The sequence below is a fragment of the Perna viridis genome, chromosome 7 (assembly GCF_037379345.1).
Source record: "Perna viridis isolate PV_CMFRI_1.1 ecotype Kerala chromosome 7, ASM3737934v1, whole genome shotgun sequence".
NCBI lineage: Eukaryota > Metazoa > Mollusca > Bivalvia > Mytilida > Mytilidae > Perna > Perna viridis.
In genome coordinates, this window is record NC_142451.1 from 12,766,758 (window position 1) to 13,022,249 (window position 255,492).

The window sequence follows — 255,492 nt, forward strand, 5'->3', positions numbered from 1 at the left end:
ACTGCGTTAAAGTGAAGAGGAGTCCAGAAAAACAAGAAGAAAAGATTCTGAAAACTTCCCGGGTACCTGCTTTGTGCTTATGAGAATGATTGCATTAGCACTAGCCTGTGCTTGGAGAGTGAATCGGAACTATCACCAATAAAGAAGAGCAAATTACAGAATCAAAAAGAATCTGAAATACCTTCCCGAGTACTTGCTTTGTGCTAATGACAATGATTTTATTAGCACTAGCCTGTGCTTGGAGAGTCGATCGGAAATAGCATCATTTGTTGTAACAGAGAAGAGTTGTAGCTGAAAATTTGGAGAAAAACCAATATGAATCGATAGTATAGAAGAATCCAAGACCTATCCGAGTACTTGCTAAGGCTAATGAATTTGAGTACATTAGCACTAGCCTGTAATTGGAGAGGTTCCGGAAATAAATCAACACAAAGCTGGATTGAAAAAAGTTTCAAAAGTCAAGGAAAGCAAATGTTTCTTAACGTTACAACCAGCGTCTTTCCAGGTACTTGTTATGTGCTGATTACGAAATGATTATTAGCACTAGCATGTGCTTGGAGAGAAGCTGAGTGAGGAAAATCCTCGCCAAAAGATGGAATTCGCTTCGGCGGCAAAAGGTACTTCATTTGAATTCACTTTAATTTCAAAGTTAAAATATTTTCACATTATCATTTGTGGGAATTGGCAATCCTATTCTGCTGACAATTATTTAGCTTGGGATCCAAACAACGTACTCATCAATCATGACACCAATTATGCTTCGATAGTATCCTCGTCTCTGAGCTTCTACCAACTTGTCAACTCATTGCAAAAGATGCATCTTTGACATAAATCAAACTTTGACACCTAGCCTTTAAAGTCATTACACTCGAAAAGATCTTTCATTATAGGTTTCGACAGAAAGAAGAAATGAGTCGATTAAAATCTGAGATCTTCCCAAGTACTTGTTTTGTGCTAAAGATAATGAAACCATTAGCACTAGCCTGTGCTTGGAAAGAGATTCTGAAATAACTGCGTTAAAGAGAAGAGGAGTCCAGAAAGACAAGAAGAAAAGATTCTGAAAACTTCCCGGGTACCTGCTTTGTGCTTATGAGAATGATTGCATTAACACTAGCCTGTGCTTGGAGAGTGAATCGGAACTATCACCAATAAAGAAGAGCAAATTACAGAATTAAAAAGAATCTGAAATACCTTCCCGAGTACTTGCTTTGTGCTAATGACAATGTTTTTATTAGCACTAGCCTGTGCTTGGAGAGAGATTCTGAAATAACTGCGTTAAAGAGAAGAGGAGTCCAGAAAAACAAGAAGAAAAGATTCTGAAAACTTCCCGGGTACCTGCTTTGTGCTTATGAGAATGATTGCATTAGCACTAGCCTGTGCTTGGAGAGTGAATCGGAACTATCACCAATAAAGAAGAGCAAATTACAGAATCAAAAAGAATCTGAAATACCTTCCCGAGTACTTGCTTTGTGCTAATGACAATGTTTTTATTAGCACTAGCCTGTGCTTGGAGAGTCGATCGGAAATAGCATCATTTATTGTAAAAGAGAAGAGTTGTAGCTGAAAATTTGGAGAAAAACCAATATGAATCGATAGTATAGAAGAATCCAAGACCTATCCGAGTACTTGCTAAGGCTAATGAATTTGAGTACATTAGCACTAGCCTGTGCTTGGAGAGGTTCCGGAAATAAATCAACACAAAGCTGGATTGAAAAAAGTTTCAAAAGTCAAGGAAAGCAAATGTTTCTTAACGTTACAACCAGCGTCTTTCCAGGTACTTGTTATGTGCTGATTACGAAATGATTATTAGCACTAGCATGTGCTTGGAGAGAAGCTGAGTGAGGAAAATCCTCGCCAATAGATGGTATTCGCATTGGCGGCAAAAGGTACGTCATTTGAATTCACTTTAATTTCAAAGTCAAAATATTTTCACATTATCATTTGTGGGAATTGGCAATCCTATTCTGCTGACAATTATTTAGCTTGGGATCCAAACAACGTACTCATCAATCATGACACCAATTATGCTTCGATAGTATCCTCGTCTCTGAGCTTCTACCAACTTGTCAACTCATTGCAAAAGATGCACATTTGACATAAATCAAACGTTGACACCTAGCCTTTAAAGTCATTACACTCGAAAAGATCTTTCATTATAGGTTTCGACAGAAAGAAGAAATGAGTCGATTAAAATCTGAGATCTTCCCGAGTACTTGTTTTGTGCTAAAGATAATGAAACCATTAGCATTAGCCTGTGCTTGGAGAGAGATTCTGAAATAACTGCGTTAAAGAGAAGAGGAGTCCAGAAAGACAAGAAGAAAAGATTCTGAAAACTTCCCGGGTACCTGCTTTGTGCTTATGAGAATGATTGCATTAGCACTAGCCTGTGCTTGGAGAGTGAATCGGAACTATCACCAATAAAGAAGAGCAAATTACAGAATTAAAAAGAATCTGATATACCTTCCCGATTACTTGCTTTGTGCTAATGACAATGTTTTTATTAGCACTAGCCTGTGCTTGGAGAGTCGATCGGAAATAGCATCATTTGTTGTAACAGAGAAGAGTTGTAGCTGAAAATTTGGAGAAAACCCAATATGAATCGATAGTATAGAAGAATCCAAGACCTATCCGAGTACTTGCTAAGGCTAATGAATTTGAGTACATTAGCACTAGCCTGTGCTTGGAGAGGTTCCGGAAATAAATCAACACAAAGCTGGATTGAAAAAAGTTTCAATAGTCAAGGAAAGCAAATGTTTCTTAACGTTACAACCAGCGTCTTTCCAGGTACTTGTTATGTGCTGATTACGAAATGATTATTAGCACTAGCATGTGCTTGGAGAGAAGCTGAGTGAGGAAAATCCTCGCCAAAAGATGGAATTCGCTTCGGCGGCAAAAGGTACTTCATTTGAATTCACTTTAATTTCAAAGTCAAAATATTTTCACATTATCATTTGTGGGAATTGGCAATCCTATTCTGCTGACAATTATTTAGCTTGGGATCCAAACAACGTACTCATCAATCATGACACCAATTATGCTTCGATAGTATCCTCGTCTCTGAGCTTCTACCAACTTGTCAACTCATTGCAAAAGATGCATCTTTGACATAAATCAAACTTTGACACCTAGCCTTTAAAGTCATTACACTCGAAAAGATCTTTCATTATAGGTTTCGACAGAAAGAAGAAATGAGTCGATTAAAATCTGAGATCTTCCCGAGTACTTGTTTTGTGCTAAAGATAATGAAACCATTAGCACTAGCCTGTGCTTGGAAAGAGATTCTGAAATAACTGCGTTAAAGAGAAGAGGAGTCCAGAAAGACAAGAAGAAAAGATTCTGAAAACTTCCCGGGTACCTGCTTTGTGCTTATGAGAATGATTGCATTAGCACTAGCCTGTGCTTGGAGAGTGAATCGGAACTATCACCAATAAAGAAGAGCAAATTACAGAATTAAGAAGAATCTGAAATACCTTCCCGAGTACTTGCTTTGTGCTAATGACAATGTTTTTATTAGCACTAGCCTGTGCTTGGAGAGAGATTCTGAAATAACTGCGTTAAAGAGAAGAGGAGTCCAGAAAAACAAGAAGAAAAGATTCTGAAAACTTCCCGGGTACCTGCTTTGTGCTTATGAGAATGATTGCATTAGCACTAGCCTGTGCTTGGAGAGTGAATCGGAACTATCACCAATAAAGAAGAGCAAATTACAGAATCAAAAAGAATCTGAAATACCTTCCCGAGTACTTGCTTTGTGCTAATGACAATGTTTTTATTAGCACTAGCCTGTGCTTGGAGAGTCGATCGGAAATAGCATCATTTATTGTAAAAGAGAAGAGTTGTAGCTGAAAATTTGGAGAAAAACCAATATGAATCGATAGTATAGAAGAATCCAAGACCTATCCGAGTACTTGCTAAGGCTAATGAATTTGAGTACATTAGCACTAGCCTGTGCTTGGAGAGGTTCCGGAAATAAATCAACACAAAGCTGGATTGAAAAAAGTTTCAAAAGTCAAGGAAAGCAAATGTTTCTTAACGTTACAACCAGCGTCTTTCCAGGTACTTGTTATGTGCTGATTACGAAATGATTATTAGCACTAGCATGTGCTTGGAGAGAAGCTGAGTGAGGAAAATCCTCGCCAATAGATGGTATTCGCATTGGCGGCAAAAGGTACGTCATTTGAATTCACTTTAATTTCAAAGTCAAAATATTTTCACATTATCATTTGTGGGAATTGGCAATCCTATTCTGCTGACAATTATTTAGCTTGGGATCCAAACAACGTACTCATCAATCATGACACCAATTATGCTTCGATAGTATCCTCGTCTCTGAGCTTCTACCAACTTGTCAACTCATTGCAAAAGATGCACCTTTGACATAAATCAAACTTTGACACATAGCCTTGAAAGTCATTACACTCGAAAAGATCTTTCATTATAGGTTTCGACAGAAAGAAGAAATGAGTCGATTAAAATCTGAGATCTTCCCGAGTACTTGTTTTGTGCTAAAGATAATGAAACCATTAGCACTAGCCTGTGCTTGGAGAGAGATTCTGAAATAACTGCGTTAAAGAGAAGAGGAGTCCAGAAAGACAAGAAGAAAAGATTCTGAAAACTTCCCGGGTACCTGCTTTGTGCTTATGAGAATGATTGCATTAGCACTAGCCTGTGCTTGGAGAGTGAATCGGAACTATCACCAATAAAGAAGAGCAAATTACAGAATTAAGACGAATCTGATATACCTACCCGAGTACTTGCTTTGTGCTAATGACAATGTTTTTATTAGCACTAGCCTGTGCTTGGAGAGTCGATCGGAAATAGCATCATTTATTGTAACAGAGAAGAGTTGTAGCTGAAAATTTGGAGAAAAACCAATATGAATCGATAGTATAGAAGAATCCAAGACCTATCCGAGTACTTGCTAAGGCTAATGAATTTGAGTACATTAGCACTAGCCTGTGCTTGGAGAGGTTCCGGAAATAAATCAACACAAAGCTGGATTGAAAAAAGTTTCAAAAGTCAAGGAAAGCAAATGTTTCTTAACGTTACAACCAGCGTCTTTCCAGGTACTTGTTATGTGCTGATTACGAAATGATTATTAGCACTAGCATGTGCTTGGAGAGAAGCTGAGGAAAATCCTCGCCAAAAGATGGTATTCGCTTCGGCGGCAAAAGGTACGTCATTTGAATTCACTTTAATTTCAAAGTCAAAATATTTTCACATTATCATTTGTGGGAATTGGCAATCTATTCTGCTGACAATTATTTAGCTTGGGATCCAAACAACGTACTCATCAATCATGACACCAATTATGCTTCGATAGTATCCTCGTCTCTGAGCTTCTACCAACTTGTCAACTCATTGCAAAAGGTGCACATTTGACATAAATCAATCTTTGTCGCCTAGCCTTTAAAGTCATTACACTCGAAAAGATCTTTCATTATAGGTTTCGACAGAAAGAAGAAATGAGTCGATTAAAATCTGAGATCTTCCCAAGTACTTGTTTTGTGCTAAAGATAATGAAACCATTAGCACTAGCCTGTGCTTGGAGAGAGATTCTGAAATAACTGCGTTAAAGTGAAGAGGAGTCCAGAAAGACAAGAAGAAAAGATTCTGAAAACTTCCCGGGTACCTGCTTTGTGCTTATGAGAATGATTGCATTAGCACTAGCCTGTGCTTGGAGAGTGAATCGGAACTATCACCAATAAAGAAGAGCAAATTACAGAATTAAAAAGAATCTGATATACCTTCCCGATTACTTGCTTTGTGCTAATGACAATGTTTTTATTAGCACTAGCCTGTGCTTGGAGAGTCGATCGGAAATAGCATCATTTATTGTAACAGAGAAGAGTTGTAGCTGAAAATTTGGAGAAAACCCAATATGAATCGATAGTATAGAAGAATCCAAGACCTATCCGAGTACTTGCTAAGGCTAATGAATTTGAGTACATTAGCACTAGCCTGTGCTTGGAGAGGTTCCGGAAATAAATCAACACAAAGCTGGATTGAAAAAAGTTTCAAAAGTCAAGGAAAGCAAATGTTTCTTAACGTTACAACCAGCGTCTTTCCAGGTACTTGTTATGTGCTGATTACGAAATGATTATTAGCACTAGCATGTGCTTGGACAGAAGCTGAGGAAAATCCTCGCCAAAAGATGGTATTCGTATTGGCGGCAAAAGGTACGTCATTTGAATTCACTTTAATTTCAAAGTCAAAATATTTTCACATTATCATTTGTGGGAATTGGCAATCCTATTCTGCTGACAATTATTTAGCTTGGGATCCAAACAACGTACTCATCAATCATGACACCAATTATGCTTCGATAGTATCCTCGTCTCTGAGTTTCTACCAACTTGTCAACTCATTGCAAAAGATGCACCTTTGACATAAATCAAACTTTGACACCTAGCCTTTAAAGTCATTACACTCGAAAAGATCTTTCATTATAGGTTTCGACAGAAAGAAGAAATGAGTCGATTAAAATCTGAGATCTTCCCGAGTACTTGTTTTGTGCTAAAGATAATGAAACCATTAGCACTAGCCTGTGCTTGGAGAGAGATTCTGAAATAACTGCGTTAAAGAGAAGAGGAGTCCAGAAAGACAAGAAGAAAAGATTCTGAAAACTTCCCGGGTACCTGCTTTGTGCTTATGAGAATGATTGCATTAGCACTAGCCTGTGCTTGGAGAGTGAATCGGAACTATCACCAATAAAGAAGAGCAAATTACAGAATTAAAAAGAATCTGATATACCTTCCCGATTACTTGCTTTGTGCTAATGACAATGTTTTTATTAGCACTAGCCTGTGCTTGGAGAGAGATTCTGAAATAACTGCGTTAAAGAGAAGAGGAGTCCAGAAAAACAAGAAGAAAAGATTCTGAAAACTTCCCGGGTACCTGCTTTGTGCTTATGAGAATGATTGCATTAGCACTAGCCTGTGCTTGGAGAGTGAATCGGAACTATCACCAATAAAGAAGAGCAAATTACAGAATCAAAAAGAATCTGAAATACCTTCCCGAGTACTTGCTTTGTGCTAATGACAATGTTTTTATTAGCACTAGCCTGTGCTTGGAGAGTCGATCGGAAATAGCATCATTTATTGTAAAAGAGAAGAGTTGTAGCTGAAAATTTGGAGAAAAACCAATATGAATCGATAGTATAGAAGAATCCAAGACCTATCCGAGTACTTGCTAAGGCTAATGAATTTGAGTACATTAGCACTAGCCTGTGCTTGGAGAGGTTCCGGAAATAAATCAACACAAAGCTGGATTGAAAAAAGTTTCAAAAGTCAAGGAAAGCAAATGTTTCTTAACGTTACAACCAGCGTCTTTCCAGGTACTTGTTATGTGCTGATTACGAAATGATTATTAGCACTAGCATGTGCTTGGAGAGAAGCTGAGTGAGGAAAATCCTCGCCAATAGATGGTATTCGCATTGGCGGCAAAAGGTACGTCATTTGAATTCACTTTAATTTCAAAGTCAAAATATTTTCACATTATCATTTGTGGGAATTGGCAATCCTATTCTGCTGACAATTATTTAGCTTGGGATCCAAACAACGTACTCATCAATCATGACACCAATTATGCTTCGATAGTATCCTCGTCTCTGAGCTTCTACCAACTTGTCAACTCATTGCAAAAGATGCACATTTGACATAAATCAAACGTTGACACCTAGCCTTTAAAGTCATTACACTCGAAAAGATCTTTCATTATAGGTTTCGACAGAAAGAAGAAATGAGTCGATTAAAATCTGAGATCTTCCCGAGTACTTGTTTTGTGCTGAAGATAATGAAACCATTAGCACTAGCCTGTGCTTGGAGAGAGATTCTGAAATAACTGCGTTAAAGAGAAGAGGAGTCCAGAAAGACAAGAAGAAAAGATTCTGAAAACTTCCCGGGTACCTGCTTTGTGCTTATGAGAATGATTGCAATAGCACTAGCCTGTGCTTGGAGAGTGAATCGGAACTATCACCAATAAAGAAGAGCAAATTACAGAATTAAAAAGAATCTGATATACCTTCCCGATTACTTGCTTTGTGCTAATGACAATGTTTTTATTAGCACTAGCCTGTGCTTGGAGAGAGATTCTGAAATAACTGCGTCAAAGTGAAGAGGAGTCCAGAAAAACAAGAAGAAAAGATTCTGGAAACTTCCCGGGTACCTGCTTTGTGCTTATGAGAATGATTGCATTAGCACTAGCCTGTGCTTGGAGAGTGAATCGGAACTATCACCAATAAAGAAGAGCAAATTACAGAATCAAAAAGAATCTGAAATACCTTCCCGAGTACTTGCTTTGTGCTAATGACAATGTTTTTATTAGCACTAGCCTGTGCTTGGAGAGTCGATCGGAAATAGCATCATTTGTTGTAACAGAGAAGAGTTGTAGCTGAAAATTTGGAGAAAAACCAATATGAATCGATAGTATAGAAGAATCCAAGACCTATCCGAGTACTTGCTAAGGCTAATGAATTTGAGTACATTAGCACTAGCCTCTGCTTGGAGAGGTTCCGGAAATAAATCAACACAAAGCTGGATTGAAAAAAGTTTCAAAAGTCAAGGAAAGCAAATGTTTCTTAACGTTACAACCAGCGTCTTTCCAGGTACTTGTTATGTGCTGATTACGAAATGATTATTAGCACTAGCATGTGCTTGGAGAGAAGCTGAGGAAAATCCTCGCCAAAAGATGGTATTCGCATTGGCGGCAAAAGGTACTTCATTTGAATTCACTTTAATTTCAAAGTCAAAATATTTTCACATTATCATTTGTGGGAATTGGCAATCCTATTCTGCTGACAATTATTTAGCTTGGGATCCAAACAACGTACTCATCAATCATGCACCAATTATGCTTCGATAGTATCCTCGTCTCTGAGCTTCTACCAACTTGTCAACTCATTGCAAAAGATGCACCTTTGACATAAATCAAACTTTGACACATAGCCTTGAAAGTCATTACACTCGAAAAGATCTTTCATTATAGGTTTCGACAGAAAGAAGAAATGAGTCGATTAAAATCTGAGATCTTCCCGAGTACTTGTTTTGTGCTAAAGATAATGAAACCATTAGCACTAGCCTGTGCTTGGAGAGAGATTCTGAAATAACTGCGTTAAAGAGAAGAGGAGTCCAGAAAGACAAGAAGAAAAGATTCTGAAAACTTCCCGGGTACCTGCTTTGTGCTTATGAGAATGATTGCATTAGCACTAGCCTGTGCTTGGAGAGTGAATCGGAACTATCACCAATAAAGAAGAGCAAATTACAGAATTAAGACGAATCTGATATACCTTCCCGAGTACTTGCTTTGTGCTAATGACAATGTTTTTATTAGCACTAGCCTGTGCTTGGAGAGTCGATCGGAAATAGCATCATTTATTGTAACAGAGAAGAGTTGTAGCTGAAAATTTGGAGAAAAACCAATATGAATCGATAGTATAGAAGAATCCAAGACCTATCCGAGTACTTGCTAAGGCTAATGAATTTGAGTACATTAGCACTAGCCTGTGCTTGGAGAGGTTCCGGAAATAAATCAACACAAAGCTGGATTGAAAAAAGTTTCAAAAGTCAAGGAAAGCAAATGTTTCTTAACGTTACAACCAGCGTCTTTCCAGGTACTTGTTATGTGCTGATTACGAAATGATTATTAGCACTAGCATGTGCTTGGAGAGAAGCTGAGGAAAATCCTCGCCAAAAGATGGTATTCGCTTCGGCGGCAAAAGGTACGTCATTTGAATTCACTTTAATTTCAAAGTCAAAATATTTTCACATTATCATTTGTGGGAATTGGCAATCTATTCTGCTGACAATTATTTAGCTTGGGATCCAAACAACGTACTCATCAATCATGACACCAATTATGCTTCGATAGTATCCTCGTCTCTGAGCTTCTACCAACTTGTCAACTCATTGCAAAAGATGCACATTTGACATAAATCAATCTTTGTCGCCTAGCCTTTAAAGTCATTACACTCGAAAAGATCTTTCATTATAGGTTTCGACAGAAAGAAGAAATGAGTCGATTAAAATCTGAGATCTTCCCAAGTACTTGTTTTGTGCTAAAGATAATGAAACCATTAGCACTAGCCTGTGCTTGGAGAGAGATTCTGAAATAACTGCGTTAAAGTGAAGAGGAGTCCAGAAAGACAAGAAGAAAAGATTCTGAAAACTTCCCGGGTACCTGCTTTGTGCTTATGAGAATGATTGCATTAGCACTAGCCTGTGCTTGGAGAGTGAATCGGAACTATCACCAATAAAGAAGAGCAAATTACAGAATTAAAAAGAATCTGATATACCTTCCCGATTACTTGCTTTGTGCTAATGACAATGTTTTTATTAGCACTAGCCTGTGCTTGGAGAGTCGATCGGAAATAGCATCATTTATTGTAACAGAGAAGAGTTGTAGCTGAAAATTTGGAGAAAACCCAATATGAATCGATAGTATAGAAGAATCCAAGACCTATCCGAGTACTTGCTAAGGCTAATGAATTTGAGTACATTAGCACTAGCCTGTGCTTGGAGAGGTTCCGGAAATAAATCAACACAAAGCTGGATTGAAAAAAGTTTCAAAAGTCAAGGAAAGCAAATGTTTCTTAACGTTACAACCAGCGTCTTTCCAGGTACTTGTTATGTGCTGATTACGAAATGATTATTAGCACTAGCATGTGCTTGGACAGAAGCTGAGGAAAATCCTCGCCAATAGATGGTATTCGCATTGGCGGCAAAAGGTACGTCATTTGAATTCTCTTTAATTTCAAAGTCAAAATATTTTCACATTATCATTTGTGGGAATTGGCAATCCTATTCTGCTGACAATTATTTAGCTTGGGATCCAAACAACGTACTCATCAATCATGACACCAATTATGCTTCGATAGTATCCTCGTCTCTGAGTTTCTACCAACTTGTCAACTCATTGCAAAAGATGCACCTTTGACATAAATCAAACTTTGACACCTAGCCTTTAAAGTCATTACACTCGAAAAGATCTTTCATTATAGGTTTCGACAGAAAGAAGAAATGAGTCGATTAAAATCTGAGATCTTCCCGAGTACTTGTTTTGTGCTAAAGATAATGAAACCATTAGCACTAGCCTGTGCTTGGAGAGAGATTCTGAAATAACTGCGTTAAAGAGAAGAGGAGTCCAGAAAGACAAGAAGAAAAGATTCTGAAAACTTCCCGGGTACCTGCTTTGTGCTTATGAGAATGATTGCATTAGCACTAGCCTGTGCTTGGAGAGTGAATCGGAACTATCACCAATAAAGAAGAGCAAATTACAGAATTAAAAAGAATCTGATATACCTTCCCGATTACTTGCTTTGTGCTAATGACAATGTTTTTATTAGCACTAGCCTGTGCTTGGAGAGTCGATCGGAAATAGCATCATTTATTGTAACAGAGAAGAGTTGTAGCTGAAAATTTGGAGAAAACCCAATATGAATCGATAGTATAGAAGAATCCAAGACCTATCCGAGTACTTGCTAAGGCTAATGAATTTGAGTACATTAGCACTAGCCTGTGCTTGGAGAGGTTCCGGAAATAAATCAACACAAAGCTGGATTGAAAAAAGTTTCAAAAGTCAAGGAAAGCAAATGTTTCTTAACAGGTACTTGTTATGTGCTGATTACGAAATGATTATTAGCACTAGCATGTGCTTGGAGAGAAGCTGAGTGAGGAAAATCCTCGCCAAAAGATGGAATTCGCTTCGGCGGCAAAAGGTACTTCATTTGAATTCACTTTAATTTCAAAGTTAAAATATTTTCACATTATCATTTGTGGGAATTGGCAATCTATTCTGCTGACAATTATTTAGCTTGGGATCCAAACAACGTACTCATCAATCATGACACCAATTATGCTTCGATAGTATCCTCGTCTCTGAGCTTCTACCAACTTGTCAACTCATTGCAAAAGATGCACCTTTGACATAAATCAAACTTTGTCACCTAGCCTTTAAAGTCATTACACTCGAAAAGATCTTTCATTATAGGTTTCGACAGAAAGAAGAAATGAGTCGATTAAAATCTGAGATCTTCCCAAGTACTTGTTTTGTGCTAAAGATAATGAAACCATTAGCACTAGCCTGTGCTTGGAGAGAGATTCTGAAATAACTGCGTTAAAGAGAAGAGGAGTCCAGAAAGACAAGAAGAAAAGATTCTGAAAACTTCCCGGGTACCTGCTTTGTGCTTATGAGAATGATTGCATTAGCACTAGCCTGTGCTTGGAGAGTGAATCGGAACTATCACCAATAAAGAAGAGCAAATTACAGAATTAAAAAGAATCTGAAATACCTTCCCGAGTACTTGCTTTGTGCTAATGACAATGTTTTTATTAGCACTAGCCTGTGCTTGGAGAGTCGATCGGAAATAGCATCATTTGTTGTAACAGAGAAGAGTTGTAGCTGAAAATTTGGAGAAAAACCAATATGAATCGATAGTATAGAAGAATCCAAGACCTATCCGAGTACTTGCTAAGGCTAATGAATTTGAGTACATTAGCACTAGCCTGTGCTTGGAGAGGTTCCGGAAATAAATCAACACAAAGCTGGATTGAAAAAAAGTTTCAAAAGTCAAGGAAAGCAAATGTTTCTTAACGTTACAACCAGCGTCTTTCCAGGTACTTGTTATGTGCTGATTACGAAATGATTATTAGCACTAGCATGTGCTTGGAGAGAAGCTGAGTGAGGAAAATCCTCGCCAAAAGATGGAATTCGCTTCGGCGGCAAAAGGTACTTCATTTGAATTCACTTTAATTTCAAAGTTAAAATATTTTCACATTATCATTTGTGGGAATTGGCAATCCTATTCTGCTGACAATTATTTAGCTTGGGATCCAAACAACGTACTCATCAATCATGACACCAATTATGCTTCGATAGTATCCTCGTCTCTGAGCTTCTACCAACTTGTCAACTCATTGCAAAAGATGCACCTTTGACATAAATCAAACTTTGACACTTAGCCTTTAAAGTCATTACACTCGAAAAGATCTTTCATTATAGGTTTCGACAGAAAGAAGAAATGAGTCGATTAAAATCTGAGATCTTCCCGAGTACTTGTTTTGTGCTAAAGATAATGAAACCATTAGCACTAGCCTGTGCTTGGAGAGAGATTCTGAAATAACTGCGTTAAAGAGAAGAGGAGTCCAGAAAGACAAGAAGAAAAGATTCTGAAAACTTCCCGGGTACCTGCTTTGTGCTTATGAGAATGATTGCATTAGCACTAGCCTGTGCTTGGAGAGTGAATCGGAACTATCACCAATAAAGAAGAGCAAATTACAGAATTAAAAAGAATCTGAAATACCTTCCCGAGTACTTGCTTTGTGCTAATGACAATGTTTTTATTAGCACTAGCCTGTGCTTGGAGAGTCGATCGGAAATAGCATCATTTATTGTAACAGAGAAGAGTTGTAGCTGAAAATTTGGAGAAAAACCAATATGAATCGATAGTATAGAAGAATCCAAGACCTATCCGAGTACTTGCTAAGGCTAATGAATTTGAGTACATTAGCACTAGCCTGTGCTTGGAGAGGTTCCGGAAATAAATCAACACAAAGCTGGATTGAAAAAAAGTTTCAAAAGTCAAGGAAAGCAAATGTTTCTTAACGTTACAACCAGCGTCTTTCCAGGTACTTGTTATGTGCTGATTACGAAATGATTATTAGCACTAGCATGTGCTTGGAGAGAAGCTGAGTGAGGAAAATCCTCGCCAAAAGATGGAATTCGCTTCGGCGGCAAAAGGTACTTCATTTGAATTCACTTTAATTTCAAAGTTAAAATATTTTCACATTATCATTTGTGGGAATTGGCAATCCTATTCTGCTGACAATTATTTAGCTTGGGATCCAAACAACGTACTCATCAATCATGACACCAATTATGCTTCGATAGTATCCTCGTCTCTGAGCTTCTACCAACTTGTCAACTCATTGCAAAAGATGCACCTTTGACATAAATCAAACTTTGACACTTAGCCTTTAAAGTCATTACACTCGAAAAGATCTTTCATTATAGGTTTCGACAGAAAGAAGAAATGAGTCGATTAAAATCTGAGATCTTCCCGAGTACTTGTTTTGTGCTAAAGATAATGAAACCATTAGCACTAGCCTGTGCTTGGAGAGAGATTCTGAAATAACTGCGTTAAAGAGAAGAGGAGTCCAGAAAGACAAGAAGAAAAGATTCTGAAAACTTCCCGGGTACCTGCTTTGTGCTTATGAGAATGATTGCATTAGCACTAGCCTGTGCTTGGAGAGTGAATCGGAACTATCACCAATAAAGAAGAGCAAATTACAGAATTAAAAAGAATCTGAAATACCTTCCCGAGTACTTGCTTTGTGCTAATGACAATGTTTTTATTAGCACTAGCCTGTGCTTGGAGAGTCGATCGGAAATAGCATCATTTATTGTAACAGAGAAGAGTTGTAGCTGAAAATTTGGAGAAAAACCAATATGAATCGATAGTATAGAAGAATCCAAGACCTATCCGAGTACTTGCTAAGGCTAATGAATTTGAGTACATTAGCACTAGCCTGTGCTTGGAGAGGTTCCGGAAATAAATCAACACAAAGCTGGATTGAAAAAAAGTTTCAAAAGTCAAGGAAAGTAAATGTTTCTTAACGTTACAACCAGCGTCTTTCCAGGTACTTGTTATGTGCTGATTACGAAATGATTATTAGCACTAGCATGTGCTTGGAGAGAAGCTGAGTGAGGAAAATCCTCGCCAAAAGATGGTATTCGCATTGGCGGCAAAAGGTACGTCATTTGAATTCACTTTAATTTCAAAGTCAAAATATTTTCACATTATCATTTGTGGGAATTGGCAATCCTATTCTGCTGACAATTATTTAGCTTGGGACCCAAACAACGTACTCATCAATCATGACACCAATTATGCTTCGATAGTATCCTCGTCTCTGAGCTTCTACCAACTTGTCAACTCATTGCAAAAGATGCACCTTTGACATAAATCAAACTTTGACACTTAGCCTTTAAAGTCATTACACTCGAAAAGATCTTTCATTATAGGTTTCGACAGAAAGAAGAAATGAGTCGATTAAAATCTGAGATCTTCCCGAGTACTTGTTTTGTGCTAAAGATAATGAAACCATTAGCACTAGCCTGTGCTTGGAGAGAGATTCTGAAATAACTGCGTTAAAGAGAAGAGGAGTCCAGAAAGACAAGAAGAAAAGATTCTGAAAACTTCCCGGGTACCTGCTTTGTGCTTATGAGAATGATTGCATTAGCACTAGCCTGTGCTTGGAGAGTGAATCGGAACTATCACCAATAAAGAAGAGCAAATTACAGAATTAAAAAGAATCTGAAATACCTTCCCGAGTACTTGCTTTGTGCTAATGACAATGTTTTTATTAGCACTAGCCTGTGCTTGGAGAGTCGATCGGAAATAGCATCATTTATTGTAACAGAGAAGAGTTGTAGCTGAAAATTTGGAGAAAAACCAATATGAATCGATAGTATAGAAGAATCCAAGACCTATCCGAGTACTTGCTAAGGCTAATGAATTTGAGTACATTAGCGGGAACTTGTGCTTGGAGATTTTCCAGAAATAAATGAACACAAAACTGGATAGGACCAATTTTCAAACGGCAATGTTTCTAAACGTTACACCCAGGGTCTTCCCAGGTACTTGTTCATGAGCTGATTATGAAACCTTTATTAGCATTAGTGTGTGCTTTTAGCACTTTAAAGTACCCTTCGAAGGGTTAAAAGTGGTTGATCTAGAGGAGTTTATCTTTTTATGGACAACTGTTAGTAAGACAAGACACTAGTATTCAAATGAAGTCATCAGAAGAATTGTGCATGCATGAACAGCCATGATAAATCTTGTTCATGGACCTATTTTAAAAAATTATGCTCTTGGAGCACATTCAGAGACAGGTAAGTAAATTAAAAAAAGAACATTTCCCTGTTCCAGAGGACAACATCACTTCTTACATGGTATTGTCTTCATCACTCTCATACAATTACATTTTTAATATATTTTTCATCGTTTTATGTGATTCTATTTTTGTTGTTGTTGTGGGTTTTATGTTATTTGCTTTGGTTTAGTGCTTTATCTTTTTACTATTACTCTTAAGAGGTTCTAGCAACAGCTTTTGGTATTGCATGCCTGTTATTATGTTACATGTATATAAACAATCTTCACATTGTAATCTTTTATTTACATACAATACAGACAAAACAAAATATACATTAAGAAAAACAGTAAACATATTTCTATGCAATGAGAAAATTGTAGCACTTAAAAAAAAACAAAATAGAAATACTCAGTTCTACTTATTGAAACATCTTATTCCACCATTGTTTCATTCTGATCAATGTCAATCATCAACCAATCCAGACATATCCAACCAATCACTGAGCTCCTTTCAAATCATAATGGGACTAGACTTCAATAGTGAATTGTTAAAAAATTAAAACTATTCTCTATCTATAAAAATACAAAATTGGTATGAACAAAGGAGGGAAGACAACTTTCTTAATTGGTTGCAATGAGGTTGTGCATACAACACCAGAAAATGTCACAAGCATCTATTTATGTGACCAGCTGATTGACCTGGGTCAAGATCTAGCACACTCTGAATCAATACGAAAAGAATAATTTATCTATAAAATTTCAATGAATATTCATGTGATGACTTTAAAAAGCCATGTTTATGGACATGTGTATACATTATTATTTTTTTTAAATTCTTGTTCTATACAACCAAAATAAGATTACCAAAGTCACTAACATCCACAAACAGGTCAATTACTTTGAGTCTATGTTTAGAAACACTGCTATTTTACAACAGTATAGATGGTAAATGATAATTCAAAATTTAATGAAAAATACTTCTAGTGAAAATAATGTAATGAAAGTATGATGAGTTATTGGTCAAAACAAACTAAAACTTAAAACAACAGAGGTCATAGTGTCAAATATATATGACACTGGCCTTCAAAATATAGTGCATCTTAAATTTCAAAATGTTCTGAGGGATTAGGAAAATATCCATTAGCAAGTACATATGAACTCCATTTGGAATTTTATTTTTTTATGTTTTACTTTAAATGAAGTGATGAGCAATACTAGCACATACATAAACTGTATTTACAATGACAAAATAAACAGCACCAAAATTCTATAAGCTTTTGAAATTGACAAAATGATAAGAGTGGCAATGAAACAATATATAAAAATATAGATATTTCATCTACAGTAACAAATTACCATTGATGTCAAAGAGAAACAAATCATTTTAATTTATAATTTATTCAGAGGAAAGTAAAACTGAAGTTGTTTATTAACAAACTTTAACATCTTTTTTCATTGAGTTATTTCCCTTTGACAACAATGAAAGGACTTCACAACCTACTGATGACTGAGTTATCTTCTCCTGACAGTCTGTTTTAGTACCACTTGTTGTCTTGGGTCTTCCATTATCACAATTGCTTTGGGTTACACTCATTTACATACATTCAAAGCTTTTCTATGACCCAGGTTACAAAACATGTACACATCATTGAAGCAAGTAAGTTCTTTTTCAAGAAGTATCTTACGGGTGCAAAAAAGAACAAAATAACATTTAACATTCCTATCAGAAAGAGACAACAGATACAAAATTACTTAGAAACTAATTGGATGCATTATATTGTACTAAAAAAAAAGAGATGTGAAGACTTAAACAATAAAACAAAAAATCTGCTTCAATTTATTTAAAAGTAAACATACCAGGCATATAATTAAATAAACAGGTATCATTAGTTTGGTGTCAACATTGACAGTATGCAACTGGTAACCCAAGTACTATTGATAACTGACCGTAATAGTAGAGCTTAGTTTTATCAACAAGTGGCAAAATATCTAACACTGTAAGTCACATAAAGAATGGTCACCAACTATCACTAATAACGCTGCAAAGTGATGTGAGGATTATGTACATTTAAAATGATCTCTCTCTATTGCACAATCATTAACAATAAATACATCTTAATCATAAACAACACATACACAAATCATGTGTAATCAAGGGGAGATAATTTACTTATTTTAAAAACAGCTTTTCTGAGCAGTAATTTATAATATGTTTTGTAAATTGCAAAAGCAAGCATGTGTGCCAGCACCTTCACATAAATGTAAACAAATATCAGTTTGTTGTGATATGATTAATTTGCAAAATATTTATTCTCTATATATATGGCACACTAATTTATAAAACCATAGTTTTGTAAAAATAATATGAAATTATAAAAAAATGAAAAAAAAGAAAATGTCTCAAAAGTGTTGTCTACTATAGAATGAGAAAGGTGATTGGATGACAAAAATTACAAGTAATTACTGTAATCAAATGATCAAATTTACATCAATGTAGTCACATTATAACGATTGCAACAAGCTGATTTCTGATCGTAATGAGGTACATTATAGGGGCATACATACATTTCGTTGCTTAGCTGTATCTACTGTCATTCAGCTCCATCTATAGTTAGCAGCTTGATGGTTCCAATTTGACTAAAATCATCTTCATCAACTCTGTTTTGATTTTTTAAGATTAATTTATAAATATTTGTAAAAGCACAAACCAAAGATATAAAAAGGTATTTTCTGGTACAAAATTTATCAATACCAAAATGGCAAGTTAGAGTAATAGGGAGCATCACCAAGCAGTTCTCAAATGCAAAACAGGCTGCATAATACTTTTACAAAAAAACCACTTCTATAGTAATTGCATTCACAGGCTAAATGACAGCGATATGGTTTATCATTAGGCAGGATTTTAGCAATTTTGAAAAATTATCAAGTGTTTGTCAGTCACAACACTAACTCTAGATTTGAAAACTTAGACTGTTTCAAAAACTACATTAACAGCTGGAAACTTGAGGGGATAAACATTACAGAATATGAACAGATCTAAAATTGGATTTATTAAGCTATTAAGAAAAATTATATGTTTAATTTTTTTCTAAGCTGTAGTCGAACATAAACAACAAGCAAGTATAGTCTCTTCACAAAATACTGTTCAACATATGTATCATTGGATCTCAACATGAGTGCTTATCAAAAATCAATTGATGGAACAGCTTCCATATATTCCTCCCACTCTGAGGGCACACCCTGCATCTACTAATCATCTTCCTTTTACTGGAGCACCACCTCCATAACTTAACATCACAGATAAAATGGATTTTTCTGGAATACACAGACTCTTTAGTGCTGAAATGTGAGATCACTGTTTTAATGAGTTTTCACCGTAAGTAGCACTAACTTTAAAGCTATTCAGGCAGTAAAATAATTTGAAATGCCATCATGGCAAATCTTGTGGCTTCAAATTGAAGTCCATGACATCACAGCATGTTTAATTTCACTACCTGTTGACTAGTATTTAATGTTTTCCGGACATAATTTGGTTTTCCTAGTCAACATATTGGAACTTTGATCTGATTCATTTTTTCGTCTTTTGGATTATATCCCATATTTTTCCTCTGAAGGAACATATGAATTTCTCTAAATGTAGGACGAGCACTTTCACTTCTGTTCCAACACTCGCACATTAAGTCATAGATTTCTTTTGGACAGTTAGGAGGATGAGGCAGGTAGACCTCTTGTTTATCATTTCTATAGTAATGTCCTGCATTTTCAATCACCATTTCATCAGTTAATGCGTCATATGGTTGATCCTTGGCAAAAGTCAGAATTTCCCACAATGTCACAGCAAATGACCAAACATCACTCTTTGTGGTAAACTTGCCCTAAAGAAGAATAATAATGATTACAATCCAATACATTAAAAAAGGTTCATTCAATTTGACCTTTTTTTTAAATTGTACACAAAAAATTTGATATGCAAATGATATAGTAGTAGGAATCTTAAAGCAGCTTTTGTTTATACTTAAACTCCTATACAAAGTACATTTTGTACTTCTTCCAATATTAAAAGTTTAAATCCATATGTATTGACAAATATATCAAAAATAGATCTATTGAACTGTAAAAATTTTCCTCTCTTCTAAAATTAAAGTCACAATTAAAACTATGAACTCCAATTTATAAACACAAATCTACTATTGTACTGTAGATAATGCATGATCATATTACAAACTCTAAAATTGACAAATGAAGACATACCAGTAAAATACTTTCCCATGCCATCCATCGAATGGGCAACACAGCTCGTCCTTCGATTCTATAGTAGTCAGCACTATACAAACTCCTACTCATTCCAAAGTCTGATATTTTTATTGTATAGTTTGTTCCCACTAAACAATTACGAGTTGCCAAGTCTCTATGTACCATATTCAAAGATTCTAAATACTTCATTCCCGATGCAATTTGTGATGCCATATAAATTAAACAACCATAACTCAAAGTTTTAGCATTTGTAGCCTGGGCAACAGGACTTTCTGGGACATGGTCCAATAAGAATTGATTCAGATCACCATATTTCATATATTCAACGATCATACACAATGGTTCCTCACGTGTACAAACTCCAAGAACACGAACAATATTAGGATCCTTTAACTGTGACATGATCTTTATTTCTTTGTGGAAATCAGCCCTGAAATATGAAAAGATTCAGATAAAGATATTCAACATGTGTGATACTTAATACATTCAAAGCCATATCTTCAGATGGAACAAGACAACTCAAATTTCTAACAATAAGCACATCTCGATATAATGATCAGATACTGCATCTAAGTAAGGACTTACCACTGCATCTAAGTAAGGACTTACCACTGTATCTAAGTAAGGACTTACCACTGCATCTAAGTAAGGACTTACCACTGCATCTAAGTAAGGACTTACCACTGTATCTAAGTAAGGACTTACCACTGTATCTAAGGACTTACCACTGTATCTAAGTAAGGACTTACCACTGCATCTAAGTAAGGACTTACCACTGTATCTAAGTAAGGACTTACCACTGTATCTAAGTAAGGACTTACCACTACATACAAATATTGATAACATAAAATTTATGTGAATCGAGCTTCACCTGACATTCATGTGAGTTACTGAACTTAAACTGAAAATTTCACATGTTCTGTCACAAAGTTTTCCAATTTGATTGTGAATCAAGTAAAATAGTTTTGCTTGTGTTGGATCTATCACTAAAGTTTCATGAGAATCTAATGAGCAGCAGTATTTTTATGATATATAACAGTATAAAGTTCAAGGATAATCTATTGAGTTTATCATAGGATAAGTTGTGGACAAAAGATGGACAGACAGACAAACTAAAACCTATTTTCCCATTCAAATTTGTTTCCAAGGATGTAACAAAACCATTTATGAAAGACTTTACCAATATTTTTAGCTATGTTTTTAGCTATGTTACATAAAAAGCTGTGCCATCTGGCTGTTTTGGGGAGAACTTACGTTATTAAGCGAACACATATATCTTACCAGGATAGTTCATTTTAATATGAACCTCTTAATATTAATTGTACCAGAAATTACAGATTCAGTTTTAAACAATATTTCAGTTCATGTAGAGTTTAAACAAGTCTACTTGTCTCCAGAAATTCAAGATAGAAAGGCTATTTATTGTATCCAAAAGTTCATCGTAGAATTCATCTATTTCAATTTGAATGACACTGATGAGTCTTGAGTAGACAGTGATTATTGTATACAGAAGTATAAGCAAAAAGCGTAATGACTTATGAATGAACACTTTACAAGCAGACAGATTTTCAGATTTCTAATTCATGTTTTCAACTAGTATTTGTTAAAAAGGTTAAAATAAATGTTTTTCTCTTACAGATATGGTATTCTATAGCAATTTTATAGGTAAACAGTATGGTTTCCTCTCTATGGTCAAAATACCTCAATTTTTCAAAAATATTTTTCATCGCTATACATTGTATCATGACTCATATATTCAATTTACCTAGCTCGATCATCAGCATTTCTCCGTAACATTTTAACAGCTACCAGAACTGGTCTATTACTATTTCTGTTTATGAAGTAGTCATCGTTCAGAAACTCGCTAACATTTAATGCCTCACATAAATGGACCTACAAATTAACACAGTACATGTTTTCATTTATAAAGTTACGAAGCAGTAAAAATGCTTTAATAGCTCACAGTGTTTCATTTACTGCTAACTTCTCCCTATGGCTTTCTATGGCTTAAAAAAAAACACATAACAGTACACAAATCTTTAAAAGAGTAGCTACTAAGCAACTGATTTACGACAAAAGAATATTGCCTAACCCTTTTTTTAGTTGCTTATTAATTATATACAGAATATAGTTTTGCTAAATTTGCCGTATTAAAGACTAAAGATTTTGTATGTACACAAACCTCTCCAAATTGTCCTTCACCTAGCACTTCAATAAACTGAAGATTATCCCTAGGAAACTGTGCCACTGAGTGCTCCAATGTAAGGAGGATTTCAGCATTAGGAACAGCATAAACATTGTTTCCACTGACTCCTTGTAGACTGGGAATGTTGGGAACTTGTACATTGATCACATCAGCAGCAGCATACAAAGCATCGTAGGTTGGTGGTTTATCGAGGGAGTTCAACATCAATGGCTGAGCCTGAGCAGGATTTAGTGTGCCTCTATTATGTGGCTGAGGGGGTTGAGGGGGCAGTGCTACAACTAAAGCTGATTTGGTAACATCAGGTACAGCATAGTCTCTGGAATCTTAAATTGAAAAAACAAACTGAATTATACTTGATATTGTTGCAGATACATGTATTTCTACAAAGAAAATCAAACTATAGTTAGACTGTATGCTACGAGAAAATGGAATTTCAAGCTTATCAACATCATGCTAATAACTTTAGCTGCAGATTTCTGACAAGTTCAGTAAAAAGTTGCCAAAATGTTTTTTTCTCTTATACACATCTACATACAGGAAACACTGATACACCTGGGATGTAAGACTGAGTCTAGTGTCTTATGAAGCCGTGTAACATCTTCCTCCATAGAAGCAGATGTTCAGTTCTGAGTCTACCACAGTTAGATAAACAAATCCTGAAGTGATATGCCATTACCATGAGTGTAGTGCAGGTGCTTACATGTGGACTCTGGTTTCAGTGTGGAATTTAATCTGAATGAACACCCATTATTACTTAATGATGATATAAATCTGTAATATCACTGTAATAATTAATCTTGTTTACCAAAATCTTGCTGGAATTATCTCATTGCTTTATTGAATGCATTAAAGCATGACAACTTAATGCTGGAGTATGAAGATAATTTTCTGCTATTTCAATTTTGCACTGATACAGAGATTTAATCATTTCAATGTAACACCATTTTAAGGTATCCAATTTCAAAATGATTTTCGGAAAAAAAAAAAAAACTTACATAATTTATCACCATTACAAAGTTGGGGATCACATTCCATTTCTTCGGTTGCCACACTGTTGTAAACATTCCCATTTGAAACTTTGCCATTCCGAATATCATTCATGTTGATTGGCATATTCCTATCCACCGCAGGTTTCAGACTGTGGCGATTATTATTTTGTTTACTTCGCCTCTGTCGCCATATAATGGAAGCCACTATGGCAAACAAGATAAATATCAAAGCTGCCAGGGTACCAACGATAATAGCAATAATATTGTCATCAGGAGTGGCTTCCTTCGATGGTGGAATATCTGGGGAATCATCTAAAATTAGAATGATTCATTACTGTTATCGTCTTTTCATACAAGTTTGTTCACCATTTCTACCTTTTATTTCCAGATCATTGAAAGCATCAGCAAAGATGATTCGGCATTGAAATCAATAAATCAAATTATAATGGATTTCTTATGAAAACTACGTTGCAACATGGTTGCTATGAAAATTTTAAACTAAGTGTCTTTTCAGTTACTGAAAAATCAACACATTCATATCAAATATCAACAAAAGCAATTTACAGGAGACATGTGGGAAATTTTACCCATTCTTTACAAATAGTCTAAAAATACTCTAAAGTATCAGACCCTGGTTTTAATAAAAAAATAAAATAAAAAATGGGAATTTCCTCAAATCTTTGAGTTTTTCTTAAAATTTTAAATTTCCAGCATCTCATTGGTCAAAATTTGAATCATTTAGGAAAGACTAGGGTAAATCCTAACATTGAGGTTTATTTACTAACCTATACCATTGTAAGGATCAGGAGTATGTGGTATTGGCTCAAAGTCAATTTGTGGGCGTGTTGGTCCTTTTGTGGTTGGTGGAGGTATTTCCTCGGTATAATTATTACCAGCAGGTTCTATAGAATAAAACAAAGTCAGGTTTTACATATAATTATAAAATGTATTTGTTTAATTACATATATATATGTATATATGAAGGTATAATTTATCATTTTTTGTTGGGAGTTTGTGAATTTTCATTGCTTCAGAGAATGTAAAAGTATTTGAATCTTAAATTATTAGTTTTCAGTATAGGAAAATGGATCGAACACATCTATTTTAATGGAACAGTTTAAAACCATTAAATATCTAATTTGATAATTTTATTATAAAATAATCTAATAAGACTCAAAATGATTTTTAAAAATGGAAGATTGATGAAAATGACAAAACATCTAATTTTCACAAAAAATCTTACAATACATTAGCTGGCTATTTTTAAATCTAAATTTGTACAGTACATCCATTGTTGTGGTACTTGATTGTATTTAGCACATAAATGGTTAAAAGTAATAAATACTGTGAAGATACTTTAATTTGTGGGTACAAGTTTTCCCGGATTTGGGATAATTGTTTGCGGGTTCTTGAATTCATGGTTTGAACATATGCAACATACAAATAAATGAGAAATGGAACCAAATTCTGTGGTTTGCCCTATACACAAAGACCATGAAAATTGGAACCCCACAAACAATAATACTTCCACAGTATTTTACAGCTAGCATGAAACACAATTACAATGTTACTAACATACCAGATTTAAAATCAACCTCGCTGATCATAATCCACTTGGATTCGAAGTAGAGTAATATGCGGACATATCTTCCTACACGATGTTTCAGTTTTATGTCCACATTACGAGCATATTCAATGAACTGGTCCTCTTGATAATTAAAGATAATTGGATCATTCTGGAAATATTTCCCTCCAACACTAAAATATATCACAGCCCTTCTGAACACTTGAACATCTTTGCTGAAGTGGTTGTTGGCATGGAGCATGACTGATGAGAAGTTCCGTACTTGTTCAAACTTAAATGTAATTTCAATAGGCTTGTTACGAATCAATGAATCATTTTTCCACCCAACATAGTCATATCCCTTGATACCAAAATTATGTTTGTCAGACCTAAAATTATCCATACCAATCTCTCCATCAACCAACTGTCCTAAACCGTTTGATAGGAAATTTTTCATAAATATTCCATCATAAGTAAAATCATACAAGTCAACTTCAGCACCTCGTTTATCTCCCTGTGGCATGGAGTAAGTCACTACACCAGCTGTGGAATAGAAATCATATTTTCATAAAGACTACTCCAGCAGAGGTAAAACAGTACATTTTATATCAAGTAAGTAACAGTTTTATAAAGCATACCTGTCTGATCATAATTAATACTATGTTAATTGAATACAGAAATGTGAAGAATAATTAATTTGCCAACACTTTTTTTATGCCAAAAGTACCCTGTTAGGGCATTACAATAGGGGTATGTCAGAACTAAAACCAAGTTGCTTTACTTTAACCTAGCAAACAGAAACGAAAACTTACAAGTCCATTTACAGCCATACAGCTCTACTCTCATACAGACTGTCCGTCTATTCTGACTAAATGGAATAAATCTGATACGCTTACAGACAATTGGTGGGTCCACTTCACACATCTCTGTCAAGTATGTGTTGGTGTTACCTTTAAAATGCTAAAAAGAAAAGTACAGCTGTCACATATGTAAATAAAAAACATCAGGACTTAATGGTAGTTGTTTGAATGTACACATACATGTACTTCTCAAGGCTGACTGCATTATACAGTTTATATAAGTCAGATTTGTATCCTCTAATTTTGAGTATGTGTCACTAGTAACAAATATAACCTTGTCAGCTGAACAGCTAGGTATAACTGCATATCCTATAAAATTGCTTAATTATGTTGCAATTTTGAACACAGAAATAGTTTCATTTATATTCAAACTGTACAATCAAATGTAAATGATCCAGATATAAAAGTTCAACTGTAAAACATGGAAACAAAATTACAAAACTTTTAAAAAAATAAATATAAAAATCAAAACAACTTATTGATTAATTAGATTTTATTTCAACAATTTAACAATTCTTGTTTTTAATGCATGAAATTAGATCAAGGCCAGCTACCTCAATAAAACCAGATTGAGTAAAATTATCTCCCTTAGACCACAAACAAAATAATTCAGGAAAAAAAATAATCAATGAGTAGTGATTGAAATTCATCACCACTTCTCAGGTCTTTTGTAACGAGCTGCCATTTTCATGTCAAAGAAAAGAGAACAATGGCGACTGTTTCAATAATGTGAAACACGAACTTGACGGCAAGGCCGGAAAATTCAATAAAACTTCTTGGTAACATTATAGTGTAAACAGATTATTTTCCGATATACTTCAAGATTATGCATCTTTAAAATGAAATAAATATTGATACAAAAACTGCATGATCAGCACAAGTGCAACCATGAATAAAAATGACACTTATTGCTTGGTATTATTTTTAAATAAATCTGCCAGAGTTGCAGGAGAATTATTTGTAAGAGAACTAATAAATATATATACTACTTTACAATCAGTTGACTGTAAATTCAGTAATGGTAGTATGAATTCATTGTTGCTAATTCATTCGAACACAGGTTTCTTGGGATGAAAACAAAAAATCGAAATTAGAATAGTAATTACTGCAGCTGCAACCCTGTCTTAACAAAGGACCATATGATGTAGAAAAAATATTAAAAAAAAACACACACAAAAAATGTATCTACTTTTAATCAACAGTATTTCAATAATCTTCTTACTGCAGCAAATTCTTTTGAGTTTTATTATCTATCCATTTTTTAATTAAGTAAAACCTATTAGTACCTCAATCCCTTTTCTATTTTTAAATCTGACCCATTCGCCATCATCTTCTCGTTGGAATTCCAGTAGGAAATATTCTGTGTATTCCTGACCCTTCAAATGAAAAAAAAATAGAAAAACACAAGATAATTAAATTTAGCATTATGTAAAATAACAAACAATTCTTTTATCATATTAATTCCTTGCAGTTAAAACAGAAAATATTTTCAAAACTGTGCAGAACAGGTGTGTAGTAATGTAAAACTAAGCACTCACCTGGCCATTACCAAAACGACCTTGAACTTCAACCTTCGTAATGACAGTCAGTTCTCCAAGGTCAATCTGTAAATACTCATATGATTCCTTTGTAATAATCTGTTTAGGACACCAAGCTCCTCCATATAGCTCTTGTCTGATCCTGTAAAATAATCAATGCTAGTTAAAGACTGCTAAATTTGGAAAAAAGACACAAAAAGACTGTTGTTCCTAAAATATGCTAAATTTTCTAAGTCACAGATATTTTCTAAACAAGTAATAACAATAGACCAAACTTCTTTTAAATGTATTTGGGTCAAGCTCTAACTTTTATATAGCACAAGATTTTTCCACAAAGATCATAAGGAAAAATCAGTAGATCATAAAACTCATTCACAAGAATTTTGCTAAAAATTACGCAGTTTTGAACATCCTGCAAATCCTGTGAGAATTACAGCCCTGAACAAGGTTAACATTCACTGTTTACATAGCACTTATGCATCTGGAATCTTGCCCTAATATCAACTGAAAAAACAGGACATGCAAAAGGGCAGAAATAAAAAGAGTTGAAGCTGAAATACTGTAGTTTTATCGGCCGTCTAAAAATTAGTCTGAGCTCCACTGATCCCTGCTTATCACTATAATATAAGCAGCCAACTACTTAACCTGAATTTCGCAAGAATATCAGTAAATCTGGAGGCTGATATGATTTGAACACATTCAGCTGCCAGGTTTTCCTAATTAAATAAATCAGTACATTACAGGTATCTGTGTAAGGTAATTACAGTACTAATTATTCCATAATATGTCTAGTCTGGCTTGATAAAAATCTGCCAATTACTTATTATAAAGGCAACTTCTGTCCCAATAAATACTTCCCAATTATAGCAACTGGCAACAATCTGAGCTGTTCTATTGTTGCTCAATAGATAAGGCAAAGTGTTCAACGTTGAAAATACCGAGGAAGTGAAAAAAATGAATGGTTTAATCGATAAGCATGAAGGAACAAAATCTTGGCAGCTATTATGTTTTGTTCTGAGAGAGTAATCTTCTTAATCTTTTAAAGATTATGAAGTTAAAATGGAAAGGCAAAAAAATCACCAAAAATGTTAAATTAAATCGTTTGAGACTGAAATTTTAATAGCCAAACATATAGGATATTGGGACCTAAGCCATGGTAGTATCCAAGGTTTTATTTTTAGATTTCAGGTCTTCAAGATGTAAATAGTCGAAATCTTAATTACTTTATCTGACTACATTTCCAAGTCTGTTAAGTGTTCTGGGGAAAGATGTGCAGAAAATGGCAAAAACTTATGTTTTTAGGCGTTGCAATCGCTCATTATCAGTTTAGGCTCTGACAGGTAGCTAAACAATGCAAGAAGTTACTTAAACTGGATGTTGTTCTTTTCTCAGCATGTTTTTCATCTGACTCTGCCAAGTATATTTTTGTTTCAATCTTGTAATTTCCTTGTTTATCTGCACTTAACCATGAAATCGTGTGAAAGGAATTCTTCAAATTGCGAAATGGCAATGCTGGTTGAACCAAAGCCATATGTATAATGAAAGCTTTACTGCAGAATAATATTAGATATTCAAACCAAATCTACCAATGGGATGCTCAGAAGTTAGACACAGTGGTCCTTTTCACAAAAAAATCGTATTAGTAAAATTATTCAAAGGTTAAGACCTCACAATACTTTGACTTATGACTATTTTTAGATGAACAATTTTTTGTGAAAAGGACCACTAATTTATGTTGCCCATATTCATCCTGAAATAAAAAATAAATTCTGTTTGATTTTCTTAAAATAACACAATTTTTTAATACTAAAAATTACATGTCCTGTACCCCTTTTTGCATTTGGAATAAACAAATATTTCTCAGGGTTTGTTTGCAAGTCTCTATAAGAGTAATTTCTGACTTGCTGTAAAGTTCTATTTTTATGTTGCGTATCAAACCAAGAGGAGATATGGTATAGAAATCTAAACCAGGAAATGCTGCGTTCACTAAGATTCTTCATATTACTTTACAATACACAGAATCTTCAAAAGATTTGGCTGCATTCCTCATGGGTTCGTTGTATATCAAATTATGTACTAATCTAATAGAAACAGTAAACAGGTATAAAATTGGACAATTAGCTCCATCATTTGACAATCAAACTACGGCCATGTGGTAGGTGGTTTAGAGATTTATAGTATGAAGGGCTATATAGATCATACAGCTTACCCACCAAAAACACTTCACAAGTGATAGAATTGTAAGTGAGGTGGTAGGCTATTAACTACTAAAGAACTTTGGTTTACAAAAGCAGACCTTATCCTCATAATTTTAATTCAAGCAAGAGAAAAACTTGTCTATGTAGCTTCAACATTACAGTTGGGAAATCAACTTAAATCATGCAGCCTTATAAACAATAGATCAACAAAGTAAATCAATCTGAAAACTACACCATCAACATAGTTCCTACAATACAGAGATACAATAAGCTAAATATTAGAACCAGAAAGAAAAGGTGATTTGAAATTCATGAACATTTGACTTTAATATAGAGAATATTCAGGTGCAGTGACTGTTCATAATACAATGATGCATTACAGAAGACTAAGTTCTGTATCGGAATGCTGCACTGTCAATCCATTAGGTTTTTGCCTTTCGTTTTATTTTCGTGACCTGAAGCTTGGATGCAATTATCCATAATCATACTCTGGAAATGACAAATTCTTCCACGTCACTGAAGTTGCATTACGGAAATTGCATGGAACTTAACTGCTAACACGAGAAATGCCAATAAATCTATTCCACTATGTAATGCAGAAAGATTGAAATACTGACACATTCTGCATGCTATTGTACTTGTATGCCTTATCAGGTTAGCCGATCAGGGAACTAACATAGCATTTCGCCCCAAGACAATTTCCTGGAAACTGTATTTATTGCATGAGATTGTTATTACAAGTATTCATTAAAACCTGATGACAATTTCTGTTTCATTTGTTACCTTTTTATCATATAAATCAACAATTTCCATCATATATTGCATGATTATCAATATATAACAAAACAATAAGCAGTAAACTGAACCTAGAATTGATTAAATGCATCCTAGGCGAAGAAGGGATGTGTAGTAGATCATATCTTGATGAATTATGAAATAAAATCAATTTATTCCTCTGATAGATGTTAAATGTCTCTATGTGTACCCAACGTTTTTTATTCCTTCATCGATCTCGTTAGAAATGGCGATAAAAAGGTTAGATAGGAATATGGTGAAGCAGAGAATTGATCCTCCAGGGAGTGGAACATCTAGAAATTCAATGCTAGCACGCTTAGGTTACTATTAGGCTTATTTTTAACAGCTAAGTACAAAGATCATTTCAAAAACAAAGTGCTTCCTCTTAAAAACAGCAATAACATGGAATAATGGTAACATTAGTGGCACTAAAGCTTACACAACAAATCATAATCATCTTCCTAACTCAACATCAAAGATACATTCTCAAAATTTTCACAATATAATAAACATCATAATTGCATAACAGAACTTCCAGAAAACAGGATAAATCTCTTTGGCTCTTGAGTAATTCTTCATTAATTTACACTACTAGAGTTATGTAATAGACTCACTAAAAACATCAGCTTTCAATTAAAATCTAAACAAACATACATGTAAGATCCCTTAGCATGGATAAGAATAAAGGTCACATATAGGGTTCAAGGTTATTGTTTTTTTCTGGGGGTATTTTTAAAGTTAATATACTTAGTCTTTGATTTTATTGAGCAATGTATTGAAAGACTGATTAAGGAAAAAGTTTACATAAGAGTGATCAAGTTGAACAACAGACCCCAGAAAACTTTTAACTTTTATTCTAAAATTAGCACCATAGTAATTAGTGTCTGTGCCATTTTGTGTATTTATCGTATTTTTTTGTTTGTTCTCTTGTGTATTTAATTTTGGTATTGTTTAATGATTTCACCTTCAGTATCATCATTTCTTCTAAATGTATGTTTGATTTCTTATGTTAACATTTCCTGCTTTTCAAGACAACAAACCAAATTCAATTTATTTTTAACAAGGCAATTGCTCTTAAGCATAATACATGTACTTTAAAATCAGAATGATAGTACATGTACAAGAAGCAGCCAGATATAACTGATCATGTTTGTACTAGGATGTACCTCTAGTGACCTAGCAGTCAATATTGTACTGCTTGGTAACAATCTGATTGATCTTGTGTAAGACTTACATGTACACAACAGTATCCACACTTTCAGGAGTTATGATTAATTACAGTCCAAAATATCCTATTTGCCAACCACTTAAAGTACTGTTTTGTTATCACAAGTACAACTGAAAAAAAATAGAGGTTCAGCATATATACTGAACACTGACACAGAGGTCAAAGGTACTTATTCTCCGTATGTCAGGGGCAATAACTCTTCCAAACAATCCTTAAACTGTCCAACAAACAACAGACCTTCTGTTTATGATGAGTAAAGACTGTGCTACATAATAACTTATCTAAATGAGAAAGAAGGACAAGGCAAAATGTGGACACACAATAGACCTCCCCATCAGAGCATTGATTTTTTTCTTGGCATGTAGTCCTAAAAGAACTCTGACTGATAACTTAAATGTTTCTAACTAACCTAGCACTCTTTGGACCAACTGATTTATCCTCATATGATGAGCTAGCAGTAATGGCAGAATCAGGAATCTTGAAATTCTCCATCCCCAGAGGATTCTCACATTGTGCTGTAAAATAAGAATAAGATAATTACATTATTTCTGTAATATTATCAGATGGTATCTGAAATTGTGTTTCTGCAATTTGTCAATTTAAAAAGATCATATTTTTATTATCGCCAAACAACAACTTGCAAGTGTAATAAAGAAACAATTAAGTAATACTATCTCAATTTTAATGTGTTGCTCATATCCTAAATAATTTAATGAGATTATTGGTATCACAACTATAAAGTTTTGTTGAAAACTCTGATTCTACTCCAGAATCAATGTTACTTGTATTGAACTTTCATTAAACTTGATTTATAATCAATGCTTATGTATATTTCTGTGAAGGATATTGAAAAGCATGTTTTACAAAATAACAAGATGGTAAATAAAAAATAAGTAACATATGCAGTGAAAGAAGGTTATAGTCAACACACAGGGTCATCTATAACAGACATCAGAATCATATACAGCACAATGTTTTCATGATTCTATCTCCTTGACATTCACTGTAGCTATTGTTTATTAATGAGAGCTATACATCAATTGTCTGTCAGGGTATACTCATTCATATATGATGGCACATAAGTCTTAACAAGTGTGTGTTCTCTAGTAATACTTGGCACACTTCTCTGTTATCTGTATTATATTCCTAATTTTGAAGATAAAATCACTTTTACAAATTTACCCAATGGCTTGAATACATTGTCACCAAAATTGACCACCCAATACACATAATTGATGACTTTATTCAGCCACATGATAAGGTGTGGTGACCATTCACCTGTGACCACACAGATGGTACCATTGCTGAGCCAATTAAAAGGTAGATAACATCTAAATGTTTGTCAATGATCTTTGATTTATGAATAGGTAAACATTACCAAAACACTGATATACTCAATACAATTATGATTTTTGTTGACTTAGTGGTTCAAAGGATTTTAAAAAGATATTCAATTAAAAAAAAGATTTTTGAGAACATTCATGTATATCCATCTTTCCTAATGTATACTGATGAGCGATAACCACACGTCTAATGCACATCTTTGGCGCCTAATAGTTTTGTAGGACTATAAAACAGTTATGGTATACAAAACATCTCTGCAGTTTGCACAAGAAATAGTGTTCCTACTCGTAAGGTTTTTAGAAAGTTGACATTTGAGTCAATGTAGTGAGGCTTTAATCTATTCTGTTTAAATTTCTATTAGGTATCATTTTCTTTTGCCTGATGTATGGGTCCATTAATTTCTTCCGCTTCAAAGAGTTTGATGTATTCAATGACAACTAAAAAATGGAAAGAATTGTAGTGTCAATACTACCAGATGGTTTCTAACATTCAAGTCCAAAGACCATTTATTCTGTAAGGTAAACCTCCAATCTCCTTTGCATACAATACAAAACAAAGAACCTTCCCATTGTAACAATATTGCCATTTTATAAATGTTCATTCCTACCAAAGTGAGATCATTTATTTCCTTCCTATGCTTATTTTTCTGTCTTTTCTCAAATTTACTAAGACATTTGAGAATTTCTAGTAGAATGTAAGCTTTATATAATAAATATCACTAATCAGTAAATAAACAGAGAAGGGAGATAACTCTATGTCTAGTTCTTCACATTGATGTTACTTGTGTTTACTCTCAAGTATTTATAAGATCCAGGGGTGTCTAAACCTCACTATAAAACATAGGATCTTGACCTTTTAATGTCAGTGATGATGGTGAATGATAAAGACTCTGATAGATTCTCCCAATTTCTTGAGTTTATGGCCTGATAGAGACAGTGTGTCTCTGTAAACTTCTATTAATTGTTAATCTTCCATGATTAGTTCATTGTTTTATTGTAAAGAATTTCACAAAAAAAATGCCATTGCTTAAGAACTTGAGGTCAAACTGCCAAAACCTATCTTTATTACAGTACACAGTTATGAGGTAGTTTCCTGTTATTATCAAAACAATAATACAAAACAGCTGTTGTATATTGGTGAAAAGGTGGGAAACCTACATTGGTCTGTAAAATACATCTATAATGTAACTGGGGATGTTGTTATACAGTGCATGTGGTTCAAAATGATAAATTTTACTTCCACTTTTAAATTCTAAGCCTCAGGGAGTATAACTGTGTAAAACTGTGGGTAAATTATTTGCAAAACGAAAACTCAAGGTGTCTGTGGATTTAGTAATAATAAGGTTTCTGTATTTTTCAACCGCATTTGCAAGAAAAGGAGTGCCCTTCAATGTTATGAACATAAATCTGGATCTTAGAGAAAGGGAATTATTTTGAAATCATTGATACAGTGAATGATTCATTAATATCTCTAAAATCATCTGAACTCCAGTAAAATAATTAAAATTCATTCCATCTCCCTGCACAAAATTCTCCATAAATCATGTACATGTCATTTCCTCCCTGGCTGAGGTATAATGGGCTGATGAATTATAGATAATACTGACCATTACTCATTGGTCAGCTCCTAATAACATTCTCACTGTGGGATTCCAGCAGATGGAAGCAGGCTTAACACTTAAATAATCATCAAGCTTATTTTAACATAGTCACTCAATAGATTGAGTTCATCTCATTACTACATGTGTATATATACATGGAAATTCTAAAAGATTACTATGGAAAAAAGCCCCATACCTTAAAAAGAAGAAAATGCAAATAACTTTTCGTGCTAACTGTATGGTAGTTAATGAGCATAATTTATATACATTTCTGCAAGGAAATTTTCTTTGTTCTATCCCAAACCCTACTTTGCAATGCTCATGGAAATACAAAAGAGTGTATAGAAGTGTTAACTTAAAAAATATTAATTAAAAAAAGAATGAGTGCATGAGAGATTCCAAGAGTTAGGAAACTTTGCAATGTGAAGTTGCTAAATTTTCATGGATAGGTTTGTTTGTTGGGGTTTAACGTCATGGTTAGGAGACATTACAGTAAATAATGCAACTTAATATTGCTCCTATAATATAAATGGGGGCAAACTCTATGGAGTGAAAGTAAATATGCCTGTCAGTCTGTTTCTATGGCATTTGATATTTTATACAAATACTCATTCTTCATTATCAGTAAAATGTGTTAAAAGTGTATTATGGCTTAAATTTTCATTCTACTCTTTTAAGTCAATGCATTCAACCTCGATACTCTTGTAAAAATAAAATAGGAGATAGCTAAAGATCAGAATTAGCATATAAATGGTATTTTTGTCACTAAAGGTGTAAATTTTAGTGTTACACACCAGACAGTATGCATAATAATCAGACTTGTCACCCAAAGGGTATGTGTGTCCTTCAGGCTGTATATAAAAAACATGTCCAGTGTTTTCTTTAATGTGAAAAAAGCACTAAGAGAAAACAGATAACAATGATGAGTGAACAATTATCCAGCCAAGTGTTCACAGGGTATAGATTGTGTAATGTAAACACTTTATCCTGTTATATAAGGTGTGGTCAATTATGACCAATACCCAATACATCACACATTAAAGTGGTCATTTTGACCTCAGGACAGTTTTATGGTGACAGATTAACAGGATGACAAACTTATGTCACATTAACTCTGACCACTATGAACATGTATGACAAGTCCCAGCTGGTTAGTGAGAAGATTAACACTTTAAGTACCAACTTATTGCCATAAATCATCAAATTACTAGATTAAAGTTTCACAAATATCTATACAACTGTAAAACAATCAATTATGTACAGTTTTCACATGAGATTATGACGGAATCTTGATTTAATGCATTTCCCGCCATTTCACATTTCTATTGCCACTCAAATAGTAAAATAACAAGTAAATACCCCAAGGATGTCACTGTCCATGCAATTCAACCAAACTGTAAGAAGTAAAACAAACTTTTTCACTGAAGTTCATTAATATGTCACCAAACATATAAAAAAAAATAGTAAAAAAGATTAGTTCTCATGACAAGCTCACTTGGGTCTTTTAACCAGACAATGCCACGAAAATGAAGTAATACGAACCAAGTCTTAAGTGTGTGACCAACAATGATTATTTGCCACAAGGCTTGACGAGATTGCATCAAATAAATGTAATGAACGCATGTTCTAATATAAAATCGTATAATCTCCATAGACTAGCCTTATCCTAAAGGCAAGTTTTTCCATTAGCAGTCCCTGGTGGACAAAATGATGAATTCTCTCCGAGTCATTTTAATAATGACAAGTCAGTTTGAATGAAATCATCAATTGATCACAGTGGGTGTTCAATATTAGAATCTTTTTGTGTGTGTGTGTGTGTAAAATGTGATATGTATCTTAAAATTTACACATTTAATTGTTCTTGCAATGTAACATTACAAGGTTATTTTGTAAAGGATCATATTCTGCATGTAACAAAGACTGGGACATGAAGGAATGCAATTGTTTCCAACCCTAGGACACTAAAAACTTTTACACCCTTCACAAATCTGACAAATTGGCTATTGTTTCTAAAGTAGGCACATCAAATTTCAATTCAAAACAAAAAGTCCCAGGATGAGATTACAAGAGACTTTGAAACAAGTCCCATCATTTTTCCAGTTGTTGTCATTCTGTTTCCGTCTGATTAATGATGGACAAAACTGGCATGTCTGGCATTACTTCATTAGTGCAGTTGACAGATCAAAGAAAGAAACAGAAAAAATAAATCACCACAACTTTGTATTTAAATCCTTTATAGACAAGTTTTTATCTTTTTTTCTATTAATCCCTTTAATGAATAGCTGGTTTACAATGTACAAGTACAATACATAAGGTAGGTGCTCCCAAGATTGCAGTATAAGAAACTCATATATTGTTCTGGTTACAACATAAAGAGTGTTGTTGTCAGTGGTCCTCCATCAGAATTAATCTTGTCTCTAACTTTAAATAATGGAGTAAGTTTGAAAGCAATTATCATTAATCAGGACATCATATAAGCAGAAAAGAATTGCAACCTTGCAAATTTCCTTTCATCATTTGACACCAGAAGATCAGTCTTAATTCAGGGAGATATTAAAGGTTCATCAATCTTTGACTTCTGAGTTATTGAAAATTTTAGCAGTCGAGTGTGAAATATTATACCCCCCTTCATAAAATCATATAATACTTCTATCTTATGTACTCCTGTATAAATATTTGCTAATTCTTAATTGCAACTAGGGTTGCCTGGTTTGTCCTTTGGTCAATATATAAGTTACTGAGATAAGATTCCATGCAATAATAGGTGGGTCCTTCTAATCCAAACAAGGGCAGCAATAATAAACTAGGGTCAAGTTCTCCTCGGTAAACTGTAACAAAACTAACACTGTACAGAAATGTAATACCAAAGTTTGTACATTCCTTGTCTAAAAAGGAAGGTAAAATAATTAAAGAGATGGGTTGTATTGAGAATAAACATATCTTATCAAGTGTCATCTTCACTCTCGAAACATTTCTAAACATAATCATGTGTTATCTTCATCAAGTTCAAAAGCATGGCACCCTATATCTTGCATGCACTAAGTATGTAGATAGGGTAAAACTCCAGTGCTGTCAGAAATCTGGCAGTTACAGTTAATGATAGTCTTGAGAAAGCAGCAGGACTGTCAAACTTCTGTCTCCAATCAAATATTATGGCCATAGGAATTTGTCTAAGCACTTACATAATCTAACAATTATTTTGACTCATCCACAGTAAAAATAATACCCTTCAATATAAACTGTCAGTTTCTAGATATGGCTGGTATTTGATGCAGTGAGCCACTAATTAGAAAGCAATTTCAGAAATTTAATACAACAACAAAGTAGAAATATGTAATGCTTATTTTCTTTGTCAATGTCAAACTTAGACACTCAGTAACCTCCCTTTCTGGCATGAATAACCTCCCTTTATGATATAAGCAAGAAATAACATGCTCTGATGCAAGAAGTGGTAGCAAAACTGTTCAATAACACTGTTTTATTTTAGGAAATAATTTGCTAAATTAAGATCAGAACTCAAGTGTTCTTAAATAGTAAGTAAATAGGAAAGTATCAATTTTGTCATGGGTGTTGAACTTGACCATAAATTTGTTCTGGAGTTAGTCTTAAAGTGAAATAGCTGTAGAAGGTTTTCTCATACTTCCATGAGTAAATCAACTTAATGAATTTTGCAGTATCAATTACTTTAAGCTCTGTAATATATTCTGAAAGGGGAAGTCTTAATATTTGCTAATGATTTGATCAAAGTCAAAACCACCTTCATCTTAACCCCTAATTCAAACATTAATTACTTTGACTAAAAGTTAATTAGGCAAACATGCTTACATCTCAAATTTATGCAATTTTTAGTGGAGCTTTTAATGATCATTTGAACCAAAGTCAAGCACGGAACCTGAGAACTCTGATCTCCCCAAATAACTACAAAGAGTTACACCAAGGTGTTGGAAAGTTGATTAAATTTGTTAAATAGATTAAAAGGCATATCTTTATCTATAGATTGAGCCCATAGGAATGTGATAGGAGGTAAAATTAATATATGCACCAACATGATATTGAGCAAGACAGGCCCACCATGTAACGGGGGTCATCCTTGATTATTCACTTGTATCAACCAAGGATATACAAAAACGATTAACGGTGAAATTCAAACCTTGATTTTATTTTTGAAGATTTGTTACCATACTTTGAAGATTTAAACTAAAACCACAAAGTAATGGGTCAATATCACTAAATTCAAAAGAGTGAAAAACCACAAGAAATTCATCAACAATGGACCCCCATCCCTATCTTAATTCAAATCTAATACAATAATATACTGCCTTCCCAGACAGTAGTAGTTGGACAGACAATGACACTGCTATATTGGTAGACTACACAAAATGTTACAGTAAACATAATTTAATTCTTAATTTCAGTTTTTTGAAAAATGCAAAATTGATACAGACTTTAGGACTAAACCATTTAAGTAAAGCCTGATATTGGGAGCATATCATTGAAATTATGGTAAATTAGTCATGAAACTAAAGCTGTTTAATGTAAAGAAGAAACAGGTCAACTTTTGACTTTCATCAGAATTCAGTTTAATGAAATTCAAATCCAAATTCCAATCTATTATTTATGACCCCAGCCTAACACCCTCCACAGAACATGACATGCATACTAAATAACAAAAATTGAAATAGGATATAGTATTTGTTTTCCTATCAATCAAGATTATCATTACTTAATAATTCATAAAACTGTCAATTCTATAAAAATACCTATTAAAATGTCACAACTTGACAACAAGTGTAAGCACAAGACATGTAAGTCTGGAATACTATCATAGGAAGTTAGAATACAAAAACGAACAAAAATATTGCTGAAAGGAACAGAATATTTTATTAGTGGCTAGCATACAAGGCAAGTGGATACTAAGTTGTTTTACCTCCAGAGTGACCTCTGGTCTATGTATGAATTGTCTCAATACTGAAAATTAAAAAAATGTATGCATTAGCTAGTGCAATTTTGTAATTTTAGCCCCTAATTTCTTTAAAATTTGTGCAACACTAAGATAAGGTCCACAATGATAAAGTTAAATATTCCAAACTTCAGTTTTTATTATTGCAATTTTAAATCAGTGACATTTTTTGCAATAATATAAAACATTGCAATAATTTCTACATATAAAGTATTATAGACTTCCAATTTTATTCTATATACCATTGATAACCTACACTCTTAACAATGTTGTTAAATTTACAAGCAATAAATAGTTGGGTTTTCAGTCAATTCAATGGTTATACTAGCTAAAATCAAATTATCACATCATTCTTCCTTTTATCTCTAGTTATATATGTTTGCCTGAATCCTTATAACTTAATAAAACCCTCTTCTGCATCATAAATAAAAATCTTCCATCAATAGATGTAACTATAAACAGCTGATCCATCCTGATACAGAAAACTAATCCGTGCCTTCTGTCATGGCTCAAACATCAAAGAGCTCCTGCTTGACAAAACCAGATATCCATCTAATAAGTAGATCTGGAGGTGAGATTAAGCTGGTTCCTCCTCAGATCAACAGATTATACATGTGATTGTATTGATAGTAGTAATACTGGATACAGGTCAAGTGCTCTTCTGTCCTTGAGGTAAAATTATCACCTTTATAGTGGTCAAGATATGTTTACTTTGATGTTCAGAGGTGCAAATATTTATAATAAAATACACATAGTTATATTTTGTTTGGGAGAAGTCCATTGCCTGTGGCAGGATGACCTACCATACAAGCCATCTCAACACTATCAAGTGTCTAAACACAGCAACATGATGCAGACATAAACATTCTACCACATTTAAATAAATACATGTACATGTACACATAATGAAATCTATGAAACCCAAACATAAAATGCATGATCTAAATGCAGACCTTCTTTTGATCTCATCTTTCAGTTTATTATTTCAAACAACTATAAAATACCCTACTGCTCTTCAATGTCTAACAGTCTACCCTCTAGCCTTCCTGTCTCCCACATCCCTCATTGTTTGGGTAAAGGGAAGTCGCCAACATGACATACCCCACATTCTGAATCTGTTTGTGACAATAAAGAGGTGTCAGAACAAAGAAAAATTCAACCACTCTTCTTAAAATTGTCAATTACCATGCCTTGGTTATCTGAGGCCTGTCAGAGTCAGATCTTTGTTAGAGCCTCCAGATAGACACTGATTAGCTGACAATGGCCTTTACAACACAACTCTACAATGGGACAAAGTCCTGCATTAAAATCTGATGCACGGTTCTAATGCATTGTGGTAATGAAGCCTTGTATCGTAATGCTATAATCATCTCTAATAACTGAGAAAATGGTTGACAGCCCTGAGACACATTTTAGATTGACAAATTTAATTTGATCTTTCTGTATTCTATTTCTCCTATCAATGACCAGTACATTGGCTTATTCTAATCCCATCAATCTTCTTTTTTTATACTGTTTTCTACACCTCAGATTTTTTATTAACGAGGTGTACAAGACAGCTTTGGAAATGAAGATTGAATTCAAAAGCAATAAATTCTCAAGTAAAACAGATTATCTCCAATCGTCAAACCAACACCCATTTTTTTTCTTCTACACAATTATTTTTTTAAAAATTGAAACTGATTATGAAGTTATTCTATTAATTTAAAGTGATATTCACATAGGTGGGTGTACATCTAATTTTTAATCATATGAATGCATGTACATGTATGTAGACTGTACTTACTACATGTAAGTCTATGGAAACAAATATTATGTTTAAGGTTAAAGTAATCATCATTGTACAAATTTGGATAAAGAAAAAATCAGGCCATTTTTTTTGTTCTTTTAAGTATAAAAAAATAATAAAATCTTATGAGCCTGTTACAAGTCCCATGACCCCTCTCTGTCAGTACTATCATGGTTTAAGGTTCTGCACTGATATTGATGTACAAATAATGACTATGCTCCATGTGAAACAGGTCAGCGGAATTCCAGATATTTATTTATCTGATTGGAATGTAATTTTGAATTCATCTTTCTGGGAGATATTATAAAGTCATTAGATAGTGATTAGAGACAGATCCTTGTAAAAACCCATTCTTATATTCTTTATCAGAGTTCTATATATTGACAGGAATAGTCTCCAATCCCTTTATAAGGATAGCAAATGAGAACATAATAGCTGATGATTTCAGTGCAATTCAAACATTGACTATATTAGGTTACCAAATATAATGGTTTTCTGAATGGTGAGGAACTGAAGTCAAAGAGACAGAGACCTAGTAGTATGCACCGTGACCACAACATGCCAACTACAATGGTTTTCTAAATGGCATAAACTGAAGTCACAGAGATAAAGAAAGAGAAGTATGCACAAACTATCACCATACAATACCAACTCCAATGGTTTTCTGAATGATGAAAAACTGAAGTCGCAGAGATAAAAACCAGTAGAATGCACCAACTATCATTGTAACACTGCCGACACAATGGAGGTAACACATCTAAGCTGTAATTGGGAAGTTCATCCCATCGTCAATCTGGATCCAGATCTTGATAAATCATAGAGGATAGCAGAAATGCAATCTAATGCACACGCTTCACACATTAATGCAAAGATAACTGTATCTTTGTTCTGCAAATGTAGTTTTGAATTTATCTTATCAATTAATTTTATTTCAGATAAAATCATGTGCATCTTGACTTGCAGTAAATCCTTGCGGGACTGAGAAATGAGATTTTAGTGCAGTTTGCATACGTTTCAGTTTCTAAAAATAATGTCAATCATGTAGCTTCTGAATTTCAAATTTAAGAGCAATCCTAAGGAAGGGATTAAGGTATCCACAAGTACTGCCATTTGTCTGTCTTGTAAAGTCACTGTGGTTTTGGTGAATAATAAATCATTTTGCCAATATATCTTAATCATGTTGTGGTTTAAAAATATTGAATAATTTATTCCATGCTACATGTATGTAGGTAAAGAGGAAGCAGAATATACATGTATCTTTTTTTTTGACAAGCCAATAATAAAATACTAGCAAACAAACTACTATTTCTTGAACTATACTGTTTACTGTAGTGCATACATGAGTATAAAACATCATTATAGAAAAATGGGGCTTCAGAAATTCCATAACAAAAATACTCAGACAGTCTCAGACATCCACCTTCATACATCAAACTAAAGTCAAACAATGTCATGAAATTCTCCATTAGTCTCTTTTTACATGTTTTAGCCTCATCTATCTTCTCCTTTCTTTATCAGAGCATTAACACCTTTGTTTTTCTCCATTTATAAATGATGGTAGAAGATCTTGAAGCAATATATCTTATATTTTTACAAAGACATCCAATGGAAAGTCTACCAGAATAATTAGTATAGGTTAAATACCATTAATAACAAATTTAAATATCTCATAATTAATATTTACATGAAATATTGGACAGAAATACAGATTTTTACGACATGTTATTAAAGCATATGTATCATATTAACATTTATCAAATTAGTGAGTTCTATGGTAGATATTAGCTGAAGGCGTAACTTCTATGAATTCTCTATACCAATATAACACTTTTTACTTCATTCATTAATCATAATACTGTAGACTTTCCTCAATTATATTCAAATTTTATAAGGTTTTGTCACTTATATTCTCAATTATGTCTCAAGTATCCACCTACAAGACTTGTACATTTTATGTTTTTATTTATTACTATTTTCATATGTTTATTTACAAGGAAATGTTTGTCAATTCAGCATTTTAATGGTTTCATTTTATCAGTGGTGTAAACTACACCAAAAATATTTCCCTCTAGAATTTTTTTTCTACAAGATATAAGGATATGTGATTTTCCTTACAAGACTATAAAAAATGAGTTCTTATATACACATGTACAAGTATGAGTGGTCAATTTAACAAAAAAGTTTCTACAGTGAAACTTGTTGTAATAAGGTAATTAAGTCCAATGGTATGTTTTATTATGAGGCCATAACTTAGAAATAACCTTTTCATGAAATCCCCTTTAGATACTGATCATCATCTTAGAACTTTGGTGTTTCTGGTGTCTTAAGCATTATACATTAATTTTTCAGTCAGCTCCTTTGATTGATTGAGTTCAGCTGAATAAATATTTACTGATGAGGAACCAATGTACCAGTGAGCATTTAGCAGAAATTTCTATAAGCTATCTACCATTTTTCATCTTGGTTTCTTGAGCAGAACTTATTTTTTTAGAAAACAAATTTCTTCTATTGCTATATCTCAAATTATTTGTGTAATGATAAATTTGAAAGTTATCTGCATCTTTCTTTTTCATACAAAAAAAGGTTACTTGGTTTACAAGGCTAATTACATATTCACTAATGAAAATTGTTGTGTACATGGCAAATTTTGTATGCCTTTACCGTTGTGATTTATCGTGTTTTTTTAAAACAAAAACACACTTCACTCATGATAACATTAAAAAATTTGAGTTTTAATTATTGTGGATACAACCCAGTCATATTTTCTGTATCTGCAACACTAAAACCATCAGAATAATTTCTAAATTTGCAGTATTAAAAGCAGAAAGATCAATTCATGATTAAATTCCTAATCCTGATTAGACACAGGCAGTATCTTTGATGTTTTTACATAATAGCCAGTGGTCAACATGAAGTAACAGATGTGTTCCTTAATAACTTCTGTCCTTCAGATAAAATCTTCCTTTTATCCTATTCCAATCAATATCTATCTCAATCTATCTTTTAATAATTCATTGTATCTAAGATACTATGTTTCATAATTTTCTAGCAAGATGGCCCTACTATCACCTAAGTGTTCTGCATAATGTTATTTCTGATGTTTTGAACAACTGCTCACAATAAGCAAAAGATTTAATTAATGGATTTTTCAGTTTTATTTATTATTTCAACAGATAACTTGAAATGAGAAGTAATTAAAAACTCATGGAACAAGGGAGCCTACTTAAAAAAAAACAACAAAAAAAACAAAAAAAAACAGTATTACAATTTATATAAATGAAGTAAAAAAAAACATTCAAAATGTATGCATACAATTAAACTTATCAAAACACAACAACATTTAACTTTTTTTTTTTAGAAAAGTAAAGGCATGAATTGTGTGCCCTAAATATTTTAATATATATATATTTGTTTCAATTATTCAATGGATGCTGACAATACACTTTAGCACAACCCCTGCTGTTTCTTTTTTTCTTTATCTTGGAAGTAACTGTCTGGGGTCTAATTACCAAACAGTCACTAACCAATTACATTTAATTCTTAACTGACTCAATATAACTTTCTTAGTTATTCCAAAGAGATCACATTTGATTGCTATTTAGATTATATATGCAATTTTAATCATAATAGAATCAAAAGTTCTAAGGATCACCTGCTGTGCTTGGACTAATGGGGACCCATTAACTCCTTATCTAGGGTCATAAATAAATCTAATTCCCTGACCAATAAACCAACATCCCAACTAGCCATGGCTAAACTGCTAGGAATTAGATCCTCTCATGAAAATAAATATACATGTTGTAATAACTGATAGAAAAACAAACAAATTGATTAATAACAGGTTTTCCTTATCAAATATACTACACTTAACTTCAAAGGGAGGTAATTTACAATTGTTGTACATTATATTAGCTTCATAATGTTTAAGTCTTCCAGAAAATGCATCAATTTCCTGTGTAAATTATTAAACTTTTATTACATCATTTAGTTGATAAGAGATAAAATTGCCACTAATAGCACAAAATGCATTTAATATCTCCAAAAGCTATGTTACTGTTTAAAACAATATCATTTTATCAACTGCACATTTCCCAAAAAATGTTGAACAAAAATTTCTTGCAAATTATACCTATATTTTTAATTAATAAAGAATATTTTTTGAACAATTATTTTCCATTGATCAGAGAGAAAATATTAATTTGTGATAAGATAAATTTATATTTAACTAATTCCAAGAGCTTTTAAATTTTATTACATCAGGAAAATAATCAGGAATCCCAGTAGAATGCCCTACAGTGAAAATAATCAGGAACCCCAGTAAATGCCCTACAGTGAAAATATCATGACTTTTCTAGACTGCACATCAATTGTTCTTATTCGCCAAGGACATAGAATACAATCACTAATTACTACAATATTGTTTCATTTACATTGACTCTAATTAAAGGTGCGAAGACACCATGCATAACACCATGCATAACGTATAGAGTCGAAATACATCAAGAGACAAAATTCTGTTGTGTAATGAGAAATTTGACACTATAATGAATGAATGCTAAAGAAACCATCGGAAGAGTTCGGAACCCTCAACTCAGCGACAGGCTACATTGGACTAATTATAATTACTCATCCTTGAATAATTAATGATTTGCGAACAAAAGAAACGATTATGATGCCGCTGGCTTCATGTGAGTCATATAGAGCGATCAGAGAGAAAGAAGAAGTTGTCAATTTTCATCTTGGTTTTATAAGGCGGAAGGGGAAACTTTTGTTTTCTACCGAGTTTTAATGACCATTATGCCATAGTAAAACTTCATTAAGGAAATAATGTAAATGGATTTTTCATGAGCTTGCCTTTGAATATTATGAGCAAATAAAAGAATTTATAAGATCAAATTTCATGAAGAAATGACAGAATTCTGAAGCGTCTGTTTTCTTTAATGGGTTTTGTAAGATGCTATTGAAAACCGAAGCCTTTAAGTAAAAGGAAGAATTGAATTTGATTACTTGGTTAAGAAAATCTGCCTTGCAAATGTGTGCATCTTATATTTCATAGGAAATCGATGATTTATCCCTTAAATGTCAACCCTAGATAAGAACAGTGCCATAGGGTGAAACAATTCCCTACACATGTTTAAGAATTTTTTTAATATCAGCTATTTACAATTTTCAAGGGAAGAAAATTAACTGAATTATTTAAACCCATTATGGGTAAGGAATGTAACAAATGTATCAATTACTGACTATGTCATATTATCCACCTTTAATTCAAATTTTATTATTATTAAATAGCATCAATTATTCAAACTTCAAATATTTTCTCATAAATTGTCACCTGTCATAATAGTCTTCCGAATATTTTGCACTTCGACCTTTGTTGTAATTGATTTAATTTACTGAAATGGCTTGCTGAACTGACGATCACACAAAGATACACTTATTACTTCTTTAGAAATTGGTGTTCGAATAAAAGCCGTGTGGTCGCGACACTTCATAAAACCTGTACCTGGGTCCCTGAACCAAGTGACGTAGGGGAAAATGAGAATTGCAACCCCATGTCAAAGTGCTTGGCTAGATTACCCACTGATAACAGCCTAAAACAATTAAAATGTGACACTAGATTTTTAACTGAACGTTTAGTAATATTAAATGCCTCTACAATTACATCTGTTTGTGAAGATTGTTTAAAATCAATAATACAACAACTGATGAATTAATATTTCTATAGTGTTTAAATCATATCTCTTATAGACTAAATGTCGACTAAAACATCTCATAATTCAAACTTTAAATTTATCATGTTTACAGCTTAAAAACATTGGGGAGACAAAGATTTCGCTGGACAAGCATCGTATATGTACAGTCAAATCTGTCTTAGTCATGAATAACCAAGATTTTAATATCCATATGTAATGCATTATATGTGAAATTAATCTGCATATAAATACCACTTGTCTTATATGACCATGATTTCACTCTCACTTAACAGGAAATGGCAAAATCATGGTCACTTACCCCGGTAAGTGTCAGTCTCTGTAAGAATCAGGCAGTGGGTGAAACATGGTATGAAAAAAACATATCATTTTGATAGTGTAATTTGATTATTTGCACCATCAGAATCAAGGAAAAAAGAAAATATATTCCATATCTTATTGGTGCATTGAGTTGTAATATCATCGAAATGTACTGAAAATGAACATTTCAAAGGCAGATAACTCTGTCAAAAACCTAATTTTTCTAACATTCTATTGAAAAATTTCTGAGCAAAGCCAGTGATGCAGAAATTTAATAACGGTCTATTCAAATAGAAAAGGTATCCTTGAGTGATATTACATTTTCCGATCGGTGTTTTTTTAACATGCATGTTTCTGATTTTCCCCTTTTTGCCTGATTCTTACAAACACTTGTACTTAATTAAGACAGTTTTGACTATACATGTATAATGTACATCTATTTTGTTTGTTATGCAAGTCATAAGTGCACTATGGATAACTGGGTATATTCAGATTTATATATGTAATTATATATCCTCAATAATTTCCTCATTCAAGTATTTGTGAGAAACCTTACAAGTCCTTTTCATATCAACTTAATTTTTTTTATATTGCATGACAAATTGTCATTTATCTTAAAAACAAATTTAATACATGTCTGAATCAAAGCATTATCCGTTATTAATAAAAAATATACCACCCAAAATACATGTCATGCAATTGCCAAATACGTTTTAACAGGAGTCAACCAATTTAGTTTCTCAAATTCAGAGTATATATTTTCTGTAATTAACTATACATTTGTATGAGGAAAACTTACATGTAACTAAGTTCAGAAAATATCTGCAATTCAGCTGTCAAAATCTAACACTTTTCTTCTTTGTTTTTGTCATAAACTTCAGAATCAATAGCCCACTTCAGCAAGGGGATAATAAAATGTTATTGTTAACCATAAACTGTCAAAATTATGAATCATAATGTATGCTTCTTTCCCCTAACAAATAGTTCCCCATCCACAATCATTAGGTGTCAGCTTCAGCTACAACTAAGTATAGCCTTCAATGCATGAATACATTTGCATCAATTTACATTAATTATGACATCTATTGTTTTTGCTGTAAATGCACATGTTAGTGCAATATAAATACAAACCTACAATGTATATGGTATTCAGATATCAAATCTAAAATTTTCGACTGAAAACAAGGTTCAATTTTCATTCCAGCCTACTAATACATGTACCTTTCATGTTTAACAAGCATTTTATGCGTGAATTGAAAGGTAGGGATTAAGCAATCAAATTTCCTTTACCCATTGAAAGTAAAATCAGCCCAAGGAAACCTTTACCCATGGAAAGTGAAATCAGCCCAAGGAAACCTTTACCCAGGGCAAATGAAATCAGCCCAAGGAAACCTTTACCAAGGGCAAATGTCCAAGGAAAGTTAAATTTGTAAGTTTGCTTGCTGATTTATGTTCATGGAAATTAAATTTTTTTATGTCTAACTTTTTTACCAAAAACATAAACATCTAAATTTCAGAAATAGGAAGGGTTAAATTTCTCATTCAACACTTTTCCCATTGAGTAAAAGATCTGAGATAGCATTGATAAAAATAAACAAGGTCTGGTGTCAAGTCCATCTCCAATAAACAAACAAAACCAACCCTGTTTGCATAAATTCACCGAATCAACTTACAACATGTGGTACAATTGATAGGCCAGGACTATATTTGACGCTATGGCGTAGACATAAAGTCGGTACTTTTTCACTTTACTTATACACTTGCTACTTTAAGTCAAATTTTGACAAATTATGCACTTTTATGTTCCTTAAGTAAATCATCCTAAGCCTACAAATGTATGACATGTCACTGGTAGAGTGTTAAACTGTTTCCATAAACAGTTCTTTATAAAAGAGGTGCTTTTCCAAGGATCAATGATGTGAATTCAGGTACAAAAAGAATATGTGTGATCCTTACTGGTGGATCCAGAAAACTCCTCAAAAGGAATGGCCCATTAACTGGTCTAAGGGGAGGGGGCGGCCACTCCAGTCATTTCTGTTTTTTCTCTCTATATCATCAACCAAACATTTTGTGCATTAAGGGGGTTATGATCTTTTATACTTTGACCTTTTTCAATGAATGCCTCTCAAAATGTTCCCTTTGCTGAAGTGAAGGACTAGAGTAATAAACTTAGATGTCCTTTCTGAGGAAGGGTTAAGCCACTAACTACAGTTAAGTATATCCACTCAGACAGCTTGAAGTTTCTAATGGTCCTTAGAAGTAAATTAATACTGAAACTACAAACCCATTAGACTTTGTACATGGGACATAAGAGAATGTAAGTCATAAGAAAACACTTAGTACACTTTCATCAATCTTATGTATCCAATGCATTAGAAATACATACATAAAATATAAAATAGAACATTATTAGATGTTATCATATTGTTTTATCATTTCAAAGGCTTGAATGAAGGTAAAATATAATCTATAACAGCCTCAATAAAAATACATGTAAAATTAAGTGGTAAAATGTATTTGACAAGGATTTACTACAGCTTCATGGGGGAAAATGCTTCAGTAAAATATACCAAAATCTAATCATGAATTCCCTAACAGCTTCAATATTATTTTAAATATGAACAGTAGTTGACTTTAATCAAAAGGATGGGCAAAAATACCTGAAGTACATGTACATGTATTTTCTTTATTTTTTAACAAAATTGTTCATTAATTTCATTATTAAATGGAAATTTGATAGACAATAATCATTCTATTCGTGGTACTTTCACTAACGCATTTGACAAAGCTTTGCAAATATCAGCACTTCACAGGGAAAAACACTCAATTCTGTACAAACAATACTTGACCCAGAATACAATAATTCCCTTTGAGAAATGTCCCCGTTGTTCGAGGTTGAGATGACCATTATCTTTAAATAGTGGATACTGGTCATCCAGAATTAGATAACTGAAGTTTGTCCAGATAGCCCTGGCACCAATGGTTGTGAAATACTTGGTGAAATCGAGTTGGTTATGGGTCTCTAGCGGACAAATTACATCTAATAAAACTACCCATTAACCTCCATGGCTTTCAGACTGCTGTCTGGTTTCCCAGGTTAACTGCAAATTTTATCAACCTTTAGGTTAAAAGTGAATTTGTTTGTCAGTTAAAGAGTTGTTAATCTTAAGACTGTACTATGTCCGGCAGTATTTAAATCCAGATAATTGAAGTCAACATATCTCAGGTAATACAGTATCCCTCTAAAACTCAAGTGCTCTTTTATCTGAACATGCCCAAATGGTATGCAAAGAGGTTTATCATAGAGTGCATAATGAAATATTGGTTGTCATACAATAAAAAACACCTTAGAGTATGAATGCAATGCAATTTCTTAGATATGGGGAGAGATAATGCATATAATGGGTGGATGCAAAGAACTGCAATCTTGAATCATTTAAATATAAAAAGACTTAGTATCTAGAATATTTTATGGTTTGTTTTTGAGACACTTGTCCATAGATAAGTCTGTGTATCATTTAAATGAACAGCTTTTATTTTTATTTATGAAAGGGTGGATGACTCCTAAATCCTGCCCACTTACAGAGTCAAAACAATCTCAATGGTTTCCATAGAATGCAGGTTCACTACACTTTTATTTTGTCACAATGTTGCTCTTAGATGTTGTTTATGGTCAGGTACTTTCTAGAATGTTAAATCACCCCTTTTCTAAAAGTAAAGAAATCCCACCGTTATTTCATAACCTTGATGTCATAGTTATAATATTTAAGCCATCATAGATCTGGGACACTATAGCCATATAATGGATTTCTATTATAAATCATGATATTTGATTCAATCCTGGGGAAAATCACATTTATTTGTAATTACAGTTCTGTCATTAATGATCAGACACTTAACACCCGATGCCCAACGTAAATTGATTTTCCTCCATAGTCCATGATAATAGCTTTGTGGTAAGACTGACCAGTGAGTGCCACTTCCGATTGCCATGGCAACAAATAAACAGCCAACCTTTGTTGTTTTCTAACATTTGATAGATGTGAATGAAAGACGTGTATTGAATCTATTCTGATACAAAAGAGTAAAAATAACTCCATTAGAAGCATAAATTGTCAAGACATTTCTGCATGATGATAAGAATAGGTGAAACAGGAAGAATCAATATCTTTAATCTAACACTGTTCTATATACATGTACATGTACATTGAATAAGGTCAATAGCTCATGGCCAGTCTCCATTGAATAAGTTTGATAGCTCATGGCCAGTCTCCACTTCTCATGGAAAAATGATGTACAACAGTTAGGGTTTCTTTTCACACAAGTATCATCTCATTTTTTTAAAATGTATATGCTGTTCATAACATTCTGTGTAAGGAAGAAGACTCAAGACGTGAGAAACTGACAACAAAATGTTTTCAAGCCATAACTAACAATGAGCACCCTGATATACAATATGCATGTTAGAAAATTCAATTGCACCAAAGAACCATCTACCCTTTAATTATTGATAATACATTTAAATAACCTTATTTCATCAATACCAGGCTGTATTTGTACTCCCAACAGCGAGCATTCTTGTGGAGAGAAAAATAGTGTCACAGCTCTAAGATCTACCAAGGGGAGTCATTGATTTTTGGCTCATCTATCAAAATGACTTGTCAGTTCATATTTAAACATCATACAAGAAAATTAAATATATTGCCTCAGCTTGTCATTCAAACCATAGGACTTTATTTTCTTTAATCCTTTAAGAAAATACAAAGCAAATTGATTTTTATACCACTTCCCCTATCTTAAACTATGATAATCATCTAAACCTAAACAGACAATGACTGCTAGGGTCCAGTCACTGGCAGACACTGTGTAAATTGGCCTCCTGTCAACTCATACAGGACTTCAACTATCAGGCACTATTACTTTGCTTCATCAAATAGAAATTCTACACCTATGATACAGGTTTACTTTAATTAATTTACAAAATGTATCAGCAACTATCTAAGTGCTTTTACAGAAAAACAATACTTTCTTCATAATGAAGTGCGAATGTACTTAAATTTTGTAGGCTGTAATTTAAAAAACGAAGCTCAGATACTATTGTATACATTAATACATTGAATAATAATAAATTTGTATTTGAAAGCATCTGAAAAGAAACATCTTTTCTAAAAAGTGAACAAAAGGCAAAAATGACATTATCTTCATTTTCAATTTATAGACATTGCCTGAAATAGTTCATGCTACATTTTTTATACTGTTTCTCTAATCTAAATTGTAATTATGCCAAATACCAGATAGAAGATGTAAGGAAGTGTAAATCTACCAGAATTATGATGTACAAAAGTAAACTGATCAGTAATTTGTGAAAGTTCTATTAATGTATGCTTATTATCTTGGAAACATCAGACACAATAATGCAGAAATAGCAATAAAAACCAGACATTAATTTTGATGAAAATGCACAAAGTCCAGTGAAATGCACCAATTATTTTCCTACAGATCCATTGTTTATTCATTTTTTATTGTATCTTCTGCTTCAGTGATTTTGACGTCTGCTGGAACAATGGCTGCCACAGAGGAAATGGTACTTCCAGGGGAAAACAAACATGGACACATGGTCAGCATGGATCTGGTGTATGTTGTTGGCTTGCTTCAATTAAATCCATCCTGTCATGTTAATTCTTTTTAATAAATCTATTCTTTGATCTTCAAATGGAAAATCTTTTATTATTGGATAAACTTGAAAGACCTTTGTAGTTAATGTTTAGCAAACATCCCCTAAAGAGTCATGGGGTCCTCTATTTTTACTTTGCATGCTTTCTCAACAGAAAGACAACTGCAGCTACTGTGTAATGCAAATAACAGCAAATATTTGTTCAAGTCCTAACTTTTGTCACTATAATAAAATGCTAACATTCTTTCCCAAGACACAAGATCAAAGGATTTTGTTCAGAGACTGTTGCATATCAAATGAATTCATTGCATAAATGTTTGTACAACATGCCAATGACTGTAACACAGTGTTCTTTGGGGATGGATGAAATGTATTGAACAAGTATTCAGTAATAAATTTCAGGGCTTTAAGTGAAAAGTCAACCATTTTTGGGGGAGATCACAATTTTTTGCACAGCAGAGGACAAATAGTGACATTTTTCATAAGACAACAAAAACTATGTTTAGAAACTGGAAAAATAACTTCGTACAACATACACTGTACACATAAATGTGAAATTAAGAAATCAGATCTGAGTACATGTATGTACAATAATGTGTGTATTAATAACCAATGCTTGGACATAAAATTATTTTACAGTGTGTGGAGATAACCATATACTTTGTAATGTCATCTATCATGGGTTTAATTTAAGTGTCCACTCTGATGCTTCCTGTCCACCTGAGCAAACTATAACTTGTTACCTGTTGACACTGGTACCCTATTAATGGTCAGCTACCAAAATATATATGACAATCCTATGTTTGTTTTCTACTTATCCTAAGGTCAGTAGATGTTTCCAATTCTCAATCCAGTAACCACACAGGGATATATGACCTTCATTGTAAACATCTATGACCATCACATTTCTCAGTAAAATTAAAATGTGAGTGATTGCTTTTAAGATTTTAATGTTTAACACACTTAAACTGCAAATTGTTATGTTAAAACCTAAAAAATCAAGAAGTTGGGATTCACTTCATTCCCAAGACACCAAGTCAGAAAATGTCTTCTCAGCCATACTCTAGCATAGCTGGTGTATAAAACAAAAAAAAATCTCAACTTGCTTTCAAAGAAATGTTAACAAAACAAAATAAATTGTAGATATGCATTTAAATCCAAACCTGATGGTACCAGTACAAAAAGTACTTCTAAACTAAAATACCAGGCACAAAAAATTGATATAAAATGAAGCAGTTAATACAAACAACACTATGCCAAAACATTTTATATCTTCATTCAATTGGCATTCCAAAATATACATAGACGGTGCAATTAAATGTGCACTCAAATGCTACATGTTTAATATTCTTACAACTAAATCAAGGCTTTGTAACTGACGACCCAAAATTGTGAAATCTGCGCCAAAGGTGTTTGAAAAACATGAAAAACAATCAACTTTTTTTGTCAGCTGGCGTCTAAAACTCTCCCATTTAATCTTTACAACCTTTAAGATGATATCCATCAAGACTTACAAGTCCCCAAGATTAATTTATGAATGGCATATTGATAAAAACAAATACCTGTGATTATTTACCTTACAGGTAAAAACAATATCATACCTTAGGCAGGTGAGAAAAGGACAATATTGCCTCACTACAACATGTTATCTATGTACCAACCAATAAAATATACCATGGATTTTCAATATCATTTCAATAATCCAACAGCTACCATTGTATGATTAAGTTGTCAATATAACTGTATTGTTACAAAGGCTGTTAGCTAATCTACCTGCCAAAAAGAGACCATTTTCTCCCAGCTTTCTCTCATTTTGGTGACAACGCTAATGTAAATCGAGGATCAAGTCCCCGTTTTATTTCTTATCAGACGTAAATACATGGATCAGTTACAAGCCTAAAGCATCTATTAATGAAATTTATTGAACCCTTTCCTCCCTAGTTTCTAACAATTGACGGCTCCTAGCTTCTGTTAACTTTGATGTTGATGCCTTTCTAAAGAGGACCTTCTATCCACTTCAATCCTTTATGAAGCTATATTATTAATTTTAGTAACGTGTATGAACGTAGAAATACACCGCTGTGAGATAGATACGGCCCAAATTTTGATGTAAGTGACTAAATAGAAGAAAAATCTTTTAATTCAGAGTCGCTGCGAACAAAAGACGGGTTTTATAAGGGGAACAATTATGTTCTCATTCTATGACAGATATGAGTTTACTAACGACATTTAATACTTTTTTCCCTTTGTCCTCGACTGAGTAGGGGACCCTTCAAATTTTTTGAAACATGTAATCAAAAATACATATATTATAGACTATGGAAAAAGTAACATTTTCTAAATATTTTGTTCAAAAGTGTATTTATACAAATACTGTACTCAGCCTTATGAAGGAGAGAGCTTCTCAATTACATTCAGATACAAAATGTATCATGACTAATGATCTCAATTTTGATTTGCCTAATGTATACAATGTACCTAAATTATTTATTATTTTTTTTTAAATGTACCTTAAAAAATCAATTAGTACACATCTTTTTATACGTGTACATGTAACATGTAAGTTTCAGTTTCAAAAATAAAATACATGTTAATTTACTTATAGGTGAGCTACATGTAGCTTGAATATCTACATTTCGTCTATCAGAGCGACTTAGCCTCAACAGCAAGTAGATTTCCCTTCTGAATAATTTCATGTTTATTTTTATCAATTATCATGATCTTCTATTGAATCAAAATGTCATAATTGATTTGTATTTATTGCCCAATCTATCAATAAACAAACGAAAAACCATCCAATTACCACACATTTTTATAAAATAATCACCTGTGCACCTGACATGATCAGGTAAATAGGAAAAAACCACCATTCATCAGGATACATATGTTGTTACAGGTGTAAAATCAAGATATTTTTGTAGAAAAAACAAAAATGCACCATCTGATTTTTGTAAAACACAACATGAATGCAGAAAAATTTATTCACCCATGAAATAATATTTTTCGGTTTATAAAACAAAACAATGAATTAGTATGCTGAATTGGTTTTTATGAAGACATTACAGGAACTTGCTGTGGAGATTTGTTACATAATTCTGCCTGCAAATTAAACAATTCCAGCATAGAAAATTCTATAAAATCGCAAAAATATCAGATAAAAAGAACAAGGTTAAGTTATAATTCATTCAAAGGAACTTTTCCAGCCATTTTAATATGAAGTTTGCACAAAACTAAACTTCTAAAAGTTCTCAACTGAAAAACTTTTGGCAGTTATTTATTCGCTAAAAATACACAATCTATTACTAAGAGAGAGTAATGACAATTCCAGATTCCACCAAACTGTGAGATGAAAGGGAGACAACTGAGCCATGACCAGAGAAGTGGCCAAATGATGAAGATTTCTCAAGTGTAAGGGAAGAACCTTATTACAGCATCATGATCATTTTAACAGCTTGAAAACAAAATCTCTAAGAAGTTGTTCAAAACTTAGTAATATATAAATAATTTAAGAAATGAGTGTAACTTTTATCAGTTTTAGCATGCATTTCTAAAATTTATATAATTTACAAATCCATACACATGTACAATTAACTTACAAAATGTAGTCTAAATGGATGATTTTACATGTACAAACTACCAAAATATTTTTTTAAAGAAAACATTCTTTTTCATCAGTAAAAAATTGCCAAATCACCAATATTATAGTCATGCAGCACCGTCATACTCTGAATCTTATCCAAACACAACTGACTCATCCTATACTTAGGCTATCATCCTGAACAACAATATTTACACTTCAAACAAGACTTGCCCCTGAAGACATGACTATGAATAGTATACATGAATGCCAATGCTAGTATATAAACACACAGTAGCTATGTGTTGTTTTCATAGTAAAGACAATATGTACCCTAATGAACCAACATAATACTTGCTTCAAAACAACTGAAGATTGTTCTGGTATAGTCTTACACAACAATTTCAGTAATAATTTATATCAAAGCATCATATTTTTTATGTACTTCAATAAATTCAAAGAATGTATTCTTCAAATCATTACATGGAAACTGAAATTTTGGGCATTACTTAACACAACAACTTCACAAAGAATTTATATCAAGCCACATATAATTTATCTGCACCTTTATGAACCTTAAAGTACATGTATTTTGATTGAACAATCAGAGCAGGCATTTTCAGGCATTGTTTTCTGGCTTACATCACTTAACTTATCGCTCAATGGAGAAGCAAACACTAAGAGCAGTATGTTTTAAATTAGGGGTATTTAGAAATTGATGTAAACTAAAAACATACTCTGATCTACATTAAAGGACCTGTTGGCGTTTACATTCCATCTTAAATTCAATATATTCCTTGTTTTCATTGATAGCATTCAGAAATCTTTTCAGTTTCAAGTACATGTATTTATAAATTATCTCCTTTTTCAAATAAATATCATTTCTGTCTGTGAATGGGACATCTTCACCTTTGAGTTTATAAGCTGGCTTATAGTATATAAATAAACTTTACATGACTTAGAAATTTATCTAATACCCTAAAACCCCTTATATAAACAAAAATCTCATTTGGTGTGAAATATCTGTAGTCAAATTTCAGATAATGGCAAGTGAACAAGGGGTTATCTCATTGAATTAGGAAGTCTTAGCTTGCCAAAATTTTGATAAAATCTTTGACTATTTGCATGTCAAGTTTTGAATTAAAATTTTTGTGCATTTTTGCAGCATATCAAACACATATTTGGTAGTTTGACAAGTTATGTTCAGTGAAAAAGAAATCTTTTCAGCCCCTGATATATTTATTAGAACTCCTGCAGGTATTTGCTTGGATTCTGCTTTCAATACAGATTAATCCATGCAAATTTCAATTAATAACTGATGGGGCTTGAACCTGTAAATTCTAATATAATTTTGTCCTATTTCTTTGTTATTGGCAACATTAGCGTTGTTGGGCAGAAATTTTGGCAAACACTGAATATCAATTCAATGCTGTTCATGAGAACATTGGAATAAATTCAGAAGCAATAATTACCAAATGAAAACAGTCAAAATTGCCAGTTTACTGAATCAATAAATATCTTTTGAAGAGAAAATCTTTTAAAAAATTGGTAAGGCAAAAAGAGATCAGTAAATACTATCTATCATTCGCAGAACTTTTTCACACTTCCCAGACAGAAAAATCTAATTCATAGAAGAAGTTGTGGATAGACTATTCAGGCATAGCAATAATGTCAGACTCAATTACTGACAAAAATCAATCATTTATTTACCAAATCTAAATAAATAACTCGACCATGCCATCTATCACAGGGACATCATTCCTCTGTGTCAACTTAATCAGGGACAGATAACCTGATTATCTCCCCTAATCAACATTCTGACAGAGAAGCGGCTTAGTGCCCATCAATAATATTTGATCAGCTTTACAGGTTTGAAAATGACTTCCAAAAAAAAAAAAATGTTTTCTGTAAAATTTAGGTTTTCAAAGCTGAACATAAAGTAATTTTCTTATACATACATTTGTATATGTATAATGAATTATAATTTATCTTCCTTGCTGAAAATATTTTAGCAGATGATGTTAAATAATATATCCTTGAAGTGCCCCAACTAATTTATTCTAGTAAAATCTTTAAGAAATATCTTAAACAAATAAACAACTTCAGTCTTTTTATTTGCTGAGAAAACAAAAAGTTTCTCTCCATTAATGAAAATCAATTAACTTAAATTGGACTTGTATATTGATTTCAAGGCATTCTTGCTGCTTTAATATATTCTTAGAACGTAGGAATGTTCAGAGAATTGAAAAAAAAAAACATGAAATAGAATTTATATTCCTTAATTGAAGAAACATTGGAGGGATTTCAACTGGGCATTAATCAATAAAATAGAAATTTTGAATTAAATCTCAATTTGTTATTCAAATTCAGAATTTAAGACTGGTAACAAAATGCTGATATATGATTATTTCATTGCAAACTCAGCCTAAACATTTTATTTTATGGGAAGAACAAATTTACATTTTTACAACATAAGATTCATAAGCTTAATGCAGAGAGGTTTTTGTGAAATATATAACACTGCATTAATGTAGCCAACTTGTGTACTTTATTGTACAGCTAGAACAATTTACAAATATTTTACATAAAGAAATAATAAATACTTAAAATTTTCAAAATTTTATGTAGCTACGTCTGAAAAAGCCATAACTCATTTTAATTTTATAGGACCAAGTGACGTTTAGCACCTGAATATGGACATTAATTTTCCGTATAACCTATCCTATGAAAAGCAGACAGTCTCTACTTCTACCTTTATGAAGAAATGAAAATTGTTTTTCTAATCCTTGAATTGTCAGACAAAATCTTGTCACATCTACACAGTTACAGATTTTATAAACCACAACAAAACAATTAAATATTTGTTTGTTTTTAGAGTGTGCTCAGAGGGAGTATTGGTTGATCATTGATGTAATTATTGTGTAAACTTCATAACATTTTGCAAGTTATACAGAGTATATGTTAACAAATCCATGCTTCCATTTCATTTTATAAACATTTATAAATCAATCTAAATTTGAACTTGTAAATCCCTCTTAAAAATGTTAACATAAAATTTTAGAGGGATACTTAAATTAAGATGTTTTTTTTTCTTAATCATGATGCAAAAAATGAAACATTTTTTGAGAAATTTAAAGTGTAACTAAGATGTCCTCAGCCTTGAAAAACTTGTTTTTAATGGGTAAATATTTGGCATAAGAAAAACTTGAACTCTGTCCACCTGCAATTTCCGTTTTAAATAGAGCTAAGATTTACACAGTGTCGTTAAACTAATAAAGCAGTTGATCTTTCAATTTAGAGCTCAAAAGTAGCCTCTAATTTACCGCTTTAAAAATTGTAATGATTTATCTAAACTATGTCCAATAAATTGTCTAAATTAAGTTAAATTCCTGTGATTATGTCCATGTAAACATGGCAAGAATCTTATGTACATATAAACACTGTTACGATCAGTATAGGTGAACAATGGAACACTTTATGGTCAAATGGGCAGGGAGAAAGAATTGTCAACACCGGACCAAAATCAAATAATGAAGTGTCCACAACCGGCCCGAGGCTTGGACGACACTATGTCCACATTTGATAACTGTATCATCCACTAAACTCTACAAGATTAGGGTGATAATGGACTGTAACTTGTTAGAATGATTTGTTGCCGACACCTAATGGTGGTTTTAAGACAAAAACAAATGGAAGTAGAAGTTGTTTACTAAAGAGTTATATGTGCTACACCCCTTCACAACAACATTATGTATCTGGATAATAATTAAATAGCTATAAAAATTATTGTTCAAATTTTTTTTTATTTGGTCACAGTCAAAATTTTCTATTCAAATATGATGTAGTTTACTGTTCATTAATAAATATATATGAAGTTACAACATACAAATTCATGAATGCAAGTGCTGTATAAAAAATTCTTTGATCTGGAATAAGTATTTAAGGCTACACTTAAGTGTAATTGTTTTTAATTAACTTAAAAGAATACTTATTACAAATTAATCATAGCAGCCAAGAGTGTTGAGATTTTTTTAACACCTATTTTTTCTCAAGAAAAGCCATTTCTTGACACTGTTTCCCTCTCATATATCAAAGAAATTCATATCTGTCTTCTTCAACAAATATTTTCATGTCAAATTCCATTAAACATATGTTATTTGTACTACAGTATGTGTAATTCTTACTTTACCCATGTTATGTCTCATGCATATTTTGTATTATGAGAAATATTTTGATAATTACACGACTCATATGAACTAGTAGATATATATATTTTATTTATTGGTTTACATACACTGTAAGATGCAATAAAGAGGAAAATATACTCGGTAGTAAATAAATCTATTTAAACAAAATTATTAAAAACTAATAAAATGCAGTTTTTATTACTTTTTAAATTCTTATTTATGATTAAAAAAAATTTAAAACTGGAATTTTGTAAGCAAAGTTTCAAATGTTTAAAAATCCAAAAAATATATATTGTATAAAATTGACCATTTTCATTAAGGAAAAATACACTTTCAGTTTTGTTTTTTCTATTTGGTAAAACTTAATGATTTATTTACAGAAATGACGAGTAATATAGGTTTTTATTCCCTTGTCTTTTTCATGTTTTGAATTAAAACAATGCCAAGAACCTGTCAACCCCTTTCCCACCCATTTATATCAAATTATATCATTTATTTATTGTCAAATTTTACCTAAAAAAGGTCAACTTGCATCCGGTCATGAAAAGCAACAACAATTTTTACATTATTACTCACAGAGCAGTAAAATATTTGGTATAGATTTACTTTTGATATTTGAGTTGTGACTTTTAATCCCAAACCACATGCTCTATACTATTATGATAGCTTTTGTGAATCAAATGGAACAAATACACTGTACTTTGTTACAAAATTATGACAAAGGATTCTAACTACAATTAGACATTTAAACACAAACCCATTTGGGAATAAAGTAGCAAATTCCACGTGTAAAATACATTTTCATGTGAAGTCAGCTTCCACTAAGAAAATGGTTGATGATATTGGACAAAAATCTATACAGAAATATTTTCACACTTACACAAATCCACAGAAAGAACTGTTCCAATACTGAATAAAAATCCAATGGTTATAATCCATTTCATTTTCACTGGATGGAACATAAACTCCATTCTGTTGTGTTATTTGCACCTAAAATCCATCAAAATATACAACCCCAGTAGTGAAATCCTCTACATCACACAGCAATACACCGGCTTCCACTGAAATAGCAACAATAGAATAGCTGTACTGTAATCATAATGTGGAGAAATGGATTAGTCCATTATACCCTCAGGGGATGTCAGGATTGAAATGGTTTAGTTGTAGGAAAATAGTGGTGTATTAGAGAATCAGATGTAATCTAGTGTAATTTAGTTATTTATTAGAATATCTCTGAAAAACAAAAAAAATATATTACCAATTTTTGTTAACTTAAAATTGCTTTATCATTTGTTTCTGAGGAGAAACAATTGCATTTTTTGTTGTTGAAAAGTTAATCAGTGATTACACTGTTCAGAGAAGACAGCTTTACATCTCAAATTGACCAGAACCAAATGTCAGTCATAAATATCCCCACTTTGTAATTTTTCTTTACCAAGCTGAAGAAAAACCTCCCTGATGTTTTAATGGTGTATGTGGCAACCATGTGCAAAGTTGTGTAATTAAGTGTAATTGGAGATAGTTTTCTGACCCAAATACTGCGATAAGACACTGATTTGTGATTTTTTTGTGTTATAAACAAAATGATAAGATAAAAAAATTACTTTTGATGAAAAGTGGTATGTTGAAAATATTATTAAATAAAGATTTTAATTGGTGACACAATAGATAAATAATCTTATTTAATCAGGCGTGCAAATCTGGTGTGAAACATTTTAAATATTTGGTCAGCTGAATTCTCTTTCATTGATTTTAAAACTATCTCTTAGTAGTATTAAATATAATGGGGTTCAGAGAATAAAATTGTATGACTCATTTATAAAGATGACAAAAAAAAAATCAGTTATCAAAAGGAAATGAAGAAAAAAAGTCAGTTCATATAGAAGGCCTTGTCATTTATAATTAAATTAAAACATGCCTAAGATTATTTACCGGTACTGTTTTAAAAATTGAATTTTTCAAATTAATTTGAAAATATGGATGTTTTAAAGCAGTAAAATATTTTACTTATAAATTAAAATGAAAGATGAATTTTTTTTTTGGTATTTTCAACAAAAACCCCTACATTGGTAGACCAACCTTCAACATATAATCAATTTTTACCTACCTTTTAATGTTTAAAACCAACAATTTAATGCATTGTTGTATTTCTTCAAACTACAAAAAAATATATTGAAACCTTATTATAGTCCTGGTATAAATACCAGGCCCAATCCATTATCTATTTGTAGGTGATACAGATAAGTCAGTGTAATCCACTTGTCCATCCATTACCGAACCCCAGGAGCCTGTGTCATCCATTAGAACCCCCTAGGGATCAGAGAAGATGAAAGTTTTTATCTTCTGTCATGGGGTAGGTCTCCAGGCAAAATAGTAATCGGACATGTATTGGATGGTAAATATAACTAGATAATCATTCCAATGGGCTCTCATCAACAACTGTTGGTGTGTTGGTGTTACCATCAAAGTCTAGATATTGTACTTTCATGGTTTTACTAACCCTTAACACACACTGTGCAAGACACAAAAAGAGAAGTCAAGGCCATTACAAAACCCCATAGTCATACAGGCACATAATGGATGTTTGTTCCCCCTCCTTAAATTTGAAAAAAAAAAATTCTTATCTCATGCATAAAATCTAGATTGTCAACAAATGTGAATAAAAACACTGACTATGTCATTAAAATGAGGAATAATTAGGGGACAGCAGCTGTTAGTACACAAGAACCTAAATCTGTTCAGATAAAGACAAGTGTAACAGTAAACTCCTGCCACTCATTTACATAAAGCTTAGAAACAATGAGATAAATAAAAGTAATCAATGGTTTAGAAAATAATTTTGTCAACCAGATCTTGGTTTGTAAATTTTTCATAGTAGGTACAATATAACATGAATAATTCTACATAAAAATATTTACAAGTTTCTTGATTATATTTTTTGAGATTCTTGATTCAATTAGACAATTATATAATAAGATCAGATTATTATAGAACATGATCCACATCACCACAATTCCTTAACTGACCTTTAATGACATCATGTCCAGTAAACATGTATAAATTGTAACTTAGTAAGATAGACTAAACTTCTTTTATGATCTTTTTATGACAATTTTAACACAATTTGGCACCAAGAATATCCCACGACTCCTAATGAATCCCACAAAATACAAGTTACACAGGCAACATTCTCTAGCTGTAATTCAAGAACCTGATAAGTTGACTATTAATGAGATATCAGACATTTTAATGACAAGGGATGATTTTAATTTACTAACAAGGGTAGATAACCCCACAATCCCAAGTTGAACACCAGGGGTCCTTGCTGTATAATTGACAAGTTAATTGGATTTAATAGGGAAAGCAACAGGAAACTGGACTTCTCTAAGATTATTGGGAAATATTTCTGATTGTTCATTAATGAATTGCTAGAGATTTAATTTGATACTTTTGCATGCTATGGAATTTGACATGCAGATAGTCGGTAGATCTGAGCCTAGGGTGGAAATGACCAACCAAGGTGGTACCCTGGGATGAGAGCTTCCCAAAGGAATGAAAACAGTACTGAATGAATATTTTCAATGTTTTGTTAATGGAGTTCGCTTTTATCCTGTCACTCTTTTTTTCATTTTTCCGACGCAGTTGGTCTAGTTTCGCTTTTACCCTTAGACCTTAATAACCCTCTTCTAAGTGTATTGAAAATTGAAATTGCGTGCCATGTGTTATTTTCTTGAATGGAATATAGAAAATTATAAGTAAAAAGAACAAAATTTTACTACGTCTGCCATCTTCTTTTTTTTTTTAAAGATAGCACTTGTTTTGATTTGTTTTATTAGTACACCGTTTGGGAATTATATTTATTAAAAAAAAAATTAACTTCAAACTGATTTACTGATTTTGGTATGGTATATAAAACCTCAAATTGATTCTGATTAAAGAAATAAGTAGTTCATCACCAGATAATTTGCATAATATTATCAAATTAATGCCCCAATCCCTAAACCATCACAGGAAATTCTATAATTTTAATATAATTGATTGTATTAAGTCCAACCAGAATTTCCTAACTATTTTAACCAGTGTCAGAATTATATTATTTGTGATCAAATGTCATCCGATTTAATATAATCCCCATGAATCACAAAAAAGTATGAAGCATTAGTGATACATTTCTCCATCTGGTCTAAGACTGAAGTCACCGATTAAACCTGGTCCTTTTAATCTTTTTACCCTTTATAATACCAAAATCACACCTCAAATTACTCATAAGGAGCACAATAATATTAATTTCAAAAGAATTTCCTCAGCTGCAAAATAAGGCCTTAGCGTCCCCGTGCAACAGATTGAAGTAGTATAGACGGTCTTTGCAATGTCAAGTCTAATGTTACAGCTGTTTCCTATACCTAATAATAGAAAGTTGATGGAGGTTAACATAATCAAATCACCTGATTACATCTAACAATAGGGATCTCAAGTGGGTCATTGCCTTACAGTAGGAAAATACCTAGGAACTCTACAGGGCTTTGTCTAATATGTACGTTAGCTGCTGTTTTGTATGTACAGTCGATTGGATTAGAATACTTAGAAATAGAATTGAATTTTTTCTTATCAACAGACGGCTTTACAAATTATCATCTATCCCGCTGTTGGTATTATGTGTTGCATTTTGAGAATTCATTTCCTTGAAAATGATTTATTTCTGAAAATGCAACAGTATTTTATAGATGAAAAACTCATAATTTAACAGCAGAAGGTAAATATCACATCAACTTATTATCCTGATTAACTGTATAACTGACAAATTTGTAGGGTTCTTATTTTACAACAAAGAGAAAAGGAAGCAATACCATTTAAACAAAATCTTATAACAAAACAATGTAAATATAAAGAAAATGGAGACGGTAAATATGTCAAAAAAGACAACAACCCAACCATGATAAAAACTGTCAGCTCCAGGCCACCATTGGTCTTCAACGAATGATGAGGTAACCCTCATACCAACTGGCAGGCTGTGGCTGTCTCAAAAACAACATTATACACAGGTTCACTGAGATAGATGCTCCTACAGACTCCAGAAATATAAAAGTAAACTGAAAGTGCAAACAAAACAGGACATACAGAGAAATTACTGAAGAACAATGACAGGACAACAGATGAAAAACAAATCATACAACATATAAAAACAAACAGCACAATCACAACCTTAACCATGGGAAACTCAGGTATCAAGAATGGTTAGCAATTTCTGCTTCATGCAAGACACCCGTCATGCTGCTTATTAAATATAAAGTCCAATGGAAGAGGAAGGAAAACTATGACAGAGAGAAGCCATTGGTCATGTTGGTTGGTTAAAACATGCATTACATTATTCAACTCTGAGTTCTAAAAGTCAATTTTCCCTTGTCTCCTGCAATAAGAAAACCTTTAATGTCACCTAAACAGGTAAGGACACATATCTGACCAAATTACATTCAATTTTTTTAAATGTTAGAAGGTCATTAATAAATTATTTATACAGCAAACCTGATATTCTGTAATCTCTCAGGGGCTAACATGTCTTCAGGTCTGTTTTGTTATCTGAAATACACAAATAAAACTTAATAAGATGATATAAAAATGTCCATTAAAACCCTTTAACACAGTCTTATGTTTCAAGATGCAGATTCAAATCAACATTTTGAAAAAACAGTTTTCTATAAATATTCTTACTGTAATATCAGAATTCTACACATTTTTAAGGTGTGAAAAAAAACATATTGTTTACTGACATTTAATGTCCTGTTAAGGCATCCCCTACCATGTAATGGAAGGAAGTCTCCATGAAAATCATAGCCATGTGGTTACTATCTATAATCCATTTAAGTAGTGGTAGACAATGGTTCCAGAAAGATACAAGATTATTACACTGTTGATTCTAATAAGCACTGTAAAAATCCTTCATATTGAAAATATTGCTATTGTTTGAGTAGTGACAAGGGTTCAAGAAATTTTAAAATATAATTGTAACCCTTTTTTAAATTTCTGACAAGCTTGCAATGTTATTATTTCTAGTATTTGCTTCCTCGAAGGGCTTGAAACAATGGTACCCGAATTTTTCTGAAATTAAACTTAAGATGACTGATCAGGCATAGCCATCCCTGAAATTTCATTAAAACCTTCATTTTTTCATTTTTGTACTACATAGAGTGTCATAGCCAGTATTGCAAAACATAACATATTTCAGTTCTGACTATGTATTAAATGTATCAATTCCTATACCACACAAAATAGCAGTTCCCTACTCCACCCCTTAGGGTAGAAAATTATACAGGGAACCAGTACCACAGTATCAGTACATCCGTAGATTGGAAAGGTCAATATAACTTAGAAAAGCAAAACAAAGTAACAGCTGTGACATAAATAACAAACATCTCCAATATTTCCTGACATATGATGTGATATAAGTACATTAGAATAGAGACAATCATTCTCCTGAGACACCGGAAAATTGTCATACCATAATCATCGTAGTCTCACCTTATTCCCAATAGAAACATTTTACATAACAGATATACTGAATTCTCCTGTCTAATTTAAGTGCCTAATAGGTTCTTGGAGTTTCTAGTCTGTCATAGAAAGAGAATATTTATGACAGCTTTCTAACCAAGTTTCAGTAATAGCTTGACAAGTTTTACATTCTTATGTAAGAAGGTGTATCATGTGGCCAAATTGGATCGAATTCTGAATGATATTTGAAACTTCCAGGAACAACACACCCTGAAGGTTATAGATGTTGAAGGAAACTTTCTGAACCAAACTGTAAATGCAAGGATGCAGTCCCTAAGTGAAATGACCAACAACAAATAATAATGACCCAAAGAAATTATGTGGCATCTTGAATGAAGAATGACCTATTATAATCTGTAGTTTATTTAGCAGTTCAAAGGCTATGCATGCATCTTCTTTTTGACTCATTGTGGATGAAACTTTGGGCCTTTGATGTCAGGTTTCCAATTTGATCACAAAAAAGCACACCAGAAAATTTCATTATGCACAATGTTATACAATATTACAACTTTGTTAACATTTTGAGCTTTTGTACAATTTACACCAGTCTCTGTACAAAGAAATGAGAACTCAATACCAAAAAGAAATCAAATCACACTTTGTCAACTTTGAAAAAATTTTTTTTTCATTGAAAAAAGGGGGGTCCAAGCAAATGCACCATAAACTCAGTTCTTTGGATGAAACCTCCATGTTTCTACAAATAGGAGTTTTTTCCATCACTCTAACTTGAAATCCTCCAGCTGCATTTTATGATATATATTTGTACTTAATTGTGATCATTTCAGAAAGTATGAAATACCTTTTCTTTTTATTTACAGAATCATGAATTTTTATGAATAACTTATCGAGAGCTAGTTCTCACAGGTTAAAATCATGTGAATATTTCTAAATCTCAGCTGTTAGTTTTTAGAAGTCTTCTCTTTTGTTCTATACATTTTTGAACATGGAGAAGTAAATCTTAGATTTGTCATGTTTTAATATATATGGTTCCTGTAGACATAGCAAAATTTTAATCCACATGCTGAAAACATATTTTGGAAAATATTTCATATACCGATATATTACCCGCCTGTAAGAAGAATTTTATAGGACCACTAGTATATTTACCCTTTGGGTTTGGACTGGAATACCTGCTAACCCTCCCACATTAGGGAGGAGACTCCAACAAAGTCAAAGAAAAATTTAGAATCCTCCACAAATAAAATGTGAGAATAAGGTTAAAATTACTATATTTTCTATAAAAAATACTGAATAATTTTTTATATAAAAAATCTGCTTTTACATAAAAATATCCCACATAGGACAGTGTCAAAGGGGGAGAATTTCCAACAAGTACTGTTCCTCAAAAGGTGAATGGGTATGGACTGCTGGTTAATTGTGAAGACTGATACATTATTTTAGTACAAGAAACAAAAAGAAACAGTTCTACTAAAACCACAACAAAATTTCACATGTTTCATGTAAAAACAAAACTCAGCACAACAACTAATGAAACAGCACCAAAACACAATGACAAAACTAACTACGAAATAAAACCATTAAGGAATATATGTATAAGAGTTACTGCTTAATCTTCAACCATCATCGTGTACTCAATCAACTTTATTTCTTTGTTTTAATCTAGAATATCACCTGAGATTCTCTCTTTATAGCTATATAAATTAGAAATTCTTGTTTAAAATACTAAAGGAAAACAGCACTAAGATCCCTTGAGATGAAGCCATAAAAAGACTTTGTCAATTTGTGACATCAAGTGGAAGATTTTCTAAGGTAAGATCTTCCTACAAATCAATAGGCCTCTCCCGCTGATGTCTCGCTGCAGGATAACTCTACACTTCCATTCAATATTGATTCCGCGCATCAAAAATACTTCCACAAGATAACATTTCTTATGTGACGGAATGAAGCTGGTTGCTAATGGTTACAAGGGGTCTATAATAAGACATACAGGTGATAATAAAAAAATCACGTCTTATATATCTTCATCATCGATGACTGCTGACCTGGAGTTGTACTACCATGAAATAAAAACAGAATTGAATATTGACAAATAATACCATATAGAACCTATCACAATTACGATCGATATGCTCATATAAAATCTCTGCAAACTTTGATTATTCAATCCCAGCGAACGTAATTATTTTCTGAAGCCCATCTCGTCGCTTGTATTAACCTAGATTAATTAAGTTGGAGAAGAGGCAACCATTTATAATGCCTTCTACATATCGATTTTCCATTTGACTAATTGATGATTTTTACCAATGAAAATTGTAATTTGTTATCCTACACTCAGAATATAAATCTTAATTAGGGAAAAATTTCTAGGAAGCAATATATGGTAGGCTATATTTGTAAAGGTCTCGAACTTCCAAATAAATGTCTTATAAAAGATTTTTATCCAGTATCAAAGTTGTCCATATCGTGGTCTAGGGTACTGGACTTGCACAGATGGTGTCACAGCAGTAGGAGTTTAAGTCCTGCAAAGGGATCATCCAAAAATTTGCTTTGCAAGTTTTACAGTTCTAACATTTTTGGGAATTTTTCAGACCCTCATACTAGTATATAATCATTTTAGAGGCTTTAAATATATATACACACAAATATATACAATTCAAAAAAATTACTTTTTTCAGGAATAGATAGAAAATAAGGGCTTCATAATAGCTGTACAGAATGTAAGAAAATAGTTAGGATAATTTGTATTCATGTTTTTGTAGTGATTTGCCTATATGGAACCTGAATTCTATCAGTTCCAAAAGAATTATAAATTTTGGATGAACCTTTGAGTAAAATGAAAAAGCCACCCCTATGCCTAGGCTGTGAAGGATTGATTACCCACATTTTTATATTGCTATTTCAAGCATGAATAGTAATAACAAAATTACTGAACTGATAAACTCTAGGCAATTTTCAAAAGGAAAGTCTGTATAAAAATTGTCAATATCAGGGTAACAACTGGGAAGTTTTAAACCCCTGTAATGGACCTGACTTGGTACAGGCATTTCTAATAGAATTTGTTGGTCAACCTAGGCTTTTTATTGTGCAAAAACAAAATGCTGCTTCATTGTAATGGCTAATGTGCCAGTTTTGTATTGTTAAGTAAGGGTGTTTTCTATCATCAAATATCTTACAATGTTTTACATTTCTTCTTGCCATTCTAATGGTGGGCATAAAACAGAAGCAAGCAAACATAATTGTTGAAGCAATCAAGTATCAAAATCTCTTATACTACACCAATTTGATGATCAAAAAGAATAAATTGATAACTTTTAATACAAATATCATGTTGTTTTATTCCAACTTATCCCCATAACTTCCAAGTAAAACTTTTAATAACATGTCTAAGTAGATATTCTGTGCCACCCCTTGCTGAGAAAACATTAAGTAGACATCCAGAAATGTAGGGTTCTATTTTCTAGACAATTTAATCTTGTCCTTGATTCAAAATAGATTTAAACTCAAGTGAAGGTTAATTATCAGTGCAATCAGGGTGTGGAATATCACCAGATTTCCTGTGAATGAGATTGCCCTCCACTACTAGGAGAAACAGCATTGGTGACATATGGATAAAGATCAGCTCTCAAGCAGGAAATTTTTAATTTTTTAATTTATCACTGATGCTCTTATCAGCAGTCAACATCTTTTTGACTTATCCTCTATTCCAAACATCCTATTTAATCATCAGACGAGCTTTTTAGTACATTAATATAAATGTAGACAGTGTTGTGATTAAAATGTTCATAAATTAAAGGGCTGATCCAAAACATAGGCAGATCCAACTGGGTGAAGGGGAAAAGTAGTAAAAACTGAAGCAGCTCCTTAGGCCAGTCAGTGGCCACCTTTTATGGAATTTCTAAAGCAGCAACTGCAATGGGAGAGGGGGATCTGGGGGTTCCAATCCAGAAATCTATGCAAAAAAAGGGGATAATTTCCAGCACAAAATGAACAAAATTTAAAAAAAAAGGTAAGGTTTCTAATCCTTGGAGCTTTCTCCTGGACCTGAAACTACATTCTATGATGGTGTGATTGCATTAATGTAAAAATCCTGGGTCTGGGTTCTACTCTTCTGAAGATGCTTAACACCAGGATTAACATGTTTGTTGTACTTGGCTTATTTCAAAGATTGAAATCAGTTTTTGAAACAAGGCAGTAGTATGTGGATTTAAAAAAAAAATCATTTCACAGCTGATACAAGTATTTTTGCACATCACATTTTATCAATTAAGAACAGATTGATTTTTTTCCATGTCAATTATGTATGAACATTGCCATCAATGTCACATTAAAGTACCCTACAGCCAGATGTTGTTACATATACATCCAACATCAACTTCACGTTTTTTTATAAGATGATCGATTTTGGTCAGGTGAGCTCAGCATCACAAATATTGGCTAAGTACAAATCATCCATGTTTCAAAGATGTTTACAAAGAATTATGAAAATCATTAATTCATTATTCAGACAGCTCTTTGCAAATCTTCCTTCATGAAAATCTCATTTTTCTTCAAACTTTGTTTATTTGGGATAGACATTGTGATAAAAGGTTTGGAAATGTTTATTTCTACAGAGAATATAAACAGATAATAGAAGCTTCCTTAGAATTTTTGGTTACTAGAAATTTCAATTTGATGGCTTTTCCACCTGCTAAGAATATTCATATGAGAATAGTTTTACACATTCAGGGTGATGATGAAGATAAACAACTACAGCAATATGGATTGGCATGTCATATTCTAACTGACCATCACATTTATGAATGCTTCCATGATAGGTCAACCAACAAGGGACTTGTACCACACATAAAATAACAGAAAATTCTTTAGAGTTTGTAAGGAGTTGACTTATTTATCCTTGTCTTCAATGGTCATTTAATTAATTAACATTGAAAGTAGTAAGTCAAGGCTTCCTAGCATATCAATTATGCATGGTTTTAAGTTGTTCTACAAGCAAGAGTTAATTAATTAGCTAATCTTATAGACAAAAAAACCTCACATAACACATGCTTCCTTTAGAAACTAATACTTAAATAAAACAAGAGGCTCCCAGGAGCCTAAATTGCTCACCTGGTTAAAGTTTGTCTTTCAAGGGCAATAATTTGAACAAGGAATCGTCCAACAATTTTGCCTCAAGAAGACTTTGGTAGGACTTATCGTAACGATCATTTCAGCAATTGAAAGTTTCTTTCTATCTAAAATAGTTTTCAAGATATTGAAAACTGTTAAAAAAAAAAAAACCCTATCATTTTTCATCTTTCAAGGGCAATAACCCTTACAAGGAGTTGCCTCACAACTTTGATTCCTGAAAACTTTTGAAGGCCTTATAATAAGGATCATTTCAGCAATTTAAAGAGTTTGGATAAACCTAACAGTTTTGAAGATAAATGCAAAAGACTACTGTCTGACCCTAATGTTTTATTTTTAGTAATGGCAGCCATGTTTTTCAATGGAGCAAAAATTTCCATACAACGGTTATATGCAGGATACCCCAAGGAACAAGGATACCAATTTTGGTTCCAAATGGTCAAGTAGTGTCAGAGGGGGAAATTAAAAAAAAAAGAAATAACATTAAAAAATAGCAAAAAAAAGTTGAAAAAGGGCAATAACTTCAACATGGCTTAACAGATTAAAACGAAAATTGGACAACAGATAGATCTCATTGGACTTTTACTTTGACATCAGAATTTGGCTACATCTAACAGTTTTGGAGATATATGCAAAAAAAAACTACTGCATGACCCCTATATTCCATTTTTAGAACATGGTGATACAGCGGCCATGTTTTTCTACAAATCAAAAATCCTAACATTTGTTCTATGCAGAAAACCCCAAGAAACATTCATACCAACTATGGTTCCAGTTGGTCAAGTAGTTTCAGAGGAAAAAAAATAACATTAAAAATAGAAAAAAAAATGTCAAAAAAGGGAAATTACTCCAAAATGAATTAATAGATTAAAATGAAAATTAGACCACTGATAGATCTTAGCTGAACACTTTTACCCAGTCAGAATTTGTTTAAACCTAACAATTTCCGATATATATTCAGAAAATTACTGTCTGACCCCTACATTCCATTTTATAGTAATGTCAGCCATATTTTTTGAAAGATCAAAAATCCACATATCACTTTTATGCAAGATATCCCTAGGAACATTCATACCAAGTTTGGTTCCAATTATTCAAGTAGTGTCAGAGAAGAAGAGCCATGTGAGCAATAGCATCATTTGGCATCTGTCCTCATCATCTGTCATTGTCGTCTTTGGCCAGGTGAGCTAATCAAGAAGACAGTGGTTAGAACAAGGAATAGGATATACACAACCAGAGACAAAGAATTGGTAAAACAAACCAGAGACAAAATCTGGTGAAACAAACACCCTTTTATTCAAATTGGCAGATACAAACGAGGTGTCATAATTTTGCCTTATATGTTGTAAACTATTCCAAAAGGAAATCAAACAGCTTTAAGTGAAAGACCTTTATTCCTGGCAGAAATTAAACAATATTTTCTTAGTCACATATTTACCAGAATTCTTAGCTGTGATTCACAATAAAATTTCAGAATGTCAAGAAATTATACTTTAACTCCTAAGAAACTGGATAAAACTGGATCATTTTGTATGATTTTAAGGACAATATATACCAATATTGCTTCTTCTTGGCAGAAACTTAAGTTTCTCCAATGCTTCTGGAATTTGAAATAGCCATGATAGTCAATGCAGATATTTCAAGCTATCAAGAGATTCAAAGGTAAACCATTAGAGTGTGGCTGGGCAGTGACAACTATTTCCCATGTTAGTCTGATTAGGATCAGTAAGAGGTTAAAAAAAGCATTTTCTGCCAGGAATAATCTTGTTGATAAACAAAAGAAACACTGACCATAGAAATTCTCACCAGTATCCGATCTCCTTACAGCTGTAACTCACATAGACGGCCAGTCAGGATAAAAATTAGGTCACCAAAAAAAAGCAATTCTACCAGATGACTGTCAAGAGAAACTAGTAATGTATAACTCTCAAGAAAACTTCTTTTGAAAATTTGAACTTATAATACTTCAAACAATGAATCTTTTGATCCTTAATTATTTGTTTCCATTTGATATTAATAAAAATCTAAATACTTAAAAAATTAAAGTCATTATAACTTGCTTTGCTTTAAGTTCATCTTTAGTTTATACACTATAGAAGTCATAAAATCTTTTAAATACTTACAAAAATAAATTGAAATAAAAAACTTCAAAGAAAACAATACAACTAACTCATATAAACAACAGAATTACAGGTGTATACTAGTTCCCTGTTATTTATAGAACATTTCAGCTTACCCACAAAAAAGACTGTTTGACATATTTTTTTTTTTTATATCAAAAGAATGATATAACTCACAGGAATTAGATTTTTCGAGCTGTTACAGCATGGTAATACAAATGTAGTTTATATGCCATTTTCATTGATTTCTTATGTAACTGGGAAGTTTGGGGTCTGGATATATTAGCCACATGCTTCAACAAAGTAAATATTATGTCAAAAGTTGTCCTGACACAATGGTGGTTTTATGATTTTAAATATCTAAATGGTCTATATTTTCTGCATAAAAATATTACAGGAAATTCAAGATTCCACCAGTTAGGCCCAATTCTGATATTTTTACTGCATTTTTTTACTGTGTTTTCCGTGTTATTAATGCTTTGGCTGCAAAAAGGTTTCTTTTGCAAATAATAACCATACATAATTATTACTAAATATTTTTTATATATATCTAAGTTGAGAAAAATTATTTGATTATTTTCAGGGTTGACTTATACAAACTAAACAAACCCCCCCCCCCCCCCAAAAAAAAATAAAAATTATGGTATGTATTTGAGAATATGGCTATATTTATAATTTGCCGTAGTCCATATAAGTACACGTAAGTCAACTACACCTTCAGGTACACATACTTTCCAAGTGAGTCTTTCACATAGCGACCATGACAGATACTGTTGACAGTTCGAGAGGGATTAAAAAAATAGTCCATGTTTATTGTCCTCCACTGCATAATGAAGCAATGACTTGAGTTTTGGCCATAAACTTAGGGTGAGAAATGTGTTAGGTCTGCTTCATGTTGAAAGCAGCCTGTGACTCCCAGACAAAGAACTACCATAAAATAACATTTTCTTGTAGATTTATCTCATAAACCTTTGTTACTTTATGACTTAATCCAAAACTGACATCTGAGAACAGGACGACAGCTATTCAGACAACATTATAGTCAAAATTTAACAACTATAACAAAATAGCTATCATAGATTTATACCCTAGTAAATAGAGGAAGAAGGATCTTGGGGAAGAACTTCTCTCTCAAATATTAAAAAAAATATATAATAAGCAAAAATTGGTACATTTGGACCTTATAATTTCCAAAATAACTCAATGAACCTTTGTAAAAAACATGTCTATTAGCTTTTTCATAAGCGAAGCAGTCTATAAATTGCAGACCTCTACATATCTTACTCAACAACTACCACCTGTAATATCTAAATAGTTCAGACTTGTAATACAAATCCAGTATGTAAATAAACTTGGAGACATTCAGTAAAAAGGATGTAACTTCACATATCTTATGTAATCTAGTCTAAGTAAATAATGTAATACAACTTTGATTTAGCGAGTAAGAAATATAGAAAGTCAAAATAACCCACCTTTTAATCTTGGAAAAATATAACCCTATACAGATGAATTAACTCCAATCATCATGAGGCGTAATAAACCCCCCTATAGCCTTTCAAATAACAAATTAAACAGATTATCTATACAAAAATACTTCATCAGATTTTCCTTTATTAGAAATCCTTTGGTTACGTAACAACGATATTTCAACATAACTTAGTATGCCTTTAATACACAGACATTGCTTATAAAGTGTTATTGAGTGGTATTAAATCATATAGGCTTTGTTCCTAACCTGTTTACAAATGGCCGTCATAATATTATTCTTTTTACAAACTTGAAGACATTTATTCAAACCAAATAAATAAACAGAATGGCTTGATAAAATAACATACTTGTATTTAAAGTCAACTAAGGGTCCCCTAAGTCTAGAACATAAAAATAACAATGTAAATTCTTGTAATAAACCAAGGTAAAGTCGTAAGTAAGTGTTATGTGACTGGCAGAAATACATATAAAAAAATGTCTCCAACATTTTATTGAGAAAAAAAAGAGTATGGCCTTGACTTGGGAAATATAACTTACACATTCAGAGACAGATAAAGAATTGAAGGCAATGATGAAGGGACAACAATAAATAGCAGAACAACAAACGTAACGGGTCACCATGGCAATAGAAAATAAATCCGAAACTACAGTTCCTGCACTACAAAGAGAAGGGGAACAATAAAACAGGCATGACAGGTCACCATGGCAAAAAAACTAAATAAATCAGAAAATACAACAGAGCTGCCATACTTTCAAGATGCAATTGCATGAGATTTGGCAAAAGTTTGAAAGATCAAAGGCAAAAAAACAAGAGACCAAAAGAAAATGCTGCCATGCCAGCTTCAAAATGTGCGAGTATCATGCAAAATACATAGTCTTTACAAGCCTAACTGTTGCAATCACTGCAATACTGTGACAGAGATGAGTGAGACTGACACAATAGATCACCATGGTGATACAGAAACATTGACAAAACTAGAATCACTGCAATGGTATTTACAGTGGCAAAACAAATTTTTACCTTTAAATGTTTGACCTTAAAATGCACACAATCAGGAAAGACATATTTGTTTTTGGTTTTCTTGACATTTTATTGCAGCAATTATTTTACATGACAAACACTTTGGATCAACCTAAAAGAATTACCCCCATTCCATCATGTCACATGAAATAACTACTGTAGGAATAACTGTCCCAGGTTGTTTGCTGTTCATTGTCGTTTTTTTTTATTTTTAAGAAAGACTTCTTATTAAATATTTCTGATTTTTTGCACAATATTTATAGGGTGAAAGCAAGTGATATTTATGATATTTAACAAACCATCATTTTCAATTTTACACCATAAAGATTGTTTTTATTCTCATTTAACTGCCATTGTTAAATTGTTATCAGATAGGATCCTTGGGTAGTACCTGTATAGACCATGATACATATTATTAATTTCAATTTATACCATATTGAGAAATGATCCTGACTTCGACATTAGTTAAATTCTACTTTCATTCACACCTTTATGAAAAGACTGATATTAAATTACAATTTGGTGTGATCGCCATTTCTATATATTAGATATTATTGCAAAAATTGATGACACAACACGCCACCTGGTAGCATGTCAGTCATACTCGCGTAATTAAAGTCGCGGCAGAATGAAACATCAATTTATTGTAAAAATGAATAGAAAATTAGATATATTCACAATTTGACAAGTTGTAATTTCCTCACTGGTAAACATGCATCTTCAGCAATTTATGCAAATTCGATGAGAACAGATGCTACATAGAATAGAGGTATATGAAAACTAACATTGTACTTATTGTCAGGCAGATATTTGTAATTACATTTAATGTAGCAAAACCTCACTTTTTAAAAGTATTCTACTGGAAGATATACAATTACAGTGCCATCTGCAGGTTTTGGGAAAGGAGGGTGTGGGACAGGGTCTGGGAGGAGCATTCCCCATCCAAGACGTTACAAAGTTTCCGAACACTGGAACAATTTTGAGAACTCCTGGTGCTTTCCATATTTAGTTATATGACTATGATATGAAAAGAAGCAAGCACACACAACACACCCCTGTTCTGATGGCCATGAATTATAATTGAAACATTCACACACTAAACAGGGGCAGAAGCAGTATTTAATGAAAGGGGGGGGTTAAGGCTTTCATTTGCTCATTTTTGCCCAAATATTGTACCAAATAAACAATATTTTCACAAGAAAATGGGGATTCAATCCCAAGAACTCCTCCCGTAGGATCCACCATAGTTAAGAGAATCATTACTCTATAAGTACAAGTCCATGTAAGAATTGGGTGAGTTCCTAAGTCACAGTTATACATTAGAAAATTAGACATTTCTTGTAGACACATTTAGCAAAGAGGGGGTGTTAGCAGTGTACTCAATATGTTGATGCTCTGAATCATGAATGGCTCAAAATTGTTCTGTCTGCAGTGAATATATTAAGGAAATGATGTATGCAGTTAAAAAGTGATAGTTTGAAATTTTAACGAAGACACATATGAGTTGTAGGAAGTCCCAAATATTCTCATCTGTCAAGACATCAGCAATATAATACCAAAATACATTGAATGCAGTTCAGAGATAATTCCTGTAAAGTATAAAGTGCAGATCCAGGGTGGTGAAGAATTATTTCATCATTTAAAATTGAATGAAATTTACTGCAAATTTTTGTTATGTATGTAACCAGTCAAAAATGATCTCTCCTCACAACCCTGTAGAGACACTTTTTTATTGTGTCAAGAACATTTCTAATGTGTTGAAAGCATTTCAGCAATAAAAACATTCAAATTGTTCAAGTTCTACCACTACTGGCCTGATTCTAATATTTACCTGTACTTAAATTTCAGCTTAAATGGCTCAGTGGTGGAGAGATGCCTGGGCTTGTCCAACTAAAATCAGAACTTATCAAAATGTGAGAATCTCATCTTTTGGTCTGAATAAACTTCATATCAAAGACCTTCATATACCATTCAGCACTTATAAGTAAAAGGTAAACTTTCCAAATTTTTACTTGTCTGAATATGAAAAAAATAAGTAAAAGCAGTTTTTGAATAATAACTGATCTTTTCCTCAAGTGTAGTTCTAAACTTTCCTTTAGGGCCACCAGAACTTATTCACTTAAATTGTCCTTTACTAATTGATAGAAGTCAAGTTCAGTAAACCAAAGACAGTTTTCCCATGTAATTAACAGGATGCCCATTCAAATTCACTCACCTACAAAATAGCTTTGGAAAAATAAATAGAAAACCACAAGACCATGGGATAAAACACTGCAAAGCACAAAACTTCAAAATGCTATAAAATTTGTACCAAAACACCCATCCTTAGGTTGTAAAATGTCAAAAACTAAACATTGAAATGGGTTCTTTTACATTTTATATTCAATGAAGAGCACTTTTAGTGCAGTTCAAGTTTGTTGCCTCCTCAAAGGGCAGTAACCTCTAAGTGATCATATAATATATGAATTTAAAGGGGAACAACCCATTGTAAGAACATATAACATTTAAACCAAAAGCAATAACATAACAGTTCAGTTTTACTGGATTATATGCTAACAGTTGCCCTCATCCATGCCAAAATTCTGGAATAAAGAGTTGGATGGGAGGAAAATACTACAAAAATTGTTATAAATACAGGCTCTGCATATTTCCGTACTCAATGTTTTTTACAGAGGTGTCTCATTAACCATCTCAGTCTTTCCAGCGAGAACCATGACATTAGTGGTATTTATCCAATGAAGAAGAAATTTTTACACAGCAAAACATCTCAGCAAAATTTTCATATTGAACTTAAATTAATAAAAAGCAAGATCAAGGGTATTTTTATAGTCATTTTTTGCGACAGCAAAGCTCATCATTATTTAACACAGTCAACCAGACTGGTATATTATAATGTAACAATAAATCAACCAGGTGTGGAAACAATCTTCCATATTTAGGTAACAATATAGGGTTGTACAAAAATAAAGGGCAATGACTCAGTTTCAATGTCTATTTTTTTGTCTATGAAAATCAAGAAATTATAAATTTCATAAAAATTATACGTCAACAAAGGTTTGTTATATACCTCAAGAAAACTACTGTAATGCAATACTGAAATAAATATACAATAAAAATGTATCCTTCTGAGGTAGAAATTGTTGCCGCATTAGAGCATAATTGACAATTTATGAAGATGTAAGAGGTAAAGATAGGATGATAAAAATGTCCCAGCTAACACCTGCATAACATTATATCCTATTTAGAATATAACTTTTTATGTAATACATGAAGTTATTTGTTTTATGATATAACCTTTTGACCTCAAACAGTTTGCAAATATGGGATATTACAAATATTTCGCTATCTCTTACCAACGGCACTATTAAATCTCTAGATAATATTTGTGTCTGGATTGCCATTAAAATACAAATATTTTTATGTTTCTTTTTGTGCAAATTAAGCATTTACCATAAGCTTATAAGCATAGAGCATCAAATTTCAATATCTTTTAAGAAGCAATAAAACTGTGCAATAAATTGGGAGTTATTGTATTTTTATTGGAGTCAGAAGTAAGTCTGTTCATTATATGTCTTTCAAGTTGAGTTATTTTGGGTGTAATTTATATGACCCTTTAAAATATGTACATATATTACCATTAGGCAATAATTTGTTTTATTGGATATTTAACATATTTTTTTTTCTAAATTTCTATGAATGGAATATATAGTGAGTTGAAAGTTGCAAAATCATTATCATTCATCAGTAATTTTGAAAGGACTTTCTAAATACTTATTTTAAGTCCAACAAACTTTTGAATTACTCAACAATCTGAACACAAAACATTTACTTCAACCTGTAATATAAAAGCACGTAAAACCAACTGTCTCATACACACTCTACAAACAAATGCACATACATAAAACAAAGACCATGATCCTGTCATTTTCCTGGTATTTACCAATACTGTTACTTATAAATTGAACAGAAAAGACAAATACATTGACACTAATAGTATATTGTTTTAATTGACAAACCTATCATGAGAAACAATGAGAATATAGATTGACTGTGCAAATATATTTAATTCAAAGTTTCAGCTCTGTTTTGTTGAGACTCCATAGCTTTAAATCAGATACTGGCTGATAACTAATCAAACAGAACATATTGCACCTGTAATAACAGTTATTTCTGAACTCCCATTATAGGGGATTAATTTCAAATATCTCCAAACTATCTTTTAGCTGTCTATACACTTATTTCAAAATCTTGACCATTACTTATAAATGTCTTTTTAATGGGATTCACACCTCATAAAATTCAATGGCCCATAAGTAATTCTGAGTTGATATCACTTAAAACTGTTGAAAGAGGGGGTTAAAGGTCACTTGATGTCCAGCTGTCAGTGTGCTTCTGGACATTAGCCTACATGGTTTTATTGCACCAGTATATACCATCCCCAATTATTCACTCTTGTAGTGAATTTATGTTTAATCTATTCGGTAAATTTATAGATTTCCTTGTGCTTCATATGTTACAGGTTGTCCTTTTCCATCTGTATTAAAAACCCCTCAGTGAGTCATTCCTTACAGGAGTTCAGTAAGTTGTTGGTTGGTACCACCAACTGTTGTGGGTGACAGAGTCAAGCCTTTGGAATATCTGACTGAAGAACTAGAGTATAGTATGTCCTACAAGAAGCTAGGCTGCTTTTACCATCTGGTCTCCCCCCCTCCCCCTGGACCACCAACATCCAAAACTAGTCCCTATTTGGAACTTATTTTAAGAATCCAATTACCTGTCTAAGTAAAATTCTATATTTGAAATGTTAAATGAACATCCTGAGATTTCATAATCATTTAATAGTTAAATCAGCTACAAACAAAACCTTTGTACACAAACATTCTGGTTTCATCTTGACCTTATAATTACATGCATTGTCAGGTTTGTAGGATAATCTCTTTAGCTGAAGTTTATTTTTGCTACAATAAGGATAATGCAATAGTTACAGGGAGTACACAGCACTCAATTATAATGAAGAACATTGCTATCTTGGTGATTACATAACCAGTAATGGCAAAGATATAACAGTCACACCTGAGACCTACTTTAGGAAATTACTTTCTGCTTCAAAGTGGCAGGTTTTACAAGTAAGAGTAGGAGAATAGCCATTAAAGAAATAAAAATAACAAAACGATGTAGAAAAGTAGTATTTCTCAAATTTACTCTACAATTCTCTTTTGAAAAGAGCTGAAAAAAATACTGACAATTTCATCTTGTTAATTTTATTTCTGAAATAAAGAGCTTTGCAGGAAAAAACAAGGTTTGCTGTTACAGAAAAACAGTCAAATTAATGCAATTTGTTCTAAAAATTAGAACTTGGTCAATTATGTCACCTTACAAGGGAGAAAAATGCTAGTTTTGTTTAGTCTTTTGAAAATTTAACATCTTCTGACAAATTCTTTAAAAAAAAACACCAGTAAATTAATGTGCCACCCCTTGATGAATTATTCATGTTGCACAATAATTGCATTTCAGTAAAGGGAGATAATTTGTAACCTGTGGCAATTTCATTGAAATTTTATCTGTTAACTTAAGCTAATTTCAGTCCCAATATGCAGATGTGCAATATGTCAGATATTTAATTTGCAAGAGATATCATTCATCTCAGTGTCTAGATATTAACTACCGATTATATCAGCCTAATGTTTGGTTTCTGCAGTATACACAGCTGAACCACTTGTGAATGGTAACACTAACCAGCATAAAAACCTCTATAAATGTGTGGGTAGTAACTACTATTGTAACCTAGGACAATTTCTTCCTTAATGTCATCTGCAGTGTTTTAGAATACCAACATACTTATTTCAGGGTATAAAATCAGATTTGTTTCAATGTGTAAAGGAAATTACTCAACAAAAAATATATGCATTGCACTGCAAATGTCAAAGTTAGTTAGTTATTCTTCCAAAATTTATTTCATAAAATCAACATAAAGAATAAGAAGAACCAAGACCTCTCAAACACTAAATCATTGGAAAGACTGGGCAGAACAGAAGGTACAAAAAATGAAGCTACAATATGTAAAAGTTGCTTTTGATAAAATCACAAAATGGCTTTATGCTATTTTCTCCATGGAACTGCCCAAAACCTCCTTGTGAAAATGTGATAACTATAGAACTGATGTAACACACCTGAGTAGATGGTGGCCATTATATATCTGTGGTATCACCTGATGGGAACTCCTTGTCAAAAAAAGCTGAAGTGACAGTGACAGATCAGGGGAGGGTGGGGGGTATAATCAGGGGAGGGTGGGGGTATAATTAAGCATCCATTAGTTGATACTGTGGAACATCTCACTGAAAAGCAATTTGTAAAATTTTGTTGAATTGAAGCAAATATGAGTAAATGACAGTCAAAATGCCCCTTTTTAAAATCTCTGGTTCCATGGATGAGTGAGGTGTTCCTCAATATCATCTGATGAGTGCTAAATGCAAATGATACCTTTAGTGATCTGATGGGACCTCCTTGTCAATAGGAGATTCAGTTAAATGCTCAGTGGTATCATCTGATGGTCAATGGGAGATTTTGTTAAATGCTCAGTGGTGTCATCAGATGGTTGCTTCTTGTCAGAGAAAGCTATAATGAGATATTCTTTGGTATTATCTAATACGACTCCATGTCAAAAAGAGTTTAGTGAGATGTTTGCTAGAATCTCCTTATAAGACATCATCAAATAAAGATATGATAAGGTATCTGGTTAGGTCATGCAGGTGTTGACAGGTGCTTTGATAGGTGTAATACCTACAGGTAAGCTAATCAATCTAACACAAAACATTTGTTTTATTACACATTAAATATTATTTTACCTCCCAGAGTTATCTAGTTTACCATACCTACTACTAATAAACTGACAAATATCATATACAAGTTACACAGAATTACAAGGAGTACCACCTTTCCAGTTATTCACTCTATATCACCTTGGTGTCATTGTACATATAAAATTATGGAAAACAGACTTTGACACAGAAGGTGGCAGTCTTCTTATCTTAAATTTTAAGTATCATAGACCTAGCGCCAAAATTTTGAGATGCATATACAAAAAAGATGTACTTCATGGTTTACCAAAGACAATGTCTATTGGTCTACCACTAATTTCGAACATTGAGGTTGTGTTGTTGCCAAGTTGTTAGAGCACCACACCGTAATTCACAACCTCCGATTCAACAGTGGGTTCCAGTCCAGATCTCCATGGATGTATCATTTTTCTGGGGTTTCATTGATTTCTGTTTTTAAAAATTCAAAAAAAAAACTTTCAATGCATTACTTTACAAATGATGTCTTAAAAAAACTCCTCCATTTCAGCAGTATCATCAATCTAATCCCAATACAACTAAAATTATACCTTGCTAAATCTGCTGGTCAAAAAATGTTCACAATATGTCTGAACTGCCTTCAGTCAAGGGGGATAATGATAACAATAAGAACATAATGAGTTTTTAAGTAGCACTCTTAGCTTAGAATCATGCAAAATGTGATTCATGGGTAAAAAGCCTACATATTTTTATTTTTTTATATTTTGCTTGAATTGCAGTAATAAACAGAAATTAACATTCAGTTTTTCATATAACCTGTGCTCTTAGGAGATAAAAAATATATAGAATGCACTGTAGATTTCAAAATTAAGGGAGATAACTCTGTAAATGACACTCAAATACAATAGAATCTATTGGATTTTCAATGTTGATTATCTCCTAAAAGCAGGCAGATTTGAAGGAATAATTACACCTATCATAGTATAAACCCATAAAACAACTTAATTACAAAAATAAAAATATGTAGCCTTTTTTGGGATGTATCACATTTTTCAGATTTTGCATGATTCTTACAAAGACAGCTACTTAACTCTCTCGTATTCTTGCTAATGCCAAATATTGACCAAATGGAAAAATCAAAGCAGTCAAAAATTACACATGAGATGTTTTGAAAGAAGACCCTAGTATTTCAATCAGTACAAAATTAAGGTGCATTTTTACATGGACATTTCATACTATGTATGGTAGGTAGATTTGGTAATCTTTTTTAAGTTACTAATTATACACAATTTACACGAACAATTTCTCATATGACAAAACTTGTGCCTCAATACAATATTATTTAGACATAAGGAAGTAGATTGAAATGGTCAGCATGACAAAGGATGTCAACTGATTGTCTAACGGACTGACAGACTAAGCATCAGGTCAACTACCATGGTGTGATGGAGGACAAACACAATTGTGCTGACAAGAGGTGACCACACAATGAACCTCTAATTAATAAAATCATGTCGACACAACACAAAAGTTGTGAAAAATAGTACAAGCAGTTTGTCACAGACTGTACAAACAATTTCTCTATGTGCAGTCAGATGGAAATATGTAGAAATGCATTAGACCTTCATCAATCAAAGAAAAAGACAAGTCTCAATTGACTTGACAAAGAAGTTCTTTATGATAAATATTACTTTCAAATTGAATCCAAATTTGCCTATGGTAAAAAATCAAAGGTGTGGAAGTTCATATAAATTACTTTGCAGTAAAAGAAAAAATTTCCGAACAAGTCACACGCCTTTACCTCCCGAGTTGTCAAGTATACCATAAAGATCTTAAGTATTTGGTGAAAAGGTCTTCAGATAGGCTTGAAACAATATTTTAATCTTCAATTCAGCTTCAATAAAGGTTGGTAAAGTTATAACATTCCCACACAAGTATACTTGTAGTGGTGTGAAAATTTACACTTGATCAACATGGTGGCATTTCGAGTATGTTGAACATGGAGTTAATGAAAAAGCCCTGACATGAAGTGTAACAAGTATAATCTAAAATATCCCCTGCAATAGATACAATTTTTTGTGCATTTTTTTTTAAAATTCTGAGTCATGACATGTTTATTTGACTTTGTTTGTGTTTAAGGAATTTCCAATCATTACACACCCTAATCCGATTAGTTCAAAAGTAAAGTTCAACCGTTTTATTTTAAACTTATTGCATAAAATATTTTCATATATTTATATTTTATGCAACCAATTTAAAATAAAACAGTAGAATTTTACCTATTTTCATGTTCAAAGGAAAAAACAAAACCAGAATAAAAAAATTAATCTGAGAAAAAAAAACCAGTTTTAAATAATATTATATATCATATCCCCTAAAATGCTTTGGATTCTTCCACAGCCAACCAAAATAATAAATAGATGGTATAATTTGCATACCTCCTATTATTGACTGTGCTTCTGATTGGTTCAAGTGACGCAAAATAAATGCCAATTTTATATCCTAAAATAATTTTGGCCCAAGACTCATTAGGCCTGTGTTTGGCACTATCTCATACAAATCTGACACTTTCAATGCATGCTACAAGCAGATATTTGTTTCAGTTTTATCTGTTTAGTAAATGTCAGCCCCTCTCCCCCTGAGTGACCCCCTAGCTTATCTCAGTACCTCATTAATAAGGCCCGATTTCTATATATCAATAACCTTCTAAGTTTTATCTGACAATGTATTCAATAAATTTTGTTTTACAATTTTCTACAAGCATAATTATGAAAGAGCCTATCTTAAAATCAAAAAGTTCATAACGACTGAATACACAGGAAAAATTGTCCTTTTCACCATAATGCAGCACTAATCCGACTTGAAGATTTGGAAGATTTCGTGACCTTACTATTGATAGTATCACTTCCCTTTAAAACTGGTCTATGGTTTGAAATGTAGGGTTGAACAAATCGGAAATAATCTTAGAACTGAATCTTGCCTTTTTTTTATAAAATCAAATTAAATTTACACACCATGACACATGCAAAATTTACTTTTCTTCTCCTGTGACCTTTCCTACATGTACCTGTATTAATTTGACATTATTACAAAGATTTGTACAAGTATTAAAACCCAAGGAGGCACACTTCAAATAGTAGCTGAACTCAATTCAATGTCAAACAAAAGCAAACCAAAAATCAGTATGAATAGCTAAATCATGCAATGCAAGGCAAAATATATTTTTTAAACCCTTGTAGGACTATTGATGTAAAATTATAAGATGTTCTAATTTGGGGACTATCATTAAATGGCATATTACCATATAGTGAGTAACTTTCTCAGGGTGAAAGGTCTGTCTAAAACTAAACAGGGAGTATAGTGTAAACCTCATGGGTGAAACAGGGAGTATAGTGTAAACCTCATGGGTGAAACAGACAATTATTAATGCTCTTTTTTCTCTTAACTACTTTTAAAACAAATAAAAACACATCTTAAATGTGCCCTATAAATGGTAATGCCCAAATTTATGTCCATAACAGAGTTGATTGTACTACCGGGCAATGCATTGCCACACATAGATTTGAGTGTCGACATAAATCCTTCGAATTAACATATTGCCTGATACCGTAATTCAATTATCACAGAATAATGATGATGTATCATGATATAGGTACATAGGTGACTGACCAATCAGACTTATCATTATAAATTCATAATCAACCAGTAATTACAGGGTAAACCTATTCTACAGGAGTATGTCTGACGTATGGGGCGGTTTGATCCAAAAAATAATTTACATGATAAAAACTGGATACTTTAATAAGCAGTTAGTTATTCATAGCCACCGAATTAAAGGTTAGGAAGCCAGGAATAGATAAAATAAGGTCATACTGTACTTTAGAGATGAAAATACCGTCAAAACGGTAACCCAATTTACATGCATCAATTTTAAGGAAAGGAAGATACAAAGTTAGTTATTACTGTACATTGTAGCTTCCTAAATAGATTTTCTTGTAAAAAGATCCAAAGTAAAACTTTACTCTTCCAATAAAAGTCAAACCATTTAACTTTTTTTTTGTTTCTGTTCTTGCAAAACAAATAAAATGAAGGGCTTAACAAGACTGCAGTAAGTTTTAAGTAGTAGTCTTCGCACAAATCATGCAAATTCTGTAATATGTGATATACTCCAAATAAGGCTACATATTTTCATTTTTGTTATTAAGTTGCTTTATAGGTTAATATGATGAAATATATTATTATTCATTCAAATCTGTCTGCTTTTAGGAGATAATCCACATTAAAAATCTAACAGTTTCTATTGTATTTTAGCGTCATTTATAGAATGATCTCCTTTAATTTTTAATCTATATAATTTTATCTCCTAAGAACAAGAATTATGTGTAAAGTCACATGTTAATTTCTGTTTACAATAACATTTTAAACAAAATATCAAAAATAAAAATATGTAGGCTTTCCAACCATGAATCACATTCTGCATGATTCTTATCTGGAGTACTACTTAATGTCTACCTCAAAAATTTAAGTCCTAGCTGAAGCAAGTCATTCACTAGTAAAGTCAACTCTGAAAAACAGAAGAACAGAAAATGTGATTTAAAAAAGAGAGTTTTCAAGTATCATTGCTTCACTCCTAGCAAATGGTACTTTTAATAGTAACAGATTTCATCATCAGTAAAAAAAAGAACTATCCTTATCTACTTCCAGTCAGTGAAAGCACACACCAACGAGATCATAGAGGTTGGACTTTGAGCTTTGCCTTCTACTACTACTGTATATCTAACAAAATTACAGAACTAATAAAAATCTAGGCAATAGTCAAAATTACAAATGGCACTATCATGGTAAAAACCGGAAAGTTGGAAACAACCACAATGGTCCTGACTTGGTATAGGCATTTTTTATATGAAAGGTGTAAGTAAGAACAGAATCTGGACCTTGTGATAAAGGATATGATGGTTATGTTTATAAGTCAACAAGCTTGAAATTGAACAAATCCATATTTGATTGAAGAAGCAATTCAAGCCATTCTAAAAAACAACTTTGAACTTGGACTTTTTCTACATTTATCCATAATAAGAGAATGAGAAATTTCATCTACACAGAGATACAAAAATTTGATACTGAAAATGGCAATACATTTCTAAAGGAGAATAAACATTAACTTGTTAAAAATATTTACTCAACATTTAATTTCATATTCATCTGCCTACAAAGTGATATACTGGTTAAACATTCACACTTTAGACTATGTAAAGAAAACACTTTTTACTTTCATAAGATTTTATCAAGTGTCAAACTAAATTGAAATTAGTCAGTTCTGAAATTTACATTTTACGATTAAAAGTGGTTGAATGTCCTTCTAGCTCAGAAATTCAAACAACTTTCAGAATGTTGACCAAGGAACACAAACAAGATGTTTGTTTCTAAATGAACATTAAATTGTGACTGTTGCCATAGTAACCAGATTGTCTGGAGAAATTTAGAAATGCATGTGAACTTTACAAAGTTCAAGGTTCATTGTTGGTAAGGTCAGCTCAAGGACAAATATGAAAATTTTATCAAATTTGTCTATATCAGTCCTGAAATGATCAGGTCAAGCAACATCCAATCTCAATATAGGTGAGACATGATGCTGAAGTTTTTAAACTGGACTCAACAAGTCTGCTGTATATACTAAAACTACCCACATTTTTGTGATAGCAATTTGTGAATGCGATAATAATAAACACCCTCCAAAAAGCAATTTTTTTATCACCTAATATATCATCAATCAGGATTATCTTTTAAACTCTCTGAACTAGGAATAAGGCCACATGATACTATAAAACACAAGTATTAAGGATTTTCTCTGTATTAGACAAGTATAGAATTAGATTTATTTTTTCAATTGCATTCCAGCCAGACAACGAGACTAGAAAATTACAACCTTAGCTTCCCTTAGAGAACATTCTTCATGTAATGGTATTATGGATACTAGATGCAATGCTGAATTTAACAGTAATAGGTCTCAAGATGTACTATTATGTAGAATTTTTCATAGGAAACAGTTCAACTCCAGACATTTAATGAATTTTCTCTGAGAATATCTTGGCAATTCTCGACATTGAGACATATGTGAGTAGTCCATTGATAGAGACATCAACATGTTAAAGTACTCAAGTAATAGGGAGAAAACATACCATAACACAATAATCCAAGAACTCCACATAATAATAACCAAGGAATGCTTAGAAATTAGAAAATAGCTAATATCTAAAAAACTCATGATGAAACAATAAGAAGATTTGTTTATTATCCTGCCATTAAGATGCCTTGGCTATTGACAGTAACATCTTCTACATTCAATTTATTTCTTGTACTCATTGACAATATAATTACACAATTTTCTGCATTCCTGGAAAAAGAATTATACTTTTACTGATCATTATATAATAGTTCTACCAATTTCTATTTCACATGACCCTAAGCTAAACATAAGAGTAGAAATAGAAATGAACATTACAAGTTTCATTGATGTTGGGCAAAATAACAGGTGTGAAATTCAGCACAGTGAACAACAAGCACTAAGAGTGGAGTCGGAGGAAGTTAAATGCTCCATCAGTCACAAAGTACTGGAATTTTAATTGCATCATTGCACTAAGTTTGTTAACTTGACTACATCAACATTACAAAGTCTCTAGCTGGCTGCAAAATCTGCTATTCAAATAACCAGAATCTTGAATTTGCATTTAAACTAAAAAATCAAAAGTTGCAGTTTCTACTGAAGTTCAAATAAAATGTGCTTCAAAAACAAACAGCGAAAAGGTTTCTGATTGTTCTTTAAATAAACTTCTGATTTAAGGCAGAAAAATCATAAGTTCCATTCAGAGATCCATGAGACGTAGACAACCAATGACTTTAGCAATCAGTATCATTAAAATGCCATCCATCTTCACTGATTATCTGACAAAGAAGTCAGCCGTTACATTACTTGACATTTTCTGCAGAAATCATAGTACCCAGGGATACTAAGTGCCGATATCTTTAAATATCAATTTAGAAAAGAATTTATTTTTGATCATGGAGTAATTTTGGCGGAAAATGCATCTGGATGTGGTTTTAAGTGAAATGAGAAAACCATTTGTGGGATGTACTGAGGAAATGACCTTCTTCACATACAATTTTTCTACAATAACAAAATTTACATAAAAGTGACATTTCATGAGATATAGAAACCTCCCTTATGGAATGTACAACAAATAAAAAAGGATTAAAATATTACATCCACACACGGAATATCTTAGGTTTAATGAATCACTCTTGACATGACTAAATATAGCCATCCTAGGTCCTGGGACATGCATTCTTATCAAAATCAACTTTGACTTAAAGATAACCTTAGTGTTTTCCTACAAGTAGCTGTACAAGTTTGTCTCATTAGGCCAAAACAAAAATATTCTTTGTTTCAACTGTATACCTATTTACCATTAGGCCAAAACTAAAATATTCCTTGTTTCAAGTGTATATCCATTTACCAATAGAAATAGCTCTTCACACAAAAATTACCTGAACTACCTTTATGAAAACTTATATTTTTACCTTCAAATGACCACAAAACAACTTTAGTTAATTTTCTACACAGAAAAAAATCCTTTTTTATGAAAACTTATATTTTTACCTTCAAATGACCACAAAAGAGCTTTACTTAATTTTTTACACAGAAATATTTCCATTTTTTTGTTTACCCAGATATTATTTTTGATGGGAAGAAAATATAGTTTTCCTTGGTAAGGCCTGACTAACCATTTTTAATGCTGGTAGGTCTAATTGTATAGTTATTCTTAAATATTTTCTGAGCTAGCTTTCAGTAACTTCAAGCATTCTTTAATTGGATATCTCATTTTGTCTATATGATGTATGGTGAGGTATTTCATGGAGAGAATTGGATGTATTATTGAGTGAATTTTATGGTGTATTGTGTTTACTGTTTCAGTTCATTTTTGACCTTACATTAAAGGAGGATGGTTAAGGCCTTATAAAACTAATTTTACCAATCCACAGATTTCATAATTATGAAGAAATGTCATCTTTCTGTTACCAGGGTTTGGCACTAACAGTAGTCCGGTAGTCCTGTGCCACCCTAATTTTGGAGAGGACAACTTCATGGTAGTCCTATGGGCTATCAGAATTTTGCCTTATATTTCGTAAGATTTAAGAACAGAACCGTAAAAAACCATTTGTGGACTACCTGTTATATCTCTCAAGTAGTCTGGTTGACACCAAACAAATGAAGTTAGTGTCAAACTCTGGTTACCATGGATTTTATAATAAGTTTGTTGGTGGGGCCTTTCAGCGATTACTGTTTCCACTTGTTGAAGACCTTTTGGTGATCTCAGAAAGTATTTACTGTATGTATAAGATGATGCATTTGTTGCACTTCACCATTTCTGTTCTTTTTTTTCTATTAGTCTGTGACAAGGGTTTTTATTACATCTTTAAAGCCAAAATGAAAATTTTTCCATGCCTTTTTCAGGAAGTTAGCTGTTAACTAGATAGAGAATCAAGAATATTTTAAACCTAACCTTGAACAGGAGATAAAATTAAACCTTGAAAAATATGGTAGATTTTAATTGATCAAACTCCATCATGAATACCAGGTGACTATGATCATTGCATTACTGTTTCTTCTATGAGGAAGACTTAACTTTTGAAAGACCAAAACAGACCAAACCACTAATCACGGAAGCTGTTGTTCTTAACTGTCCCATTCAAACAAATTGTATTAAAGACAATAGGACAAGAGAGCCATCAACCCGCCTTTCAATTTCCTGTAAACTGAAACACTCTGCAATAAACTTCACTCATCCTATTTAAATCCACAGAAATTGTAATTAAGAAATGAATGTATTGTGGATAAAGAGTTGGATTGAGTACATCTACCATAGAAATGGTATCAATAAATACTAGAATGGCCTAATGTAACTTATACAACAGTTAAACCATAGTATTCTTCCACTCTTATTTAAAAGCCACTATGTCAATCAGTACAGTTTTAATTAATATCAAATGAAATTTGAAATCATGGTAATATAAAGACCCAATACACAGATCATTATTTATCAATATCCACCATTTTCTTTTATACATCTGCCACTATTGGTCTTTGTTGGGAGTATAAACTGTGACAAGTCGTGCTGGGTGAATTACAATTTGTATTTCAGATGATAACGCGAGTCATTTAACATAAAATGACATCAGTTAACTTATTTTTATAAACATCGCGTGTAGTTTATATCAGTTCTACCCTTTCACGACACAAGCCCACAGACGCCTGTATCACATGCTTCAGCAGCTTCCGTTAGATTACGCAGAATGGCCAAGATAAAAATAGTCAGGTACAGATTAAATAAATTCATTGATTTCAGTCTAGTATGATTACTTATTCCTGCCGACTTCTTTACCGTGGAAAATTGGATCAATGAGAATTTAAATGAACATCTTAATTGAAATGCAGCTTCGGCAAATATTCGTAGCCTCATTTGGATACAAGTTTATCCATCCATAGCTGATTCCTGCCAAGTTTCATTCCATTCTGTAATTCCCTTTTTCCCATGAGAACATAGGTTCTCCATTAATGGAGACTTCTATCTATTTCAAAATGATATTTTAAAGTGAGATTATTCATACTGATCTTAAAGCACATAACTTATGAGACCTTCTTTATGAAAAAAAATTTTAAATGGTTCATAACAGTTTAATGGCTATACTCCTACAAATTAGTGTGCAATATTGTATAAGTAATATGAGGCTGGTATAACCTGTAAAACGAAGAAGTCAGCAGCTCAAGAAGTCTGATTTAATGCTAATACACTTAAGATTTTAAATGTCCAGAGTTTTCTCGGTTTGAGAACTATCAAACAGTTAAACAACTACTAAATTTAATTCAGACCTCAATAGCGGTTTTATAATGTAGTGTTCTGATTACAGGGATTTTTCAACTACCACTCTTGTAACTCTGACAGACACAAGTAAAAGTAAGCTAGCCATGTCTCACACATTTTCAAATTCCTGCATGGCCAGCCTAGTCACTTCCACATATGCACAGGATATCTTTTTGATTTTCTTTCAGGTCAGACTGATTAAGACTCTCAATGTTTCAAAGGTCCTAAATTAACTTTGTTTCAGTATGTTTAAGAGTGGCTGTGTGAAAATATAATTTGACTTATTCAATATTTAAAAATGACAGCCCATGAAATTCAAACATTTACAATATGTTACATATAATTAAACATGTATTTTTGTAGAGGACGATGTTGATTTTTTTGGTTAGTAATTATACTTTAATAACTTGACTTGAAAGTTTTTTTTTCATATTTGTTGTTCAAAGCAGAAAATTTGTCACAACTACATAAAAGTGTTCATATCTGATGTGCTGATACTGAAAATAAGACAATGAAAATAAAAGTTCATAATGCCTCTTTCCCTTTACTGACATTCCTTCGTCACACTACCTTGAGAGTAAAAATTAATTTAAGTTTGAAAAAATACAGGCAGTAATTAAAATGCTACTAGACTTTCAGTATGGCTTTGAACACTGAGGTCATCAATAAACAATACACGGAAAATCAATTTCCATAATATCTGAAAATGGTTTCATTGTTTAGCTCTCATTTTGTAAATATGTTGAAGCAAAATTGATCAAATCTCTCTAATTATTTACTCAGATTAGTCACAAACTAAAGAAAGGATTCTAACAAATTTACTGATTTTTTTTTCATTACAACCAATTAAAGCACACTGGTATCTGAACTAATAAAAATTAGTTTCTGATAATTAGACAAGACCCCCTCTTTCACTTTGATAATTGCAGCAGAAAAAAATCATGCCTTTGACATGTAGAATTAAGATTAGGTGCTTAGTCTTCCAGAAATGTAACTTCCGATTTTATTTATTTTATCCTTAATTTACCTTAAAAAAGACTTGGATAATGATCACGCAATTTGTGATCATAATAAATTTTATGTTGTTCAGACTTCTATTTCCATGACAACCTGGTAGTAATTAATGAATGTTGACAGAATTCAGTTGTGATCCAAAAGATATTTCATTTTTGGAATATTAGATAAAATGATTACTCCATATTTTGACACACTTTAGCTGTGAAATGATTCATTCTGATATGTTAGAATTATCCTGGGATTTTGATGGCTATAAAAAAGTCTCAGAATCTCAATCCATAACAGGATAAAAAATACAATAAATGCTGTATTTCCTGTTTACGTCAAAAAATGTTACAAAAATTACAACCACCAGAAAAATTGTCCTCTTGAGGGCATTTTTCAACAATGCGGGGATCTCCCCAGAACAAAATTCTTTTCAAAGCACTAAGATTAGTACTTGAACAATATTTTTCAAAAATATGTGTTGATCAATTCCACCTTTGAGCCTAATAGTACAAAAGGTTGACAACTCTTAAGTGTAACAACATTTTTATTTTTAAATTAGGGCAGTAAAGTATAGCTTAAAGGCCTTCAAGATACACTCATAAATCATCCAGACATTAAAGTTAAACTACCCAGACATCTCTATAAGTCATTGGTCAGTCAGAAATGACAGTCTTTACTTCACATCATGAAATCTAAAACCCTACAATTTCTACCAAAATAACTCAACTAATTGAAATCTGTGGTTCAGCAGATTGCATGATTTAATTTGGGCAAACAATACAAAAACCCTAGTTTCTTTGCAGAAATTTTTACCCATCATGCACTGTCAAAAATGACAGCCAGTATTTAGATTATGATAAATGAGTGTGATCAAATTTAGATTTTACTGACCTTGCTATCAGGAATAGAATCTCAGACTAACTCAGAATACATTAATCTAATTTCAGGAATTTTATTATTTTAATTAAAGACTGGACAACTGAGTGTCACATGCTCCTTGTATTTTTGATGGAATGACTTTTCACAAAGAATATCTCTCCAAGACTAAACTGGCTTTATGTCCCATAGTCCACCTATCAACACCATAATTTACACACTGCATGAAAAAGTCAGTAGAAACCCAGATTTTAAAATTATAGTGATTAAAAGCTTGATTGTATATAATTGATCATCGTTCAAAAATTTGATTAAGAAAGGTATTCCTTGACAAGGTTGGTTAAAACAGGGTTCATAATTTGGTGATAATCAAGGTTGTGGTAATATATAATTACATGAAACTGTCTTCAGTTACAATACTTTGAACAGGAATTCACTCCTTTCAATGTAGACACTTGACCATGTAAATCCCTCAAGTTAGATTATCTCCCTTTGTAAGCATCCCACAACCTGCAGTAGATCCTTCATTACTGAGACATTTCCACTCTGTAATGACCTGACAAATTTAGAAAAAACTGTCAAATGTCTTAGCATGGCCGCAAACTGATTTTAGATAGTCAAAAACAATTTTCATACCACTGATTTTATTGATTCAAATAATTTTTATGTTTTTATCTTTTTCACTTCTTTTTATCGGAATCTTTTTAATATCTACTTTTTTAACTGGAGAATTTTTAAGTTTGTTAAGGTTCCAATTTTGATGTTAAGGTTTTTAGTTTCAAATACTGCTTTTTCTTAATTTTTGAATGGAAAATTTTTAAAGAGTTCTATTAAAGTTTTTAATCATCTCTCATAATTGATTTAAGAATTGCATTAATATATTTTTATTATATTATAATCCATGTGTATGTATTTTATGTATATATTGATGATACGACATTAATAAACTCCATCTATCTATCTATCTAACTATCTATCTATCTAACTATCTATCTATCTTCTCCGTGCAGGTCCGGGTGTTAAAAGAATAGGCCTGCAGCAGCGCTAAGCTTGTCGTATAAGGCGACTAAATAGTGCTCAGAAACCTAGTCGGGGGCTAGGCGCTCTGCCCACAGAGCAACTGGGATGTGTGCCCCAGGTGGTGGAATGGGGTACCCCTGGCGTGTTACATGCTGGGGTTGTCAGGCTATAATACGGAAAACCTGACCGCAAACCATAGTGGTGCACCGTGTTGGGAAAGATGCCACGTTCCTCGCACGTTAAAGAACCCTGCTGTGGTATTTGATAGGAGTAGGAACCTTGGCGCTCCGCCACAGGAGGCTAAATTGCCTGACCTTACCTATCCCCCCTTTTTCCAGTGGCAATCAAAATTTGTCGACCCTATTATCCTTGTGACCCATCCTTTCTTTTTTTCATTTCATGTTCATTTTATCATCCATTTCATGTTCATTGTCTGAATATAGCTGAAATATTGCTGCTCGGACGTTAAACCCCAACAAACAAAACAAACATCTATCTTCTCAATCACCTGATGACTTCATTAGGTAATTACCTGGACAATTGGTTTCCTATCAGACTTATACTGAAATACATTTTCATGAAATGATAGAAATACCATTGTCCAGTTATTCAGCAGGTAATGGTCATCCAATCAAGGGAAGACAAACTTTATAGACCCTTTTTTGGTTAGTTGGTGAGCATGCTCAATATACACTTCCGTGAAGTAGGGCTTGGGTAGAACAAAATAATTTTCCTCGTGGAAGTGTATATTGGGCATACTTCACCCATGCCCAATGACTAACCCACAGTTAGCACAAAAGGGTCTATTCCCTGAAGTTAACTATATTACATCTGTGATATAAATCAATATCCATTTTACAGTGTAGAAAGTTTTATAGTACTCTAAACATGTATGACCCATTCTTTGGATTATCTTTCCTTTTAAGCATCAAAACACACACAAATACTGTTGATGAACTATTCTGCATTGTGTGCCAATTTTAGTGCTTTTCATTTGTCCAAAATCAGGAAATCACTCACATTTTTTATGAATTAAGTCCTATAACTTGACAAGGAAGATCATCCGATAGGATTTAACATCAACAGAAAAAATAGAAATAAAAGATTACCAAAGTTTCATGAAATTGGTTGAAGCATCATTAGGTTATAATGAATGTACGGTTGAAGGACAGACAGACAGGCAGGAAACAGAATACAATAATATGTCTTATCAGGAAAGATGTGAGTTCAATAAAAACATACGAAACCATTTTACTCATGAAAGCACAGAGTATTGACTTATTATAGTATATAAAGACAACTGCTAGACTAACCAATCAATGAGGAAAATATCCAAAATAAATAAGACAGAAAAAGGCTTGTGTCAGATTAAATGTTTCATAAGCAACAAAGAATAATCAATTGTCACTTCCGAAATCCAATAAACCCAAGGTCAATACTTGACCTTAGAAAAGAGCAAAACAAGGCTCAATAGCTCCATAGTCAACATTGCAACATGTGCAGGGGGCAAAAGTTTATGTCTAAAGCAAACTTCAAAATTTAATATCGCTACTTATGAAATGATACTTGTGACCTCTTATTGAAATACACTAGGTTTTATCTGGGTGAAGTCATCTTGAGTGTTTTACATCAAAAGAGAAACTTGTCATATTGAAGCTTGACCCATCACCTTTAAAACATAAGTTCTTGACAATTTTAACAACAGTCTACAAAGGAAATCAATGAAAGCAAACAGCTATGAGATCAGAAATCTTACACAAATTAAAAAAAAAAACATGCAGACTTACCACTGTCTTTTATCTTTAAAACAGGAAGCATGTATAGCAATGTTAGTTGCCGATCTATTGGAATTTCATTAGTGAGATCTCGGCACCTTCAGCGACATCAAATAATGGCAAAATCAATACCAATCATTTGAAATGATGCAGCATTGATCATGGATATGTTTTATAAGACATCTAAGCACAATGATACTTCTAAGCTTCTCTGTGACCTTTACAAAATTTTTCCTTTCATGTCTTTCCTAAATATGAACCAAATGTTCTCATGAATTTATAATCAAGCCTGTCACATATTGTGCACAAAAAATATCAGAAACAAGAAACAGTTCACTACTGGGAGTTTCAACTAATGCAATAATGTATTTGTTTTCCTAAACCGCTATAATGTTACCAGAAATAGAACTTTTAATTATTGGCTGACAAGCATACTTTCAATAAAATTGAGTAAAACACTAAGACTCCATTATAGAACTACTACAGTGTAATGGTTTATAACTTGTAGTGCTTTAAGATTTATTCTATAGTGTGATATTCATTGTCAATTGTATATAAAGTCTTCAGAAGGTTGTAATATTGTGAGTTCCTATAAGAGAGAACATGAAAGGCAGCATAAAGCTAAACCTTAATCATGAGACTGCCCATGCAGAAACCAGGCAGATCCTAATTGGATGACACAGGGTAAATTTAATCCTATCAATTTTTATGTTCCATGTAATATTTGACTCCTTATGATGTCAGAGAGACCACAGATTTTTCTGTATCTTAAGTAGATGACTATAATTCAAAGTCTCCTAACAAATCAACTAAATAATGAACATTTCCCTTTATTTTTTTCTATTGCTGTAAATTACACGCTAACTTAAACTAAGAAAACATGAATATGTCATAATCACATAAAAAATGGGCATAAATTGCCACCAACTGCCTTGGTTGTCCATAGATTGTTAGGAATGGCTTGTCAATGTAAGGTGGCCAATGATATTCCATAAACATTTTAAAATTTCTACGAGAAACAAGTGGAAAAAATTCTAAAGGGAGATAATTCAACCCATTTGATTTAAGTAAAGTATCCAGGGATTTGTTCACAGTTGCAGTGTGGGTCTAAGTCACAAGGAATGATATGTCAAATATCACATGAACATTGCCAAAATAAACAAATTCACCATTGCTTCATACATAAGTATCAAATGTACATGTAAGACACTATGTAAATATCCAATTACTTTTAAATTAGCGCCACTTGAGATATAATCTGGCTAAAACAAACAAGCGGTCAGTAAAATAAACATCTAATTGTTTCAATTCATCAGAATTTTGTTGATTTCTTAAACATAAGAGCAAAAAAAGTCAACAATGAGCATGTTTACATTATTGTGGGGGAAACAAACTTTCTCAAGAGATCTAAAGCCAACATTTCATGACTTATCAGGGTCTTCTTCTTTTTGTTTGCTTTCTGCTTCCTCTACCAATCTGGTGGTCTTCTGTAAGGAATTTACATACCTTTTCCTGGATTGCTGTTGGTGCTGACCATATCTGTTGTCTCAATACCTGATGAATTATCAGGTCTTCACTTTAAATATAAATAGTAAAGAATTCCTTACTTGCGGACCAACATTTTGTCAACATTTATCTCCCTTTGGAGTAGGTGTCTATTCGGTACATGTAAGGTTTTTCATCCGATATCAACGATACTTTAAAAAAACTCGAAAGTCAAAAGGGAATTTCTCATTCTACTGACCCTGCCATAAATTTTCTTTACCTGGGATACAAATGAAAATCATCCTTATGTAACCTACCAACAAAATGAAACACCCTGTAAATTTTAGTTTTGTTTGTTGGGGTTTAACGTCCGAGCAGCAATATTTCAGCTATATTCAGACGATGTAAATTTTAGAAACACCGTTGTGTTTGTCTGCTGGGGATTCCATTTTCATTCAAGTTACCTCTTTTTTCCGCACCCGAATCCAAACATTGATTAGAGAGACTTTGAAATTACACCTGCTCTTACCGGAGGTAACTCTGCAAAAACAGAATAAAATATGGCTGCATCCCAAACTCAGCAAGCAGGGAATAATACATCTAAATACTGGTTTATTTGACCAGATTTCAATTTTCTTTGAAAGGTAGAGATTTACTTGAATGCAAATAGAGCATAGTGACAACACCTCAAACTGTTGAAAAATGGAAATTCTTTCAAAATAATTCAGAGCTGGTGGTAGAATTTTTAATAATAACTATATTGCAATGCTGAGTGAAAAAAAAAAAACAATGTATAATGATGAATGTATATACCATTCAACTTTCATCTAGTCAACAAGTTGAACAAGTAATGCCAAAGTCAAGAATATTGAACATAGGATGGCATTTATATAGCCTACTTCCAGGAGGAGTTGCATTTTAGAATTTAACCATACCAATATAGCAAATTTATTGAGGATTTCCATCTTAACTATATAATAGTGCAGTAAAAGTGCTAGAACTAATTATAAATCATATGCACTATTAATGTAATAACTTCTATCATAAATCTTTGCAGGGAAAAGATTTTCTATCTGAGAAATGCATATTATTTCTGGAAAATTTCATTTCTGAAGTATTAAGATATGATAAGTTTTGTTCAAGAGTTTAGCTTTGTGCCAAAGATATAAACTCCATAGTAATGCAATGAAACTAACACCTCCGTGACTCCATTTATGCACCATGTAAATAAAGTGCTTATGCCATCTGTGATGTGTCAATTTTTCTCACAGGAAACACAAGCGAGCATTCTGATCAATTTATTTGCTGTTTTATTTGCACTATTAATTCCTTCCTTCCAAAAATAAATACTGTATCCAAACTAAAAGCCATAAGAAAACTCTGAAATCCAATTATTTCTGTTAGGTGGTTAGACTGGAGAAATCACAGCTGTTCAGAAAAAATAACCAAGAATTCCCAACTTTTAAGTTGGTTGACGTATTCAACACTGAGTGATCTTAGTTTAGTCTAAACTTGGCCTTTCATGCTGAAGTGTAAACACACATGGATTACCACTTCTGATGTGAAGATAACCCTTAATGTCAGTAATAGCCCCTTTTAATACCCCCCGCTTACTCTAGCATGATGAGTTTTAATACCCCCCGCTTACTGCTCAGTATAGGTATGATCAAAATTTACTGTGCTACAAATTTTCATCTTAATCTATATCTAGTGGCTTTAACTGAGAATGAACAGGAATAAAATTCCAACAAAAAGCTAAAAGTACATGTAGTATCCTTTTCATACACACTACATATCAAATATAGAAATTGTATCAATTACAAGTTGTCCTACTACCATCCAATTACGGTAACCATCTTATACAACCATCTATATTAGCTCCATATTTAGTCCATGATCATATTGCAGGTTGATTTAAATGGTGTTACTTTTTCTGGAACTTGAAGTAAAAAGATATACAAACAAGCAACTCATAACCATATGTCCCCGAATCACTGCAAAATAAGTTGAAATGCAAAAGTTCCATTTCTCCTGTAAAATTAGCAACGTGCAAAATTACTCACAACTAAGTACCTCAGCAAAATATACTACCCTCTAAGAATCTTTTAGAGAGATTATTCCATTACCTACAAATCATTACTAAGCATTTCACACCAAACCCTTACCCAGTTTTTCTTGAAAATGATAAGATTCAAACCAGGAAAGTTACTCTCATCTTCATAGAAAAGATTTTAAAGAAGGCTAATCTAACAGTGAACAAATGGACTGCTTAATGACAGGTAGAACCAAAACTGAAAAGATATATATGCTTGAATTCACTTTCTAGGAACAAAATTGCCAAACCCCAAAGTAATGAAAACATTTTTTGTTCACATTATGGTTCTTTCATATCTAAAAATCTCAGTTAGATAGGTAATCAAATATCCAATATCTATAGAAAAAAATGACTTCTAGAAAAAAACACAACCTATAACATATCTTTGTTATTGATAATATCATGCTGATGGGTGTTGTAGCAAACTAATATACAAGCTCATATAGCTGAAAATTCAACTTATTAAAACCCAGTCTTATAAGAGTTGAAGTAATAAAATTCCATAACATGTGAAACTTTGAAGACACCAAATTCTCTGAAAGTTTTCTGAAATCTCATATTGGACATGAATATTTAATCACAAAGCCAATAAAATATAAAACAATATTGAAAATTTCTTAGAAACTACCTAAAATCAGGACTGAAATTTCTTATAATGGATATTAGATAGCTTTACTTCATAAATCATTCAGAAACAAAAACATATTGAAAATCAACACCACAGAGAGGAAGTGTAGGAACTCAATAGAAAGGCGAACCATCACCAATAATTTCTATTCTTTCTGTCCTACATTAATTTCTGCATTTACTAATGTTTCTCTGCATAAAGTGGTAATAAAGGCATCCATAAAATCCCCAAAGAAACAAGCATTTCAAAACTATCTGGTATTAATATCCCCATAAAGCCAACATTCATAACATCTCCAATTCCTATTGTAATTATTTCTGCCGATAAAATAATAAATTTTATACAGTTTCTGTAAATCTTCCTTCCTCAAATTTCCTTCATCAAAGAAATTTAGATGTATAATAAACATGTTCAGGTGCCAACAGCGTCTGAATGCAGATTGGACCAAATTTTATTATATATTTTCTGAATCCCAAGAGAATTAAGTACAAATCATCTTACATCAGAAAAAAAAAAATTTTTGAGATCTCTTCCTGTGATTCCATTCAAATGATTTCTTGGTCGGTCCTCTCAAGACTAAATCTACATAATACATTGACAAAGTTCAGATTACATTTCTGCTTAACCATTTATGGGACTACGAAGTAGCTATATCAGTAGTAATCATGCAAAAATCTGATTTAAGTGGTTCATACCAAAGAAAAAGGTTACATATTTTTATCAATTTTTTAATAAAGCAAATTAAAGGCATTTGGATGATTGCATAGACACAATTTAAAAATAAAAAATAAATAAAAAGTCTCTTAATTCAAATAATTTGAAGGGAAAATTTAAATGAAATGTGTTTGTAAAATTAAATAGTTATCTCCCTTGAAAATAAAAATAAAACATGTATAAGGATTACATTGATTTTTTTCCTACACTACAAATTTCAATACTTTGAAGGATTTTCAACAACATCAAATAAATAAAGAAAGATGATCTTTTGACCCATAAATCTACCCAGCATGATTTTAGATTGACAGGTACTAAAATATTTGAACAGAGAGGAGGTAACTCTTGTATTAGCAATGATATACTATGGTTGGATTGTATAGGTATATATAATCTTGTCAATTACTGTAAATGACAGTAGTTATGAACACTCATTTTATTAATGGATGACTCCCTATTCCTATCCCTCACAAATTATTGCCAGTCTTAAAAAGAATCAGGCAGTTGGTGATACATGGTCAGAAACAACTACTGCTTTACAAGTCTAATTCAACTATTTGAACAACAGAATCAAGGAATTAAGACAAACTTTTTCAAATTATTTTGGGTAAAAAATGATTCTACTTTCATTAAAAAGAACTCCAAATGGAAATTTCAAGGAGAATAAGTCCTTCCAAAAAAATTCATTAATGATTTTCTTACATTCTAAATGACAAATATCCAAACATACACAGTGACAGTAAGATCATAGAGTGGTCACTTCAAATGAAGAAAACCTCTTTGAGAGAAGTTCATCATCAAATCAGTGGGTTTTTATCATGCAGATTTCTGATATTTCCAATGTTGCCTGATTTTTACAAATGAATTGTACTTAATCATTAAAAAACACATTCTAAGGCTAAATTGCAGTTCAGTGCAATACTATACCCTAATGTTTAACACCAGTAGATTTGGTCAGACTCCAAATTCTTGACAAGTTTTAACTATATCTGCATCTCCCCTACTTAAAGTAACATGCAGTACTCTGCAACAGGAGAGCTTGTATTCTAATTCCATTTTTATGACCCATTAAGATAACTGATAATTATACTGAGCATAAGTACCCAAATTAGTTATGCTATTAGGAATTTTCTTAATAAACACAAGTCGACTATACAAAGTGTTTTATGCTTAATGAGGCAATTATTACTGAACTATGTAAATTCTTAATAACTGTGCACGTTTAAATGCATTTTAATAAAATCTTATAAATATTTAAGTATAAAATAATCCATAAATTCCAAGGAGAGTTATGGATAGTAATTGTTTATTTAAAGAGCAAATTTTCATTTTCTTCACATTAAAAATGAAATATTAATCATATATGATACATGTATTCCCATCTAGAGTTAACACAACAATCTATTTTTCATATATATATTTATATATTTTTATCATGAAATGCATAAAATGCATTATAATTAGTCTAGGACATGTATAATTCAAATGTGTTTAGTACTGTCCTATATTTAAAATGTAGTTATGGCCTCAAAATTAATTTGGTTTCAGAAACCCTACAGAAAAGAAAAAAATGAGAGCATAGAAACATGTAGTAGAAATAGATGATAAACACCACACTTATATCAATCATTTATACAGAATGTAGGGGTTACTGTCTGGATTGGAGACAATGATGTCAACTCTCATAAGGTCAATCATAACAGTGTTCATATAAAGTTCTTACTTCTACACATAGAGTTCAACTTTTATTGGGCCTTGCATTAAAAAAGTCAAATAAAATGGACCCAGACAAAATATCTATATTAGGTTTGCTTTCTACTAATTCTGCTTACTGCTCATCTGGTACAAACCCATAATCAAACACAATCTAGTTCAACTGAAACAAACCCCAAAATGGAAGTCACACTAGGAGTCTGTTTTATGATCCTCATAAAAACATTACAGGTCTAATTTTCTGCTTTGCAAGAAGTTGAAATGGTCTCAAAAAGGAGTACTAGACTAACAAAGAGTACTAGAGAAGCAAAGTTCTTTAAAGGGAATTCCATGTATATCTTGAATTAGAGTAGGCTATGCTGCTGCTGTAACATGAAGTTGCACACTAGGTATACCCCCACTTATACAGAAGATTGATATTAGAGAGCAACCAAAATCGCTTACAACCTATGCCCCAGCTATATGAAGCCACCTACCAAATTTGAAATTGATTCATCCATAGGGATCCGAGATACCTGAAATTAGGATGGACAGATGGACAGAACGACACACTGACAAGGTGATTCCACTATACCTACCCACCTGGGGGGGGGGGGGGTGTGGGTGGGAATATATTGTAAATATTTCCACCTTTTCTAATGTAAAGTATAAAACAAGTATTGCCATCTACATTATAACATAAAGTGCCATACAAGGCAAAAAAAATAACATTATCCTTCATAACTTCTGAAATCAAACTTTATGAAACACAACCACATAACCAATAATAGAGCTGTCATTCAGTTTCCTGTAGTCCAGCTAGGTTAATTGAAAGTTTGTATTAATGTCCATCTCAATAATAAACTCAGTTTCCCTAATGACCTAGACATTCTGATGGACCAAGCCGCCATTGGAATGACATTTGTGAGTGGATACTCAAAGAATCTCGGAGAACTGCTAATAACTTCTTAATTCGGATAAATCTTTGATAAACAGCGGATGAGAATGAAAAGTAACTCAATCAATGAACAAAACTAAGACAGAGCAACACTTCAGTAATGAAGCTGGCAAAAAACCAACAGATTCAACTCACCTAATTAAATGTCGTCAGTGTTTTAATGAATTATAATGTCACAAAACTCTGTTTGAAATTCTTGAAGTCTTAAGGCAAAGAAACCTGTTAATTTGATGGATCAATGGTATAATATCTACAAAAATAATGATGCAATACAAACTAGTATATGTACTTTTGAATCTGTAGATACAGGAGTCAACAGCCAGGTCCTTCAGTTTAATCTGGTAAAACTTCGGTATGTTAAACTATTATATCCAAAGCAATGAATTGCAGGGGTATCATTTTTTTACCCATCCATCTCTCTGTATGTCTGTCAGTCTGTCATAATATGCTGTTGACTGAATAGAGCCTCCATTTTTATACCAATTTCCTAAAACTTTGGTGAATGGTAAGTTTAGCTATAAAAACTTGGATGGGATTGATTCACCCATTTTTTATGGTAGGGGGACTTAAATAAAAAAGAATGATTGAGGCTTGTTGCTCTGACAGGGTCTCCCTTTTTGGACCAATATTCTCAAACTTTTGTGAATGGTTAGAAGCTATAAATGCTTGAATGGCAACGATTTTCACAGAAATCAGTCAAGAGAGACAACTTTATTGAGTACAGAAACTGAATTTTTCTAGAGTGCAAATGTGGCACATGGGGACATGCTCAGTGAGGTTCTTAAATTATTTGATAAGTTGGCCGGAAAAAAGGTATAGTGTGGTAGAAGTTTTGTTTGTAGAATAAAATTTTTTGTGGTTTCCTAAACTTTCAAACATTATATAAATTTCTATGAAAAGCATTAAATTTTGTGTTATAGAAACATGAAGTTATATGTCTTGACATGCTAGTCATACCCCCAGTTGTACAGGAAGTTGATATCAGACAGCATCCAAAACAGCTCACAACATCTGCCCTATCTATATAAAGCAGAAAAGCAAATTTGAGATCAATCTATGCTTGCATTCATTGGAAGTGAAGAATTTTATGATAAAAATGTTCTTGATCATTCGATATTGTGAAAAACGGAACTCATTATTAAGTTACATACCAAATTTGAAATCCATTCATTAGGAGATGAGATTTTTGTGACAAAATTTTCTTTATTTAGTTAAAAATAGTGAGGCCCCACTAAGTAATCTCTTACAACATATGCTCCATCTACTGGAATATAAAGCCACACGTTAAATTTGAAATCAATTCATCACTTTGGGGCCCAAATACTTTTGCTGAATTTCAGACTTACGGAGAGACAAGGTGATCCAAATATATAAAAAACCCACCAATAAGAAATTACACGAAACAAAAAAAATTTGACAAGTGACAAAAAATGATTCCTATAAATAAAATACTTTCCTAGTAGAAAGAGAAATATTCTGCAAAGAAAAATTGTGATAACTTTTAAATTTATAAAGAAAACAGGTCAAACTAAGATGATTACTTATCAGCAGAGGCTTAGCACCAAACTCTTGATTGGTATGGCAATGGGAACAATCATGTAAGTTTGACCTTGTTTTAATTAATTCTGGAGTCAAATACCATGTTGCTTTTTTTTTAAGAATTTAAGGTACTGCATGACATACCAAAAAAAATTATTGGCACTGCTCCAGCAGTACCTGCCATATTAGGGGCTAAGACCCCGATCAGTCTCCAAATCCTACATATAGTATAGTTTTTGTTTTGTATCTGTTGGCTTACTTTAATTTACAAATGATAAAGCAAACTGTGTCTTTGATTTTATAGCTAATGTATGATCATATTCAACAAATCATAACAATATAAAACAATAAAATCATAAAATTTCACTTAATATTTTCTCTGTAGAAAGTTATTTACCAAGTATGAAAAAAAAACAATATCAAGCAATATAATAATAATAATAATGATCTTGATTAGAAATTCTTAATTAGGTGCTCTGGCACTTATAACTAGGTGCTATATTTGACCCTTATGTGGGTGTAGAATTTGACCTCATAATTAAACCAGTTTTATATTATTGTTAACTTAATGTTTCCTATTTTACTGACAGTAAGTGATTATATAACTGTCACTAAATAAGTGTGTTTGTTATGTAACAGGATTTCAAAGTCTATTTTTGAAGAAAAAAACAGAAATATATGTGAAATAAACATCACTCATAAAAACAACACATTTTGATGTAAGCCAGGTAGATTTTTTCAAATCCATTATTTCTTCTTGTTAATTTTACTGAAGACATCATTTTCCATTGATAAAAAAAACCACTAAATGTTTTAGTTTTATTTTATATCATGACAATTTATTGGAGGCAATCTGATACACAAAAGAAGTGCCCAGTATTTATGAATGAATGGCATATTTTTGGCAAACTTTGATAATTTCTAAGATAATCTTTCATCTTAAAGAAATTTGTTTGGGTGAAACTTCATAAGATCTGACCTAGTGCAGTTTATAAAAACATTTTTTTTTTTATACTTGTATACTTTGATCAACTCGATGAGCCTCTATCAGATAAATATCATATCTGATATGCCACATTACACACACAACTTAGAACTAGATTCAGAATCGTCAATAAATCTAGAAATAGTTCATTCTAAAGCATAAAAGTAAGCTGATTGTAGAGTTTTTGCATTTTCAGCATCAAAACATTTGAACATAGGTGACATGTGACAACAAGCTGCATCATCACCATCTTAGATCCCTTAAAAATAAGTATAAATATCCTCTTGTTTCCTCTGCTTTCTACCTACTCTAAAGTGTGAAAATATTGTTGTTTTTCAGGGTAGGACCAGTATAAATGGTAAAGTTAAATTGTTATGAACATTTTCTTCAAAGAATATTGTAATACAATTTGAGGTATGATCATGAAACTAGACTGATCACTGTAACTATGGGAAAAATGATGGCATTAAAAATTCCCTGTGTATAAGTTCCCCGATGACCTTACAGCACTATGGTACACTAGTTAACTGTTGGGATGAAGAAAGAAAAGAACTCAGGGTGAGGGAAAATTGATAGAACATAGTTAAATATGGCATACACATTGTAGGAAAACATATCTAATTGTTTAATTGTGTAATATTTTTCCCAACTGGCCACATTTAAAAGGGTGAAGGTTATGATTACACAAAAGTACTTTAACTCTATCATATTTTTTGCCCCTGTCCCAAATCCTGAAATTTCTGGTCTCTATATGTATTGTTTCATTTTTACTGTCAGTTTACCTTTATGTTTCTGGAGTATATTTGGGCAACTATTTCACTGTACCTGTGTATAATATTAATTTGGGGCCAGCTGCAGCCTGTCCTGTGGTGTGAGGGTTTCTTCGTTGTTCATTGAAGACCCATGAGTAGCCTTAAGCTGACATACTTCATCCTGGTTGGGTTGTTGCCTCTGACATATTCACCAAATCCATTCTCGTCATATATATTACTTGTAAGTATTGTTTCAGAACCACCCCTTCGATGTTGATTTACCTTCCAATTTTTTAAAGGAAGAGAGTCAACTAAAACTAGAAATATTGTCTAAATCCCTAATATCACCCTTAGTTATATTGTTCTGACCAACCTATTTTTGGCCTTTCAGGTAAAAGGGAATGTTGGAGATAAAGAGTTAAAATGTGCTTTGATCAGACACGTTTTGTATTTCTGCATGGTTTTTAATAGGAGATGTATTTCAGTTTCAAAAAACAGAGAACAAAAACAACAAAAAACGAAAGAGGGAAAAAGTGCAGAGAAGACATTCTTATCTCAGTTATATACTTCAGCAACAAAAAATATCCTGCATCAGTTTTATAAAATCAACAATTCAGACATACTTAGACTAGGTCTATTCCCAGATAAACAAATTCAGTAAATAAATTCAGTATTGAACAATAAATGAGAAACAAATGTACAATTAACATGAATTATTGAGAAATGTTGTATCTTTTTTTTGCATTTTCTTACATCAACCGATTAGACTTCACTACTAAATCAATGTTACCAATCCTGCCTTTGTTCTATATACACGGAAATACTGCAACACTGATCCAGTGGGAATGGCTTCAATTGTAGTTTCGTAATATAAAAATTGAATTTAGGTCAGCGCCTACACAACAGTGGGTACCATAGTCTATTGAATTACAAACATCCCAGATATAACTATTCCATATACCAATAGATACCAGTATCTAAATTACAGAACTACAAAATTGTGTACCAGTAGGAACCTATTTAGGAAGTTTGAGACATATATGCAACTAAATTTCATACAAAATTATCCACCCAAACGCTGGTTTCTATAGGGATTGACTGTCAAACAAAAACACAGACATTATAACTCAAGATTAAAATCTAATTGTTTGGCAAGGGTTTAAAATATCATCATTTCTCAAATATTGTAAATTATGATTTTTTTTTACATAATGAAGATATATGTGTTCAGTTTTCCATCATTCATTTAGCTGTCTATTAAAATATGGATTCTATCATTGTATGGTGCCTGAAATGTTCCAACTTTCTTAAAATTATTAACCTACCAGAATGTCTGATGAATGTTTATCTAATGAAGGCATTCTGTAGACTTTGGATGGACTAGAATGACAGGGAAATAAACAAAAGGTGTACTGCAGAGGCCTCCAACTAAAGTACATTTACCATTTACTTGGATCAAAAACATGTAAAAGCCTACAGTGTCATTGTAAGCATCAGACAAAATACATGTTTCAAAAGGGCCCAATCTGCATGTAAAGATTCATCAGAATCAATAAAAGGGTTTAGGAACAGTTCTCCTGATAAGGAAAATGAATGGATAGACAGATATATAATTGAATCATAAAATAGTATAATGGAAAACACAAAGAAAGTCTTATCATGAATAAATAAATAAACAAGTAAACTGTAAGCACTTTCGGCCATGCAATTTTCTAGACAAGTATGTTGTTAAGCTTCGTTGTTTAGCAACGTTGCTTAATCATTGTTCCTTATGGCATTATGTTGTTAAGGAGATGGCAGATTTATGCTTTCACTTTCACTTTCACTTTCTATTTAAAGAATACTTGTATATCTATATAAAATGTTCTTCTATTGCTATGCCAAATGCTGTATTTTCCATACATTTAAAAAAAAAAAAAAAAAGAATTTACACACACCTTGTTTGGAGAGTGTAATAAATGACTGCATTTGTAACATACCAGTGCACCTGCTTATTGTTTTCCTTCTAATGGTAGTGGCTATAAAAAGTGCAGAAAAACCCAAGGAACAAACAATGCCTTTTTGGCTTACATATGCAATATTTTTATTTTTCTATAGTCCTTTCTATATATATCTGTATTTTGGAGGAAAACATTGTATTCCTTCTGAATCAAAACCTAATCAAGAATGAGAACTCATTCAAAGAACAAATTATGCATACAATCTATATAATTTTTATCTCAAAAGTGGTTTGTAACTGTTTCTGAATTGTGAGTTTTTGACATGCATGTATCAACCACTATTCCCTGACTGACATTTATAAAGATAGGAACTTTTAAAAATACTTTATCTTTATTTCATATAGCACTTACCTTGTATGGTATTTTGCAGACTTAAGTCTTTTTCTTGACTTTAAAGAAGGACAGTACACTGACACTGTTTTAGATCAACTGCTGGAAATAGAACATGAACCTATTTGACAGAACAGTGCTTTATATAAACAACATTCATTTCATGGCAGTTGAAATTTGAATAATCATTTCCACTTGTAAAAATGCATTTTTTCTCACCTTTCTTAAAATGTGATAAGTCTGCCTATCTATAATGAAGACAGCTACATCAATTTTTGGTGTAAAATTATGTAATTCTTCAAATGATCTACATAAAACAATATTTCACAGACATGAAGGTGTTTCATTACAATTTATACAGGAAGAATCATGAAACGTGAATAATGATGTGACAGTTGAGAGATGTTGATGTTGCATGTAAGGACAGATTAAGCTACCATTCCATTGGTCACTTAGTCTAAGAAGTTCCGTAACTGGAGGTGTAAACAGGAAGCTGTCTAAATGAATCAAGAATGCCATCTCTGGTATTACTGTCAAATATTTTGAGTGAGAATTTCTATTTAAACTGAGAGAGAGCAATGTCCTTATGACTTAGCCAACATTGTATTATGTCCTGCCAACAGTCTGGGAGCATATGAGAGTCCTTGTAAAAGCTCATCTGCCAGCAGGATATAATACAATGTTGGTTAATTCATAAAGACATTTAAACATTCCCCTTTTCTGTCTTAAATATAGCCTTATTTCTGTCAGCAAAAACTTGTCAACATAGAGACCAATCAGACCAGACAACAGAGAGTTTTTTCCAATTTTCATGATAATATGATCATATCTTTAAAATTTAATTTCAAATTGATTGTTTCTTTCCTATCTGGGCAAGATAAGTTATTTTCCATAAACTAACTTGGTACTGTGACTTCATTAACATCAATTCATCCCCAGTCCACAATTCAAATAATTCCAAACTAAAATAGGCTATGATGAAGGGACCAATCCTAATTTTGACTTCGATTGATTGACAGATGAGTACATGTTGGTCGGAAATATAGGTATATTTAAGCAGTCTATGACTTTTTGTACTTTTGTGTTATTTTAAATGTACTAACCTTTTTCTTATTGCATTTTAGTCTTTGTTCAAACCACTTAAGGAGGTAGACCTAGGGTAAGGGAAACAACTCCTACAAATCACTGGAATGTTTGTATTCACCTTTTTACATCAATCTCATGTAAGCATCAAAGTAACATGGACTGATTTCATGCTGATTCAAAGGAAAGCTTGAAAGGCTTAGGTGAAATTGAATATGATACAAACATATCACTGATTTCAAGAGTGATGTCCCTTACCTCCTTAATAGCTATTACTTATTTACTTCAACATAAACAACCACTTGATACTAAACAGATGAACTTTTACAGAACAAGGATTCTTATATACTTCCAGACAGTTGGCAGAACACAATACAAGCAAAAGAAATGACAAAATTAGTTTGGAATCTGTTTGATAGTAATCAAGGGAACCACGATTCTAGTGAAATCAAAAGAATGTAATCCAGGGACAAAGACCAAACATGGAAAACAGACAAACACAACAAAGAACATAAAGTAACTAAAATAATACATACAAAGAAACAAAAGTAAATGAACAGCTCGGACTCCACCAAAAACTGGGGGCATGGACCTGGTGCATAATTGAGGTAAGCGTCCTTTGCTTTTCTAGAAACACCTGCCAAGTTGCTCATAAAAAGTCAAGTCCAGGGTAGACGAAAGAGGAAAGGAAAATTATGCCCTGTTGAACAAATCAATTTTCATGGTGCAGATGGATACACCGTAATGATCCACGAGTTCATGATGACGACCATAAAACTTCTGTAGTGATGACTTCAATCTTGTGGCAACATAACCTGTTCCAGAAGCCTAATTATAAGAAAACTAGTGCAATACAAAAAGTTTGCGTAGTTATGACAAGCTTTGCATAAAGTATGTGTTGGGATATGAAAACTCAATACACAGGTGCTGAATGGATGTTGCCACAGATGGAAGGAAGGTTGACAATTCTGAATAAAAAGTCATTACATTTGTCGTAAAGTTTGGTCAATAGTTTTCCTTCAATCTCTAAGTGTAGGTCAAGATATGAGGCTGATTCACAGTGTCTGCAGTATTCTTTATTTCAAGTACTTTGGGGATAGATGTGATGTACCACATCCCCGAAATTAGGGTCATTTAAATATAATATGTCATATAACTGAAAATGAGAATAAAGAGTAATCAAGGGAACCAAGGTTATAGCAGTAATCAAAAGAATGCAATCCAGGGACAAAGACCAGACATGGAAAACAGACACACACAACAAAGAACACAAAGTAACTAAAATCATACATACAAAAGCAAATGAGCAACTCGAACTCCACCTAAAACTGGGAGCATGGACCAGGTGCACCTGTAGGATAAGCTTCCTCTGCTTTTCTAGAAAGACCCACTGAGTTGCTCATAAAAAGTCAAGTCCGGGGTAGACAAACAAGGAAAGGAAAACTATGACCCATTGAATAATCAGTTTTCATGGTGCAGATGGATACACCATAACAATCTAGCTGAACGATGTTCTTTCATTTGGATCAGATCAGCTATTAAGTCAGCCTCATAAGAGTGAAGGAATAGGACAGCAAGTAGAGGAGCACAAATTTGTTATTTGTTCCCACTGGAATGCTGACCGTTTGTTGAAAAATGCATCCACCACACAGATAATAATCTTGAGTTGAGGGTCTCCAAAAGATCTTTCGAATTTCTCTGGATCCACATTGAATTAATACCACTAAGGGAGTAACAAGTGTTGTGGTAAGACTGGAGACCCTCTTTGACAGCTGTGAGTATATTAGTTAAAAGTTTTGAAAGAGGTTTGGTAGTATATTTTGCAGATCCAGCTATGTAACGTTGTTTGTATGGATTCTTATGGAGTTAAGGAATCCAGTACACAGATTCAATCACAATCATCATCTTTGGTAGAGAGACCAAAAGGTGTTTATTACTTAGATACATACTTTTTCTGTCTTGAAGACAGCCTTCTTGCAAACTTTATATTTTTACAAATGTATTCTACACTTCTTTCAGATGACCTTTTTTACAATAGGACTGCAAACTAGACTTCTACCAGCAATAGATTCCAGTGTTTCTACATCATATCGACATTTTGTTTTTGATGAGTATAGGATTAAATGGGCTATACTAAATGTGTCGTAAATGACATCACGAAGTCTTTGTTGTAGGTAACTAAATTCAAACATAATTAAAGTTGCTGATTTAATTTCTGTTTAGAATTAAATGACTCCAGAGGAAATTACTTTGTAAATGAAGCCCCAACAAAATTTTTTCCTTCACTGAATTTTTAATTAATTCAACATCACACTTGAACAAAATGAAGCAGACATTTTTCTGGATGGATGTGTCCACTATCGTCTGAAGTCTGGTATTTCCCCATTTTGAAATTCAATTTAGAGCCAATCTTGGGTAAATCCAGACAGTTTGTGTGATTGTGAATATTGTTACCAAATATGGTATGATAGGTCACATTCTGAATCTAAGTCAACTTGAACAGTAGCTTTATATTCAATTACTTCCTCCTTTGGATCATATTTCAAAAATCCAAAAACAACAGAGAACCTTTCAAGTAACATAATGTAGTCATATTAGAGGAAAGAAGTTTTTTTAGATTTTTTTCCCCATCCATTTGAAGATAATTTCTGTATCCATAATATGATTACCTCAGGCAAATTCACAAATGATTCACATGTATTAGGGATAAAACTCCTGTTCTAAAAGAAGACACTTTAAAACAAGGAGTTCACTGTACCTAAGTTTAGACTGACTTCTCTAAACTTGATCTTATAAGACATAATTATAAAAAAAAACATTCATGTTATTTTATAAAAAAAAAAAAAACAACTTCAGACATTGTACTAGATGCAGGTGTTAAGTCGTATTTCATCACTGAAATTTAAGCATTGAAAGCAGCTCTTTACAACAGACAATACACTGTTGATGAAGCTGTAATTCCCATCAGACATTAGGTACACACATGACAGACGATGCACCAGATTCCATACCAGATATTACATATATACATTGGTGGCAGCCATTACGATTCAATGCACCAGATTCCATACCAGATACTACATATTTACATACGTGGCAGCCATTATGGTGCATCCAGTCTACAATCCTACTACCCTTTGTAAACATTCATGCAACATTATCTCTATCATTCTTCAATTTGTTTATCAATAAAATGTTATTACAAAAAGACTAAGGAATTTTATGATGTTATTTTTCATATGATTTACTGTTTTATGAGTTTAGTATCTTTACAATGAGAAAACAAACTGCTATTTCAAGTAGTTCAATGGTTTAGTACTCATGGTTTATGTATTGTATGTCTCGAAAAACCTTCATAAAATGTATTTCTCACCATTGCTTGGTATGTTTACTAATCTGAATCATATCCGGTAACCACAATTAGGTAAAAGTGCATGTACAATCAACTGTAGTTATCAGTTCATGGAAGGTTAGAATTACAAACTAGAAATGTGCATTGATTTAAATGAATTCATTTTCATATTTGACCAAGTTTTGCTGAATTATACTTTATTGATGGAGAACTATTTCTTTGTTGAATTATGCCATAAGTCATACTGATTTTCAATGGTGAATTAACCCATTCTACCCCCAAATAGATCTGTGAATATCGCTGAAACCCATATTTTAACATATAAGGAAGTTAAAAGCATCAACAAGTCATTGGCTACTATAGTCAAATTAGGGTGATATTCACTGCATTTGATTAACAAATTGACTCCTTCAAAGAGACCAACAAACTTTGAGCACTTTAAAATATATGCAAGAGATATTTTGATCCACCATTCCTTCTCATTCAACTCAATGAAGAATAATAGCTTTCAAAACATTGTGATTTGAAAAAAGCCATAAGTAGACAACTTCAATAATGCCATTGATTTGTTCTGGTACACAGACAAATTAATGGCAACCAGTCTGTACAAAATAGCAATGAACAAATCACATTAACCATTTATAGAAAAGACGAAACCTTAGGTTTATAAATTATACATAAAAACTGCAACAATTTTGTTGTCTAGCGGCTTTCCGATATAGTTCTTCACAATATTTACGATAAATATCACCTTGTGTATTTATATATGGAATAAGTAGCCATTTACTATAGCAGAGAAAATGGAACTTCAACTGTTTGTACTATGTTTTCTGGACCAATCTATCATAAAAATCCTTGTAAGGGAAACCTGCAGACTGTTGTAATATTTACTACGCCATTAACAGACATAAAGCTTATCTTATTGGTCTAATGGAAAACAAGAACAGATTGGACAACAGATTTACTTTCCTTTATGACGACATTTAAGTTATTTTAAGAAAAGGGGCTGTAAATCTTGAAACTTGAACTGAAATAATGTTTCATATCCATCAAAGCCACTTTGTAGTGTTTTTTTCTAGAGTATTTCTGTAAAAATCATGGCATATACCTTGCAAGGATCCAACTTGTCATTGTTGTCTTAACTTAAAATAAAAAGACAGGGTTTTATTTGCAAAGGTCAGTAGTCATATTCTTTAGGTTACAGACCACCAATTGCATCATCAAGTTGGAACGTATGCAAAGAAAGTCCTAAGCCAAGATACAAAGTAGTCCCTTTAGCATGCCATTATAAAAAAAAGTTGACAATATTTTTTAAATGGATGAACTTTTTTCAAAAAGGGAATTTTATTCTGATAATTTTTAGCCCAAAGTATGCTGCCTCAAACTTAAATAAAATAATTTGGTGGAACTATAAATAAAGATGGTCCAAATAAAGAATTTTTAGGATTCCCCAGGCTATTTTTAGCGTAGATAAGTACTGAGTGTCAGTGCTGTACTGCAAGGTAGTAAAACCCTTGTGAAATTTTGAGTGACATAGCAGTACATGTGTATGTTTCAGGTGATATATGGTTTTGGTTAGGTTAAACTTAAGGTAAACTACTGAGGATCCCCTGAAAATAAACAAATTAACATGGAGAGTAATGGGAATCTGAATTAGTGGTTTGTAGCCTATAAATGATAAAGAAGCACCAAATACTTAATAGTAAATATAGGCATCCCTTCTTTATCTGACAGTATCCATTAGTTGAGTCTGGGTTGTTCCTGTGGCTGGAACCACTTTTTTGTACAATATTCTATTATTTGGGAAAAAATGACCATAACCCCCTTTCAAAACTGCATATGTGGAAGGTATCGACCATTGAACAGATATTGATATACAAACAATCTAAAAAATATTGGTTTTAAGTTAATACAGAAAAAGTGGAAATGAGGGATAGACAACAAACCTACCAAACTGCAAAAAAACAGCCAAAGGGCAGTCTATGGGCCTTCAAAGAAATGTCTAAAACCCAAAGTCAACCCCAGATTTGGCCCTGAAACTACACACATACCAGTGAAATTTTAACACTACTCAACTTTCTTTTTAAAACAGTCAGTTGATACCAAATTTTACTCCAAAGTCAACCATGTGATTTCCATTTCAATATTCTAAATGAAAGCCCTGAAAGTATGAAAATTTCAGTTCATTTTTCAACAATCATGGAATGATGCCTTGCAGCATATAATTTTATCAGCAGCTGCATTTGGCTTCTTCTCACAGGAAAATAGCTTTTATCAAAATCCTTACCATTTGTGTGCTTCTCAACAAATACCAGAAATCTCTCAAACTTCATGAAGAGACCCTTTAAAGATAGTTCAAACCATCCCTGAAGGCACCATTTCTGGAAGTGTGACAATTTCAATCAGTGAGTCACAGTTTATCAATTAGCAGAGAAAGTTTGAGGCTTCAAACATTCAACAACAAATATCTTTGGTTAGCTAACTAAGGGCTTCAGCACGAGTTAGTCATAGATTTTTTTAGGTCTTGGGGAAGGATTGCTTTTAATTAGTACAAAAACTTCTGCAATTAAACTGACCATTGATAAAAAATAAGCATAAGTCATTTCTCATTAAATTCTGGAATGATGACCATGGAGTATTAGAGAATCTATGGTTTCATACATAAAACAAAAAGAAACCCTTACAAATCACCAAGACAACATGGGGATCCACTGGAGTAACAAAAGACAATGTAGTGTCACAATCTGTTTACTAGTATATAAAAAGTAAAAAATCTGAAAATCATAACATAAGTTAAGAAAACAAAAAAACTTGATTGAATTATCATCAACTTCATTTGCATGCAGTTATAGAAGAAAAAGACTTATAAATAAGTCTCCTTATTGACTACTATCCATCTGTGCTGAGCCTAGATTTTTTAACACTGAAGGATTTTGGGGGTGCTCTGTGATTGGAATTCCCACTTTTGGGGGAAAATTTTGTGCATTATTTTGACAAAACTTACCATTAATAGCCTGCAGTACCATATCCTTTTTGAAACTTCTGGACCCGCATCTAATTAAATAACAATGCTATATATTATCATGGAACAACAGGTATGCCCCACTTCAATGAAACAGGAAGTGGACGAAACCAAAACCAGATACAACAAATGCCCAGTCTATATCAATTTTAAATTAATCCATCAATCGGTGGTAGAGATCAAACTATGAGGAAATTCAGATGGATGAAATTATAAATGAATAAATGGATGGATGGATGTATATACCTACATGGAGATTCCAATATTCTACCTACTTGTAATTGGGAGTATAGTAGCAGGTCAATGTAGAACATACAGATATATGGTTTTACATTTATATAAAATTTGTCCAGTAGGGCAAATGAACAGCAATTCTACTTGCCCAAAATAATATCAACTTGTCACTGAATACATCTCAATTGTATTTTTTAGGTACTGAAGTACTATATTAATTTTTACTGATTTGAATGTTTGGTTTGTATTTCTCTTGCAGGAGGAAACTAATGCCATACCCATAGTTTTTTATTATGGCAAACATTAAAAAATTGTTGATGAGATGCAACTACTTTAAAATAGGTTATAAAAAGTTCTACAAAAGGATTTTAAAAATGCATTTGAAGTCCACACTAACTCCAGAAAGGACTGACAGATTAACAATACGGTAGTTCAGGTCACATCTGTGACACAGGCTTATGTATCAGTATATCCTGCTGCCATAAATGGAAAAAACATAAAAAACTCACATGAAACATTGACATTTGATATCAGACAAATACTGAAGGGGAAAAATCTATTATCAACTTATTTAAAAAGTATTTTGGGTAAATAGCTTTGTGTTATCTTGGCCAGTCACATTTCTCTGATGCCATCAAAGCATTATTTTATTACAAATATCTTTTAGAGGGAGCTATATAAAGAAGTTTTTTATGGAACCAGAAATAAGTTCTGATCTACTAAAGTCAGTACCTTTAGAGAAACTGTACTGTTAGAAATGTACCGGTACTGTCAGTGGTGGATCCATTATTAAGAAAAAGACAGACATTTTTTCCTCAACAAGAAAGTGAAAAAATCTACAACACAACTTAAATTCATTCTCATTGTTGGCTCCATAGTTCCAGCTGACAAAAAAGCATAACCCATAATCATCTATACCAGAAGCTTAAAGGTGGTACACAAAAATATGTCTCGACTTTAAAATGATGCCACATTCAAATTAAATGATTGTAAAAATATTCCCCTCCCAGTAGGTTTTGGGAAAAAAATATGGGCATCAGAATATCTTGGGAGGGCTATAATTTTAGGGAAAATAATATGAATTTTAATCACAACTGGTGATGGAAACAGGGTTTATTTGGAGCATTTTCAGTCAACCTTCTCAGTAATAAGAAAATAGATATCTTAATGCAAAATGTTTTTTTTTATTGCAAATACATCACTCGGTTTGTCAAATCCTTCTAAAACACTTTTTTGGAAAATAAAATTAATTTCATAAATCATGTTTGCTCAAAAGCTATTAAAGATAACTAAATTTTTTTTTTAATCTGTTTTTTTTTTTTTTTACTAGAATGATAGGTTAATGATTTGAAAATTTGGAATAACTGGAGGAAGTGTATCAGTATTAAAGAACTCCCTCTGTTACCAAATGGTATTTTCCCTATCTCTGGAAATCTAAACCATGTATATAAGGGCATTATAATTCCTACTAGGGTCATAAAGGCACAAAATACTGATATTAATGATATTACTGGTTTCGTTTAAAGGCAACACATTGATGGGAAGAATGATAAGAGGAAAGACTAAATTGTGGTGGAAACTTTAGGGACTTCACCAGACTAAAATGGTAGTATACAGGATTACATACTATTAGCAAATCAATTATAGCCTGAAAATTAAATTTATCTCTTGCCGACAAGTGGAGTTCTGAATGTCAAACTCACTTTTTTGCCAGTCAGACACATTTACAGTTATCATTGGAAGACATCTTTACTTTTACATACAATATTAGTAGATGTCTACAACACAGCCATTAGACATAATGCTATATATTATTAGATATTGTACACAGGCATTAGACATAATGCTATATATTATTAGATATTGTGAGGCATAAAAATGTACAGTTAAGCCAATTGTTAACTTAAAAACAACATGACATTGCAGGCATTAACATGCTAGGTATACCTCCACCCATAGGGTAAACTCCCACAAAAAACAGGCAGTTGATATTAGAATATAACGACTGGTTTACAACATATACCCCATCTATATAAAGCTAATTCATATCTATATTTAATTGAGATAAATGGGATGGAACTCCGACAAATGGAAGAATGAACAAAGAGATTGACAAGGTGATTCAAATACACCACCTACTCTGGGTATCATCAGGCTTTCAAGTGACTTTTTGTAAAAAATAAAGGCTATTTTTAGGGCCAAATTCTTATAAAATAAGGGCTAAATTTATAATGTTGTAGGGTTTTTAACACAAAAATAAGGGATGACATTCTTTCTTTCTCAATTATAATACTAAAAGAAAAATAAGCTACTCACCACTGACTAAAAACAATAATATAAAAGCTATTTACCAACCCAGAAGATCATGTCAGTGGCCATCAACAGTTGTATTCCTCATTCCAGTTCGACCATTAGAAGTTGAACTAGTATGGGTCCAAAGAATGTTGTGAACTGCTAATGACCACCAAAATGTCTTCTGATGTGTTTATTTGATCATAATATTCATTTTCTGAGAGTATACTAAGCTATATTCCATTTATACAAACAATATAATGGGAAATTACTATTTAAAAATTTCAAAATTCAAAAAATAAGGAATTTCTCAACAAAAATGTGGCTTTTTTAGGATTCTTCTGCTTTTATTAGGAAAATTAGGGCTGCTTTTGAAAAATAAGGAAAATTAGGAAAATAAGGGCCCGCTTGAAAGCCTATATAATGATTACTGTAAATTACTACATCAAACATGACCTTTACTCAGTTTTCCCTAGAGTATAGCCATTCTCTTTTTGCACCCAGTTTCAAAACTAATTATTTATCTTACAGTAGGATCAGAATATACACATACTGTGTGAATACATGTACTTGCACTTGTAAGCATTAATATAAATAAGAAATCTCTGTTCTGAATGTCCAATTTAATTCATGTTGTTTTTTTTTTTAAATTATGAAATTGGAACCATAAAATTTGAATCCTCTTTAAAATTGTGTTATGAAACAGTGATTTACAAGATTGACAGACTTTGTTCTTTTACAGATGAAACATTTGGCAAAATCACTGGAGAACCCAGACATTCTGAAAAAGGGGGTGCTCTCTTTTCCTTTAAAATCAACTAAACTTTTAAAGCATCGGGTGAGGGGCCCTTCAGGGTCTCCTCCCCTTGGATATGCCTATGAACTGGAGGGATCATGTCTACATTCATAGGTTCAAAGTAATCAAATTAGTTCAGAGTTGAGTTGAGTTCTTAGTTTAATAAGGATTTGTCTACACTGATTTCATTTTACATACTAGAAATCTAGGTTTACAGTAAACTGAGTAAGTATTCGATTAACACCATAACTGCATTATGATTGCTGAGCAACTGGGGAAATCACTGTCTATACCAATATAAAGACCCAGGGAAACTGACGATTATCAATTATTTTTCCAATAATGGAAAACTTGTTGATGTTTTCTCACTATGAAATTGGGAAATGAGACAGTATATTGTCTCTTTAATGACAGTATGTAAACCACACGCTCTACTCAACATAAGAAATTACAACAAAATTGCATTACTAGTCCATAATATTGACCTATGTCAAAACAGCCAGAAATAGGAAACAATTTTCTATAAAGAATTTTCATCCTATCGATGGATAAGAAACTATAAAGCCGTTCTGTCATCACCAAATTCAAATTACACCCATCAAAATAATGTCCTCTATTTCTTTCCTTATCAATTTTCTTTGATATTGCATCACCCAAACAGTCTCTATGGAAATGGTTCAGACCATTATAAGTAATAAAGTTATCTGGATACTTAATGGTTTTCTGTAATGTTTCAGAAATTTCCTGCAACAAAACAAATATCTATTAGTAATGGAATACTCTGCAATAAAATGTCCTCACCAGAGCTATAACTATAGACTTCTGCTAAGTCATCATTTGTTTGATATTTATTCTTCTTCATGTCCAAATATCTATTTTTTGTTTAGTTTTTCAATATTTGATTCAATCAGTTAAAATTGAGCTAAATGAAAATAATAAAATTTTCAAGACAGACACTTTCTAACTTTTTCCATGTTACTGAAGGTACACATGCAATAACAAGCTTAAGTTATAATTTTTTGTAATAACTCTAGATCTAAAACCTATTTGGAAAGACACATGAAGTGTTGTGACAAGCCAAACAGATCTGTTAAATGTTATGGCCAGCTTCTAAAAGAAATTTCAGGATATAAATTGGGAATAGTATATAACCCAAATATGATCATGAATGCTGAAATGATTTAAGAGTTTGAAGAACTTGTTCTTTGTGCATGTTACACTTCTTGTACACTTCTTGTATTATTGCTATTTTGTTTAAAATCCCTTTGATCTGGATATACCATAATTTTCAATTTTACGCCAGTTGAGTGAGAATAAAAATTATTGTACGGCTGCACAACATTCGTGAAGTCAGATAGCACTCCGCCAAAAAATAGTCCCGAAAGGAAACTTTGCAGCACTTACATATTAAGGTTAGGAAAACTGAAAATGAAAGAAAACTAATACCTTAAAATTCAGCAAAACAGTGATAAACAGATTATTTAATATTTAACTCACACTCACACAAGTTTCTCACACTCATCTTGTCTTACTGCGAAGCTGCTTGACGAGATGACCATGAGAAACTCCCTCTTATATATTAAATTATCTAATATTCTCAGCAGAAGTGATCATCTCTTAGTTATTTTCATACCTGAATTTTTCAGTGATATGCCTTAACATGTATGTCACAATATTGAAGCATTGATTTGCATTAACATTGCAAAGTTTATGAGTGAAATCAAAGAAGTTATTTCACATTCGATTTTTTTTTTTAAATAAATACATTTCAAGTGGACTAATATCACTTGAACCCATGACTTGACATTAATAATCTCTGTTTATGCACATCCACATACATGATGTCTAACGATAAAATTTCATCAGAATCTATTGAGTAAGTTCAGGAGTAGTTCTTTCTACAAGGTTCCTTAATTTGGATTGCCTCCCCTTACAGGCATCTTCAATCACGCATATCTTTATATTAAGCCTAACCTACCAAAAAACATTTCATCAAAATTCATTGAGTGATTTAGGAAAAGTTACCTTATTTTAACACACAAAACCTTTAAGTTGGATTATCTACTTTCAACATTCCTATAATTTCAAAATTCATTTAGTGGTTGCACACAAAATGTGTTGACTAATAAATGAATTTACAGACAGACAGACAGACAGTAAGTTATTTAGTAATAAAAAAAAAATTTCAACTTCCTCCTAAAAGGATAAATAAAAAACTCCAGAAAAATACATCTAGAAATAAATCCAGTTAAAATAGAGAATCTGGGGCATGGGAATTCATGTATACAGAGTATTGATCAAATAATGATTGGTAAATGCACCATGCATTTACTATAGAACAAGAAGATTAGAGAATCAGCAGGAACAGATACATCATCTAATCATTGGAAATACTTGTCTTATCACCGACATCACTGGATTCTCTTTAAACTTTACAGGGTTGTGTAAACAAAACTGTGACATGGTATACCCAAAGACCACACAGGTACCGTGCTTGTTTTATCTCACTGACGTAATTGATATTGTTTCCTACTAATAACTTTCCACAATTTCTGAAATATTTGTGTGAAAGGTAACCCCTTCAAACTAGCTCCCTTTTTGACCCTTATCAATGCGGGATTTCCATTCAAAACATTATATGCCAACAAAATTAGATTAACACTCAAAACATCTGTTGCTTCACATCCACTTTGAAATTGAAAAAAAATAAATAAAAATAAAAAAATATCATTCTAACAAGCCAACACCTAATTACAAATATTTGATCAAGGACAATAACTCTTGGATTTGAAAAATGAAAAATAATACTTGAAAATTTAAACTTGTCTCTAAAGCTTTTTGATAATAAGCTTCATCTGCTCATTCAGTTGTTAAATTCATGACATTTCAAATACTAGTTCTTTATACATCTACAGATGGACAGACAAAGTCACTTGGGGTCATGATTGATATTTTCATAGCACAGATTACTCTAATACCTTTGACTTTATTTTCATTTATTTTATTCTTTTTCTCCCACAATTATTGCAGTCAATCTTGGATTAAATGATATAATTTTGAATAATTCTTAATTTCTAGACATCTAGTATAGAAACATACTCAAAATATTTTCATTTGACAGGGAATTATACAAACTGGCAGATATGTTTTAACAGCAAACAGTATTCTAAAAGGATTCTGTTTAAAACTTAATTGCATTCCATAATAAAACTTTCATATTTTCTCATGATCATTTTTGACTAAAAAAATGTTGAAATAAATAATAATGAAATTTTAAAATATCAAATAAGCAATAAACAAAGATGGCAGATTTTTTCCAGAGCAAACAAACCACAGGAAAGGAAGCAATAAATTTTTATAAACTGTAGTTTTTAACACCTCATAATTTAATCACAAAAATTCTAACTGTATGATTCACAATAGTGCAAACTATAAAACTAAATATACCTATTGTAATAATTCATGCTATTTACAAAAATTTAATCTAAAACATGCATCATTTTTACTTTCAATCTGACTAGCCATACAGAGGGAGAGAAACATTAAAACTCGACTTTTTCATTCAATAGTTATCATCCACCATAATCTCTGCACAAAAATGAGTTATTAGCATAAAAAAGATTAAAATCTACATTATGAAATGCTTGGGGTAATAAAACATGAAAATAAAACTGACACTGATGTTTTTGATAATGAAGCAGTAGAGTGCACCCTCTTTTGTTTTCATTTCCTTTTATGTCATAAATAAAATAAAAATATTATTTTTATAAACGTTTTATATTTCTTTATTACCCTAACAGTCTTATATTTCACTCTATTAATAATATTTAAAATGAAAGCAATTTTATCAATTTTTTTGTACTATGATGTGCGTCTCAAGTTTTATTACTATGAGGTATTACTACGAAGAGTGAAATATTTCATTATTCACTAAGTTGGTGGAAATTGAAAATTATCAGACATCATTTGTATTAATTGTTTTTATCACAAAAAGCCACATGTTGAATTTCCTGCCTATCATATTCAAAATTTTAAAATTTTAGACTATTGTTTCCTCAATTTTCAGACATTATATCACTTTGTTAAGATATAAAACTAATAATAAGCATCTATTATTATGTAAGTTTTAAATGTAACTGTCTGGTTTTGTTTTTAACCTAATAATATATGTAATTATAGCTTGAAAGTTACCATCATCAGTACAGTCAAGTTAATAAGACTGCTGGCTCATATTTTCATTTCTATCATTCTCAATAGTGCATTTTAAGTATTGAGTTATTGTTGATTACACAAAAAAAAAAAAAAAACAAATCAAAATCAGAATTATTCATAAGAAATGAATAAAGGAAACAAGGAAGCAAGAACCCTGAAGTAAAAGTACTACGAATTTAAGTGCATTGGTCTCAATAAAAATGAATTTATGAGATGTATAAATATTATTTTGACCAATCAATTACAGGATTTAATCTAAATCCTTTATACATATATTTCCTTGTTTATTATTTGCAAATGCAAAGTGTTAAAAAATATTACAAACAAAAAATATCAACCAAACATCAACAGATATACAAATGATGTAAGTGAAAAAAATGACAAAACTCTGCTACTATTGAGTCTAAATCAAGAGAAATTGAAAAACTAATAAATTTAAGAATTTATTTTTTTCCCTTGAAATAAGGGTTTACTTAAAAAGTTTGTATTTATTTTAGTCGGTATGCAAGAATTTTTTTTTTTTTGCAAATCATCTGTGCCTTAAAAAACATTTCCTGCCTCATCTGTGTCACAACACCTTATCCCCTGTGTCACCCTTCCCCATTCATCATATCTGAAGTTAAGATCCACATTGTCATAGATAAAATCACATGACATAATTACAGATATCAACCAAAGAATCAATTATCATTGATATCAACCTTTAATACCTATAATTAGTTTTACAGTCCATAGTTTTCTTATCCCCTTTTACTTTTTAAACACCATGACTTACCTTTTTATTAATTTGATTCTAATAGACCACCAATTTCATGCTTTCTTGTAAAACATCCAAATTAATTTATAAAAGATCTTTTCAAAACTTAGGAGGTGTCCTTTTTTATGAAGATCAATTCATCTTATACTAATGTTATTAAAGTAGTACTGATGAATTTATTTATTCAGTATTATATCAATACTGCTAGGTAATCTGGATCAGGGGGAGAAGGTAACCTGATCGCCTCTTGTGTAAAACTGACACCTGTCAAGACTTAAAATTCAACCTTGCAGGAAGGTGATTTTTTAAATTCCTTTTTCAAATAGATTTGTGAAAATAATTAATGGCATTTTGATAGCATGTATGCTGGAGAAATTAACCTTGCCAATGCTCATAGTTGTCAATGGCTAATATCTACATTAGTTTCTTAATTTGTTAAGTGAACTGAAGTGGTATTAGAAATAGTCATTGAATATTGATACCTTAATTCAATAAATGTTTTATAGATAAAATATTTTATCATCAATTACAAGACTGAATTTGACAAGTAAGTATATGAACTAATCATGTTTATAAGCTCTTATCTAAATATTTATAGTAATGGCTGGTCATTTATGTGTTCAAAGAAAAATGCTACTTTTTCAAGGCAGAAATACATGAACTGAATTAAATAGTATATCACCCACAGTTATATATTTTGATTTCAAATTAAATCTTATAAAACTTACTGATTTGGTTTTCCAGTTAAAGTCACTAGCACAAATTATCAACATATTCCAACCAAACAGCTTTAATAATATAGAAGTCATTAATCATGCAATTCTAATATAAAATACTTCTACTTAATTTACAGCAAACATTAAAATCAAGAGAAAACTATCACCTTTTGAAAAGGATTTCACCAAAAATGTGTTCTTCAAAGTGTGGAGTCCTGTCCAATTGGCAGAATAGTACCCTCATACATGATTCATTGTCAGGTGGTTTTAAACTTTGTTGTGATTTTACTACAAGTAAGACCAACAGGCCCTGAAGAGGACACTTTATTTTCCATTTTAAAGGCCTTGGAAAGTAAAGGGGATGAAGGCCCCATCCAAGTCATTATTGCTGCATATAACAATCCCCCCAAAAAAATCCTTTTTCCTTTACTAGCAGTGTTTTATTGACTTCTGTAATAAAAGAGAATTCTATTTATAATGCATCAGATTTTATTCCATAAATGTTGGGAGATATTTCTTCTCTAATTAGTCAAATGTCTCTATTAATGGCTATACATTGATGTTATTCTACAACTTCCTGTGACTTTAAGTGCCTATCGATTAGTTAATAAAACATTTTAATTTGGATGCTGAGGGGAAAAAGTCAGAAGTTGACCAAAAATACCATTAAAGAAATAAGAACTAGACTATAAAAATTGGCAATTAACTATCATGTAAGCTTATCTATAGAGAATCTAATGGTATCAGAATAGTGTCAAAATCAACCATCTGATTGGGTGTTATAATATAGAAGGAGCCTATATCATGCTTATCTGAGAATAGTGGATAGATATGATCAGAAATGGACAAGACTATCTTAAACCAAAGCCATGATAGAAGGGTAACACAATGACCTACAGATCATGAATGGAACTAGAAAGGTAACTGACCAGAGCTTCTAGCCAAAACTATGATAACACTGGCTATTTTATGGACATCTAAACAAGATGACCTTTCCATAATCAAGGTAACATTGATTGATTGATTGATTGATGACAGTTCCACATCAATGGCAGATTTTTCATACATTGAAGTACAAAGACATTTAGTTGACTGCACTGAGCAAGGCAAAAATTCTAAGCCATAGTCTTTAAAGGCAAAGAATCCACATAAAACACGAGAAGAATCACTCATGAATCACCCAAAATGAAAAACTGCCAAGTAAACAATAACATAAAGGAGTTATACAATTCACTGTTCTGAAGCCATATACCAAATATAAACAGGAAAAGATGTGCTGGGAACATGGAAGGGGGAGACACAAACAAACAGGCAGACAGACAGAGAGCTTAACAATATGACTGCAGTATAGCCCTGTTATAAATAAATAATTATATAAATTTTTTGCTCTTTTTTCACATCTGCTTTGGTTTCATGGAACATCAAAAATGCTTGCTGTTTTACTTATCTAAATAAAACAATTAGGAATGACTGAGAAAAACACAAAATAACTAGACAAGTAATAGCAGTTTCATACATAAATGTTGTTCATATGGCAATTAAGTAGCAGTCTTTGTAAGAATCATGCAAAATCTGAAAAATGCGATATATCCAGACACGTTTACCCCATTTTACGCCAGGGAGTAGTTTGAAGCCTTGTCAAGGAGTAGTTTTGATGTTTTAGAAGTAGTTTTGTAAATTAGGACTGAAACCATGTTTTGGTGGTGTATCATGTTTTTATGTTTCATGCTTCATGTTTTAGCATGAATGGAACTCTCTGACTTTGTTATACCAAGAAAGAAATTATCAAAATCTTAGTTTAATGTGTCATTGTTCTTATCCTTCCCTTTCAGTGATGCAGATGACATGAGTCTGAGTCTGTATATATTTTCTTTAGTTTAATGTTGAGCTCATGGTAACTTTTGATTGAAAAAACAAAGCTTGTTTTTTGTAATTAAACAAACCATCAAATTAGTTCACAAAGAACAGTTTTATTCACACAAGTATCAGATGCTCCAGGTGCATCCTCATCATCCTCTTTTCTTTTTGACATATTTCAATCGCCACTACACGCTCTACATGTAACTCACGATTGGCAAAGTCACTTGAGCATTTACAACAATCCTCGTTTTACGAGCCAGATTAAAGCATCTAGGAAATTAACCGGATATCCACTCAGGATTCCCTAGTGTTTTCGTTCACTTTCGTTTACCCATAACCACAAGAGGTTTAAAACATATTTCGTGAGAATCATCTTTTAGTGACAAAAATTGCGTTTTGATTTTTTGTACTTGTTTTTCTTTGTAAAGCGTAGGGCATATTTTTAAGCCAAAAATCGTAAAAAAATACACCAAAAGCGTAGGGGTAAAGAGGTCTGTATACCCCCAAAAAGGGTACATATTTCTATTTTCGTAATAAAGTTGTTTTATGGGTCTATATTGTGAAATGTGTAATTATTCCTTCAAATCTGCCTGCTCTTAGGAGATAATCAACATTGAAAATCCAAAAGATTCTACTGTATTTAAGTGTCATTTACAGAGTTATCTCCCATAATTTTGAAACCTACAGTACATTCTATATAATTTTTATCTCCTATGAACTTGGGTTATATGAAAAACCAAATATTACTTTCTGTTTATTATGACATTTTAAACAAAATATCAAAAATAAAGATATGTAGGCTTTCCAACCATGAATCACATTTCGCATGATTCTTATGTGAAATGCTACTTAAAATGAAGCTATATTTTCGTGGGTGAAAGCAATATACCATCTAACAACTCAATGGTAACAAGAAATACTGTGAGCAAGCTGACAAAAAGAATACCCTGCTTCAGATAGAAAAAAACACTTGGCTAAGTTTATTTCCCCTTTTTTTATCAACCAACAATAATTATATCCATTTATGCATCTACATGTGATGCCCATCCTTCCTATAAAATTTCATCAAATGATCACTTTGTATAGTCATGTCTAAAGGAGATATGAAATAAGGATATAAAGTTTTAAAAGATTCCATTTTTACAGATTAAAACTAATTGGACATATACTCAGAAAGAATCCAGGTAAAATCACTAGACAGTCCCTTCAATGGAATCTGCAGTACCCTATAAAAATCCTAGAGGAAGGCAGGCTGTACAACTGGCATGAAATTGTTTGTAGTGCCCAGAAAAGAATCAGATGGAAGATGATTGTTAGCGGCCTATGCTCTTCCCAAGAGTAAAAAGGCCTTAGTAAGTAAGAATGTAACTGATCAGTATACATTTAAAACAATTATCTCTATAGCACAACAATCCAACGGAAAACTCAGACTGGTAACATGGTCTGTAACTGTTCCTGAATTAGAAAGAAACAAAAGTAGCTTTGGGGGATGTTTGATACGCAGTTTCACCTCTCCTTATTTTTACGGAGACTCCTACTTAAAAGGTCTACTGCATTTTTTCACTTGTAATGACTACAGACACCAGTAACAAGATAACCAACAGTGTTTCCACTCCAGTAGACATAAAGCCAGACATGCATTCCAACTGAACAAAAGGTTACCAAACTCTATAGCACCATCACAAAAACACAAAATCACAGGAACGTTTGATAGACATGAATCTAATTAAATCAATTCCAAGCTTGTCTTAGAAAGCATCAAATTTGTATATCAGAAGACACCATAATTAAGCTTATGGGATAGAAATTTTTCTTGATTGAATTTCAATTGTAAGGAATCAGTGATTCAATTTATCTGAACCGTGTTGGTGAATTCACCACGATGTCTGATTGTATCTGGTCTCCAGGGCACTACAACTAATAAGAAATCTATCAGACAACAACCATGCCAAAATTAAATGTCTATATTTATCATGAAACTGGACATTTCTATTGCCTACATCATTCCAGTCCTGTTCTATGTTCTGTAAAAAGTAGCGTCAGCACATCACAAAGCACATGGGACTTCCTGTTTCATATAGTATGTTGATTATTTTTGAAATCCCTGCCCACTAGTTCATTCTTCTAATGGCCAATCCTTAGTTGTTTAAGACTGATCTTAGATAAGGTAGATTAAACATATTATACAGAGCATTCTTTTCTGCAAAATCATACAGATATATGTCAATGAGCTAATACTGTTTGAAAGCATATAAAGAAGTTGCCTTTAAATCATTTAAAAAGATTTTTTGGTATAGACAATTTTATGAACCCTCTTTCAAGGGGGGAGGTAATTGGCTGGACATGTTCCATAGTAATGGTCTCAGTTTCGCATTAATATTCCCAAAGACTTCTATAGTGAAGTACATATTTATAGGATTTTAAAACAAAATATGTAAATAGATTCAATAAAACTCTCACCTATGTAGCATTTCTAAGGGCATGTGAAAAAATAATTTTCTGCAAAAAGAGAAGGGCGAGTCCACGAAATCGGGTATAACAGTAGTCTTGAACTATAATAGCCATTTTCTCTACTTTCACTTTCGCTTTGTACTCATCAAATCAACCTTTTCAGTGGAACATTTTTATGTTATAATGTAAATTTTCTTAGTAAAAAGACATCTTATAGTGTTATGTTTGCTCTATTTTATAAGTCATTGTTCATATCTTTTGACAAATCATTAGTTCGTAGAAAGGCAAACAGAAAATACACTATATTTCTATATCCTCCATGTTCTGACCTACACCCGCTCAGGGGTATGCAATGCAATACTGGTACCTAATGTAATAATAATTTCAGTTTTTTAATATTGCAAGAAAAAAAAAATTAGAGACCCCCAATTTTCTTTTTGAAATATTCAGACAAGTGTTCTTTCTACAAAATTTTAAGAAATTTTAAGTACTAATTTTTCAATTGTAAGCAAAACTGAAAATTCACAACAGAATCTTAAAAATTCATGATGTTGTTAAAAAATTGCTGATAGTTAAGCTCAATTATCTTGAAACTGAGTTTGGTGACATGTGTTTTTTGTCATAAAATTTTACAGTATGTTAATTAGTTTGAGGTCATCTTTGACAAAAATTAGAAAAATCTATCAAATAAAAATATTAGGTATAATCTATCTTAAGGAATAGTAAAGTATGATCTACCGTCAATATACAAATGTAATGTAAATTTAGAAAAGCCCATAGCCAGAAAATTTTTTCATAAATCATGAGTGTTCCAATGTGGTATGTCAATAAATATTTTTTTCCAAAGCAGGAGTCTTCAGGTTTAGACAGTCATTCCATTAAAATTTCTTGATACATCACTAGTTGATTACTGTTATGTCATAGTAGGTATAATGGTTAGAGCTTTAATGAAATAAAACATAAAGAAAATAGGTGTGGGGTATTTTAGGGCCACTTACCTATAGTTAAAGACCAGTTAAACAAAACTCATTTGAGTCTCAATGTAACATACACTAGTCATTTTCTATTGCATTCATGACATTGCTTATACATTTGTATTTAACCTCTCTTGATGCTCAAGGTCAAACTGCTTAACTTTTTAAAAAAGTAAATGAAAATAAGCACCATTTGCTGCCTTTTGAATTAGGAGAAAATGTGATTTTTAAGTGTCTGTCTCTGTAAGAATCAGGCAGTCAGTGAAAGATGGTATGAAAAAAAAAACATTTTGAAAGTTCAATTTGCATCATCAGAACAACGAAAAAGACAAGATTTTCCATATCATGTTGGTGCATTGATTATAATTTCATTGAAATGCACTGAAAATGAATATTTCAAGGATAGATTACTCTGTCAAAAACCTTATTTTTCTAATATTCTACTGAAAAATTTCTTAGCAAATCCGCCCCGTGCAGGTCCGGGTGTTAAAAGAATAGGCCTGCAGCAGTGCTAAGCTTGTTGTAAAAGGCGACTAAATAGTGCTCAGAAACCTAGCCAGGGGCTAGGCACTCTGTCCACAGAGCAACTGGGATGTGTGCCCCAGGTGGTGGAATGAGGTACCCCTGGCATGTTACATGCTGGGGTTGTCAGGCTATAATACAGAAAACCTGACCACAAACCATAGTGGTGCACCATGTTGGGAAAGATATCACGTTCCTTGCACGTTAAAGAACCCTGCTGTGGTATTCGATAGGAGTAGGAACTTTTGCCTTCCGCCACAGGAGGCTAAATTGCCCGACCTTACACATCCCCGCTTTTTCTAGTGGCAGTCAAGACTTGTCGACCCTGTTGTCCTTGTGTCCCATCCTTTTTTTCATTTCATCATCATTCCATGTTCATTTTGTCATCCCTTCATGTTCATCGTCTGAATATAGCTGAAATATTGCTGCTCAGTCGTTAAACCTCAACAAACAAACAAACAATCTTAGCAAATCCTGTGATGCAGAGATCAAATAATGGTCTTTTCAAATAGAGAAAGTATCCTTTAGTGAAATTATATTGTCAGATTTGTGGGGTTTTCACATGTATGTTTCTGATTTTTTCCATTTTCCTGTTTCTTACAAAAACTTACACTTAACTGTTGCTGCCAGTAATATGGATTTTGACATTAAATAAGTGACATTGAGGGAGCCTCTAGAATTATTTTTTTCTTTTTCATACTTACCCCATTGTGGAAACACATCGGGATATGAAACTATATAACAGTTTCATAATGAATGCTTGCTAATACAACTATACACTTGACAGATTGTTTGAATTCAAACTAAAATCATTCTTTAGAATTAGACCAAATACTACATATTACACATTCTAATCAACCTTACTATACAGTGCTTGTAGCTCTTTTTACAGTAAAATCAATGGAAATTTTTTTTCAGGAGTTACTGTAGCTCTTTGAAAAACTCAGAACCATAGCATAATTGAAGGAATCTCAACCAAAATCAATGCCTTCCTCATTAAAGTTTATGAAAACTAATAAACCATTTATTTCAACATATTGTCATGCAACATCCTATTCCAGTAATTACATTCAAGACCTAAATGGATTACATTTTATGTCATAGTATTCTGTTCAAAAGACTCTGATCCTTTGCCATGAACATAACCAGTGAACTTTAAAATAAACCTTTCTACAAAATCAATTTTAAGCCTTAAGAACTCAGATAAAAATTGTCTTTAAGCAGTTGATCAAAGGCATTGTATAAATTTGCAAGGTAATTAACAAAAAATGAAATTAGTAATCGTGTCCCAATAGACATCAGATTTGTGCAATAAAGAGGTTATCTGCAATCATTTTAATTTTAATCTTTTCTTTCTTTTTACTAAGTAGTTTTTTATTGCATGAGAAAGAGGCAAAAAATGAAAAAACATGGAACTGTAATTAGTGAATCATCTTTATAACATCTTGAGAACAATTCCAAAAGGGATATAGTTTGGTACGTAACACAATTATGCAAAACATAATCTGGATTAAGTTTTTTGATTGGTTAGGTCCATAAACAGGAGATGATTTTGATGGAGTTTTAGTGTGTTTTAATTATGGGGTTTCATAGCATTACTCTTCTTCAAATGACAACTAAATATTTTATGGTTGCCAAGGGGCCATAACTGCCTAAGGACAGCTTTACACAAGCTCTTTAGGGACAGAGGAAGAAATAGTCCAGCCATAAAATGTCACATGATTAGCCATCTTTTCAAATTAGAAAAGCTGATAAAACAAGTTTATGATGCTCCTTGTCTTAGGAATAATTTCTGAAATAAGCAAATTGCTTTAAAGTAGCCATAGTAATTGGCCATAATGCCTTTAAGTGTAACTTGTCATGAAACTCAATATCTTATGACATTAAACATTGGTTTCAGTTCTGTACTGAGCTGTTACCTTTTGAACTCATAAGATTTAGAGAATGACCTGTTAATCTCTAATAATAAATGTCTAAAAAAAAAACGCTTCACAGTGCCCAGCTGGATATAACTGCAATGGTCAACCCTGAAAGGTTGAGAAAGAGTAATCAAGGGAACCAAGGTTCTAGCGGAAATAATAAAAAAGTCATCCAGAGACAAAGACCAAACATGGAAAACAGACATACACAACAAAGAACATTAAGTAACTAAAATAATACATACTAAGTAACAAAAGCAAGTGAGCAACTCGGACTCCACTAAACACTGTGAGCATGCACCAGGTGCACCGGTAGGGTACAGAAGAGTATAGTTTTCTGCCACATGACGTGGTTTCATAAGAAAGAGTCACATGCATGGAAATTAGCAATTTACAGCATGTTCACCATAGTTCATTATTAAATGCAAAACATCCTTCTGTGTGAAACTACCAATTTAAAAGAACAGAGTTCCAATATCCCCCGCAAAAAAACAAAAAAGTGCAGAAAACTTTAAATTCACTGAAATTTTCTAAGTCCAAGGGCCTTAACTTCTGTAAAAATAATTCAATCTTAACCAAAGTCAACCTTAATCTGTAACTCTTCATAATAAGGCCACATACCAAAAACAAACTTCTTTGGTAAAAGCATTACAAAAAATGTGCAGAAAATGCGGACGGACAGACAGAAAGACAGACAGATTGACGCCGAAAATATGACAAATATCAATCCCTACAAAAGTGTTATAAAATGCTTAGTAAAGCCACTTATTGGTTCTCATCTCAGAATTCTAGAATTAAGAGAATTTAATGAACAACAACACATATATCCAGTAAATTTGAGAAACCTCTACTGCTGTATCGCCTGAATATAGCTGGAATATTGCTGTTCGGGCATTAAACCCCAACAATCAATCAATCAATCTACTGTAACAATACATTGGTTTTCCTGAAGTTTTAGATCTCTGTCACTGTGATTTTTGCCTACATCAGAAGACTATGGACAGACAGACAGACCTGTTTGCAGCAGATAATGACATTTCTCTGAGAGCTCAGTGAGATCAAAGTAACAGTATGATAGATAGGTATAGATAACATTTTTCTGTAGTCTCAAGCCTTCATTAATCTTAGTGATTAATGGTAAATCTCTACCATTCACAATATCTACATCTCAAATAGAGAGGAAAACGATGCCATGAATTACAAAGGTACCATATAGGAATGGCTGGCTGATTTTTCTACTCTCAATATAAAAGATCGGATAAAAAAAAAACATTTCTATTTTATGACTGAGGCATTACACATTTTAGTTTTAGTTAAGTACATTACGGGATCACAGACTCTATATATTTTGAATGCTGAGGGAATTATAACATCCTAACAACAATAAAAAATTACCTAACTGAAACATGCTTTATGTTAAATTAGATCACTGTTAGAGTCTGACAATTACCACATCAAAAGATAGCTTGAAAAATAAACAATCAGAATAAAGAATCAAGCATTTTAAGGAGTGGAAATTTTCTATTTGTTGGAAACCAAATTTTGATTTGTGCAAAACACATGAAAACCACAAATATTGGTGCCCTATGAACAATGATACTTTCACAGTATGACTGATTTCATGTTTTTTGCTTTTTTAAGTAAATCAACTCCTTGTGCACTACTATATCAGCACAGAAGTATGACATGTCCAGAACAATGACCTGAAGGGAAAAATGATGGAAAAATACTACCAGCATGGAAAGTCATAAAGAATGACACTGTCAATGAAGATAACAATGTGGTTAACATCACATTCTTAGGCCAAAAAAATACTAGTATTGTTTCTTGTTACCAGCAAGAAAAAAACAGGATATGTTGGTAGGGAATTTTTTCAAAAACATTTGACATTGGGTTAAAGGGGAAACAATTTAGTCTTTAATTGTGTTTGAGCCAAAATGACCATTAAATGTTTAGGGTAGGGTACAGAGAACTAGGACAGGTAGGTAGTAGAAAACAGACATATTATTTTTTTTTGTCTTAACAAGAGAATAAAAAAACAAACTGGAAACCATGCATGATAAAAAAAAAATGTGAAACAATTTGAGATCTATACAAGATACACACACCCACAATAAGATTGATGCTCATCATGAAACGACTGCATGCTGGTAATGCCATATTTTTTCATTCTACACCATCAGAATTCCAGCCTCTCATCACTTTTTAGCCAGATATAAAAGAAGGATTACACTTGTGCTGTCAGTCCAACATCCAAAAGCTTAGAAAAAGTCAAAAATCTGACAATTTGATCAGAATTATTAATGTAGAAGTTTAGTAGGGGATTAACTCTGTCAGGGAGGTTAATCCTATAACAGATGGAATATTGATGTGGATCACAATACATAGGGTACTAATACCAGAGGGCAGTTATGGCAGCTATGTATGGTACTGGAGGAAATGGTGTGGTCAAGTTGATCCCTAGTGTTGAAGTGGTAATAACCAATAGTAATCCATGTCAGTTGTTAGTGACATCACAGAACAAAATTTTAAAGGTCAATATGACTTAATGTATTTGTTGGTAGGTGTTCATCTAAACTATGTCAACCTAACCATTTCACGATATACATATGTAAATAAAAACTTTTTTCTATGCAATGCTATGTCATTTAAAAATGACAGCTAAAAACACAAAAAAATTAGTACAACAGAAAAAAAACCACTTTTTATAGTCAAGTAATTCAAGTTATATTGCCAAGCTTATGGAAATTTTCTTGTAAAATTTGGTCAAATTATGCAAAGAAATGCCACAAAGTATTTGAAGCTGGGACATGTCAATTCCATTTTTATCAATTGTGAAGTACTTGCTTGCCCCTCAAGGAGATTATATGAAACTTGATTTTTGCAATTGTTATGCAACTTTACAACAAAAACTATTTTTGTTCCTTCATGCAGAACCATACTTGAATACCAACAAGATTGATACCCCACATCACGTTGTTATAAACAAAGAAGAAAAATTGCCCTAATTATAAATAAATCTTGGTTATAAATTGTTACCCAAACCTTGTGCATAATATTCATTAATTTCCATTTTATCTTCATTTCTCTTTTGAAGTTGTGAGATTTACAACACTTAAAGCATACTATCTTTCTTGCCTTCAATATTTCTTGACTCAATGTCTTTATCATTTTGATTATCTACTTTTCAATATCTGTATCAAATGTTATAAGGTATGGTCAGCCAAAGGGGTCATAAATCTTCAGGTGATGAAAGAAAGCATTTAGCTATAAAGTTATGGGAATACATTGAAGTAAGTTACAAATAACTTATGATATAAGAACAGACTTTAGAGGCTGTTTTTCTTTGATTTGATTTCCCATTAAGCTATTTTTACTGTCAGTTCTGGCATACTTGAACAGACTTGAACAATAATTTACTAGATGAGCTCTCTTATGTGAAGGAGAATATTTACAGATACAACAAAACAATACATTAATCTATCAATACAGTATTACTTAACATGACTGGGTTACTGATTTATCTGGTAACTGTGGAACAGGAGTGAAGGGGAGATCAGTAAGATGTTCAATCATTTACAGAAAACACTTGAAATACACACACAAGTAAAATGACAAGTCAAAAGATAAGAACAAACAAAAAAAAACATTTTATTATATATACTGTATGGCAGCTTATTTTCAGTACTTAAGGCAAGAGTAAATATTTAGCTGAATATCTTTTGGTGTTTTTAAAGACAACACTAAAAATAGGCCAAAATAGCACCCCACGAAAATAACCTGCTACAGGGTATTCATGAAAGAAAGACTGTATAGTCAACAATTGCTACAGGGATCTCCTGGATATCCTGTATCAAACATAAATATAAAGATTTAAATAGATCATCATCCTTAATTTGGTTAAAATTGAATAGCAAGAGACATCCTTAAGTATATAAAGTTCAAACTCGTAAAAAAATTTGTGTAACACTGTAACACCTTCTAAAATTATATATAACATTTTTTCGTACAAAAATATACATCAAAAGAAATCAGATATAAAAATGTCCCACAGAAATAAACTAAGATTATGAAATTTTAAACATTTTCTAATTAGTATCTTTTTAACATGCCAATACCTAATACATCATCTTTTGACATGATGGTACTTCATCCATATCTATAGAATACAAATAAAGACATTAATCTATACAGTGATTTCAGCTACCAACACTACTCAATCAGTAATAGCTCTCAGGTCTGTTGATCACATGAATCCTAAATATCTTTGGTTTTAATTCACATTTCAGATCTAGACTGTGTAACTGATATAGAAGGAGAACTAATTCTGTTATCATAGATATGTATACATCACCAGACTTAACCTTCAACAAACAGCCCAACAGGTGCCTTGTAAGAAGCAGAAACTGCTCAACCTTCTAGAATACCTGTCTTTGTCATGGTTTTAGTGGCATCTGTGCACTTTGTTTTCCTGTGTATAATTATTTCATTCATTTGTGTTGTCAATTTGTTTTCTCTATGATTTGGTTGCTTAATCTACTTCTTTGACGACTAGATGTTATACACATACTGCAAGCAGTTGCAGGAGGTATGCTAGATTACCACAAAAAGGAAGAATATTGCATAAGACAAACTTGAGGCTTGATTGTTGTAATGTTGAAATTAACTAACTTTAGCTGATATTTTGTAATATTCAACTTTCACTTATTATGAAACCTACTACTGTGAAAGTACCTTAAAGTGTGGATACCAATTTCTATGGATTAGGGAAGAAATACAAGTCCGTGGATTCTTGAATTCATGGTTTTAAGGTTTTCAGTAAAAACATCAATGGAAATCTCCTTTTCATTGAGAACAAATTTTGTGGTTTGGTCTACCCACCAAAACCATGAAAATTGGTACCCCATCAACAATAGTACTAGTGTTCCCAGCATTTCTCCCTATTTATATCTTTGGTTTTGCTATTTTGTGTCATATACATCTACCGGTATACATATCTTTAACATTTTTCCATTAATCTGGGACATTGGACTCATAGTTAATGGTGAAGGGTACTTTAGCCTGCCATAGAAAACTTCCAAACACATTAATGATTATATCAGCAAAATAGACAAGGTGAAAGATTTTGAGATCCTTGTTTCTTGGTTTTGCAGCCATCAATGTTTGACATTTTTCAACTCATGTTTTCTGACTATTAATCTGAATTTGAACCTGTCAATTGTATTTTAAAGAGCTGTGAAAAGTCATTTAAAATAACTACCAGTACATACATTACTTTAAAAGAGGGGTTTCCATGGAAGCAAGCCCCTTACAATATCCACCAACAGTAGAACAGCTAATTATTCCTCAAGATCATTATTGTCCTTTAAGTATGTTAAATTTATTCAAAACAGTTGGTGACCATTCTTAGCAAATAATGTGAAATCAAACACCACTCTTTATATCTGTTACCTTGATTTTCTGAGCAGTTGAACTATTTTTAAAGTTTAAAAAAAATGACAATCAGTAAAAAAAAAAGTTTTTAGGCAAAAGCTCAGATTTGTTTACAACTTTAGAAGAGAATTTGAACAATTTACAATGTTTAACAATAGCAGCCAAAGTTTAGAGCAGAAATCGAATAATTTTCGATGATTTGCAATTATGGCAATTATTATCAATCAACATCTCGGTTTTTTCTCACAGAATCATGTCTTTCACCTTGAAAATTCTAAAATTCTAAATGAACATTTTTCTACTCTTATCAAAATAATCTTAAATAACATGAAAGTAAACTTTGGCATTACACATTTATAACAATTAGAAACTGTTTACACTTCCATCATTAAGTCACTAGATAAAACATATCTGCACTAGTAATTATTGCATTTTAAATATTAGAAATCTTTCACTTTTAAACATCGGCACCATGGATGGCTGCAAATCCAAGATACAAGGATCTCAAAATCTTTCACCTTGTCTATTTCTTTGATAAAACTATTTCTATATCAATGAAGTCAAATTTTTAGTCCACATGTACCAGTCATAAGGATAACATTCCTTGAAATAGAAACCAGTTTTTAAAAAAAGTTATCAAGGCAGTAAGATTTTTCTTTAAATTTTGATTTGACATGGTATGCTCTAATATCACACGGATGTTGCTAAGAATAATGGAAATTTCAGTACCCCAGAATGTCTTTTGTAGATTGTATTCTTTAGTAGAATTTTGCATTATTTGAAAATAAGTTCAATTTTAATGAAAGATTTGGGCAACATAAACAATCAGAACCTCAACAAATGAAGAAAATACAGCAGAAACTTGTCTTGAATAAATTAAATACATCAATATATTGATCAGTAGAAAAAAGACAGATATAGGCAACACTTAAGACCCCAAGATCATGTGTCATACAAAATTTTGGCCCATGTGAATTATTGGCCACCTTGGTAAAGAGTAAGATTTAACCCTGATAATTTAACCTCTCTGGGGTTGAAATTTCACAGGTTTCAAAATATCAGGAACATCAGTACATATTTAAAAGAAGGGGTCTCCTTTGGATCTCAGCCCAAATCATTGGCATTCTTCTTAATCCTCATATTATTATTTGAGTGCAATTATTCCAACACCAAAACACACTCAGCATGTGAAAACAACAGGCTTAAATAAACTGTAAGTTTCTACTTCCGTCATGTTTCATCCTACCATTACCTCTTGAAAACCTTTTAATGACTTCAAATCTAAAACAGAACTGGAAACAAACCTATTCATCAAGATCTATTTCAACCCAAGCTTCCTGACAGATTCAAGATACTGTATTTGTTTCCAACCAAATTGATTGAATTTTGACACTTTGTAAAAGATTGCTACCACATTAATCAAATTTAATGCCAATCATAATTACAATTACTTAAAATCTTATTCCCAAAATTATAGATAAAGATCAAAATATGTTACTTCACACTGATTTAAGAACACAGACATAAGGCAGCTAAGGATCTAATCCACAGATCAATTCATGAATTTCAATGATTTAATTTAAAACAAATAATTGAGTACCACCTTAATTATGTCTCCTTATCTCAAAGACAGCAACTACCACAAAAAAAATGACAATGAGTAATACTTCAGGGAAGAGAGATGAATTTCCTAAAGTAATTTTAATTTGACAATTGACAAAGTTTTAACTATAAAATATACATGAAATAATATTTAATTGTTCAATTAACTACCTAAGACATTTTCTCCAGTAATGGTCATTCCTGGATTACAGGTTATATAACTAGCTGGTGTCTACACAACTAAGTTCTTTAATAGGTCAAAATGTTCTGCTCTTTTAGAATTAGTATAGATTCCTTTTCCAAAATCATTGCCAGTATTGGTTGGTCAATATCTGTTAATTTATACATACCAGTAAGTTTTAAGATCAAAGATCAAGGTCACACATAGGTCATCATGGTACACATCACCCAACCTAATGGTGGTATATTCACTTTCCAAAGATCAACAGTTTCATTCAAGACAAGAAGATTATTGAGTGAAAGAAAATCATCAAACTGATTTTAAAGTCAAAGGTCAAAGACACAGAAAAAAACATTGTGGTGCCAACAAAAATTCAAACTAAAACAAATATGTCTCCTACCCTTGAAGGGAAGGCATAACTTGTAATTTCATTTGAGTCTATCAAATGGTATTTCAAATTCTAACATTTTTCATAGTGAAATTTGTTAAGTATTAAATGTCAGCCTTCCTTATTTGGTTCATGTCAACCATGAATAAATATCATTCCCTTGAAGTTACCAGAAGTACCAAGTACATATTTTTAGCTTTAACATAACAGTAAGATGACTGTGGTGTAATGAGCAGACATGAGTCTGTGTGAGGTCTTTAATTTTGAAATGTGTGAATATTTTAAGTTTTCAAAGACCCCTAGGTAGCAAAAGCATTGTCCACTAAATATGACAAGTATGTTGTCGTACCTGCAGACAAAGCCCAAAACAAAGTTGTTTTTTTGTCTGCAAAATGCATTACATCCAACATTTATTATCAAAGGGAAACAAAGAAAATAATAGCAGTAATAAGGCCAATACTGCTACCACACTCTCCAAAGAAGAGATGGCTGAAAACAATATATCTGTGCAATCCTCTTTTGGTCTCTCTTCTAAAGACGATGATATTGACCTACCGTCTATATACTGGATTCCTAAACTCCACTAAAATCCATACAAACAACACTACATAGCTGGATCTGCAAAATGAACCACCAAACCTCTTTCAAAACTTTTAACTTATATACTCACACTGTCAAAGAGAGTCTCCAATCCTACCACAACACTTTTTACTCCTGTAGTGGTAGTAATTCAATCTGGATCTTGGAAAATTTCGAGATATCTTCTGGAAACCCCTCAATTCAAGATTATTATCAGAATATAATAGCATTAAAACCTATGATTTTTCAACTCTTTATCCTCCTATACCCAATATATTCAGTGAAAATCCAACCTCAAAACCACTGTACATGGTTGTTACTCCAAAAAAGACGGTACACCTAGGTACAATTATGTAGTACAGTAGTACTTGGTTAAGATTCCTCATACTTAGTAAAAAACAATTCCAAATCATCTTTCAAATTTACTGAAGATGTTTTCAAAATGCTGGAATTTTTTATTTTTTATCGACAACATATTTGTCCAGTGTAGAGAAGGGTTTTCAACAAATGGCCGGCATTCCTATGGGTAAAAATTGGGCTCCTCTACTCACTGACCTATTCCTTCCCTCTTATAAGGCTGACTTTATAGCTGATCTGATTCAAAGGAAGATCATTGTTTAGCCAAATCTTTTTATCCCAGTTTCCGCTATAAAGATGACATTAGTGTTGGCGATTTCAAACATCGCATCTACCCCAAAGAACTTGAGATAAAGAATACTACAGACACTGTGTAGTCAGCTTCATATCTTAACTTACACTTAGAGATCAATGAGAAAACTATTGACAAAACTATATGACAAGCGTAATGACTTTTCATTCTATAATGTCAACTTTCCTTTCATATAAGGCAACATCCTTTAGGCATTTTTATACCACAACTCATACGTTATGCCATAGTTTGCCGTAACAATGTACCGTTAGACTTTTTGTACCACTCTAGACTTCCTACTATTAGGCTTTTAGAACAGGGTTATGTTGCTACATGTTAGAAGTCATCACTACAGAAGTTTTATGGTCATCATCATCATGAACTCATGGATCATTATGGTTTATCCATCTGCACCACGAGAACCGATTTGTTCAACATGTCATAGATTTTCTTTTGTCATTTGTCTACCCTGGACAAGACTTTCTGTGAGCAGGTGTTTCTAGAAAAGCAGAGGAATTACCTTACCGGTGCTCATGGTTCATGCTTCCAGTTTTTAGTGAAGACTGAGATGTTCATTTACTTTTGTTGCTTTGTATGTATTATTCTGGTTACCTTATGTATTTTGTTGGGTGTGTCTGTTTTCCCTGTCTGTTCTTTGTCCCAGGATTACATTCTTTTTCCAATAACATCTTGATTCCATGGATGGCCAAGAGAGGAAATGTATAATATGTATAAACATACAGACAGACCTATTGAATAAACTTTCCCAAACATTATTGACAAAGACAAAACAATAATGGCGACAGCAGGAAGTAGAAAAAAACAACAACAAATATGAAGTTATAGAAAGACAGTTCTTCTACAATCATTCACAAAAAAAAAATATCATAATTTTTTTTTAATTTGAATTATCTTTCAAATGCAGACTTATATTAACAAAATATTTCAGTGAATCCATTAATTATAGAATACTTTCCTAAATATCAGTATCCCATCCCCCTTATCATGATTTTATCAGGGATAAGGACAAGTTAAAGCCATGAAATTTACATACACAACATGTGTTTTAAACCCTTCAATGACAGAATCCTATCAAAACATGTCTAAATATACCAACTACAGATCTAAGGAACATTTTTATTGCGTAATCCAGTTTTTTAGCTGCTGTTTGACTGAAGCACACAGGGAGGTCTGAAGTCTTCAAAATTAAGTCATTTGTAAGTTATGGTGACATAGTCTTAAAAATAGTTTTATTTATTTTCTTTCTTTAAAACATTTTTGCTTTGATCAGTAAAATTTATGTTTTGAAATCTGAAGACATTCTTTGGTTTTTAAATCCCCAGGTTTGACATATTTTACATTGAAGTTACACTGAGATCTATTGAGATGCACGAGTACAAAGATTCATTATAAAACAAATACAGACAATGTACAAAAACAAATGTATGTACTACATATTAAAATTGATAGAAAAACATGGAAATTAATATATATTGTGAAGCAATTTGAATACATTTAACTGCAACTGATGAAGCTTCGGCACTTTTTTTGCCAATATATGACAAATACAGTAGAAGAGCATTTAAAATTCAATTGTCAAGGGAACTGTTATTCTCAGTAACTGGAGCATTAGGCTGGTTCATTGTTGGAAGAGTGATTAACTGATAGTGGTCTAATGTTCAATACATTTCATGAGACTGAATTGATTTGATTGGTCCAATGATTGATATGAAGGCATACTATCCCACTAGGACACTTTGTCCTGACCAAAAGCCAAACAGTCATCACAATGTATTTCAAATGATGTGAGCTTGGCTAAAATGTAGTTACTACCAATTTTTAAGTTTTAGGTATGACTGGTATGGGGATTTCAAATGATGTGAGCTTGGCTAAAGTGTAGTTACTACCAATTTTTAAGTTTTAGGTATGACTGGTATGGGGATTGAACCCACAACCTCGTGCACTCAAGGTGAACATACTACCACATATCCACTGGGGCAGTTCTTTGTTGGAGACTTTATGATAATCAGATGTAAGTATATAACTACTGTGTAATGCTTCATATAGCTTTGAGTTTTGATTGTGCTAAGATATTGACACAGTATAAGAATTTGACCAGAATTTTAGTGGACTGTTTTTGGCATATTATTCCTAAATGGTTCCAGTCACAACCTTAATAATAATTCCTAACCTTTCTTTGAGATATGGCACCTTGTACGATTTTAAAGAGATCCATTCCCTTATACTTAATTTATCATAAAAATATATCAGAAAAAAGTGCTTGTTTCTGGTCTCTTTAAAACCTTAATTTCAATCTAGATCAAGTCAGAACACCAAAATGATTTCAGCCTTCCTTTGGTTGAATGACAACTTATTGTACAATTTCAAAAAGATCCAATAATTATAAATAAGTTATTGTTTAGACATCAGGAAAATGCTTGTTTGGACCCTCAGTCTTTAATGGTTAAAACAATATATTAAAAAAGGCCTGTTAAAGACCTTAAATCCAAAAGGTTTGGGGTCATAACCCCCAAAATCAATACCAACCTTCCTTTCATGGTATGTAATATACAAGTCATCCCATGAAAGCCAAGTGTCTGCAGACGACAATGACAGGGCCATACTATTATATCACAGTATATATTCTTTGTAGTGGTATAAAAATAAAAGAAAAGTGAATGGTATTCCAATGGAGATGATTTCTATTCTAACCTACAGTGGTACATCAAGTCTTAATACATGCAATAGACAAAAGTCTTCGGTTTCCTGCCAAAAATATCATTCTTCAGAACTAAACTATGAATTTCTCTATTGTATACAAAGCATATCTCAGCAAGTCGACTGAAATGAGAACTGACATTATACACTTTCTAAACAGTTCTATTGTAAGGAAAGCATTTTAGTCAAGGGGTGATTAATTATTTTTAAGAAGGCATTCAAAATTAAGACTCTTATCTCAATTAACTTAAAAAGCTTTTTGGCAGAAGAATATTAACATGAAATATTTTCTTTACAAAATCTACAGAACAAGAACACTGCATGTAAAGGAAACTTTATTAGCTATCCATAGACTTGACAATCAATGAACATTTTTGTTCATAGAAAAAAAATAATCTTTGTAACTTGATGAATGGTGATTTAATTATTCAGAAATGTATGAAAAAGAATTTCAGGCACTGGTCTGTAAGGGGCTGGTCTACATTCTCTTAAAATTATTTTCACTCCTAATCTGAAATCCTTGGTCTGCCCCTGATTTTTGACCCATGGTAAACATCCATGTTAGTTAATCAATTTTACCAGGAGTCCTGGACATTCAATTAATTTACAGGGTGTCCATGATGAAAGACCTTAAGGCAATGGGTGACACATGCTAAATTTTGTTTCCAAAAAAATTTCATCTATTATAAATTACAAACTCATGTTTTCCAAAAAAAAAGAATGTTGGCTTCTAATTTTCAGAAATGGTAAGAATGAAATAAATTACATAGAAAGCACTAAAACTTGAAAATAAAGGGAAATAACCCTGTTCTGTTCATAATTTGGTTGCATTTTTATAGTACTTTTAAAATATATATTAAGTCATCCATTTTAGATACAGAAAAAAAATCCTGATCTCTCTGACATAAAAAGGAGTTTAACATTACTTCTGACCAAAACAAATTTGGTGGGATGAAATTTACTTTGTCCATACCATGGGAACTCCCTGGTTTCTACATGGACAGTCTCATAACTTTTTTCTTATAGTGGAGCCACTTAGTCTCAGATAGATTCAAATATCTAAATCATAGACACATGATAATGCAATACTCAACCCCCCTCCATTTGGAAAGCACCCAAAACCCCCTACAACATATGCTCCATCTATATAAGTCATAAACTAAATATGAAATACTTTTTTGTAAATTCATCCATTGGATGTTGAAATAATTGTAATGAAATTCAGAAGGACAACAGATGTACAAAAGGTGAATCAAATCACAGACACTTTGGGCATGGATAATTTTTACCATCACCTTTTTTTCTTGAGAACCGATATTTCCTTCCAATTCATCAATTTGATTTGTCAGTTTCTTAGCCCATTCATTGAAAATAATACAAAAGAATGTCTTATACTGCCATCATTTAAAATTGACTCAGGTTGTTCCCTTTAATACTACCAGAGTTGATTTTTTAGACAAAATACCAATTTTAATCAAATTAATGAATCAGATGGAAATTTTGGTTCTCAAGAAAAAGGGGTGATCAAAACCATATGTGACCCAATTGCCAGTGTTCAAATATACCACTCACTCATTGAGTGGGAGTATAATGCTATTTTTGAAAAGAATTTAGTATAGCCATAGCTAAATTGAATAAAAGGCAACTGCATCAAAAAGTTAATCACACCTGAACTTCTTTATCTGTATTTTTGTCATACAGCTTTGCAGAAATTTTAAAGAAAACCCCATTCAAGTTATTGCATGGATACCACTAACAGACTGACAGACAGAAACTTCAAACCCTGATCCAATTATGAAAATTACAAATTTCCTCCAGCTGCATAAATGCTGCTTAGAACCAATGAAATTTATTGCTTTTCAGAACACATTGTAAGTCTGTAACATAATATGAAGAGAAGTTAGGAGGGAGAGCACATGGTACCAATTAAAGTGTCGCTGTGATTGGGCAAGTTTACATCAACCCACCATAACCTCAAGTACCCTTCACAGTACATTATCTTACTCAAGTGGTAATTTCTCAGGAATCCTCTACAATTATCAATGATCATTATAAAAAACACTTCTAAGGAATCTTATTCACATAAAAATCACCACATTTCATCAACTCAAAAACCATCTGTACATAGATGTTAAGAACAGCAATGACAAATAAGTGACTTCACATAAACCAATGAACACACCTTCCTACAGGTTTTAACCACTAAGGGATGCAGTTATTCTGGTTCCCTAGCTTGGGTGGCCTTTTGAGGTCAGAAAAACAATAAATGCTACAAGTCATACATTTTCCCAATACCATAGTTCTTTTATCATAAGATACAAACTACTTTCTTCATTATTTTGGAAAATACCTGCAGATCATATTTCAGAGTTTAATTTGGGCTACTATTATTTTGACTTTGATGCAGCAATCCTCTAAATATCAAAGATCACCTGTGATTGCCTTATGGTAAAAGCAGGTTTGAAGTATATTAAGTTCAAGAAACAGGAATTTTTAAACATATAACTTAAATGATGTAACAATTTATGAGAAATTTTTCTACCCCAAGCCATCAAACACATAATGCATACTATTGTTTTTATTATATTATGTTCCCCTGTTATTTTACCATTAGCATAAAGTACATTCATATAAACTGCAACTCTGATTACAAAAATATTTATGGCCTTTCACATTATATTCCTTTTTTTTACATTAACTGCACACAAAAAATAAAAAATTGCAAAAATAGGGTATTTCTTGCATAACCCTGTGAATTTCTAAAATTTTCAGTAATCAAGTGTCATAAATTATACTTATAATATGAGCCATAGGAATAACAATATGTGACGAAAAAAATCCTTATCTAGTGATAACAATATCAGAAGAAAATGAAAAACATATCTATAACATAAGGTAACTGAGAATTATGTAAGCTTTAATTGATAGACATCTCAAGTTTTAATGAGAGTTAATTTACATCAGATGTTACAGTAAAAATCTCTTTGAAACCCCGTCATTCTTCATACATTGGTACATAAAACCAATTTCACAAAGAACTCCAAGAATTATTATTGTGAATTGCTATCAGTAAACTGCAACAAAAACAAATCTGACACTAGAAATTGTTCAATCATTCTCTGGAATATTCTCTTTGTATTTTATATATTGTCTAGACTTCTTTCCAATTTCACAAAGCATGGTTAATAATAACTAGATACTATCACTTTTCTCTTGTAGAACTTCACTATCAATTTTTAATATACATCTATGTAATTGTGAAGGCTAATTTGAAAGAGGTGATGATTTCCATACTGAAACATCAAAGACTATTTACATCATTTTTTTTCTTATCAATTCAAAAACTTGTAATTTATTCTTTTTTGTAACTGCCTAGCTTTTGTTATAGCAACCATGAACATGAAATAAAGAGACAGCAAAGCAAAGGAAGATCCAGACGGTTGCAGGGGCCCTTTTCTGGAAAATTTTGTTGCTTCCATGCAAAAGTTTTAGCAAAAATGAGCAAACAAAAGCATGGATCCCTCCCCCTCTTTAACAAATTTCTCTAGCCATCCCCAGTAAACATATGCAGCTAATCTGAATCTTACCTAGGAACAAGGTCAATTTAGCATGGACCAGTGTTTCTTGCTACCAATATATGGCTTTTAGATTAAATCATGTCAAACTGCAGTTACTTTAAATGTGAGCATGCATAATAATCAAGTACCAGTACATGACATGGTGGCTTTACATTCAAACATCTTTGTGTTTTTCCACTTAAAAAATCAGTATGAAATATTTCTTTTCACATACCTATAACATGGCATCATGGTTTACCAATAATTGAAATTTACATGTGTGTGATTGTGTGTGGGGTTGTGGACAGTGGGGAAGCAGTTACATCCCTTTTTACTACCAGTACCTACCCCCTCCAACCTGTTTCCCATTTCACTCACCCTTACATCACAGACCCTTGTCACCAAGTTATCTGCTCCCTGTCCATGGAATCCAGGTTTTATGTTTTTCTGCACAATATTTTTCCTTATTCTTTTTTCATCTACAGAAACTCATATATTTCAATCCGACCTAATTAGACTCCAACAGTGTCTAACCTTGGATCACCTCCAGATCTTATGACATCTAGTTCAGTTACAAGTACATGTAAGTATTTCATATTTTACATAACTAAATGTATATAAACAAGCACCTGCTTTTACAAGCAGTGATATTTTACAAATTGATACATTTGTTTCCTGTGTAAAATGATAAGTATCTTAATTGGAGAATTTTCTTTATAATTACAATTATTATACAGATGGTACTGTAGTAACAAAGACAATTACATGCTTTAACATACAGTTACAGGTACTTACAGGATAAAATAGCTCAGATATAGTGCAAAAAAATGTGTGACTATTATTCATTTATTGATGCATCTTCAATCTAAAAAAAAGCTTAACTTGGGTTAGTTTGAAGCAAATTGCTAAAACACAAGGTGTGTACAGAAAACTAACAGTTCTTTTATCACTTTAATTCTATCAATATATATTGAATTGTACCAAAGACATTTTAAGAAGATGTCCACGCAAAAACCATGCAGTGGGTGGCACATGACAAATTTTGTTTAAAAAAAAATCATCCATTTCGTATCACAAATGCATCCTTTCTCAAAGATGAATGTTGGTTTTTAATTAACTGCAACAGTTAAAGAGAAATAACATAGAAAGCATTTAAATCAATTGAAAAAAAGGGAAACAACTCTTTAATTTTGTACAAAATTTGGTTGCTTTATAAGGAAACTTTAAAATCTATTTCTTGGCCATCCATTGTTGATTGAAAAAAAAATCTTTGTACTATTTGACATACATAAGATAAACATTATACTGGAGCAAAAAAAATATGTGGGATGAAATTTTTCATGCACCATTGATATCATAAGAATTATCTGGTTTCTACATGGACAGTCTCTTAATCTTGATTGTCCAGTCAACAACCAAAGTAAATTCATCAAGTGATTGTTATTTAATTTATGGAAGACCTTTTCTATTCTGGGAACATTACCACTGTTTACACTGTCAGTAAAAGGAAGAGTGAAGATGTGTTGATCATAGATAATGTTTATAGCAGGTGAATTCCAATCTAATATTGGAAGTGATATCCAGTTAGGTATAGGGTTTCTCAACTTTGTTCAGAGCAAATACACAGAAGAGTATGAGTATGTTCAGGGCAGATGTAGGGAGGGATACTCAATTATGTTCAAGGCAAAAATACGGAAGGACACTCACATGTTTTCAGAACAAATATAGGAAGGGTACTGAGCTTTGTTCAGAGAAAATACAAGGGGCACACTCAGTTGTGTTCAGAGCAATTATAAAAAGGTACTCAGTTGTGTTCACAGCAAATACAGGGAAAAGTACTCAGTCGTGTTTAGAGCAAATACAAGGAGAGGTACTCAGTTGCAATCAGGGCATATTCAGGAAGAGGTTCTTGTATATTTTTTTTCAGAACAAATAGACAAAGGGGTTTTCAGTTGTTTTAAGAGCAAATGCAGGGAGGGGTACTCAGTTATGTTCAAGATATATTCATAGGGAGGAATTCTCAGTTATGTTTAGAACATATACAGAAAAGGGTACTCAGTTAGGTATATATTTGGAGGAAAACTAAACTTTGTTCAGATCAAATGTAGGGAGGGTTATTTAGTTGTATCCACAGTTTATAGTGGGAGGGAAGCTTAATTGAGTTAAGAGCAATGACAATAGGTTCTCTATAACTTAAAATAAACTGGCCAATAGGAATCTTGGGTTAGTCTGCAATGAACAGGGCTCAACTAAAAAGGCAATACATTCAACCAGATAAAGAGTATTAAATTTCTTCAAGACATCTGCCAGAAATTAAAAATAAAATTTACAATGTCAGAAAGGCCAACCCATTGCTGTAATACTCAGGTGTCTGGTGATAAAATAGTAATAAATCCCTGGTAGTAATATCCTTATGATTTAATAGATACAGATTGATACTTGCTTTTCCATTTGACATTAAATTTCAACACCAAAGCTTCAAAGAAGTGCCATGCTGGTTCATAACTATAAATATCTACTAAAACAAATAACTTTGCACAAAATGATTCTTATTTTTTGCATTTTAATGACATTCTATAGTTATATATATTAAAAAGTTAAATGATTAAGATAAGCTTAAGACAGGTTCTCTTCAAGTAAAGGGAGATAAAAATTTCCGATTTCTTATCAAGATCATAACCACTCCTTAAAGGACAGTGACCCCTATTATAGGTCTATCAAGTCCAAGACTGTAATAGAATTATTGACTTTTGATGGTCTGAGAAAAGTTGATCATTGATAGTGTAACAGATTACCCAACCCACACACTCACTTTTTAAGTATAACAGGACCATAACTGTTAATAAAGCCTCTCGAAGACCCTGAATCACTCACCTGGTAAACCATACCTTATTAACCATATTAGTTAAGGTATCATGCTTTGTTACCATGTTTAACCAAAATATTGCAGAAAAAGAGCATATTTTGATGAATGCTGTAAGTTCAACTGAGTACCTAAGGTACTGTAAATGTTGGAAATTTTAGAATCTGGAAAAAATTTAGGCGGGGGTCCCCTACACAGTGTTATCCCATTGGGTCAAGGGTAGGGGGCATTAGACCGCTATGCATTTGTGCGAAAGAACATAAATTGAAGTTAAATCATGGTTATACAACATTTTCATCATGACAATTCAACTCAGGAGACCATATTAACTATATAAACCAAATATCATTGAAATCAAAGCAAGTCTTTAAATTAGCAGGATAATGAGAGCCATTTTTCATCATCACCATTCAACTTAGAATGCCATGATTCCCTCAAAAGCTAAAAATTATTGGAATCTGAGCAACTGGTGAAAATAGTCAACTAGAGGCTCAAGAGAGCCTGAATCACTCACCTGGTTTACCATTTGCTTCTTTCAAAAACTTGAGGAATGAGACAGACTAAGTTAAAATTAACTGAATTGTCAAATGCAGGAAATGCTTTTATGACCTGAACCAAAATTTTGCTAAAGGCAACAGCATATGAATTATTTTCAAAATCTCCCAACCCCTATGTCCTGTTTTTAGTATTGGTAGTCATATCTATTCACAGATTCAAAATCACAAGACATTTCAAGCACAATACACTAAAGAACTGATATGCTTATTTTCATAAAATGATCTTAAATGGTTTTAAAGAAGAAGATTTTCAAAGTTGTACATGTGGAAAAATAATTTTAAGAATTATTGCAGGAGCCATTACTCATACATCAGTGATGGCAACCATTATTACCCCGCAAAAAAAAGCAACAGTGTTTTAATTATTTGCAAAAACTGCCTTCTGACCCCGACGGTGGCCATGTTTTTTCACGGATTAAAAATCCCAACATTCATTTTGTGTGGAATACCCCATGAAACAATTATGCAAACTGTCATTGAATTCTGTACAATGGTTAAATGGTTTTAGAGAAGATTTTCAAAGTTGCACATGTAAAAAAATGGCCAAAAAAACTGTTTCAGGGGCCTAACTCCTACATCAAATGATGAATTGTCTTGAAAATTTCAGCATAGGTCCATCTTATGATGCTGAACAATATAATTCTGCCAGAACTTTGCCAAAGGCAACAACTTCTGAGTTATTTGCAAAAAAACTGCCTTCTGACCCCTATATTCTTTATTAACAGGGGTAATTTTTTTTTTCATGGATAAAAAATCCCAACATTTATTTTGTTAGGGATACCCTAAGGAATAATTATGCCAACTTTTATTAAATTATGTAAAATGATTTTTGAGAAGAAAATTTTCAAAGTTGTTCATGCGAAAAATGCTTAAAAAAGCTATATCAGGGGCCATAACTCCTACATCAATTGACAAATTGTTTAGAAAATTTTCGGCATAGGTCCGTCTCTTGATGCTGAACAATATTATCCCCTGCCAGAATTTTGCTAAAGGAAATGGTATTTGAGTTATTTGCAAAAAAATGCTTTCAGACCCCTATGTTCTATTTTTAGCAATGGTGGCCATGTTTTTCAAGGATCATAAATCCCAATGATCATTTTGTGCACAAAACCCTAAGGAACAATCAGGCCAAGTTTACATCCTTTTTTTCTTTACAAAATCTGCAGAACAAGAATTTAATTCCAGCTACTGTATATTTTAGTGAGTTTCTAATATTACAAAACTGATGAAGTCATTAGAGGGTTGCAATAGAATTGGAGAGTCTGGGAGGAGCAAGTAACTATGACAACTTGACAAGTGTGATCACCCATTAACCATGACTACAGTGCACTATCTACGTAATCAGAACTGCACCAAGTTTCCCCTCCAGTTTTATTCTACTGTATCAATCATCCTTATCTTTACCAACAGATTTTTAAGAATGAATGTCATATCATCAAAGTTTCCCTGTCCATTTTCTCCCAGATCTTTATCTTCACACCATCTCAAGCTTTTATCTGACAAGATCTGATTCATTAGCATGATTTCATGCTGCACCTGAAGATGCAGAAAAGTTTCATTTGTATCCTGCCTCTAAGGGAACTTGTTACAAGCTCAAACATCTTAATCTACTTATACATGTACATGTAACTTTAATCATCAGTACTAACTTTCACTTGGAGTATCATTATAGACAAAGGACATTAAATGATTCATAAGAATATACAGTCAAAGAAATAAGACTTCAAACTCACTTGCCTAAAACTGGAAGATTTTGATAACTTGTAAACTTATTTTTATAAAGAGGGCTAAGGGCTAAATTACTTGTGCTCATTATGCATGCTGTTAATATTTACTACTTGTACAGACTTACACATTTTCTCAAGTTTATATTGCCATTGAAAAGATAAAATATATTACAAATGATCCCCCTTCAAGAAACAATGCATTATAATAGCATCTACAAAAACAGTTCCTATATGGTAAATGAGAGAACATATAAACATTTCACCATACTTAGACACTTCAAGGAGGTTTAAATTACCTATATTAAATTAAATAGAAAAAAAAGTGACCAATAAAAGCCCACATTAGAATGCCTTAATTCTCATACACCAATCCTTCTTGAAAAATCCTAGTAACAACCTTATCTCACAAAGAAATTAGTATTCAGAGTAATGTACTCCTCTTAAACCCCCCTCATCTCAACTTTTAAGAGGGTTCTTAAGAAGTAAATCTTAGATTATCAGTCATCAGCTCAAGATTTTATGTAAATATTATCTTTTTATAGCAGTCAAAAAATTTAGCACATCATTTAAAGTTCCCAAGGTAAGTCTCAATCATGATAAAAGTTCTCTAAAAACAACAAGATAACTGAATTTGATTCAGATTTCAGAAGAGATTTTAATTTCATCATGATGCAGAAATTGCATTGGACTGACATATTCCATTTGTATGAAGTGTGATACAGTTATTTTTAATTAAGAAGTAATAAGTGGTTAAACATTCACTGCACATTAATGTGCACCCCAAGGATTCCAATGCAATTGAACTTAGTGGCCTTCTGACCTCTAAAAAGAGCTTTCAATCAACTTGTCACAAATGGAACAAAATGAAGATAATACAAAAACTGAGAGAACTGCAAAAATGACAAGAACAAGAACCTGAAATTATCCCACAAATGTGACTGCATTATGATACAACTATGCTAAACCTGAAATGTTTCCAAAGAAACATAAGAGTGTTGAATCTGCTTAATCTAATCAAATCATGGTCACTTTCTGTTGTGACATCTTAGTATCACAGAAATTGTAAAAATTCCCATGCAGGAAACCCCTTTTTTATCATCTTGCATAATTTTTTTTGGAACCCACAGTATATGAGATCTTCAATTTCCATTTTCTAATTTTTAGACTTCTATACCATTCTGCTCCCTTTAAGAGTATATTATGATACCATAACAATGTAGTTATCTCAAAGTGTATACAATTTGATGAGGCAATACTGTATTCAATGTGATGTTGACGATGTAAGAGAAAAGATCGGACATGAATGAAACCAAAGGATTTGAACCTCACATTTTCAGGAAGAAAAGAATGTTGCAGACATATTCACCAAAAATCATAAGTGTGTTTTGTATCATAAGTTCAAATATTACAATATACACTTCCACTGTTCTGACAATTTTTACTACTATGACATTCTGTGGAATCAACTCCTAGACATTGAAACTATTCCTCAAATAGACCATATTTACAAACATAATGCTGTGTAAGCATTGTTCTATCCCTGAAAAGAACACAAAAATTTATGAAGTTTTGTAACGTTATTAACAAAACCTGTAATAAATAATTAGATTATAGTAAAGTCTTCTAATCTCAACAATCACATTACAATTATTGCTTTTTTATCATGCAATATACATGATCCGTCATCCACACTCCATCACCAACATTTCTAATGTTTTTTCTATAATGCATCACACCCTAAAACATGAATTAACAGATTTCAATAGCCCATAACTTCATTCATTAATAACTGAAAGATAGACTTAAAGCATATAAAACAATAATAATTTCTCAGTTTTCTTCCCGTCTCAGTTGTTGGTGCTGGCAAAAAGACAAGAGTCTATACCTTAAGTTTTTTACTGTTCTGCCAAGATCTGATCGAAAAATCAGTAAGTCTCAGCAGGCCCTAGCGTCAGAAAAATATAAAATCTTCAAAATTGAGGTAGATATTCACTCATTAGTACGTAATCTTTTGTCATTATCTAATTCTGTGATAAACTTCACGAAAAATTGACTTTTCCTCAAAAATAGAAAGCCTTTATCTTTTTACCTCTGACTTATTATCTCTTACTAAGGGAGATAACTCAAATTATCAACAGATGAAGAAATAATTCACCTATTTAAACAATTCATTGTTTACAAATTTTCTTCATTTTGTGTTTCAAGCTTTTTATTTGATTCCTTATTTATTATCATAAAGAGCCTTTTGTAATGCTAAAACACATCTGAAGAAAATATGTAGATTTTTCTCAAATGATTGAGATTCCATCAGTAATTTATCTGTCTAGAACATTTTTTCAGGCCAATGCATATTTGTAAAGAAAAAGGCATAAACCTCATGAAAAGAATTCAATAAAGGTTTAATGAATACTAGAACATTTTTTTTATTTCCTTTACCTAAAAAATGTTAAAAATGAAAATAATTGTTTATGAATTTATAATCAGCATACAACCAATCTCAATCTTAACTATCCTATAACTGATCATTTATTATCCCCAAGCTCCAAAGGAGAAGGGAATATACTTTTTAACCCTTGTCTATGTTCAGTCCATAAACATTTTTTTCGATCACAGCAACTACTCATCACAGCAGCAATAAATTTTAATACATTCTTGCTGCAGATATATCATATGGTGGGATCCATTTTCCGAAAAATTTGACATCTTTTTTACCGGAACATTGTTTATTTTCCTTATTTTGTGATTGAAAGTGGGGAATTCAATAATGAACCATCACTCACAGATTTTTTGTTGGATGAACCAATATCTGATGACAGATGAACAATTCAATAGGTCTACTGATATGAAAATTGACTGCTTATCAATTTATCTAAGTTTTATTTTTCCAATTAATCCAAACCAAGTATGAAGTATCAAATCTGTATTCAATTGACTATAACAAAATATAACTAGTTTTAATTGTTTTTTTTTTTTTTAATATTGTAATGCAGAATGTGTACTAAACATGATTACATTAATCAATCAATAAAAATAAAAAAATGAAAACGATAATGGGTCAATTACCGGTAAAATTAATCAGTTTGATGGACTAAAGGATGCATGATGAACGATTTAGTTTAAGACCTACCACACATGAAAGTAAAGATAAACTCCTGTATAACTAAAATCGGAAATTTCATAATGAATAACCACAATAACATATAACTAGAAACCGAAGTAAATGAACTAAAAACTGGGAGCATTGACCAGGTGCACCGGTAGGGAAAGCAGCCTCTGTTTTCTAGAAACACTGTTACACCTGCCAAGTTGCTCATATGATGTCACATCCAGGGTAGAGTTAAAAGGAAAGGAAAACTCTGACACACTTAAAGGAATTGTGGTAGGGATGGATAAAACATAACAACCCAAGAGTTCATAATGACAACAATAAAACTTTTATAGCATGACTTAAATCTTATAGCAACATAACTGTGTTCCAGAAACCTAATTGTAAGAAAAGTTATTACCATAGTATTAATCTACAAGGTATATAAGAAGCACCTGCACTAAAACTTATACCTGTAATTATTTACATGTGTTATAATTTGTAGATATCACTTTGCACAAAAATGTCTTACACTGAAAGTTGTACATGTATAATGCAACGTACCAAAACAAGTACTATTACCTCAATCTTTTAATAAAAACAGATTTGTTATTTGTTCCAAAGTAAATGTGGCATAAAATATCACATATAATCAAAATACTGAAAATCTAATTAGTATTCTCAACAGAATCGCACAGTCAGCAGTTTAGATCTAATCAACTTTAATTCCTTGAAAATTCAATAAAACAAAATTGCCCCGGCTTTCAAGTTTTAATTTGTGTTGATGAAATTCTGATTGATCTGGAGCTGACTTTGTATATATTGCAACAATAGCTATTTGTAAAATGAGAAATATAGAAAATCTAATTTTGCAGAAGTTTGTCATCAGAGAACCAAAACATAATTACTGATTGTGTTTCATATCTACTGGTGTAGCTAATTCAATATCAATTTGGTTATTCAAGCTATTGCTTTTGTATTTTTATCATTTTATTCCTATTTTTTCAAGTCCTCAAAGATTGGGAATTCTTCTGCTTTATTACACATGCAAGTCAGGGGACATAACTTCAAATTTAATTAAGTTTAGGTAAGAAACTTTTTTATGACAATAAATCACTGCAATATTTTTTGTTGTTATGATAATTGTGATATAATTAATACAAAAATAGTATACGGTTTGATATAAGGAATTCAATACTGACAAAGATATAACAATATTTCACAATTCTTCTGAAAGATAAATGTAAAAAGTATACATCTTAACTCACATCCTGAAAAAAATTTGTTATTTCAAAACAATATCTGTCAAGGAAATATTAAAGTAAATTGTTGGAAATTAATAATCAATACAGTGTAAAGGTCAAGGGTGTTTATGGAGAAATGACCATGACCTTTAGCATTTAATACATGGGTACACAACATTTCGATAGAGCAGAGCCAAACTGCAGTGAATTTTAGTAAGATTACCCCTCAGACTTTAAATGTTTTGCACTGGAATCCTTCACACAGCTCCAAATGACCTTCAAACTATTGGTAAAATGAAAGAAAACTGATCGTCTGTGTATCATCAGTCTGAAGTTTAATTATTTGTAGGAGCCATACTGACCAGCATATGCAGTTCCTGATTGGAGGATGAGAGAATCTGTCAATCAACAAGGAAGTCATTTATAAGATTAACAGATGAAGGATGGCATCTCCATTCCACACTCCATGATGAACATTTTTCTAATATATCTTTGATTAGTTTTACATACCTTAACTCATTAGGGGCTGTATGAGAAATTAATAATAGAATCATTAAAAGCTAATTATAATTGGACTAATCAAAGTAAATCATTGCATAGAAATCAATTCTGCAAGCATCTGTACTTTATCTTCAGTAGAAAATAACTGTAGCTTAATGAAAGCTTCAGTTCAAGTTCATTCATGGAAACATCATAGAAAAAGACATTAAATGACAACTGAATCAAGTAGACAAAAAAAACCAAAATTTTATTTACCATTAGATTTTCAAAATATCAAAAACTTCTGATGAAAATACATCAAAAGCTAAATGTTCTCTAAGTTGCTTTCCCATAGGCAAGTATTAAATTAGTAGTGTTAAGGGATTTAAATAAGAGATTCTTCTTTCTGGTACAAAAACCTGAGAAATATGCAACACAAATTAAGTGTAACAACCCTGGTAGAAACATGACCCTGCTGAGTTTTACCTTTAATCTTAGAAATCAACAGAGAAGACTAGGATGTTTGATATCAAAAGAAAATGACCCTAGGACCTTAAGTGTCACCCTCTATAAGAATCAGGCAGTGGGTGAAACATGGCATGAAAAAAAAACACCATTTTGAAAGTCTAACATGACTATTTATACAATCAGAATAAAGGAAAAAATACAAGATTTCCATATCATTTTGGTAAATTGAGTTATAATTTCATTGAAATGCACTGAAAAATGAATATTACAAGGGCAGATAACTCTGTCATAAACCTAATTTTTTTTTACATTATATTGAAAATTTTCTGAGCAAATCCCCAGATGCAGATATCAAATAATGGTCTTTTTAAATAAAGAAAGCATCCTTGAGTGAAATAATATTGTCAGATCTGTGGGTTTTTGACATGCATGTTTCTGATTTTTCCAATTTTGCCTGATCCTTACAAATGCTTAAACTTAAAACATTACAAAGTTTAATATTTTCATAAGAACTAAATGTAAGTTTGTACCAGGTTTGGAAAAAAAAGTTGAATAAATACAAAAAATACCAATTATGTATATCGCAAAATTCAAAATGCTGCACATATGTTTCAAGAAGTAACCTCTTATCAGCAGCATCAGAATCAAATGTATAGGAAAATCTCAACAGATTATTGTATACAAGAAGTACTCAAAACCAAACTTACGGAAATGGGAAGCCTAATCCATTACTGAGAGGTTCTACCACCAGCTCAAGGAATGAAACTCAAAGTTTTAGGTATTTTGAAATTTGTAATACTGCAAATTTTGATAGATATGATATATAAAATCTGAAATGATGAACTGATGTTGATCTGAGCATGTTAAGCAATGACTGAATGAAGAATGTAAAGAAAGTGGAGAGACTGCAATTTTACTATTTGTTGTCAAGGAGATGAAAAAATTATTCAAATTGTTGAATAACAGGAGTGTTTAGGCTAAAAAAAATAAGGAAACAAAGCTTACAGAAGCTGAACTAGTGAGATATCTGATCAGGGTTGCTTGACCTTTTATAATATCTGAAGGAGGATGAACTCCCCGTTGTGTTCATTATTGTACAATTAGAAGTTCATCAATTGATGATAGAGTGACCAGCTGAAGATAAATGACCAGTGACTTGAGTAAATCCATCAATACCCAAACCTAACCATAATGATAAGGCACATAGCCACTTAATCCTACTTTCACTTTTGATAACAATCAGCTGTCAGCAGTATCAGCTGATTATCCAGTGCATGTTGACCCAAGATTTGTATCTTTGTGAATCATTGAGAAAGTCAATTATTTCATTGACAATGTAAATGTTTATTCAAGGAGTTTTGTTTATAAGATATATTCCTGTCTAGAATAGTTAAAAGCTATTTCTGTTTATTCGGAACTTTTTGACACATTAAAGCATTTGTTTGCTGTTATTTTATCACTTTGGTTGTCAGACAAAGGTACACCAAGACAGACAAGGAGGAGAAGGTAAACAATACCATCAATTAACTTCCTCAGATGTTAGCTTCAGAAGTCTCTGAACATTGGTTCAACCTTGAAAAATTCTTGTTTTTAGTTGCAATTAGGAATTACAAAATAACCTTGCATCCAGTTATCCAAGGTCACAAAAATGAGTTGCATGAACATCCTCATTTTTATAATTTGCAGTTGTATAATGGTATGGCACTGTTGCTGTCCATAGACACTTAATTTTGTCAGATGACTTGAATATTAGTTGCTTGATCCTAACATGATTTTACAAGGTTCAATCATAAAAGGAAGGTTGGTATTGTTCTTTGGGGTTATGTCCTGAACATTTTGGGATTAGGGACCAAAAAGGGGGTGTAAAACAAGTATTTCACAGAATTTAACTAAATCTTATGGATGTATCAAATATTTCAAATCTCAAAGATCAGACTGATGTTGATTTTAGGGGTTATAACTTGAAACATTAAGGAATGGGGGACCAAAAATAGGATGTCTGGACAAAAAGTTGGCGGTAAATAAATTATAATCTTTCGAAAATTATACCTCAATGTGTCATACCACAAAAGAGAAGACTGGGATTAATTTTTGGTGTTGTGACTTGAGTAGATTAGGAATTAGGGGCCAGAAACAAGGCATTTATTGATACTTCACCTACTGCATCCAAAATTTTAAATTATAAAAGGCAATTGCAGGACCTCAAGATTAAGGACTTCAAGGCTAAACCACCAGACTGTTCTTCCAAAAACTCTCCACTCAAATATGTTCCTTCCAGTTACATCATAACAAGACATTTAAAACATCATCAAAAACGAATCTCTCTGTAAGGTTCTTTCTAAAGGTCCCAAGTACCGTTGAACCACGCTCCATAATTTAGAATTACAACTTTAAAGTTCTTATGGATGCCGTGGAGGATTATGCAAAAAAAATGGATAAAATGAGTACAAGACAACATTGATTCTCTGTCAGAGTGGGTGAAGCTGTGTCTTTAATTTTGAAATGTATGGAATTTTTAAGTAGGTCAATGAGTGTCAAACTACATCAATTTTCCAAGACCCCGACATAACATGTACTATACATGACAAATATGTTGTTGTACCACTAGACAAAGCCCAAAACAACATTGTTTTTTCCTGCAAAAGGTATTATATCCAATGTTTATTATCAGAGGTAGACATGGAAAATAATAAAAGTAATAAGACTTATACTGCTTCCTGTAATATCCTGTCTTGGTCTCTATACCAAAGACAATGACCATCTATGGACTGGATTCTTAAAATCAACAAGAACCTAAACAACAAACAGTGCTACATAGCTGGATCTGCAAAATGTACACCAAACCTCTTTCAAAACTTTTTACTTCTATACTCAAGGCTGTCAAAGAGGGTCTCCAGTCCTACCATGACATTTGTTACTCCCATAGTGGTATTAATTCAATGTGGATCCTAAAAAATTTCAAAATATCTTCAGGAAACCCTCAATTCCAGATTATAATCAGAATACAATTGATTGTTACTCAAAAAAAGACAGTACATCTATATACAAGTATGTAGTTCTTGGTAGAGATTCCTCATATATACTTTGTGAAAAAAAACAATTCCAAATCATCCTCAAAATATACAGACGATAAAGTTTTCAAAATGCTGGAATTTTTTATCAACAACATATTTATCCAGTGTGGTGGACAAGTTTTTCAACAAACGGTCAGCATTCCAATGGGAACAAATTGTGCTCCTCTACTTGCTGACCTATTCTTTCACTCTTATGAGGCTCTTTATAGCTGATCTGATCAAAAAGAAGAAAAATCTTTAGCTAGATCCTTTAATCTCAGTTTCTGCTACACAGATGACATATCTTTAAATAATTTGTTTTATGGTCGCCATCATGAACTCGTTACAGTGTATCCATCTATACCATGAACTTTGATTTGTTCATTGTGTCACAGTTTTTCTTTCCACTTGCGTCTACCTTGGTCTCAACTTTTTATGAGCAAAAAAGCAGAGGACGCTTACCCCTGCTGGTGCATCTGGTCCATGCTCCCAGTTTTAGTGGAGTCAGAGCTGCTCATTTACTTTTGTTACTTTGTATGAATTATTTTGGTTGATCTATTTTCTTTGTTGTGTATGTCTGTTTTCCATGTCTTGTCTTTGTCCCTGGATTACATTCTTTTGATATCCACTAGAATCTTGGTTCCCTTGATTACTCTTGAATACAAGGGAATGGATCATCTCTTTGATATTACTACAAGGTGCCAATTACTCCCAAGGAAGGTTGGGATTGATTTTTGAGGTTGGTACTGCAACCATTCAGGAATATGGAACCAAAAAGGGAACACTTCAATTATGGTAAAATTCTTATTCTGTGTGAATGTTATCACAATCAAAATATAAAGCTATATCAAGCTCGAATGGTGTGTTCATACTTACTGCAACTGTCCAGGGTTCATCCTATGCAGTTGCGTCAAGCTACACCTTGCAAAGCATTTTATTTAGAAGCTGTTCTATAGTACTAAAATAGTTATTTTCTTAAAAAAAATATTCACCAGTATAACGAGTATATAAATGTAAGTTAAATATGTAAACCAGCAACTATGATTGCACTTTTTATTCCAAACTTAAAGCAAAACAAACAAAATCGTAGCATGGCCTTATTTTCCTGGTATCCTATGATTTTTAAACCTTAATTATTCAATTACCATTGTCTCATTTTTCCCCAGCTAAATTGCTTTTAAAGGCATGAAACAGTTTTTATGGAAAAACAAAACAGTTGGAAAAATCCAAATAGTTACAAAATCAAGACGAATTATAAATAAGGCATTCCTTAGGAAGCTGAATCACTGAATATGATAAGTTCTATAAATCAACCAACAAAAAATATTTCACAGGCCATAAATGCAGTCATTTCATCAGAGGACCATTGATTAAAATCAACAGACCTGCAATAAAACAGACATCATTACCCCAAAACAATTCCCTAAATTTCACCAAAATCTGCATAATTGATGGCTTCTTAAGGATGCATTCTTTGTCAATTTCAAAATCTATAAGAAAAAACATTAAAGGGACCCTGATTATCACATGATCATGTGTCCATATTTGAATTGCTGTAATTAGAGAATGACTCAGCAAATTAGAGCTACTAGTGGAAAGCATTTGAGTTAATTGAAATTTGAATGAACTGTCAGACCATGGCAATATTTATCACAAAACAGTTCTGTTTTAATGACATGCCCGTCAAATCGAAACCCAGGACTCCAGGTTCAAGTCTCCCGAGATTAAAACTGATGTCTTTAGGAATACCACAAGTGTTTCCTTGGGAAGATGACATCACATTCCAACAGTCTTAGAATAAAAAATGACACCTGTGACTGTCTCAGAACGTTTTTATGGCAAGCTGACTCATTATCAACATGTGAAAAAAGATTTATCTTCATTTTGGGAAAAAAGGAGAAAAACCCAAAGAAGAAACAATAGTTCTAAGGTGCAAAAGAAACAGTAAATAACTTCAGACAAACTCGACAGCTCTGAAATTACATCTCATAAATGTATCAAGGAACAGCAATAAAAATGCTTTTTTAAATGAAAAATATTACACCCTATTTTCATAACTAAGGCCTATTTCTTATACAAGTTCAAAGAAAAAAAATATTTGAAAAAGTATGTAAGTAATTTACAATTGAACTCTTTAGCAGTCAACTGTTTGAACAAGTTGAACCATTCTACAGCACAAGGCACATGTTCTCGTAAAAACTTTGCATTGTGTAGAAAAAATTGTTGGTTACTTTGACAAATGTTAATTCAGAAATTATTGTGTGCATTAATTAACGATACTGCAATTTTGAAATATTGGCAGGAAAATATACTACATCAGTTTTTATTGTTTTGAAAAATATCAAGGAGCGATGACTTCAAAAATTCCATACTGTGAGTTTTAACCTTACCATGTGGGAACAATATATATATGCAGTCTTCTGATTTTTGGGTTCTGGCAATTTTATTTTTAGCTTAGGAAACCACAACTTGATTTCTTCTGCAAGCAAAGTGATTGTGATTTAAAATGAGACTATCTGATACAGAGTTTTATGATACATAGGGACTTGAAAGCTGAACAGGAGGTCATGAGTAAAGATGACCACAAAATGTTGTGATTTTTTTAGGGGAAGGGCTCCTTTTTTTGCCTCTAACAACAGCAGAATTGACCCATAATGCTTCATTTCATCCGGTTTCTATAGAATAATTATGTCTTTCACCACTCCCATGATGTAAACCCCTTATACTAACCACTTCCATCGTTAGGCCAATCTGAAGCAAAAAATCGTCATTTTTTTCTCCTTCATAAGTAATCTTTCTGACCTTCCACTTACGACTGTAATGAACAATATTTGGCCTAAAAGACCATCAGAGGGAACAAGCTTTGGAAAAAATGTTTTTAAACATAACATCAGCTTTTAACCTTATCACAAATAAAAATAAGTTACTGGTACATACTAGGATTGATTGTCATAATTTCAGTTTCCAGCCCAAGTTCCCATTCAAAAAAGAAAAGCAACAATATTTAAGGTTACTGGGAATAATTGCTTAGTACTATTTTTTTTTGGCAGACTAAGAGCTTCTTTAGTCCTACTTAGCAGATACCTGAAATATCAGTAGCTAACAACAACAAAAATAATGAGTTTTACCTTTCAAGGGCAATAACTCCTACATGGAATTGTTCAAAAAATTTTGACCAAATTTAGACTTCTTGGCAGATGCTATGGAAATTTCAAAAATTGACAATTTCTTCTTTTCTACTACAGATTCAAGATAGATAGCCAAAAATCAGCAAAGTCATCAATATCTCCTATGAAAAGTTGTAAAACCAACTTAAAACAAAATACTGTAAGTCTTGTTATCAGAATGTTTTCTTCGATTGAAAGTTTCCTTCTATCTATTAAGGCTTTTGAGATAAAAAATAAGACCTAAAAAAAGATTAAGTCATCATTTTTGGCCTATTACGGCAAACAATCCCTAACAAGTGTTGTAAAACATCTTCTGTCTATCTGGCATTTTATTAGACCTTATAATAATAATCACTTCCTTCTTATCTAAAACAATTTTCAAAAAAGAGCACAAATTTTCATAAAGTTACTATTGAAAAAAGATGTCATAAAAAACATGTAATTTTTTAAGTACATACCAACAGAATGCTGCGAACAAACTTAGTTACAATCCACTCATTGGCTACAGAAAAGTAGTCTTAACATTTGCTTGTAAAAAATAACTCACAGATGACAGAAGATGACAAAAATAAGGTATGCAATTTGACAGTAATAACACAATCATATTGACCTTCGGTTCAGGTAAGCTAAAAAACCAGATATACCGAGAGTACATACAGAATATCTGAAGTACGTCCCTACCTATACCACGCAAGGTACATACAGAATATCTAGTGTACGTCTCTACCTATACCATGTATAGTACATACAGAATATCCAGCATACCAATACCATGTACTACCTTGAGGCAGAAATTTCACAATTACCAGTAAATCTTAAGGATACTAACATAATTGCTATAAATTGTAACACAAATTTAAAGTTACAAAAGAAAGTTAAAAAAAAACTAATTTAAACAAGATCATCTGAACTCAGTAATTGAAAACCTCTTAATAATTCCATTTACAAAGGAAGAAAATATTTCAGCTTGCATCACATGTCATTTCTATAACAGAAAATTACTAGTTGGGCATAAAAATTTTCTCTATTTCAAATCCAGACTGATGTTTATGAGACTATAAAACTTGAAAGTCAGGACATACTAGATGAAGAAACCTAAGTCCAGACTTGTGTCTCTCACATAACATCTTAGCCTACTAATTTGTAATTCTATCTCATTTTTTACAGCTTAAAATGTCATCAACATCTTCTTACAAAATCAGCTGACTTAGCCATAAAAGTCCACCACTGAACATTTCCTGAAGTAATCTTGCCTATATAGAGGAAAACAGTGACATTAATATTAATTACAGCTTTTTACCGCAAAGTTTCTCCAATTTTATTACTTAGATACATCTTACGTCTCATTAGATAAGTAATAAGCAGGGATCCAATCCCATGTATTTCAATTTGGTAGAAAATTGAAGGAACTTTCTCCTTTTATTGAAACGATTGAGGTTTATTTCCTCCTGGTGTATCTGATTTAGATTTATTAATACTCATGTTAAGTAGAATTGGGTGCCATTTATCAGTTAAAGGACTTGGATCTGAAGCATATAGTTTAAAATCCCATTTTTATTATCCCGAACTTTTACTAATTGGAAAAAACAAATAGGAACTGGTTTTGATTCCTTGGAAGCTACCTTACAGTGGATTATTTTGGCTGGTTTAAAATTTTGGCAATTTTAAGGTAAAAAAATATACAAAAATTTTTGATGGATGCTATATTGTAAATTGAGTACTTAAGCCCAGAGTAAATACTTTGCTGAATCTATTTTGGCATTTTCAGACAGACCGCTATAAAGGTCTGTTTACATGACAAAAGCTTGTCATCAATTTTTCTTTTTGTTTTCTTAATGAAAATTTAGCTTAAAGAAAACTTTGTCAAAGTTTCTTGGTTCAGTAATTGAAATCTGTCATTTGGACAGGAAAGAAATCAACCTGCTATTTGCTTTTTATTGTCATTCCAAAAAACTCATTTTGATAGGTCATATTCCATCTAAGTCGGTCAAGGTCAATTAAAAAATTGGATGGAGTTTTATTCCATCAAAGTTTGTCAAAGTCCATCAAAGTTATTTGTCAATTTTTAAACTCTGTTCAACATATGCAAAACTAATCATCATGCTAATAGTTCCCACTAAGTGGTTTTCTTAATTTTTGCATAGCACATTCTTAAACTGCTACAGTTACACTATATAAATGATTATAACCTATATTTTTTCCAAAGAGTATAATGAATTTTTTAGTTTTGTACCTTACTGTATATTCAGAAATAATTGTATTCATCAATGGTAGAAAGTTTGTAAATTTAAGGCAAACAATTTTTAATAATTTTGAGAAAAATTCTGCATCAGTAGCTTTAAAAATTCTATTTAAATGCCAGTTTTATTAACAGGATATTTTGAGTCAGTACTAGTTTGACATAAATAAAAAGATCCCATTTTTATCTGTATTTATGGCCATACTTGGTTCTGAAAACAGAAGAATTCTATCTACAATTTCTTTGGCAAATGAAGTTGTAACTTTGAGTCTTTTTCAAAGTGAAAGCCAGCCATAGGACAAGGAAGGTTGTGAGAAACTTTGGGAATCTATTAACAAATGAGATCAAACACCAATAAAAGGGGTATTGTATGGAACAAAGATTTGTCAACAGTTGTAGCTCCAGATTACAAAAGGGTTGTCAACATCACTATTCCCAGTAGATATATGGCCATCACAGAGTCTGCGACATAAAGGCACCATAGCATTTAACATCATAACGGAATAGAAACTTCATCAACGAGAAGTATTGTGACAAGGAGAAGATTAAATTATTGAGGTATCGATTTTACATCTTGCTGGGTAACAGTTCTGTCTCCTTAAATGATGAGAGTAGAATACATGATTTAAGATCCTAAATGAAGACTTCAATGAGAGGTCTTTGATTTAACGTAGTCTAGATAAAACATTCTAGAAAAACAGGATATGAACTAGACTTCTGACTGTTAAAAAGAGTGAACTTCAGACTACAGTACCACAAAATCGGAAAAAAATGCAAGTCTTAGAATATTCCCAACTAATCATACACTCCTGAGACTATGATTGGAGTAAGAATATATTTTTAAAGTTTTGTGGAAGTAGGGCCTGATGATTGGAAACTAGAGGAGGTTCATCTGGTAATCACACTGATACACCATGTTCCAAAATCCTCAACAGTGTATACAATATATTTTACCTGTTTATTATTATGGTTTATTATGGTCTACAACAATTTATTGAAAAATTTGGCTCTTTTATTATCATTCAGGAACCAAAGGAGGGATAGACTTCAATGTACCATGAATATCACTATATGGTCTTGAATTATTTAGAGGGGATACTTCACTTTAAATCCCTGAATCATTGAGCTGAGCTCTACTTAAACCCACAAACCACTAAGCAGGAGCACTTGTTAAAACCAAATCATCAGGCACCTTAAATTCAGGAATCATTGAATGGGATAATTTAAACCCTCGAATAATTGTGTGGGATTCATTAAACCCCAGTAACATTTATGGGGTACTTTATTGCAAAGAATCAATAAGCAGGGGTACTTTTAACCCCAAAATCATCAAACAGGTGGTACTTTAAATCCAGGAATCATCAAATGGGCAAGGGAGGGGGCTTTAAACCTAAGACTCATTGAGCGGAGCACTTGAAACCCCATAGTCAATGAGGGGGCAATCTCTAAACCCCAAAAATACGGGCAGGGCACGTAAAATCCCAGAATCACTGAGAGTGGACATTTCATTCCCATAAACTATGTAGCTGGGGCACTGAATGATTGATAAACAGACTGATGGACAAAGAGATTCTCTTCTGCTTACACTGGTAGGCATTTTGAATGACATTACCAAGACATGCTGAATAGTTTTAACCTCATCAAGTTACAAATAGATTCCATCGCAGATATTATGAAATCAAATTCTGGACTTCAGAAGCATTGAATTGCATAATAAAACCAAAGCAAGAAATCACAGACTAAATCTGTAAAATAAATTTCCTTAATTCCTCTTTATTCGCAAATCGATATACATGCAAGAACTTAAGTCATGAGAAAACAGAAACAATAAATAGAATGTTCTCTTGGGATTAAAGTTAGAATTAACACCAAAATAGGATTACAGCATTCAATATCTAAAGGTCATCTCTCAGAACTACTTGCTGTAAAAACGTCAAAAATGTAATGAAAATTCATGTCACTATAAACATTTTATGTTATGTATGGTTCCAAACTAGATCGTGAGTAAGAGTAAAAAGCTCTATAAGGTCTTTTTACACGAGTCCTAATTGTCTAATAACTCATGTTAATGGTTTTATAAACAACTGTTTTTTACTTGTAACTTTCCACTTGGTGTGATTACATAATAGTGATAAAGAATAGAAAAACTGTCTTCATTAATTGTAATCACAGCACACAAAAGGATATATATTCCCTTAATCACCTGTCCATAAACCATATCATCAATTTTTAAGCGAAGTCCCCACAATATGGCACACAAATATAAAGTTTCCATCAAATTATCATTTGGATATGATAAGCAGTTGTTATAAACTGTCCACCTGGGTCAACAAATGACAGAGTTCATATTCTGAACCATGGTACCACAATATTCAGATGAAGAAAAAAAATAGAATGTTAACAAAGGTATCATGTGATAAAGAAATTGTGAAAGTTTCATAAAATTCTGTATTATGGATTTAGAGGGCTTGCAGTTGGGAACATGCATCCCCCCACCCCCAGGTTAACAAATGATTTAGTCCATATAACCCATAATGCATTTAGACAAAAATGTGAAATAAGAGGTGCACAATGGGTTCATGAGATAAATAAAGTGTGAAGGTTTCATTAAATTCCAATCAGCAGTTTCAGAGGAGTTGCAGATGGGAAGATGTTCCCCCACTGATCAACAAATGACAATATCCATGTTTGCACTGTGTACCTCCAAGAGTTGTTCAGAAATAACTTGAATGCAAAACAGGACATGCACATTGCATGACATGATGCAGAATGCGTAAAAGTTTAATTAGAATACAGTTTGAGGTTTCTGAAATGTTGGAGTTTAGTATTGGGGCTGGAGAGTATTTAAAAAGGAGGGAATGAAAGCATTTTTTCTTGGAAGTAGATAATTATGACATTGGAAAAAAATATATATGCCTTGCTCTTAAGTAAGAAAATTTGAATATTGATTGCATCAATTACTACTTGGGTACTCTTTTAATCAGAAGTCAAAGTTTCCAGACTAAGTCAAAGGTGACTGGAAATAAAAGGACTAAAACCTGACCAGGTGTGATGGCAAAATTGAATGGCTAACTGACAAGTTATTCTTCAAAATATTAGAAGCACAATTCAATCACACTTTAATAACCATTTTATTTCAGCCCATCATAAATCAAGTCATCAAGTTTCAAGAACTTCATTACCACTCTGACCCCTTAAAAAGGAAACATGTTTAACCTAGGGGCAAAGTAAGCAGTATAAAGTATAGATAGTGTTAGCTTAACCAAGCCATGGCCAGTGTCCAGCTGTTAGTGTTGAAAGGACCCTGTGACCTAGGTCCAAGTTTGTCTCTACCCCACAGATGGCAGGGCACTTATTAGCAACAATTGCCAGTAATAGGAACATAAAAGAAATTGAGTTAATGTTGAATTAATAGCCCTTTGGATAAACATGTGTTGAAAAGGCATCAAAGACTTCATTATACAGCCCTTTAAACCTCTGCACTGGAAATCTCAAATTAAGTGTAAACAACCAAGTAGAATAAAGCTATCAATCAGAATCACTCTGCCAGAAAATGTGGTCAGAAAAGAAATGGAAATTCATTTCATTTTCCATAAAAAGTCAACTCATCTGGGAGCACTACATCACTAATATTTTCTATTGTTGCAAAAATATGAAAATAAATTGAATAAATGAAATTTTGTTATATTAGATTTATAATGAGTTTTTTTTCCAATAAACAATATTTATCTGAATAAAAATATGAATTTTTAACATATTCAAGTTAAATGTAACAGAAAAATACATTCACAACCATTATCTTTGATGTTATCCTAATTTACACTTTGATCGAAAATATTTGTATGTAATGGAAAAAAAAACATACAAACTTATGAGAAATCGACAATTGAAAATTGTACCATAGTTTCCGAAAGCTATATTTTTTTTTCCATTACTTACAAATATTTTCAATATATTCTATCAAATAAGGAAATTTAAATGTATTAGTTGTAAATGTTTCTATCCTAAAAAACTGCAAATTTACAGTGGTATAATTCTTTCCGTGTACAGCTTTTGAATCTCTTCCCATATGATATACACATTTAATATCCCAACATAGAAAATGCCCCATTCCCACAGATCCCCATTAATTTTTTCATTAATTCATGGAACAGTTTTCCAATTCTCCTCATTCCAACCCTATAGACCATAGTCTATAAGGTTGGAATGGGGAGAATATAATGGAGAGAACAGAATGGGAAGTTTACTGTATTTGTTTCAGTATTACTAAATACATTATGCATTTTTCCATTTGATGATATCTGGTCACTGTAAATCTTTGAAATATTGGGTAATGGAGAGAACAGAATGGGAAGTTTACTGTATTTGTTTCAGTATTACTAAATACATTATGCATTTTTCCATTTGATGATATCTGGTCACTGTAAATCTTTGAAATATTGGGTAAGCACTAGGACATGAGGACAGACAGTCTGTAATATTTTGTATGGTCTTAAAAATATGATGTTGACTTTTCAGTAATAGAATATTCTAAACTTGGCAGTATGCTCTGTCTAAGGACTAATTTCTTTGATTGATATTGGTAGTACAACTTGATCAAGACTTAAGTAGCTGTCTTTGTAAGAATCATGCAAAATCTGAAAAATGTGATACACGCAAAAAAAAGCTACATATTTTTATTTTTGTAATTGAGTCGTTTTATGGGTCTATACTATGAAATGTGTAATTATTCATTCAAATCTGCCTGCTCTTAAGAGATAATCAACATTGAAAATCCTGTAGATTCTATTGTATTTCAGCATCATTTACAGAGTTATCTCCCTTAATTTTGAAATCTACAGTGCATTCTATACAATTTTTATCACCTAAGAGCACAGGTTATATGAAAAACCACATGTTAATTTCTGTTTACTATGACATTTCAAACAAAATATCAAAAATAAAAATATGTAGGCTTTTTACTCATGAATCACATTTTGCATGATCCTTAGCTGGAGTGCTACTTAAATGAAAAGAGACAGTATTCACATCATAGTCATACTACATAACTCTGAAGTATTTCCTTCCCAAAATTGATGTGTCGATTGTCATATTTGTGATAGCTAAAAGACTAGTGATGTCTAACAATGCTCCTTACTTCATTATTAGCACTGAATGCTAATTAAAGTCCTCTGGGCAGTGTCATTTCAGATGAAATTATCCCATAGAGACAGTCGTGACTTAGTGAAAGACCGGAATCCTTTTCCTGTTAACCCTCTGGCTATCTTTTCAAAAGGATCTTCTAAGATCACTGGCTTGGAAGCATTGCAAAGGTTTGCATATTAATTCACCATAAAATAGGACATCTGAATCGTTAATTCCTTAAATGATTCCGGGAGTCTTCATGACTGGCATGTTAAGAACGCATAAAGCACATTATACCTAACAATAGCCTAAACTGTTCCATCACAAAAATTCTAACAGATGGCAAATTTATTTATTGGTCAATTACAATGTTCTACTTTAAGTATCATCCAATCAGGGGGGTTATAATTTGATTAATTAGTTCCACCTCAGCGATTACCACATTGTAATTCTAGATAATGAATACATTGCACAGTTATGTATCCTCGGGCAATGAGCGCAAAACAGTAGTCAACCTTTCAAGAATTCAAACTGTATTTAATGACTTCAGAAAATGATGAAAACAGCCCCTTTGTTAAGGTAGCCTGAAATATCAAAGGAACTCTTTAATTCTGTGCATAACACCATGTAATTTTGATGTCTAACACGATAAAAACTGTTGTCTCTCTTTGAAGTTATTTCATAACAGTAGAGTGTACTTTGAGCACATTTTCCTGTACTAATGGAAAGGTTATAACAACAACTATAATTTGCCACAGGAAGAAGTAGGCGACATTATGAAGTTCTGTGGTCAATATCAAAATACACATTAATGTTTTAAACTGGCCTGCATAGAAAAAATATCAAATTCTAAAATATCATTTTGTAAATGGGTGGAATTTTGCATTTAAATGTCATTAAATGAAACCATATTTTGATGTAAATACATTGTACAGCTTGCCAGCAGTCATTTTTTTAAGTACAGCTCCATTTATGGAATGGGCAGGTGGTGATACATCTAAATAAAAATATACATAATTTGTTTTTTGTTTGCTTCAATGCAGCACACCTAGTGCAAAGTAGATTATTGACTACTTCCATAGAAAATGAAAAATAGTGGCAAAATATGGCTCTCATAACATTTTAAAAAAATATAATAATTAAATTGTTCTTCACTTCCTATATTTGTATTGTAATGTATATAGGAATTGGTTTTTTTATGAATTCTACCAAAATGTTTTTTGTTGTATCAGACTGTCACTATAAGACCTATCTGCCTCTAATATGGATCTGTACATGTTAATGAGTAATCAAGGGAACCAAGGTTATGGCAGTAATCAAAAGAATGTAATCCAGGGACAAAACCAGACATAGAAAACAGACATACACAACAAAGAACATAAAGTAACTAAAATCATACATATTAATTAACAAATGCAAATGAACAACTCAGACTCCACTAAAAACTGGGAGCATGGACCAGGTGCACCAGTAGGGTAATGTACACATAACAAGGGTATGATGACAACAAACACAATCAGCACCAATAAATGTAAAGCCAAATTTCGTATTTTAAATCAATTCAATTTTTTGGGAGCCAAGATAATAGTGACAAAATTTGGACTGATGGAGCAATAACAGAAGGCCAGGCAAGTTTACTCCAATATACTATCCAATCATTGAGTGGATATAGAAAAACTTCTTCCAAAAGACATTAAAATATTAAAAAGACTGAACTAGATTTGCATGACCTAATATGCACATTCAAGAAAATTGAAAAATGGAAAATGTCAATTTACAAGTACATTTTAGTTTCTAACATCTGAGTTTCTATAATACTGACAACAAGAGCCTATATAGGTGTACATATAGAACCAATCTGTACAGTGCCCATGCTTGCATAGCAAACTGAAAATCAGATCCAATATGGATTAGAAATGAATTATAGACATCCTAGGATGTTAAGATTTTAGTACACTCTAGAGGATATTTAAACATGACCTAAAGTGCAAATTGACACAACAGAACAGCAGTCCATATCTGCATGACCACAGCTATTGAAAATAATAACCATACAATTTATCATCCCATCAAAAAATTGCTGCAATTTGTTTTGGAAAAATTGTTCTTGATGAATTATTCATCAACAAATTATAAATTATACAGCAGATTCATCATATAAATTTCTATAGGTTTTAGATCCTGTCGGTATCTGATAGCAGTAATTTGGATACTGACCAATGTCCATGAGTATGCTGAATTCATCACGAAGACAAGAAAATGAATTTTGACAGATAGCTCCCCATATGGTATGGAAATTCTTATTGGAAAAAGATAATACTATAAAAAATTAATATCTGCTTCAATAAATCAATTGTTTCCGCGTGGATATTCACAATATCATCATCTATATTGTAATATATTGAAAAAAATATCAGGGAAACTTACCACTAATATCTTACAACTTGTTTGATGAGGCAACTTTTACTCATATACTGTTTTTCAAAAAAAAATAAGAAATATAATTTAACCCTCGAAACATTTCCACTTCAATCATATTTTTTATAAATGAAAAAAAAATCCTTGATTTAAAAGAAACAAAGGGACCACAATCTTAATTGTAATACAATTTCTTAACAGATTGAAATGTGTCATTGTTTTTAACAAAGGAAATTCAGTTTCATTTCTGATATACAAAAAGTTGCAATTATCAGTAAAGGGCCATAACTCAACAAATGCAGAAAGATTCAGCAGAAATGTTTTTAACTCTAATATTGTTTTCATGTTCACATTTGATCTACAAGTTTCAAAAAGAACTTAAAAACTAAAAACCAGCTTTTCAAGGGTCATAACTCCTTCATGTCCCCACCAATGATGCATTATGTACATTTTATATGAGTAGCATACAAGTCTGATTACAATTAAGTGCATGAAGTTGCAAGGGGTATTTAGCTAAATCCCTGTAAAACAGAAAATAAAATACTGACAATCATTACTCTTATCAGAAATATACATACCTTACTGTCATTTCTTAGCATGCCCTTTTGACCCCAATGCCATTTTAATCTCTTGACAACCAGCATTGCTGTGACATATGACATTTTTTTACAGTTTTTTCTCTCAATCCTGCAGTGTCAATACCCTTTAAATATATATAAACAGATTTTATACTGCAATGTAATATTTCTCTGATTGCTATGATGTAAAATGTCAAATTTAATATATCTGTTAATGTCAACTTTTAATTGTGAGAATAAAAGACGTGGTATTTTAGCTATGGTGATCTCTGGGAACTTTTAATTCAGGCATGTTCATGACAGAGAATCATCTCATATTTGATGCTGCTTAGATTTAGGAAAATATTAATAAAAAGTTTTTACATCAATAACAACGTCTTGGTCCAACATGTATTGGTAAATTGAGGTGAGTTTATTGCTTTCAACTATTGGAAATACATCAAATAAGACTGGTTATCCAGTATTGTTACAATAGATGGAAAAGAAAAAGACTCTATATTGTAAACTGTACATATTATTTATTTATCTTCTCATATATTTGAAGGGGTTCAAATTATTGTAAGTCCAAACGCCAGAATCCCCAATTTCTGACCTAGGGCCTTTGAAATTTGACCTTGAACCTTTGACCCATTTCATAGACACTTTAATGAAGATTGTTTATTTTCTTACAATGAAGCAAAGGTCAAGAACTTTTCCAGTCTTGTTTCTTGGCTTCAATTAATGACCCAGTTTTGATTTCTGTTACTTCTTACCAAAGGTTAAGCTTCTGAATGCACTATGCTTGGTACTTGGAAAACCAGGCCTGTTCTTTAAAAAAATAGCTTTAAAAAGCAGCTCAAAGTGAAAAATTATCATAAAATTTTGAGTTTCCCTAAACATTATGGCATTCGTGTTATTTCTAAATTTTAAGGTGTCAGTCTCTGTAAGAATCAGGCAGTGAAATGTAGCATGAAAAAAACACCATTTTAAAAGTTTGATTTGACTATTTGCATGATCAGAATCAAGGGGAAAAGATGAGATTTTTCCATATTACTTTAGTAAATTGAGTTATAATGAACATTTCAACGGCAGATAACTCTGTCAAAAACATTCTCAGTTTTTGCCATATAAATTTCTGACAAGTCCGAGCTCAAAATTTTAATGAACTTATATAGCAATCGTGGGCATGTTAGCTAAATTCTGCAAGACCACCAGCTTTTTTACCAGCCATGGCTGTGTTTGACTGGTGTCAATTCCAAAGACTGCAATCTATTGAAAAATTTCTGAGCAAATCCAGTGATGAAGAGATCAAATAATGGTCTTTCCAAATAAAGGAAGTATATATTGTCAGATCATTGTTTTTCTTGCCATGCATTTTGTTTCTAATTTTTCCCATTTTGCCTGATTCTTACAAAAACTTACACTTTAAAAATTTCCTATAGTTTACATTATCTCCAAACTAAGCTTCAAAACAGCCATCCCGCTGGAATCTCTTATAACCCAATTAATGCTCGAACATGGAATGTGATCCATTTTTCCTGGAAAAGAACAAAAAATTAAATTAATCTGTCTGGGTCTTTTACAACCAAATATCAATGGTGTAAATTCTATCACATTAGAGTAAGAGGAAAGCCTAAGTTTGACAAGAAAATCTTAAAATGCCAGACAAATAATAAAATAACATGATTTGTTTATTCTTTATTATTTCCAAACCAAATGTTCTGTTAATTTCTTTTTCGCATTTTTACACATTTTGCCAAATGGAAGCATTTGTAAGGTGTAATATCACCAGAATAATTCTTGCCACTTAAGTAGGTACAAACAAAGAAATTCCATCATAGTTCAATGACATCTTTAACAATCAAACAATTATCCATTACAGATTATCAAAACAAGACACATTTTAGCACTAAAGTTTCAAATCCATGAGATTCAAAACCATATTAACTAATGTTTTTGTAATGGTAATTTTATAGCAAAACACCAGCTGTTTCCAAAAACTGAAGTTTAGTACCATATACATGATAGGACTATTCCCTCTGTAATACTAGATGCTCTAGAGACCTTGATTTGCTCACCTTGTGAAAAAGGTCTTTTTGGCCTTTCAAAGCCAATAACTCTAACTAAAGACCGACTATTCAACTTGGATCATATCATACTTTTGTCATGAGGATAATTTTATCAATCAAAAGTTTCTTTTTATCCATTTCGGTTTTCGAAGTGATGGACTAAAAACCACAAAAAATCCCATTTTGAGAATTTAAGACAAATAACTCTGATAAGGAGTTGTCATACAACTTTGACCTCAAGAACTGTAGACCTTGCCATAAGAATCATTTTATCAACTGAAAGTTTCTTTCAGTTCATCATGATTTTTAATCTAAACACCACAAAATTCTAAAAATAGCAATGGCAGCCAAGTTTTAAGCTTGATCCACTGAAATGATTTTGAAAGTAGATACATTGTACCCAAAGAATGCTGGTTACCAAATCAGGAGATGTTTCAATGAGCGATTTTAGACTTTTTCAGAATAATTAACAATAGACAACTAAGACAGATGACATCAGACACAAAGTAATGACCTTAGGTCCAGGTGAGGAAAGAACTTGAGGCTCACAAGAGCTTTAATCACTCACCTAGCTTAATGAGCCACATTCTTTTTTTTTTAAAGCAGCAATGTATTTGTTGGGATAAAAATTCTTAAAGTCCATTTAAGTTTTAGAGGAGAAATTTGAAAGTAAGTACATCAAAAATAACACAAAAAATCCTTTCAAAAATGGTATTAACTCCATCCTGGGTAAGCAGATTTTCACCAAAAATGACCAGAGAGAGATTTCATCTTACTAAATGCATCTACTTCCAGAATTTGGCTAAACCTGATGGTTTTGGATATATATAAGAAAGACTGTTGTCTGACCACTGTTTTATTTTTAGTAATGGCTGCCACTGTTTTTTGACGGATGAAAATAACCACAACAGGCAGAATATTCTACGAAAAATTCAATCTAAGTTTGGTTCTAATAAGTGAAGTATTGTCAGAAAAGTTTTTTTTTAAAGAAAATACTAAAAATAGCAGAAAAATGTTGGCAATAACTTCAACGTGTATTAACAGATTTACATGAAAATTTTACCACATAGATCTCATAATCATACATGTGAACCTGCCAACAGTAGTTCAATTCTACCAGAATTAGAACCTTACTATCGTTCTTCCATTGAATCAGAAAATCTACTGCTTTCCAAACATTGTACCATAAAAAAATATTGGTTGCATTTTATTTTTTATTTACTGAAGGAAAAAGCCTGAAGCGTTAGTTCAAAAAGTGTCATTCCAATTATACAAATAATCAGTATTTTTCTCAAGGAAACAGACTTTATGCAAGGTTTTCCATAAGTTTCACACATATTTGACTAGTTATGCCATGAAAAAAATACTGATAAAAAATCTCCAGTTTTCAAACCAAATCTCCAGTTTTGAAGAAATAACTTTAACACATGTATGCATAATGCTGAACACTTTCTTTGGCTAAACCTAACAGTTTGAAGAAACTACTGTCTGACCCCTATGTTTCGTTTTTAATAACAGTGGCTATGTTTTTTGACAGCCAGATGAGCTTAAAATTATTGCAAATCAGTGCTATATAATCATATTGCCTGGATGTTTAAGTTCAACAAGTGCATTGTGTATATATCCATACTGGTAGGCTACTTTGCCAAACTCCTCATGATTCAAATGCTAGCTGTAGGCATTTCCATGAATTTTACCTAACCTATGCAATACCCCCCTCCACACCTTCCTATAACCAGAAATCTACCAATGCATTTTTCAAATTTCACTATCACTATCACCTGGATTAAAGTGACTAAATCACTAGCGATGACTACAGACTAAAGATTAATCATATTGTCAATTTAAAGTCCTAGTAACATGAAAACAGTTGGTCTTTATTAGTGTAACAAATGAAGACATTGAAATCATTACAGGTTTCTAAATGATTCCAATTTGTTTTGAAATTGGTGTAAAAAGTTTCCATTACAAACATTATACCCGGTATTAGCTGTACATCACAGACATAGATCAGCTAAGTAAACTTCTAGAGGGCTTATTGTTCTTAACTTTATTACTCCAAACATAGACTTCAAAGTGTCTTAAAATCTATCAAGTTACAAACATGACAATATTTATAAATGGTTTCAGAAAAGCTAATTAAGATGGTACCGCAAGGTAAAATCATTTTCAATAAGATGTCATTACAGGAAATAATTGGAGAAATCTTTTTCTTGATTACCATGGTGACTGCCTAGGAGACAATGAATACAAACTGAGTCAACAATGGCCCCTGGTGTTGATGGCTCCAGAAAAAACATCATCATTTGATGCTGTAATGACGAGAGTTGTCGTATTAAAGAATATTATTAATCACCAAGACACACAAAGAAAATTTCCTATGGCATTTTAAAGTTGCTCTAAGGATTCATAAATTCTTCTTTCAATTACATCACAGCATTACTGTATTTAACTTAAAGCTTGGCTCAAATCAATACATAATTATTTTGACAATGAAATAGCAGCTTTGCAGATATAGAAAATTAAATGAAGATTTTGTATAGAATTCAGACATATGTGACACTGATTTGATTAAATTTTGTATTAAACTTCAGTCGACAACTTAGAATGATCTGTCTTGGATTTTCTTAGGGCTTAAAAATTAAAATTCAACAATTGTTGACAACTACATTCAAGTTTTCATATCAAAGGAAATCACATCCATGCTGAACAAAGGTCAGAAATATCATTAAATCTTTAAATAATATAACCATATTTTAACTTTATGATTTTTTTTTTGCATTGACAATTTTTTTATTATATGGTAGGGTTCAAGTTGCCTTAAAATGAAAGGAAATGAACTCTCTGGTAAACAAATCACAGACATTTCATTAAGTCTGGAATTTATTTAACCATGTTTTCACTTTAATTATATTCCTGAATTTCTTGTTTTATGGCAGGGTCCAGCATCTGAACTTAATTTAACTTGTTTTTATAGACTTGAAAAGCCGAATCCATAGCCTACTGAGATCTCACCTGACAGCTAAACATTACAAGGGGATGCACACAATGTTGTGCTAAAGATACCACCTCCTTTCAATCTTATCCAGTAAACAGAAAGTCAGTGGCAGATCCAGAAGTAGGCTTCAGGGGGCTGGAACCCATCTAAGGGGGTGTAGGACATTATTTGCATTTTTTGTCAATTTTACACATGAAAATGACAAATTTTCCAATAAAAGGGGGAGTGCAAACACCCTGCATCCCACTCTGAACCCACCACTGACATGATAAACTGTACTCTACTTTTTTCAATTCAAAGTCCTATAACTCTGAAATAAACAAAAAAGTGGCTGTATACAGTAAAATATCCGTCAAAGACTGATGCATTTAAATAAAAGAATCTGTCAAAGCTGTACATCCAATAAGAAAACATACTCAGTAAAAAGACCATGACTGTTTCTGGACAAGAAATAAATGAAGGAACATGTATCGGTACTTGCTGATTAGTATGTGTGCCATTTTTTATATTTGTCAGAAAAATGATAACCCTTATTTCTGGATGATCCTCTAAAAATATATAGATAAAATGAAGCTGCCTTTTTTAGGAAAGAGAAAACCACTTTTGAGAATCCATTGTGATACAAAATATACTGTATAGAAAAGTTAGTATTGAAGGAAGTCCATTACTTACTGTATTGCAAGGAAACAAATTTAATTGAAACTGCTACTTCATGACAATTCTGTATAAAATAGAAATGGAAATGATACTACTCCATAAGGAAAAGTTATAGATTTGGAAGCATTCTTCATGCCATTAAGACACTGTAAGATGCATGCAGACAAATATGATCAGATTTGTACTGACCCGTAATCTCTCAATTTCAGACGGAGATTGGTAGACTTGATATTTACATGTCTGTCCATCAATCAATCAACCGATTACTTCAGCATCAATTCTTAGAACAAATTCGTCCCTATTGTTGTCTTTTGTCGATATGTTTTAGATTTATTTCCATATATGTCATTATACATAGCCATAGGTAATGGATGGGTCCCGTAAAAACCGTGTTTCTTGACGTATCATGTTTACAATGGTTTCACAGCACGTCTAAATGATGTCTGAAATCTAATTCATTACACTACTACTGTTCTATGGTATAGATCGTTAGCGGAGGGTTCAACCGAGACAAAAAAGATGGAATAGTTCTTTGAAAATTCTCAAAATCATAGGTTTAAACAAGAAGGAAAAAAACACACCAATTTATAGATCAGTTCAACAGAAAATTTATCAAAGGATCCACAAATTATGCTGTGATTAGGAGAAACTGTCTGTAATTTTACTCATTATATGAAAGATAATCATTCAAATGTTTCATACAACAATATCCACCACAGTAAAAAGCATCATTATACCTTATAAATGAGCAATCATTTTCTTTTTCAAGGTGAAATATACCACCACAAATGACATCATGACAGAGAGTGCATATATTTGGTTCTTTATTATAAAACTTTATTGATTTTAACTGTTACACTCAGTTCTGTAAAAGTTTTATCAAATAATCCAAATTAAAACATTAATATCATAGTAATCTACATGAAGTTTAAAGCCAAAGTATCACAGAGATTCAGGTCGTCAATCAATTTTAAGACTAGTGTTTCATTTATCTCCCCTTTGTTCCTTGATTTTATCAGGGACACTGCCATTCATTAACATATCTGGTTTTAAAAGTTTTGTCATTAGGAATTCATCCTTGAAGATTGGCAATAGATGCAGTTACATCCACTACAGCTGAGCAAGAAGTGCATACGGATAGTTAGCAAGTTGAACAAATTGCATTTCAGAAATACATGTAAAATTTCTGCAACAGCCCCCACCCACCCCACAAAAAAAAAAAAAAAAAAAAAAATCATTTAGCACAGATTCAATAGATTGGACCAAGTAACAGTTTGCCCCATCCCCTAGAATGATTTTTATTTTACATGAAATCGTAATTTTTATTTTCTTTAAATCAAACCCAAATAATTTTCAACCTCCATTCACCATGGATGTGATTTTTTTTTCACCACTACGAAAATTAACCAAAGTAAAATGTTCATGCTTGCAATATCTGTAATGGGTTTGAAGTAAAAGGTACATCTCTAGTATTACACAACCTATATAATACCAGCAGATTAAGGTTGTGTCAAACCGAGTCCTATCATATAATACACCTATTTTAATCTTTTTCCTTATTACAGGGTACTGCACTTAATTTCAACCCTTTAAAGAATGTTCATGCCTCTAGCACCATTAAAGTCAATTTTAAAAGTTTCAAAGTCACATAAAAATTCAATTTAATTAATACCAGAAGGTACTATAAAATAAACAGTGAATTAAAATCTACAATAAAATATTCTCAAGTTGATATTGCTTTCATCTGCTGATTTTAACATCAAACATTTCAACTTAACAAATTATGAAATAACATTCTTTCCACTGTAACTGATCCAAGTATTAGAAGTCACAAGAAGAGAATAGCAAACTTCAATAAGGAAAACTAGAGGCTCTAGAGAGCCTGAATCGCTCACCTGGTAAAAAATATGGTCTACTTTTAGTAACGGTGGCCATGTTTTTTTGCCAAATCAAAAATCCCAAAACAAGGATTGTTCAAAAACCCTAGGGAACATTCATGCAAAGTTTGGTTACAATCTGTTGAGTAGTTTTAGAGGAGAAGATGTTTGAAAAAGTTAATGGACGACGGACATGTAGCGATGGCAATAGCTTGCATGGATATTTGGCCAGGTGAACTTAAAATTGAATCAAAGTAGCTTTTATTATTTTAAGTATGATCAAAATAAAAAACATATAAGAAGAGTTTTTATATAAAATATTTCAATATATAAATTATGCAATAAGTATCACAAATTGGATAACTTTCTAAAAATATTCTCAAATCTAAAATACAATGTATTAGACTTTCTTGCTTGACTCTAGTTATCAAGATGATTTCAAGGTTTAACTAAGCACAGAAATGAACAGGTCAGCTATTGGCTCTCATGGTTAAAAATAAAGTTGTTGATGAATGTTCATGTAAATTTGCACTTTGGTTAAAAATTTCAACCCTGCAAACCTCATTTTCATTTGGATATTGAGAAGTTGGTGGAGCATGAACTGCAAAAGAAAGCACACAGTTTTAACAATAGCACAGGGGCTTGTGACCACAATCAAAAATGCATCCTGAATAGTATTCATGTTTATATACAAGTAGGGCTGCATATTTGATAGTGAGAGCAAGCCCTTGTGGATGAAGTTTGTTTAAGGGCCAAATTCGCTTGATAAACCAAGTTTCCTCAGGACTTATCATGTTGTTGGTGATATTACAGGAAACAATTTTTTCCACACTTTCTACTGTTTTAGTAGATAACACCACAAGTTCCGAGGAAACAGTTTGTTTAGTGATCTCAATGTCACTATAGTTTTACTTTTGGTCCCAGCGATTGTAGAAATATGGAGTTTGAATGTACAAATCATTATTTTGATCTAATTAAAAGAATTTGTGGACGATAGCTGTATTAGAAGAATTTGATGAGGATACTTGTGTTTATTTATTAGGGTTATCCTTTGTTAAGTGATTGCAGAGCTGTAAATAGTAACAAGTCTAATTTAACTTGAAAAAAAGATTGAGTTAAAGTGGGGCACCCCCAAATCTGGGATCATCCTTTTTTACTTTAAATACTACTTGGACTGAATCTTAGCAGGAAGTGATAATTACAGGGAGAAGTCACTTGTAATAATCTATAGAGAACACTGCCATTGCTATTTGGCTGTTTATTAGCCAATTTTCTCAAATTTCTCTTTAAAAAATATTTTGATGAGTAATATCCCAAATTAAAGATACAAGATTGGAGAATGGCAACATACATGAAAATGTTTTATTTATTTAAAATAAGAGGAATATAAATATTTTCCAATTCAAAATTATGTCTTTTTTAGACAGATAAGCAAAAAATCCCTTTTTAAAAGGTTCATAAAATATGATTTGTCGTTAATTGTTTGTGAAAAATAATGCATTTATTACACTGAAATCAATGTCAAATGAAAGAAAAGAATCTGCTGAATGGAAATGGCTATATTTACAAGTGTGCTTTGAATAACAATAACATGATGACTAAATGAATGTACCTATGTCTTGAGAAAGAAATATAAAAAATCTCATTTTAGAAACCTTTACACTCTGCCACAGGAGGCTAAATCGCCCGACCCTACCCATCCTTCCCTATTTCTAGTGGCAATCAAAATTTGTGGACCCTATTATCCTAGTGTCCTGTGTATGTAATCATTGAGTCTTTTTAATTTAATACCAATGAAAAGATTAAAGTGACTTCTTTAAAATGATATAATTCTTATTACATAATGAGTTTGAAATACTTAACGGTTAGTTGACCAATTTCATTAATTTTCCCTGTGGCAATTACTGATTAATAATAAGTATAAACTATTGATATTTACAGGTAAATTTTGATATTTTTATCAACACAGTCAGGTCCGGTGTATATATTAGTGTTTTGAGAACACACCCTTCTCCAGCATTTTCATCATAACTTTGTCATTATCATTTTGTCAATTTTTATAATTTATATACATGTAACTAAAATCCTGAATAATTTCTCTCTCCTCCCCCCACCCCCAGTATGCATATGTCGAATGTAAATCTTAAAGGCTTTAAGTTTAACCAGTAAAAAGACCGGGGAGCACAGCCATTTTTACGCATTATAAAGACTTTCTTAAGAGTGACTAGATTATATACTACATGTATATTACTGGGATTAGTCACTCCTAGTGAAGTCTGACCTTTCACAGAGCAAGCCCCTGTGCATGACCATGGAACACAACTCATTGCAGAATGTGAGCCTATAGCTACGTTACCTGAGGATTGATCAGTTGGTAGGTCTGCATGAGGTCCTTTATTATCAGATGTTCACTGAATGATGTTATTTCTAGATTGGCATGTGTACATGCTTAGAATTTACAACTTCTCCATTCAAGGGGGAACAACTCAATTACAACTTTACGGAATTTGACATTTAAAAAAAAAATTCAGTTCAAGTAGAATGTTACTTTGCTGAAAATTATTGGGCTACGCTACACGTGTGCATATCAATAATATGACGAACAAACATCCGGACCGTCAACTGTTCTATCTATGAAAGTTGAAAATTTGACCAAGCAAGACCGACTTGATTCTGATAACTCACAACGTGCTTGCTTTAATACTCGGAATCTAAAGTGAATATATTTTCGCACACAATTCGAAAATCTAATAAAGGGGAATACAAGATCGTCACACCCATTATTTGTACAAACAATGCGTGTGAATCATTTGTCTCGAATCACTGAAATTGTAGCAGATTTGTATTAATTATGAAAATTAAAAATAAAACATTATTTCTTTTATTTATTCTGAAATTGTAATTTAAACTAATCTCTCATTTATATATTAAAAATCTTTCAATTCATTTAATATGTAATTTGTACCCAAATTCCAACCTTCTATTAATTTCAAATTTCGAATGGCATTAAAATTCTGCAGCTTTTAGTAAAGGAGGAAATTAAACGAATGTCTGACAGCGATAGGACACTCTGTTGTCTTGTAAGTATGTTGTGTCCCCAGATGGGAATCTTAGCACACTGACATCTGGTATGGAAAGTGCCCCGACCAATTCAACTAAAAGTACCCAATCACACGTTCAGTCTGCAGACCATCTATTCCAGTACGAAAATTCTGACTATTTTAAAATTATCAAACCATGTTCCATCACTTTAAATGATATACTTGACTACAACGATGACGAACCACATTGTACCATATCAAAATGTGGTATTGAAAATTGCAAAACATGCAACATTCTTATAACCGACACTTACTTCTCTAGTTCCCTTACAAACAAAACCTTCCATACAAGAAGTCACGGTGAATTAAGTTGCAAATCAACAAACTTAATATATGGATTAGAATGCAACTCATGTGGTTTAATATATGTCGGAGAAACGCAAGAATGATTAAATAAAAGAATGTGCGGTCATCGTTCGGGAATTGACACCATCAAATTCCCGACAGTTTATCAACACTTTAATCAACAAGATCATTCAATCCTCTCCATGAAAGTTCGTATTTTAGAAAAAAATTACCATCCTACGAACAGTCCCGTTCTAAGTAAAAACTATTGTAGGCAAAGAGAGGAGTACTGGATACGCAGACTAGGTACTGCAATACCTTACGGATCAATGACAACATCAAAAGTATAGGAAACCTTTCAAGCCAATATAACAATAGCATAAATGTGATGAATTTTTGACAAAAATCAAAGACGGGAAAAGAGTCATGGCCATCGCCACTATACGTCACCTAAGTTACATGATGTCTCCATAGATGGTCTCCTTCCTTTCATACAAAAACCTCTTGGACTTCATCACATTAGAACCAAACTTTATTCTATACCTACTCTACTACACTCCCTTTACAAAACAAGTCTTGACATTCCTGTTTCTGACTCCACCTCATAATTATACAGACTTGTTGCCATCATTTTGGATATTGGTTTCCACAGACTCTTTAAACCAGTTGGGATGAAAAGTCAAGATGAAGAAAAACGTTCATTTCTTCCACTACCGTTTGTCAACAAAGGTATAGATGCAATTAATTTGGCTAATATCCTCCATCTCAAAAACGTTACCAACAAAATTCCCCCATATTTCAAAGACAAATCCATACCAATTATTTCATATTCCTATACTTCACCCATTGCATCAAAAATTTTCAATTATAAAAGACTATTGCAGAACCTCAAGACTGAGTACTTCAAGGCTAAACCACCTGACTGTTCTTGCAAAACCTCTCCATTCAAATATGGTCCTTATGGTCACGTCGTCACGGGAAATTGAACCATTATCGAAAACGATTCTCTGCGTAATATCCTTTCTAAAGGTCCCAAGTACCGTGAACCACGTTCCATAAATTGGAATTATAACTTTAAAGTTCTTATGGATGCCGTCGAGGACTATGCAAGAAAATGAATAAAACGAGAACAAGAAGGCATTGATTCTCTGTCAGAGTGGTTAAAGGCCGTGACGTCTTTAATTTTGAAACGAATGAAAGTTTTCAGCAGGTCAATGAGTGCCAAGGCTACATCAAAGACCCCGATGTAGCAAAAACATTGTCATGTTTATTATCAGAGGTAGACGTACAAAATAATAGCAGTGATAAGACCTATACTGCTACCACTCTCTCCAAAGAAGAGATTGTGGAAAGCCATAAATCTGTGCTATCCTCTTTTGGTCTCTCTAACAAGGACGATAATTGTGATTTACCGTCTATGTACTAGATTTCTAAACTCCACAAGAATCCATACAAACAACGTTTCATAGCTGGATCTGCAAAATGTACCACCAAACCTCTTTCAAAACTTTAAACTTCTATACTCACAATTGTCAAAGAGGGTCTGCAGTCCTACCACAACACTTGTTACTCCCGTAGTGGTATCAATTCAATGTGGTTCCTGAAAAATTCGAAAAATCTTTTGGAGACAATCAGTTCAAGACTATTATCTGAATATAATAGCATTAAAACCTATGATTTTTCAACACTGTATACTTCTATTCCCCATACTCAGTTAAAACATTATACATCTTTGTTTTTCCAAACAAGATGGTACACCTAGATACAAATATATAGTTCTTGGTAGAGATTCCTCATACTTTGTAAGAAATAATTCCCAATCATCTTCCAAATATACAGAGGAAGATATTTACAAAATGTTGGGATTTTTAATCGACAACATGTTTGTCCAGTGTGGTGGACGTGTTTTTCAACAAACGGTCGGCATTCAGGTGGGAACAAATTGTGCTCCTTTACTTGCTGACCTATTCCTTCACTCTTATGAGGCTGACTTTATAGCTGATCTGATCAGAAAGAAAGAATATCGTTTGGCTAGATCCTTCAATCTCAGTTTCCGCTATATAGATGACGTATTATCTTTAAACAATCCTAATTTCGGGGATTTGATACATCGCATCTACCCAAAAGAACTTGAGAAAAAGGATACTACAGACACTGTGAAGTCAGCCTCATATCTTGACCTACACTTAGAAATCGTGGTAAAGAAAAACTATTGACAAAACTTTACGACACACGTGATAACTTTTCATTCAGAATTGTCAACGTTCCTTTCATCTGTGGCAACATCCGTTCGGCACCTGCGTATAGAGTGTTCATATCACAACTAATACGTTATGCCAGAGCTTGCCGAAACAATGCAGACTTTTTGTATCGCGCTACAACTCTAGCAAATAGGCTTCTGGAACAGGGTTATGTTGCTACAAGATTGAAGTCATCACTACAGAAGGTATGGTCGTCATCATGAACTCGTGGATCGTTATGGTGTATCCATCTGCACCATGAAAACTAATTTATTCAACGGGTCATAGTTTTCCTTTCCTCGTTTGTCTACCCCAGACTTGACTTTTTATGAGCAAATCGGCGGGTGTTTCTAGAAAAGCAGAGGACGCTTACCCTACCGGTGCACCTGGTCCATGCTCCAGATTGTAGTGGAGTCCGAGTTGCTCATTTGCTTTTTTTACTTTGTATACGATTTTAGTTACTTTATGTTCTTTGTTGTGTATGTCTGTTTTTTATGTCTGGTCTTCGTCCCTAGATTACATTCTTTTGATTACCGCTATTACCTTGGTTGCCTTGATTACTCTCTGACTCTGTCTATGACTTGCTGTTTTATAAGTACAATTTACTATGAATGACAATCAATCAGTGAAATCTAAATCAATAACAAGGAGTTAAATATAGATATATAAATCCTTGATCAACAAGGAATAATATTGATACTAGTAGTGGACTTTTAAAGGAGAGGGCGATGATACATGTGCCATGGTGCATTTCTTGCATTTTTAACTTTATATTTCACTTTGCTATGTGAACATTACAATTGTATTTATAAACATTTCATTTAGACTATGAAATAAATCTAAGAATAATATTTCATTATTCTTAGAGCAGGTTAATATCTTTTACTGTGTTTGTGTAAATGATATTTGACTTTGACCCTCAGGTAATTGATCTGCTAATCAATTATATTGCAGTAGTGGACAGGTAAATTTGGAAGCATTCAGGTGTGGCAATTTAATTGCAGATGAGTTATTGGAGGTGTATTTGGTTTTGGAGTTCTAATTGGTTATAGATCTGAGCGGTTTTTTTTTCATTGTTACTGTCCTAGTGTTTTCCCGCTCATTTTTCCTTTTCTGGTTTGAGTTCAGTTTTGTCCTTTAAGTAGTCAGACATATTGGTATATTGTACAAGAATATGAATATTTGCTTTGGGATTTCTGAGATTGATTTTGAGGTAGCTATTATTTACTTTTATCTTTTCTTTACTTTCATTTCTTTACTATCGAGTGTTAGTATATGAGATTAGTATTTTTTTAGTATTTTGAAGAAATAGTAGATCAGTAATTATTTTGATTTCAATCATACTTTCAATGTAATTTTATATTTTGAACTAGTACTTTTTTTATATTTAGTTTGTTTATTTAGTATATTGAGTCTACTCTGCAATTTTAGTTTATTTTTACATTTTGTTACTATTTTCTTTAGTTTTGACAGTTTAGCCAGTTTTGAAATAAATCTAGTAGTATTCATGGAAAGTACACATATGCTTATACTTTATATTTTTCAGGATATGGTACATTATTATTGTACTAGTAGTATGTAATTTGATGTATAGATGGGCAACCTGGTCCCTATATATATAATTTATTCTGATAAAACCGATGTAGTACAAAGGTATGCAGAAAAACATATTATTACAAATTTCATTGAGTTGTACAGTTGCGGAGGGAAATACAATCATAGTTTTTTAGAGGTCAGAGAGAATCCAGAGTGTCATTTATAATTCTAATGAATTTGCACAATTTTCTTAGTTTGGATTGATGTTTTTGATTCATAACAGCACTAAATTTTAAAATATTACAGTTAGATATGATTTTTTTTATCAATGTAAAGCTTTCCATCGTTTCGAAAATTTGGACATTCCATCAGGTAGTGGTATTCATCACCAATGGCCTCTCTGTATACAGGGCATGTTCGTTGATTACGCTCTATATTTTGCCATCTGCCGCTTTCTATTGGTAGTTCGTGGTTCGTTGTCCTAAACTTCGAAAATGTAATAATATATTTGTCATTTAGTATGTTAAAATATTGTCCGAAGTTATGTTAATTCTTGAATAACCGATAGTTAATAGTTTTTGGTGAGTTGTTGATGTTTCCTGCCCATTTCTGCTTATACTGGTCCTCTAGTCTTTGTTTTATTACGTGTTTTATTTTAGTTGTATTTTGAAAAGTCCAAAAATACGAAAATCCACAATTATCGAGAATATTTTTCATCTTGTCTAGAAGTCGGGATCTAAATGTAGATATTTGCGTTAATCTAAATAGGTATTTAAATATGATTGAAGCAATTTTCTTTTCTTTTCCTGTTATCAGTTTTGTCCAAAACGACATCATTTTGGTTTGTATGTCTATGTATAACGGAAAACAACCCAATTCTCCGTAAATGACATCATTCTGAGTCGATGATTTTAGGTGTAAGAGGATCTTATAAAATTTTAATTGTACTCTTTCCAAAATATCAATATTTTCAAATCCCCATATCTCACATCCATATTGTAATATCGGTCTGACAAGTATATTGAATAGATCTATGTGGCACTTAATAGATAGATTATGCAGACGACCTTTCCTTAGAACTTCATACATAGCACAAGTTGCTTTGTCTTTGAGTTGCTGTTTGCATTGTTTAAAACTGCCAAATTTACTAAAGGTAATTCCTACATAATTAAAGTTGTTTAATACTTCGATTTGACGGTCGTTGTAGTAGAAATTTCAAAATGGTGTTTCAGCTAAGATCACTGTATCATCGGCATACAAGATTATAAAAAGTTTAATAAAGTCCCATAGACAGGTGCGCAGGCTAATTTATTTCACATGATTTTCACACGAATTGAGCAAATAAACTATGTGACAGAGTTTACGTGAAATTCGGGTGAATGATATTCACACATGAAATTCGTGTTTAGTGAATTTTACATGAAATTCGTGTTTAGTGAATTTCACATGAAATTCGTGTTTAGTGAATTTCACATGAAAATCATGTTAATTTCATGTGAAGTTCGATTAACATGAATTTCACGTGAAAAATACTTGCCTGTGTAATTGAGTGTTTTGTGTTTGTCTTGTATTTTTGTGTATTTTTGAATTAGAGTTAAGCTATTTAGCTTTCTAGTTTTCATATTTGATATTTGGTATATTGGGAGTGAATATTAGAGTTACTCGTTATATTTGGTATGATACATTATTTTGAGTAGAATGGCTAAGCTGTGTGTTTAATTATTGAAATGCAGGGACTCTTTAAGTTTTCTTTGTGTGACATGTCTATTTGTGTTTGTGTAATTTCTTATGTGATATTTAAATATATTATTATGTAAATTAAATGTTGAACATTTAAACACCTAATAAAGAATAGTGACCCTGATATCGTAGTATCAACTACTGTGTGTATTAGATTTGTGGTTGTAGACCAAGGCCAATGTCGGATTCAAAGTGTCAAGTCTGCAGTCGCCCGAGAATAGCTTTGTTGGCTTTGGTTTTATTTATTGCAGTGATTGTTCTAATTCCTTTCACTGTCACTTTTCATCAGGTATGTTCTAGATAGTTTTCATTAATATACATGTATATTATAATTGCAAACAGTTGGGCATCGTTTCATGAAAAAAAACAAATCGTGTGGAAGAGATATATAATCCATGGGCTGGGAGGGTTCACCATACACCCTCCCCTACTCATCAACTTCATGGTGATTTTTAGGTACCTTTACACCTCCCATTACCGAATCAATTAATCGCCAAAGAATATCCTCGGATTTTTTCAGTATTAGCCAATATTTGTATCCCACTGGGTAAAAAAACCAAGATTTTGTGACTCAATTGTTTGAGCGTCTAAGCCTTCCTGGGATAGCATTGGTGGGTAAGGGTAACAATCTTTCGACCAAATGGCCTGGAATACATTTAATTGTGTATTGCCATCGCTCATTAGAAAGGTAAGATGCTACATAAATGTGTTTGTATATTCAAAAGCTTGTTTAGGTACGAAACTTGAAAAATATTGCCCATTACAGGTGAAATGGAAGAAAATATGAAAATCCGAAAATTCCTCTGTTTATGAAAAACTCATTATTGTCACATTGAAACTGAAACATACGCGCCTGAAATCAGAAAATATGCTGTATACATCGATAATTAAAACAATAGTACCCAACATGCATATTGTACATCGTTTATATATCAATAATTAACATTTTAGTTCATGTTGAGGTATTTTTTTCACCTAACTTGACTTATAAAAGTTCAAATATCTATTACTTGGGCTCATTTTGAAGCTAAGTTACTATATTAATGTACCGTATCACGCAAAAGCTTGATTAAAGTACGGTATTCTGAAAAAAGGGAAATAACGGGTGATATAGAAGAAAATTCTGAAATTCTGAAAACTCCCATTTTTACGATTTTATAGTAATTGTTACCCCAAAAGGAAAATCTAAGCACCTTGATTGATCAGATATATTGGAAAAATCATAATCTTAATTGTGAATACCTAAAATATGAGTTTTACGGTGTTGGTATGCTGTGAATGAGAATTCTGTTTAGTACTGAGACCAGTTTTCTAGGGGTAGGGGTAATATTTTTAACAGTTTTTTGAAAATCATTTCTTGAAAATTTGTTTTTCGTGGTTAATTTATGTTGAAAATTTAATTATCTATCGAGTGATACCAAATTTGAGACGTTTTAGTTGAGCAATAACTTGTAGAGTCGAATTTATGTGACTTTTGACCGAAAAGTCGAAAATCCTATTTTTCGCTTTTTTGATAATATAAATTCTGACTACGAAAATCGCCAAATTTCATCAAAAGAACCCCAGAAGTATAATAATAGGATAATTAATTGGAAAAGGTGAATAACTAAAATATTATCACGAGTGCCGAAGAACGCTTGGATGTAATGAGTGTGCGGAACTTGTTCCGCGCCGAGTTAAATCCTCAAGCGTTCTTGGCACGAGTGATCATATTTTGGTTATACACGATAACCAATTGATTATCCTATTTATTATATATTTTTTCTTCATGATTTATCGAAATTTTTAACATGAATTTTAAATTCTGTGATTGGCGGATTGATATCAAAGTTGTGACGTTTTGGCGGGAGAATGTGAGCGAGTGAAATTGCCAAATTTATTTCACACTGAATTATCGAAATTTATTTCACTGAGAACATTCGATAAAACACTGCTATCTATATAACAAATTGTGATAATACTTAACAGAAAATACCAAAATAAGCCATTTTTGCTGAAGCATTAATACTCTAAGGGTTTTGACATTGAAAAATACGACAATTTAAGCGATTTTTTGGCGGGGTAGGGGAACATTTTTAAAATTTTACTACAAAACCCTAAGTGTTACCGCAACTTTCTTGTTACCATTTTAAAACTAAGTCATTGGGCTAAATGCTGAAGCATACATATGTCTGTTAACTTTTTTCTGTAGAAAGGAGAAGTTCGTAGAATAAAAAAAATACTTCAGTTTATTTTTTGGCGACAAAAAGATTCGTAAATGGGAGGTATTATGGTACCTGAAAATCATATTTTGGTTGATGAGTGGGGGTGCACGGGGGGTTATCTCAGCCCATGTACTAATAGTATCACTTGTATTTGCCGTGTAGCTGTCCTATTCAATAGGCAACGAAACTAATGGAAACACAGCACTCGTTTATACATTGCATCAACCTATGAATTCTATGTATAGTATATCTCATCTGTCAGCAAATGCAAGTCCTAGTGTGCTCACGTGTACGTTGTTTGTTAACCAAGATAAAGTTATGATTAAAAGATATTGGTGATTTAGTAATTCATTTTGGATTGTCTAAGATCGCATACAAAATGTAGGATTACACATGAACACCCCAAAATGTTTCAGGAAAACGAGAAACTAAAGGCAGCTTCCGGATGTGACAATCCCTACAAAACAAAATGTGAAAGCGCTGATCGTAAATATTTATGCTTCACACATTGTAGTAAGACCTGCTAGTTAACCTGTTTGGTCCTAGTTTCGTTATCTTAGCAAGACAAGGTTACAGCGAGTACTCTTTATAACATTGTTTGTATGGATTCTTGAGGAGTTTAGGAACCCAGTACATAGACGGTAAACCACAATCACCGTCCTTAGTAGAGAGACCAAAAAGAGGATAGCACAGATTTATGGTTTTCCACAATCTCTTTTTTGGAGAGTGTGGTAGCAGTATAGGTCTTATCACGGCTATTATTTTCTACCTCTGATAATAAACATTGGATGTAAAACGTTTTGCAAGCAAAAACAATGTTGTTTTGGGCTTTGTCTGCTGGTACAATAACATATTTGTCATGTATAGTAGACAATGTTTTTGCTACATCGGGGTCTTTGAAAACTGATGTACCATTGGCACTCATTGACCTAATTAAAACTTTCATTCGTTTTAAAATTAAATATCTCACGGCCTTTAACCACTCTGACAGAGAATCAATGTCTTCTTGTTCTCGTTTTATCCATTTTCTTGCACAGTCCTCCACAGCATCCATAAAAACTTTAAATTTATAATTCCAATTGATGAAGCGTGTTTCACGGTACTTGAGACCTTTAGAAAGAGTAATCAAGGGAACCAAGGTTATAGCCGTAATCAAAAGAATATAATCCAGGGACAAAGACCAGACATGGAAAACAGACACACACAACAAAGAACATAAAGTAACTAAAATCATACATACAAAGTACATGTAACAAAAGTAAATGAGCAACTCGGACTCCACTACAATCTGGAGCATGGACCAGGTGCACCGGTAGGGTAAGCGTCCTCTGCTTTTCTAGAAACACCCGCCGATTTGCTCATAAAAAGTCTGGGGTAGACAAACGAGGAAAGGAAAACTATGACCCGTTGAATAAATTAGTTTTCATGATGCTGATGGATACATCATAACTATCCACGAGTTCATGATGACGACCATAAAACTTCTGTAGTGATGACTTCAATCTTGTAGCAACATAACCCTGTTCCAGAAGCCTATTTGTTAGAGTTCTAGCGCGATACAAAAAGTCTGCGTAGTTTCGGGAAGCTCTGGCATAACGTATGAATTGTGATATGAACACTCCATACGCAGGAGCCGAAGGGATGTTGCCACAGATGAAAGGAACGTTGACAATTCTGAATGAAAAGTCATCACGTTTGTCGTAAAGTTTGGTCCACAGTTTTCCTTTACCATCGATTTCTAAGTGTAGGTCAAGATATGAGGCTGACTTCACAGTGTCTGTAGTATCCTTTATCTCTTTATTCTTTTGGGTAGATGCGATGTATCAAATCCTCGAAATTAGGATTGTTTAAAGATAATACGTCATCTATATAGCGGAAACTGAGATTGAAGGATCTAGCCAAACGATATTCTTTCTTTCTGATCAAATCAGCTATAAAGTCAGCCTCATAAGAGTGAAGAAATAGGTCAGCAAGTAAAGGAGCACAATTTGTTCCCATTGGAATGCCGACCGTTTGTTGATAAACACGTCCACCACACTGGACAAATAAGTTGTCGATTAAAAATTCCAGCATTTTGTAAACATCTTCCTCTGTATATTTGGAAAATGATTGGGAATTATTTCTTACAAAGTATGAGGAATCTCTACCAAGAACTATATATTTGTATCTAGGTGTACCATCTTTTTGGAAAAACAACGATATAAAATGTTTTTAAGTCGGGATTTTAGCTGATAATGGGGAATAAAAGTATACAGTGTTGAAAAATCATAGGTTTTAATGCTATTATATTCAGATAATAGTCTTGAACTGATTGTCTCCAAAAGATCTTTCGAATTTTTCAGGATCAACATTGAATTAATACCACTACGGGAGTAACAAGAGTTGTGGTAGGACTGCAGACCCTCTTTGACAGTTGTGAGTATAGAAGTTAAAAGTTTTGAAAGTGGTGGTACACTTTACAGATCCAGCTATGAAACGTTGTTTGTATGGATTCTTGTGAAGTTTAGGAATCCAGTACATAGACGGTAAATCACAATCATCGTCCTTGGTAGAGAGACCAAAAGAGGATAGCACAAATTAATGGTTTTCCACAATCTCTTCTTTGGAGAGAGTGGTAGCAGTATAGGTCAAATCACTGCTATTATTTTCTACGTCTACCTCTGATAATAAACATTGGATATAAAACGTTTTGCAGACAAAAACAATGTTGTCTTGGGCTTTGTCTGCAGGTACGACAACATATTTGTCATGTATAGTAGACAATGTTTTTGCTACATCGGGGTCTTTGAAAACTCATGTAGCCTTGGCACTCATTGACCTACTTAAAATTTTCATTCGTTTCAAAATTAAAGACCTCTCACGGCCTTTAACCACTCTGACAGAGAATCAATGTCTTCTTGTTCTCGTTTTATCCATTTTCTTGCATAGTCCTCGACGGCATCCATAAGAACTTTAAAGTTATAATTCCAATTTATGGAACGTGGTTCACGGTACTTGGGACCTTTAGAAAGGATATTACGTAGAGATTCGTTTTCAATAATGGTTAAATCTCCCGTAACGACGTAACCAGAAGGACCATATTTGAATGGAGAGGTTTTGCAAGAACAGTCAGGTGGTTTAGCCTTGAAGTCCTCAATCTCGAGGTTCTGCAATAGCCTTTTATAATTGAAAATTTTGGATGCAATGGGTGAAGTATAGGAATATGAAATAATTGGTATGGATTTGTCTTTGAAATATGGGGGAATTTTGTTGGTAACGTTTTTGTGATGGAGGATGTTAGCCAAATTAATTGCATCTATACCTTTGTTGACAAACGGTAGTGGAAGAAATGATCGTTTTTCTTCATCTTGACTTTTCACACAAACTGGTTTAAAGAGTCTGTGGAAACCAATATCCAAAATGATGGCAACAAGTCTGTATAATGGTTAGAAAGGATATTACGCAGAGATTCGTTTTTTGATGGACAAATCTCCTGTAACGACGTGACCGGAAGTAGCATATTTGAATGAAGAGTTTTTGCAAGAACAGTCATGTAGTTTAGCCTTGAAGTCCTCAATCTCGAGGTTTTGCAATAGCCTTTTATAATTGAAAATTTTGGATGCAATGGGTGAAGTATAAGTATATGAACTAATTGGTATATGGATTTGTCTTTTTGAAAAAAACTCACAAACATGTTTAGTCCCGCCACATGCTTTATGGGCTTGGCCAAGCCAGCAACCTCTAGTCCAGTCAGTGGTTGTCGTTGTTTTTTATGTTTTTGTTATTCGTTTTACGCTTTGACTTTAGATCAGGTCGATTTTCGTCTTTTATGAATAGTTTCATTTCATTTATTTTGGAGCCTTGCTTTATGTTATGGATTTTGCAAAAAAAAATGCCCAATCATTGAAAACTGTGTGGCAACCTGTAGAAGTCCTATTGTTCGTTGAATGACTTTTGGCTGTCTCATTGGCAATCATACCACATCTCCTTTTTTATAAGGGTAGCTCATAGCACTTTACAGGCAAAAAAGTTCAACATTTACCTCAGCTTAAGGTATAGAGATAGTAGCTGGAAGGAATCTGAGATAGTTGTTTACTATAAGAAAATGAAAACGGCCTCCTTTTCCACGCTTAAAAAATTTGTACAATATATCAACATTTACATTTTTGTACATACAGAAAAGAAAAAAATCCACCTTTTATCTCAGACAGAAAAAAGTTTTGTATGAAACATGATTGAGATAGCAATTATAAAATCTCTCAAAACAAGTGCCTGTGTCCTTTTTAGCCCTTAAAATCTGAGGAAGGGGAACATTTCGTGCAAAGACCAATGTTCTGCTAATAGATGAGTTAGCGTTTATGTCTCTTCGTTGACTTTCAATTCGGAAACATACTTTTAATTATTGATACTCTTTATTTTACAGTCATAGCATAAATGTAGCACTATAGTTAAATGATGTTTAGTACGTGGGCTGAGACAATAACAAAAAAAAAATCTAACCCGTGCACCCCCACAATAAATCTATCTAACCCGTGCACCCCCACAGTAAATCTAACCCGTGCACCTCCCACTCATCGACTACAGTATGATTTTCAGTTACCCTAGCTATAATACCTCCCATTTACCAATCAATATGTCGCCAAAAATTATAAAATGGAACAATTTATGTATGTCTACCAAATTTTTATACTTCGTTGAATCTATGATGTTTTTCTTTTTACAATGTTTATATGCTAAAAAAATAGCATTTTGGTTCATCTTCAGGTATTTTTGTATGGGTTGCAATTTTTACCTAAATGGAATTGAAATAGTTCAAATATAGGCACTGAATGATATACAAGTTTGCTTGAACTACGGTATTTCATTTTTTAAAATTAAATATAGTCCGAATTTCCTCTGACCCGGCAACCCTCCTCCTTTTAATTTGGATATTGATATGTCGGGTTGTGATCAGAACGATGAGCCATACCGCGAAGTACCGCCCTTCAACCGCTTTTAACGAGTTTCAAGTTTAAATCGTGCATGTCATACCTACCTAGTTCGATTACAGAATCAATTTCCTGTAAGATGCTGATACCATTTTTGCTACAAAAATACATTTTTATTGAGGTTTTGATAATTTTTCACGAGTGACCCTGCTTTGTTGACATTTTGAATCGTAATACATGTATTTGTGAAGTGGCGCGTTAGAAGCGGTTGAAGGGCGGTACTCCGCGGTACCGCTGAATCTCCAACGGTTTGTATGGCACATCTGTGCTTCAATGCTCTTTTGACCACAGCCATGGTAAAAAAAGTGATAAACACACAACCAACATTTAGTGCAACACAGGCTGCGTCTATTCAAAACGATGGAGAAACTAGTCATATTAGAATCGAAATAAATCACTTTTTTCATTTTTGATAAAAATCGCCACAAGTCATCAAACGAACCCGGATAATACTATTTAGAATATACCAAATGAGCAATTTTTGACTAAAGCGTAAATACAGGGTTTTTTACATTGAAAAATATGTCATTCAAAGCGAAATTCCTGTGGGGCAGGAATACATATTTCACATATGACTCAATAACCTTAAGTGTTATAGCAACTTTTGTGATACCATTTAGAGAGCATGCGCCGACAGAGATGGTAGAGTGAAAATCGCTCCGGTCTTTTTGGGATTTTTGATAGATAATAGAAAATTACTACGTGCCAAAAATTGATATGAGAGTCTTGTACGAGATATAATTTGAAGTTGACTTAAAATTGTTCTGAAATTTGTACCAATATTATGAACTTGTGAACTTGTACTCACGCCCGAAACATAAACAAACATGGATGCCTCTTTTGAGTGACGATTATGTAAACCAAACCCGTCAACAGGAGCGCCGTGTAAACCCAGATAATCCAGACAACCTGCCTGGAACGCAGAAACAAAATAAAAGGCAGAATCTTGCTGATAAAGTCTTGGAAATATTGTCAAGTCCAGAAATCTTAAATTCAATAATTCCTGTCCTCACAACCGAAGTCAGTGAGTCAGTGACCTCAATGGTTGAGTCGCAAGTACTAGAACATGTAGAGGCTGCAACCAAACCTTTGCTTGAACAAATTGAGACGCAAAAAAACTGTAATTCAAGACCTTGAGCAAAAAGTTTGCAAGCAATTTATTGAAACATCTGTCCTACAGAGAGCAAATCAAGATCACATGTCTGTCCAAGAAAATTTCAGAGAAATGAGTGCTCTAAAACCAAAAATAGCCGAACTAGAAAATTGGATCGAAAACCAAGAACAATACCCGCGTCGTACAAGCTTGCGTTTCCACAATGTTCCGGTGCCTGTAGATGTAGATGGTAACATCAAACACCCGGTAAATACAGGTCAACTGGTTCTAAATGTTTGTAACAATAAACTCCAACAAAACATTGGTTTAAATGACATCGGCAGGTCGCACGTCATTAGAAAGGTCAGAAATGGTAAATCGCAGATCATAGTCAGGTTCCTTTCCTACAGAACTCGTCAAGCAATTTTCACCAGCAAGAAGGCACTAAAAATGACGTGGATGGGACATTTATTACAGAAAACCTTACAAAATTTAGAACAGACTTAGTCAAGAGCCTAGCGAATTTAAAAAAAAAAGACAAGTTGATTGAGACATACTGGACTTCTGATGGTCGCATTTTTGCCAAAGTCACTACTGAGGGGCGGAAGATTTTAATAAACAATTTTGATGACCTCAATGACCTTATAAATAGGGTCAGTAGTTCCCAAATAGTCCACAGCCAAGTCGAGGTGGAATTGTCGGGTCTTTAAGACAAATTACCTTTACAGAAAATTCTTTTTTTTTAACTGAAAAGTTCTATTTGTTCGTATTGCATGGTTATTATTTTATTTCTTTCCTCAGATTGTCAACTTATATACCTACATGTAACCCAATGGTGATTATGTTATCCAAACCATTCACCCGTGTACAAATTTCACTAAGTTCGGACATCCCCTTCAGCCAATTAGTAGGCTTCAATAACAAAAAAATGATTTTTTCCCCTTAATGGTGTTAATTACAGATAAATGTTGAATTAAAATTTGTATTAGACATGCATGATCGAGTAAGGAGAATTCATGTTCTATCTTAATACTTGCAAATTTTGTATGCTATCCCCTTTTCTTCTCATTTCCACATACACATAATTTAAAAGTGTCTTATAATTCCTTTTAAATCAAATGGTTACCCATATGAGTATCGAATAATTAGATATGCAAGCCACACTATTAAACACATGTAATTGACACTTCTAGTATACAAGCAATAACTTATATAAAGTTATCTATTTATATATTTTTTTTATAAATGTACTTAATTGATCATATTATTTTAATTCTTTTTAGTTCAACAGTACCATTACCTTGCTGTTGTTTACTATCTGAACCCTGATTAAGCCTTAATTTAAGAGTTTAAATTCTGAAAGAGTATGTACATGCACAGCGCAATGCAATAACTCCAGCTTTGTTGTTATTATTATAGTTTTCTTTCTTTGCTCTTCTATTTTATTTCAGAATATTGAAATTAATACAAAGCACATTTCATATTACTATAATAATTGTAAATCCCAAGTACACAATGCAGTTAGCAATTTCCAAAATCATAACCTCCATGTTTTTTTAATACATGTAACAGTATGTTTTCTTTTGTTATTTTCCTTTTTATTCTCAATTGCCTCTTTAGATTTTGTTGTGGTGGCGATTATTTAATACAGGTAAAACATCTTTTTTTATAAGATCTGCAGACCTGGCTCATATGGTTCACATTTTTTATAAATGGCAGGTAGTGATCTTGTGAGCTATAGAGCAGCCATAGGTCTCTTTAACAACAGGAAAATAGCTTTTGTACATTCGGCACCCTCAAATTTATCATACAATAGTACATTTATGACAAACTTACAGAGCACGTTACTCACATTGGGTCTATTCGTTCTCCAGTCAGTAAACCCGAACATTGACATAGTTATTCTGCTTTTTGTTCTCCATTATATTTTATTGATGAATAATATTGAGCCTAATCCAGGGCCTGACATCAACAACTCTTCCAACATTCACGATAAATCCATTGCACTATGCTACTTTAATAGTAGAAGTATACGAAGCAAACTTGAATTCCTGAACATATTTTGTGAAGAATTTGATATATTAACTGTCACCGGAACTCACTTAGATCCTAATGTAAAAGATGAAGACATTCATCATGAAACGTTTTCAAACACTATAATTCACCGAGATCGCAATAGCTTTGGTGGTGGTTTAGTTATCTATGTAAAAGAGAATATCTGTGTACAAAGTGTAAATATTTTAGAAAACGCTTTGGGTTAAAATCAGTGCCAAGGGAAAAACATTTCTAATTTGTAATATATACCGTCCACCCGGAACGGAGTCGATTTCTGGACACGATTAAATCATGCGTTAGGGACGAAAACATTGTAATTACAGGCAATCTAAATTCTGACTTACTGGTGTCCAATAATAACAAGCTTATTGATATAATTAGTATGTTCAACTTGAACAATATTATAAGTAAACCTACGCGTGTAACGGCAGCGAGTGATAGTTTACTTGACCCGATTATAGCGATACAATGAATTATAGTTTTTCTGATGTGTTAGATATACCTCGAGATATAGGTGACCACAAAGCGGCTGTTTTTTTATGGAATGTCCGTCAAAGGGCTCAGGTCCTGTTCAGAGAACTGTTTGGTTATATGACAAAGATAAATTTCCATCAAAAATGGATGATTTAGATTGGAATGCACTCCTCAGAGACGAAGTAGATGTTGATGACATGTGTCGTGGATTTAATGATATTTTTCTCTCCGTCGCGAGGGAGTGTATTCCAACAAAAGTTTGTAACACTTCGGAAAAATGGCAAACCCTGGTTTAACAATGACTTAAGAAGAGAAATAGGAGTACGCGACCGTTTACGAAGGAAGGCAATTAAATCAAAGTTAGAGAAAGATGTATTAAGTTACAAGCGACAGAGAAATAAAGTTAAAGAAAATAGCAAAAGATCAATTTGAACGTAATCTTGACAGTTTTATTTTGGAAAATGCAGGAAACTCCAAAACCTATTGGAAAATAATGAAAATGCTACTGAAATCAGGAAAAGCTACTTATAACATACTCCATTACAAAATATAATAAATGATAGCAATCTAAGTGAAATGGCATATTCAGATGAAGAGAAATGTACGCTTCTGAATAAATATTTTTGTTCTATTTCAAAATTGAATGACGAAAGTCATAAGTTTCCAGACTTTGTCAGTAGAACAAATAATCATATTTTTGGTATCAGGATTGAAGAGCAAGAAATTATTGATATTATTCAAATTCTACAACCGAATAAAGCATCGGGTCCCGATACCATTAGCCACAAAATGCTTAAACTATGTCCTGAAAAAATTGCAATCCCATTGAAAATCATTTTTAACAAATCATTGGAGCTCTGCAAATTTCCATCTTGTTGGAAGATGGCTAATGTGATAGCAATATTTAAAAGGGTGATTCCTCGTTACCGTCTAACTACAGGCCTATTTCATTAATTAGCTCTGTTGGTAAAGTAATGGAAAGGGTTGTGTTTAAAAATATCTATAACCATCTTCATTAGAACAAGTAAATTTACAGTTATCAATCTGGATTTATGCCAAAACATTCCACCGTTCACCAGTTGTTAGAAATGTATAACTGCATTCTAAATTCTTTAGAGAAAAAATATTAACTGCTTTGTTTTCTGTGATTTTTCAAAAGCTTTCGACAAAATATGGCACAAAGGATTAGTATATAAACTAAAATCTTATGGAATTCGAGGAGATATTCTGAAATGGTTACAAAGCTATCTGAGTGATAGGAAACAAAAAGTAGTTCTAAATTCATCAGCCTCGTCAGGAAACAATCTCACATCAGGTGTGCCTCAAGGTTCAGTACTTGGACCTCTCTTATTTGTTGTTTTCATTTATGATATAGCTGAAAATCTTACCTCTTTATGCAGACTTTTTGCAAATGACACATCATTTAATTACTCAGATCGCGATAGTGAGCAAATAAGAACGGTCATTAGTCGTGATTTAAATGAGTTGGATAAATGGGCAAAAACTTGGCTCATGACTTTTAATGCTGAAAAAAATATGAGATTATGTAATTCTCAAATATCGAAATGCCGATGTTTAGTTTTTCTTTAAATGGAGTTGAAATTCCAATAAAAAAAATCACCATAAACACCAATGTATAACATTTACTAGTGATGCAAATTGGTCCTTGTATATTGAAAATATAATAGCTAGCGCAAGAAAGCATCTTAACGTATTACGAAAATTAAAATTTAAGCTGAATCGTAACATTTTAGAAAAAAAACTATATTTATCTTATATTCGACCATTATTAGAATATGCCTCTGAAGTATGGGACAATTGTAATGCTTCACTCATTGGAAAATTAGAGCAAATCCAAAACGGAGGCGGCAAGAATAGTAACTGGATTACCGGTGTTTACAAAAATTGAAAACATATATAAAGAAGTGAAATGGGAGACACTACAAGAACGTCGAAAACGTAGAAAATTACAAATGCTCTATAATATCGAACAAAAGTATGCCCCTGAATATTTGTGTAATCTTGTTCCACCTAAGGTACAATCTATTTCCAACTAACCATTGCGATACGGGGATGATATTTTATTGCCGTATTGTAGATTGTCTGTTACGAGGGAATCCTTCCTTCCAGCTACTATTAAGGAATGGAACAATCTCGACATTACAATAAAAAAATTGATTCAGTATCCAAATTTAAGTCGGTTTTTACTAGGAATAAGGACCGATCCATTGTACCAAAATATTTTTCATACGGGCCTAGAAAGCTAAACACACTGATAACCCAACTAAGATATTCTGCATCGTTTCTGAATTATGACCTGCACCGAGTAAATATCATTACAGATCCGCTATGTAGATGTGGTACTAATATGGAAGATGTTGACTACTACCTCTTTCATTGTCCTTTATATATAGTCCAAAGACAAACTTTGTTTAATAATTTAAGCTGGCTCTGTGATACTTATCCACTTAACGCAAACATTTTACTATCTGGAAGCCCTGAATTAACATATGAAGAAAACATTTGTATTTTCCAGCAGGTTTATCAGTATATAAAAGGGTCAAAAAGATTTCTTGTTGTATGATTTGTGAATCCAGTTGATATTTTTTTGTGTTTTTGCTGTGTTATAGATCGTCACCATCATATCCCCTTCCCCAAACTAATTTTCTCTACGGTTGACTTTTAGTTACACTCATTACAGTAGTGTATAGTTCATATATTGTTCTAGCATGCTCTCTTATTCTATATGTATTTTGTATATGTATATTGTATTTAGGAAAGGACTAAATAAGTATGATTTGCTTTTGTCCAATCGATTTTGTTTTGAGCAAATAAAATATGATTAAACTAAAACCATTGGGCTATATGCTTAACTAAGTATATATATTTAGTTTATTCTTATTTAATATCCCATTTGGCTTAGACGAACAATGGAGTCAGAAAAAAATTACTTTCTGTTCCAGTTGGTACAAAGATCGGCTTATATTGAAAAATAATTCGAGAATATCCCTTGGCAACAAATTGATTCGTAAATGGTTGGTAAAACGTTGATGAGTGTGTGCGTGTGTATGTAAGGCGGGGGGGGGGGGGGTGGGGTGGGTTGCACTGTGGATCCTCCCAGACCATGAACTAGTTGATTATGATTGTATGGCATGCATTTTCAAAATTAAAAAAAATCTTTCAGCATTTTGCCAATTACCTTTCCCCAGCAAAGAACAACGCCATAGACACTCAGTTTGTTTTTTACCACACTGTGAAGAATATCAACTGATGACAAAGCCTGAATTAAATAATAACTTTACTGTATCAGCGATATGCAACACGACTAATAATACAGCTATGGACAAACTGCAGCTCAAATTATATTGTGCAAATGTCAGTAAGGAATGCAAACTTTTCCTCTGCACTGCGTCGTGCAACACAGTAAACTTCATCGAACTTTTGCCGGACGTGTTGAAATAGAATTTGATGCTACGTGTGCTGATAAGAATGGGTACATAGAAGTTTGGGATGCATCCTCTTACAAGAAGAGGAGGCGGTTATTTATATGATAGTAACAATAAATGACTGAAACTTCTATCACATGTCTTAATTTTCTCCGATGCAATACTCGTTTGACTCATAGTGTTCAGATAGTTCCATCAACTTCTATTACTATAGTTTTGATAATCATTTATTCTCCGGGAGTACATTTTGGCAAGATCCAAGGTTTTAGGCTGGAGGGCGTGTTGAAAAAATAATCACGATTTTTTGGGGGCAGTTATATAAATTTCATGGATAAAAAACATGCAATGTCGTATGTCGAGCCAATCCCACCCTTGAACCCGTGCTGGTAAGCTCATAGAAGAAACAATTTTATAGCTTTTGTAATTATTTTAATTTACATGTGAATATCCATATCGAAGGCCCTATCACTGACCTTCTTGTGGCTTCAATGTGCACCTTTTTTTTGCTTAAATTGAAATATAGTGCGTCACAGGCCGTAACAAACGAATCACTTCTTTGTTTCTTAATCATCATAAAAATTGATTCGCATAAATTTATAAGGACACGCACCACAAACAAATTTAAATAATCAAGCAAAAATGTGAAAAAAAACTGACATGATGCAATGTACCGACATATAACCTAAATACAAAATAGAAAATACTTTTAGATATCAGCAAAAGGCAACACACCTTCAGGCGCCGACAACAAAATTAATATAATCCATGGTAACAGAACGATGACAATACTTCAAAATCAAAATCAAAAGTCATTTAACGACACAAAGACACATTAATAACCTACATCTCCTGACTGCGAACAGGTGCGTGGAATCTGCGGTGGGTCATAAGGCCTTAACCATCCCCTTTAATGGAAGGTAAAAAGAACTGAAACATATCTTGACCTACACTTAGAAATCGATGGTAAAGGAAAACTATTGACCAAACTTTACGACACACGTGATGACTTTTCATTCAGAATTGTCAACTTTCCTTTCATCTGTGGCAACATCCCTTCAGCACCTGCGTATGTAGTGCTCATATCACAACTCATATTATGCCAGAGCTTGCCGAAACTACGCAGACTTTTTGTATCGCACTAGAACTCTAACAAATAGGCTTCTGGAACAGGGTTATGTTGCTACAAGATTGAAGTCATCACTACAGAAGTTTTATGGTCGTCATCATGAACTCGTGGATCGTTATGGTGTATCCATCTGCACCATGAAAACTGATTTATTCAACGGGTCATAGTTTCCCTTTCTTCGTTTGTCTACCCCGGACTTGACTTTTTATGAGCAACTCGGCGGGTGTTTCTAGAAAAGCAGAGAACGCTTACCCTACCGGTGCACATGGTCCATGCTCCCAGTTTTTAGTGGAGTCCGAGTTGCTCATTTGCTTTTGTTACTTTGTATGTATGATTTTAGTTACTTTATGTTCTTTGTTGTGTATATCTCTTTTCCATGTCGGGTATTTGTCCCTGGATTACATTCTTTTGATTACCGCTATAACCTTGGTTGCCTTACTCTTCCACAAATAAACACATCATAAATTCAATCAATATTACATCCAATTCTCCCCACAGAATACCTTCTAAACATACAGCATACAGATAAAATGTTCTATCCTCTTTAGGAACACTCGCATTCACTGAAGGCTAACTCAGAACATACTATAGAATACCATCGAATCGGTTTGGAGCAGTTTCGTCAAGTACTAAATAGACAAAATTCGATGTAGTGCAATATTAAAAAATACTTTTAGGTTTAAACGGGTCTGGAGCATGCATGTCAGTTCACTGCTTGTAATCCTTAGTTTGTACATGCATGTAATTTACATCCAGTTTCTTTATTTCCGTTGTAACAAGGAGTGAGACCTATATTTTAACTAATTTTAGGTGTGTTTAATTGTGTAATGTTTTCCACAGTGGCCAGATTCCAAGGGGGCGGGGGGGGGGGTGTTGTGATCACGTCTAAGTACTTTAACCCCGCCGCATTTTTTGTTCCTAGCTGTCCTAAATCAGGAATTTCTGGCCTCTGTATGTTTTGTTTCGTTTTTACCTTTAGTTTATTTTTATATTACTTAAGTATATACTATAAGGACAGTTCGTTCGCTGTACCTATATATAATGATGTTTTGGGACCAGCTGCAGCCTGCCCTGTGTTATGAGTGTTTCTTCTTCGTTCATTGAAGACCAATGGGTTGCCATGGGCTGACATTTTCATCCCGTTGGGGTTGTTGTCTCTTTGACATATACACCATACCAACTCTCGTTACATTATTTTTACGTAGGGATGCAATTAATTAGTGGTCGAATATCTCTATTTGTGAAAGCAGGGTTCAAATTAAGAATAGACGATAATTTGAAAATCGTATCCTTTAACAAGAATACAAGTACAAGAATACAAGTACAAGAATACAAAAACATAAGTTGATTTGACTACTTAAGGGCTAGTACAGCACCGTAGTGATTGAAGATATACATTCAACAAAATGGCACCAATATTGTAGCAATCGATAAAAATCTAGCTATTAAATATTCTTCTACGTAATAAAGCTAGTGTTACTTCAGAGAGTCTCCTACTTCTGGAGGAACATACAGGAGTGATTTTATTTTCAAAGTAAGTCAACTTATTAAAAGATGAACTTCATCATCAACTTCGTGTTTATTGCATCTATCATAAATTCGACCAGTTAAAGGTGTTACAAGTCTTGTATATCTACCAGTCTCTACTGTTAGTTTGTGAGAGCTGATTTTAAATTTAGTGATGAACTTTCTATTTTTTTGGTTCATTGAAAATATGGAGATATTTTTAAATCCAAAGTTGGTTTTAGGCTGAAGTTCTTGACTTTCCATTTTCATTTATAAATTGTTCCTTGTGTTTATACCAAGTATTGATCTATATATATATACTGATTTAAGATCTGATTTTACTGAGAGATGATTTAGAGCAACATTTGTATGTATTCCCTCCCTGAATTTTCAAGATATCAAACATATTAGAGATGGATGCACTCCATGATTTACCACCATCCTTATATTGTTTGATTCTTAAAAAAACATCTTTTAGTAATCCAGCTGAAATATTTTAAATTCGGCACCAATAGTTTATACTGGCTTTAACGCAATCTAAAATAATTGTGAGTCGTCCTGTTTCAGACACATTTTTTGTGTACCCCAAGTCCATGTATATATTTTACAAAATGTAATTCCATTTTAGAAGATGGAGAGAAACTTACACCAATCACATAAATATTCCAACTTGAACAGGGGGAGGTAAATAACAATCCAATATATCAGTTATTTACCAATGTTTGAATGAATGTGCGTTATATATTATATTTCCGTAAATAAACTGGGTGAGCAATGCCATTTTTAATTAAGAACCTGCTATTGCATTTTGTATCAATTATAAATTTGTAACACTGTAACGGTGAAAAAAAATGTTTTTTTTTTTTTTTTTAGAATTTTGTGATATCTATACCCCTAGAGGAAAAACTTGTCAGTGATTAATTTATTGCGTTCATGAAAATCTGCCACTTCATTACAAATACAAGCAAAACGGACCTGTTGTGAATTGTAAAAATTGTAGGAGGATGCTTCAGGAATATCACCATCTAGGAATGGGAAATTAACAATAGGAAAATCAAAATCATCTCTTTTGTCATAAAGTTTAGTGTGAAGGTTGCTATTTTCTAGTGAAATATCTAAGTCAAGAAAAGGTGTACAAGTACGATATTATTGTTAAACTTAGTCAACTGGAGCTCTTTTGGGTAGAGATATCTTAAACATAGCTTTCAAAATTAGTATTATTTACGGCCAATTCTAAAAGTATAATTAAATTCATGCAACAGATCATGTTTTGAAGGACGTTTCATGAGTTTAACCATGAACTACATCCGATGTATACATAACAATAGAGAAACAAATCGGCTACGAGAGGAACACAATAGGTCCCCACTGGAATGCATTCAACCTGTCTATATAAAATATTTCCAAATCGAATAAGATATTGTAATTATCTTCAATCACTAAAATAGTGCTAGTAACCATTACAAGAAATGAATTGAGAGCAAAGTTTATCGAAGTAAATCAAAGTACTGAAGCGCTAATGAATAGTGATCGTATATGCTTTGTACACGTGTGGTCATCCTTGGAAACCCAGTGTCGCCTAGATAGGTTGGATACGAAATGTATTTTTGTGTCATATTCTGTGCTAATATAGTGTAAGTTTCAGAAAAGAAGGATACAATTTTACTACTTTTCTATTATAAACAAAATATACAGAACACAATTTTCAAGAACTTAGAAAACGAGTATTATTTCGAATGATGTAACGATATTCGAAAATAACTCACGGATGATTATAATCATTTCTTCCGCATATTCTCTCTAGCTATGATCATAGACGTCCCTTTAAGTTTTGAATCGTATTCAAGGAACCCAAAGATTTTCTTGTGGTCCGAGATATCGTCTTTTCCAGTCACAAATTTCGGTGTAATAATGCTCATGTTGCCAGCTCTATTTATAACAACCTCAAGTTTATCATCAAAATCAAGCTGAGCTTGGCAAATCTGAGAATGATTATGAACTCCAGAATTTTGAAGCAGTTTTTCTATTTCGTCAAATTTCTGCATCATTGGATGGTAAACTGATTCATAGTCATCGTGGTACTGGTCCTCTCGCTCTTTTTGACGGAGACATTCTTCTTTCATTTGATCTCGGAGTCTTTCGATGCTGGCGACAAGGCTTGATGTCCGATTGTCTATAGTTGATATTAGGGCATTGTAGTCTCTATGCATCGTACCACGTCTTTGAAATATTGAAATGAGAGACTTTAACTCGTCTTCTTTTATTTTCATACCTTTCTCAACTTCTCGAACAAAGTTTTTGAGAGATTTGAAATCATGTGTCTTGTGTTTTGTCTCTACACACGTGTCACATACAAGACGGTGGCAATCTCGACAACAGAATGTAACCTTCTCGTCCGAGTGGTCAGAACAAATTATCTGTTTCCTTGGTCCCATCACTGGAATGTTGTTCAAGAGGGACTGGGAAGAAGCCATTTTCAACACACCAACTTGTTACTGGTGAAAAGTAAAATAAACCTTTTAAACTGTACTTAATAATCATATCATGAAGGTGTACATGTATTCAAGAATTAATGAATGATGCAATTGTATTTATTATTGGCAACACATCATTTTGAAGATTTCAAGTCATATTTTATTGCTATTTTCTCTTTTGCGTTATTACTAAAAGTAACTCCATTGTATGTATTGCTCTTACAGTTATTTATTATGCTTTTTTTGTGGGGATAGGGTTTTCTGCATATGTGATACAGGTTGAACACTGGTCAGACATCCATACATAACCCGGCAAAAATCCACAATACATCACATATTTTACTTTGAAACGCAGACCTGTGTCCAATTGGTAGTTAATTTCCCTATCGCATCGGCCTCGAGCAAGCCCATTTGTATATATGAATGCTTCGGCAGTGGCGGATCCAGAGGGATGTGTAGGGGTTGGCACGCCCTTTTTATTGGAAAATTTGTCATTTTCATGTATGAAATGGACAAAAATGCTAAATAATTTCCTAGAACCCCTCCTTTTCAAAGTGTCTGGATACGCCGCTGCTCTGGGTTGCTTATAAAAAAATGATATTCTATATTCAGTATGTATTTTATTTATGTTTTCAATTGGTAAAACAACCTTAATTGTTTGACATTTTCCATTCGAAAAGAATTCTCAATCTTATATGATATATCAACATTATGATTACTGTTTTGTTTCGAGCTTTATACATAACAGCTGTCTGTGTTAAATACTAGCCGAATAGTAACTAAAAGTGCATGCTTCGTTTTTAATTGAAAATATCAGGATAACATATTAAATACACGAAGAAACAAAATACTTACATTAAATCAGGAACTACAGGAGAGAATATAAAAATGCTGTGTGTAACACAGATCATGAAGTATTAACGAAAGAATGTGATATCGGAAACGTGACTGAAACAATGGAACTCTATCGAACCATTTGATACGTTAAAGGTTTATTGATCAAAGACAATGACAAAACAAGTTAATGTTTGAACTTTATATGTTTTTATTAAATCCCATAAATCATGATTAACTGGTTTAAAATGACGGACAGGATCGCTTTCCCATTAGCTTTGGACTTTGTTTAATTCAAGCTTAAAACAACAGAAACAAAAACAATCACATAGTTCCCCAGAACAAAACTGTGACAAAACAAAAAACATACTTAAAACTGGAAAACACCCCCTGCTGCAGACAAACTATTTATCTTACTATTTATCTTAACTAACTTAGCCATTTTTTCTGCTGTAATTTGCATAGTAACATGCATGTCTCTTCTTTTTGAATCTTCAGATAAATTCGAATTCGTTATTTTTCATAATTAAAATGTATGTGCATGTGTAGTTCTAAATAGTAAGAAAACAACTATTTGATTTGACACTAATTTTGTCAGTTTTGTGTATTTCATAGCAAATTAATTTGTAAAATTGGGTTAATTGATATATATTGTTTTAATAGTTCAGCTCATTTTGAAAAAAAAAAACTTGAAATTACTTTACACATCCTCAAAGTTGCGAAAATGACCTGACGAATTGAGGGATGGTAGTGCTTTAGTTTCCACAGAGACCTTCAACCTAATGGTTAGTCCGAATTTCCTCTAACCCTGCAACCCTCCTTTTTTATTTGGATATTGATATGTCGACATATCAAGGTGAGAGACCAGACTACCTAATGGTTGCGGACGGTTATTCTATAAAGGATGGACAGATGAAGAAAAGGTAAAGATATGATCCATTGATTCTTCTTCAAATTATAACTTACGAAGAGTACTAGTGTTATAAACAACTTCTGTCTTCTTCTTGTACCTACCAATTATCTTTAAATCATTTTTATTTTCAAAAAGAACAACCCAGACACAATTTATAACTCAGGGTGGATTCAAAGAAACAACGGTGGCGAATCTACTCAGGGGCAACTTGTCCTCGTTCTGACAACATTTTAAGATGGCTGCGCCCATGTTCAATTTCAATGTTGGAGTTTTGGGCCATGTTGACAGCGGCAAGACAAGTTTGTCGAAAGTTTTAAGTACTACAGCAAGTACAGCATGCTTTGATAAGAATCCACAAAGCAAAGAAAGAGGCATTACCCTGGACTTGGGTTTCTCGTCATTCACCGTTGACATGCCTGGTCACCTTGCCCGGGACAACCCTGATCTTACAGCTTCTAAACTTCAATACACTCTGGTGGATTGCCCTGGTCATGCTTCGCTCATCAGAACAATCATTGGAGGTAAATATCTAAGTTCTGCTTTCTTTTTAAGGACTTGTAGATAGTTAAATATTCTTTGTTTCCCAGCAGGGGTCATTATTTAGGACATATTGAGGTTACAGACCACCAATTCAACCAATGAGCATTTGGAACGTACGCAAAAATAGTCCTACGCAGAAATTACCCCTGTTCCTCATAGTGCTGTGAAAAAAGTTCTCATCTTATTTTAAAAATTTAAACAGTTTCTGAAAGGAAAAACATTTCTGTACATTTTATAGGTGCATTTTGCTTCTTGTGATGTGAAGCCTAATCTCCATAATGATTTTTAAATATACCCCTATCTTGTGAAAACACTGGGATTTCCCATGCTATTCACTTCCGGTGACCAGTACTGCACTGCAAGTCTGCTAACCCCACATGCCATTCTGAGGATTGTGAGCTGACATATGTAGAATCATGCTGATATATAGTCATCTGCAGGTTAAAGTTAAGGTAAAGTCCAGAGAAGCCATTGAATATTGTGAAATTAGCATAGAAGCCTATGGGAAGTGGAATTAGTGGTTTTTAGCCTTGATGCACTGCATTTTGCAAGATTTTTATACCTTAAATGGTTATGTAAGATTATCATTACCTTTTGACAAGTATGGTCTCAATTTCACCACAAATTTCCCTCTAATTACAGACAAATCTCTTTATCTAGAAGAATTTAAGACATAGCTTACCCTAGAATGGCTAGATACGAAAAAGTTACATGTGCATCAAGTTTATATAAAATTACATAAAAAACTGACCTGACTTTTCCAAAATTTTATAAATTCTGCAGTATCATTAGTATCATATTTTACATGAAATTGAAAAATAGGAAACAAAAATCTGACAAAAAAAAAGAGTTATTTTTCCTGATAAGTCCTACCATAGTCTTCTAAGTCGAAATTGTTGGACAACTCTTTGTTAGAGTCATTGCCCTTGGAAGGAAAAACATTAACCAGGTGAGTGGTTCTAGCTCTTGGGAGCCTCTAGTTATTTGTGTATTTGGGTCATAATACAACATATTTTAATCAGGACATTTTCTGTTTCAATTTGTTTAAGTTCAAAGTTTATTATGACTGGATTAACTGTATTTATTAAACAATCATGTAGTGTTTTCACCACAGAACATTAATTTATGTACATTAATTGAATACTCTTTTATGGGAAATTACATTAAAACTGTTTTAGGTATTCTTTAAATTATTTAGAGATACATTAAAGAGTACATGCATTGAATTTTAGTTGTACACAAATGCAAAGAGTACACATATAACCTGGCAATATGGTTCCTGACTCTAAAACTGAAAGAAACTCTTGATGTAAATTTGTGAATTGCCCTGTGTTGAAATAATGTTTTATTTATTTGAACTTATGTCGTGTTTTGTAATAATTTTCAATTTGATACACTTATGATTTCTCAACAAACTTTTGTATGACAAAAAGAAAAACTCACATGCAATGAAGGTCTTTTCTCTCTAATGTTTTTGTAATATCCAGGAGATTTTATTGTTTCCCATCTTGGTCTTTTTGTCACATTTAGGAGCACAGATAATCGATTTGATGATATTAGTTGTTGATGTGACCAAGGGTATGCAGACCCAGACTGCTGAGTGTTTGGTAATAGGGGAGATAACTTGTACTAAAATGATAGTTGTCCTAAATAAAGTGGACCTTATTTCTAAAGACAAGAAAGACACTACAATAGAAAAGGTATGTGAAGTTATTTGAATAGCTTGAATTAGTTTAAAAACTTCAAGCGGGGGCGGGGCCAATAGAGAGCGTAATGGGCATACACCCCCCTTTTTCAAGGAAAAAAAACAAAAACTATTGTAATCTGCTAAATAATGTATTGAATATGGCAATTTATCATATTCATTCATTAAATATGTTCTGTTATACTGATTCTTGTAATTTCACCTCCCCTTGATAAAATCCTGGATCTGCCCCTGTCAGGTGATTTGCATTATAAAAAACATCATACTGCATATAACATTCAGGACAAGTGAAAATGAATGTACAAGGAACAGGTGTAATTGTGCATATACTTGTGATTTTAGCAATGTTTTTGGTGCATTTTTCCTCTTAACATTTTTGAAATTATTGGATTATTTTTTTATTCTAAAAATGTTTGAGGCAGTATATTGTATGTTTATTATGTTAAAAATATACTTCTGTCTATTAAATTATATTTAAATGTGAACACAGGCATTTTTAAAGAACACAAAATTATATACAAAAACATACACATATGTTCATATTTAATTGTGCTATTATAATGTAAATTTTCATATATTCTATATTTTCCCTGCATATTATAGATGAAGAAAAGAATGCAAAAGACCATGGAGAGTACAAAGTTTGCTGGATGTCCTGTCATACCAGTGGCTGCTCGTCCTGGAGGGCCTGAGGTAAACCTGAAGTACAAGTACTGATGTTTATTTTTAGTATTTGTTTATCTTTTGTTGCAGTTAAAAATTGTTTGCTGCTTTGATAGCTTTGAATAATAATTTGTCATTAGCTCACCTGGCCAAAAGGCTATGGGAGCTATTGCCATCAATTGCCTCTGATGTCATCGTCTGTCATCGTCTGTTAACAATTTTTCAAAAATCTTCTCCTCTGAAACTACTGAGGAGAATTATATGAAACTTTGTACATATATCCCTTAGGGTATCTCACAAAATTTGTGTAAAACATGGCCACCGTTACTAAAAATAGAACATAGGGGTCAGACTGTAGTTTTTCACATATATCTAAAAAATCATTAGGTTTAGCCAAAATCTGACGGGGTAATATTGTTTAGGAGGATGAGATCTATATGTGGTCAAATTTTCATTTATATCTATCAAGCCGTTTAAGGGTTATTTCCCTTTTTTGATGTTTTTTTTCCTATTTTTAATATTATTTCTTTCAAAAATCTTCTCCTCTGACCAATTGGAGCCAAACTTGGTATGAATGTTTCTTTGGGTATCTTGTATTAAATTTATGTTTAGATATTTGATCCATCAAAAAAAAAAGGTGCCGTTACTAAAAATAGAACACAGGGGTCAGACAGTAGTTTTTCACATATATCTCCATAACATTAGGTTTAGCCAAATTCTGTCTTGGTATAAAAGTGTTCAACATGACGAGATCTATCTGTGGTCAAATTTTCATTTTAATCTGTCAAGGAATTTAGGAGTTATTGTCCTTTTTCAAACATTTTTTTGCTACTTTTTATGTTATTTGTATCAAAAATCTTCTCCTCTGACACTACTTGACCAATAGGAACCAAACCTGGTTTAGAATGTTTCTTTGGGTATCTTGCTCAAAACTTTTGTTTATTTTTTTTTATCCTTCAAAAAACATGGCCGTTCTTACTAAAAATAGAACATAGGAGTCAGACTGCAGTTTTTCACATATATCTCCAAAACCATTAGGTTTAGCCAAATTCTGACAGGGGGTAAAAGTGTTCAGCATGATGAGATCTATTGGTGGTCAAATTTTCATTTTGATCTGTTAAGCCATGTAATGGTCTTTATGTTAAATTCTACCAAAGTCTTCTTGAGTCAAAAATGTTAGACAACTTCTTGTTAAATTTATTGCCATTGAAAGACAAAATTTAAAAGATGAGCAATTCATGCTCCTGGGAGCCTCTTGTTTGTGGCTTAGGTGGCTGTGATCACTTAAAGTTACCATGTGGAAAAATATTTTAGCCTATATTTCTTTCTATAAGTGGCTCAGGTGGTTCGGTGGATGACAGGATTGGTGTAAGTTTAAAGGACTCTGTTTTGTTTAAATGATCAAATGATATGACCACATGATTTCACATTCTCCAGGTGAGTGATTCAGGCTCTTTAGAGCATCTAGTTATAGTAAACATTATATATATTTTTCATTTACATGTATTTTTCAATTTTTTTTGATAATTTGAGTGGTGGACTTTGGAACACTGGAAAAAAGGAGGAAAAATGGGGGTAAAGCATGTGCTTTAGAACAGCTATACATATCTTCCCTAAATAAAACTATTATTTTTAATGCTGTTATGTTATTCGTAGTTAACTTTATAATCCTATTTACATACTTACATTATTAGAGATTTGTGACATTAATAACCTCAATTTTTTTCTCAGGAAATATGTGCACTTCTGTTATACAATGCTTTAATTACAATTTTTCTTGATTGTTTATTGAACTTTATTGCTTTTTTAGGTATTTTTTAATGTTTTAACTTGAAAAATATAACACTTTAAAAAAATTGTCAATTTCAGAAGGGGAGTTGGGCCACTTGGTCCACTTATTTATGCAATTTATATAAAATATATTGATCCTTTACAGGGAGGAGATGTAGAATCCATTGGACTCACAGAACTGATAGAAACAATCAAGGCGCAGACATACAGACCAAAAAGAAATCCAGAGGGCCCATTTATATTTTCTGTAGACCACTGTTTTTCCATCAGAGGACAAGGAACTGTGATGACTGGAACATCTCTTAGTGGAAAGGCTGTTGTGAATGATGTAAGGGTGTTCTTGAGTTCATAGGTGATAGGTCAGTGGTCACAATACTATGTTGCAAGAAGAACTTTTCCATGCAGAGAAGGCTTTGTTAATGGTTTGATAAGTGTCATTCATGAAGTTTAAATAATTATGTCTAATAAAAAATAACACTGAAAAAGTGGATACAGATAGAAACGCAAGTTTAACAGTATAACAGGATTACAGGTCAATGTTATATGAAATACTACTTCACTATTAAATATTGTCATATGAGGTAGACCCAGGATAAGGGACATAACTGTTGAAATCATTGATATGTTTGTATCTTATTCAATTTCACCAAAGCCTATCAAGCTTTCATTTGAAACAGATTGAAATCAGTCTAAGTTACTTTGGTGCTTACATGAGATTTACATAAAAAGCTGAATACAAACGTTCAAATGATTTGTAAGAATTGTATCCCTTTCCCTAGGTCTACCTCCTTAAGGAATCCCAAAATTTTGAAAACACACATACAGAAATTACCAACATAAAAAAGACAATGAATGTTTTGATTGTAATTAAGTCCTTGGTTACAGGTTAATATAAAAAATATATGATTAAATTAGTAGCATTCACACCCAATTTCAAAATGTATGCATAGGTTGAATGAACCTCCTTCACCTTGACCTCCATCTCCTGGATTGATTGAGAAAAAAAAATGATGAAATATTGTGTGCAGTGAGAAATAGTTCTTTTCACGGTATATTAAGACAGCGGGTCAAAGATGATAGATGAGGATTTTATTAAGATAGGGGCTGTAAAAACAATTGCAGTGATTCCGAAGGAGCTCTTACTTTTAATGGATAGTTGATCAGTAATCAAGATATATGCAGTATAAAATTTGCCAAATTATTACTGTACCAAACATATTTTACTGGACATTGTGTACAGTCTGACGGACCTTTAGAATCACTGATTATTGATTACAGTAAGGATATAAGGTACTTGTACTCTTGTAACAGGCTTAAATTATGGATCATCAAACAACATAGTGTGTCAATCTGTAATCTTTATATTTCAGACTGTGGAAATTCCCTCCATGAAAGTTACAAAGAAGATAAAATCAATGCAGATGTTTAAGCTGCCTACTGATAAAATTCTCCAGGTCTGATTAAATACTATTTTATTTTATGGTACCATTTTGAATGTTTTATCATTTGTTGTCCTCTGCCACAAAGTGATGAAAGAACATGGTAATAGTATTCATTTGTCCTCCTATCTATAAGATCTTGTGGGTGCAGCACCTCTGAAACAGCTCATTGCATTTCTTCCATATTTACCAGGATTTGTTGTTTCCTTGTGTAAATGTGCATACTACACCACCAATTACATTCAACAACTTTTGTAGGAGTTAAAGGACAAAGACTATATTTTTTTTTCAATTTTTCAGTCATAGAAGATCTTTTGAACCCAAATCTTTTTAAAACCACATGTTGGATTTCTAATTGGTAGACTTTGTTGTTACATAGTGTGTATGAACATACTATACTATCATTTTGATTCCATATTTTTTGTAGGTATTATGGGACTTTGACTATTATTTATTTACAATTGTCAATTAAAGAAGACCTTAAAAGCAACTCTTCTGACAATACTTTCAGAATTTTGCCCATATGTGGAAGGATATATTGTTATGAAGTATAAATTTGCAAACTTAACCATCATTTTAATTTGAAAATTTTGTTATGGTTATGGGACTATTTTCCACATTTTCCACTCATAGAACTGTGTGTTATATTTGGTAGATTATGTTGTTTTGAATTGAGATGTGCATACTTTACCACCATTATAATTAAAAAAAACTGTGTAAGAGTTAAGGAACTTTGTCTATTTTCCAACTGTTCTCCACAGTAGAGAATCTTTGGAATGCGTCTCCTTTATTTATTTTTTTTCTGGGATCAGGACAAATGCCCCCGGAAAAAAGCCCCCATGTGAAATTATTTCATCCATTATGAATTATGTTTCTATTAGTACTGAAAGTGTAAAATTTGAAATTTAATTTCTAAATTGTTAACATTTAAACTTTTTGCTTCTTTTTAAGACATATTTTATCAATAAAATTTAAAATAACAGTTGACAAATTTACACTCTTTAAAAAAGGAAATATATCTATAAACAGTCATTTTGATTTCTTTTTATAAAGTGTATAGCAGCTTTTCTTATATCATTGATGAAATATCAAATGATTCTGATAATAAGAAATACAATATCAAATATAAAACAAGTATTCCCTTGAAAAAAAATACACAGAAACTGAACCATTTTAATACAAACAAAAACTTCCTAAATAAACTAAACAGAATTAAAAATTACACAAAAAAAACCACACAAACATAAATCAAATGCAATACCAATATAAAAGGAACAGTCACAACAAAAGAAAAATAAAAAAATACACAAAAAAAAAACAAACAAACAAACAAAAATAAACGAAAATAAATAAATATTTTTACATTAACATTAAGCTTTTTATAAAATGGGGGTTTTTGTCTGTTTTTTTTGTCCTTGGGGGTCTTTTATCCAGGGGGCTTTTGTCTAGGGGGCTTACATTTATGTCCTAGACCCTTTTTTCAACATTTTGTCCAATATATTGATATGATGTGTATAGGTGTACACCATACCATCACTTTGATGAAACAAATTTGTAGGAGTGTTGGGACATAGGCAAATCTCATCAGCAGTAGGTTTAGGGGCATATGGGTGTAACATCTTGTTTTTGATACAATGTTGTGAGTGGGATATTTATGCTACTCTCTGTCCATTTAATCCTTCAATGAACTTTGACTAAACTAAGTACAGATTTGGTTCCTTTAAGGTTAAAGTTAATAGGTTTGCCCATGTTTATACTATGTACTGTTAATGTTTATAACTTACACAAAGACAAAGCAAACTTTAAGTTGTGTAAATGTGAGAAACTATGTCTTTGTCTTTTTCTTTGCAATACATAAATCTCTGATAAATTTAAACTATACAATAACTTCCTGAAACTATTCATTGGTGTTTTCTTTTTAATTTAGGGTGACAGAGCAGGAGTATGTGTAACCCAGTTTGATCCAAAACAACTTGAACGAGGTCTGGTTTGTACTCCAGGTTCACTACCTACCTTTGAAGCTGGTATCATGACTGTATCCCACATTCCTTACTACAAAGGAGCCATCAATTCTAAAGCCAAATTCCATGTCACCACTGGGCATGAGACTGTTATGGCCAAGGTCACATTCTTTGGATTATTTGGGGAAAATTCTGCGGAGGCTCCCGACTCTACAACTTCAATGGATTATTCAAGGGAATATATTTATCAGGACTGTTTTATAACAAAGAGTTTTCAGTCAGACAAAGCTGAGGCTGGGGCTACTGAGCAGTTCCCAAAACGACAATTTGCACTTGTGGAATATGAAAAACCTGTCACATGCCCACAGAACTCACTTGTGATTGGATCAAAACTGGACACTGATATTCATGCAAATATATGTCGGATAGCTTTTCATGGCCAACTCTTGGACTTTTTCACTGACCCCAAATACCTTGTTAAAGATCTCCCTAAACTTAAAGTATATAAAACAAAGACTAGAGAGGGTCTAGTGGAGAGGTGCCAGGATGAATATACATTAATTGGTAAAAATCTTTTCAAGAAAGAGACTAATATACAATCTTTTGTTGGGTTAAAAGTCACTTTGTCTAGTGGTGAGAAAGGTGTCATAGAAGGAGGATTTGGTCAAAGTGGAAAGTTCAAGATCAGGATTCCAGGTAAAATAGGGATGTATTTGAAAGTAACATTACAAGCTTTATTAATGATATATTTTTTGTCTTAAATTTTTTCCTATTGCCATAAATCTAAACAGGAAATTCCTATGTGTAAATTTAAAAATATTTTATAGCTTTTTTAATTTAAAACCAATTAAAGCTGTTGATTGTTGTATAACTACATGTCACCAAATAATAATTAAATGAAAAATTGATATACTAATATATGCTTATCAGAACATAACAAAAATTAGGGTTATAATGTAATTATCATTTTTGTTATTTTAAGTGCTTATCTTCTATACTCATGGTTGACGAATATAAAAAGAAATGAAAAACTAATTCTTTTCAGACTTTCTGGAGTTACTGCCCATATTTTTCACAGACAATTATAGCTGTGAAGTTTTAAGGTTTTCAAAATTCAGGATACCTCTAACTTTCACAAGTTTTCTGTTTATTTTTTTTCTATATTCGACTTTTCAAGTCCAGTTTTATCATCATATATTCAGTTTTTACTCATTGTTGTGTGTTAAGAATAACATGCATGTATTTCTGATAAAATTATTTGTATCAAACCATGTCTGACAGGTATTATACATGTATGGGTTCATTTGTATTTCAGATGGAGTGTCAAAAGAAATACAACAGAAATATTCAGGCACTAAGAAGAAAAATAAAAACAAAGAAAATGACAACCAAGAAGAACCCTCTACAGACCACGAACCTATCAAAATATTTCTTAATTTTAAACGATACGTGTTTGATCCGGAAAAGAAAATGAAGCAGTCATGATACAATTTTAGTGAATGTATTACATGTGAAAGTGCAATAAATGTATTTATCTGATTAAACATACATGTACGAGTGATTTGTTAAAGCTGCATTAGCTGCCAAAATTGTCAGTTCTGATTCAACTGAATTTTGCTGATTCAATGAAATAAGTTTGTAGTAATGCAGTGGAAGCAATAAATGTTGACAATACCTACAGAATATTGTGAAAACCTTTTTTTAATGAAATAAGATCGGTAGCTCTGATCTAGTTATTTTTCGCCATTACTTCTGAAGATTGCCGACAGTACTTCACCTAGGTTAAAAATACTTTAATCTTGATAAAAAAATATAACAATAATGGATACACAGGTAGGCACGTGTCTTGTTTACATTTCATTTCATCTCTTTCTTGATTAGTTTTCAAATAAATAATGACAGTTAGTGATCATATTTGTGCCACATTATATCAAAATATGTGAATTACAAAAGGTTCCTTGCGTTATATTTGAACTTTTTTCTTTTACGGCTTGAGTCCAACTGTCTTCCTTGCCGTTGATTAACTACTTTCACTCTGTTATAAGATATGTTTTTTTAAAGAAGCAACCTTTGCAGCTCATGCATGGGTTAAGGTCACCAGAAGTTACATGCATACGAATTTACCTAGGTCGATTTTTTGGTCTTGCAAGGCAATAAATATATAGACACCTATTTCATGTATTTAGTGCATTTTATTTGTGGATATCTAATGAAATTATACTGGAAAAGTACAATTTAGTAGAAATAATTCAAAGTTAAGGCATATTTAACAGAAATAAAAAATTACGAAAATGACTTGTCTGAATATAGCTGAAATATTGCTGCTCAGACGTTAAACACCAACAAACGAAAATGACAGCTAATTCAGCTTTAAGGGAATAGTTCTTTGTTAAATAAATAAATAAATGAACATGAGATATGAAATTTTTAAAAGCATCTGTTTTTGACTGACCAACAATATTCAGTGTAATATCTTTTCAGATTACCTGGCACAGGACTGACACAACTTTAAACAATAATTTAGCCTAAAAATATTCTTAACTTCCATAATAACTCCCCGAATTGGTTTTATAATATGATATTACAAATGGTAATAGGTTAATTAATTATTAAGAGTGAACAACCAAAATATGATCACGAGTGCTGAAGAATGCCAGGATTTAATAAGTGTGCCGAACTTGCTCCATGCTCAAGTTAAATCTCAATGTGTACTTGGCACGAGTGATTATATTTTGGTTATTCATGATAACCAAGGTATTATCTTTTTTTATTATATAGATTTTCTTTCTTATTTGTAGCTATTTTCAATATAACATTAAAATTTTGCGAATGGCTGATCGATATACGTGACATTTTGGCAGGAAAAAGTTGGAGTGAAATTACAGAATTTTTTTGGTGTAAATTATTAAAAATTTTTACACAGTGAACATTCGGTAAATCAATGCTAACAATATAATAAATAAGAATATTTCAGACGTACATAACTTTTAATGTTTACTGGCACCAAGACTGTAACAAAATTAATATTGTTAACACATGAATTTAATTCGATCTTGTTTTATCGGTCCACTTTTAATTTTTGATCATGGCAAATGTAATGTCATATAACTAAAGGTTGTGCCAGTGGTCAACGCGAATACTAAAATGTATAGGTTATTCAGGATCTTTCACAGGGATATGAGCTCATATTACATGTCAGCATTCTATATTCTAAGCTGACAGGGAATACGAGACCATATCCCCTACGGATACATCAAATAACTATTATATTCTACTGGAGACAAACTGCCTTCAAATAAGTTGTTTTTATTTGTTTCAGTAGTACTTGAATATTTTCTTCACTTATCACTTATGTTTCATTTTTGACATTACACATCAAGATTTGTACCCTAAGTAAAAAGGGTTATTTTTCTTGAATTTCACACATTCTTATTACAAATGATTGTGATTTTCTGCATAATTATGATTGGGTCCATATTTCAACTCCACATAAAAAAAGCAGATTACCAGATCTGGCCCCATATCCCTGGGTCTAGCACAAGGACATGTTCTCATACTATCTGTCAAGATGATAAATTAAATTTCAGGTTTACCTGGCATATTTCACTCCAGTAGAATAACCATGTATGTCAATATCTTCAGACCATAATCCTTGATGCAGATTATCTTTCAAATATTCTATCGAACAATGTGATTGGTCAGTTTATAATGTTGACCTCTGGTAGTATTGTTAGTAACAAATTAAAAGGTGAAATATTATTGTAGACATTATTTTAGTTAGAATGATGGTGACCATAACCATACCAAGATCAGATTTGATTTCTTGTCGAACATTCCCTTCGATGTGAAGCTCTCCAGTTCTTAAAAATGTAAACAAACCTAGGGTACTAGCTGTTATGTTGTTTCTAATATTAGTTTGAAGAAAAAATATAACTCCAGAAAACATTTATCTAATGCCATCACAGAAATACCTGTCATAACCAAACCCTATATAAATCTGAAATTTGTCTAAACGAGATTCTTGAAGTCCCTTCCTTTCTTTGTCAATATATTTCAAACTAGTTTAATCCGAATACCTTCCTAAATAATCCTTCAGTCCAAAAATAATTTGATTTAGACATTACATGTTATATTATGTAGAGACTGAAGTTTCCTCTTTTGGTTTTCAGGACTTCTTTCTGATGTCTAGGCCCAGTTTCATAAAAATCTCAAATTCAGATTTTCCACAAATTCTTCCTAAACTTATGTTTGATGAAACAGGTCAATGAAATGAAAAGTTGAGGTAATTCTCAATTCACATTGTGTTCTTATTGCTTTAAAAATGTGTCAACTTTGGTTATTTACTATAAAAGTTAGAGACTGTAAGATAAAGTTTGTAAAACCAAGTGGCTTCTAGTGAAGATATTTGGAACAGCAGAAAATGACAACCAATAAGATATTTTCACCTTGCCACAGATGTATTTTTCACAACAATGAATACATTTTTATACAAGCTTTTCCTGCAGAATCGTCTGAATATAGCTGAAATATTGCTGCTCGGACATTAAACCCCCAACAAACAAACAAATTTTCCTGCAGATAATATCAATATTCATATCAAATCCAGTGTTTTTACATTGTAAAGCAATGTTTTTCAGGGCATAGCTACAAAGGTTTAACTATAAACAGGACAAGTATGGACACATTTAAGCTTGAGACAGCACTGAATTTGGAATGGGATTAAATATTTGACACGACACAAGATATGTACCAGATCGTGTAAATAACAAATCATCCAAATAAATTTCAAGGGCACAAACTCCTGTACAAAGTTGTAGTGTCATTTTGACCAAATTTTGCAATAAGGATCAAGTTTCTTCCTTAAAAGATTTTCCTGAGAGATGTTGAACAGTGCAAAAATTGAAAATTTTGCTCTTTCAAGGGATATAACTCGGAAAAGAAGTGGTCATGTGATTTTAAAATCTGTAAGGAATTCTTGTCATCAAAATTATTTCATTGATCAAAAGTTCATGTCTATTTCTTACTTATCAAGGCCAACTATCATGTATGGTCCTGAGAAATAATATCTATAAGTATAGTTGACTGTCAACAAGGTTAAGGTCACAACCCCTTAATCCAATCCAAGCCCCTTCCTTTTATGTTTTAACACCTTGTGGTGCAATTTTAAAGAGATCTGTTAACATTTCCTTATATTGAGCCCTATGTGGGTGTGAGTAATAACATCATACAGCTTCAATCAAAATGTGTGTAGACTAGAGTGTTAGGAACATATCTAGATTTCACAGTGTCTTTCTTTTTATTCAAGACTGAAGTCAGAAACTGAAAACAAATGCTCTCTTTGGGGCAAAAACATATGTCTTGAGACTTGGTATTAGGATCCCTTTAAAGTTTTTTTTCTGGTATAATGTTTGAAGTCCAATGCATTTTAATTTCCAACGAACCCCTGATGTTTTATTATTCTCTCTGATCACTTCAATATAGAAATTATACAGCTATATTTTGTTTATTTACAAATATACAAGATGAGAATACAGGCCATTGTTATTAGTCACATAGATGGAAAATACATTACAAGAAGTCACGATAAGAGTGTAAATTGTGATAAAAACAATTTTCCAGCTTTTGTTGAGTAAATATATTAGGCATATCATATATTACATAAAGCAAATATTCATACATATTTAATATACAACACTGTACATAACACAATATAGCTTTGAAAATGGGCATGAATTAGTAACATACCAATTAGATTTAAAATGCTGTCATTCTCCTAATTGATCCATAACAATAAATAAATTTACTGTAAGCTATTATCAAGTCTTATCATTACTCAAATTAATTTGATAAACCTAGAGTCAAATTTATCTTAGGGACAACCTATATTTAGCAATAACCTGTCATAAAAGACCATGATAGTAATATCCCCCTATGAAGTGCATTATTCATTGAATTTATCTGTAATGTAAAGACCACCTGTCTTTTGTGACCATCATTTGCTCTCCCTAAGAAGGCCATTGAAGACCGGTTTGACTGTATTTCTTTAATGTGATAATTAGAAGGATATCTGCAGTAAAACAAACATCTTATATATGGTACCCAGAACTTAATTTGTGGCAGCAGGGGGAGGGAAAATAAGGGAGCAGGGCCTGATCCACACACTTGAAAAAGTAGGGGTACCAGCTGAGGTTACTTGGAAAAAAGGGGGTGCTAAGACATTAACTGCTATTTTTTGTCAATTAAACATGAAAATAACAATATTTCTAATAAAAGGGGGAATGCCAATGCCCTAAACCCTCTATGAATTTGTGATCAATTTTAGGATTGGATGTAACCTAATGTTCTGAGATGTACTTAATGATGCTACACTTACTTGGAAATGACTCAGGAATAGTTCATATGAAACAGAACTTTCTTTACTTTATAGCAGTTCAAATCCCAACATATTTCTTCAAGTGACATCATAAAAAAATGAATCAAAGGAACTTTATGGTTAGACAATTCAAAATAAGGCAAACAAATCCTGAAAACATTTAAAATTCCTCATTTAAATAAAAGTTCAGTAAAACCGGTCTCCCAAAACACCTCATAGACTTATGATTTTCCATTTAAACAAATTCAAATTACTTTGAGTCAGTTACAAGGGGACTTCAGTAAGCAAGTATTCTGTACAGGTGTTTGGGCAGATTTCAGAACAAGTGTATTGTTGTACTATCACCTTACAACAATGTAGAAAGAAATTCACAAAGAAAAAGCTTGATATGACCACAGGCTTAGAACTATGTTCACTTGATGTGAATACAATATCAGTTTTTACACACTTACTGGTAAGCATAGGGACTTACAGTTCATTATTGAGAAAATATTTCAAACATAATTTGTTTAACAACAGCCCAATATAAATTGTCAAGATAAAAATCCTAATCGTTTCTCTAAAAAAGTTAACCTAATAACTATCAAACTATAAGTGACATCCAAAAAAAAATAAATACATGGATATACCAGAAACCTGTGTACACCACACATCGTCCTGAGACCCTGAATATACCAGAAACCTGTGTACACCACACAACTTCCTCAAACCCTAGATATACCGGAAACCTGTGTACACCACATATCTTCCTCAAACCCTAGATATACCAGAAACCTGTATACACCACACATCGTCCTGAGACCCTAAATATACCAGAAACCTGTGTACACCACACAACTTCCTCAAACCCTAGATATACCAGAAACCTGTGTACACCACATATCTTCCTCAAACCCTAGATATACCAGAAACCTGTGTACACCACACATTGTCCTGAGACCCTGAATATACCAGAAACCTGAGTACACCACACAATTCCTCAAACCCTAGATATACCAGAAACCTGTGTACACCACACATCTTTAAACCCTAGATATACCAGAAACCTGTGTACACCACACATCTTCCTGAGACCCTGGATATACCAGAAACCTGTGTACACCACACATCTTCTTTAAACCCTAGATATACCAGAAACCTGTGTGCACCACACATCTTCTTTAAACCCTAGATATACCAGAAACCTGTGTACACCACACATCTTCCTCAAACCCTAGATATACCAGAAACCTGTATATATCACACCACTTCCTCAAACCCTGGATATACCAGAAACCTGTGTATACCACACAACTTCCTCAAACCCTAGATAAACCAGAAACCTGTGTACACCACATATCTTCCTCAAACCCTAGATATACCAGAAACCTGTGTACACCACACATCATCCTGAGATCCTGAATATACCAGAAACCTGTGTACACCACACAACTTCCTCAAACCCTAGATATACCAGAAACCTGTGTACACCACACATCTTCTTTAAATCCTAGATATACAAGAAACCTGTGTACACCACACATTTTCCTGAGACCCTGGATATACCAGAAACCTGTGTACACCACACATCTTCTTTAAACCCTAGATATACCAGAAACCTATGTGCACCACACATCTTCTTTAAACCCTAGATATACCAGAAACCTATGTGCACCACACATCTTCTTTAAACCCTAGATATACCAGAAACCTGTGTACACCACACATCTTCCTCAAACCCTAGATATACCAGAAACCTGTATATATCACACAACTTCCTCAAACCCTGGATATACCAGAAACCTGTGCACACCACACATCTTCCTCAAACCCTAGATATACCAGAAACAAGTGTACACCACACATCTTCTTGAGACCCAAGATATACCAGAAACCTGTGTACACCACACATCTTCCTGAGACCCTGAGTATATCAGAAACCTGTGTACACCACACATCTACTTTAAACCCTAGATATACCAGAAACCTGTGTGCACCACACATCTTCTTTAAACCCTAGATATACCAGAAACCTGTGTACACCACATATCTTCCTCAAACCCTAGATATACTAGAAACCTGTATATATCACACCACTTCCTCAAACCCTGGATATACCAGAAACCTGTGTACACCACACAACTTCCTCAAACCCTAGATATACCAGAAACCTGTGTACACCACATATCTTCCTCAAACCCTAGATATAGCAGAAACCTGTGTACACCACACATCATCCTGAGATCCTGAATATACCAGAAACCTGTGTACACCACACAACTTCCTCAAACCCTAGATATACCAGAAACCTGTGTACACCACACATCTTCTTTAAATCCTAGATATACCAGAAACCTGTGTACACCACACATCTTCCTGAGACCCTGGATATACCAGAAACCTGTGTACACCACACATCTTCTTTAAACCCTAGATATACCAGAAACCTATGTGCACCACACATCTTCTTTAAACCCTAGATATACCAGAAACCTGTGTACACCACACATCTTCCTCAAACCCTAGATATACCAGAAACCTGTATATATCACACAACTTCCTCAAACCCTGGATATACCAGAAACCTGTGCACACCACACATCTTCCTCAAACCCTAGATATACCAGAAACAAGTGTACACCACACATCTTCTTGAGACCCAAGATATACCAGAAACCTGTGTACACCACACATCTTCCTGAGACCCTGAGTATATCAGAAACCTGTGTACACCACACATCTTCCACAAACCCTAGATATACCAGAAACCTGTGTATACCACATACCTTCTTTAAACCCTGGATATACCAGAAACCTGTGTACACGACACATCTTTCTGAGATCCTGGATATATCAGAAACCTGTGTACACCAAACATCTTCCTCAAACCCTGGATATACCAGAAACCTGTCTACACCACACATCTTCCAAAGTCCATTTATACAAGTTTCAATAGGTTTTGAAGCTGTTTACAAATAACCAAACAAATACTTCAGTGCAACAGTGGTTTAGAAAGATTGCACTGTACAGTGTTTCTACCAATATAACACTACATATACATGTATGTGTATATTATCATACCGAATTAATTTCAAACAAAATACCACTTCTTGATAAGAATGAAACCTTAAAAATGTTTCATTAATTAATGAGTCTTTTTCTGTAGACAGTCTAGAAATGACATTTCAGTGCTTATTTATATGTAAGAAAAGGGAATATGAAAAAAAAGTTCTTTCTGAAATTTTGTGAAATGAAATTTTTATGTCAGTTTTCAATACTAGATGAGCAATCAGGATTTTTTCTTTATTTATCTCACATTAAAATGGCTAAATGCTAAATTACAAATCATAATTAATACAGGTAAATTTTTCAACATGAGTAAGCATCAGTCCATCTAAGAATCATGCTATAGGTGATCAATTGGTTAAAGACTTTAATATGTCAATAGAATGCTTAAGATTACTGAAATTAATTAAAGGTTTCATAACATCTGTCTTGTAGTGACAGGATAAATGTTAATGAAATGCACAATCAATTTCCTTTGAAGGGAGAGGAGATGATTCTTTGATTATGCCAACATACATGTATTCTAATAAATCTATCATGTCACATATCTTTAAATGCCAGGCTTCATATGAAATTTATTGTCTAATCCATTACCAAAATACCTTAAGCTTACTTTAATAATAATAAAAAAATAAGTGACAATGAGTAACTTTTGCCCTATTCTCATACATGTATGAAAACAGCTGCTTAAATTGAAAAAAAAGGTGCGAAAATTATGAAAGCAATTGAAATGTTTAAAAATCTTAAAGTATAAAGTTTAGGATTTTCAGTGTTTAGAAGATAAAAGCAATACAGATTATTGATTTATAAACGTTGCAATGATTGACAGTAGTTAACAACCCGTTTACTATAGATTACTTGGCACTAACAACATAAAATTGTATAACAAAATGCAACTGTCAACCAGTAAATAAAAATATCAACAAACCTTCATGTGAAACATAATGTGAATTCAGAATTTCTAGGTGACTAGTTATACAAAAAATCTACTACATTTTCCATATGTGTTGGCAGATAATCATGTCATAAGGTTAAAAGTGAAAGATACATCTTACAGGACAAATGTGCAGATACTTTTTGAATGCAACAGAGAACAAGTTTGCAGAATAAAGGGTTACCTCCCTTTCAACAGGATTTGTCTTTCTTTAGAGCAGTTATCTTGTATTGAAAGAATAGGGAAAAACCCTTCATCTAAGAATGTATACACATACTTTTTTAAAAATTGTTACCTATCACAGACTATTCGGTCTGTTTGAAGAAATTTCTAAGCCAAAAAAAAAAAAGGAAAAATAAATAAATATTCTATAAGCAAATACAAGATATTTGCTGTAAAGTTAAAATAATTCAATAATGTAATTGAATGTAAAGTCTGTATTGCCATAAAAGGAAAAATATATACCAATTAATTCTGATTAAACAGTATGGTAAATCTTTACATACAGGTTGAGCTCTATAACAATATAATATACCCTTTCCCAAAAATATAAACCAAAATAAAAGAAAATAAAATATATTTGGCACAAAGTTTAGTCAAGAACTTTTTTTAACATCATTTAGGTCTTAACTTATGTCTTTTCAACTTAAAAAATAGTTTCAGATTTTATAATAGATAAATTCAGATTAATTTCAATTTGCTGAAAAGATATAAATTAATTAATTTTTTTTTCTTACACTGGAAAACAATTCTTTCAGAGAAAAAAAATGAATATCATTACATTTTTCACATAATCAGTATATTATACAAAAGCAGCTGATCTCAATATACACTGTACATGTAGTACAAAATACATATTATTATAAATGAAAGTTTGTTACATGTTTTTCATAAGCTTTAGAGTCAATGAATACCATAGAGCATTCCCAGCACATGAGTGGGTTCTTATTATGCAAGTTTATATGCTGCTCTAGAGTCTGTTCCTTCTTGAATGACAGTGAGCATTGTGAGCACTTAAAAGGATTTTCTACTAACTTTTGTTGCCCTCTCACCCTACTCCTGATCTTGTTGCCTTTTGCTTTAGGATTGTTCTGTTCACTTTCAATAGCTACTTCTTTTTCATGCATGGGATATTGAACTGAATCTGCAGATTCAAACAAAATTTGTAATGTTTTATCCCGTCGGTATTTTTTCACTGTTTGTAGGGCATGTTCCATCACATTACTAGCAGTATTATTACAGTTCTGGTCTTTACCATCCTTCTCATCACTACTAGCCTCAGAATCACTATTATCTGAATGTTGACTAGGATTTTCCTCATCACTATCACTAGAATCTTTAATCTGGAATGGTGTATCTCCAGTTTCTGCATTTATCTTTTCTAGAATCTCCATTTCTTCTTCCTCAGTAATATCCCTTGTTAAACCCTGTCGGTACAGAACAATCTTTTCATCTAAACTTAGTTTTAGTTTGGGAATTAAAGTATTATCATTTGTTTCTTTGCTGTTTTGACTCTGGCTTACAATGCTTGTAGACACATTTCTACTCATCAGGTTTTGAGTACTTTCCGTCTGTAAAGATGTCATGCTGTTATTATCTTCTGGCACAGATGCTTCTGTCACATTTTGTAGCTGCAAGACTGTACTCCTTTGTTCAGAGCAAGACAATGCCTCTTTGACTTGTTCAGCATTTCCCTGAGTTTTTTTTTCTAAACATTGTAAGCTAATTCCATTATGCTTTTCTATACTTCCAGATTTTACAATGTCCACAACAGGACCTGGTTCCCTGTCGGTTGTCACTCTATTATCACTACACTTCTTATTTAAGGAGTCCAGTACAGCCTCATTGTTCTGTTTTTGTGTTTTAACCAGCCCTTGACTTACTAAGTTTAAATCAATTGTTTGGATTGGTGTACTTTTAGATGGTGAATTATTTTCTGTGATAATCCTAGATCCCATCACTTGATTTGAGAAGTTTTCTAAAGCTTCCAAATTGTCAGATGCCTCATCTATGTCTGAGTGAAGAATGTTGTCCGGAAGTGTCATGTTAAAAATCTGATTATCCCTCAAAGCTGTAGACAGTATATCATCATGACTTGTGAAATCAAGACTCCTTGTATTAATAGAGGTTGTCACAGTGGAAACTGTAAGATCTTGGCCATTATTTTGGGCCGAAGGCATTGACACATGAGGACGGCTATGCACAGTTGGGGCTGACACTGAATTGTTAAGTCCGCTACTATAGGTAAACTGTGGAGGTATATTGTTTTGAGCGTATGTTGGTAAACCTTGCTGGCAAGAATTAATTGGTAAATTACTGCTATAGAGAATTTGCCTTTGCTGGTATTGGTTTGGAAAAGGCGCTCTGTGTGAATGTTGTTGAGGTAATGAGGCATTATTAATATGGTTAAATCTATGGAGTTGTTGTGGAGGTGGCATTACCTGGTTTCTTAAGCCACTTTCCGGAAATGTCAAAGGTACATTGTACATATTCACTGTTGCAGGAGCTTGATTATTAGGTAATTGACTGTGTCTAACTGGCTGAGGTGTAAGATGCTGTGTATGATAATCGAACATTTGTCTAGGAGGCAATCTACTAGGAGCTGGAGTTGAATGGGCTGACGGTCTTGACTGATTAGGTCTGTTTGCAAAAACATGGTTAGTTCGATCAAAATTTTTTGGTCGATATTTTCTTTCCCTCCTATTCGTTCGTAAATTGCTAATATTGTTAGTATTTACATGTGATAATGCTACACTGCTTTGTTCTGGCAGTGAGTAACTACCATCATAGCTTTGAGGTATACTGGAGTAGTTCTTTTCTGACTTGTCAAAATGTCTTATCTGCCTTGGTGGGTCATTTTCAAATGCAGGATGACTAAACATAGTGCTCTGTTTATTCATTTGCTTAGGAGATTTGAAAGTTGGAGAACCTTTTCCTAAAGATATTTGGATATTGTCTTGAGGGACAAAAATCAAAGGTGATCCACGTCCTAATTTCTTTTCCATCAGTTTTTGTAGTTTATTTATGTGATAGTTTATCATTGTGTCACATACCTTATTTTGGGGATCCCATTTTTCATCTAGCCTTTTTGACTCATTTGTAATACCAGTAGCAGGGGACCTAACTCCTGCACTACTTAATTTAATCATATGCTGCATTAAAGTAGAATTTGTAACATCCTTTGGAACCTCCACATGAAGTTTCTTATCGTTTTTTCTAACAGCTTTTGTTTTCTGTTTTGACTGCCCTTTTTCCTTGGAATGCTGCTTTAAAGTATCTGTTTCACCATCTGATGAGATTTCTAGGGTAGTAGTTTTTAGATTGTTTCTATTTGATTTAAGAACATTGTATGCATTAGGTCTTTGTTTATAACCATTTTGACTAGCAACATCTACTTGGCTTTTCAATTGCAAGTCATCAGAATGTTGAGCAAGATGGTTCTGTTTTACATTCAATCTATCTTGAGATTTTTCATTTAAGGTTATTTCTTTCTGACCAAAATTCTTATCTGGCTCAAAAAGTTCCTTACTGGTGTTCTTATGCTTTGTTTTAGATTGGCGTACTGAGTTACAGTTTGAATGCCCTGCCTTTGTTTTACTGCTAATTGATGCTACATTCTCGTCGCTCCTCTTATATTCCTTAATCAAACCAGAATCTTTTACCATATACCCTCTGATCACTGCATCATCTGTTCCAATCTCAACTTTCATTGTCTTTGCAAAGAAGTTTGTACAGTTGACAATATACCTGTGATGAACCATATGAGACTGGAAATCAGTCATTTCTAAAGGACAACAAATAACACATTGTTTCTGTGTTTCTATTGCATGGGTTACTAAGTGATCTATACCTTCTTCCTGGCTGAATGACTCTAAATCCATATCACAGATACGGCATCTAAATGCATCTAAATTTCGAGATATCAAAGGAATAAAGTCATCCATAGCAAAATCAGGGTTTTCATCACCATGTTTTCTCTTTAATGACAACAAGGCCCTGCATTTCTCACAGAAAAAGAAACAATATTGTTCTCCATCTACACTAAACACTTGTTCTCCATTCAATATACTGTTCTGGTTTACAAAAAACTCATGAGCACATTGAATACATCTATATTCTTTAGGCATCTGTTTTCTCTCTATGGCTCTGAGCTTATTACCCCAGGAGTTTTCCTGTTTACCTGATGTTGCCTTTGTAGTTTCATCCTGAATCGATTCATTATCTGATATTTCTTCTTGATCTGGACTAGCATTAATTTGTTTATTATTACACACATGTTCATTGCTTCGTAACATTCCACATGTATAGCAAAGTTGTACTTCCTGAATGACAGTATCTTGTTGATGTCCCTTTGATACATTTTTTTCAGATCCCCCCTTTAGCTCATCATTATCATCTGGCAGAGCAGTTAATATATTCTCCGATTCTGATTCCATGTTTGCTTTTTCTTCTAGTGATGTGATTTCTTGTACACCTTTAGAGTCTGCTTGATGATATGATACTTTGTTTTCTGTACAAATACCTATAGATTGTGACATTTGTTTCCTAGTCCCTGTTGTACCCTCAGATGATATCTCAGTTACTACACCACCTATGCATTCTTTCTGACTATTGTCTATTTCAGATATTCTCTTTGTTGCAGATATCTCTTTTATTTCTTCTTGATTTGTGCCCGAGTTCTCCTCCTGACTATGTTCAGATGATACATGTAGATCAATATACAGAGTACTATTTTCACTATATAGTGGATCTGTACTTTCATGTAGTGTGTAGCCAATAAAATCCTGACCTTTAGTAACTGATTCAGCACATGAACGTTTATCTAACTTACCTTGCTGTAAACTTTCCTGTTGTTTATACTCCTGACTTTTTTTGTAAACCAGTACATTATCCTGGTTTATCTGAAGAGAAGTATTAGGAGGTATACTCTGCTCTTCCACAGTGTTTCTATATGCCATGTTTCCAGATTCATGTCTTTTCTCTGAACTTATTTGCCCAGCTGCTTCACTTGAACTAGGATCAAAATCATTCTTGTCATTTAAAGTTTTAGGTGTTTGTTCTGAGGTTTTATTTTTTGAATTGATATGTTTCTGTCTATGAAACTTAGTAGCTGATATCTGCCCTGTGCAATCATTTTGAATATGGTTATATACATCTCCATCAACTTCTTCAACTGTTGCTTGTTTGTCAGGCTGAATTGAGTGTCGTTTTTCAATTGCTCTTTCTAGAATTTTTAACCCATGAATGGCTTCTTCTTTTTCACTGCCGAATGAATGATTGTGTTCATTTTCTGTATCTAAACAGGCCTCTTCATATTTAGGGGGTACAACACCATCAAAAGGCTCTCTTTTCATTCTTCTTCTAACCACAGGCTTGGATTTATTTGAAATTTTGCCAACATTTTGATTTGCCTTTACCTTAGTTGGAGTTGTAATTTTTACAGTTAACTTTTTTGCATTAGTTTTTATTGATCTTGATTTTCTATTGCTCTCCCTAAAGTTTGATTTTTGTTTTTTGCCATCAACTGGGTTATCAGATGACTGTGGTCCTTTTCTCTTTGTTGGCTTCTTGTTCTTGATCAATTTTTCAGATTTTTTTTTGTCTCCAACCAGTTCAACTCCTTTGCCAGAAGATATTAATCCATCGCCACTTATACCATAGTACTCCTCGGTTCTGCACTCAGTTGCTACATGTAGTTCACAGCTACTTGCAGAGCTTGAGATAGGGGTAGTTTTACGATACTTGATTCTAAGGTCATCACTAGACCACTCTCTGGGTGATCTTTTCGGGGTCAGTTGGGCCCCATCATAAGTTGAGTCTATGGGTCTTTTCCTGGTATTTGTAAAATTTGTCTTTGCTTTCTTACTTTTCAATTGTTTTGATAGTTTTATACAACAGTGCTGATAAAGCTCAGCCTGTCTGTCAAATATCTCGCCACAAAATTTACAGTATAAAATTTCATCTGAATCAGAATCAGTCTCTAAATCGCTCTTTTCCATCCTTCTTTCATTTTACTATGCCTACTACATAAAGTATCAGTTCTTTACAAGTTTTCTAGTACAGTTGTATAGATACGGTTTCAAATAGTTGTTCCACCTGAAACAGAAATTACAAAACAAATTATCACAAATCATGACACTATTTTATATAGCTTTTGTGTCCCTTGCAGTTTTTTTTCATATTTGTAATTGATATAAACAAAAAATTTCAGTTTTAGTGGGGGTTATTTTATCAATAATTTTGTGTTTGATATCAGTACATAAATAATGTGTAATAATAATCTTACTGTGTGAATACTTTATTATCATATTTCTAGGATCCCGCCAGTCATAAAAATTTTTGAGGCAATGTCTAAATTGAAGAAATACAGGTACATGTAGTCAACTCAGACTCAACTGCTGATTTGTTCAACATGTCATAGTTTTCCTTTCCTCTTTCCCCGGACTTGACTTTTTATGAGCAACTCAGCGGGTGGTTCTAGAAAAGCAGAGGACGCTTACCCTACCGGTGCACCTGGTCCATGCTCCCAGTTTTTAGTGGAATCTGAGTTGCTCATTTGCTTTTGTTGCTTTGTATGTATGATTTTAGTTACTTTATGTTCTTTGTTGTGTATGTCTGTTTTCCATGTCTGGTCTTTGTAACTGGGTTACATTCCTTTGATTACTGCTATAACCTTGGTTCCCATGATTACTCTTTTGCCCAGTACAATTCTTCATATACCATCATTATTGCTAAAACAATATATTAACATATCTGTGTTGAACCATCCTTACATGAGGAAATACAATAGTACAATAAAAATGTCTGACAAAGGACATAGTAAATGTATGATAAAGGCCATATTTGGCCACCTATTTTATGACAATATAAGTTTGAAGTAAGTGGAAAAAAAAGTGATAAGCATTGTTGAATGGATAATTATTATTTTTTTTTAGATATGGTTTAAAATTTTCACCATTTCCACAATTTACAGTTTTATAAAAGCTTAAAATAACCCAAAAAATTTGGGAAATATGCCAATTTTCAATGCTTATTTCATTATTTCAACTACCCCGGACTTGACTTTTTATGAGCAATTCGGCAGGTGTTTCTACAAAAGCACTTGGTCCATGATCCCAGCTTTTTGTGGAGTTTGAGTTGCTCATTTGCTTTTGTTACTTCGTATGTATGATTTTAGTTACTTTATGTTCTTTGTTGTGTATGTCTGTTTTCCATGTCTGGTCTTTGTCCCTGGCTTACATTCTTTTGATTACCGCTATAACCTTGGTTCCCTTGCTTACTCTTTCAAAGGTATCTCCTGTCTTGAACCAAGGATATCTTAACTGATATGGACCACAATCAAAGGTATCTCCTGTCTTGCACCAGGGATATCTTAACTGATATGGACCTAAATCAAAGTGGCATTTAGAAATCATTAAAAATAATTTTGGGTCAAGTTGGCAGAGACACTAAACAAGAGGCTCCCAGGAGCCTGAATTGCTCAACTGGTTAAAGTTTGTATTTCAAGGGCAATAAATTTAACAAGGAGTTGTCCAACAATTATGACTTAAGAAAACTTTGGTAGGTCTATCGTAAGGATCATTTCAGTGACTTAAAGTTTCTTTCCATTATAGTTTTAAAGATATTGGCTAAAAACAAAACCAAAAAAAATTTAAAAAGTAAAAAAAAATTCATTTTTCATCTTTCAAGGGCAATAACTCTTACAAGGAGTCATCTGACAACTTTGATCCCAGAAGATTTTTGAAGGCCTCATAATAAGGGTCATTTCAGCTATAGAAAAAATTTTACTAAACCTAGCGGTTTTGGAGAAACATCTGATCTTCTATGCAAGATACCCCAAGGAACATTTATACCAAGTTTGGTTCCAAATGGTCAAGCAGTGTCAGAGAAGATTTTTGAAAGGAATAACATTAAAAATAGCAAAAATATGTCAAAAAAGGGCAATAACTCCAACATGGCTTAACAGATTAAAATGAAAATTTGATCAGATAGATCTCATCATACTGTACACTTTTAACCTTATCAGAATTTGGCTTAACCTAATGGTTTTTGAGATATATGCAATAAACTACTGTTTGACCCCTATGTTCTATTTTTAGAACATAGAACAGCGGCCATGATCAAAAATCCCCACAGCAATTGTATGTAGGATACCCCAAGGAACATTCATACCAAGTTTGGTTTCAATTGGTCAAGTAGTGTCAGAGGAGAAAAATTTTGAAAAATTGTTAACGATGACAACGACGACAGACACCAAGTGATGGCAATAGCTCACATGGAAATTACAAAAATGTTCCAAAAAGTGTCTAATTTTGGCATTTTTTTTTAATAAAATATTTCAAGATTTGCCAAATTTAGGACATAACATTTTCAATCATTGAAATAAATGAGGTTGAACATACTAAATCATTCATTTCACACAACAGAAAAAAAATTCTCCACATCAAATTTCTAATTTCCAATCAAGCGAGGGGCCAAATATGGGCCTAAATGTACCTTATTCTTTTACTTTTATTACATGATAATGTTCTTTTGAGGCATATATTGAACTTGTAAGAAAAAAATATTTTGGTCTCTTGTGGGCATTCAAACTGATTAAGCAGCATCATAGAACAAACACTTTAACTCCAAGTAAAAAAAAAAATATATTTTTTACTGTCTTCCCTACGATAAAAAGTGGGAGGGGTACGGACTTGGGTAAGGGGTTTATCAGTCATGCCAGTTTACACACAAAGTGGGGGAGGGGAAGGGGAAGGGGAAGGGGAAAGGATTATTTTGACATGTTCTACGCCTTTCCATGTCTTGACAATTTTGCATCCCAGAAACAAGAGGCTCCCAGGAGCCTGAATTGCTCACCTGGTTAAGGTTTGTCTTTCAAGGGCAATAAATTCAACAAGTAGTTGTCCAACAATTGTGACTCACGAAAACTTTGGTAGGACTATCATAAGGATCATTTCAGTGATAGAAATTTTCTTTCTATCTATTATAGTTTTCAAGATATTGGCTGAAAACTGTAAAAAAAACTGTCATTTTTCATCTTTCAAGGCCCCCGTGCAGGTCCGGGTGTTAAAAGAATAGGCCTGCAGCAGCGCTAAGCTTGTCGATGATGATGGACGCCAAGTGATGGCAATAGCTCACATGGCCTATGGCCAGGTGAGCCAAATAAGTGGTCTTTCAATTAAGCAAAACAATGAACTTACAATACTCGTGTAACACGTGTTCACATGATCCAGGCAGTCTGTAGATTGAGCATGCATGAAAGTGTATTATAACACACGGACCAATGACAGTCTTCGATTTGAATATTTTTTTAAAAAATCGTGTTTTCCTTAGAAAAAAGATTGTGTCAAAGACAAATTTAGGAAGTACACAACACTACATTTATACCTCATATCACAAATATATTCGACCTTGTATGGTTTCAGAGGAAATGCAGCTCAAAGAAATCAGTCTCTTTCTTTAGTAGTATAGATTTGCAAAAAAAAACTGCCTTCTGACCCCTACATTTTATCTGTAGTTACAGTGGCCATGTTTTTTCACAGATAAAAATCCGAACTGTCATTTTGTGTTGGATACCCTAAGAAACAAATATGCCAATTCTGTAAAATGGTTTTTGAGAAGATTTTCAGGTGTAGATGCAAACAAAACTGTTTCAGGGGCCATAACTCCTGTACAGTTGATGAATTGTTTTGAAAATTTCAACATAGGTCCGTCTCATGATGCTGATCAATGTCTACTGCACCAAAAATGTGCTAAAGGCAACAGTTTTTGAGTTATTTGCAAAAAACAGCCTACTGACCCTATGTTCTATTTTTAGTAAGGGCGTCAATGTTTTTTCATGGATCAAAAATCCCAACAGTAATTTTTTACAGAACACCCTAAGGAAAAATCATGCCAAGCTTACATCCTTTTGGTCTGGTAAATTCAGAAGAAAAGATTTTTGAAAATTTGCCCACGACAACAACAACAGATGCCAAGTGATGACATAAGCTCACATGGCCTTTGGTTAGGTGATTTAAAAATGTACAGTTGGAAATTTATAAAAATCAAGCACACATCAATAAAAATAAACTATTCACAATGGAAACTTATGAATTTGTCTTTTTAAAGTTAAATATATATTCTGAAAATTGGGAAATCACTATTTTTTTTGTAAAAATAACTTCCCATCACACAATAAAGTGCTTTGCAGGCCATATCTTATTCCTAAACAGTCACATCCCCTAAATCAATCCCTGCCTTCTTTTGTAGTATGTCACCATGTGCATGTTGTGATACAACTTCAAAGAAATCCAATCATTTCAGTGGCAGATCAAGAGGAGGATGCAAGGGGCTTGCACCTCTTTTTATTGGAAAATTTAGGAAAATAGTATATAATGTCCTAAAACCCCCTTTGCCTGTATCTTTGTTTTTACTTCACATGGGTCTTACTTTGATATGACAATCTATGGTAACCATGGTAATATGCTCTCAAATGTCTTCTTTGGTTCATTATTCACTTCACAATCTTCCACAATAGGAATTACCTACAGAAAGAAAAGTAGTATCAAAATACATATATACATATGTACAATAATGTCATCATATACGGCTAGACTAATGTAAAAAGCAAGGTCATCAATATGATCTTCATTTTTTATTAAGAGCAGTTCTATTAGATGTTGTGGGGCAATTTTATGAAATTTAAATCAATTTCACAAAATATTAAAGCAAAAATCAAAATGTACCTTTCAAACATACTATAAACATACTAATTTTCATAGTGCAATTAGTTTTGTTATTTTTGCAATAAAAAAAAGCTATAAAATTGGTATTCTCGACATTGATTTTGAATACGTTGAAACCCATATTATTTTTTTTAACAACAAAAATTTATACCCACTAATATGGGCACATGTTTTAAGGTGCGAAAATCTGCAATTGCAAATAGTAACATGCTTACAGTGATTTTTTTGTTCTCCCGCTATTTTTCATGAAATTGGCCAAAGGAGACAATTTTTTTTCTTTTTGCTGGCCTAAAAATGTGATCAGAGTACTTTTTACATTGAATCCTGAACAGTTGGGACAAGTATGGAAATACCATTCAACTTGATACAGCTTCGAATTTTGATTGCGATTAGACATTTGTCACAGGATAAGAATTTATCCAGAATCGAGATGGCCCCTTTTTAGCCCTAAAATACCTAACTGGTTCCAGTAATAAGTATAACCTGTCATGACAATTACCATTCTTCATACAATCTGTTCTTAAGTACAAGTAATTAACACTTGAGTGAAAAGTAAAAGACCAACTTAGAAGTACATGCAACACCTTTAGTTGTACTAACTTGAAATACTGTGAGCACAAGGAAAATATCCCTGCTTCAAAATGGAATTAAAAATTTATTGTTAAATGTAAAACCTTATTGCTTTTAAGCTCATTTATCTCCCTTTGAAGTTCTAGGACAGTAATCATATTCCTTTATGCACATCTCCATGGTCCCCCTTCCAATAAAATTTCATCAAAACCACTTGAGCATTTTAGGAGGAGTTGCACTTACGATGTTTTAATATACAAAACTATTAAGTTGGATTATCTCCCTTTTGAGTCCTCAAACAATATTTTTCATTTGTTTACCGGTACATGTATATACATATCGACATATTATTCCAAACCTGCCTTTAAAATGGTATGAAAACCCCCTTAGTTTTTAGGAGTTGCACTTAAAAGAATTCTGGGCAGAAGAACAGACATACAGACAGATGGGGTAATTACTACACACATGTACTCCCTGAGTTAGTGGGGATTTAATCATTTTACTTACTGAGACTACTATATTGAATATACATAGAACTGGTCAGCTGTTCTGATTCTTTATTCTCACATAGTGGTATACTGCTTTCCTTATATTGATCAACATGTATAACAATACCTGAAAAATAATAAAAACCCTTGACCCTATGATCTTGACTATTGACCTATCTAAAGAAATGAAATATAAAAAAAAATGACATATTGTTTAATTGCAGTATAAGAATTGCATTTTGATCTTGTCTATAATCAAAATGATGGCAACATATACATTGTGTATATGTGGTTAACCTGTGTAATGTCACACTGATAACTGCTGAATGTTACCTGTACAATTCATAATTAATTGTTTGAATAGTAGATTCACCCAAGAATTGTTGATATTCATTAATCTTTATTGAAAATGACAATGAAAATACACAATACATGCATACTTAAATTTAAAAAGTTAACTACTATGTAATTAATTCAAATATGAAGTCAAAGCAAATTTTGAATTACTACATTTTTTATGAGCATGTAAATTAAATTGTAGGGGTCATAATTCAATTTCAAGGATGGATGGATCTGGACTTCTCAAAGTATCAAATCAATGGTCCACTTGGAAAAACAGCAGTTCTCAATATAGTACATTTAACAATTAATACAGTTCCTGACCCTAAGTAAAAGAAATTTTACAGGTTCTGGGTCAGAAATTGAGGGCCCAGGACCTCTGGCCACCATTAATTTGAACCCTTACACTGTTTTTTTTTATGTTTGTAGGCAAAACTTTTAATATATATATTTTTTTTGACTAGTTTGCTATGGAAACACTGTGCATGTAAACAAAAATGGCAAAAAAAATCACAACTTAAAAATACATTTTTACACACAAAATTAGATTTTTTTGGTAGGGTTAGAGGGAACACAGGTACATATTTTGAAATATTTTTAGGCCTAATATCAGCATTGTGAAAAAATTACAATATTGGAACAAATATGCATTATGAACAACAATAACTGTGGATTTTCACATGTATGGTAGTCAGGTGAAATTCCAAATAAAATTGTCTAAAAGATCAAAAAAAAAAATGACTGGTAGACCAATTTGATCAACAATGGTATTCCAGTGTATATGTACATGTACATGTACAAACCTGTACAAGTAAATAAGTCACATGCACCCAAATTACTGAGTTTAAGTTTGAGGATTATTTGAACATTCTAAATATTACATATGCCAAAATATAGTGTAAATTTAGAACAACATACCATTGTTTACCAATCAAGACAAATTTTTGTTTTCAAGTTACAGTGCAACATGTGACAAAATTCCTACATGTACATGTATAATATAATAAATATGAAAAAGTCCTATGACTCTGAAATTAAAAATTGAATATTCTCCAAAAGTACAATGTATACAGACTGTTAGATTTTTACAAACACTTGTGTAAAGTTGGAAGTTTACTGCACATGTACATACCTCAGAAACTAAAACTGGAATTTTCACCAAAAATATAGACCATTAGACCACCATAACAAATAATTGTGTAAAGTTTAAAATTTAATGAACAAAGGGTACTCAAAATATGGCGTGACATGTAAACACCTGTAGATAGACGGACAAAGGGACATATGTATACCATAATCAAGTTCTTTGATGGGTATATAAAAAGTAAACATAACTGTGAACTGTGATAACTCTATAATTCTTATGTTACGTATTCATATCAGACTTATTCAAATTGAGAATAACTGTAATGTTCTAAACCATCCAAAACTCACAATTGTCAATTATCTCTGAATGATCCCAGAGCTGTTTCCAAATAAACTTTTGCAGTGTGGGCTAGTGAAATGTTATGTACATTTCTTGTTTCAGGCTTGTTGAATCCTACACAGTCCTCTATTATTTGGGCTAGTTGTTGAGAATTTTGAAGGAGTAATCAATTGAACCAAATTTATAGCGGTAATCAAAAGAATGTAATCCAGGGACAAAGACCATACATGGAAAACAGATATACACAACAAAGAACATAAAGTAACTAAAATCATACATACAAAGCAACTAAAGCAAATGAGCAAGGAAAGGACTGCAAAAAGTTTTGATGTCATGGAAACAATACAATTACACATTGTGACACATACATATATTAACTTCCATTTGTAGGAGAATTCAATATTGGAAATGTATTATTTTTCTCTTTCACAGTATCAGCTTGCCACCTAATTTTTGCATCTGGGTATTCATGCATCCCCTGACCTTTGAATTTGGGGGTATAGGGTACAAATTATCAAACATACTAAGACTAAAATTTCACTTATGATGTAATCAAATATTATTCTCAAATGTTGACACATTTTGACAGTCAATGTTCCATTCCAGAAGATTGAACTAACAGAAGACAAAAAATTCAAATCTTAAAATAGAAGCAGAAATACCTATATGCAAGAATGTTTTTGACTAGTGATATTGTAGGTACTGTATATGATTATTGTTGTATGTGAAAAACCGTACTGCACTATGTGACTAGGCATGCTCTCTATGGCATCCACAAGTATGAATACAAGTGTCCAGCTATACTTTATTTTAAATAAGGACAGAAACCACTAACTGAAATTGAATTGGGGTTTATACAAAGTACAATGTACATGTAAAATGTATTTGTTGTTGTATTTGCTTCATTGATGCATTTCAGTACAAACTCGATTGGATGTTCCTGAATTTACTTAGTTGTAACATGTTTTTCATCAAATGTTGGTAAAAAATAAAGAACAAAATGTATTAATTAAGTCCATAAGAAAGTAATTTTACCCAAGAAAGTACCAATATTTGGTTTTAGACCTCCATTTGGGAACTTAAAAATAGTATAAGACTAATCTATTTTTAAATACTATTAACAATTATTGTAAATATGATTGAGAACCAAACCAGTATCATTCACTAGCTACAATGTATGTCATTAACTCTGTTCCCACTAAATTGCTAGTCCCATTGAATGGCTACAGTTGTACATCAAGAACATGGAACAATGCACACTTTCAGTATCTATGGAATAAGTGTAAACTTTGAACCACAAATTTGTAAAGTTTTCTCAATGACAGGAAAATTAGGGACCAACTGAAAATTTTTAAGTGATTTTCAGCCAATTTCAAAATATTTAATGGTCATGTTTGGAAATTGCTGTCAGATTGAAAGACAATGAAATGAGTTATCATGATCCATTGAAAAGTTGCTGAAGTGCATCCCTATAAATTTCCACTGTAAGGCTTTTGATAGACGTGATTTTAGAGAATTTTCTTTTCAATACAGTGATACAATGGGAACATTTTATAGGCACAGAAATTTATCTTTAATACCCTTTTACAATCAACTAAGGAGTGATAAAGATACTACATCAGACAAATAGGTTTATTTCAACAAAAAGGCAGATCTCATACTAACTTCACGAAAAATAAAAATCCACTTTCCAAAGGCCTGTTTTTCCTCAGTCTAAGAAAACAATCACCTCCTGTGATAAAATGAGACCCAGTAGGCCTGTATATAAATCATAACATAGCTTTTTCCAAACAGTCAACAGAATCATAGAATGTTTCTTTTAAAATTATGGCACTTAAGTGTTTACTAATATGGCATCATCATTTTTTTTATCTGACATTGTACATCCAAGCAGAATATTATAAAATGGCATAACTATTCTTGTACATCCAAGCAGAATATTATAAAATGGCATAACTATTCTACCCTCCCCAGGCCTTAGCATAGGCTAGCCCATATATTGAGGGGAATGCAAAGAGTTAAACTTTCGTGCAAATCATGTTTGCTGTTATATATGTTAAAATTAACGTCTACCTGCTAATTTGCATCTCTTAGTGCCTCAAAGTGGTTAAATGAAAGTTTTTTTATGTATTCTACAGACAACTTTCCCTCGTTTTCTTCTAAAAATTTGTTTTCATGACACATAGAGAAAATATCAAAGATGTTCCGACTAAAACACGTCTTCCGAATGAAAAGGATTACCCAAAACCCGGAAAGCAAATCTGATCAATTTATTTCTGATTTTTATATTTTACTTATGGTAAGATCATTATTATCGGAATGTGAAAGCCCCAAGACTTATGATTTTATAGCTCTTTATATTACTTCCCCAAACTCAGTTGAAATACCGACTCAAAGGCATTACACATAGTTGTTACTCTTTAAAAAAGATGGAACACATTCTCCATACTTCGGGGAAAAAATGATTTCCAAGTCATCTTCTAAATATACCAAAGTAGATGTTGTCAAAATGCTACAGTTTTTTTCATATTTTTACAACATATTTGTCCAGTGAGGTGGACAGTCGGCAATCCAACGGGAACAAATTGTGCTCTGCTACTCACTGACACATTCCTTCACTCTTATGATATTTACTCTAGGTTACAGACCACCAATTCAACCAATGAGCATTTGGAACGTACGCAAAAATAGTCCTACGCAGAAATTACCCCTGTTCCTCATAGTGCTGTGAAAAAAGTTCTCATCTTATTTTAAAAATTTAAATAGTTTCTGAAAGGAAAAACATTTCTGTACATTTTATAGGTGCATTTTGCTTCTTGTGATGTGAAGCCTAATCTCCATAATGATTTTTAAATATACCCCTATCTTGTGAAAACACTGGGATTTCCCATGCTATTTATAGACCCTTCACTTCCGGTGACCAGTACTGCACTGCAAGTCTGCTAACCCCACATGCCATTCTGAGGATTGTGAGCTGACATATGTAGAATCATGCTGATATATAGTCATCTGCAGGTTAAAGTTAAGGTAAAGTCCAGAGAAGCCATTGAATATTGTGAAATTAGCATAGAAGCCTATGGGAAGTGGAATTAGTGGTTTTTAGCCTCTATAGCTGATCTTATCCGAAAGAATGAGCATCGCTAACCAGACTTTTTGAGGTTAATTTCCGCTATATAGAAGACCGTTTGTCTTTTAAAAATCCCCATACTCGGGGATTTTTAAATTTTAAAAGAACTTGGGATAAATACTACCGAGAGTGCGATGGCATTCTCACTCAATAATCTACGCTTAAAGATCGATGGAAAGGGAAAACTCATGACAAAATGACTATACGACAAATGCGATGACTTCAAGTTAATTCTCGTTCCCGGTTCCGTACGTATCGTCTCTCTTGGCTCTCGCATGTGGCCCAACATAAGTTCAGAATCGGCTGATGTTTTTTTTTATATCGCAACTCATACGCTATTCCAGAGCCTGCCGAAACTACGCGAACTTTTGTACCGTACTAGACTTCTTATAACTAGGCTTCTGAAACAGGGTTATTTTGCTACAAGATTGAAATTATGACTACAAAAGCTTTATGGTCATCGTGAACTCGTGGATCGTTATGGTGCATCCATATATAGGCCACAAGAACTGATTTGTTCACCGTGTCATAGTTTTCCTTTCCCCTTTTATCTACCCCAAATGTGACATTTTATGAGCATCATTCTTTGCGGGTGTTTCTAGAAAAGCAGTGGGCGCATATCTAATCGTTGCACCTGGTCCAGTGTTAGATATATATGATCGCAACTTTAAAACATTCAAATCTGCGAACTGCATGATAGGATACTACATATAAAACAATTGAGTTTAATTCAACCAATCCAGAAAAAATGTGCAAAGTAAAGAACGCATTTGATCGTATTTGGATATCACCATTAACACGAAAATCAACTTTAAGTAACACGACTCTAAATTATGCGACATTAGCGCGACGTTTCTCCACTCCGCCACCAGTGACACCCAATATAACACATCCGCGATGTTTAAACTGTAAATTAAAAGACTTCGATTCCAAATACAGACATATTGTGCGTTTTGGTAATTATATATTATCTAACAAAGAAATCATACGGCTTAAAAATATTTAAAAAAATAAATAAAAAAATCACTTGTAAGAGTAATTCTTTACCGGGCACGCAGGCTCAATATGCCTTGTCGCAATGTTAGCATCTGCCTGCAGACTGACATTTCTTTATCACATTAAATCATACAACGAATGATACAGAGACTATTTGATTTCAGCTACAAAGAAATTTCTCATCCTCGCATAATCCATAAAATAGTTCGATCACCACTTGGATAAATTGTTGATTTTGTTAAATTTTTAGTGTATTTTTCTACCGGTACACATGGTCTATACTTCTAGTTTTGAGAGAAGTCCGGGTTGCTCATTTTACTTCAAGAGCGTGTTGTTTTGATTATTTGATGTTCTTTATTGTGCATGTCTATTTTCATTGTCTTGTTTGATGTTCTTTATTGTGTCTATCTTCATTGTCTTGTCATTATCATTGGACCATGTTCTGGTTTATTACCATCCGAATCCTGGTTCATTGGTTGATATTACTTTATTTTCCCATGTGGAAACAATAAAGGAAAATTTTAATAGTTCAAAATTATCTATTTTTAATATTTGAAAAACAATAATGATCATGTCAAACATGTTATCTTGGCTCTGTACTTTACATTTCTTAATGTATAATTGTCAGTCTTTGTAAGAATCAGGTAGTAGGTGAAACATGGTATGGAAAAACGCACCATTTTGAAAGTTTAATTTGACTTTTGCACCATCAGAATCAAGGAAAAAGACAAGATTTTCCATATCATTTTGGTAAACTGATTTTCATTGAAATCCACGGAAAAGGAACATTTCAAGGGCTTATTACACTGTCAAAATTCTCATTTTTCTGACATTCTATTGAAAAAATTTTGACCAAATCAAGAGATAATGGTCCTCTCAAAATGGGAAAGCATCCTTGAGTAAAATGTGAATTATATTGTCAGATCAGTGGAGTTTTACATGCATGTTTCTGATTTTTCCCATTTTGCCTGATTCTTACAAATATTTATACTTAATTGGGATAATTGATTTTCTCAGTGGGAGTATAAGGACGAAAAAATATCTTAGTTTGGAGTATCTAACTAAAAATAATTGGATTTAATAAATGTATGTATTTTTCTTCAAAATTTTTAAATATGAATTTTCAGTCGACGGTAAATCCAGTGAACAAGCAACTGGTTTTTTGAGGTTCCTGAAGTAGTTAAGTAGAATATTCTCAAAAGCCGTCTTCAATGGCTACCGCACATTATTACAAAGCCCAACAGTATATCACAAAATTCAAATGCCCTAAAAATTCTTATGTCAAGCCTAGTCAAGTAAACTTTATATAAAGTCGATATACCAAACAAGAAAACATAAGCTCTGTAGAGCTTTTATAATCGACATAAATAAACACAAGACATACACATAAACTTAAACATACATGACAAACAACTTATAAATAGCATGGAAGTAATCAAGCACACCAATAAAGCACTAAAATAAATAGCATGGAAGTAATTAAGCACACCAATAAAGCACTAAAATAAAAGTAATGCAAATTAGACTTGAAAACAGATGCTACTAAGCAGATAAAAACATTTAAAAAAAATAACATGCCAGCAAAATTGAAAAAAATAAATGAAATATTTCAAGGAGATGATGTTGCATCTGTCAGTTGGGTAAGCCAAACTATTGGCAAAAGGAGCAAGAACATCCCCTCCCACTTATTTATCAAACTTTTAAATTGATCAAGTCTCAAGTCCCCTCTTAATTCATTTGGAAGTTGGTTCCATAGTTTAGCTGCCCCATAACTCACAGAGTGCAGGCCATACCTGCAGTGTTTACGCTTGGTTTGTTCACCAAGTTTGTACACCTAAAAGAGTAAGAACTTTCTTCAACAGTTATCATATATTGTAAGTATACAGGAAAAAGCTTGTCTATTATTTTTTATACATGTGTAGCTAAAAATCTTAATCTTCTAACTCATAAAGATGGCATCTGAGACTTTGTTAACAACTCTTCGTATATACTTTTATCACCGTTATAAATAAAGTGTAAAGCTCTCTCTTGAATATTTTCTAACCTTTTTGTACATCTCACATTACAAATATGCCATACAACATGTAATGAACAATAGTTGAAATTTGCTAGTATAAAACAATAATATATTGTAAGTTTACCAAATTTACTGAGATGATTATCAATTATTTGAACACATTTAATTGTTGTGATGTCTTTTTACATACATTAGAGATATGGCTATAAAAAGATCAATATCAATTAAAATTTTATACCAAGTAAACTTACCTCCTCATCACAGAGGATATCATTACCATCTAAATTAAATGTAATGTTCTCTTTTTGAGTCTAACTGTCAATTGCAATAGCCTGAAACTTGTTTGGATTGGCTTTCAAATGATTGTCTTGAGAACCTTTTGATTAAAATACTATTCTCCTTTTCTCAGTTTTCAATATCTTGTAGATCATTGCTGCTACATGTATATGATAATGTATTGTCATCAGCATAGTTATATAAGTCACTTTTCGAAATAAAGAGAGATATATCGTGAATAAAGATATTAATCAGGACCGGCCCCAAAATTAACCCATATGAAACTCCTTTATAAATGACTAGAAAAGGACTGGATATAGAACCAATTTTAATACACTGCTTCCTGTTCTTAGGATAACTATTTAATAGAGAAGCAGCATTTTCAGACCAACCATAGGTTTCAGTTTCAACAGGAGCAGATCATGCGGTTGACAAACACTTTTGACAGGTCCATCAATATAGCAGCAATGAACTTATTTTTATCTAAAGATTTACGCCAGTTTTCAATACTTTTGATCAAATTATCTTGACAACTGTAGCCAGGTCTAAAAGCATACAAGAAAATGTTAAATCTGCTTTAAAAAAATCACATATCTGAGATTTAATAGCTCTTTCATAAAGTTTAGAGATGATTGGTAGTACACAAACTGGTGTGTAGTTTCCTTTTCCTAGTGTGCGATTTTTCTAATATATGGGTACTACCTGTGCTATTTTCAATTTGTCTGGAAAAATTGAAGTTTCAAAAGTAATTGGATGTTTTACTACTTGCGCAGCTATTTTCAGAATTTTAGGTGAGATTTCATCAAAACCTGTAGCCATTTTTGCATTTATTTTGTTGAACTGTTTTTGTGGGAATGCCTTTGTAATAGGTGTGAAGTGCAATTCATTGTCATTTACTTTGATCGATGTTTCTTTTATTTTCGTAATGCTGGGTTGGTTGTTATCCGTTTGAATTGTCCCATTTCCTATGTCTTTGGCTACATCGATAAAAAATAATTAAATACACAGCTAATATCTTTCTGATTTGTTAACAGTTGCTCATTTTCTGTAATTACAAATTCAGATTCAAAATGGCTACTTTTGTTAGTCAAAAAAGGTTTTATAGTGGGTCAAAAGTCTTTACTTTTAGGACCATCTACACATCGTTCTATAAAATACTATTTTACAGATTCACGTTTGATCTTATTTATCTAATTTCTTTGTATTCTATAATTTTCCCAAGGATTTTTATATATTTTATATTTAATTCCTTGTTTAGAGACTCTTTTTCTTTTAAATATATTGTGATGAAGCATTCTTTTCTTAAATACAGCTTGCCGCAGCTTGCGGTTCATAAAAGGAGTTGGTGCTCTTTCTACTCCTACAACGTAAGAGGTTGGAATTCCGTTCCTCCATACCCCATATATTTTATAAGATATCTGATTAATATCTTTAATATAAGTAATCTCGTAAACTTTATGTGGTAATTTAAAGGGCATAAGATATTTCATCAAGTATATGATATATCATAAAGTATAGAAGCCTAACAGGTTTGAAATGCGCAACCCAGTTGTAATTTCTAGAAAACTATAATGAATACACCCCCCCCCCCTGTGCAACTGAGCATGCCTCAATTCTTTTAAAACGTAGTTCGGATTTATCATTTTCGTTGCGTTTTTTCCTGTGTTCTTTGTTCCTTTATCCGCTTTTCATCGTTGCCCCAGTTTCAGTTCAGTTAAACATGAATTCCCT

At 32.7% G+C, this 255,492-nt stretch overlaps 4 protein-coding genes and 1 long non-coding RNA gene across 8 annotated transcripts; 2 read left to right on the forward strand and 3 right to left on the reverse strand.

Moving 5' to 3' along the window:
* Window positions 1-16,148: 16,148 nt before the first annotated feature.
* On the reverse strand, window positions 16,149-151,316 carry LOC148611374 (discoidin domain-containing receptor 2-like). Of its 2 annotated transcripts, XM_088591864.1 has the most exons (16): window positions 151,146-151,272; window positions 111,492-111,572; window positions 66,166-66,219; window positions 62,750-62,799; window positions 61,523-61,703; window positions 31,907-32,012; window positions 27,277-27,418; window positions 27,025-27,114; window positions 25,691-25,838; window positions 24,894-25,421; window positions 24,100-24,216; window positions 23,321-23,626; window positions 22,302-22,648; window positions 21,885-22,012; window positions 20,117-20,549; window positions 16,149-19,740 (listed from the first exon to the last, which is right to left on the reverse strand). In XM_088591864.1, the coding sequence occupies exons 5-16, from the start codon at window positions 61,611-61,613 to the stop codon at window positions 19,408-19,410; spliced, it is 2,769 nt and encodes a 922-aa protein (XP_088447990.1). In that variant the 5' UTR covers window positions 61,614-61,703; window positions 62,750-62,799; window positions 66,166-66,219; window positions 111,492-111,572; window positions 151,146-151,272; the 3' UTR covers window positions 16,149-19,407. The 2 variants fall into 2 exon arrangements, with proteins under 2 accessions (XP_088447990.1, XP_088447989.1); XM_088591863.1 differs by lacking the exon at window positions 62,750-62,799 and having other exon boundaries at window positions 151,146-151,316.
* A 43,064-nt stretch (window positions 151,317-194,380) lies between these two features.
* LOC148611375 (uncharacterized) lies at window positions 194,381-208,622 on the forward strand. The gene is made up of 3 exons (XR_015924117.1): window positions 194,381-194,541; window positions 196,873-196,942; window positions 208,230-208,622. It is a non-coding gene; the product is annotated as an uncharacterized LOC148611375 (long non-coding RNA).
* Window positions 208,623-212,778: 4,156 nt separating this feature from the next.
* Window positions 212,779-214,584, reverse strand: LOC148611376 (uncharacterized). The gene is made up of 2 exons (XM_088591870.1): window positions 214,453-214,584; window positions 212,779-213,618 (listed from the first exon to the last, which is right to left on the reverse strand). Exon 2 carries the CDS (start codon window positions 213,595-213,597, stop codon window positions 212,902-212,904), a length of 696 nt encoding a protein of 231 aa, XP_088447996.1. The 5' UTR covers window positions 213,598-213,618; window positions 214,453-214,584; the 3' UTR covers window positions 212,779-212,901.
* Window positions 214,585-215,516: 932 nt separating this feature from the next.
* On the forward strand, window positions 215,517-225,355 carry LOC148611377 (selenocysteine-specific elongation factor-like). Of its 3 annotated transcripts, none has more exons than XM_088591866.1 (7): window positions 215,517-215,865; window positions 217,415-217,584; window positions 218,193-218,282; window positions 220,189-220,371; window positions 221,414-221,497; window positions 223,410-224,139; window positions 224,759-225,355. In XM_088591866.1, the coding sequence occupies exons 1-7, from the start codon at window positions 215,580-215,582 to the stop codon at window positions 224,926-224,928; spliced, it is 1,713 nt and encodes a 570-aa protein (XP_088447992.1). In that variant the 5' UTR covers window positions 215,517-215,579; the 3' UTR covers window positions 224,929-225,355. The 3 variants fall into 3 exon arrangements, with proteins under 3 accessions (XP_088447992.1, XP_088447994.1, XP_088447995.1); XM_088591868.1 differs by lacking the exon at window positions 215,517-215,865 and adding an exon at window positions 216,242-216,336; XM_088591869.1 differs by lacking the exon at window positions 215,517-215,865 and adding an exon at window positions 216,684-216,833.
* A 3,572-nt stretch (window positions 225,356-228,927) lies between these two features.
* Window positions 228,928-249,555, reverse strand: LOC148611378 (uncharacterized). The gene is made up of 4 exons (XM_088591865.1): window positions 249,419-249,555; window positions 245,600-245,707; window positions 244,227-244,321; window positions 228,928-239,891 (listed from the first exon to the last, which is right to left on the reverse strand). Exon 4 carries the CDS (start codon window positions 239,792-239,794, stop codon window positions 234,656-234,658), a length of 5,139 nt encoding a protein of 1,712 aa, XP_088447991.1. The 5' UTR covers window positions 239,795-239,891; window positions 244,227-244,321; window positions 245,600-245,707; window positions 249,419-249,555; the 3' UTR covers window positions 228,928-234,655.
* Window positions 249,556-255,492: the final 5,937 nt, after the last annotated feature.

Coding starts and splice junctions, on each gene's coding strand:
- LOC148611377 (XM_088591866.1), top strand. CDS start 215,580: ATGGCTGCGCCCATGTTCAATTTCAATGTTGGAGTTTTGGGCCATGTT. Junction 217,585..218,192: donor AAGACACTACAATAGAAAAG/GTATGTGAAGTT, acceptor TGCATATTATAG/ATGAAGAAAAGAATGCAAAA. Junction 218,283..220,188: donor CTCGTCCTGGAGGGCCTGAG/GTAAACCTGAAG, acceptor GATCCTTTACAG/GGAGGAGATGTAGAATCCAT.
- LOC148611378 (XM_088591865.1), bottom strand. CDS start 239,794: ATGGAAAAGAGCGATTTAGAGACTGATTCTGATTCAGATGAAATTTTA.
- LOC148611376 (XM_088591870.1), bottom strand. CDS start 213,597: ATGGCTTCTTCCCAGTCCCTCTTGAACAACATTCCAGTGATGGGACCA.
- LOC148611374 (XM_088591863.1), bottom strand. CDS start 61,613: ATGGAGTTTATGTTCCATCCAGTGAAAATGAAATGGATTATAACCATT. Junction 22,649..23,320: donor TTGTAATGGTGATAAATTAT/GTAAGTTTTTTT, acceptor TTTCAATTTAAG/ATTCCAGAGACTATGCTGTA. Junction 22,013..22,301: donor GTGAAGGACAATTTGGAGAG/GTTTGTGTACAT, acceptor GTTAATTTGTAG/GTCCATTTATGTGAGGCATT.